The sequence below is a fragment of the Caloenas nicobarica genome, chromosome 5 (assembly GCF_036013445.1).
Source record: "Caloenas nicobarica isolate bCalNic1 chromosome 5, bCalNic1.hap1, whole genome shotgun sequence".
Lineage (NCBI taxonomy): Eukaryota > Metazoa > Chordata > Aves > Columbiformes > Columbidae > Caloenas > Caloenas nicobarica.
This window is the reverse complement of record NC_088249.1, coordinates 58,000,969-58,289,326: the sequence shown is the minus strand read 5'-3', so window position 1 is coordinate 58,289,326 and position 288,358 is coordinate 58,000,969. Positions and strand designations below refer to the sequence as shown.

At 39.7% G+C, this 288,358-nt stretch overlaps 1 protein-coding gene across 3 annotated transcripts; it reads left to right on the top strand.

Moving 5' to 3' along the window:
- The first annotated feature begins 48,005 nt into the window (after positions 1–48,005).
- On the top strand, positions 48,006–286,442 carry GALNT18 (polypeptide N-acetylgalactosaminyltransferase 18). Of its 3 annotated transcripts, XR_010606267.1 has the most exons (13): positions 48,006–48,305; positions 48,450–48,715; positions 162,599–162,791; positions 173,801–173,967; positions 208,381–208,564; positions 209,404–209,601; positions 212,035–212,149; positions 229,020–229,205; positions 234,609–234,746; positions 238,872–238,967; positions 268,950–269,114; positions 276,916–277,010; positions 285,973–286,052. XR_010606267.1 is itself a non-coding variant. In XM_065635515.1 (12 exons), the coding sequence occupies exons 2-12, from the start codon at positions 48,481–48,483 to the stop codon at positions 286,117–286,119; spliced, it is 1,824 nt and encodes a 607-aa protein (XP_065491587.1). In that variant the 5' UTR covers positions 48,006–48,305; positions 48,450–48,480; the 3' UTR covers positions 286,120–286,442. The 3 variants fall into 3 exon arrangements, 2 of the variants coding, with proteins under 2 accessions (XP_065491587.1, XP_065491588.1); XM_065635515.1 differs by lacking the exon at positions 276,916–277,010 and having other exon boundaries at positions 285,973–286,442; XM_065635516.1 differs by lacking the exons at positions 268,950–269,114; positions 276,916–277,010 and having other exon boundaries at positions 285,973–286,442.
- Positions 286,443–288,358: the final 1,916 nt, after the last annotated feature.

Below are 288,358 nucleotides of genomic sequence, written 5' to 3'. Positions count from 1 at the left end.
AATAGATTATCTTAAAAAACTAAAACCTTGGCCAAGTAAAACTGATAGTTCCAGCATTTGTGTGGTGTGTTTTGTTGTTGCTGTGTTTGGGGTTTTGTTTGTTTGTTTGTGTGTTGGGTCCTTTTTCCTTTTTCCTTTTTCCTTTTTCCTTTTTCCTTTTTCCTTTTTCCTTTTTCCTTTTTTCAAAATCTGGATTACCTTTCTCTTCCCTGCAGTTTACAGTATAAATCAGCCACTGGTATTGGTAATAATCCTACAGTGGAAGGGGATTTTTTAAAGACATCTATAATTTTAAATAGCTAAACAAAGTAGAAAAAAATTGTAATGAAAAAAATTACCCTTTAGCTGAGACCTTTTTATACTGAGCTTTAGCCTGGAGCACATTTTTATAGCTGAGTTATAAACCTGTAAAACTGTGTTTCTTGTAATGCAGAGCCAATGATCTGCAATAGCTGAAAGCAGACTTTATAGTCTAAAACATCCTAGAAGTGGTTTGAAATACTTAATGCATATTTTAAGCACGTAAATTCTAGGGCTATGTGAAGTTTTGCTGGCTGTTTGATTCTCTGGGGGACATCTTTTGGGTGACTGATGAGTATTTAGTAAAGTCAGCAAAAATTAATTCATCTCATAACATTTCTGGTGAGGGACTCTACAATCATCTTTAAGTGTTATTCTTTAAGACAAAAAGGGAGTCTCTTATTTAAAATACATGCTAGTCACAAGTCACCATCTTAATATCACATCACAGAAATTTTGGACGTGGAGAGGAGCTTGTCTGTCATGCAGCTCATATTCTTCCTTGTTCAGCTGTTTTCTGTATTTATTAGTGCTTTGCTAATATAACTGTACTTTTTAATTTAAAACCTGTTAATTAAAAGGTACCTTCAAATAAATAGGATATGTAAAACAAGGGCTCATTCAACTTTAGCTTAGAGGGGGGCAGGACTTCCACCAAAATCAGTTCAGCTTAGCAGGGCTCAGCTCAGAATTGGGGTTAGCTTGAGTAGTGAATGCAAAACCATGTCCTGCCCTCGGAAAGCTGCTTTACTGGTCTATACTAATGACATTGACTGGCAAAGATTATGAAGCCAAAATCTCATTTATATTTTAGCTGGAAAAAGAGAAGGAACAGGGCACCTTTCCTCCTACTTGCCTTCTGGAGAAAGGAAGGAGCATTGAGGACATCTCCTCCCACTGAATTTCGTGACCTTTGTTCAGATTTGTGACCCATACCAATGAGGGTGGGAGGAGACAGGCCAAAAATCCATGTGGGCAGTGGCCGGGGAGCCCAGGCTCCGCGCTGCCAGCTGGTGCCGTGGCCGCCGCGGTGCCGCCACGGTGCCGCCGCGCCAGAGGAGCAGCCCCTGGCAGAGCACGGCCTGGAGCAGGGGCTGCACACCTGGGTCAACCCCAGCGCCACAGCCCCTCACTGGGGCTTGCTCAAGCAATGGATAAACAGACCTTAAATTCTACAGTTTGGCTTAATGTTGGTCTTCTTATAAATGGTTACTTGGAGACAGGCAAGTGAAGCAGGAGAAGGAGAGGTGTGGGCAGCACTGGTGCAGATTATTTCTTAGACACCGCTATCCTAAGTATGATGATTTCAGTATAACTATAACAGACAAGGATTCAGGCTAAGATGGTGACAAGGAAGGGAATTATATTGCCAGTTTCTTTTGTTAAAACTTTTTTTCGGTGATAGATTAGAGATATGAAACTATAAATGAGACTGTCGACTGACAAGGCTTTGCCTGCAAATCCAATATTATGAAGGCAGCTTTCTCACATTCTCTACCTCAGGCTACCAGCAGATTAAGCAAGTCATTTCTATTGCTATTGACACTGATGCAGTATTGTTTCTTTCTCATATCTTTTACATGCCTTGTCAGGAAAAAATATGATAATTCCCTTCACAGTCACCGGAGGTGGTTCTACAAGGCTTCAGAGGGTGGTGAGTCACTGTCCTTGCTCAGAGCTGAGTGGCCACTCGTGGCGAGAGGAGCCCATGACCAGGAGATCACTGATGTTCTGCTCTGATGACATAAAGGGCTGTTACTTCTGCTTGGGATGCACATAGCTAAAACAAGAGGATAGCAGACAAAAAACAGTCTTCCCATCTGTACTTTTTACATTCAATATATTAGTTAAATGGCCACAAGTTTGTGAATTTTCTTTTAAAAATGCCTTTTTTTTCCCCACCTTGTGATATATGAAGAGAAACTTAAGCGAAGAGGATTTTTAAGCGATTTTAGGAAGTTTTAATTGGGGGAAAAATGGGATCTTGACATAATCAATGCCAAGGAATATTCTCTAAAAATGAAATAGAAATAACTTATATGCAAAATCGCCAGCTCTGGCAATATAAAAGGACCTCAGAGAGAGGAAACAGCTTAATAAATACCCTTGCCCATGGCTGTTTTTCAAAGACTGAAGGGAGTAACTCATGCAATGGCTCACACCAGCCCTACTGCTAGCCCTGACATGAGGAGCATATGGCAGTATAAGAAAAATAACAGCCCAAGGGGGAGATGGGGATGTAGCTGAAGTTTACTGTGCTACAGCTGTTTCCCTGGGCCTGGAAAGGGGTTCTGAGAAACAAAGTGTAAGTTAGAGCTAATTAAACCTGTACCAGGGCTTAGGAGGAACCACAGCCCCAGCCTGGGGAGCACAGAGGGGGTTTCAGAACAGCTTTTCTCCTGCTTGGTTTGTCCTGAGCACCTCAACTGCAATAGAAACAATTTCTTATCCAAGTCTAACTGCAAACCAAATTGCTTGAAGGCTGTCAAGTGCATGTGGAGGGCCTGAAAGCTTTAACTGACAGATGAAAACTCACTTTGCATGTTCCTAAGGGAAATGCAATGGCAGAAAGTATTTTCAAGATGGGTAATATGCATGGATAACACCTCATTTTTGTATGTGTTGTGTTTTGGGTTTTGGGTTTGGTTTGGTGGTTTTTTTTTTTAAGATTTCGGGTTTTATCCGTGTTCCGGTCTGCTGCAGTCACTGCTCTTTTCAGACAAAACTTGGGAGAATGAATCTGTCACCACGTGACATGACAGGCCCATGACATCTGTGTTTGAACATTATTCTTGAGAAACGAGAAACAGTGCATTAAAGCATCCTTGTTCCTGTGGTGTGCCAATCACTCCCTGACAGCCTCCCTTTTAGTTCATAAAGAGACTTATTAGAGATGGTGATGAACCATGCTAGTCCATTTACTAGCATAACAGGAATTATTAACTCTAAGAAATGTATTATTATGTAGCCATTAGGTATCAGTTATAAAACTGCTTAACGTCTGCATGATTACTTGTGAATGGGTTTGGAAAGGAACTAAATTGGTTATTTATTGACCATACTAAACAGCACTATTTATTGACTTGGCTCAGTAAGTTTGATTTTTCAAGCTGAAATGCGATTCTAAGTTTGTAAAAGTCTAGCCGGCATGTAAGGTGACCCAGAAAAATGACATTTTTCTGAAAAACTGCTAAACTTACGGCAAACAGGATTCTATAATGAACTAAGTTTCTCTTTCTTTTCAAGTTCATTGACTAATTAGTTCTCAATGTCCTCCCGAGACAAAAATCTAAGAAACTAGAGAATTTAATACTATAATAGCTACCTTGGTAAACTGCTTCCAAGAAGCGCGTGGTCCTGTGAGTCAGCAGCAGCTGAGCTCAGGTGTGTGAGACTCTCCTGCTGTCACGCCAGGGCACACATCACTTCTGGCTGGCGCTCTGCTCGGCAGAACATTTGCTGTGTCAATACTTCAAAATTTACTGCTACAATCCTTTAAAAGACTGAAGCAAGTAAACAAGTTTAATTTCATGAGATATAGTGATCTCACGGAAATTCATCATCTTTATCTCTGCTATATAAAAACAAATTTTAATCTTATTATTTTCTAGAAAGGAAGGCTAACGGTACAGCCTACTGGCTTAATTCTAACTGAGAAAGACAAGGCAAAGAAAATACTGAGGTGAGGTCATCAAGTGCCAGAGTTGAGTGCTTGTTTCTTCAATAACATTTAATGCGTGTTAAATGTTTAGTGCATTTAACTCAATGGACAGACATTGCCCGTGCATATGCTCAGAAAAAGAAAGTAGCATTTTAGCACTCTTGAAATACATTTAATTGCTTTTAAACACAGAAGACTGCTGACATTCATGGATGTAATAGGGACTTTGGAAGATCTTGCATCTTGGGAATTTCGGGGGGTTTTTTCAGTATTAAAAACAAGTTGATCTTGTGAAGCAGATAAGTATTATTTGACTTCTGTTTCTGGTGAGTACAGAGCTCAGGCTTCTAATTAAATATCATCTAAAAATTATGGTGGGAAGGGATGGAGTTGACATGATAGTGAAAAGGTTGCACGTGATAAAGTTGAGCATTTAAAGACCTCCAAGAGGCCAGAGGGTATGCGAAAGCCAATGAAGGTCCATGGTTAAAAGGCATTGCAGAGCTCAAACAGGCTGTTAGATGTGATGTGCTTACAGGGTGAAGCTGCTTTTCCCTCACTACTCTTGCCTGCTTTTTCTGTTTCCTTGCTCTTGCCTTGCACCAGGAGATGGGGAAAATGCCATCCTGTGGTGTGTTCTTGACCATCACAACCGATACACTGAGGACAATCAGTGCTCTAAAAACAAAAGCAACCACAAGAACAAAAGACCAATATTATGAGGCCAATCCCATGTGGTTGGTGTCTTTTTATATTTCCCTTGGGCTGCAGACAAGGTTGCAGAAGCTGTGCCTGACTTGTTCCCAAAGCCACAGCTCCTGGGAAAGGATTTAAAGGCCTGCAGAGATGCTGCTGAATTTCCATCAGCATCTGGCCTTTTCCTTGCTGTGTTTGCTAGTATTTAGCGAAAGATGGAATAGAGGTCTGGTGTTCCAGTTGTGTAAGACTTAGAAACAGTTGGAAATTTTTCCACTAAATGCATTTTTTTTCCAGTTAAAGATTAAACTTTTTACATTACAAAATTACTTTCAACCACAAAGAAAAAATTATATTTTAACAGTGTTTGTGTTGAAATTCACCCCTCACCTTCCCCTTGAATGAAAAGCCACTATTATTTGCAATAAAAACCATATTTGCTTCAATGTTGAAGCAAACCTGGAGGAAAAAAAAATGCATCAAACCCAAGCTGAATATGTTCAGGTAATTGAAACAGAATACTCATCTAAACCTAAACTCTCCCCACCCCAACTTTTATCTCCTTGAGTTGTCCAATTTTTGTAACTCTCAAAAACAGAATCTCAAATAGTTATATCATGGCTGAAGTTTAGAGATTTTACTTAGTAACTGGTCTGTGAATTACACAAATATAATTTATCATGAGAGAGGACTGAATTTATCCCTTGAAAACCTTTACTGTCTTACACATGTTTACAGGCTCAAGCCTGTGTGCAGCTGGCAATTGGCTGCTGCAGGCTCCTAGATAACATCTACGTTTTCCCAATGCAGCCTGCTTTCTCTGTTTCACAGTTAGAAGTGTTAACTAGCAAATGTCTTGTTAAATTTGCAAGGATGGGCAGAAGGGAGGAGAAACAGAAATGGCATGATATGCCAGAAACAGAATCTCATAAAGGAAAAAAAAAAAAGGCAGGTGGTATAACAGTGTTATATTTAAATGGAGGGAGAAAAGCACTTAAGGAATCTTTTGGGAATTATAAAGGAATTATACACATTAACAGCACTTTATATCTTGTACAAACAATTACAGACTTGGTAGCTTTCTGAATTCTGTAAATATAGAAGCAGTGAAGCAGCAAGTGATTGCAAATAATTTCGGTTTTGCTGTATGGCTGGAGGATCCTTTCTTGTCTTTCTGCATTGTAGCGCTGTTTTTAGCTTCCTTGTACTGGCTTCCTTCTGTTTTAGATTGAGCAAAATGTAATTAAAAGCACGTGGGTGCTCCCTACAGACAAAAGCAAGGGCACCCAACATTAATGTTATAAGGCTCCGTCACCGGAACTCAAGGACTGTGTCATGTAGCTGGAAATCAGAGCGGTCAGATTTTCCTTGGGCTGGTGACAGGAAAATGTAACATATGCTGTATTTCACAAGTACTTATATTTTCAATTCTGCATCAGAGTTTGTTGCCTATTATTTGCTTGTAGTTCACTGTTAAGGCTCAAGGAATGTTCTTTTCAATTTACAGCTCTATTAAGCTGATAAATCAATCACTTGTGTGAGGGGAGGCAGTTTGCCGGCATTTGCTTTGCCAACACGCTGCCACCCACACAGGTCCTCAAGGATATGGCAGGAGGGAGGAAGCCTCCCCTGTAACTTAATTTTTAGAACGTGAAACCTGTTCCTGGTGCTCTGAACAACTTTAATGAGAATATTTTTTAAGAGCTGTCATCTGCTAATCCAATATTTAACTTGCTTTGGTTTTGTATTGCTGTTTGGCAAAATAGCTGCACTATAGTTTAAGAGGTAAAAGACATATTTGTTAAGAAGTCCATGTTAGGCTATTTAAATTTTAATTCCCAAAGGGGGAGAAATCAAACCAACTATTCTTGGGAGTAACACAGAATATTTTTGCCACTGTTTAAATTGTCTTACCACTGGGTAAGTGTATGCTTACTTCTAGAACAAAAGTGTCAAGGCAATTATTTTTAGAAGTGTCTTGAGACTTTTGTCTGTGGTGCTTAAGCTGCTTTACTGTATGATCGTTGGTTTAAGTAGTGGTAGACTTTTTATGCCTTTAATCACACAGTAGTGAGGTTCCCTGAATCAAGTTGGTAGAGTTCACCGTACTGTGCTGGGCACTTCCAAGCTCTAGTTATGATTTTCGGAAGAACAGCGCCAGGGTCTGACTTAGAACAGAGGGGTGCCTGTGGGAAAGCAAAGTTCTTGTTGGAGCTTGTTTTCTAACAGTGGACACTACAGATCTAGGAAAGGTCCCTTCTTGTTAATTTAAACTGAACAAACAGCCAGATTCCTTCTGTTAACACGAGTAATTTTGCATAGTCAAGTAGAAAGAATCACATGTATTGTGCTATCTGTTTTAAAACTACTAGTCTTTTCCTTAGACAATATAGATAACTTTTGGTTTAGGTTTTATTATTATGATCTACTAGTTTTGTCAATACTGGCTTACTGTTACATATTGCCTCTTAGTTAGAATGATGAATTTTTACAGGCTTTATTGATGTTATTCTTCTTTTACATGGGTGTAATTGATGAAAGACCTGGCTGAGTGTCTTGGAAAGAGAGAATCTAAAAATATAAAATGAAGAAGCATCTATTCTGTCTGCAGGATTTCTCATATAAATAAGTTTATGATAATGTTATGTTTCATCATTTATCATAATGTCAGGATGAATCCTTTCGTGCCTACATAGGACTTAAATAAAATTAGTAAGAACTTCTGTATAACTTCTGCAGTAATACCGAAGCAAACAAATGTAATGCGCATAATTATTTTCCTGTGATTGCAGTGAGAGACTTAGTTGTTGGTCCTTTATTTGCATTTGACAAATAATTCACTTCTCTAATATTTTCCAGTGCCACTCCCTCAGAGTTCTGCATTAGACAAATCTGCATTTTCAGGTAAGTGTTATTTTCATTAGTGCCATTGGGATATTGCAGAGCACAAGCAGGAATGTCTCTCTTGGCCTCCTGGTAGGTTGAGTTGTACCAGTACTGAAGATTCTAAAGCACTTGAGACTGCTTGGAGCAGTGAGCTTAGCGGCTGCAGTTTCCTTATCTAGGCAGCCAGTCAAAACATTAGGTTGGTGTCTTTGTATTATGAAAGTCTTTGTATTATGGAGGAAATGAGGCAAGATGGAAGGGAAGAAAAACACCTCAAAAAGAAAAACTCGAGTCTGGGTGAAATAAAGTGGTGTTTTGTACTGCGGTACTTGTTAACAAGCCTTGCTTGACTTTCAGATCCCGTTCAGCCTTGTAGTCTTATTTAGAGAAAAACTTTCAGGGACAGCAGTAAGAATCTCAGCACTCCTGAAAATGAAGAGCATAAATAATAGTTTGTCTAACTTTTAGTAGCCAGCTATGAACAATTTGTACTGTGTGATCATATTCTAAGGTATTTTGAATTCTGAAAGTGTCTCACTACATCAAAACACATCTTTAGAGAGAGAATTGTTTTTAAACCCTTTTCTGTTCTGCCTCTTCACTTGGCTGCTCTGTTACTGTCTGTCCTAAACTGACTCTCTGTACACTGTGGAGTGAATTATATAATCACCCTTTTCACTGAAGATCAAACATAAGAAACTCTATTCTACTGATTTTTTTAAAAATCTGCCAGGTTCTGATGTGCCTTTGCAACCACATCGCCAGTGAAACTGTCAGAAGACCGTGGTGCGTGAAGACCTGCAGGAGCTGCCTCTTTTGCCATCTATTTTGCTATTAAAACAAAATCTTTTGCTTTCATGACATTACTGGAGATACCATTTCCACAGATGGGAACCCATAAACTGAGGTCTTGTTATTGGACAGTATGTTATTTGCTCTGATGCAATATTTAGGCAGTGGTGACCCATCTCTTTAATGTAACTTCTCTGGGCTGTTGCTGAAAGGAGAATTCAGCCTTGACCACTTCAAGGCTTCACTTTTCTTTGTGCTGGCATGAGCTTACATGCTATATATAGCAGCTGTGCAGAGTAATCAACAATCTGAAAAATAAGTTGAGAAAATGGGATGTTTTATTGGCTTGAGGTCGCTTCCCAGCCACATGAATCCTGGAGCTTCCATAGAGAAGGTGATGGGACCAAGTGGCTGTGCTCAAGGCCAAGGGCAGGCAACGAGATCTTCCTTCTGGAAATTGTGTCACTGTGGCAGGAAAAATATGGTGTTCTGCTGGGCGAAGAAAGGTGTTGGTAAGAAATATATGAAAATGCCCAGTGTATTGAATACTGATGTTTCTTTATGTCATTGACAGTTTCAGGGCAGACAGCACGCAAACCGTGCTTGGATATTGAGGGATATGCAAGAACTCCAAATCTGGATCAAGACTTAATTTTGAGAGTGTGAGAGTTGCTTATTGAGGATAAAATGGATATTGCAGAAGGACTGAAAACTTCACTGCAACTTTCATCTCATCAAACTCTAAGACATTAGTTTCATTCTTTGAATCAGTGTGTATATATCCAAGAAAATCCTTCCTTTGATGTATGGGTATCACACTGAGGTCAAAACACACATGCTGTCTGCAGGCCATAGACAGGTGAGAGGTGACAGGCTCATCAAGCTACTTGTTTGGTTTTGATTTGTTTTGTTTGTTTGTTTGTTTTTAATTGAATGTGCGGTGCTTGAAGGGAAGTGGCACAGGTTATGATTATTTTAATTCTATGGATCAGTAAATATGTTTCCCTGTAGCACAACAAGCACTTCAAAACTGATCTGTCTTCCTGCACTGTAGGCTTCAGATTCACCGTTGCCTAAAACACCCAGCCCTGCTGGCAGTTACCGTCCTGGAAAATGTCCCTTTCAAACACTGTCACATTGTAGGTCACACGATAATCAAAGCACACCTAATCCCTTCAACAGCTGAGGTACTTTCTTTAAAAACTTTTGGAAATTATTTTTGGCCCATGAATACAAACTATGGCATCAAGACACAGACTTGCTTTCAAACTTATAAATATCTTAGGTCTTATTGTTGTCATAGAATCTGTGGCATGTTCCTATGATGTGCAATATGCTTGTCACACCAGACAGTACAATCACTGTTTTGTTTACCCTTTCCCCATTCTGATTCTTAGTTTCTAGCAATGCCTTGTCCAGGTGTGATGCAGGCTTTATGACATTTCTCTGACATGAAGATGAGACCATTAACTTTCAGAATGCTTTCTGCAGCTCTGGCTTTCCTTACCTGTTTGCACTGATCTGATCTGACTGCTATGTTGCAACACATACTCCAAACCACAAATTGTACAGATCTGGAACATGAATTTATTCATTCCTGGTGTTCATCTAGCCCATGGCAGTCACCATGTGACTGAGCAGCTCTGGGAAGCCATTGGACATTTCCAAATGGTGCACTTTCTGTTGTGTAAGGTGATTTTTACCATATACCTTTCACATTGGAAATCAGATATGCCACTGTATACGGTTTGATGAATAACTCCACAAGTCAAACTAAAGAGATAAACTGAAGAGGGGCAAAATAACTTGCCTATTCTAGTCATAGGAGTGGTAATTCTTTCAAGAGGTGCAGAGACAGGATTTTGATTTAAAGTTGAATAGCTTTTGGCCACAAGTCATTACCGTTTGCAGTACGCCTTTGTATAGATGCCATACCTTTAACAATCCTTCCTGTGCTGAAAGGGCCTGTGATTTCAGAAGCTAGGATCCAAATGAGAACACGGATGTGCAGCAGGTTAAAATGTATCTGCTCTACTCTTAAGGAACCATTTCTGGGATTTTTTTTTTTTTTTTGAATTATTAACCAACAAACCTGAACTTCCCCTTCTACACGCATGCTGGAGTGTGGTTGTCACCCTGTAAAATGAAGCTGAAGGACCAGTGAATATGTTTTTGCCTGGTATTTATCTGAACTTTGCAAACAGGCGCTGTTGTTTAACACGGTATTATTCTCCAGCTTCTGGATGCTGCCCCACATGCTTTTCTCCCTTCCTGAATCATTATCTGTAGCAGCTTGGCATGCATGAGGCTTCATGGGACTCATTACAATTCCTTTTCCCTAGTGGAATTTCTCCTGGGCATGATGGAGGTAAATTGATAGAGTTGTATGGGAAAAGCTTGCACTGTGGTGTCAATACTGTTATTGTGTGGATAAACAGGATACTTGAGCTGCCTGCTAATAATTTGGCAGCTGCCTGTTAAGAACCTTTCATAAAATTCCAATATTTTAGAAATTCTGTGTTCTGGTAGCAGTCTAATCTGTAATGGATGGGGACTTTTTAAGATGATGATGATCAATTGTTGTTCATGAACAGAAATTAGCATAATACTCAGAAATTTTTTAGATATTAGGATACGACATTGACACACATTAGGAACGGGGGAACATTTCAGAAGAGGAGGAGCAGGAAGGAAGGGTTGAAACCTTGGTTAGAAAGGAGCCAGGCTGCTGGCCGTAAAAACTTAAAAGTGCTAAAAATTGGGAGGAGGCTGACAGATGTAGAGGAGCACAGATGTCGGATGGCTGTGATCCCCCCAAATGGCCATGGCTAATGGTCAGTGCGTGTCTGAAAAGGCTGGCAAGAAAGCAGCACCACTGCAATAAGCAGGGAGCGCAAACCTGACTCTTTCCCAGGTCAGTCGACAAGGTGTCTAATATAGCTGACAATGGACCAAGGGCAAAACTTGCCAGTTCCAAGAGATTTGAAAATAGAACTGGGATGCTTGGTTTCATATGACGAGCCCGGCAGAGAGACAGCTCAGAGACCTGCAGAAAGAGGGTATTTGGTGGATGGGACGTTCCCAGGCTGTCAACTTTACACAAATTGACAGAATAAGATGTACGTGTGGAGGGCTTGCGCTGGTTTTGGAGCTTAAAATGAAGTATAACAGTATGAAATAATTGTTGAAAAAGTGAAAGCGGTATGAAATCCCTGTGCTTGGAAGTATCACGCTGCAATAATAAAAATATAGCATTAGAGTTGTATGAGTACCCTCACCCTCAGTCAAGATATAGAGAGAGGACAGAGTTTAAGAACTTGCAAATTCAGGACAGGTACTGATATTGGGATGTTTCAGCTTCCAACAGAATTAATGCCTCATCATCTATGACAGGACATAGAAACAAGTTTTTTGAAGGTAGTAAATAGCTCCTTTCCAGAACAACTAGTCTTGAATGCCAGAAGAGGTCTGTTCTGGCTTTTGTCCTGAATAGCACAAAGGACTAGCTCAAGAAGTATGTGGGAAAGCTGATCTGTAGTAGCAATTACAATACGATTAGGCTTAACACTGCAGCAGGAGAGACTACACAAAATAAATCCAGAGCACAAGTGTTCAGTTTGAAAAAAGGGAATTGCATACTAATAAGGCAACCGGTCAAAAGGAAGAGAAAACGTTACGGGAGGAGCAGGCTAAAAGCAAGAAGTGTAGAGGAAGCCTAGACACTTATAAATTATACTGAATTAAAATGCAAGACAAACTCTCTGCTGAAATTTGAAAAGAAAACAGAGTGGTCCAGTAAAAACCCTACAAGGTTCAATAGAAAATTAAGGTGATTATCATGTAGAAAGGACTGGCATTTGTAACAGAAAATTTGTCCTCCAGAAGAGAACAAGAGAGGCCATAAGTCATGGCAGATCAAATGTAACCAGGAGATGAAGGTGGCTGAGAGAGAATTTGAGGAGCACCTTGCACAGGATGCAAGAAAATCATAGTCAAAAGTTATTTCAATATAAGAAAAGCAGGAAGACTGCAGAAGTCTGTCCTGTCTGCAAAAATGGCTCTAGAAACAATTCCAGGAATGATGGACCATGAGTCTGACTTCCATCAGTGGTAAACTTGATCATAAAGATTAAGATTACTAAGCATATAGATAAACCGTTGGGAAAAAAAGATTTCCATCAGAACTAGATAAACAGGAGAAATAAAAGAAATCTGAGTTTCCCAGCCACTGTTTCAATTATCTGAATTGGCTCAAGGTGCCTGTGGTTACTATAACATACCAGGTACTCACACCCGCTATGCGGTCTCACCCATGATGACTTTTGTCTGTGTTGTTTTCGTTAGTCTAAAGCAAGACTGTATTTTCAGGAGTCACTAGGGAAATAAATTACAATGTTTCTCCAGGAAGAAGGTCAAATAAGAAGGAAGGGAATAGCAGGGTATTTGTAATGATGTAGAGTGTGCATGTTGGTGGTGAGGAAGGACTGGGTGATGCATAGACCAGAGGGCAAAGGAATTTTGGAGAATGTGTCCTGTACATAGGAGGCAGCAAAGCAGCTGGAGGGATGGATGGAGACAGAAAATGGTGTGTACGAAATGTCTGTGGCACATGCAGGTGCAAGGAGTGTGTGTAGTATATGAAGGAATGCAATTCCTTATATGGGTATTTTCTTGCGTGGAGCTGTCGTGGCTGGCTGTTCTACATGCAGGTGCCCACCTGTCCTCCTAGGTTGTTCTTTACAGACCCCGCTCCTGCTTCTTTCCCAGTTGGTCTGACTCCAGATCTGTGCCCGTTGCTGTTGCACACATGCAGGAGGTGCGGATGACGGGCAAAAGGGATGGGGAACATAGAGATTGAAGGTGGCTTCAAACGTAAGGACAATAAGGACTCTGTGTTCTTGGATCTTGGGTTTTGCCTGCTTTGGACTTATTTATAACTTTTGGCAACACTGAGCAGCTCCTTAAGAGAGAACATATTTGCATTTGTAACTGCAGAGGCTGCTGCAGCAACTAAATACACAATGAGGTCATAAGGTCTAAACAGAGCTCAGGATCTTAGTAAAGTTGATAAATGTAAAGGAAATGTATCTGTAAAGTATTTGGACAAATAAACCAAATACTACACCACAGTTATTATGGAATTGCCAAAGCTAGCATCTCTGGTATTCTAAAATGTGTTCTTCAAATAGCACATTTATTACTCAGGGGCAGGTTAAACAGCTAATTCACTTGGGACTAATACCACAGACCCGTCAAGGAAGCATATGTGTTTTTCAGTTGCCTGAATTATTATTCCTATCTAAATGGATCTATTGATCATTAATGATCTAGAAACTCTTAGGGCATGACAGGCAAGTGAGAAAAATCCAATAAGCTCTCCACCGTTGCAGAATACCAAGAAGCAAAAATGCTACTGTTGTGTTCTTACGGCATGCCTGTGAAACACTGCATGAATTAGTAAACAGGATCTTCTGGATGCTACAGGCTGACCTTCAGTTCTCTTAGCAGATAGAGAGATCTACTGAGTACAGCCTTTCATTAAAACAGCACCTATTTTCAAATAATGTTATAATTCAAAATATATTTATGAAGATAATGGAGTGCGTAGCACAAACAAACATACTAATTGTTATTTAGGGCCTTAGGAATATCTTTAACATGAACGCAGCATTCCTGAAACTACTTTTTTATCATTATTATTTAAAGCAAACTCAAGCATTTTTAACAAATGAGTATGTTCACCTATGTGAAATAAAGAAATTGCCAATGAAGACATGACTGAATGTCATAGTTATCTCCCATGCTTTACTGAGTTAAAAATCCTGGTGTGTGACCTCTACTATGCGACTGATTGGGATAAGAAAAACCTAACTGGATTCTTTCATCAGATGTCACCAGTGGCTTTCAGACATTTAAGCATGTTTATCTGTTCATTAAGAAGCAAGAAGTTCATGTTTTAAGGAACCACATTAGTAAGAGGACATCTTAGATTTACCAGTAAAAAAGTCTGGTATTATACTGTAGGTTGTAATATCAAGAGGGATTGCTGGTCACTCGAGGCCTGATTCAGGCAAAGTGTCTTATCTACTGTCCAGTGTCTATCCAGTAATTTTTAATGTGTCTTAGACCAATAAAACAGTCTCTCTAGTTCTAGAGCTCTACTGGAAAATCTCACCACTTCCACCAAAAATGCCATTTGGATTAAACCACTTTAATGAAAGCATACTTATTCTGATATCTTCCTTAAATAATGCTTTTTTTCTAAAGTATTTTGCTTTGTAGGTGTCAACAGTATCAAAGTCGATGTGTGGCCATAGAGTTTAAGGGATAAAACTTTCTGTAGGTTTCACCCTCCCTATAACAACCAGTTGTGAGGCCAAGATCCTGCGGCCCTCTCCATATCAGCGCAGCAGAGCAGACGTTTCTCAGCCACGTTTGGCCTTGCAAGCGGGACAGCGCGTCAGCTCCGATCAACGTCTGTACCGGGAGCCAAGTGCTTTAGTGCAGGTGTGGAGCTGCTCTAACCTGCCTGTGGGACCCAGGTTAGATGATCTTCTGATGTGGATAGCACGAGCTGTGTTTTGGAGTTACTGGAGTGGTTGAATTAACTTGGCATTGTGCTCCATTGCGTGGTACAGACATGCCTTCTCTCTGCTATGAAATCATTTGTATGTAAGAGAGGAGGGAGGAAGATTCATACCCACTAAAGTCCAATATTCCTCCTTTAAAGCAGTAATGGAATAGTGTGTGCTGAGTACAGTACTGGCTTTTGCCCAGTGAACAAATAAGAACAAAATCAAATAGTGGATAGCAGCTCGTAACAGAGCAATCAGTCTGTCTTAACTCTGAATAAGGCATGGGTCATGTAGAAGAAATAGCAGATGTGCACATAGTAAAGATGTATAATGAATATGCAGTGTCTTAATCCTGGTATTTCCTAATTCATTAATTCTTTGCTATGCTTTTCATATCCTTGTAAATTATTCTTTTAAGTAATATATAAACATATTTCAGAAATCTTAGCTTAATGATTCGGTATTCTTCATACTTGTTTGCTTTTTTGTTGTTGTTGTTTTTGAATGGTGATCTGCATGTTTTTTCTTGTACTTGGGTACATATGTGCGTTTATAATATACAGAATGACAAATGAAATAAAGCTTCTGACGTACTTTTTGCATACAGCCACGTTTGTCTTGGGTTACTTATTATTTTGTCCAACATAAACAGTGCTTTCCAGGATGATATGCCCTAAATAAACTTGTCAGATAGCTTTTAGACAACAGACTAGAAAGAAGAGCTAATCCTGTGAATACAAATAAACCATGTTTTATTAAGCTAAGCTACTATTAAATATAGTGTAGAACAAAAGCAGTTTAAGAATCTGCCAAGAATAAAACCCAACCAAAGAAAAACAACAAAACAACAGAAAAAGGGAACAAGTGATATGGCACAAGAAGCAAGAAATAAGGCTTGATGCCAAGGTGGACATGACAGAGTCCTTGACTGGAGAGAGGAAACGGGTTTTGCACAGTAACTGGGAACCTTGAAGGAGTGAACGATGATGAGACAGTGCAGGGAAGAAGATCCAGATCTAGCAGCATCAGGAAACAACACAAGAACTCTGTCTGCTTAATTGCAGGAGCTGTTAAATACCTTTGGTGTATCTCATACTTTTGATAATTGTCACACTGTTAAGTGATGTGAAACCTCACTCATTTTAGGGGCTCCAGATAAGCCGGGTCAGTGAGTCACCCTGGTTATGAGAACTGCTTTGCACACCTCCAAAGTGTGCGACAGCTCCACGCAAGAAAATACTCATGTAGGGAATTGCACACACACTGGACCAAAAATGTTCCTTCCGTTGGGTGTTTCTGGCCAGTGAGTATTCCCTTCTTCAGCTGGTGAAGTCGATGGGTGGTTGTGCTAATTGCTTGCCATGCAACACGAGTCTAAAGAGGCCTTTTGTTTGATTTTGACTAATAATAAAGCATTCTCTTTGATTAATGCAGATGACTAATTCATTAATCCATATCCACTGTTGTATTTTATTAAAAGTATGTGATACATATAGTTTTCTGCTCCTTGAAAAAAACAAGCGTTTTCTTTCTTTATTATCTCCTGATAAATTAATAACAAGTATTTTGCTACCTCTGATGTTGCTGGAATCAGATTCTATGTGTGGCTTTTACTCAGACCACTGTATTTCAGGTCAGTTGTTCTTTTTTTTTCTGATTCTGATATAACTCAAATGACTTCCCTTTTAGTCCTCTCATAAATTGTTATTGCCTTAGGCCATCATATTTTTCCTGCTTACATGCAAGCATTAGGATAGACATGATGCATTTGAGGAAATCTACACCTTTCTGCGAGGGTGGCTCACTGTAGCATTACAATGCATTATTAATTCTGTACTTACCAGATTAAGATAAATCACAGACTCTGTATTATGATGAAGCATTGGGATTTAAGGATGTAAGGTAGACGTGGGCACCTCCTTAAGGGGAGTTATGAGGCTAAGAGGGAGTTTGCTACTAGAGATCTTCAAGGAATTTTTTGGAGGCCAAACACAATGCTTTGATTAATGACCCTTATGTAATAATGAAGAGTGTGCTAATGAAGCCTGCTGTTGGCATGCAGCTGGGAAACACTGTTACTGTGCAAGAGAATTATGATACGATGAAGAGGAACTGAATAACTTTGAGGACAGGCAAGAGATAAAAGAAACGAAATTTAGTAGCTGAGAGAACAGGTTCTTGCACTGTTCATAAGACTGTTCATAAGAGCTTTCTCCTATGAGGCAGTAGCTGCCCCCTAACCCAGTCAAGGTCAGGATCCACTAAATTTCAGTCACTATTCATGTGAAGAGCTGCTTATTGCTTGATCATGGCACTTTTCCCAAATCAAAGCTGATGCAAGTTTTACAAGTTATATATTTTTCTGTCTTTCCTACTTGCACAGCTCTCCTGGACGCCCAAGGGAGGCGGCAACACGCAGTAGACACTGAACAGCACAAGCTTGTTTCACCTGCTTTGCACAACAAGAGAGGCTTAATTCACTTGCCCATCCGATTTGGAGACAGAATCTGAGTCTCTCAGCAGGATATATTAGCAAATAGGATCAAGAATATTCCGTTGCAAGTTTTCTGTATTCTCCAGTTGAAATACTTCCACTACATATAAAGTAACTTAATACTAATTGCAACAGGAGCTGCATTCGGTCTTAAAAACAAATCATACAGCTACCAAGCTCTGGGGTAATTTTCACTTTTTGGCCCAAAGACTTATCAAAATTTTTGTTTGGTTGGTTTTGACACATAACTGCCTTTCTCAGCATTAAACTGGCTAACAAATCCATTCCTCAGCAGATGGGTTTCTTGAAGAAGGGCTTGAGTGGTTGAAACTGCTAGGGTTTTTTTTCCAGCTCCATTAGGTCATCTAATGAAAGGTGTCATCTGCCTTGACAGACGTTGCTTCCTATTTTCTAGGCATCAGAAAGTGCAGTTTCACAACTGGCTTCTCTGTTACTGCTAAAACCTGGGGCCCACTTCCCACTTGCCTCCTGTATGCTACTTCTATAATTTATATTGCATTATGGTGAAACGACCAAAAAAAAAAGTTACTTCTAGGTCAATTGACAAATGTTGATAGTAGAAGCAGAGACGGGATGGGAATGTCCAGTAGGCAGAGGGTACTGCCCTGTGGGTCAGCACTGGCCTAGTGGATGTGATGAAACTGTGCCCAAAGGATCCTTGTTCATCATTAACGTGTTGGAAACACACAGTACTGGGGTGTTTATGTTCCTGTTGAATTCAGACCATGGTCTTCGCACACTGATTTTAATTTAGAAGGAAAGAACAATGAAAATGCTTTTGAGATGTCCATCGTAACAGCAACAGCGATAACTCATAATCTCTGCCAACAATAAATACTGTATTGATCCACAAGGGTGGGACTCTCGGAACAAAATGCTGGCCAAAAGCTGGGTACTTATCTTTCCTGATTTTTTCTTAAATATCTTCCGGCAGTGGTCCTGCTGTGGCATCTCACTCTCATTATTTTTCACAATTGAAAGTCTTTCTCCCCTTCTCATGAGATCTTTTGTGCTGTACAATAGGTCTCAGGTTTACTGTTGTTTCAGGTTCCCTCGTGGATTTTTTCCTTTTCAAAGAGTTTCAAAGCAATCCTTCTTTACTGATCTTTCACAATCACTAAAGCATTGGAAGAGCATACAGACTGTGACAGGAAACAATAAAGTTAAGGCAGTTCCCAGCTGAGGGTGATATAGCACCATATGTCCATCACGTACATTTAGGCATTTGAGAGAAAATTAAGCAGCTTGTTTAAGTCACGGTATTGTGCCTGGGTGTTGGAAGGATATACACCACTTCCCATCATTAAATGAGGATTTAGTGTTTAGGGTGCTCAAATGCTTCCCAATTTTCTAAAACAAACCTTCATTAGCATGTTTAAGCAGTGCAAACTGTCCTGTCCCCACTGCACAATGGTGGCTGTGCGGGTTTGGCTGCAGCTGCCGGTTCATCACAAGAGGTGCTCGGACATCATCTGCACAATGTCTCTGCTTTGCTTTGCATTGGGAAAACACAATTTTTCAAGGGTCAGATTACTGACTGGTGAAAAGTGGAAATAGATTCATAAGATCAGTGGTAGTAGGTGCAAAACTGGGCCTCTGATTTAGTTCTTTAATTGCTTTCCAGAGGGTTTTATTTCTGCTTGCGGGAGATTTTTATTCAAGGGTAGTAAGATTCTGGAAATCAGTGTTTGTAATGGAAATTGTGACGTGACTTTAATATCAGTTAGTCTTGCTGACTGTCTGCTGAAAAAGCTGTACCTTAAGAAATACTGACTGTGACGAAACTATCTGTACAGTGACACACCAAAAAAAGAAAACACATGTAAAAATAATTATTTATAGAGTCCAGTATGGGACCAGAACAGCAAGAAACTTGAGAAGGAAAGCCTTAAAACTTCCCAGTGTCAGACCCCAGAAGTAACAAGTAATATGACTGTGTTTGTGACACTTAGTGTACATTGACAAAGCCTGTTGTCTCTACAAGATGATCTTGTGGAGTGCTCAAAGCCCTGACTTCAACAACGGCCCTCAAGGAAAAACAACTTTATTTTTGCTCTGCATCCACCTGCAGTTAGTTAAATGGCGTGCTTTGTGTTTGCTCAGGGATACCCAGAAAGCGCACACACCTGTGTGCGGGCCCAGCTGGGCGGGCCGTGGCCTGCCGGGGGGGCCGTGGCCTGCCGGGGGGGCCGGGCCCTGCCCCGGGCAGCGCCTGCAAGGGCTCTGCGGATTGTGCTCCGAAAGGAAGCGTGGCCCTGAAGAAGAAGGTTGTTGGGGGTCTTGCTGCGTCGCCTGGAGCTCCAGGAGGATGTTTTTGACCAAGAAAGATGGAGTTACATGTGATTTCAGAGGAGAGAACGCAGCTGCAGCAGTCGGAGAAGTTGCTGGTAGGTGATGAGGCTAAATTTGGGGGGGAGGGGGGGCAGTAACGCCAACCCTCTTTTAATCCCTAGAGCGAAAGTGGAGTGTTTCGCTTTTATACGTTGATACTGCTTTTGCGGTCAGGACTTGTGCGTGTGTAACGGGTGAGGGGCAGCGGGACGAGGCCTCTCAGCTGCAGCCCGGCACACCGCCGGGGAGCGGGGCGCCGGGCCGCTGCCCTCGCCGCTGCAGGTTCCCGGTGGCCGTGCCCGCTGGCGGAGGGCGCCGGCAGCCCCCTGCGGGGTCCGGGCGCTGCACCCCCCGCACGCCCGCAGCTCGGCGGGTCGGCCGCCGCTGTCCCCGGCCCGGCGCAGCGGCGCCGGTAAAGCCGCGCGAGGGCCGCAAGATGGCGCCGGTGGGAGCGCCCGGCTCGGCGGGAAAGCGGCTCCGTGCGCTCGGTGCTGGGCCTGGCCGGGTTTTGAACTGCAGCAGCCTGGAGAACTCAAAGCAATACTTTTGCACCGCGTGTGGGCACAGCCCACGTTACAGCGTGTTGCTTCTAGTCCGGGACTCTGGGTTCAGCTTCCATTTGTAATGACCCTTGGCCTTAAAGCTGTTAGCAAGCCTCTTTTTAGGTGATTGACAGCATAAATGCTTCAGTTTCTAAGACTAATGAAAAGCACTTGGTCACAGCTTTAAAGCAAAGCTTTCCTGTGGTGTTTGCCCTTACACAAAGACATGGTAATATGATAGAATCATTCTGGTTGGAAGAGACTCTCAAGATCATTTAATCTAACCATAACCTAACTCTGCCACTAACCCATGTCCCTAAGAGCCTTGTCTATACATCTTTTAAACACCTCCAGGGATGGTGATTCAACCACTTCCCTGGGCAGCCTGTTCTAGTGCTTGATGATCCTTTTGGTGAAGAATTTTTTCCTAATGTCCATTCTAAACCTCCACTGGCATGACTTGAGGCCACTTCTTCTCATCCTATCACTTGTTACCTGGGAGAAGAGACCAACACCCTCCACGCTACAACCTCCTTTCAGGCAGTTGCAGACAGCGATAGGGTCTCCCCTCAGCCTCCTTTTCTCCGGGCTGAACAGCCCCAGTTCCCTCAGCTGCTCCTCATCAGACTTGTGCTCCAGCCCCTCACCAGCTCCGTTCCCTTCTCTGAACTCTCTCCAGCACCTCAAGGTCTTTCCTGTAGTGAGGAACAACTCAACATGCCCAGGGTGGTTTTTGGAGTGTCTTCAATTTGTCTGGTGGTGGTACATGGGGAAAAGTGTTTCCTGGAGGAGAAAAGAACTATCCTGTTTACTTTTATTCTTTAACAGGTTTGAGAGATGACAAAGCTAGGTATGGACAGTTAGGTTCTTCCCCCCACTCCTAAAAAAGGGTTGTTTCTCACAAGAAAGAGAATAAACTCTTGGTGGAGAGTTCGAATAAGTGGTTCAGCCTAAGCAGGAAACCTGTGGAGAATTGGCTGAGTTCAGTTGCTATCAAGGACACTAAAACAAAGGATCTGTGTTTGTAGGAGTTTTAGTCCTGTCCTTATCTTCTTTGTTAATGTAGATATGGTCTAGAAGGCAAATTAATGTTGTGCTTTAGTCTTTATGAGGGATCTAGCTCCCAAATGTAAGGACCCACAGCAGAGTGGTAATGAGGTTATGAAATTATTACATCTGAAGTAAAACCAGCTTCAGAACTGGATGGCACGGCTTGGGAGGGGGATGTGCAGAGTTCTTTAAAACCTGGCAGGACAAACTGGTCTGAAGTGAGGATAGTTTAAAAAAGCCCTTACCAGTTATAACTACCAGAGATAACACCTAAAACAGTCTTCTGCTGTGAGGAAAATGCCAAAAAATGTAGCTAACTAATAGCGTCCAGAAAATTTTTAAAATAATCTGAGTTGCTGTGTCTGTCATCCCTAGATAATTTATTCCAACTCTAAACCCTTATTTTAAGAATTAACTCAACATTTCAAAACGAGCTGTTGGGATTTCAGTGGTGCTGCAATTTGCCATCTGCTATTTTTCTAATTCTAGCTTATGTCAGAATAAATCTGGCTCATTTTCACAGAAGTGTGTTCTAGGCCTCACATGTTCTGTCACTGCATGATCCTCTGGGTTTTATTCATAGATTGCGTGGGTACCTAGGGATGGGGTCTCAGAAGTGAAAAGGTTTCTGAGGTCTGTTCTTACCCTTCTCTTTTTCCCAATTTAAGAAATGGCTCTAAATAGCACGCGTTTTATTATTCTGAAAGGGAAGCAAGAAGAGGATCAGTCATGGTAATCTCTGCTGGATTCTGTGTAGCTTTCAGTGATTTGACTTCCAGAAAGAGTACTCTGCTATTGTAAACACTTATACTGCTCTGAATAAAAGGATATGCTCAGGGTTTTCTTTCTCTCACTTTTTTTAGATGTTGTTGCTGTTATGAAAGCATAAACTGCACAACTGACAGGCAGATTTCCAAAATGTACGAGTGCTTATCAAGGTTAACATTCCAGAGGAGTAACAACCTGGAGCACATCTTGATTCTGGTTAACCTAGTGGTTGTCAAGGGTTGGGTCTTCTCTACATTCCAGGTTACTGTAATAACTTCCTGTATTTCTGGGATATTTGCACATGCCATCTTTTAAGTTGGTTTTCCTGTTACTGAATCTAATTAGATATGGGCTTTTGTTCTAATAATTGCACTGAAGTTTCACTATGAAGGATAGGGATGTTTGGATCAGAGCCCTTTCCTGGTGTGTTATACCCAGTCCTTTGGCATCTCAGTCCAGGTGATTTCTGTCCCTGTCTTTGGATCACTTACTCTTAGTATAACTTAAGTCTATCATAATATTACTTACACTTTACCAGAGAGAAAGCTTCATGAAATGCTGCAGGAAGGACGTGCTTTTACTCTTTTACGGGCAGAACACCTAATCCTGTTTCCAGTCACACTGTTAATGTACTTTGAGCTTCCTGAGAACAGAATCACAGCCATAAGACAGCCAAAGAAATATCTGTGTTTTAACTGTTGTACTATTAAACATTAGGTTCATTATGTGCAAATGCTATTAATAGTTGAAAAGTAATTAATAGTAAGCTTTGTTGTACAATGAAGCCAAACATGTTTTCTTCCTCCCCTCCACAAAACCAAAGCTGGCCATCTGGGAGCCTTCTGAAGTGAGCTGGTATTAGGGAGCTCCTTGAAGGAAAAAAAAATGTGGGGTAACTAATAGAGTTTAAGTAAACTTGAGAAATTATATTGCCTGTTTCCAAGCATGGTAGGCTTATACCTACGCCATAAGAGAGCACTGAAATGCAATAAATGTACATCATGAGTCCGCTTCTTGTCTTGCTATAAACCCATAGCTGACACTGTACCTGCACAAATGCACCTTTTCACACCCAAGAAGGTCAACTGTAGCTTTATCTGTAAGCTCGTACCTGAGATTGCCATGTAACATATACCCACCCCTTGATGGGGGGAGCTTGTTTTCCTCATGCCTAGTATATGAAAAAGTCACCAGGTTACAAAGCAGTGAAGTCTGCACAGTTCAGCAGAAGCTGAGCTTTTTACTGTTGTGGCTTTCGTTGCTGCTTATCGCCATACAGTTTCACCCACTCCATGTCACCATACAGTTTCACCCCCTCTGCAATGGCTCCAGTGCGTGGCTGACTCTGTCACGGGTCAACTCAAGAGAGCTGAACTGTACTGAAATCCTCTGGAATTCACTCCTTGTTGGGTTAGACAGGTGCCAGTTCTAGAAAAAGAGCTAAAATGCACAGCCTGGGGTAGGCAGTTCCTGCATTTCAAACGTTGTCCTCTGAAAAAGGGATAATGAAGCTAAGATGGAAGAGAGGTGAATGAGGTGGTCGATGATGATTGCTTGTGGACTGTCCTCTAAGACAGCTAGATGCATCAGATGGTGGAAGGTTGGGAGAAAGAAGAGGGGAAGTTACTCTGTGCATATGCATTGAACTCATTTGTCAATGGTTGGATCTCCTCTACATGCCAGGCTACTTTAATAATTTCCTGTGGTTCTAGACAGCAGAGTATCACCTTTGACTCAGGAACCCTGTCTACTGTAAATCTCTGGAGGCTGCAAAAATATTTTGGAGGAAAAAAAAAAATACTCTGTCGCATGCTCCATATATGCTTTTTCTGGACTGTTGGCTGTTGTAGAAGACAAGTACTAAGTCAAACAAAGACTTGTTCAGACACAGTGTGTTAAACACTTAGCGGGCTTAGGAAAGGAGTCAGACTCCCAGGAGTTCTACCACCTTACTCATAGATGATCTCCTGTAGTAGGCTGGCTATGTGCAGGTATAATGCAAGGAGCTCCTTTTGTACCCTGCTGCAGGTAACACCTGCTGAGTTTTAATCTGCTGAAGTGCTGAGTGCTCTTTATCTAGGGATTTATTATCTCTGTATTCAGGCATATAAAATAAAGTAGGTGGTGGTAGGTGCTGCCAAGGAAGCAAATCTTGGTTGCAAGAAGGAAATGGATTCAGTTTGCATTTTCTTTCCCAATACTACATTCCATGGGTTTTTTTTTGAAGAGTCCTATGTAACATAGTGCCTGTGCTTTATATATGGATGTGCATACAGGGATGTATGCAACCTCTGTGGGTGGTGCGGTGCAGGATAAAATGATTGTAAAATACATAATTTTGAAATGTACTTCTCAATACTACTCAGTACCTAACTGGAGTAGTGCAAAACACAAAAACTTTGAAGTAAATGAAGGGTAAAACATGAAATGAGAAGAGCAGCCTTCCAAATGCTGCTCAACTGTGCTCTTTGGCAAGGTGATTTCTGTAGGTGTTGACCTTTCAGAAGTTATTTTGAAAGAAGCCAGCATTTTTGTTAGCAAATGCGAGGAGCACAAATACTTTCGGTCAGCAGAAGGTTTTCTGTGTCAGGCTACCACACAGAGGAGCAAAGAATTCAGTGCTATTTATATTCCTTTTCATTTGTGAATTTTCAAGTGCTTTGCATCATTTAGGTCCAAGTATTGCCACATGTGGAATATTTTCAACTACCAGTGAATTCACTAGGATGTGAGGTCAATTAGGACATAATGAGATGCTGAGCTCATAAGGTCAGCCCTATCCTGACTCTTCAGAAGAAGTTTTGTGGAAATAAAATCATATTACTTTAGTCCTCATCTTCTTCCATATTTGTTTAAAAAAGGCTACTACCTGAGCAGAGAAAATCTGTACACGTTAAGTATTAGGCAGAGGAGAATGTTTATTAAAGAGCGGTTATTGTTAGCATTGTCTTGGACACCAGTGTAGTCTGGAGTAGCATAGTCATATTGTGATTAATGGCCTTATCAAAACTCAGAAAAATTATAAATCTTACACAAAGCGATGCAATATCCGCTGCCACCACAGAAGTTAATAACAAGGCAAAGCATGAAACAGTGTTTGATGTCATTAATAAAATCTATCATGAGATGCAGAAAAGTATTTGCAACTGCATCAGTCCTTGAGGAAAAAGCAGATAAGACAGCTGTGGTGATAGAACAGATAATACATTAAAGAAAAATTAACATATCTTTGGGGAACTTTTTTGCAGGAGATGAAGGGAAGCTTTTTTCATGAGGGAAAACTGCAGTTGTCTGAAGGCATGGAGAACATCGTGGTTAGAAATTTCACTCTTAAAGCAGGCATTCTTAAAATAAACCTTACAGGTGCCTGTGTTTTTTATGTAACCAGTGCTAATTGTTCAAATAGTAGTTTCAGCGGCAGTTGTGTTTTTACCTTTGTGTCAGCTGATGGCTCCTTACAAAAAATGCACCCACTATTTTCCTCCTCTATTTCAGCAAATTATATCCTCTAGTAATGAAACTACAGTGAATGTTCAAGTCCTTAATTCTTAGTTTTAGCTACACCGTACAATAAAACTTCTTAAATCTTCAGAAATTTGAGTCATTGAATTCTTGTCTTGCCTGAATAGTTGTCTGGCTTCGTCTTTTCTTGAGCACTGAAGTCTGCAAACTTTGTGCCCCGTTCATTCTGTGTTGTCTTTGCCCCCTTAAAAGACGGGTATGCTTTTATGATTATATGATTGCACATGCCTGTGAAACAGAAGACAATAGCCATACTGATCAGGTCATGAGGCACAAGTGTCAAACATTGCATCTAGGAGCAGCCTATCATCTCTGGAAGGAGGCTAATTTAGGATCCTTCTGCTACAATCACTTACCAGATAAGTTGTGATCAGACTTGAAGAGAAAGAAGTCCATGCTGCCACTGGCATCAAATGAGTATATGTGGCATTGAGACAGAAGCACACCTTTCAGTCAGCTGAAATCTGGCATGAAATAGAGAGGCAGAGACTGTCGAAAAAGCATGATGGTTGTCTTGCCAAGGTAGACAGTGCAAAGTTGAGAGAAGCACGAAGGTCTACAGTATACAAGATGTCTAGAGATTTTTAACCCTCCAACACTGGTACAAAATACCAAGCATGAAAAAATTCCAGGATTCTCTGTGAGAGGTTCCTGCTGTTGCCCAAGTTCTTAGTAACCTGACCATCATCTGTGTTAGAGCTGCTGATAATGACATCCATACAGTGTCCTTGTCTTGAAGGAAGGAATACACTCACCTCAGTTTGGCTAATAGTATGGGTATGATCTAGTCCTCCACTGGTTCAGGAGGTAAATATTTTTGAGCCCAAATATTCTTATAAGAACACAGTCTGCTCTGTCTCATGGCCTTGGGCATTGACGAGATCACCTTGATCGTGTTTAGAGGAGCGGCAGAAGTTGATTTGCAGTGTTTCTTCTGTCAGCAAATTAATGATATTCTGTTCTTCCTAACACTGTAAACTGGCACTTAAACATCTAGTTCTTATCTTATTAATGAGGAGATATTTTCATTGCTCTAACCGAATGACTTAAAATAATTGAGAGCTCACCGGGCACATGGCCAAAGCTCTGAGCTAGAAAAATCAAATCATTTATGGATTTTTCTCCTTATTCAGCCTACTCGAACCACCTACTGATGCAAGGTCTGGACGTCACAGGTTGTCATAAAACTGAATGTGGGATTATTGGAAATGAATCTCATCAGGTTGGCTTAGATTCATATAAAACCGTAGTATCTTCCCTTACCCCAGCTGAGCTCATCTTTCTACAGAGCTTTCTAAGTTCATCTTTTTTCTGCTTTCTATTTTTGTCAGTCTGACCCATCCAGTTGCGAGGACTTGCAGAAGGACTACGTAATGAGTTGTATTTTGAACAAGAAGCCTCACAACTAATTGGTAGCAGTCAAGCTCTATCAGAATGTGGGCTCCATCTGTTCCTTTTTCTTGAAACATTTCTTCAGCTGGGATTTGTTCACTGACTTCTGAGATGCTTGCCAGAAAAAAATGCCAAATGCTTCTGAGATCCTGAAGAATGCACATTAGCTGCCTGCGATAGGATTGATTTCACTGCATGTCTGAAGGAGAAACATCTGTCTGATAGAAACTGTTCCTCTGAGGCAGAGGAGTTGTGCATCTCCCTTCTTCTGGCTTGAAGAGCGCTCTGACACCAGAAGCTGGGTTCTAGCTAGAGTCGTGAATGATACCAGGGTTGCTTCAACTCTTAGACTATTACCATTAGCACAAGAAGGAGCAAAGTCTTGGAGCTGTTGGCTGACCTGAAAATGAAATGCATGGAGGTTCTTACTTGATTTGCCTACTCTGCCATAAGTGTGGTTTTAATGCTTTTTTTTTTTTTTGTTTTTAAGTATGGCACTGTTCTTGGGCACTATTAAACAGCACATATGCCCATCAGCATAATTCTAGTTCATTCTCTTCCAGTTCTCCTGATTGTTTTTCAGGAGGGTATTAAAAAAAATCTGAAAGGAAAACACACCTGCTAGGTGAAGACAGATTATTCAAATGTCAGGAGAGAACCTCCTTCTTATGTACTGTAATAAAAGCAAAGAATCTTAAAATAGACTTCTGTGACTTGCATAATAATTGAAATACAGTTTACTAGGGAGGCAGCGTCAATGTAACTAAGGAACCTTCTTTGTCTGGTGTTCCTGGATGAAGAAATGGTATATCAAAGTGCTTCAATTACTGCTTGAAGAGTATAATCTGTGTCAGTCGGATTGAGAACATATTATGCACCCTCTTTCTCACCATCTGCCCAACAATCAGTTGAATTTAATCTGCAAGTGATAGAAAAGCAGCCGTCAGTAACTCGAGAACATGACACTTATCACATTTAATATCTGCTGAAGAAAATGTCTGTTAATAAAAGGGTGCTGAGTCTAGCACAAAATAATAATGGAATTCTTTGGGTTTCTGTCTTCATTTTTATATAACACTGACAATGAAATGCTATAATCTTGCTTGTCAATGTGTAATTGTCTTTTAATGATTTGCTGCTAAGTAGTCACTTTTTCACATTTGCTGGTTTGAAAGGCAAAATCTTTTCATAAGACTTTCCCAACCTGGAGGAAGTGAAACTGTTTCACTGTCTTAAACTGTAGATATATCTTAGGTGCATCTTGTGTTCACCACAGTGAATTCATTGTGTGTTGTCTGATGATAAATGAAGGTACACACATAATGTCAAAACTTAGGTATTCCTGCTGATTAATTTGGAGTGGGAAGGAAGGTTGAGGGAGCACCCCAGGCTGATTTTATAGTTGTCAGCTATGGCTATCTTGCAAAGAGTTCAGCTTGCCTGAAACCTTCTATGCGAAGCAGCAGCACAACACTGCAGGGATGGTTCTTGGGATAGAAGTCTCTGGGAAGAAGCAAGAACGTGTTCTGTCTGTCTCTCGCCTTTCTAAAGACAGGTGTGGCAACGTCATCTTTATGACAAAAACCAGGTATATACACTGATCTGGACTCTGAATGCTGGCAGGGAGTAACTAAAGGTATTGGCATGAGAGGTGTGTTGATGGGGCAACATTTGAGGTTCTCATCCAGCAAGTGCTGGAAGTTGGATGAGTGAGGCACCTGTTCATCTCCCAAGATGCTGGTTCCCTCGCACAAAGCTCCTGGTGTGCTGCCCTGGTTCTGTTGTGTTTGAACCAGATGTGTAACGCAGGTCTGTGCTCAGCGTAGCACAGCATGACGTGGTGACAGAAAGCAGACGGGAACTGATGGTAAGAGCAGTCATCAGCCTAAGTGGTGGGCACACGCTACTTTCCAAGCATCCTGTGTTACCCATGGTGTGCTTACGTGGGCAATGCCACCTCGGCCTGAACTGAGGTAGTTGGTGGTTGTTTTGCTCTGTGTTTCTCCCTGGAGGATAAATTTCAAATGTTTTCTGTAAGTTTTTCTTCAGCAGTTTCACAAATGAAAACTAAGTCTTGATGGCTAGGATCATGTTCTCTTAGATAAATAAATGCAAAATCATATCCTAGAAGGCAGGGAAGTCATGCTGTTCTGTACCGTTATTGTGTGCAAGGAGGGTATTTCAAAGACTTTTTCTATTAAAATTTACAGAATAAAAGTATTTTTTGTTAAAATCTTAATAAGATGACAGCACTAACCTGTCAAATCTTGAAATTATTTTAATGAGAACTTAACAAACGTTCCACATGGTGGTGAGTGTGTGTGCAAGTAATCCACCAAGACCAGTGGTGTGCTTCTACTGATGCCTGATCCAAGTGCAAACATTGCTATAAGCTTCAAGCTCTTAGGAGGCCAGGAACCCAACAATTTCAGGGGACATTTTTTCCTGGAACACACTTGGGCTCAATTGATTATATGATTTTTTTTAGAGCATAATATTGAAGACAGGCTTAGTTAAATTAAAAGCAATTGATTCTACTGGGAAAATATAAAAACATAGTATGTGCTTTTAACTTCGAGCAATCTAAAAAATGTTATTGCCAACTGTTTGGAACTTCATTATATTGATTCATGTTTCATCAGCTTCTTGGTATTCAAGTGAACTTTGTGGCTAGTTTGGGTTTGTTCTTTTTCTGTCTAGACCTGCATATGCAATGGTGAAAAGACATCATCTGTTAAGTTAATAAAAATCCTGAAAGAAAGGGTGACTTTCAGCAGCTCACGTTGAAATGTGCCAAAGGGCTCATCAAACTTTAGCTGTCAAGCCGTGGTACCTGGAAATTCTTACATTGTTGTAGGCTGAAAACATAACACAACCTGTCTCTGGATCTGAGGCAGAACCAACACGCTGTAATGGGTCAACCTTTCCTTTACTCTCTGGCTACAGCAGCACCAAAGTCATATAGGTGATGATTCTATGATTCTAGATGTACCTGAATGCACCTGCGTGCATGTGCGAGTATCAAGAATCTGTGGGTCTGTGATAAACACACATCTGTTAACTGGAGCTACTGAAATCTTACCCTGCACAACAGGAAATGTTCTCATACAGAGAGAAGTCCCTTTGCAATTTCTGCTTGTGCTGTTACGGGTCATTTCTGTATCACAGTGATTACTCAATAGGGAAACAAGACAGTGTAAATTTTTTTTGTTTGTTTTTGGTGAACCTGAGATTCTTACTAACGATCTTCTGGGTTGTTTTGCCTAAGATGCCAATCAAAAATGAACTGTAGAGAGAAAGGGAGGGGGAAATCTTGAAATCAATATTGAGAGAAATCTAACTTGAGTGAAATTTAATTTGAGTGACATGTTCATTTTTTTTGTTTCTTTTAAATAAGAAGGGTAAAGTTTCTGTTACAAGTAAACAGTTGAGCTATGCTGATTTGTCAGTTAGAGTCAGTCCTTACTGCATGCATCAGATTAGTTCAGGGAACAAAGATCTGGATACTGCATATCCTTTGGACCTGTTCTGCAGTGTACAGGGGCATCCAAAACATAAATGTTCTTTATGGCAAGCAAATGTAAAACTGAGTGTCACAAAAGAAACATATTAATAGTATGTAAATGGTAAGAGAGTCACGGTTTCAATCTATGACACTATAGATTTGATCCGAAAGAACATTAGATTAAAACAGGTTCTTGGTGTTTCTGAGCAATCTCAGTTTTAACGATATTGTCAGCCAATCCTATCAAACAAGAAAACATCCTATTTCCAGCTGCAACCTGGAGAGAAAAGTAGCAATGTCTACAGCCAGTGTACATGGATTTCATGTTTGCATGTGGTTGGTGGAAACTGTCCACCGACATAGTGCTATCAGATGGAGACTTGTAACCAGTGAAGGACAAACATGTAACCTTAGATTCCTGAATAGCACTTTTGCAGCTAAGTGACTGCAGAATCTCTTTATTCATCCCTGAGCTGTCAGCTAAATATGGTTGGAAAAATTATTTTTCTTTAATAGATGCAATAAAATTTACTGTCTATTAAGTTTCGTTATGAATGAACCCTGCTTCTCTCAGAGCAAACTGTGTAAATATACACCCTCTAATTTACAGTCTTATCAAACCTTTCATGTTCCAACCCAACCAGCTTCAACCAGTTAATGAAATTATTGGTCTGATGCAGATTAATTGTGTTAGCCTACTGGAAAAAAAGCAGTGTAGTGAAATGCTCAGCGAAGCCCAACAGCAGTGATGCATGAATTAGTGGTGTTAAGCCTCCTTTATCCTCCATCTGTATTCTCTTTCAGTTCTGTTAGATATTTATCTAGCAAGAAGAAAAAAAAATGTGGCTTTTGGCATCTAGTGAAATTTCAGTAGGGGTTCTAGATTTCTACTGCCAGTGACACAAGTTAGAAGGTGACATTCACAGCAACTTTAGTGCTTCTTGTATTTAGTGAATGAAAGTAGAGAGAAAACTGCAGCTGCAGAGTTTGAGAGGTGTGGTGTATTTTGTTGTTGTGTTTTTGTTGTGGTTTGGTGTGTGTTTGTTTTTTTGTCTCCACTTGTCACTGCAATTGATAATAGTTAAGTTTTATCTCATTTAGCTGCCTAACTGGAACTCATTAAAACTCCTAAAACATTGGGGGAATTCTTAATGGTGGCGGTGGGAGAAGTGGACAAAGGGAAGGAGAGAGAGGAGCAGACCAAGGATTTTAAGGAAAACCCTCTTCTTTTTGAAGGGGAACTGAAAATAGAAATTCTAAGCAAGATTTCTTTGCCAATTCTAAAACTTTAGGTGAGATTTTAGGTGTCAGAACTCTCTTCTCTATAAAGAGTTACGTAACATTTGACATTGCTGCTATGCCATGTATTAATCTTATTTGGCGTATCATTCCTATAGTAAGTGAGTTACAGTCAAAGATTTATTTATGTAATAAGAAATAGTCAAATTCATGGTTTCTTACATATATGAGGCTATCAAGCCTTCTACGGCAGGTGATGGAAGCCTTTATTGTTAATATTAGAATAAAATAAAAAAAAAAGTAAATTAAATTCTGACCAGAATTTCAGACCAGTATTTCTGGTCAAAATACTTACTGTGATCACTGCAATTTGGGATATTTGTGCTGGTGTTCCTTCCACCCCTCCATAAAAGCTCACAAACAGAGGGGGAACATGTCCACTGGCTTTAGATCACTATGGTCCATTCAGGTAATCAAGGCTGTGTCAGCCTTAAGAATTGTTGCTTAAGAATTTTACCCTCCATCTGTGCTGTTCCACAGTTTTTTGAAACCTATCCACCTAGTCGCATTGAGGGACAATAGTAAATAACACATAAAAGATTTTGTTCATGCCAATATGATGGATTTGCCAAGGGCAATAGCGGTTGCAGTTAGTAGGGTTTTTCCAATATGCCATGATTGTTGTCATAAAATAGCATGCTCTCTCCTTGCTTTTCAAAACAAAACAAAAAAAGAAATCCTTAACAACCCTGCTCTTCTTTTCCCCCCACCCAACGCAGTCAAGGCAAAGCCCTTCTAGCTCTGCTCAAATAGTTTTGCCCATTGGAGGATTCAAACAAATTTCAAGCAGGCTTCACTGCTTTGTTGCTCTGAATATTCCAGTCTGAGCTGAATCTTGGCAGAATGTGCACCTGCATGGGCCACAAGAGGATCTTTGCTCTGATCTTGATGCCATCTCTTGTCTCTCTAATTGTTGTAGTTAGTGCTTCCTAATTTTTCTCCTGTTTTTTTTTTTAAAAAGTGGGATTTTTTTTTTTTCTTCCTTTCTGCAATGATTCTTGTTCTAGGAATCCCTGATGTCTTCCCACGAGCACTCTTTATACCTCTGTAAATACTCTGGGGGGTTGGGCTGTTGCCTGTGCACCTCGGTAAAGCCTTTCTTTGTTGTAGGGATAAATTTTTTACTCTGCACTTCTTGAGACAGGTCCATTTAACAACGATTATGTATATTTTCCTACTGCAGCATGAAACTTCAGTGCCTCCGAAATTCTTGTCTAAAATCTGAGGAAGCTTTGCCCTCTTTTTTTCTTTCTTGTAGTTTTAGCCTGTGTCTTAAGCAAGTCTTGTTCTTGTGCCCTGATGCCTACGTAAGGCTCCAAGTCAGAAGCAGAAACTAACCTGAGTTGTTTGAGCCTCTGCTGCCTGAGGGAGATCAAAGCAATAAGCAGGATCATGAATCTCTCTGTGAGGCAGTGCCATCGTTAGGGAAGGACAGACCGACTCACAGTCTAGGGAGAGTTTTACCTTAGTTATCTGATCCAGATATTATACCTTGTTTGGCAATCCAGGAACAAGGAATAGGTATGGGGGAGCACTTGCTGTTAAAGGTGACCCCTCCAGTGGATTGTGACTGGCTGTATTGCTATAAGAGAAGCTGTAATTCAGCTCTTTGTCCATTAATCAAAACAAGGAAATAAACTTTATTTAACCTAATTAGACTTCAGCTGCAGCACAAGATGTATCCTACTTCATAATGTTCTCCAACATGGGCACAGTGCAAGAACTTTTCATGCTGTCTGATACAAAATACGCTCTATTTCTAGTTCACGAAGATGGATGTGAATCATGTGGCATCTTATGTCTTGATTTAGGATATCCATTAAAGATGGCTTAAAGGTTGAAAATAAATGTTTCAGTTATTTTCTAAAAGCTTAGGTTTTGAGCTACAGAAAAGGAGTGGTGGTTCATTTGTTTGTTGTTGTCGTTGTTTGGTTTTGTGAGGGTTTTTTTGGGTTTTTTTGTGTGGGTTTTTTTTGTGGTTGATGGTGTGTTGTTTTTTTTTCTTTGGTGGTGGTGTTTTGGTTTTAAAAGTGTTGATAGACTTAACTGCAGTTTCAAAAAGCCTTGTTAATATCCTATAAGGTTGTGGACCTACTCTTGGATTAGTTTATTTCTAAACTAGTCCACAGTTTTTTTTCTTCTCTATTGCAAACAAGTATGTCCTTTGACTGACTGATTTATTTTTATTTCACTGTAAGAATGTCAAGCAGTTTAGAAGTGATGCAGCATTGAAAGTACCACCTAATTGGAAAAAAATGTAAGTTAGCATGCTGGTAATCAAATAACATTTTTTTGTTTTAATTACTTATTTTTTAACTAAAATGCCTTTTCCCGCAAAAAAAATGGATGCGTTCTGTGGAAAAGCTTGGGGGACAAACAAAAACCAACCCAAAACCTAACCCACACATAGTTTTTAGGCAAAGGCTTTAAAATTAGTTTTGAGACTAATGCTTTTCATCTTTGAGATTGTCCCAGGGAAGAAATTAGTATTTGTCAGTGAGCCGTGCATTGTATTTTTGCTGCATGTTGCCTAAAGTTAATGGCTTTAAATAAATTATGTAGTTATTTCAGTCATACTTGGGTCTCTTTTCTCATATTTTTAAAAACTGATTTGAATAAATTAGTATCTTCTTAACAGCGGCCATGAATTAGTTTGAAATATTTTCTGCTCCCTGTTGTCCAAAGTAGTAATATTCTCTAGCGTTTGATCAACAAAGTGATATTTTGTCTCACTATGACAGTTCTAACGATAAAAATGTGATCTGTTACCCAAAATGTAAGCTATTTCTTTGCATGTACCGACATGTCAGAGAAGAAAGAAGATTCTTGCTTTCTTGCTGCTGGATTGATGTATGTTGCCTCATTTAAACAAAACAAAAATAATGAAGCACTGTTGCCATTGTAGAGGTATTCCTGGGCTCTTTAACCAGACACAGAGAACTGGAAAACATGCTTTAATGAAGGAAACTTCCAGCACTTTTTACTCATCCTTTTGTGTTTGTCACAGCTATTGAGTTGTTTTGCTTTAAGGAAAATAACAACAACAACAAAAACCACAAGGAAAGTTATTTCCTAATAATAAAAAATAACAAGAAACAAACAAAACCACCCACCCCCCCAACAACAACAAAAACAAACAAACAAACAAAACTAGTCCACGAGGACTGGCTCACATTTTCCAAAGTTTTCTGAGGAGTTTGGTATTTATATTGCCCTTGAAGATTTCAGGATATTTAACTTCTATGTTCAGGCCTTGGAAAAAGGACCTTGCAACTGGACTTTGAAGATGGCAGAGGTATTGTAGGATGATGTCAGTCTGACTCTTCTGGAAAATGCAACCAATCTAAGCTGCTAGCATAGAACTATTGTCTGTCTCACCAGTTCTTCCCTTTGCCACAAGCGGGCTTTAAAACATGTTACCAATAGATGCCCTACTGCAAAACACCAGTCACCTTACTGCTGTACGCTGAGAGTTTTAAATGCCATTTAATTATCAGAATGGATCAGAATGCACTTAAAAGCATGAAAACAGATCTACTGAGAGAAATGTGTAATGATGAACATGTGTTTGGCTTCTGTGTAGCAAACAGGAGGTCCTGCTTAACAAAAACCCCAATGATAATAGCTCCCAAATTATGGCTACCTACTTTCCTATCATGAAAAATGGCTACTAGAATTATTACTGCTCTTAACAGGTAGCGGTGTATTCTGCAGCCTGGCATTACTGACTTCTGCAGATATTTTACAGAAAAATTATTTGGCTGATGAGTCATCCTCAGAACACAGCATTTTAATGAAGTAATGCTTGGCATGTGGTAGATAAATCTAAGTTAAAACTGGTGGAAATTGCTTCAGCTGGGGGAAAAATTACATTGAAACATGGTTGGGGTATTTTCCCATACAGTAGGAAGTAAAATAAATGAGCATCACCCAAAAATAGTAGATTAGATGCTTCTCTTTAGTCCTTCCAGTGGTCCTTCCCTTGAGACAAAAACCAACCAAACACACAGAGAACAAACAAAGAGAAACCACACACAAACTGGGCCCACCCCCCCACCCCGCCCCCAATAAAGCACAGAGTTTTATCTTGTGTCACTGGTGAACACTTAATCCTGAATGTAAAATTTTTATTGCACCTTCATTTTTTTCCCTTTGCTTACAGGTTGAGTTGTTTTCCTACCTTTTCCTCATAAACTTTACCACCTTCTGTCTGTCCTTTGCTCTTTACTTTCTGCTGCAAGAGCTTAAATATTCTTTCTATGGATTGTTTACCATGCAAATCAGAATGTCAATCTTGATGCTATATCACCTTGTTCCTAAGGGGCTTGTTGAGAAGTCCAGATGCAGAAGGAGTAAGGGCCGTTGTCCGTTAGGAAATGACTAGTAGTGACACTTCACACTACTTCTCTGTGGCATTAGTGACCCACCAAGAATTGACATTAATTCTCAGAGCTGAAAACTTTATTTCTGAAGCACTTGCAGTGGAATCTTTCTAACACCCTGGTGAAAGAAACAGAAGTTTACTGAGGCAGGCCCTTGGAGGGGAAAGCATGAGGCTGTTGTAAATAGTACATGAGCCTACAGCAGAATTTCTGATGCTAAAATAAGTGTATTGTTTACAGACTACAGAGAAGCAATGTCTGCTGTGATTTCCACATTAGGATCTGTGGTCTATGTTGCACTTCTTTATCAACACCTAGTTAGAAACACCAGCCAAGTCGGTTAGCCTTAGTGAATTGTCCTCATCAGATTTTCTAGTCTCTTCAGCAGTTAGCACTAACTAAAAGGCTGATGACGGGATTCAACTTTGTCTTGTTTTCTTCAGGAGCAGATGGAGCGTTCTTGGCTCTAAACTGGGACTTGGTTTCTATGATTCCTGTGCAACTGACTTTGGAGTATCTTACAGCTGCCTTGACAGTTGGAAACCCAGCCAGCTTGGACACCTTTCATTCATTAGAGAGTTGTCTAAACTATAAAGCAACAAATTGTATCCTATAACAATAGCTACAACAAATTAGAAGGTCTTTTAATGAACAGGACATTAAATAAAGGAAGTTGGACTGTTAGCTGATAGAAACTCATGTTCTTTTATGGTTTCAACAGATCTCTGCTGATGTATTTCAGCTGAAGTTCTCTGCCCTTGTCCCCATTGTGTAGAAAAAGGCTGTTATGGTTAGCACTGTTTTATGGCTGAGGTTAACCTGAGTTCCTGCTGTGAAGATGGCGTTGAACACAACAGTTCTGGCCCACGTTCGTTGCTGGTATAATGATATCTAAGTCTCAGGGCAAAGTGATGTTTAAGGTTAGTGAAATTTGTGTTTCAGCACAGTGCTGTTTGGAGATGTCACACTGCAGTTGCCTGAAGATATACGGCAGCTACGCTATTCTAGTTGATGCTTGAAGATTTCAGCTCTTCTGGTCTGAATGTTTTTTGGCAAGAGGCTGATGGAATGTAATCCTATACAGGAAATTGTCTAATGAAATCAACACCATAAAACTGGGTAGTTGAAAACGCACAGCTAAGAGGTGCTAAGGAAGAAGAGGCATGGTATAATTTCAATGGATTGCATCTTAATCTTAAAGCCATATTATCTTGTAGCTTTTTTTGAAACTGTGTAGTTGGCAAACACAAGCAACAGCAGCCTTTGAAGCATCTGGATGGCATCTCAGTGGCTGAAAAATAATTACTTAGATATCCTCCAAGACTTCATAATAAGTAATTGGCCAGGTTGTTGGATTTCAAAAATTGCCATTTAATTTTTTAGTGCTGTGGCAACCTAAGGAACTGAACCAATGTCTCTTATGTGGACTATTTTGAGGTAAGTAAAAAAATAAAAATAGAATTAAAAAAACCCAAACCTCTGAAACTCTTATGCCCTATCCTGTTATGGACCGATGCTTTCTGATCCTATCTCCTGATTAGTACTATAGATCTAGTGCAGAAATTTATACTTCTAAATGTCTTTTGCTTGTGAAATTCCCATAGTAAAGTCATTCTGCAGTTGACTTTGTTCTTTAAACACGTGGTGTTCGGTGTTTCAATAACAGGAAGGATTCAAATAGTTTCTTGAGCTCTCACTTTCTGTTTTAGACCCCAGAAGGCAGTAATGTTTTTATGGAAGTTCTCTGCAGGGCAGAAGGGAATTTGGAAGAGACTGTTCCAGCACGTATGAAGCAAATAGTATAATGAACAGGAAGATAAACTGGGATGTCTGCACAGGGAAATTCAGCCGCTTATTTCTTTAGAAGATCTTGTAGTATTGCTAATTGGTGGTAACTTATTCTGTGATTGGACAAACTGTGAGCTGGCATTAGCAGAGGCAAATAGAAATTCATGCACTTTCCTGTCTTGAATAGGTGATTTTATAAAACAAAATAGGCTATTTAAGACCAACAAAGGAATAAATAGTTAGATATTTTTCTGACATCCGGTAGGAATTTGGCAAAGAACAAAACAGTAGCCATAATGACAATGCGAGTCCTGTTTAGTTCTGAACTTGACAAGAAAAGACAATACAAGGAAGGGTGAAACCACTCGAGCACATTAAAAAAAATGATGTTCTCACTTGCAATCCTCCAGTCAAAAAAGCTTGGCTATCTTTGTAATCCTGTTCATTACAGCAAAAGCTGTGAGTTAGTGAACTGCTGGACGCCTGTTAAAAAATACATTTTGTAGCTTTTATTTGGCCTAAAGAAGCTGTGGATTTTGTGTGTGTGTGTGCTGTGCTGATAAAAATTCAAGCTGTAAATTAAGCCGTAAATGATGTTACAACTGGAGCCTAGAACTGACTGTATCTGAAGCCAGCTTCTAGAGTGGAAATCTTCCATATTATGTAACACTGTTTTATTTCTACCTGTTGTGCCATCAACCCACAGAAGTCTAATTAAGCAACATTCTTCTTCGCTTCAAATAACTCACAATCACCTCAAGTTGTCATCCAGAGTTTTTCCTCATGTTGTTTTCTCTCCAGCTTTTCATGCTTCCACCTTCAGTGTCCCAGTCCTTTTAATGTAAGCAAAATCTCAGTGAAACGGGTGCTCCATTTCTTCATGATTCAAGTAGCAAAGTATTTTCCTTGGCTTTTTTCTTTTGACCAACTTGTAATTCTTTAGGCTCAAAGAGATACAATAAGTATGTGTAAAAGTTAATACTACTTTATGCTTTGACCTTGCTTTGATTTGTTAAATCCCTTTGCTAGTGCCTGATTAGTTTTGATTATCTCAAGAACTGAGAATTTGTTGGTTTATATGGAGACTGTGTTGAGCCTAGTTCCCTGAGGTCTTTCTTCATTTATACAAATAACTCTCATTCATGCTGTGTTTTTCATTTTTGAAACCAGTGTCTGACGGGGCTGTGGTCACTTTTTATGTAAGATCTCCAAACTGCATTGCAGACTCGAGGAAGCTTTTCAGTAGGTAGTTACTTTCTCTTCAACCGGTGTTCAAAGGCTCTTGTTCCTTTGGTACTTTGGGGCTCCCTGCTGCTAATTGTACCAGATATGATGCAGAATGGAGGAGATGATTTTTTTCAGGAAGACAAAGACACTTCATTTTTAGAAGTAAATGCTAAGATTTTGGTGGTTTAGGTCTGATTCAAGTAGCAACTCAGATCTGTTGAATCTGAATAATTCACATTCATGAATGATTCATGCTTCATGCTTGATCTTCATGGTTGAAACATGAACTTATTTGTGCTTCATCTCAATGTGTTGAAGAATGTTCATAACCTGGGCTGAACTTCTTAATGCCTGTCTGTGGCTAATATTGAGATCTTTTGATTCGTGGCTTCACAAACATGTGACAGAAAAAATATTTCATGTCTGTTCCTAGGGGAATGCAAGTTTTAATTAATGGTATGTTTAACTGCTTTTTAGAGCCAGGGATTCTGAATTTTAACCGATTCAAGCATACTGAAGCCAATGGTTATATGGAAGCCTGTCGCACTTACCATCTAATCATAAATCCCCTTCTGACCTTCTTTTGGAAGGTGCAACTGATACAAGCCTACCCCAGGATGCTGGGCTGAGACAAGGGACTGTATTAAAAATGAACTTTACAGCCATGTTGTAACTCAATACTTCTGCAGTTTTGAACAGCTCTAAGATGGAAGGTGGGGACCTTAATTTGTTATGCCAAAGACCGTAGAGCAAATGTATTTCACTCAACAAAATGTAAGGAATGTAACTGCATGTCAAAAGAGTATGTGCATATGACTCAAATGTATACCATCTGGAATACTGTTGTTTAGTAAGGAAAGAATCTGGTTGGAACTGCATGTGAGATTCTTGAAACTACTTTTGTGAGTACCAAGCTTTCCTTATTCAAAAAAATAGGAGATCTATATGAGTTGTCTGAAGTTTATTCTTTGAAATATTTTCTCAGTAGTTCTAAACTCAGGAGTGTTACATGAAGGACTAAAGATTTACGTATAAGTTTCTGAATCATATACTGGGTGAGCTGTACGGGCTGGTACTGAACTGGCTGTTGAAATAACTCTTGGCTCTAATCCATCGCTTCCACTGCAGGCTTCCTTTTGGATTACTTAGATAACTTTTGTGTCTCTTTTTTTAAACAAAAATAAAAGTCTTTTGAAGTATTAAGATGTTGCTTCCTTTTGTTAAACATTCTTGCAACAGAGACCAATGTGATATTCCAGGCTCATCCAAATGAAAACTTCAATCTCTTCTCATATTGTGAGAGTTGTTATAATATCAAGCTGATCCAAAAGCTTTCTTGTTGTGGAGTCAACTTTGTTTAAAGTGGCACAAGGGCTTTTTTTGTTTGTTTCAGGGTTGTTGTTACTGTGTTTTTTACACAGTGAATGAATCAGTGTACTCCTGGCCATCGTCAAATCCATTAAAAACCAAACAGTAACACACCCAAAACTGAGGACTTTTTCATCTACCTAAAAAAAGTGAATGAATCACTAACACACTCTAGGTGTTTGAATGTAAATTGTTGGGTTGCCTAAGCTGTGGCTGCAGTACTTGATGAAAGGCGTTATCCAGAAAATTGTTTTAACAGTCTCAAATTGTAGAATCCATGTTTCAGCTGAATTACATGCTTGGATGTGAATCTGGCAAAAGAACATCAACAGAGAGTCTTGTGCATTTCCTTTAACCACTGGCTGAAGAAAAACTGGCCAAAACTCATCTTTAAAAAGACTGAGATAATATTGATTGGGAAATGGAAGAATTAAACCAACTGATTTCATCAGCATGGTCCTTCAAAGGTGTCTGTCCTACCCAGCATTAAACCAGTAAAGCAGAATCATCCAGATTCTTTATAATTTCTGGTTGAACAATAAACCGAACCTACAGAAGTAATCCATTTTTTTCTAAACATCAGTTCAGATTAAGAAGGACAATTACTTCAATGTTTCATTCTCTCTGATCTGTTTTGCTTTTACAGTCACTTCTGAGGTTCTATCCCTTAACTCTGTAGTATTTATTACCTATGTTTACTCTGACATAATGCTCTTGAATGCCTCAGTGTCCGTTCCTCTGGAACAAAATGAAGCACAAAGCCTCCAGAAAGAAAAAAAATCCATAGAAGAAGCCTAAAAATCTGCAGTACTCCCTTTCCTCCTATTCTTGTAAGACGGAAGGTAATTATTTCTTCCAGATTCTATCTAGATAAAAAAGGAGGTTTCATGAGCAATTGATGTCACTTTCCACCTATTTATTGAATTTTTTTGGAAACATCAGAGAACACAGGGATAATGGTGATACAGTTGACGCTGGATTTAATCGGTCCTTGGACTGCGAAGCCTTCCTAGGAGTTTGCTCTCCAAAAGCTTTTGATGCCCATTATGTGTAAGGAGAAACTCCACATATTAAAACCTGATTAAGACAGAAAGAACAAAGAATAGGAAGAAATCATTCATTTCCAAAAAGAAGACAGTCATGAGTAGGGGAGGTTGGGATCTGCGTTCTTCAGCATATGTAGACATGATCAGACAAGCATGTAAACAGTGAGGATACCGTATTCACCTTAGTAATTTCTACGGCAAACTGCAAAAGGTTGGAGAAGCCATGACCATGAATGACAAGTTGATGAAATAGCAAAACATGAGGTAGCCTATACCTAAAAATACCTACAAAACTATGTCTGATTTATTACGGGGCTTTATATAACTGTGGAGGAGATCTTTGTGACTAGTTTGCTGAGGTTAACTTGAGGCTTGGTGACAGCTGAGACAGCTAACAGCATCGGGATTTATAAAGGAAGGGACTGAGAACACGAGAGCATTTGAAATGATGCATCAATCCGGGCTGCCTTGTCATCCCATCTCAAAAATTAAAAAAAAAAAAAAAAAAAGGTGAAAGTAGAAAAGAACAAAAAGTAACTGAAGTATGGAGCTCTGTCATGTGAGAAGGGGCTGCATATATGAGACTCAGGTTGGCCAAGAGCCATCTAAGGAGGCGTATGATAAACCTATACAATCACAGATGGAAATATGACTGCAAAGTGATTGTTCATGTTTCTTTGAAATATGAGGAAGTACAGGTTCAAAAAGTGATTAATTTGTGAATTTGTAATTGCTTGCATAGCTAGAGTAAGCAATTGCTTGGTTGCAACCTCCGACACAGGAAGTCTTTAAGTCACTCAATGTGGTGAAGCTTTGCCAGGCCAGGCAAAAGGACCGTGCTTGTCCCTCGGTGTTCAGAGCTAGATGGTATTTGGAAATAGGATAGTCCCTACGTTAGTTTTTGGTTGGCATAGTACAATGATTTGTATTATTATAGTTAAAGATAGAAGAAACCAGCACTGAAAACTGAGTTGAGAAACCCACGATTTTTAGATATCAAATAATTTTCTGTTTACTGGTTTTTCTTTGTTTTGTTTGTTTGTTTGTTTGTTTTCCTTCTGAACATAAAAAGATTCAGAGATTGAGTGGGCTGCAATCTCTGGAAATCTGTTTCAAATGTATCTGAAGTTTAACACCCCAAAATGAAGATACTTGAAGTTGCTTAGGGACAGGGTTGTCATCGGGGGGATGAGGGGTGGACACATGACAGCTTTGAAAAGAACAGAACATAATGCTTCTCTGAGTAACTGTAGACAGACCGCTTGCAAAGGACCATATGTTGCATCTTTTACTCATACGGGTGAATTGCTGGTCACACAATTCACTTGAGATGGATTAACTGAGAGTTTTGCGGCAAATAAATAGCAGAGTGTAATGCTGCCAGAAAAAATAAATCACATCAATGCATAAAAGTAACTTAATAAAACAGCATAGTAGAGATCAATTAAAATATAAAGCGATCTTTTGATGTTTTGGGTAAAAAAAAACATTTTTGAAGGACAAATGGACATGATAAGCCTGACAAACACTGAGCATGGAAAATGCCATCTGGAAACAAAAAATACAATGTAAATTTTGTCGCAACTGTATAAGGGGAATGGCAAATGTCTTCTAAGGCATGAATTTGGTGATGAAGGGGAAGACAATGTGCAGCCATGTGCCCCAATCTCTTGCAGGTTGCTTTTGTACCCAAGTTTCCATTAGGTGGTGTAATGTTCTGCCAGCTCTGTTCTGTTCCCTGTGTGTGAGGTGTTTTCTCCTTGCTTTGTGCAGTGAGAGCTCAACCCACAACACAAGATCCACTTCAGCTTTCAACTTGAAATAGTATGCGTTCTCTCTCTTGTTCCTGTATCTTCTGTATTGTTTCATTTCTTCCTTTCAGTGCTCCTTGAGGGATTTTGAAATGATGCTTCATGCATGATAATTTTGCAAATTCCATTGCGTGTCTGTGAGCTGGGCAGCACCTTTCCTTCTTAGGAGGTGCAGTATGGCCATATGGGGCTGGATTTCACTGTAGCTGATGCTTTGCTGAACAGTCTTTGCCAAGCAGTGAGAAATGAGGAGTCCTGTGTAACCCAAATGAACTGATGATTCATAAAAGTGTCACAAAGGGTGATGTGTAACACAACTAGTGTAAACTTTAAAGTGGTTATTTTTAAATGAGAGGTGGGAAAGATGACAGGGAATAATGGAAAAGAGAGGAGATATGGACCCAAAGAAGGCAAGAGAGATTGTAAGAGTACTGAGGAAGAGAGAAAATGCCAGAGGAATAGAGATCATGATAATATATCCCAACATAACAAGGAAAAAGCAATTTTTATTTTTCTCTTGTCTTCCTCCACCCCACTTTTCATCCATTCAGCTTTTTTATCCTATTTTCCTCCCCTGCCCTTTTTTTTCTGCATTCCGTTCATGTTCATTACCTACAACATCCATATAACATCATCCCTTTCTTCAGAACCCAGAATATGCAAAGGCCTCTCTGCAATACCCACATATGTCTTTTTATGATTTAAGAAAAGTTTTAAGGTTGGTTTAAATTTAGTTGAGAGAGATGACAAGGAACGATAGATACCAAAGACGATCAGATCACTTCCCCAGGGACTGAACTCTGTGACCTTTACCTTCAAAATACAGAAAGCTACCTCTTTGGGGGAGCTAAAAAACCAGTTTCACATCTTGAACTGTTGGGAAGAGCTCATCTGCACAAGGGGTGATCTCTGCTCAAGCGACAGATAGTTTTTGATTCATGTGTGTGCAGACCGGACATCAGAGCTTAAGAAAAATTACCTACTCAGCATAATTCAGACTTTTCTACATGTATTTGATCCTCTCTCTCCACCATGTAAAATGCAGTGTTGTTTCTTGAGTGCCTTTGGAATTTTTTATCATCTTTCCAAACAAAAGACGTGATCATCATGGGTGAGAGGGAAGGAATAATAGAAGAAAATCTACTCAGACTAGATGATAATGAAGATTGTATCTCCACAGGCTAATAGGATTTCAGCTAAGAATCTGAATAGAAGGCAATCGAAATCATGTTCAAAAGTTGAGCTTTTCCATTGATTTCTAGCAAGGTGTAAGAAACCTGTTTGTGTAAAATAGGATGTAAATGCTGTTGGTTCTGATATTTTGTTACTGCTTTCTTCAAGGACCCTCTTACTACTAAAAATGTTTGAGCCTGCATCAAAGTGCACCAATAAAATGTAGTTCTTAAACATATCTTTCTTTCCATCATTTCCCTTTCCAGAACTGTAATAAGAAATACTAATTGAATTAGTTTCTGTAGAGAACACTAATGCAAGATAAGTGGTGGCTGTATTTACTAGTTTATGAGGTTAATATTTCATCAGCACTGGTTCAAATGGTGTCTTATGACAGTAGGGTAGTTGGGGGCAATCCTTATTGAAGCCTGTGATAAATATGAATTTTAAGGAATTATTTTTCCCATTACCTAGAGGGAAACAGAAGTGAAATAGTTTACAAAGCATGATATAGCAGATCGATGTCAGGACAAGGATAAAATCAGACACCTAGTTTAATGACCTGCGCAGTAGATTGTACTGCCCCAAGGTTAAACACCTGCAGTAGGACTTTCATAAACACCACTGCAATTTAAGAGCACAAATTTCATAGACCTTGTGCTCCCCTATAATTTAAATGCTCAAAAAAAGAACCATCTAAGCTTTTTATCACCTAATTTTCTCCCCAATTATAATGTGAGGCTGGCAGTGTTTCTTTTCTCCTATTGTTTCTTTTCCTGTTTTTGTTCCAATTAAATTGTAAAAAGTGGACTGTTTATGTATTTGTATAATACCTTGCACAAAGGGGTCTCATCTGGATTGTAATACTATACAATAGATCTGATTCTGTGAAAGTGACAAACCCAACCAATTTCTAAATGGCATACACTTGGATATGTCTAACTTTGTATAAACTCATTAAAAAAGACTTCTAAAGAGACCAGTCCAAAATATTATTACCAGAGACAAGAAAGTATGTGTATTTTTCGTGTATTAAAGTACCTGGAGGTTTTGCTAAGAAGTCAATCAGAGTTTTAAGACTACCTTCAGAAAAATCAAGCCTCAAATGAGTAGACAAGGAATTACTGTTCTGCCATTGAGGAGTGCAGCTTTGATAGTTGGAGAATGTAGTTATAAATGAAATTATATTTAAAACATGCTCAGAAAACTGTTGGGAGCAAAAGGCTAATGAACTATTAATAGTTACTGTAAAAAGAGGTTAATCAATTATGTGCTGTTATAAGAAACCCATTAGGCCTGTGAAACACATTACCCATCTTTTTTCCAAACCTTTATATCACTAGTGGATGCACTGACAGTCGTTAGTAACAAGTACTGTTCACACGTGTTTATAAAAGCAGTTAGTTATTTGTTAATATTTTATAAACTTCCATGGAAAATATGACTTATTAATGGTTGTTACTTATCCCTTATCTGGATTGATTTCAGATAAGTTTTGCTTTAAGCTGAGAAGTCCGAGTCCTAGATTCTGTTTGAATTGCTAGGGCTGTAGAATTTGTATTTTGTGACTGCAGTGATAGTTTACAAAGATTAAGGCAAGTCTAGATAACACTGTTATTAAAGACCTCAGTGATACACGCTTAGTGCTGTTGGTTGCTACCAGACGTGGAGCTGTAACACTGAAGTACAAAGATAAGAAACAGGGAAACAAATGATGCTGTAGACAAATGTTTATTGCAGATCAAGCAGGAGAATTTACTTACGTGACGGAGCTGTACTAGTATATTCTGTCAATATTTTGTCTTTTATAAAGCTTGAAATTGTTCATTGACTGGTCTGTCTAGCAGACTTTCCTGTATTACTAATTTTTTTTTTCTTAAAACGTAAATGTGCACTCTTTTCCCCATTCGGATACCTTGTCTTATATATTTCTGTTTTACAAATGAGTTGTGTTGAGCAGCCTCCTATAGTGTATCAGTGGGGACGTACTTACAAATTGGCCAAAATTTCAGTTAGTTTTCAGAGAGGTTTAGAAGGCTGAGGAAGCAGTTTGTATTTTTGAGCTTCATTGGCAGAATTTACTGCAGCTTCTATTGGTGCTGGTTTTGTATGTGTTTAAGTATCTGTAACTTTTTCTGTTTCTATGGAGTACCAACTGATGGGAAGGAAGAAGTCATTCTACAGTTGCCTGTCTTCTCTCTTGAATACTGGGTCTTGCTTATAATTTATATTAAAATAACCCCAAACCCTAAGACAAGTCATCTCCTTTTACTTCTATTAAGATATTGAAATGTACATTGAAGATATTGCAGGGTTTGAATGCTCACACGGGTATTCAGAGCAGCAGTCCTGGAGTCAGTTGTGCCTTCTGCACAGACAGGAGAACCCTCATGGGATGATCAGCTGTGGAGGGTGGCTGCGTACTACAGGATGATCGACAGCATGTGTGAGTTCTAGCTTTCACTGGATAATAAGCACTTAAAATAGTTTTAGTATGTTAACTAACAGGTGCCTCGTTGTTCCTTATAGTGGTCATGCTAATGTTACATTTCTGTCTTGAGACTATCAAAAGAAAATTATCTCATTTAGTATGAAAGTTTGTCTAATAGGAATGGAAGAGATTCATCTGTTGTGTACCTGCTCTCAAATCAGCATGATTTCATATTGAGAGGAATTTGCCTTTTCAGTGTTTCCAAAAGTGTATGTACAATACGTGGCAAAGAAGCAGCACGAATATGCTGAACTAAACTGTGAGTTACTGATAGCGTCCCTGATACTGAAGCAAATTCTGGCCAGGTTATGTACTCTGATGGAGTGGATTCTGGTGGGGGAAGCGATGGATGGATCCTGGGGCTCGCTGGGGTGGATACAAGCAGCAATTAGCTGTTATTAATGTAACCTCCCCAGGCAGAGGGCCCGCAAACAGGCTAAAAGACAAACGTATTCTAACAGTGGGTGGTCGCTGGGTGCCTGGAGCTGTGGAACCGATATGTCCGATGAGCCACAGGCGTGTCTCAGGTTTCACCCTCCGGGCAAATGGATGACTGTGTGAGCCTGGATCTTAACGATACCGGCTGCTCCCTCCAGCCGAGCGGCGGAGCGTTCACCTAGCAGCAAACGGGAACTGGCTGCCGCTTCTTCCTCTCCAGACTGGCGATCCTTTGCAGCCAGCTACAGAAATAGCAGCCAGGCCGCCGTCCCCGCCCTCCCGCCCCGGCTTGCAGCAGCAGCGGAGCCCCACGCCCCGCGTGTGTGTGTGCGGAGCAGGTGGGCCCCGCGGTAACCCCGCCCCGCGCGGGTCCCCGTCGGCCATACGGTGATGGCAGCAACCTCCGTGCCAGAGCAGGCTCTTTATTGGAGGAGGGGGCTGTCAATCGGCGGCCGTGCAAGCCCCGCTCTCCGGCGAGCTGCTCCCGAGGTCTGAGTCCGGAGCCGTGGCCGGTTGCAATGGGAAGCGGCGTCGGAGGGAACAAAGTTTGCAACACTTGGGCACTTGGCCGCTCGCGTCCGTGATGCCCGTGGCGGGAGCCGGTGCCTGAGAGCAGCCGGCAGCCGGGCGGCTGGCACGCCTTCGGGTCTGCTGGCGGCACTGCTATCGCAAACTTTCAGCTATTTTAATGTACTAAAATCCAGGATTCTAATTATCAGCCCTCCCCACCCCCACCTCTCCTTCTAGGTAGGCGACAAATATTTTTATTCTGTGGATTAGAGAACTTCTTTTTGCATGGAAATTTACTGACTTCTGAGTGGTCTCCGTTTCGGGGAAAGGGGGGAAAGGATTTATTTTCATCGCAGTTTATTTTTGTTTTCTGGATCACAGGATTTTTGGAGCTATATGGAGGGATCTCAGGATGGTGTGCACCAGGAAAACCAAAACTTTAGTGTCCACTTGCGTGATTTTGAGTGGAATGACTAACATCGTCTGCCTGCTGTACGTGGGCTGGGTCACCAACTACATTGCCAGTGTTTATGTGAAAGTGCAGGAGCCGATCTCAGAAAAAAAGTTAGAGGAAGACAAAGGGGACACTTTAAGGATTATAGAAAGGCTGGACCATTTGGAAAATGTCATCAAGCAGCACATCCAAGGTACCACCTTACCCCCTGCTTGCTTTCCCTCCCCTCCTCTCCCCACCCCGCCGCTTCCCGTGTGCGGTCTCCATCCCCCGGCGCCGCGTCCGCCGTGTGTGCGTGTGACATTTCTGTCGCGATCGGCGACAGCCATTCCTCAGCCCGGAAGAGCCGGGGGCTGCGCGGCGGCTGCGGTGCGTGTGGGAGTCCCCGGCGGTCCCTCCCGCAGCCCGGCGAGAGGCGCGGCGGGGGGGAACCTGCCCCGTTCCCGTCCCTGCTCCCGGGGCGGCGAGCCGGGGCCGCCGGCTGCGGGAAGTCGCCTCCACCCCGCGGAGGGTGGGCCGTGGGCGCCGGGGCGGCCGTGCGCGGGGAGCGGCGGGGCTGGGTGCCGGGCGAGCCGGGCGGCTCGGGGCTCCGGGGCGGCTCGGGGCTCCGGGGCGGCCCGGCCCGAGCAGCCGAGCGCTCGGCAGCGGCGGCAGCCCCGCGGGGCTGGGCTCGGCCTGGTTGGTGCTGTAATAAACCTGACCTCAGCTGCGTGCCTGTCTGTGTCTTGCTAAAGTGGAGAGTCCTCGGGGAGGGCTCGGCGCGAAGGGCAGGGGAGCCTCTTCCCATCTCGCTGTTATCGTCATTGTTTCGTGGTTTTTTTCTTTTCCAAAATGGGTTGCTGCGAGGGGAATTTTTGTTGTCGTCCCTCTGTAAGCCTCACTCGGCTAATCCGTGCTGTGAGTCCGGGTGTCCTCAAGGTTTTCCCTTAGTGCTGCTGTAGTGCTGGGAGCCACTTGGGATTATAACTGGGACAATCTCTCATGTGTGTAATGCCTTTTTAATTTGATCTCCTTTTAACAGGAGCTCTGGGAGAAGGGTTGAAGTGCGCAAGCAGTGGGGGAGAATATGATTATTTCCTGGGAGTTTGGGATTTTACATGACTTTGCTGGGTGATCTTTAGTGTCTTCCTTTATATTTTCATCATCTGCATGGCATTGTACAGTCCCTCCCTCAGTCTGCTAAGTGGGTTGGGTAGTAAGGAGGCTGAGGGTGGGGGTATGTCAGAGCTCTTAGAAAATTTAGAGGGACCATCTTTCTCTGTTTCTGCGTAACTTCTGCTGAATGTGCAAATCCCAGTTCTGGTCGCTGCTAAATCTGAAAGAAGAGAGAAAACCATCTGGTGAAGGACACCTACCACCAGTGCACAAACTCTTGCCTGCTTCCAGGCAGCTGTGGCCAACTGCTCTTCTGGGAACATCAAGAAAGGCAGAGCAGGCAGGATGGGTGACCCCGCATGAATCGGGCTTCCCCTGCTTGTCCATACTTTTAAGTTTGCAGCACTGTTAAAGCCCAGCTACTTTGCTGTGACTTGTATTAATATTTTTAAAGATACGGCACATCACCATTCAGTTTGCATGTGCCTTAATTTCTCAGGTATTCTTGTACTCTTGGGTTAATTAGTAAAATACTAATCTTTTTCTGGAAGATGAGTTATAGCAGCTCCTGCAGGTTTTAAATTCTCTCATGCAGTCGTCAAGTTTGTCTTGATTCCTGAAATGGATTTTGAAAAGGAAATATATTTCTTGTCTGTTTGCCAGTGGAGTGCACTGTGGAAGCATGTATGAAGGCAGGGATTTTTTCAAAAGGCACAGTTAAGAGCTAGGTACATGAAATTAATTGACTTTCCTTATGAGGTTGGAGCACAACTTCTTCAGTTTTGCTGATGTGAAGCTCCAATATTCTTATTTCTTTTCAAGAAAAATAACAATGTCCATATCAGCATGTTCCTTTGGTCAGTGATTCTTCTTAGAGTAATAAAGAAAGGTATACTTAAATCAGGGGACAGTATAGTATGGATTAGAGCATACATTTATTTTGTGACTCTGTGACTGTGCATAAACCAAACCAGAATATATTTTCCTTAAATAACATTTGTATGAAAGTTGAAGAGTCTTCTGAAAATAATTAAGCGAACTGTTTGGTAATAAGTACCAAAATATGTTTTGGGGAAATATGTGAAGTTTACAAAGTTCTCATACCTTATGAAACCACTTACTATTTAAAATAAATAAAATAGAAGTCACAGATCATTATCTCTAAGTGGATTCTCTGTACTTTTATTTGCTAAATTGTAATAACTGGTGTTCCCAAGGAATTTCTGTGGCAGAGATTGGAGAATAAGATCTTATTTTAGTCAGGTTTTGCTCAGCATTGTGAGCTGCTTTGAATTCTGGGTCATGGTGCAAAACTCACTGAAGTTACTAGAAGGAATATCCCAAGCTTGACTGGGTTTGGGATGAGCTTTAAAATATTTGGGTCAGCTTTAAGATATTCTAAGTTTGAGATTCGTTGCCATAAATTGGACAAACCAGCTGCCATGATGGTTCTGGACTAGGTTATAAAGGTTAGCTGTAGTTTGCTATTACGCTTTTCCTGGGACAACTACTTTTATGCTGGAGAGGGGTGCTGGTAGCTCAGATTTCTGCAGTGCTGAATGGGCATGGAATTAGCATGGGTAATAGAATTTGCATTCCATGGGATATCCTGCGAATACCAGAGAGCTCTGACTGCTGCATTTTGCACATGGGGTTACGCTACTATTTCATTTTAATTTGTTTTCTGACTGAATTGTTTAATTAGATGCCATTTGGGAATTCCTTTAGCATATACATTGCAGTCTCGTAGTATTTTATCAAGTGTCCTGGAAATGAGAAGGAATAAGATGTGCCTTAATAAAAACCACTTTTTAAATACATATTTTTAAAAATTTCATGGCAAGAAAAGTATCAGACTGAAAAGAAATTTTCAAATAAGAGAAGTTCAGAGAGAATGAAAGTATGCATGCCTCATGTTTGGAAAGAACAGTATGGAAAGGGAAATACTGGTATTGGCCAAGAATGGAAAAGTTTGAATGTGCAAGTATGTACCTGCCACATTGCACATCTTACACCACTGTGTATCCACACATCTGCAAATGTTGAAGGATAATAGTTTCTCTGCACACGTTTTCTGGGTGCTGGAAATGGAATAAGAGCACATGGCACTGCTCTGCTTCTTTCTTTCCTCATTATGTGTTATTAATAATGTATGTTGTGTAGCCTATGGGTGTGCTGTGCAGGGGTCATGCACCTGTATTCTGACATCTGTGGTTGGCAGTTTGGGGCAGGATTGGCAGCACTGAAGTCTAGTTGGGCAGTAGGGACCACAGAAATACATATTTTGTGGAGTAGAAGCACGATGCTGGAATTTAAGCTCAAGCCTGGGAATCACGAATTCTTGGCGTGTGGCTTGCCACGGTTTAACAAGATGCTTTGGGTCAAATCACTGTTTTTACAATGGTGATGGCCTGCATGCTTTTCTGTGGCCATGTGTTGTGGTGATTGTGGTGGTAATTACATTTGAATGCCACCCAGCTAGTACTAGAGAGATTCTCCTTCTCCTGCAGTCTGTAGTAGGAGGCATGTGTTCTATGCTAGCAGGCAACTCACTGAGAGAAACTTTTAGTTTCCACATCCTTTTGCATTTGCAAACAAGGTGATGTATTTCTTGAGGTGAATTGTGTGTGGCTTTATGTGTGTGCAAAAAAATAAGGAACATACCTGATGGATAGCTCTATGCAAAATGCAGTCCTTTTTTCTGTCGAACAAAGGTGTGTGGCACGTGTATAGTCTAGTGCTATTGAGCTTTATTGCCAGAAGGTATACTTTAAAAGGCTAAGGTTAATGAATATTGTGCTAAATGAAATATCTGTGGTTCCAGCCTAGGATTTGAAATCAGTTATCATCAATTTTATTTGAAAACAGTATGTTCCATTGTGTTCACAAGAAACATACTGGTTCAAAAAACTGCAAACGCTCTCATTAAAATCAATACAAGAGTGCTTCAGACAGATCACAACACATCGTTCATCTTCATAATGCCTCATGGATTGGCTCTGTCACTGGAGAACTGCTCTAAGTTGTATGTGCAGTTGGAAGGACATGTGAGCAGGCAGGCTGCTCTTCATCAGATACTTAGTTTGTAACAACGATAAGGAAAAACGCTAGCAATAAGGGAAAAATTTATTTTTTTTCTGCAGCCTAGTTTTAGGCTGTCATAGGTCATGAGTTGAACCTTTTTATTGAAAAGCTGTGCTATGGTTAAGCTGACATCACTTAAAACACCTCATGCATGCCGTCATCTTATTCCTGTTCATCTTATTATGCAATGCCATTTTATATGTTTCAGCCTTCCCAGCTTTAATAAGATGATGTTTGCATTTCCTCGTTGTTTTTAAAGACTATGGACTATGAAGTCTATCAAATGAACTTGCTTCCTCGCCCTCCCCTGGGACCTAAACAGAATTAATAAATTACGTGCAGTTAATACATAGAGTAGATCTATGTTAAAGTTGTAAGCACACTGTTCATTTCCGGACCAGGTGATTTCTTAGTTAAGATTAATGGGTGATTACTAAGACATCTGTGTTGTAGTGGGACTTTGGTCCCTCATCTTCAGAAGCTGCTACATCTGTTGTCATAAATGGAATGTCAAGCGCTGTGTGGACTTATTTGGGAAAGTTTGTAAGAGAGGAGGCGTGTGTGTTCTCTCTCAACCTGCTGCTTAGAATGATTTTCTCTGTGGACTTACTTCAGATAATGTTAGCTATCCCATAGCTGGATATCTAATGACCCTCAGGGGTCAGATGGGGGTTGGGGAGATGTCCAGTCAGTGATTTGTTCCCTGTGTGTTGGATGGGTGTTAGGGTGGCATGATTTTCTTTCAGAAATTGCGTATTTTGAGTTTAGGAACTAGGTCGACCCAGATTCTTAACTGTAGCCATCTAAAGGTTTGGATAACTAAATTCCATGTTTGATATCTCCCCTTGATTTATTTCTTGATCTCCAGCGTGAGGAAGAATGCAGGATATAAAGCTCTGGTTTGTGACAGCTGTCCTTTGCAGCCTGGCTGCCCAGCCGCATTCCATAAAGCCGGGCTCACTAGGATGCGTATGGCCACTCCACTGTGTCTCTTACTCTTGTGGTACTTTCCTTTGGGGAACCATTAATTGTCATATCCCCCCAGCTTATTTCCATCAAGCTCAAAAGCAATTAAGCATTTTTCTCACTCACTGCAGTGTATTTGTTCTGTTGAGAAACAAATCAGCAGTAGACAGTAGCCCTGGAAACACAGCTCTTGCTCCACTACCAAGGGCTCTACATTCAGTCTCTGTACAAGCAAAGAGACCTACTGTCCCAGTGTAACTAATTGCAAAAGAAGGAACTCCTTGGATATGTCAGATATGCAGGATTAATCCCATTATTTTTTCTCTTTAGGCTGTGACTTCTCAAGTTGTTCTAGATTGCTGCATGTCAGTGCAGATTAATTTGAATTTAACTTTCATGTTCTTCCACGCTTAGGAACGGGTGCACTAAAGACACTCCTTTCAGCTAGAAGACTCTGACTCTTAAATTGCTGTTTCAATTGCTTGTTTAAATTTCAAGCATTGCTGGAGGTGCAGGTATTTCAAGGACCATCTACTGAAGACTTAATGATATTGGTTATGTTGACTACAACTTGATAGTTTATTATTACTGTTATTAAAGTTAACTTTTTTGTCCTTTTAATATCTTTAGTTCTCTTCTGATTATGTTCTTTCTTGGCGGTTCTTCCGCTGAGGATTTTTTTTGCCACAGTTAGGACCTAGTGGCCAAAACTAAGAAGTGGTAGTCTGGCCTTATGAACGTAACTGTATTTTATTACTGGAGTTTGAAAGATTCCTTTCATGATTAATGCTTTTGTTTGTTTGTTTGATTGGTTGGTTTTTGTTTTTCAGAATGAGCTCTTTTTGTTTTCATTCCTTGATTGTCAGCTAGATTGCTCTACTAATTCTTCAGGTTTATACAATGGGAATAGCATGCCAGTTGCTTTTTTTTTTTTTTGAGATTGTATCTTTTGAGCTAGAAACAAGGAAACTTTTCTTTGGCTACAAAGTGACAGTGAATGGTAGCTTTGTAGTTGGGAATGGAATTGACCTGGATTCTGTTTTCTTCAATCTAGATAATTTCTGTAGTTCACATGAACATCTTCAACCAAAGGTTAAAAAACGAATCGGGAGCAGAGGCTGGAACCTGACTTCTCTGCCCTCTATAGGTTCTCTTATTGCTGAGCTGGAGAATTCTGCCTTTTCTCTCTGGAAAAGTTCATTTTTGTTGACGTTTGTTATCTCTGCATAATGGCAGAGCTTCAGTGGAAAAGAGAAGATTGTGAACTGCAGTCTTTGAGCAGATGATTTATGGGCTGTGCAGAGATGGCGATAGCTGTTCTGCTGAAGGTTCTGGACTCAGCTTGGTGCTTCATTTGTGCCGACTGGGTGTCACTTTAGAAAATGTTGCTCAGGTTGACACAAGCAGCTTGCAGAGATTCAAACTTACATCCTTTTTCTGCTACGGATAGCTGCTGGCAGTTGTGTGTTATGGGTGAGTTCGGCTTGGTCCCAGTGTTACGCTCTCTCGTGGCAATGTCAGCCTTAGCAGCCTGATATTACAAAGGTCTTCCACTTGGGTGTACCGTGGCCTGGGGCTGATTGTGATCTGCCAACTACCTGTTGTGCATGAAAGGGCAGGCAAAGAGAGCAGAGGGAGGTGGGACTTCTTCGGAGGCCTCAAACTCAAAAGAGCCTTGGCTCAGAGGAGCCTGGTGCTGAGCCCACCATACGTTGTGGTACGCGTGTTCTTCTATACTGGGTCAGAAAAAGGTGGCTGTATCTGCACACAGGGTACACGGTCTGTATTTCTGATACACATGCAAGTGTGTTATCCTACATTGAGTTCAAGACTATATTTTGGGAGCTGGCTCCTCTATGCTTATGGTACTTATTCTCTGTGTTTGAGGAGCAGGACAAAACTTCAGAATCATATCCCAGTGTATTGTTTGTGGCTGATGTATTTTATTTTTTTCTCTTGTACAAGCTGAATGCTTATGGAAGAGTCTAAGTACTCTGCATCCAGCAGTGCGGGATCTGGACCTCCGAGTGCGTGTGTGTAGAACATGAGGCTTTCCATTATGTTATAAAAACAGAGACGACACACACTTGTTTGTCACTGAGCATGGCATGGGCTGTGTGGTGTCTCTATTGTCTCCAGGGCCAGAAGTCTGAAGTTGTTGCCTGCCTTTACCTAACAATGATCCCTTGCCCGTGACAAGCCACAGAAGCAGTTTAATTTAAATGCGTGTTCAACAGTAGGGTCTTGTCATCAACATTACACTATGAAAGCACACATAAGCTGCAGTATGATAGAATAAGCTAATATTATCCATCTGAATGTATGTAAAGAAAATCTGTGGTGTTTTAAAAAAGTTAATATTGGGCTCGGACCTGGAGGCAGCGGTGGCAGTTGTGAAGATGGCTTAGCTGCCTTCCCAAGGAGAATGGGGAGTCCTTGGTTGCCATTAGAACAGCCCAGGAACTAGAACACATCAGCTGTTAATGTGTGGAGTGTGGCAAGGGACGTAACTGGACACGAATCATCTTTAGCTGGTTAGCGGCTGTCCTCATTTATTGCAGCCATAAGATGATGTTGTCAGCTGTGCTTGGCCCAGAGATTGGAGACTGGCCTCAGCACAGCGCGCTGTGGTGTCCCGGGATTGTCCCGAGTCTAGAGCAGACATTGTGTGCCTGCTGATAACAAGTGAAGTAATTTACTGGTCCGCAACTCGCAAAACTACTCCTTTAATGAAATTAAATTTCTGTCTAATGCAAAAGTGAAAATTGACTTTGTATCTTGTCACGCCTCCTCTGAGATTCTTTTTTTGTTTGTCTGCTATGTTATTTTCCTTTTAATTCCTCACTTTTTTTTTTTTTGGTATGTAAAAATGTCTTCTAGTCTTCCTTCTTTTGTTCACTAAGCCATATTATGATCAGAGTCCAATGGCATTTCCATCATCTGTGAAGAAATCTTTCTGTGCTGCGCTTGGCCTTTCAGTGCTAAGTCTGCGGCCTCTTCAGAAACTTCTGGGCTTCTTTAGTTTAGTGACTTGAGAAATATAATAGCTCTGGAAAAGGCTGCTTGGTGGGACAGTGTGGACAGATACTCTGAGTAGACTCTGAAATTGCCAGGTAGCTGGAGCTTAATGCTCTGCCACCATTACATCTATTCTGGCTACAGTTGAGCAGTTCAGATGTGTTCTCTGTGGAACAACATTGTTTCTGTTTTCCTCATAAATTTTCTCTGCTCAACTGGTGTTCTGTAACCAAGGTGCTATTTTTAACATGATATCCAGAGTTTCCTGAGGCAAATTATTACAGCTCTCCAGCACCTCCTCTACTTGTCTTTGAAAATGAACAAATGAGAATATTCTAATTTTTTTTTTTTTTTTGAGTATGGAGATGGAAGGTCCAAGTTGCTACCTTGAAATTCTCTGCTTTTAAGATGCCAGAATGTGTCTTCTCAAGTCCATAATGGATTCTTCCTATATTCTCTACTTAAATTATATGATTTTAAAAAAAAATATTATTTCTATGACAGTAACACTGTGGCAGCTAGCTGAAATCCCAGCTATCTTGTGATCAGCGCTGTAAAAATGCATGTTGGAACGCTTGACTTGGGTATCTGTCTCCCTGCGTAAGGTCTGCAGGAGCCAGGCAGAGGAGAGGAATAGAGAGAATTGACGTGGCCAGATTTACACAGACTGTTGGTGGCAGGTGTGACTTGCTGCCGGAGCTGCTCAGATGAATCGGGCAAAGTCTTCTCCTGTTAGGAACAGCCCAGAGAGTGTGAATCCTGCAGCAGGCGGACGTTGCGGTGCCGTGTCGTGGTCACGTCTGTTCTCCCACCGTAGATCTTGGCCTCAATGACGTGAATTTGAGACTGACGTGAGCTCTGCAGTATGAGATAAAGTATCTCTCCTGACATGCATGTTATAATTAGTGGATCTTAAATACCACATAATTGCCTAATTTGCTGCGTGTATCTTGAAAATTTGTGGCCTCAGTGATCTTGTGTCAGTAATGGTGGTGGTGGTGCGGAAATCCTACTGTAGTTTTGGTTTTGCCATTTCCTGTCTCCTAAATCAAACCCCATATTTTAAATGTGAATGTTTGAATTTTCCTTTTATTAGAGCTGTCACAGGTGATATCTGAGGAAAGAGGATTTCTATAAGCAGCTTTCTGAAGAATATAAGAAAAAGAGATAGTACTTCTTTTATTTTCTTCATAGATAAATGGTCATTCAAGTCTTCATTTTAGGGAGATAATATAGTTTTTTAGGCTGTGTTACTTGCCCATATGTAATCTGGATCTAGCTAGAGATCTATTTCATGACTCATCCAACTAATGCAATGAATTACCTGTCCCTGCTTTCATGGTGGATTCAAATTCCTTTGAAGCTTTTCTTTCTGCATCATGACTTGCCAAAGGCTTTGCGAGAAGATTTGGCTGCCGTAGGTAAAAGAAAAACTGTCAGATAAACTTTTCCAGCACAGCAGACTCAGTGAGTCTGTGCCCATCCATTACAGGATTATCATTGCAATAAAGTTATGGTTAGAGAAAACACCTTTTGGGATTTCTCTGCGCACAGAATAAATGGGCCTTGCAGAAGAGAGCACAGCATAGTTTTAAAAATAACTTTGTTCTGTTTGTTTGTTTTTCTCTGAGGTATTTATAATTTTACCAGCTGTATATTGCATGATTAGGTGATGCCAGCATTTCCCTCTTCTGCTTGTGCTAACAGGAATATTTTAAGTTGCTCAAGCGAAGTGTGGAGGAGTAGTATGCTGTAATTTCTATGGTATTTCTGATTAGAAGATGTGTTCATGTGTAGCAGTTTGGAGGATGAGGAGTGTCAGGGAGGAGAGAAGTATCAAAAAAGCTAAAGGCTGCATAAGAGTACCTGAATGTTTTATCCCTTTTTAGTTAATATGTAATTGCAGTTTTTTAGTGGAAATATTGAGTTTCCACTAGTGTTATTGAAACTGGTGAAACTAGTACTATTGAGTTGCCATGGAGTGGAAAGAAGCCACACACCATTTCTGGTTCTATTCTGAAAGCCTTTTACTTTCCTGTCACTCTCAAAACCAGTTTCACATCTGGTAGATTATTACAAATATTTGCTTTTGTTAATTAAAACCAAATCTAGCATTCAAAAATGCAAATCTCTGATTTAGTTAATATAAACCTTTTAAAACATGCAGTATCTTTAATAAGTAAGAAATATTTGGTTTGCATACAGTCCCAATATCATAAGCAAGATACTGGTCTTGGCACCAAAATTGTATTGCTGTTGGTCTCCAATATTACAGTCGTGTTGTTGTTTCGATCCCGGCTTTTCAAAAGGCAGTAGAGTTAGTACTCTGTGACTTCACAACATGATGTCAACCATAAAGGATTATGACATCATTAAACTTGGATGTAATCAAATGAGATAGTTTAAGCTCCTATTTCGCTCATATTTTCACATGGTTGTAAAGCCATGTAAGTTTAAAATTAATTTCAAACTATTAGACATAAAACAAGCAAACCAACAATAAAAAACCCCACAAGTTCCAGATGGTTGCATAAAGCTGTACAGAACACCGGAAGACTGGTGAGTTTATGCAATAAAAGAAGGAAGGCCAGAAAAAGGAGCAGCAAAATGATGACAGAAGACGTATATTTGGCTAAATTGCTCCCACTTGCAGCTTTCATTTCTCTAACTGCAGACATTGTAACAGGAAGGTTTTGGTATAGAAACCTTTTAATCTCATTGATTTATTGTTATACTTCATAGAAATGCAATTCTATCAACATACATGAGTTTTTCAGCACAGCTTATGTCTTTCTTACGTGAAAGTAGTTTAAAAGCACTTTCATAGTACTGATTCTACTACTCTATTTTCATTTAAGTACTGAGAAAAATTTGCATGAAAATGAGTATGGAAATTATATATACAAATATTTAATATATAAAAATATTCTCTATATGATTATAATAAAAGTATCTCTCTCTATAAATGTATGTATGTGTTTTTAATGGTTACACTAAGGATCCATATGTCTCGTCTTGAAAGTAGAAAGGGTTTTCGCCATGGCATGATACGGGCTGACATGGAAGAGTTTGTAAATGGTAACACAGGCACTGAAGCAAAAACTCGATGAGAGCGAGTGGCAGCGTGTTTGCAGAATATCTCAGTATGGTGGCAACAGGAACCGGCTCCTGCGGTCTGGAAACACCAGGGACGGAAGCATTGCCCGAAGTTGGTTAGAATCGCGTTTCAGACAGCTCTTGGTGCTCTCTGCAATAACTGAGTAATAGCCGATGGTTCGAGTGAACCCTGCGCGTTTTACCACTTATTAGTGGAGACTGTTTTGGGGCTGATTTGGGGCTGTAGAAGCAGGTAGAATACTGCGTCGCAGCGGGACCGGGGAGCCACGCTATTGATTCCTCATTTGACGAAGTAAGCAAAGGTAAAGTTTTTTATGTTGCAACTTCTAGCTCTCGAGGGTAGGTTTTTAATCATTTGGCCCTGGATTCTTTTTTCATAATTAAGAAATAAGGTGCTGTTGGAGAATTTTTAAATTTATGAAAGAGTAAAATTCCTTGTTGTGAGGAAGCCTGGAGACTTGAAAACACGTAAAAGGAAGTTTAATGTCATAACATGTGAAACATTCCTTGGCTCCTTGCAGTAACAACGTGTCAATATGTTTTTTGTCTGCTTGACAATATGTAGGAAATGCCTTTGATTTTGTAAAATTGTATTTAATTTCTCAACATTTCTTTTGATTCTATTGATTAAAGCTTTTCTGCCTTGCCTACAGACATTAAATAGCGAACCATCTGCTAAAAGTGGATTGACAACATTCCTGAAAATTAACGTTTATAAAAACAGAAGTTTAGTCTAAATATATTTGAAAGAGTGTTCTTATTTGTGTTCTGAGATGAAGAGGCAAACAAAAGGTTCTGTTACAGCCTGGCAAAAGGTTGCAATACCTGGTCAAATACAGGTATCATCTTCATACCATGGAGAAAGAGATGTTGACCTAAAAAAGCACACAGGTACCAGAGGATGTAGTGTAAAAGCCTCATTACAAACTCTTCCCCATGTGGCTGTGTGTTTACCACCTGTATCAGTTATACAGGAATTGATGGATAATCAGCCGTTCAGCCCAAACTACCCTTTGTGCGGCTGCCAGCAGGAAATGTGCCGATCGCAGTCCCCAGCTCTGGATATAACTGTGGCTTATAGAGTAATCCCTGTCCTACAGGTTTTGTTAATATAATGAGGTGGTAGATATAGAACTGGCATGATCACAGAGTGTGATTTTTTTTTTTTTTTTTTTTTTTAAATTCGTCATATTTTGTTATACTCACCCATTATTTTCTGGTTACACTTTGTTATTACTGCGTGAGCACCGCTTAGGCTGTGAGTGCCTATGGTGAAGTTGTGAATGTGCTTATATGAATAAGAACTCCCAGTGTGTTTGCGGTGTTGGGACAACAATAGTTTCTTGGCAGGTTTAGACAAGGTGCTTGTGCATTTAACCTGGCTTTTGTGGCTGGTTTTGCCATGTAGGAGTGCCGTGTAACTTCCACAAAATGTTGATTAGCTGCCCTAGGGAAAGAAGGTACAGGGAGGAAGGTTTACTCAATACTGTGTGCGTCGGCACAGATTCAATGGAAGATAATTCTGGATATTTGCTTTTCCAGCAACTGGATTATCATTTTTAACACTCTAGTCAAAACAAACTTTAAATAGTAAAGGTACTGTGCATTTACACCCTTTCTGCTACTAAAAAGATTATGAGGTATTTATGTGAAAGTGAGAACAAGCAAATCCTGGCAGGGGCTGTTCTGTCTTGAGATTGTCCTTTACATTAAAAACCTTAAGATATTGATGAGTACTCAATTATTTTTTAAAATAATTTTTAAAATTATTTTTAAAAATTTTAAAATTACGCTGAGTTCTCAGTCAGTGTGAATGTACCTGAAATTCTTGCTCTAAATTATTTCCTCTGCTGGATTGCTGTCATTCATAGAATCATAGAGTCATTTTGCTTGGAAGAGACCCTTAAGATCATTGAGCCCAACCATAACCTAAATCTAGCACTAAACCATGTCCCTAAGAATCTCATCTATGCATCTTTTAAATCCCTCCAGGGTGACTCCACTGCTTCCCTGGGCAGCCTGTTCCAGTGCCTGACAACCCTTTCCGTGAAGAAATGTTTCCTAATGTCCAGTCTTCATACATCTGAGGGAAGTGAGCAGGATGACCTGTGCAGAACAGTGTGAAAAGCAATAGCTCTTTTCCTCTGTCCCCTCTCTCTGCTGCCTCAGAATTCTGCCCTGCGTACCCAGGGGACAGGTCGGGGTCAGGAACGGTGCCTCTTTCTTGTCTCACATCTATGGGGTCACTTTCTTGTATGGCTATGTAAGCAACTGGGTCTAAAGCATAAAGAAGGGGATGGGAAAGAAAGATCACAGTATAAAGATAATGTAATTATTGAAGGGATTATGTAAAATACTGTGTCAAATTACAGGCAATGGCAAATGCTTAGCAGTGTGCTGTCTATTTTTAAAACGCATGCTTAGGCACCTAGCTAGCCAGGCTCTTCTGCCATGTTGGTGTGCTGCCATATGATTGTCTGGTTCTTTTTACAATTAACATAGTGCAGAAAACATGAGTTTTAGCCACAATGACAAATTGTGACAGTGCAAAGTATGACAGAAAAAAAAGACAAAATAACAGTGTAGGTTTTAGCAGCTTAGCTTTGCTATATTAAGCTAAGAAAAAAGCATATTTTTACTTTTTTAAAAAAATAATTTTAGCGTATTTCTTTTAGTCTCTATTTAATGTTCATGCTCCAAATTAATTAAGACTGACTTTGAATTTGCCTTTCTGTTATTTGATGAGAACAGATGTTATGTTCTCCCAACTTCTCAACACCTGGAACTGGCAAAATTCCCCAAGCTCATTCAATTATCATCCAACAAGCAGAGCTTATTCAAGCAATTTACCTACAAGGGCCAATTCAACATGAAGTGGGAAAAAAAATAGCCTTATCACTGAATTTAAAATAAACTCAAGAGAAATCCTATTCATTTCATCAGAATGAGTAGCTGTGTCTTTTAAATTAAAAAAAAAAAAGAGGAGAGACAATTTTATGAAGTCATACTCATGCTGTTCTTCAATATATGAAGTGTATGGAGCTCAATAATTTTCTCAAGACTCAAATTTAAACATGATAAGCCCTAAGTTTATGTTGCTTCTTAGGAATGAAGATAAACAAAAGCTCCCTCTTTGTCAGGGGTTTTCTTCTTACTGAACTGCACACCTGTAAAAATAGTGAAATTATCAGTTGCAGTATTTACCTTTGGGTAAACTGAGACCTGAGCACGGTGTTTTGGCTGCATAACTTTTCCCAGGATCCTGCAGGATCTGTGTTTCAAGATACCTCATGTTTAGGAGTGGTTTTGTTGCAACTTGCCTTAGCAGCTCCAAAATCAAAATATGAACTAAAATGGGTTAACTAGAGATAAAACAAGGTTACAGTCAAGCTTCATGGGTTTTTTTCAATCATTTTATCTCATTTGCTTGTTACGGCTTATATGCACAGTGCTGATTATAAATTAGAATTTGGATAAAAATATAGTTTAAAATACTGCAGCAGTGCCATGTGGCAGGATGTGCTTATGCTTATGGCCCAGTGAAGAGCATGATAACTTGATTTTTATTTTTCTTTTAAAAAATGTTTCCAAACTGTCTGAATGTCTTTTTTCTAGGAGGGTTATTTTTACCTCTGTTAACCCTACTCTTTAAACCTTGTGGACCTATCTCATAATAAGGTAGGAGTTTTCAGCTAATGGGCTTGAAAAACCTGTGGATGAAAGTGGTTAGGAAAAGATAAGTTCAGTCATGCGATGTCTCTTACAAATGTGCAGGAGTTCCCATGCTGCCTGTCTCACTGAAAAATTATGAAACAAAGAGATTTTGAAAAGAGAATAACTGGCTGCTAAAAGTTGAACCATGTAATAAGTCAAATTTCAGTGAGCACTTATAATGTCGAATAGCGTAAGTGGGAATGGAAAATCACTTTTTCCCCATCAACTTGATCCACTTTATTGAAAAAAAACAAAACAAACCCCAAAACCCAGAAATAACGGTTAACCCTTGCAAGTGGTGGCAGACTTCCTCCGTGGTGTTGCAGGCTTCTGTGAAGAGACAATGATCTTGCTAAAGTGTTGACTTTTAATAGAATATCTTTCTGTAAAACTTGTATTTAAGTTAATTCTGCTTCTTCAACATATTTTTCCCTTTTCCAGAATAGCCAAGTCCCTGTTCAGTTCACAGTGTCTATGTATAGAACAAACAGGCTATGTGTACAGATAGCGTCTTTTTTTGGTGGGTTCTCTCACAGACAAAATGTCTAAATACCGTAAAGCTTTTTGTAACGTAAATGTCTGGCCCCGTTTCCTTAGTCTGCTGTTCTCCGCCAGGCAGAGTAACTGCGTGTTGCCTCACCAGGAGACTCTGTTACCTTCTAAAAAAGGAGAAGGGGAGGGGGGGGCACGGGCTCATTGGGAGCCTTGCAGTGCAGTCACCGCTCTCCCCTCTGTACTTTTGCGGAGGATGGACTCATGCATGCATCAACAAAACAACTCATTTTATTGCGATACTGTCAAATTAGCCTGGCCGGTGTGTAGATGCTTCTTTCCAGTTGTGCAAATTAAGCTCAGAATTTGCATTATTACTGGTTTTAATTAAAAACTTGAACTCTTGTTTCTTGTGTGTTTGAAGGTAAGGTTATCTCCTTATGTTCTTGTCGTAACCGGTTTCCAGAAGTCTGGCAGCAGCCTGTTTGTCCAACACAGGTCCTTTCTGTTTCCTGGAGAATGCCATTCTCTGTGTGCCTTGGTCTTGAAGCACCATATAGGCTTCTTGCAACAAATTTTTCAAGGTCTGAATGCAGATTTTTTTTTTTCCCAGTTGTTTGTTTTATCCAAATTCTTAAATGTGTTTATGTGTTTCTATATACGTTTTAAATCGGCTTTTGATTATCTCGACATGTTTTAGCACTGCCTTTTGCCTGACACAAAAAGTGCAGTCAAATCAGTGGACAATGTAAAAACCTTCAAATTAGAAATGATGACAAAACTCGTGGCTGTCAGAGAAGTAGGCTTTCAGTTGCAATGTTCTTTAAAAACTTGTCTGTCCCATTTCTAAAGGTCTCTTAGATATGTTTTGAAATTTTTTCCTTAAGTGACTTTGAAGCTTCAACTGTTTAAGCTCCTTTAATGCATGTTATCTTTCCAAGGGGAAAAAAAAAGAAATTAATCTGCTAAATTGCTGAAGGCATACCTCAGAATTTTCCCATGTGTTACTGGTGTTAGAATTCAGATGAGAGAGACCCTGGTAGTTATACTTTTCTTTCCTGTCTTATGTACATGTTTGGTATACATGTGTATGTAAATATACTTACATATTGTCCATAATATTAAAAAAAATACAGAAAAATTTAAAATTGCTATTAGGATGTTGATGCTTTTGTGGACAACTGTGATATCATGGAATATTGGATTCCACTGCCGTCCTACTGTTTAGTAACATGAACTTTCTGTTTACAGACAGGTATTTGGGTTGTCCTGGACTAAATCATTCAGGGCTAGCGGTGTCACTGCGATGGGAGAGGAGTGATTTCCCTGTCCCAGACGGTGGCTTTTTGTCAGTGAAGCTGGTGGCCCTCAGCCGGCCGCTCCGCACACAGGTCGCCGGGCTCTGTTCTCCGGCCTCAGCCGCTGCCTGAACCGCAGCTCAGTGCTGATTCAGTCCACACCGTTGTGCTTTTCCAGAGCACAAGGGCTGACGGTTGTGCTAAATACCGTTGCTTTCCAGGATGAATTCAAGGCTGGTGTCAGCTGCGTGTTGTAATTCTGGTGTGTCAGTGGAGGTGTGTCTGCCAATGGTCAGTTCACATTTGCTGCTTATTTTACCGACTTCAGATAAAATCTTTTTCTCTCACATTTGAAAGTTGTAAATGTACTATATTGCCATGCTATGTAGCTATCCCTGTTACGAGAACTCAGAGTCCAACTAATACAAATTCTGAAGAGTTCACACAATAAAATTTGCTTATTGCGTAACTGATTAAAATTACTGCTAGTAATATTGGTGTTTAAAGGAGGTATCAAATACCTCTCTATTTCTTACTTCTGAATTAATAAGAAAATGTTTTGTTTATCAGTCTACTTTTCTAGTATTAATAACTTTAGAATCTCTTAGTGAGATAGGAACCAGAGGTTTAAAGTCTTGGGAATAATTGTATCTGTGTGAGTCTCCCACAGGTAACAGAGGCAGGCTCTGCAGGTGCCAGCTGAAAAGCTGCATTTATTAATATTCACCATAAGATAATTTGCATGGAAAAGAACACCTGCCTGCCCGCAATAAATTCCTAAACATTGGAAAATTTTCCAAAGAGCTCACCTAACTCCAGAAGCAAGTCTGTAGGAAAACTGACGTTGTCATTTCTTGTGCTCAGTGATGTGATTTATTCAGTTGTGTCCTAGGTCCTTTCTAGGCTTCTTGGAAAGAATTCCTGTGCAGAAAAGGGACTATTCATTCTCCTAATATGACTGCAGCTTCCTGGGTTGAACTGCAGCACATTTGCTTTTTTATCAGCTAAACTGAATTCTGATTGCAGATGGCTGAAAAACTGGGACACAGCAAAATTAGCAGCAGTATTAATAAATGAAACAGAAAGGGTACTTTGCTATTTTCATATATTGTGCAGAATATCTCTGAGCTGATCATCTCTTTTCCTCAGCTTCAGGATTTCCTCTGCCAATGAAGGGATCGTGTGGGCTTTTAAAGCTCGTCACTAGAAGTACAGTGGCTGTTGGAAATCCAGCGTCTCTGGGGGTGGGACAGTGAAATATTAAGCTGGCTCTTCATCACTCTAGTCTTAGTTTCAGGAGCCCACTGCCCCATTTGCAAGGATGAGAACGTAAAAATAAGTGAAAACTAGATGGGAAATTGCCAGGCTGTGTGTGCATACTTGCAGAGCTTGGGAGCATCCGTCAGTAGAAAGGGGTGTGCTTTTGACAGGTTCTGGGCTGAATTATTATAACCTTGGAAATGTCAAAACATGTATTGTTCCTATGGACTGATTGCTTTCACATGACTTTATTCTCTGCGTGGCTGTGCTGGATTTAGGCTCACACACACTTATTGCTGCAGAATCTCACTGGTGTTTGACAATCATGCTGGAGATCTTTATTGCTCGCGTTGGTCTGTACGCGCGCAGTCTGGAGGGAGGTGGGTTTTCTGAATAGTAGGTAAGACGTAGAAAATGAAGATAATCATTCTGTGCAGTAATTGTTGTGAAGCCCTCGTGAAATTAATGTATATGTATGTATGTAATAGCTATGTAAAACATACGTTTAACAGATGTGAAATTCAGAAGACCTAGTTTGGAAAAAAAAATCTTCATATCTGTTGTTCAGTGACCTGCAGAATACTTTATAAAGAGTTTGTTTTGCTGGAGGAATGTGTACATGTATCACATTGGAAGGTAGTACAGCTACTATCACAATTAATTACTCTGTGGCTTGCAAAGCCTCACATTGAGGTCCTAGGTGGGTATGATTGACAAAAGTTTCAGTGTTTGAATTCATGTAAAGTAATTTCTTTTACCATCTGAAGTTTTTTGCTGTTTGGTCGGGATGTATGATACCCCCCTATAATGAATTAGCATTTTACAGCTGAGGACGGCATTTTGGCTTACTTAGGAACACTAATTCACCACTTTAGTTTGCCAGTTGATTTTTACATAATCATTTGCCGTTCCACAAGAATCTGAACTTGAGAACTGATCTTCGGTAATGTTCTTAAATGCCACTGGGCAGAGGAAGGTAACAATGTCGGGAAGAGTTGCTAATGGTCAAGCTGCAGTTAAAAACTTTGTATTATTCCGTGACACCTGTGTTTTCTATTTTTTCTTAAATTAAGGACACCTTTGTAGGACATAGAGATATTTTCAGTGTAGTCAACACTGTCTTCACTCTGTATTAAGGTGCAAATGCAGGCCCCTGGACCAGTCTGGAGGGGAATTATGACATCTTTCTGGGTTTATAGTTCTTAGTTTGCAGAAAGTTATCCCAGATTTCAGTTTGGGTCTCCACTTCCATTAGAACAGGATCATTATTGCTAATAAAATAATCCATTACAGGGAAGATGAGTGTCTGGTGAAAACCTGCTATTTTGAATTGCTGGGATCTGGATTAATTCGTTCAATTAGTGATCTTGCCTCCTTTCGATATTACTGGTGGTTGTTCTACCAGCAGGTGGGATGATTTTTCTTTCATCCTGACACAGGTGACACGTTTGGCTTGCTGAGCTGATTAATATCCCTAAACAAAAGCTTCAGTGTTTACTGTTCTAGAAGGAGTCTTGTTAAATCCAATCAGTCATTATATATATGTGGCAAATTGTGTTTGGGATACATTGTAATCAGCCTCTGTATGAATATTTTAATGAAACAAAGCACAGAAGCTTGACACTGTTTGGGACCCTCTGCAATGAACAGAGTTGCTGAAAGAATGTTTGCAGCAGGAAGATAAGCGTTGGTACATTTTTAATAAGTTCATTTTTTTGCTTCAGTAATGGAAATTTTTTCCCTGTTTTTGTTAGGAACTTTGTCAAAGGACATACTTATCTCCTCTTGCTTAGTGTCAAATTCTATGCTGACTGCTTTGCTAAAATGTCAGTTGACCTTGGGAGAGTTTTGTACATGGGCCCTGAGACCGGCCAGTGGCACTGGGGCCCTTCTGTGCTTTTCGGTCACTAGGCTGGGTGAAGTTCCTTTTCTTGCTTTGCATTGCACAAGGAATGCTATCTTATAATTTTGAAATAGTAAATAAGAAAAAAAAATGCGAGAAAGGTAATGTGTGGATTGTGGTGATGGTGGTTTTCTTTCTTTTTTTTTTTTTTTTAAGCATCTTTTTATAGTACAGAGGTAGTTTTTTTCCACCTTCTTGAATTTGTGAGCTATTTCAACGTGGCTAAGCTGGCATGATTGCAGGATAGTGTTAACACGTCCTGTTCAGGAAAAAAAAAAATAATTGTGGAGTCTGGCATGGGAAGGGAAACTGTGGTAGTTCGTCAGTTTCTGGTTTCGTCAACTCTGCTACTTTGTATTATATTGGCAAAATTTCAGCTCACAGGCTTTTGTAGAGTCAAAAATTGCCTTGACAATGACTGAAACTTATTAAAAAATCTTCCTTCATTTGCTGACAACAGTATGGTTGCTTTGTAAAGCTTATACTTTCTATGATTTCCCGTAATTTAATTTAGTGCTATTGCAACGGTTTTGTATCTTGTTAGGAGAAATTCCTCAAATGAAGCCAGAAAAATGACTGCAAAGGCAACAAAGCCGTTAAGAACTGTAGTAGTACTATACATGAACAAGAATTCCTGCTCTTTAGGGTAAGCTGATACTTATCACAATAAAATCCAATTTAATTCATGCCTTAGTAAGAATCACGTAGAGCTTATTGGTAGAAGGCAATTGTTTTAAGATTTCACTTTCATTCAATTCTTTACATGTAGATCATGCAAAAACAAACAAAAAAACAACCAACAAACCATTAAATCTTTGACTAGAGGAACAATAAAGAAAATTCTGGAAGGTAACTAGAAATATTTTGTAAAGGACTGCAGGCTTTAAACATAATCCTGTAAGGAACTACAATTTAAAATGCCTTGAGATAAGCATTAATTTGCTATAGTAATGATAGATGTGAAGGATAGAAATTCTAATGTGTGAATACATAACCTTTGAAACCCACATTTGCCAATTTTTCAAGGAATGTCTGATCTTAATGTATATTATTGATTGGTTTTTCAACCCAGCAGCTCTGTTTAATTATTAATACATCTCTCTCCAGGAATCACCCATTTCTAATGTGTGCTTAAATGCAAAAACTCTTTCCTTCCCCCCACTGCCTCTGAAATCCCTGAAACACTGACCCTTATGCCTTCATTTGACTAAGATGGTGTTTACTCAGAACTGCAGTATAACTTATAGAAGAGCTGCATTGCTCTGTTAATATCTTAATTTCATTAAGCTTGTGCTAATGGCCTCAGCTCCTTGAACACTTTCATTCTAATGGAATGATTCAAGCTATTGATTCTTCGTCTGACTTTATTGTATGCCTTCAGGTATAATACAAACCAAGTTGGGGTGTCAGCTCTTTGTTCTGTGGATTTACTCCAGAAGTGGCTCTGTACGGTTCAAAATAAGTATTCCAAGTCAAAGACGTCTACCACCAAGTTCCACTGAGTTTTAGATGCTCAGGAAGTTTAACAAATGGGCTTTACTGATAAGGGAATTTAATTAATGGAAATATTTATTGGGTATATCTATTTCTTCTTCCACACATAGTTTCCCATAATGACACTCCAGAATCCTAGATTTGCATGTTAGATTTTTCTGGTCTGGAAAATGTATGCTGCATTAGATTAATCTCCTCTCATGCACAATTCCCTAGGAGAAGTTACTTATTTCAATTTGTTTTCCTTTTATTGGACCTGGAAGCTTTCTAGACAAAATATTTTATTTTCTGAATTGCATAGTACTTTCCTCTTTCTTTAATCCTGATGACTCCTGCGATCCTACTGACCTGGTCAGTAAAACAGTAGTCAGCATGAATGAGACTAGCATAATCTGCTCCACTATGCATTTTAATAGAAATTAATTCCACTCTGACCCTGTTGTTTTCCAGACCAATCTGTAGCCTGTTCCCTTAGTAATTTTTGGAAAGCTATGGTTTGAGCAGTCACTGTTGAGATTTTATAAATACAGAAAAGTCTGGGTGGTTTATTCTTTATATTCCATCTTATTATGAACATGTTGTATTTTCCTTCTTCTTACAAGTTTTCCTTTCACGGTCATGTAAAAATGAGAAAATTAATGTGGATGCAGAATATAATTAAAATTTATTATGACAGTGGAACTGATGAGTTCAGCTTATCCCTGTGTGCCAGTTAAGATGGAGATGGCAAATGTTAGTCAATTCACCTTGGGAAAAATATATTTATTCCCTTACAAAAAAGTCCAAGGTAAACTTTGAAAAACATTTTTATGAAATAATACTCTTGAGAGAGAATTCCAGTTCAGTGTTTCTACATCTTTATTTACTTGTGCAGCTGAGAGGAAGGAGAGAAAAAGATCTGCACCCAAATGTATTTGTACAACAAAATGGAGAAAAACACATACTAGGTGCTTGCTTTCTTTCTAGCACATTTACTTAGTCAAGTCAATAGTTTCACTGTGATATCATTTAGAATTTTGCCTGAGGTTTTTAAGTCAATCACAACTTCAGGAAAAAAAAAAGAACCCACACCAAATCCACAAACTTGGCCAAGAGTCTGTCTCCTCCTTTCTTTGCCTTGATGAACGCCAGGGTATATTTTAAAAGGTATACTTAGCTTGGAGTTGACTTTTGAATTTAACTTTTTCTGCCTTGAATGCATGATAGAGTCATTGTGTAGCCTGGGAACAGTATACAAGAGTAGTTTTCTGGGCATGGCATGCATTTAACGATTCTCACTTTTATTGCTTGCGTGTATGAGGTTCATCATGACTTGCTGTTCTAGGCAAGTGTTCAGTTAGGATTATCAGTAGGAAAACGGGGTGTTTATCTCCATTTCTATGTTGTATGGTCTTGTCCAGTAAGAGGAAGACACGAAGTCCCAGTGTTGCAGAGGGTCTCCTGTTTCTCTGTAGTCTCTTGCTTGTCTTCCTGAAGGTTTCTGTGAGACTGAAACCTACTTTAGTGCGAAGTTTTTTAATAAGACTCCAGTGACAATCAAATCTTCTTGTGTCTTTCGCTGATTCCTTGTGCATGTCTGCTGAATGCTACCCTACATTGTTGGATTTTGCATGAAAGCATAGAAGATGGGAAAGATCACAGAAATTACAAAACCTCTTTTTTTTAAAAAAAAAAAAAAAGAAAGGAAAAGACAAAAGAAAACCCAGGAGCTTAGTTCTTAAAGGAAGAGTATGTTTAACTGCTTCAGATTCATTCTAATATGGTTACGGTTAGCCGGTTGGGTGACTATTTTGTTTATCTTGAGTAACTAATTATTTTGCATAATAACATTAAAATTATTGGTTTAAATCAGTGATTCACAAGAGCTTTTCTGAAGCAGCAACAGTCTTTATTCTGCAGAATGTAAAGGAACAGAACCATGGCCAAAGTGGGGACTTTTAAAAGGGCCTCCACCGGTCTGGTGTGAGCTCTGCTCTTCCTACTCAGAGGTGGCTTGTTCACACCAGAAAAGAAAGCAGAAAGGCTGTGCATTGTTGGAATTGTTTTGCCTTAAACCCTAAACAGCACTCTGTTTTTCACTTCCATTCCCCTTGTATGAGCATTATTGAGAGTGGGAGAAGGATTTAACTGACTGAAAGTCTGTCAAGACTCCCTGTGAAGAAAGAGGCTCAACTCAACCCAGAGTAGAAGCATCTTGATTTCTCCATGAAAGCACCTGCTTCTCTCCACAAACTGTGAAGGAAACTGAAGATTAATAACCTACATGTAGATGCCTGCTGTAAAAAGAGCTTAAGCTGACTAACCCACATGGAGATATCCTCTTCGTAAGTGTTCATGGTTAGATAAGATGAAACCTACTTCAAAGGTTTGTCAGTCTAAATCTCTTGAAGTCAGTAAAGCTAATTATGTGAGTGAGGTTGGCCAGTTTTAAGCTATGTCTTCTAGCAACTAAATGAAGTTTGTTTTTTCTTCTCTGTATGAGCTACCCGATATTTTGTTGTATGTTACGTTAGATGTTAGCTCTTCTTATGAAGTGAAGCCTTATTAGGTTGGTTCAACCAGCCATACATAAGCTGTATTGTTGAAATAAATGCAGTCCGAAGATATTCGTGCTAAAATACTGAGATATTATTGTCTGTCGTAGATGTGAAAGTATATCTAAATACATTGACATAATATCTCTCTGTTTTAGTTGTTTTAGTTATCTATGATAAATCTCCTATTTCAGTGGTAGTTAACTGTCTTCATTGTATTGTGCCTTTTTACCTGGGATACTAAGGCTCATTAAATAAACCCCTCTTAAGCATTAAACTTAGGATGTGTTATGCACAGTTGTAGTAATGCTGTAGAATCTAAACAGAAAATAATACATAAGATGGGAGGCTAGTAAGCAAACAAAATATTTTTGTGCAGACTGGAGATTATATTATATAAGAACTACAGGAAATTATTTCTTTTGCCATTTGGGAATTTTGAGTGACAAGTTGTTATGAGTGCTAACAACCAATTTATAATAATGCTTCAGTTCTAGCTTTTCCTTCAGGCTGCTAGGTCCACTGGGTACTAGGAATATTAAATTGGGTTCATTTATTTTGTGCTTATTTCAGTGCAACATCACAGAGGTGATACGTCATGCATGTGGCACAATTCTTCTCACTTTTTTTTTTTTTCTTTGTTGAACCCTGAAGCCGTTTTGGTGCTATTTTGCATCCGATTTATATATAAACAGGTGCACAGAGCTTCATGGTGGATACTGTCCTTTGAAATCTAAAGAGCTATGAGGAGAAGTAGCAACAGTGTGACTGCTCCCAACTTGATGCAAGAGGTGAGATGGAAAGGAGCCGAGTGCTGGGTTAGCAGGAGTGTTACAGTAGTGCCAGAGTCAGCTCACAGAATCACAGAGTGGTTGGGGTTGGAAGGGACCTCTGGAGTTCTAGTCCAACCCACCTGCCAAAGCAGGTTCGCCAGAGCAGATCGCACAGGAACGTGTCCAGGTGGGTCTTCAATGTGTCCAGAAAAGGAGACTCCACAACCTCTCTGGGCAGCCTGTTCCAGGGCTCTGGCACCTCAAAGTAAAGAAGTTTCTCCTCATGTTTAAATGGAACCTCCTGTGCTTCAGTCTGTGCCCGTTGCCCCTCATCCTATTGTTGGGCATCACTGAAAGGAGTCTGGTCCATCCTCTTCACATCCCCCCCTTGAGATATTTATCAGCATTGATAAGATCCCCTCTCAGCCTTCTCTTTTCCAGGCTGAACAGACCCAGCTCTCTCAGTGTCTCCTCATAAGAAAGATGTTCCAGACCCCTCCTCATCTTTGCAGCCTGCCTCTGGACTCCCTCCAGTAGTTCCTTGTCCTTCGTAAACTGGGGAGCCCAGAACTGGACTCAGCATACTCTGTTACAAGCTTACAGTTAGGTTACAGCTTAGCTTAAAAAAAATCCCAGTGTTATAAGGAACTGGTCACGAACAAGAGGGATTTGTTGTGTCTTCTTGTGTCGTGTTCTTTATTTTGGAAGTTACTAGGAACAGAAAGTCTTTTGTCTATGGTACAGCAAGGACGGGGCAGTGTGTCCTCCTGCGCTGCCACAGCCTGGGTTCTGCCTTGTGTTATAGCCTAGAGCTGAAGTGCGCTTCCCTTACTGAGGTGGTCGTTTCCGCTGGTGAAGGCTGGCTGTGTGAAATTACCGTGTTGTCCCTTCTCCGATAGTGTGGAAAAAGTGAAAATGCAAAGCACAAAGGATCAGGACCCTTGACTTCAGTGGGAAGTAGATTTTGGCTGTTACAGGTAGCCTCAGTTCCATTTGGGTGGTTGCCGTCCTGCATTTATGTATCAGAAAAAGGAAGTCGCACACTCTGATAACAACTTAATTAGACTTGAGTCTCCAGGGCTATTGATCTGGTGTCCTTCACAAACAATAAATGATTTATTCATTCCATTAAAAATGAGAGTAGGAAAAATAATAAAAATGGAAGGAAAAATAAAGCATTTAAAGGCTGCCATTGAGAAGGAATTTTTAATGTAAAGATTATGGAATTTTTTTGGTTTTTTTGAAGGCTTTATCTTAAGTCCAGAATGGGACAAAAAGCTCAAAGTATGAACTCTTTCACAGATAACCTGGACCTCTGTTAAGATTGTTTTAGTATGTCATGTGTCATCTCTTACCCATTAGAGATCCAAAAGGGCAGCTTTTCTTCAAGCTAATACCATATGCTAGCATTTTAATGTTCGTGTTGTTTTTAAGGAGGATAAACCCTCCACAAAACAAAGATGAACTAGAAGCAACTGATATGGTGTAATTAACATATTTTAGAATTCTTTAAATAGTCTCCTGCTCTCTTGAGATCAAGTGAAAAATAAATTTTAGTCTGTATAGAAAGGAATACATTATGCTGAGGTAAATCAGTCTGCCTTTTTAATTATCAGGATTTTATCTTACAGCCATCTCAGTGGTGGTAAACTGAAGACTTAACTGGGTCAGGCCTCATTGTTCCAGGCATTCAGAAGTCATACCACACGGATTTGCTCCCAGAGAAATTCGGCTTTGCCCGCAGCGTGTGGTGCAGCGGTGGTGGGACACCTGGGCTGGCTCTGCGGCTCTGACACCACAGGAGAGCAGCTCTGTTGAGCTCGATGCCAGGACTGAGCAGCCCTGCTCCTCGGCAGGCATCTTTCCTACCAGAGGCCATCCCTGCCTCTGGAGATCCAGCCTTGCCCTGTGCTTTACCAGCCATTCACAGCTGGTTTGGGTTTCTCTGTGTTGGGTTTTAAATACTCCAAGAAGGGTGGTTACAGTCTTACGCCAAAACCAGAGTTCTTTACCCTGTGTGCATACAAAAGAGCCAAATTGAGCACACAGAGACGAGATATTGTTTATTACAGAGTTGTGCAGGTCTGGATGCTGGAATAAAGGCAGCATACCAGAAAGAAAAGTAAAAGGCATTATATACAAGATCTTATCACTGCGTTCACACCCTAAAGAGCCAATTGATTACACATTTGCGTATTGGATTACATAATCCTTTTAGCATATAATGAGCAATATTCAGCTAAAGGACACTTTTTCCAACAGTCTTGAGATATGTGTTAAAGCAAGACTCAACTAATTGTGCGGGCTTCAAAATGTCTAAAGCTGCAAGGTCAGTAGTGTCTGTAGTTCGTGATTAGGTGTTTTGCAAGTCACTCTGTTATATGAGCAGACTGACCTAAACCTGAAAGGATTTACATATCTTTTGGTTTGCAGTTGCAGACAGGATTCATTCTTTTAAGTGATGGCAACAACGGTAGTTACAATGCTAGCCTGCAGTTCAGAAAGCCTGGATTTAATGAAATTCCATAGCTATATGTATTTTTTTAATCTGCAGATAAAACAATCTAATGAGCTAGACTGGGTAACGACAAGATGAATATAAGTATGCCTGTGCTTTAGAATAGCATAACATTATGCATAGTTGCCAGATGGTTGTCACAACTTGTTACCTGCCTTGCCAATGTCAGATTACAGTTTTTGATGTCTTTATGACAGGAGAGAGACTGAAGGTCATGCAAGTCTCACCTCAGTGTCTTTTTATTAAATATTTATCTTTTTTTTTTTTATTTCCCTGAAGATCCCTTTTAAAATTTTCCTGTGTCAGATTAATTTTATTCAGTATATTTATTTGATTCTACAATGGCTCCACATAACACGGGAAGATTCAAGGTGGAAAAAAAAAAAAGGCAAGTGAACAGACAGAGAGAAACAAGATTCTTGCACGTTGTGCACCTTGAAGTTAAACGGGCACATAATTGGAGGCATCGGGCAAATTAAAGCTGATTGGTTCCATCCACTTAATTGTGGTTATATACAAACAGTTAAACAGTTGCTGCTTGTTATAAGTAAGATACTAATTAGAGGTGCTTAAAGTATGGGGGAAACAAAATATGGTAGGTTAACTCAGAAAGGAGTTTTCTGGTCATAGAATTCCTTTAATATCTAATAAGAATATTTAATTTATAGACATCATAGAATGAATTAATTCAAATTAATTTTAAGCCTCTTCTATGAGCTTTTTGTATGTGGCCACTGCACAGATGGTTGTCCAGAGGTTGCTGCCAGAGGTTTTGTGAGCGTGCAGCCTTTGGCATATTTTTTTTCTTCAGGACTTCTGCAGTACAGCATTAGTTCAGTTCATGGTGTTCCGAACTCTTAACAGCATTAGATGCATCAACGGAAAAAAAGTATGTGATGATGTTTGCTGATGTGAAATTAAGGCCATCTAAGAAACTGGTAACCAGTCCCTTAAAAAATCAAATAGCCTGTTTTTTCATGGGCAGTGGTGACACTATGACTTCATTTCATTTCAAAAGTTTTGTTGATTGGGTCAGATTATTACATTTTGTTCCTTTTATTTGTTTCCTAATTGAGGCTTTGTGCCCCACCAGTTTGACATAGGAGGGGGAGAAAAGTTTGTCTGTGCACTAACTCTGCATCTGTACTTTAGGCCACTAGATCTTTTATTTTTTTTAGTGGATGCCTGTTCCTAGAAGATACAGCAGGATACCATTTTAGGAATCACGATGGTTAGGAATGAACTATGTTGTTTAAATTCTACTTCTAATAAGGAATGTTTGTCGAATTTCGTGGTTTGATGAGGCTGAAGAGACATAGGCTTTTTCTGAGCTCTGTGTGGAAGAAGGTGGCAGCAAATGGTTTTCAGTTCAGAAACAGGTTATGCTCTTTGCATATTTCATTAAGAATAGCTGCTCTTCACCTATGTAACCACACATGACAGAATAAAATTGTCTCAGAATGTGATGGGGACTCCTGAGAGTATTGTGATACAAATAAACAATTTGTGTTAAGAAATTAATTCTGCACAGTGGGAGCTTTCCTGTGCAAATCTTGTGGAATTGCCAAATGTTAGTAGGTGTTTCAAGGCAACAAGCTATCTCTGGTTATTTTGAGGCCGGTAACTCCCAGTTGTCTGGGACCTTCCAAAAGCTGCTTATCACAAAACGTTTTACCTTGTGCCGGCCATAAAAGTTGTTACTGAAATGAAAGATGTTACAAAGATTCATCAGGAGATTTGCTGTCCTCTGACATTATTGAATTTCTCACCTCAGACAGACAAAGACCGATATACTGACCTTGTCTCTTGGGATTTTCAGTAGATTAATGTCTTCTGCACTTTTTCTCCTCCTTTCGTCATTCAACCTTCCTCGAAGTCCCGCTGGCTCACCGTCAGTGCGTACAGATACTCAGAGGTGATAAACCTGGGAGATTTTTATCCCAGCAACGCATGAAAAACAAGTATAAATTCTGAGTTTCAAATTGATGTAAAATATAATGAATGCCCTTAAAGGAAAGCAAAAAGAAAAAAACAAAGTCTATGGCTGATGTAGGGTTTCCTTTTGTTTGCTTTCCTCCTGAGGGCTGTATGTCAATACTGACCTCACGGCTGCAGTCCTAGGGTGGGTAATAATGGGGCAGTGCTTGCTTGAAACACCTGCCAGTTCTGAGCCTCTGACTTCATTAAACAAACAACCTGCCTTCACCTGTGAGAAGATACGAATTCTCTAAGAAAATTAGTTTTATTTTGATGCTGCGGTTTTGGCAAACCGAAAAATCAAATCTTTCTCATTTGCAGAATGGGCTTGGGAAGGAAGTGGCTTCTCCCAGGCTTTGAATGATTTCCTTAGAGATGTTAGTATTTTTATGGTATTGATTATTAATAAAGCCAAGGGGGAAAAAAAAAGTATGACTATGTATTTGGCTTCTAAAGGAAGTTCAGGTTGTTTACAAAACATTGCCATTATTCTTATTAACAGACTTGGCACTATCCTTCTGGCAGCAAAGACTGCACAGAAGTAAAACCTGAATTCTCTTAATGCTTGTAATAAAAAAGATGTCCCCATTTAGCGTCTGCCAATTTTCGGTATTTTCTAGAGTGCAAATCAGTTAAATGTCTACATGCTGCAAAACCTAGGATAGTACCTAAAACCCCAGGCTCTTAGTTTAATTACAGCAAGGACTTAGCAAAGACAGTTTTATTTGAACCTTGCATTTCCCTTGTCTTTGTACGTGGTCTTCTTAGAGTCTGGCCTTGCAAAGCTTGCAACTGAAGTATCACTGTCATCTGCGATGGAAGTTGTACACACAGAGAATGAGAGACCGATCTTTTAGCTGAGGTTTTAAAGCAGTCTGAATCACTTTCTATAAAGTAAAAGAAAATTGCATATAAATATGAAGAGCTTTTTGTATAGCTGGGACGTTATACAACAATAAATCTGACAAATGCTCTCTGTTGCATTCAATATATTAATATCTTACAAGCATTCAAAACTGATAGAATGATCTTGATTTCATTGAGCAGTCAACAATTTTTTAAAAAGTGGAATTTCAGATTAAGTGCAGGTGAAGTGAATTGAATTGTAAAATAGAAGATGAGAGAAATTCAAGGTGGTATAAAGGTTGAAAATGTTATCTTCTTCTTCTTATAATTTAAAAAAATCTTTTAGGAACCTTCTTCAGGTTATTGTGGAAGCTGCCCTGCACACTAGCCACTAATGACGTAACAATTCTCTGGAAAGTGCCAATAAGAATTAACTGGAAAAGTAATTATGAGCCAAATTAAAATTAAGGAGAATATTTTCGTAACATCTGGCCCGTCAGTCAGAATTTCCCTTTAGAAATCTTAATATTATTGTGACATTAGATTTCCTGAACTTTTTGTATGGTCCTACCACAACATTATGGATAGAAACAAAATTGGCAATAAGATCTTTTGTTGAATGTGTAATGAAACTACTTTGTCAGAAAAAATAGCTTCTAGTAATATCGTTTATTCTACAAATATTTAATATGTACACTATGGATCTATATATGAAATGTGTAAATATTTACCTATAGTTATTATACTCTATTAATATTCCTGTGTGACAAAATAATTTTACTGCTGTGACTTAGTCTGCTGCAAAATAATCTCCTGCTTACAATACAGGGCTTTAGTAGCGATCTGCTTGAGACAGACCTTTTGCAACCTAATTTATGGTTGTTTGTAAAGGACCTGGTTTGTCTAGGAATGGAATGTTAAAGAGCAAATAGAAAACTTGAAAGTGGACCGGAGTTTGATTAAAATGTGCAATTTTTTTTTTTAGCTTGGAGGGGAAACTTTTTTACTTGAACACTTTGAGAATTCAGGTTTGTAAAGAAGTGCAAATTGACTAGTATCGCGGGCAGCACAGAAAACAGATGAGTTTATGTGGATTTAACTTGGTAAAAAGTTCTGATAAATGTGCAAAAGGTGGTGAATATCAGAGCCTAGGTAATCTCAAAAAAATGGCTTCTAACACAGGTGGAGGTTGTTTGAATGTTACAAAGACACTGGCTGAACTCGGTGTTTCCTGTTCAGATGTGTTAGAGGTTCAGTCCTGAACCTGCAGGTAAGCCTCTGCAGCTGCTGCATGTTCCATGGGACCAGATTATCCCGTGTGGGTCTCGGGCATCAGCAAAGTCACCCAAGCTCAGCCTCTCATTGCCCAGAGTTGGGTTCTGGTTCATTTTCTCCTGTGGCAGAGCAGCATTTCCTTCATTACATCTCATCTGTTCATGTTCGGTTGCAAGTACTTGACATGTTTCGTTGTCGTTTGCCTAAGATATTGGGTTGCCGTCTGCACTCTGCCAGCATTCCTGCTTTGACATACAGGGAATTCATCATTCTGTGTGCAAGTCAAGTTTACAGCAAAAATATTTGCATAGTGCTTAACAGCTGTGAAAGGGCGGTGGTATTCTAGAACTGGTCAACATAATTATTAATATTTCAGTGTACAGTACTGGTAGATTGGGTTTTGAATGATGTCTGTTCATTTGTACCATTTTGAGTTGAAAATCCCTTCTTCTCAAGTGCATACATTGAATTCAGGAGCATATGTTCGTATTCACGCACATGTAAATTAATGCTGACATTATACTGTTCTATCTGGTGTCTCTGAATAATTAATGGAGCTGAAAAGAGAATTGTGCAATGGAGCTTCTGTTTTGAGTTCCCTAAATTGAAATCTCTCTCTCTGAATTTAGCACTGCACATTCAGCTTCATCTCAGTCTCCTTACAAATCCTCTTCTGGTCATCGCCACATAAAATTAGTATTTTCACATAACCCTACTGTAAAGCAAGTACAGTGAAATTCTCTTAAATTTCAATGCTTAGGAAACAGTTTTGTTTCGACTCAGAGCTGCGGAGTAAATTGAAGAGGAAAATTAGAACACTACGTTGTCTATGTCGTGTAACATTAGCTCATGGAATTGTTCTCATTTTTACTGTGTGGTGCTGAAACTTCTTATTCAAAATATATTATGCACATAGCCATACACATATTTTAATCTTATCTTTTAAAAAATATTATGCCCAGAGTGACAGGTATATGACTGAAGGCTGCACTTTGGGTTGACTAACATTGCTAGATGGGAGGTTAGGGTGGAGGGATGGGGGCGGCTCCTTCTACCAGCTCTGCGATGGCAGCAGGTGGGACAATGAGTCTGGGATGTGAGAGTCTCCACAGTGCAGCTCTCCAGTAAAGAGCGTGGAGGCCCTGCTGCCTGCTTACGGCTTCGGGAGTCGTGATTCAAACCTTCAAGACTCATCCAGCTCTCCGTGGGAGGTGTTTCCCAGCTGCAGTCGAGCTTCAGATCTTCCGACACCAAAGCGAACTCTGAATCCCAGCAAAAGATGCTCAGAAGTAGAGCAGACATCCTCCTGGTCTTAGGGGACAGACTGGGATGTTAATTTGTACAAAATGTACAGTGAGCAGGAGGTGTAGCACATCACTCTTACTGCATGTGCACTCGGTATTTTTTAATATGAGACAAGACTTTGCTTTAAGAGTTCCCTTAATTTGTCCAGAATAATCTTTTCAAAATAAGGGTAGTAAATGAAAGAACTAGGGCTAGACAAACTTTTGCACTGTAGTGCCGGTTTGTCCTTGGACTAAATGCTGCTCTGCATTGGGGGGTAGCTGCTGACCGCTGCAGTGCCAAATGTTTCAGTGGTTCTTCATTCAAATTTATTGGAATTTTCTATTCAGTGAAAAATACCATTTCAGCCTTACAATTCAGCCGTCAATCTGAGGTGAAAACAAATCTCATAAATCAAGCATTTGCTGTCTAACAGAAATAGTAGTATCTGTAGTTTTACCAAATGCATTCTGTAGTGCCAAGGTCTTCAGTTAATTTTGCAAGTATAAACAATGTCTAACAGCATAAACAATTACGCTTTGAACCATGTACAGCTATTCGTACCAGCCCCGTTGTATGAAAGGAAGAAAGATGCAGCTTAGTTGAGAAAGCTGCTGGATGTTTGGGACAAATGTAACTTGCAAGATTCTGGGGTTTGGGGTTTGGTTTCTTCTGGTAGGTCGTACTAATAAAATGAAGGTTTTGCCTGTGAGACATATAGGAAGGTTTCATGAAAACATCTTTTGTAGGCAGTAACACAGAGGCCTGCAAGAAAACTTTAACATGATAGCTTAGATGAAAGATGGTATTTTTATCTGGATTTCATTAGTTATAAGGGAGTATTAGAGTTTGCTGGTGCTAGGAAGACTTATTTAGTTTGTATTCATCCAGCAATTAATTTCACAGATTCAGGTGGCTAAAGAAAGTGTTAATTCAGTGTTATTTGATGAAAATATATACTGTACCATTTCTTCAGGCCTGTCTTTGAATTTACTGAGATATTAGACACACATCTTGAGGGCAGATGAAAAATAAGGTTGAGACGACTGTGTGGTTCATTTTATGTAATTGGAATTCATTTAAGGCTCTTCATTTGTTCAGCCAGCTCTGCAGAGATGTACCTTCTCTGCAGGGCATTGCGACTTAGAATAGTGCCTGTTAAATCATCGAGATTTCTACTACTTACAAATGAACACATTTGGACTTTAAAAAGAGAACCGCAGTTCAGAACTGCTGAATAGTCTCTGCGCACAGGTTTTTGTGCTCCCTGATCTCTCTACTCTGCTCCAATTTCCTTTTAAAGTTTTTCACTTACATTGAATTTCAGTCATTAAGAATTTTTTTTTTTCAAGATCATCAAAGCTGCTTGTTTCCTAGGGGTGGCTTTGAGGAACAGAAAGAAAGTCTGCAGTATTAAAAATACAAAAACATAGACTTGAAACTAAACATTCAATGCTACATAAAACAGTATCGGAAGTAGAAACTTGATGAAGTCTAGAGGAAGAACATTTTAAGCAACAGCACAGTTATACCATTTGTTCAGAACTCAAATAGTTAATAGCAAAGAAAAACACTTCAGTAAGATGGTGATAGCAATCCCAGTATTAATAGAACAGTATATTAAATGACTCTTGCTTTTAAAAAGTTGATCGGTAGTTTGCACAGAGGTGACTCAACCAAATGTATGTAAACACAGGGATTGAATAGAAGAGGCTTATTGGAGGATTACGATATGTACAGCATGCTCTGTGCTTTTCTGCTGTCAGTGTGGATAGAGGTGAGGTTATTACCTACAGTCACTTAGACTTTTCTTGCAATCTGTGTCTATCTCTAGTGGGAAAATTACTTAAGCTCTATTCATTGCTGTGTTGTGCCTGGAAAAGCAGAGAGATTATTCTGCCTTTGGCTTAGTCAACATGGGATGGCTGGATCATTTGGTAGGTTTGATGATTTGGGACCTTCTTGAAAAGGCTCTTGGAGGACTTTGAGTGAGACTGGTTACTTATTATAGATCTCTAATTTTTCATCCGTGGAAGGCATTTCTAAAAAGAAACATGTAGGTAATGTTTGTTGGCCAAGCACACCTCAGAACTGTTGGCATTTCAACCATTTTATGTATTCGTTGTTGACTCCTAAATTAAGTTCCCAGTCTCTCCTGCGCTATCTTGGTTAGTCTTTTGCTGAGGTAACAGCCGGTACTGTATGCTTTAGATTTAAATCATAGGCCTATTCTCAAAAACATGATTAACTTTGATCATAACTTGTATTACTGAGTTCAGTTCTAGCAGTTGTCTTGTTATCTCACATCCCTTTGTATAATCCAAAGCGTACTGAAACAATGAAAAATTTCCATGTAATTTAGTGAGTGGTGAACCAGATCTTAGACGTGTCATATCTGCCACTGACTTCTGGTTTTACTAATTGTTAGCAAGAAAAATGTTTAAGTACTTGGGTGAAAATGATGACTAAAAAAAAAAAGGTATGGAACAATACAGTTTATGAATCATCTCCATAAAACCAGCTGCATTTATTCCTGTGGTCAGGGAAAATATCCTTCACTAGTAGATAAGACAGAGTGAGTCCTTGCAAAGGAATTTGACCTTGTTCCTGGTGGGTAACTCTTTGAAGATTTTAACAGGTATTAAATATGCACTCCCCTAAGTTTGCAGATTGACTGAAGGGACAATACATAAAGATTAGCACCTCTTCTGGGTGACAAAGTTTTCCTGGCACTTGTCAACAGTAAGGGCAGCTGTGCTTGCTGTATCACATCCAGGTTAGCTCAAAGAAGACAGGGCCTGTATTTTTGAAGAGCAGATTTGGGTGCAATAGCTGGAGCAGTGATGGTCCCTGCCTGTTGTGGAGGGATGGTGGAAGAGAAGATGTGTCCAGTCCAGAGGGACCACGGGCTCTTTGGAGGTAGCAAATGCTGGGAGAGGGACATGAGAACAACTGGTTCTCTAATGACTTCAGCCATCTCGGAAATAGTTGTCTGCGAGTTTAGATTATATTCTGTAGTGAAACTGCCCAAAAGAATTCAAGTGATGTTAGAAACTTGGACAACGTGGAATTGTGTCCTCTTTTCAGAGATGCAGTGTCTCTCTGAAACATGTTTAGCTGTTTAGAGGTATAGGAAGAGAAAGGAGCTGTGTATTTACAAGAACGACACTAACTCTTTTGCCTGTTTCAGGGATATGTTTACTCCTGCTGTTATGATCTCTGAATGCCTCACATGTTTATAATGTATTTATCCTCACAGCATTCCTCCTGGAATAGGAAGATGCTGTTCATTGACATTTTTCTGATAGGGAGCAGAGATGTATGGCTATAGATGTTGTATGCCTGAGAACGTCTATAAAAGACCTGCAAATTGAATCCGAGTCTCTGGACTCCGAGGTTGAAACATTTAATTGCTGTCACATCTGTCCACCTTTGAGCTATCCTGTGGTGTTGTGAAACCATAATCATGCTAAAGTGGGCCTGTTTTTCTATTGCTTTCTAAACCTTCTGCATGTACCTGAGCATTGCTGAAGTACTTACAGTCAAATAAATGATTCATGCTGAGGTATGCTATCTGATATTCCATTTTTCCCCTGTAGACGTTTTTGAGAATCTAACCTTGAAATGCACATTTTGCACTGAGCTGAGAGATTATGTTTTGTGAACTTAGTAGTCTTCTACCAAACTGCAGAACTTCTCTGATGAAATTCAATTTTTTCCTGATATATAACTTATTTCTTCACCTGCTGTATCTTTCTAGTTGTCAATTTAGATTTTTAAATTTATTTATACTAACTTGTAACAGGTTTTTTTGGTTGTTGTTTAATGAGGGTCTTAGCTTGTCACCATCCTGTAAATGGAGAAAGCTTCTGAAAGTGAATCAAATTAATGACTAAGCAACCAATCTCCTTGGGTGTGTGAAGCTACTTCGACATTACAGAAGGAAAAATATTTCCATAGCAACCTATTAAAAGCACAGAATGTTTTTGCTATGTAGGGTTTTTGTTGTTGTTGTTACATCCTTACAGTGGAGATTTTGGACTGCTGTAACCGAGCCATAAAAAGTACTGGTGATAGCACAGCTACATTAGTTTGTTTAATTAGAAGTTTGTACTGCATATATACTTTTATAAATTAATGTAAACAGTTATTAATGAAGTTAACTCAGGCTTCTAAAACATTAAAATTTAAAGTGCTATCCTGCATTGCATTTGAGCCCTGATATACCAGAATCATCAAACATGCGGAGCGGAAGATGACAAAACAAAAGGATGTTAACCGTCATGTAGATATGGTCGAACAGCTGGATGAGCTACTCCTGGTCTTCCAAAGCTTCAGCATTTATTTTCATTAAGGGGTGGATGTGCAGCCACTGTACCCGTGGTAGAGTACCTTGGGATAATGGAGGGAGCCTAAATATTCAGGTTCTGCTTTGGTTACATAAGGTGGTAGTTGCAGCCCTGTTTAGTCTTTATTTTTCATGGTGTTCCAGGTCATTTGCTGCAGAAATCATTATGAGTGGGCAGTAGTAGCAAGTAAGGCTCTCGACTTTTCCAGTCACATGGAATTATTTGGTATGTTGCCAGATTAAATAAAACTGAGCAACAAGATTGCATCTGGCTCCATAAGCAGCGTACCAAAACAGAGCTGCTCCCCAGGAGCTTCTTGTTCCTGACCCTGTTGGTTGCGTTTCCTGTTGCAAGAAGAGAAATTTCTGCCGCTTGCCTAGTGGGTCTTCAGTTTCATGCCACTCAGCCTCTCTTTTTACTGATTTTTGCTGCCAAATTATATTATTACTAACCTCCAGTTTCTGCATTTAAATGTCTGTGTCATGGTGGAACCTAAGCAAATAGGTTTTTAAACATATTTCCTGAGAAATTGTGTATCTGCTCTGCGTTGTCTCTTGCATGTTACCGTGCTACCCAATCCTTTGTTTCTTGTCTTACACCTCTTTACAGTGTCCCAAACGCAGTATCAGTGCTCTGACTGGATTTGCATCTCTTTGTATTGATATGGGGAAACAATAAAGAAACAGCGAAGGCAGTATGTAATTTAAAGGCTCCATTCGTTTTAAAAGGTACACAAAATAGTGTTTATTTGACTTAAAGAAATTGTTTCTTTGGGTATTTAGCTTATTTTGGTAGTGATAACTGAAATATGTGATTTTTGCCCCAAAGAGTCTTACAGTTGACTTGTCTACTGCAATCTAACCGTTTAACCATTGCAAAACTTAATAGTCTTGCGTAATTTTTTAAGTAGATAGTGGTCTCTCAGGAAAGAGTTGACTGAAGAAGTGCAGCCTCATTTTACATGTGATGAGGTAACTGATTCACAAAGAACACGGGAAGGCAGAGAGGGCTACACTAATCCTATAATTCCCCTGTTATGGTTATGTGGAGGACTTGCTGACTTAGTTGGAATTCATAAAACTACCTTTTTTTTTTTTTTAAATTTGATGCCACTATTTAATTAAAAATGCTAAGGGAATGTCAGAATGGTTGGATTCACTGAGGGGGAGCATGACCGTTATGCAGTGAGTTACTCAGTATAACTAGAAGATACTATTAATTATGGTTTTGCACTTCTCTGTAGATTAATAGACTGGTATATTTTGAGATCAAGAGAGAAAAAGCACACTTGTCATTGCTCAACTCGGCTGTAATGTCACACCACTGGTATCAGCCAAATGAAACCAATTACATTTGTGTCTCTATTTAGCTCGGGGAAGTCGTGGTGGTTGTTGAGGCTGTTTATGTAGCAATAATATTGTGTTACATGTATACTTGACTGGTGTTTGCATACTGATACAACTGACAAATCAAGATGGGTATATTAATTAAATTTAGGACATGATTTGTAGATTCTTACTGAGTTATTAGGTTATATGAAAAATTATTTGCAAACTGTGGAATTTGATCGTCTATAATTTGCTTTTCTGAACCTCGTTGTTAGTGGAACTTGAGGCTGAGAGAGGTAGCTGTCTATATGCATCAGGCTCTTCATGTGGCCCATTTGTGAACCTCCAGCTTAACTCAGCTGCTATTAGCTCTGTGGGATTGGTGTCCAGAGACATCTTTGACGAGCTGTCAGTTTAGCTGGCAGGTGTTTATGCTGCAGTGGCCTTATCTCTGTGCAGTGCTGATACCTATTTTAAAATGGCTGTGACACCAGTAAGCCTTCAGGCTAAAAATTCTGAGAGTAAATTCAAACAGCTCGATCTTAAAGGCTGCAGTATATCAAGGGAAAGCTTGGCTTCTGGAGACTAACTGGTTACCTAGTAAATGGCTAATACGTCCCAGTTTGATGTCTGCTTGAATTGAGGCTCCATCCGTAGTTCAGTGATCATCTCACACATATTACTAAGGTTTCTTCCACAGGAATCCTGGTGCTGCAGTTCTGAGAAACATTTTCTAATTTCCGAAAAAAGAGTTTACTCTCTTTTGAAGCTGAAGGTTGTTGTTGGTTTTTTTTTCCCTACTAACTCTTCTCTCATAGTTATTTTCTATTAACAGATCTCCTTGTTTTCCTTTGTAGTGTTGGGGTAGTTTGCTACTAATTAGCTGCATCCTATACCTGGAATATGTCTATGTGCCTGAAACCATGGGGTGTGGGATGTCACACTGTGGAGAAATAACTGGATTTGTGGAAACAAATACAGGCATATTTAAACTAAAAATGCAGTCGGAGCTTTGTTCTTCTTGAAGATAATTTGATTCAGTGTTTTGAGCACATTAGTTTTTCAAGTTGATGCTCTCCTTTCCTGCTAGCTTTCAAGGTAGTGAAAATGTGTTAAAATGAAGTAGACAATGTATTGGGCTGTACATACATAATGGCAAAAAATGCCATTGCTTTGTAGATTAAGCAGGTGAACTTAATCCCATGGTGAAGTGCATGTTTAGTGTGATTTGGTGTGAACAGAAACCAAGGTTCATGGCTTTGTAGTTCAGTTACTGTGGTGTTCTGTTACAGTGACCAGGAACCCTCAGCCTTCTTCCCTGAGTTAAATCCAGACTTGTCCAAGGCTCAAAGTAATGCATACTTTTTCCTTTTTTATCTTACTCTCAGGATCTGCTAATACTCCCACAGCTGCCTTAGATGTCATTCTACTTTTCTCAGATGTACCCAGGCAATTCCATTTTTCTTTTCTTTTATCTGAAGAATTTTAAAGATCCAAAACCAGAAGCCCAAAGGTTGGTTCACGTGATGACAGAAAGTCTGTGTTTAGGCTGCATCAGTTCTCTGTTCTGCCATAGACATTTAAGGTCCTTGATCTCTCTGCCTGAACTCCCCACATGTAAAATTTTTGCTTGTTTTCATGTGAGGATGCTAAATTCTTACATGATATTCTAATAGGACTCACTGGTGTCCTGTTACTGTGGTTAACTGCTGGCTCTTCTCTCAGTTCTGTGTTTTCACTTTGTCATTCAGACCCTCCAAGTCTTCTGACTGATTAGAAGTCTATTAAATATGGTTCTGGTTGGAAAACTATAGTAATAATGTAGGAATGTAATGACTAAACAGGAGATAGAATTCACTGCATGCTACAGGTGAATCTCTTTGTGGTCATCAAGAGTTGTGCCACAGCCAATACTAGAGAGCAAGGCTGTTAATCAATTTATAATTATAAAAGTATTGCATGAGAATATTGAAGAGTGTCTTTTACATTCTGAGAAAGAATACTCAAGAGACCCGTCATGAATGGGCTAATGCATTTTGTAGGAGTGAGTGTGTTCCTGCAGCACGTTCCAGGCCCCAAATGAGAGGGGTGCCAGGCACTTTTGGATGCATGACAATTATTTGAATATAGCAGATGTGAAACTTAAAGGCATACTGCTGTGAAGCAATTTCTCTGTTCTGACTAGTGCTCTGTGTTAGTTAATAACACCTATGTCTGCATAGGTGTGTAAATATGCATAGACCATCATTAGCACGCGGCGATATCTCTAGAAATACAGATGCTGTGCGTTTCAAATATGCCAAATGTTGGAGATAGATGAATCCTGATTCAGCCCTTATAACTGGGATTGATATACGTGATTTTTCAGACATATATATATATCTTTTTTCATGGAACCTACTTGCAAAATTGTGCTCTGGAAGTCTCTTACGTCAAGCAGATCGTGCACGTATGAATCAGTTGTATGCTTCCATAAAACAGTACAACTGCTCCTCTCATAGTCAAAAAAGCTTTTAAATGGTATGCATGAGAGAGAGCAGCATTATGGATTTGAATATTAACATACATTCAACACCAAATTTATTTGGCTTGGTATAATATTTTACCTAATTCTGAAAGTTTTAACCAAAGCTCTTGTGCATTTTCTTGTCTGTGTAGCCTGAGGCAGGCAGAGTTCAGCTCCTTCTTGTGGTGGAATAGACGGCACCTTGAACAAGTGAAAGATGGAGAACTTGGGAGGCACTGAGGTTTGGCAGGTGCTCACATTGGGATCTGTCCTTTGTTTACTCAGAGGTGATCAGACAGGAGTTTTTGTGGGACAGTATGTATGCTAGCAGATCATACCGTAAAAGAGAGTCTATAGCTGTTTCTTTGATGCCTTTTGCTTAGTTGCACGCCTCCTGAGGCATTCAAACCAATGAAAGCTGGGAATGCTGTAGTTTTGTTGTTGTTGTTGTTCTTTGTGCTTTTTAAATCAATAACTGAGTTTGTTTAAAACACTTTTGTGGTTTAAGGTAAATGGCCAGTTACTCTAGGCTTTCATAGCAGCTTTAACTATAAAAACTTTTCAAAGTCATGTTTCATAACCCCTGCATTTTAGTCAACACAGTAAATGCTGACAGCTCTTGGCTAAAAAGCATTTTTATTTTTTTCTTTTCCCATTGTAAATTTAGTAGGGCTCATTTCCTCATTATTCATGGTGTCAGCATGAACCCAAACTCCTCTGCGTCTTTTTTGGAAACTTCGCCTACACAGCGGGCATCGTTTGTCCTAATTCCCTTCTGACTCTAAATGCAACAGGAACATTTGCAAAGAATAAATCTTTTCAGTGTATTGACAAAGCTTCTTCTGTAATTGTGTTAGCTGAACCAGACAATGAGGCTGAAATCCTTTTTGAATTAGGGTTTATGTAACTCTAACCCAATTCCTGGCTAAGCCTTGCAGACTGATCCAGAACAGTGAGCACTGATCGCTTGCGTCTGAAATGTGCGGCCTAACGGGCCGAGTCTGGGATTGTTCCGTCTGCTTTTACCAGCTTGGTTCTGCCCCGCGTTACATTTCCAAGTGTAACGGCTTAGGATGGGGAGGGAGGATAGAGCCCTATGGTGTTGACTGCTAGAGCAGCTGTGGTGTTGCCCTGCTTTTGGAAGGTTTGTGTGGATGGAGCTCAGCTGACATGGAAAAGTACAGTCTTCTCGTATGGGTTTTTATCAGAAATCAGGCTGACTGCCACCAGAGCACCTATGGTGCTGTGTGAGAAGGGATGGAGGACTCGCCCATCAGTGAGCAGACAGATCATGAGGAGCAAAGACCTTCTACGCTTCCCTCTCTTCAGCTTCCTACCGTTCTGTTCTGTGACTCTTCCATTGTTTGGAAAATGGTGGTGAAACATAAGAGAGTGATGGCATAGGCAAAGAGATGAAAATTTACGTGCTCTCCTGTAACTTTATCAAAGGTGTAGTAAGAAGTGAATACACAACCAGGTTGAATGCAAACCATTAGTACACCAGTGTTTCAAAATAAAGCCAAACCACGAAGAAAGAAAGAAATGCCCCCAGACCTGCATCTGGGCTTTACTGAAGCTCTAGACTTGTTTTGTGGTTCTGTTTCCAAAACGCCATTGGAACGGTATGTCCTGTGGCTTCACAGAATTACCCAGTCAGTTGCACAGCAAGTGAAATACCTGATGCTGGCTATTAGAAAAGAGGAATCAGTTTGATGATACTGATGCTTCAATGGGAGTGAAAACCAGTAGCACTTGTTATACAAATGATTTGAGTTTCATGCTTGGTAAAGATATTAAAAGTAAAATAAAACAAATAGTTCTGATGAAGAAAATGCCAATGGTCTGCATTGGCATGTGTAATTTTTGTAAAAAGGAAATATTTTTTAAATGATCAGGCCATTTTTTATTTTTCAACTTTTGCAAAGGATTCGTAGTTAGAATGTTGCATTCTTTCTTACTATACTTATTTGGAAATATTATGAAGTGAAAATTGAAGTTATATCAAAAAAGGAACTTTGTGGAAAAAAGGGGATGTTTCCTTTCCAGACATTACTGTTTAACTTTTTTCCAATTCCTGAACATGAAAATTTCAGGAATAAATAAAACATATAATTGATCTATTCAGCTTCTTGAAAAATTTTAGTATATGTCCAGTGGCATTTAGTTTTGGACAAAATTTTTCGTAAGCAATTAGTAAGAAGAAAATCAACCTGCTTTTTCACTTGTTTACTGTTTGGCTCTATACTTGGTAGTCATAAATCGTCATGAAAACTTCTGAAAACTGGAGAACTCCCAAGCCTTCCATACTCTGTCTTTGAAGACTAGTAATAAACTCCCTTTTGGTCTATGACTGGTGGTTTTTCAGCTTCTGAAGAAAGGAAGGATTCATTGGAAATGTCAAGTTGGGTTTGTTGGGTTTGGGGGGCAGGAGGGCCAAAGGGGTTTTTTTGTCCTTCCACAGTTTGAGAGATTAGACTCTTTCCACACATGATGCTGTAAATTTTTAGCGGTTTTTAAACTAATCCTTGAGATTTACATACATAACAGATTTCCTCAGGAATCATGAGCGGAGCTGTATGAGATTCTCCTGAGAGTTAAACTGGCAGTGCCAGGGAGCACCCAGTGTCCAGAGACTGCTCAGGAGGAAAATGGAACAGAAAACTCCATCTGTATCTTGAGAAAGTTAACCACGTGGTCACTGAACCTGTAGTTTGAGGATTATGATGTTTTTGTGATCAATATTAGCAAAATATTTGGAAATTCATATAACAGACTTACAGGACAGGCGTGGGGGTTTTTAAAAAAAAATTTATGTGACATTTATTAAATATTCTGATGAATCATTCTGTCATCCTTTTGCCTTGCTGAAAAGCTCACTTTCTCAGATTTTGAGTTACTAAAAGAGGTGCTGTAAGCATATTTCCCAAAGATTCACAGCCATTCTTTGACAGCGCTGAGGAAAACAAGTCAATCCTTGTTTTCAGTGTCACTGGACACTGACAGCGGCATGTCCGAATTAATACACAGCGCTGCAGCTGCACTCCATAAGCCTGATAGTCTCTCCTTATTGTTTTGACTGAGAATATTGATTTCCACATTCAGCATTTTCTCTGTTTGCAGTTGTTCACACTGCTAATTTAATGTGATGGTGTGAAAAAATATACTGGAGCTTTTCTTTAAGATTTCTTGGGGCTTAATGGCTTTTACCTGCTGGGCTTTTGCCTAGAAAATGACTGCTTGTTGCACTGCAATTTTGCATCACTTTTCTTCATGTTACGCACACATTTTATATATACCCTTATATGTACACATTATATGTATTATATTATATATATATTTCTTTATTATAAAATACATAAAATGTATTATACATTTGGTAATATGTATATAATATTCATATAGACATATTTTTCTAGCTAATGCAAGTTTGTGTCTGATTTCCTCACATTTCTTTTCATCTCTTGATATGTGTGTGTGGATATGTGTGTGTTTCTTTGATGCCTTTTGCTTAGTTGCACGCCTCCTGAGGCATTCAAACCAATGAAAGCTGGGAATGCTGTAGTTTTGTTGTTGTTGTTGTTCTTTGTGCTTTTTAAATCAATAACTGAGTTTGTTTAAAACACTTTTGTGTTCACATAATTTCTGTGAATAATGACATCTTTTCTGTATCTTCACTCTTGAATTGTTCTGTAGAGAGTATTCCAGCAGAATTATCTTTGATATGGAGTATTTCCATACAGTCATTTACTTGGTAGTGTGTAACCTGCTGGGACTTTATTATGCAAATGCTAAATTTGCTGGCTCAACCCCATATTTTTCTGGAAGAATGTATTTTTTTCATTGCTTTGCAAAAAAAGTTCTGGCAGGGTCAGTATTCACTGCTTTCCTCACTCTTTCCTCCTTCCATAATGAAAAATGAAAGCAAATTACCTTCCTTTGGTTGGATAGATATGTCCTAAACACTGCATTGCTTCATCTCAGGGTACTGAATACCCACGTGCAGATAAAATAACGAACTTGCTGTGGGGATGCACAAAACCTGCAGAGGTAGTCCTCTGTTTGAAAATACCTTCAGGGTTGTCATTATAAGGTGTAATGTTTCATCCCTCAGCAGGAGTCAGCTGGACACAGAAGCTTGGGTAGCTGGGATACAGTTAGATCCATGTCCAAAGACTGAAGATTTTGGCCATGTGCATTTTTTTATTCGGAGAAGCTACAACACAAATATCTGGACTACAGTAGGAGATCTTGGTGATGAAATGGGAAGCTAAGGAAAGTTACTATCTTCTCATATTTTCGAATTACAAAATATGTTGACTAATGTTGCTTAAGAATACGCTGTAGGAAACAGATGAGTCATAAATTACCCTATTTTAACATCAACATTTATTTTCTGAGTTTTATAATGATTTCTTATTATCAGTTTAAATTTAATCTGAGGAGCTTGACAGCAGCTGTAACAAGTAAATGCAGTTAGTGTGATCTTTGAATTATCGTACAGCTTTGTTATGCTCTGGATTCATTCTTGACTTCCGTGTTACCATAAAGTCTATGTAAAATACACTCTTGATGGATCCACCCAAGGGGCAAATGTATTCTGTTTGTAAATCTGAAACTCCATAAAATGGGTACAGTTCCTGTATATCAAAATGCTTTGTGTTACTTAAATGATGTATGAATACCAAGAGGTGGGGTTTTTAAATTTAATCTTTTATTTCTCTGTATATATTTTTGTCAAGAGGTGACATCCGACTTTTGAGGATACATGGGTAGCAAAGCCTCCTGCACGGCGGGAGGGCCGCAGAGGTCGCCGGTCTGAAACACGAACTGAGCGCAGGCCCATAGCGAGCACCTGAACGAGGTGAACTGTAATACCCTGCTGAGCAAGCGGGGTTCAGCTTCCCCTGCAGTGCTTTTCTGCTGCTCTCCCTGGATCCTTCATCTCAGCCGCTTCAGTTCTGACTGACACAGGACAGAGGGTGCCTGTTGTTCCCTCCCGGCTCCCCGGCAGACACAACGAGCTGCTGTCACCTCCGCTGCCCCAGACTGCTGGGTGAAACAGAGGTGCAAATTCCACGGCTGTTCGTGGGTCTGGCACCCTGCGCTCACCCAGGGCATCCATCCCAAGTTTCTGCCACCGTCAGGAAACAAATCCATGCGGGTGTTTTGCATGAGGCTTCAGAAATCAGGTTCAGTCACCACCCTGCTGAGCTGGAGGAGGCAGCTGGAGCTTTGCGTTTGGGGAAGGGAGGGTGAGAGAGGAAGAATTAAAGCTTAGTGCAGAGTTTGGATTGGTTTTTTTACTTATTTATTATTTACTTTTTTATTTATTTACTACTTTTGGTCATGGGTGTCACCAAAGCAAGTGAGACGATACATTTTACTTCGGAAATATTGATAGCCGTCAAGTTGTCAGTGCTAACTAGAATCTACTCATCTTTTTTGTTTTTAAGCTTGTCCTTGTTGTCATTTTCCCTCTGATAGCATGAGGTATTCTAGAGCTTTAATAAGACTGCTTTGGAAGGTTTATCTTTCTCATTCCATTCATGTGGTAACCAGGTCTGCTCATTTTATCAGCCAGTTAGTAGTTCATAGACTCATGTTTCATAGTTTGACCGTGCAGCTGCTACTTCTTGCTATCTAGTTGCTTTCCAAAGGCAAACAATATATCTTTTTATTTTTTAAGTAAGTGTTTGTTTTGTTTTGTTTTTCTTAGAAGTGTTACAAAACGTTCTTACAGCAGAGAGTAAAGTCTTGAGATCTGAACAGAATCAAACTTTTTACTTCCGTGGTTGCTTTCACTTCAGAGAGTGCAGATCGTCTTCAGAATAGGAATATGTAGAGAGTTAAAAACTGCTAATAACCAACAGCCAGTGTAATATTCCCCTTTCTGCTCGCTTTTTCATTTAAAAGTATGCTAAAAATGCCATGTATGGCAGAAGAAGATATGCTAACCTTTATGCCACTGGAAAGAAAAAGCTTTGTATGAAACTAGAGGAGGAGTGAAGAAAAACAATAGCACATTGTGTTTGAGAGGTAAATCAGACAAGTTCTCTTTAGCCATGTTATTTTCAGACCTTGTATTCCAGAGCATTTGAGAATCATTTTCTGGGGGATCTTCTCCAAAAGATTGCTTGTACCGAAATCTCAGAGTTCAGAAAGGCGTGGGGAGATGATTTGGTTTTTATCGAACTGAGATTGAGAGCTTAATTCCCCTTCACTATGCAACTCTTGTTTGATTTTACCTAGAGAATAGGGTCAGTAACACCAATTTCAAGAACATCTTGTGATGTTACATTAATATAAAGCTGTTGGAATCTACTTCTATTTGATAACATCTAAGTGATATCGTACAAATGGGATTTGAAGAATAATGATGACCAGAAACTTCATGAAATTTTGAAAATATTCATAAGGAAAGCTGTTCAGAAATGTGAGAGCTATATGAGAGCGCAGTGTTCAGTTGTAAGCCAAATTCAGAGCTAATGTGAGTTGGTGTAACCTCATAAAGATGGATCAAATTGCATGAGTCCGTAATTTCTGCAGTGGTATGTGACAGTTTAAGCAAATTAAAAACTTTCTAAGAATATAACCAGAACAAGGAGAGATGTTGCGTCAACAGTGTTGTCAAAGTAGCTAAGTTTAGGAGTTTGTTATTTTGACTTTTTTGTATATTACGATGGAAACCAAGACATATGGTAAGATTTTTTTTCTTTTCTTTGTATCTCAACACTGAAAACACAGTTTTTCTGTGACGTGCTTTAAAGAGAGACCATAGTGTTTCTTCTGTAAATTGTCTTTGAACATTCTGATCAGAGAATTTTTGTATGTGCTTTTTGACATGTAAGAATGCTAAACCAAACTGAGATCTGAGGAAACACTAAACCTGGACTTTTCTATGAGCATTAATGAAAACTGTAGAATATTGAAGTCGGAAATGCTAGGAACACAAGGCTACAAGAAAGAATCTTTATTTTGAGTCAGTGGCAGCAAATATCCCCTTGTGTCACTGTAATGCCCTATTACTATGCCCATTTTATAGCCTTCTGTGCATTAATGTGAATTAAAGTGAATTAACAGTGGCTCGGGTCTTCAGTTTACCTTACAGGCAGAAATAGAGCCCTTCTGATGGATTTACTGTATTCAGTTAGGCTGAAGACAAAATGGGGCGAGAAGAAATCAGGAGAGAAATCTGAATGTTGCTGGAGATTACGAGCATTCAGTTAACAATAAAAGCTAAACTTGGACTTTATTATGCAGCTGATTTTTTGTTAATATAGAAAAAGTGAAGCTGTGGAGCATGAACAAATTACCTTTCAGAAAAAGGGAGTTTTCAGAAAGTGCTAAAATGTGGGGCATGTAGCCGTGTGTCAGAGGTAAAATGCCTTCTGCATTACTTGTCTTTCTGCTACTCATTTAGGGCTAATGCTGCTTTCAGAGCGTTAAGCATACCGACATGCCATTACCCTCAGCTGCCCTCCTGATTCTATCCTGTCTTATTTTCTATCATTGCTGTTTTGGTGGAGGCCAGAGGCTCCCACCGAATGCCCCCTACTGTGAAGCCGCCTACTAACCTCAGCGACAGCTCCTGCCCTGAGCAGTTTACACTGCAACAAACAAATCACAGTCTGCAAATGAAACCAGCAAGTGGAGAGGCCAGGAAAGAACGTGGACAAGATTAGAGAGTACGTTATTATTGACCTTGCTATGCGGTGCGCAATTCCTTTGAACAATCATGTCAGCCCACAGAAGGCCACCTTACCTGCCTCTTCAGATGATGATGGGCTGAGGCCGGTTGAGCTTTGTCACATTGACACCAAGTTTCATTAGATTTGAAAGTGATTTTAAATCAGATGTTATTTGGTGACAGGTTCCGGGAAATTTTTGAGACTTCCATCTGGATTGTATCTTTTGCAGGCAGCGGTATGGTGCTCTTTGTAGTATTTCCATCCAGTGTTTTCCTCTTACACCATTTTCATTACCTAAGAGAACTTAAGGCTGTGATGGGTCAGGCAAAAGATGTCCTGTCCTGAGCAGCAGCTATGAACAAGAAGGAAGATCAAGAACTGGGCAAGCATTCATGATAATGCCTTCTCCTTCTGAGACTTCAACCATTTTCAGCCCATGGATTTACTGAGATAAATGTGGTTTCTGTGTTTAATATCTAGCAGTGGTATTTCATGCTCTGAGCTTGTCCAGCCTCCCCTTTGATCTGTGTAAACTACTGCTTCTCACCACACTGGACAATCACCTCCAAAGCTAAGATATTATGCAGTATAACATTTCATCTGCCAGGTCATCTTTTTGTACATCTGTTTTGTACAAATTTGATAGTCTGGCTAACAGACAATAAAAATGTGCTTCACTGATCTTGTTCAGATTAACTTGTGAAAATGTCTAAGGTACTGCTAATTTTGTTTGGGTTTCTTTTGGTCACTGTTCCATCCCTGTGTTGTGTAAATCTGACCTGTGCCTATTCACATTTTGCTCAAAGAAACACTAATTTAAATGACTTTTAAAATATTACTTCTTTCTTTGTATAGCTAATGCTAGCATTGCTAGCTAAGGATGGCATGCAAAAGAGGGTGACTCACTCTTCAGTGTGGCTTCCTTGATGATGCTTTATATTACATTAAAATGATATTACTGTCTCAGTGACCCTTGAATATACATCACTAGGTACTCTGAATTTTTCTTAGTCAGAACTGTGTCTCAAATATCTCCAAAGCACTGGAGTAAAGAGTAAATGAAGTTAAGCTGTAGTCTCTCTTAGATATTGTTAGACTTTTATTTGAAATGGCTTTTTTATGGCTTTGATTTTTTTTTTATTATTCTTTGTTTCTCAAAATTGCATTTCTTAACATATTCTTTTCATATAAGCTGCTCTCTGCCACAAGGGATGAAAATATATTTGCTAAAAAGAAGATCAGCCAGAAAACTAACAAAACTCTTTGATATTTTCGGTGAGATTTCACTACAGATGAGAAGATAAGGCTTAAATGCACCTGAGGCTACATATACACCTGAAAGGTTTCCTGTATAGGAGATGAATGCTTGCATGGAAACATAGCCTGCTTGAGATTTTGCTGTCTAATGCCCTCATACATATTTTATCTAAATGTACATTAACTTTCACAAAAGATTAAAAAAAAAGCAGAAGTAAGAAGTAGTGTGATGGAGAAGCCAATGATGTCTGCAGGAGAAGGCTGGTGATGTCGTTCCCTTTGCCTTAGGCCGGTATTAATAACGAGCTGCCCTTTGTTCCTGGAAGAAATGTAAAAGCCTCAATGCACTGAATGTATAATTTGGGGCTAATAGATTGCAGTGCAGGCTTTGCATTCACAGACAGTGTCTCACTGCTCAGGTTGCAATGCCATTTTTTTCTTATCCTGCATTTTGGGGATCTGTTTTTATGAAGTATAGGAACCTGTGAAGGAAGACACTGCTGATTGTTGATCTGTAGATTTGTGAGCTTATGAGGAGAGGATGTCATGATTCTTTAAAAAAGCAAGCAGTATCATGTCATTCTGATGCCTGTCACTTGATATCCCTGATGAGATAAATGAAATGCTGGAAAACGTGTAATGTTAGAAAGCATACCAAACTGCATTTTGAAGACCTTCAAACATGCTGCTAAGCAAAAACTGCAAGTCTTCTCATAGAATGGTCTTTGTAACCTATGGTAGCAACACTGCAGAAAGTAGCTTGTTATAGATGATTTAAATAAAGGTGTTTGAATAATTATATGTTTATTTAGACCTGCCTTGATCTAGTAAAATATTGAAGTATTTCCATTTGAGATAGCTGAGTGCTTTTTCTGACTTTAAGTGTATGAGTATCTATGAAGTTAGGCTGCTATTGGAAGAGTTTCTGGACTGAGGCCTGGAAGACAGAGAACAAATATCATTCAGCTGGATAACTACCGCTGTTTGGTTTTGCTAATGTACCCTTATGCAGTATGTAGTTGGCTTCCTGCCTTCTCTATTTTGAAGAACTATGGCCCTATGAACAAACTTTCTGAACAATGCTAATTGCATCAGTGTACGCAATACCATGTGTTACTTCAAAGCTGGCTTGTTTTAGTAATGCAGAATTATTAGAGCAATTATGGTTTGTTAAAATCTGTCTTGAGTCTGTGAAGCCAAAAGAAATAATGCAAGATCTGGTATGATTTCAAGATATGCCTTTCTTCTTTTCCTGTCGGTGTGTTTAGCTATCCTTTCCTGCTATTCCTTGTCAGTGATTTGGCAGCCGTGTTATGATAATAAGTGGAAAAATCAGCTAAGAACAACAATTGTCACTAAGCAAAAGCAGCTTCTTACATAAAGTGCCTACTCAAAATACCTTCTTATTATGATTTTTTTAATATTTCAATTTTTTTTTTTACTTTTCTAGCTTAACATATTGCATGAAATGCAAACAGAGAAACAGAGTGAACAGATCATTAGCAAGTCATCTGAGGTACGTGAGGAGGACATACTGGGGAGGGTGAGCCCTTGTAACATGCTCAAAAATTGTAGAAGGTGGAGTACTCAAGTGTTATTCACAGCAGAAGCTGATGGACTAGATTGTTTCTGCATCGTGCCCTTTTTAAGGTCCTAGAAAATGTACTCGAGTGGGGGCCTAAGAGGGTCTTCAGCATTTATTCATGAAGCCTTTTACAGTATAACTTATTTTTAGCTTATGAAAGAGCAGAGTGCATCATTTCTCTGTTAGTGTTAACTGTTTATATCCAGGATCTAAGGTAAAATAAGGTTTGAAGTAATCTGAAGGACCAAGAAAAAAATTAGCCAGTCTTAATGAGGAAGAGTGAACTTTTTGTAGCTTGAAGGTCCACTTTTTCTCCTTGTTCTTTTTCTGAAATGTCAAATGTTGACAATTAAAAGAATACTCTGCTGGACCACAGTCTGGTTTTGGGCTTCTGTTCATTTCGTTAGGTGACAAATTGAGTCGAGACCTGTTGATTGCTATTCTCTGGGAGTGTTAGTGGGTACCTTCCTGGAGAAGTTTACATGAAACCTATTGGAAGAAATGAAGAAAGATGTATTGGCATAAAAAGGACCTGAATCCTTACTGAAATCTCTTAGTGTTGCTGTAAGACATGTTGAGGCCAACAAAGACAAGACCAATATGTTGGGCAGGCTGACACCAGACCAGTGCTAGATGTCAGCACCCTAAGAAGGATTTATGAGTATATGGTGCTGGGGAGATGCGGGGAAGAATGATGGTTTGTGGACAAGTGGTAAGTAACTGCTCTAAATATAGAGGACATCATGAGAAAAGGCAAAAGAAGAGATTTATGGAAATGCAAAGGGAATGGGTTTGGAGGTGTTCAGAGAGCAAAAGCATCCAAGCTAAAAAGCATCTGTTAATCAGTTTTCTACTTGCATTCAGCATCTCTTATAAATATAGAAAATTCAGCCACTACTCAAGATAGCATCTTGGTTACCTCAGGTGACCAGCTACTAATAATTTAAAAGCTTGTGAGTAGATAACATTTGACTGAAAACATTGATTCTAGCCATCTGTATTCTTCTTGGCATCACTGACCACACCGAGGTGACTCTCTCCAAAAACTTGATGGGGATGTGAGTAGTGGAGAATCCATTCTTCCACCCATAACAGCACCACAGTATGGTCTTAAATGAGGGGGGGGAAAAAAAAAAAAAAAAAGTTGCAATAATTACACATCTTGTTGGTGGAAATTCTCTTGCAGTTCCCTGGATATGTTGCATGTCCAGGAGGTGCTGTGCTGTGATTAGCAGTTACTGATGTACCCTTGCATGAAGATACCTTTCTTACCAAAATTGGCAAATAAGGCCTAAATGTTATAATCATATTTCAGGGTAGACTGTGGTACAGAGACCAAAGACAAATAGGAGTTGAAATTCAGAGTCAAATGATGATCCAGCAGGGGCATGGCAAGTCAGACTACTAATGCAACCGTACCAATATTTTGGGAATATTTAAATTAGCGTATTAATGATACAGAAAGTCAATTTGGGTGTTCTATGTTGGTTTCTTTTATGTTTCTTTTTTAAGAGAAGCTCTGGTAGGTAGAAACAATGACCTTGTGACTTTCATCAGGCAGCCGTGCCAGCCTTGCTTGGGTTGAGACATTTGCAGAGGCAATTAGTCAACCTCTTAGAGTTTGAGGCTAAAATTAATATTGCAACCAGTCTTCCAGCTGGTTGAGGTTTCTTGCTGCTTATTACTTTTATTCATAAGTTGATTTTAAAAACCCCTACGTGTATAATACTTCAGAATAATTTTAAAAATCACAGTCATATCTGAATGCCTTCTGGTAAGGTGATTTCCTGAAGGCTGCCTTGTGACTGCACTGAACTTCGTATGGAACTGGTGGAGTAGGAGTCATTGAATCATTTGCAATGAAAGCTGTGTTTGAGTAAAGTGTATGTTAGCTAAAGCAAAGGCTGAGTAATGGTGGGTAAAATCTTGCTTTTCCACTCTGCCCAGCACTCTCTGGAAAGGGTTAGTCCCTTATTTAAATCAGATCTATTTGAGGACTGATCTGCTCTCTCTTTGGCCTCAAAGTGTTGCTGTGGGCCAAACCGTGGGGGCAGTTTGTTGCACTAGAAATTGTTGCTGGGCAAAAAGCTCTCTCTCTTGCTACACTAGGCTTTTGTTTGAAAGCTGCTAGGGGGTCACATTTAGCAGAGGAACTGGTGGCCTTTGAGGCAGCTACAGTGATTGAAGGGCCAGCTTTTAGAGGTATGTGCTATGAAGTCCTGCTCTGTTCTGCGTGACTTGTAGGCTCTTGGAGGCAGAGAGCGAGCAGTTAGTGATACCGCTATTATGATAGCACTGTGCCTTCTGGCGCGGTATCGGTGATGTACAGTGTTGCTGCTGCAGTGCCAATAAATCTATGGTGCTGTGGCTCAGCCTGAGCCCCCAGCCTGGCCGTGTCTCATCCCCTTTCTCAGCCGTTTCCACAGATCTTGGTGGTGCAGGTGTGAGGAGACCAGCTCGGGCGCTGAGTAGAGTGTTAGTCAGGCTGCTGGAGAGCTGATAAGTTCCACCAGCACATACCAGTCTATGTCCTTGCCAGTGTTTACATAGCTTTTGTCCTTCATGGAGGAATTTAATAATAATGCAGCATTAGTGCTGTTGCAATACTTTTGTTAATAATTTAGATTAAAAGGTATTTCCTATCACTGCTGTGTACAGAATGGGTGGCTGATCTGGAACACCTAAGCACTAGGAATACTAAAAAGCATACTATGAGACTGTAAACTTACTGAGATGTTTCTTGAAATCCGTTAGTGTTGCAGCAGAACATGTTGCCTATCTTCAGTTACAGAAACTCGATGTCTTTGTTTTCAGTATTTGCTTTCATTTTTTCTCTCTTTAGAGAAAACTGATTTGTTCTGCATTTTTGACTGCAGATCATCTTTTCTTTAGAGTCTGTTTTCTGTTTGCTTGACAGAATATAGTCTGAGGGATGGTGAAATATGTGGGCTACGTTCTTTCAGACTGGAAGGCTAAATGTTCAGGAGCTTGCAGTGTTTTTGCAGTGTCTGCTATGTTTGCAGTTGACAGTCTTGAGTTTCCAGCAGTTGTTTCTGCAATGTCGAATGCACGTGTTGCCGGTGGGGAGAAGCCTGGAAACGAGAGCCAGCAACACACAGACAACTTGTTACTTACAACACTGAAGATGTCTGAACATGAATCAGATCTCTCTGCAGAATGGTTCATTATTTTCTGCAGATTTAACTGTAAATGACAAGCTTGTGGACTTTTTTGTTGTTGTTAGGTTTGGGGTTTGTTTTGTTGGGGTTTGTTTTGTGTTTTTTGTTTGTTTGTTTTGTTGTTGTGGTGTGTTTGGTTTTTTTTTTCCTTCAGGTTTGACTTGATCTCACCTTCATCTCAACACCTTTTTGTCGCTTTCTTAACCAATCGTATACACTAGGGAAAAGGCAAATGTTATTGGTGTAGCTGGTACGAGATGTGGGAGAGAAGACAAGACGTTTACTTAACCTTCAGCTCTTCTTCACTTCTTCAGATTCAATTACCAAGTACATTAAGGTTTCCTGTTTCAAGGATGGCTGCTTAATATATAAGCAGAGGACAGAGATATTTTCCCCCTCTTTGGCTTGATTTATGCTTCAAAGTTAAAGAGGTGCAGACAACCTTAGCTGTTTTCTTGAAGTCAATCTGTAAAAATTATATTGCTCTAGTTGCAAAACACATGATATGATGGGAACAAGGATTTTAAAAAAAAGTAGAGAGTTTTCAATTTTTCACAGTTTTAGAAAAGTAGATAAAGCGTAGTCCTGAAGCAGTAAGGTTGCCCATGGGTATGAGAGTGTGTGTTCCTATGCAGGAAATTTGAACCTGGCTGGTTGATTTTGGGCTAAACTTTACAAAGGGGAGATCTCAAAGATGCAAAGTTCTTACTGCTTTTTGGAAAATACGTGGCCAGGTGTAGAATGGCCTCTTGATGTTGTTGTGTTGCAGAAAGAGGTGCAGTGTGAGCTTGCACTGGGAACAAGGGTTGGAACACACAGATACTCAGATACTCTGTCAGTGCCTTAGCTGACAAGCAGGCAAAAAGTGCCCTTCACAAGCATGTCTTCACCGGCAGCACCACAGCAGCCCAGAGAGAGAACAGATCTCCTGAAGAGTATTATGCAGGTAGAAGTTTATAGAGAGCAAAAGGCCTGAGATTGTGTTACTGAAGATTTTAAGAAACTGTTCTTCAGCAAGTCTCTTCATTTTTTTTTTTTTTTTTTAAATTTTATTTTATTGTTTCAGCTTAGTCTCTAATAAATTTTAAACAGTCCTGAATTTGGGTTGTGCCAAGTATGTATAAGAGTTACCATTGTACATGCAGGGCTGATTAATTTAACATGCATAGGTAGGTTTATTCATTTAATATTGAACCTTCAATTGCCCTTCCATAACTGCTCTTAAAAATAGACAGTGACCACATCTGGCAGATCAAGCTATCTGCATTTTTTTTTTCCATTTTCACACACTCCTGCACACATACACGCACTCTGTTTCATTTTCTATGTATTACAGAATTAATTAATACGGAGGCTACAGTGGAGTCTCTACTGCTCTTGTACAGACTGTCAACTTTGAATTTAAGCTGGTATCAAATGGCCTTTTTAAAGTCAATAGAGGCTCGCGTCACTGGCAGGTGGATCACTCTTCTCTTCCTCTGAGTTATTTGTACCTTGTCTTTAGCAAATCTATTTGCTTCTTTTTGTACTTTACAGAGGGGAAGAAATTGACTTCCCAATTTCATTACATTGTTTTGTGTTCTCAGTAAACTATTGTCAGCTCTATGACTGAAATGTTCAGTTTGGTATGCAGGATAACAGATACAGTCTCACCAGTGCTGTATAAATGAGGACTCTTAACAGAAACCCTACTTCATTATAAGACAAGTATGTGTAGGGGAAGGCGCATCATAATCATTATTTTTGTGACACACAGTTTGATCATAATGGTTGTATTGACCCTTAAAGTTTCTAATTTCAAAACTTACGTCAAAATGCTAGAGCTTTTCTTTAGCTTGTATCCCTCATTTTGCTTTCCAAAAGATGTGTTGCTAGTGAGTGCTCCTTTCAATGGCTTAGTTATGTGCTCTTCTTTGAGGTTTCTGCTGTCGGTGGGGTTGCTCACATGATGAGCATTGTGCACATATTTTCAAGGAGCCCACAGTCTGGAAAGCTGTCTGTCAAGGTTGGAATGGGAAAAAAAAAGGTCTAAGATCGTAACATCATTCCCATTAAAAGCTTGTTATCAAAATAGTTCTTTAAAATCAGTTTCTCTTGATAGCTTTTCACATGAAAAAAAAAATCTCGAGATTCCTGTGCACCGAACCAAATTCTAGTATAATTATTCCCATGTGATACCATTCAAAGGAATATGACTGCACAGATAGAACTTAAAAGCAAAACTTGTCTCCACGTTTTTGGTCCAGAACTGAGGAAAATGAGGGCAATTTAGTTGACTTAAAGAGGGTTTATACACAGCCTGAATCTGGTTTGCGATGCTCATCTTCTTTCCCATTGCAGAACAGTTCTGAAACCCAAGTCATTTACAGCAGCAACTAATAAGCAGACCGGAATTCTTAAGGTTCGCACATGAGAGCTCCTCGGGCTGTTCTTTGCCTTTCCACCCCCATGCTCAGTAACTAAAATCCAAAGATGAAGGCAGTGAGGTGAGCAGCCTTTCAAGATGAATCAGATTTTAAGTACTAGTAACTCTGACTCCTTTTAATGGAGTGACATCCTACCACCCGACTCATGGTACCACTGCCAAATGATCCTTGGGTACGTCAAGGAGGGGCCATAGAAAATACTGATTGGATTATTTTGCTGCTTTGAGGCATCTCTGGTAGTTAAAATAAAGAAGGTTGTACAGGACATAATGAAGTGTAATTATTGGTTCACAAACAGCATCTTCCTCCTTCCAGGAGAAATGCACACACAGACCTGAGCTACAGCCTGGGTCATTTCCAACTCTTTGACATGCATTAGACCACTATGGGTTTGTGCATAGCTTACAATTACTGTTGTCATTCGTACTAGTGAATGCTGCCTGTATAGAAAGTAGACATTAAAAATTTAGATCGTGTTATTTTTAAAGAGTACTTGACGACAGATAAGAAGCAAACATCTCTAAGCTGTTCCCACTGAGAACAATTAGTAAAGTTTCCACTTTTTTTTTTTTTGTCTGTTTCTGAGATCTAAATGGGAGCCGGGGCACTGCTGAAGTGCTTTTGGCTGCGGCCCTCAGCAGGCCAGGAGAGCACGGGCTGGGGTTGCTGCCAGGAGGCAGATGCCCTGGAAGTAAAGGTAACTCCCTTCTGTGTACTTATTATAGTTCATATTTTGAATATGGGAAAGAAATGGCCCTTGACAATTAGTCTGTGTGCTCTCTCACCTTGTATGCAATTGCTGCAAAGAATCTCACACTAGTTTTAAGATGCACTAATTGGTTAAAGGTTATGGCTCTTACTACATATGACTGATCTTTATAGATGTTCCCCAGACACTTTCTATAGAAAAGAAATGCTGCAGAAAGTGTATATGAAGGAGTTTCAGGGGGCTCATTAACTTCCAGAGTATGGATGAACTTCAGGTAGAATAAACATTTAAAGGGCAGCCTTGCATTTTAAGGGACAGGTGGCAAGAGTTATTTCTGTCTGCAGTTATGTTTATAAATATGGCATTTAAGAAACATCAGAAGCTGTAGAAAAGTTAGTTCTCACTGTTGGGTTCCTTACTAAATGGGAAGAAAAATTGCTGGTAAGGAATTATGGGAAAACAAGAGATATGCAAAGTCAAACCCAAGGAGCAGGAAGAGTTTGTTTCTGAGGTTGCATTAAAAACAGAAACAGCAAATCAGTGTTTTTACTGTTCTTCCCTTGGTTTTGACTTTAGTTTTCTCATACTTAGAATGGGAAAAATCTCAGAATGCTACGAGCAAAGCGGAATAATTTTGAATTGTTAGGAAGAGATTTCGATGGCTTTCATTGCTGTTCTTGGACAGCTTTACAGTGAAAGTGAAGCCGCTTTTTGTGGCAATACTTGTATTTGTCCAAACTGAAAAGCAAACTAGTGATACTGGGTTGCCTTTTAAAATTTTCTTTCCTCTAGTTATTTCTGCATCGTTACATCTGTGACTTGAAAACAAGTACTGGATTAATACCTTTGCACACGTTGCAAATTGTTTCATCTTGTAGGAAGAGAAAGCATCAGTTGTTAACACTGATGTCTTTAAAATTAGTAAGCGGCTTTAAAATGAGTAAGTCCCGTGATAACAACCACATAGCATAAGATCATAGAATAGTTCGGGTTGGAAGGGACCTTCAAAGCTCATCTTCAACTTGATCAGCTTGGTGTCACCTGCGAACTTGCTGAGGGTGCACTTGATCCCACTGTCTATGTAACTGATGAAGATATTAAGTAGTACTGATCCCAGTATAGACCCCTGAGGGACACCACTCGTTACTGGTGCCCATCCAGACACTGAGCCATCGGCCACTACCCTCTGGGTGTGACCATCCAGCCAATTCCTCATCCACCGAACAGTCCACCCATCAAATCCAGTTCTCTTCAACTTAGAGAGAAGGATGGAATGCAGGAAATCTTTTGACCAGCAAATGACTTGAGTGTGTGTGTGTGCTTATAAACTACTTGAGTGAAAATCTTGAAGTTTCTTGTTTAGCATGCCATGAAATACCGAAGAGGGGCCTGAAGGCTAGTAGGCATTACCTTTTTTTTTTTTTTTAATATACATTTATTACTTCTGGTAGTGATACATCTGATACTTCTAAATAGGTGTTTGCTTACTCTCAGTCACGAATTGCAGTTTTGAACCACAGAATCTCAGGAGGCCTCAGCCTCTGCATATTTAAGTGTTTTATCTGCAATATGAGTCCTGCAAAGGTTACTTCTAACGCTGAGAAAACAGAGGTCTGAAGGTTTTTTTAATATGGAAAAGAGCAAATGACTTGATAAGCAGCGCACTGACAGCAGACTAAGCCATCTCTGCCAGACCTTCCTTCTTTCCTTACAGAATCGGCAAGTGGGTCTGTCAGGTTGTCCATACTGTGCGCGCTCTGGCAGGACACCCAAAGCCCTGCAGAAGGGTGAGTTCATGCTCCAGTGACTTTGCTGGTTTTGAAGCAGAAAGTGCAGACGCAAGGGTTCTTTGACACTGCAGACTGCTAGTAGCCCAAACGAGTATTTGTGATCGAGTGGGGTGTTCCTGGCTCCATGTGTCTGGCACAGGCTCTGCTTGTGTACCCGAGGGGAGAGAGAAGCCGTCTGCCGTGGCTATATCTGCGTCTGGAAGTTTCTGGAATAAAAACCAAAGAAGGCATCATGTCAATCCATTTTTCCTTTTTTTTCTTTTTTTTTTTTTCCCCCCTTTTCCTTCTCCCCAATCTGTCCCAGGCATTTCCAGACCCAAATCTGTAGGGTTCAGAAGTGTGAGATGTGTTTTATTGTAACAGTCACTATTCTACAGGGCCAACAATCTGATTTGCCGAGTGCGGTGGTTCTTTATTTCTGCTTTGTGTGTCCTCCGATGTAAATGATCAGCCATCAAAATCCAGTTAACAATTGTGTTGAAGAAGTATTGGTCAGTAGAGAATTCAGTTTGGTTTTTTCTTTCCATAACTGGCATTGGCTTTGGAGTGCTACCAAGGAAAAAGAAATCAAACTCAGATTTTCATCTACTCTAGTTTTCTCTTAATACGCACTGTCAGGCCTGTGGCACAAGAATAGCCAGATATTTGCTATGCAAGGTATTGTTTGTGAAGCTTTTTTCTTGAGGCTGAAGCCATGATGTCAAGGTTGATTTGTGTCAAATGTTATTGTTTGCTGTGTTGATGTTACAGATTACCAAAGGCCTAGGCACCCTGACTAGCACTGTCAAAGTCAGTCTTGAGGTTGTCTAGTTTTTAATTAAAAAACAGGTTAAAGGATGACCTTATCATCCTTTACCAGAGTGTACAAATGAGTGAGTAATTGTACGTTCATTAGATAAAAAGCATCGCAATGTGCAAAGGTTTAAACCTTAGACTAAGTAAATTCAGATTAGAGACTAGTTTTTAACGATCGAGGTAAATGACAGGAGTATTTTTTAAATTTAACTTTAGTCATTAATGCTTTTTGTTTTAATTAAAGACTGCCATAAGTGAAACATGGAGTTTGATGCAGAATTTGCAGGGTAAAACCTGATCTGGATTCAGCTTTGGGAAGACTGTTGAAGGTACGGTGCGAGTTCCTGGGGTCAGTGCAAACCTGGGTGAGGTTTGGGAGCTGCTGTGTGGGAGGCAGAACTTAGGGAGCAGTCGGGCTTTCTGGCCTTCGCATGTAAATATAAAGAACTCTTATAAAATTCCTTTGTGCATGAAATTGAAGTATAATGTCTTGCAGGTATGGAGGTTCTTGGGTTAGTATAAGGACATTGGTTATGTTGTTCCAAATCAGTTAAATATTAAAAGCACTGCTTTTGTTGTCCTTGCCATGAAGAAGCTGAGTGAATTGCTACCTGCGGTGAATTTAATGTCTACCTAGCCATCAGAAGGGCTCTAGTGCTCTTACTTTTGCAGATCATCGTTGTGTGGAAAAGTAAATAGTTTATGCAAACAAAAACCTTTAAGCAAATTACAGAAGGCGTAATGGTTTTTGAGACGCATGCCTTTGCATCCAGCTGTGTGTATTTTTTAATCCAACAAAATTAAGCTGGTCTGTTAGTTATTCCTGCAATGTTTTGGTTTTGTTTTGTTTTTTTCTCCTGGAATCCAGCAAATTGAAAATGAGCATTCCTCCAGTCAGAGCAGCAGCAGCAGCTGTTGATAAGACATCTGAAGCACTACTGTCTAGTTCCAGATCATTTTACCTAAGAACAGATGAGTAAATCTTTTTTGCAGTGTATATGTAAGAGAGAGAAATTCTAAAACATAAAAGAAGACTGAGGAAATAGAGGCAGCCTTTTCTGGCTTTTGAAGCAGAGAAATGGGAACCAACCATGCTTTGTTTTGCTGCGTGACTCTGTACAAGCCACTGCCCATTTCTGCCCCACTGCCTTCCATATTTCTCAGTCTGTAAGTGACGCTAATGAGATCTCTTAATTTGTGAAGTGCTGCAAAGCTCATTGTTACAAAAGAGTGACAGAGGCTGTGGATAAGCGTACGTTAACCCAAGCTTTCTGATGAGGAGACATACAGAAGCACCGACTGTGCAAAAAGACCTTTCTTACCCTATATAGACAGAAGTTCAGGCTTGTGAACTGGGAATTCCTCGATGCAATCTCCAGACCCTCACCCCCCAGAGCATTGCTGTACATACAGCGGTGGTGGTACTGTTGCCAGAATGTTCCAGTTCGGGGGAGGACGGTGTCCTCAAAGATTTTTTTTTTTTTTTCCTTCACCTCTTCTTTTTTAAACATAATAACAAATCCAAAAAGAAAAAGAAAAGGAGGAGGATAAATAAGAGCCATTTTCTACTTGACATTGCATTTGAATTGTAATTAAAATTTAGAATAACGTGGAGAGCTGTGGTTAAATAAGACAACAATGACCTGCTAAATTAGCTGAAGGGCCCTGCTCTTGTCATTCCTGAATGCATCAGAATCCTTACTGGCTTTGTCCCCACTGCAGGCGGATGACCTGGGGCAAACGTAGCACATGCTATTTTACAGAATTGAATGCAGTGCGCTATAGTTGCAAAAGATGTTCCACAAGCCAGTGCCTGAGGTATTCTCCAAATTATTTTTCTCCTGTGTGCCTTTTCCTTTCTGCAATATGTTTTATGCCTCATTTTCCTTAACCACCTTCTCGTGTTTTCCCTGTGTCGTTCCATGCCAATTTTGCTCTTTCCCACATGCTCGGGGTTCTCCCAGCTTGCTTCTTACCCATTGAATCTCGCTTGCTGAAGCAGAATCATTTATTTCCTCTATTTTTGGGACAAAACTATGCAGACAACTAACATGTTAAGTGCCTGTGGAAGATGGGGTGCCTAGAACACTCACCAGCTACGGTGTTCAAAAGTTATCCTGTCACCTCAGCTGACAGACAAAACCTTGTGTGATCGTGGGTCTTACCTTCTCCTGGATGTCAGTGTAAGTGAGCAGGATCTCACCGGGTGCTGCTTCTACACTTACATCTCAAACAACTCTGATGATGTCCAAAGTCACAGCCATCCTTCATTTTTCAGAGAGTAGCTATTTAATCTAAGAAGCTAGGAGAGAGCGCACATCATATAAATTAGTTATGCTTAACTATCTCTAAGTAAACAGGTTAGAGGACTTTTAGGATATGAGTTTTAGGGTTCGATTGTTCCCTGCTGTAAGTTATTCCAGGAGAACTGGATGATGCAGACAGCAATATATCATAACCTGTAGCCTTGAAAATGGCTGGTTATGGAACATAAGTCCAAAAAAAGCTTTTACTTTATGGGTTTTTTCAGTTTTTGCTTTCCTTTGTCTTGCATCTTATCTGCTGTGTGTGCTAAATGCTTTGTATTCTTTGTAGCAGCAAATTCAGTGTTTGCTACAGGGAATCATGGACATTAAAATGACAAACAGGAGCAGATAGTAGACTGTAAAGGTTAGTGTGGAGAATTTGCCCCACGCCACACTACACCAACCCATTTATCTGTTGACTACTGTAATGTTTATCTGAATGTGCTATATGAATGAATGTAGATATTTATACGAATATGTATATGCATCTCCCTAATCCATTCTTCAGTGTACGTGGGAAACTTCAGATTTGGAGGTGAAATCCAAGGTAAGAGTCAGTGTATTAATTACTTTCATGCACACATGTAAGTTGGAGTGTAAGTATTGTTCACCATGTATCTGATCACTTCAAACTTTTAGTTTTATTTGGGACATTTGTGAAAATTAAATGCTCTCTCCCTGTATAAAATCTTGGTGCTTAGAGAATTGTAGAAAGCTGTATGCAAATCCATTGCTGAAATGACATTTATGTATGGCAGCCATAGGAGCACCTTATGAGATGCCAGCTTCATGTGGCATCCACAAGCAGATACAAATGATCACCCAGCTGCGATATGTCTAGTAAAGCTCTTCAGCCATTCTCTGTTCTTCTCTTCCTCAGGCCATTGGTGCTGGGAAACAAAATAAAAGCAATTCTCTTTAACACCTTGATGTAGTTCTCTTTGTTCATTAACATGTCTGCTAGAGTGTGTTATGATTCCTTCATATCGTGGGGAAACAAATTTTGCGATGCTGACTTTTCTGCAGGTTTGCCCCAGGTTTGTGTCATAGGGAGAAGTGTGAGACTGAGTGCAAGGGGCTTATGCACCACCTTTCTTCTGCGTCTGAGGTTTGCACCTTGCTCGGAACAGCGCGCTGTGTCTGGCAGCGCTGGGCTGAGGGCGTTTGCTGATCCCCTGGCATTTGAGATGAATGCAAGACTTTCAAATTACGGCAGCTGGTTTTTTGATCTGTTCTTGCTCTTGTTTGAATGTTATTAAGTGGTTAATGAGTTTAATGTTTTTGGACATAAAGGAGGGGAAAGCCACGTAAAAATGTAGTGTAAATTAAGAACAGAAAAAAAAAAAAAAGGCTGCAAGATTTCAAGGATATTTGCTGAATGTGTGGCAAACGGCCTTGGGGGATTTACTCTATCTCATCAAGAGGCTGTGAAGCAGCCTCTTGTATCTGCAAAGAGAGAACCATCAATGTTTGTTGTCTTACCCAAGGGTTGATAAGAAGACAGATGCTTTCTGTCTTCTATGTTTTTCTGGGGTGTCCTTGACTTTGCCTGCGAATGTGTTTCTAAATGGTGACCTCCACCAGTCTGGACTGATGGATTACCCTGCTCTGTCAGGCAGCTGGGAAAAACAAAGCCAAGAAGCACTGCTCTCCCTTTTTTAGCACTAATAAGTGCTGAATACTTGCTTACCTTCTTTGTCATCTAGGGGATAGATTCTGATCCCAGCTGCAGTAATAATAATTTATATTAATTTATGACACTGACAAAGTAACTCTGGGTTAATATTAGTTTGTGAAACCATGTTATTATAGATAGTTTCATATCTTTACTGAATCCCAGTTCCTTTCTGTGAGATGAGCCGTGGGAGGGAGGAGTTTGAACAATTTCTGTTCCATTTTCTAAAAGTTTCTTGCCTTTCTTCTCTCCCTCTGAGGTCTTTTTCTGTGCCTGTTCAGTTGACTTTGTTGGGAAACATCTCAAGATATAATTCCCTTAGTTAATGTTCTACAGAATTTATATTTTCACGTATTTTATAAGCTATAGAAATACCTCAATTCAAAGGTGTTCGTGACTATATTAGGGTTTTCATATATGTTAAGACTTTTGGCAATTATGATTATGGAGGTTTTGAAATCAGTTAGTTTCTTGACAAGCCTTCTTTAAAGTCTTCAGCAGTTCGTTTCCACGAGAGACACAATACAATTAATAAAAATGTATGTGCTATAGCTTAACTTTGGAGAAAATATGTTATTTCCAGAGTTGAAAGGGCAGTTAATCTTCTAATGTCAAGTTAAAATCTTTGTAAATTCATAATAGAGATGTTTTAGCATCCGATATCCTTGGGGCGTGCCAAGATTAGAATGCGTTTTCAGGAGTCTGGCCAAGTTATTGGTTGAAAGTACTGTGACTCGGATGAAATTGTAATGTAAGAGTGAGATGCAGGACTTTTCCCCTTTGCAATACATGGCATCCTCTCTGATATACTAAAATATATTTTGTGGTGTAAAATAAAAGCTCGCATTTCTTTCTGTTATACTAGAAACTTGCTTTTAGCCTTCTCATTTGTAAACATGTTGTACCAGTTTTAACCAGGTGTAGCTTGTGTGCCTAAAAGCATCATTGTTATTTTACAGTCAAAAGTATGCAGAAATCTCCCTCTGTCTTTGCAGTTGGTCATTGGAATAGGTGACTTGAGGGACTCTTCTCCTCTGTGTCAGAGAAGCTGCCTGTTTTAGTCCTACAAAATACTGTGTATGGGTGGCGTGGCGTTGCTGTTTTATCTTGCAGACTGCGTTGGCTTTGTGCCTGCCTTCCGTGGAACACACAGACTGGATTTTGGTGCTGGTGTGCAGAAAGTTCTCTGCCATGTATTGGAAACATCAGAGCCCCTTTAAACCTGCCAGCAGAGCGGTTCGTCCGCTGGGTGCTGGCTGTTCTGCCGGGGAGGCGGGTCGGGAGGCAGGACAGGCTGGTAGGAGCGCAGCTGGTAGGAGCGCAGCTGGCAGAGCACGCTGGGCAGCGCCCAGGTGGCCGCTGTGGCCACCAGGCTGATCCTTTGAGAGCAGACCAGCAGTAACGCAGTTTTGAGCGGTGGTTGAGAAAATTGTTGACAGGTATTGCAGTAACAAAATTGGATAACAAGGAGCCCGTCCTGTATGAGCAGTGACATAGCGTTTTTCTGTTGCTGGAAGAATCCAGCAGCACTGGACAGCTTAGGGCTTCCAGTCCATGGGCTCAAAAAGTGACTGAACACCCTGTTTCCTCCAGCTGGTCGTGTCAGAGTCTTCTCAGTCTGGGGGCACTGACCATGCGGCAGATTTGCCAGGGATGTGTAATGGAGAGGATAAGGTATTCCAGTCCCCACTGCTGCCCAGTTGCCTTTCCGCTTCCTTTGGATTCTTTTGTTTTCATTTCCGAGACAGAGTGACTGCCATTAGCAGAGGCAGTAATTCATTTAGTGTAGGAGTTACTTACAGTACAGCTGTGCTGCTTCGATGGTGCCATCTGCCATCCATGGGTGAAAGCCAGCTTCCCGCAGTCAGTGCATTGCAAGAGAAACTTTTCTTAAGACACCCAAACACTTGTGCATCGAGCCTGCATGCCTCATAAAACATAAGAGCAAAGGAAACTGGTGAGCTGTTGGGAATCGCTCGGTTGAGATCTGTATCTTCAAGCTACGGTGCTAGGATCTGGAATAGTTATGTCTAATTGAGGTGGAATCATCAGAAGCAACCCTGCTGGCCGGTTTTAATTTCCTCTTTTAGATTAACCACCTAATTCTGCTTTGTAAGGGACAGCCAGCCGCGCCTGTCTGGGCATAGCTAGAAGAGTGAAATTATGAATTGCTATCTAAATATATCATCCTCTTAATTGCAGCAGGCCTTAATTCATATTTGATGGCTGTATTTTTGCATTATTGCTTAATCAAGAAGCTACTGGAACAAAATATTTTTTCTGAATATATCTGTGTCCCGGATCTCTCCTGGCATTTGCTGTATTGTGTGTGTCAAATAAAGGTCCCCAGTGCTGGTAAATGGGTGCATTGCTGCCAGGGCCCAGTATATGAGGAACTAGAGATGTGTGGCACAGGCAAAGCTGTGGTGTCACCTGCTGTTCCCTGGGCCAGAGAAGCTGCTGATGAGTTCAGCTGCTCAACTTCTCCTGCCCTGTGCGCTGGGCTGTGAACATCTTATTAGGACCAAAGGGCAGTGCCAGTCAGAGTCATACATCACATCCGTCACAGATTAAAGCTGTCGATTGTTACATGCTGCTTTTATGGTCGTATAGATTACGTTCCAGAGGGTAGACCTCAAAGACATCTTAAGCTATGCAAGTCAAGGGAGGAGATTAGACATAATCTAATGTACATAACAAGTGCTTAAAACTTGGTTGGTCTAATAAGTGGGAAAATAAGTTTTGCCCAAGTCTGTGTTTCAGAGAAAGCTAGTGAATGCTTTTAATCACGCTGTAAAGTCTTGCTTCAATTGATTCTTTATTAAAAAGAAAATAAATGATTTTTAGAAAGTCGTATCTCCTTCTCTGCAGTTAGTGGCGGTACTGATACTCTTCTTCACAGTTTTGCAATGCTTACTTGGCTTCTCATGTCAGCCAGTGCTTGCTGAGCTGAACTGAAATAGATGTGAAAGTTTTATCTGAAAAGAGCTGATTGATGAGCTTTGCTCTGAATACCATTTATTTGAATGCACTGTTAACTTCTTAGCAATAAAATTTACATTGGTCGCTTTCTTCTTATTTTAGAGTTAATCTGCCCCATCCACAGCATGCAGGACTGCAGTCCCTGGGCTGAGGGAAGACTCGATGTTCCTGCAGGATAGTCCTTTTCCAATATACCGCAATTGCAGGGGTTTCCCAGTGGAATGTGGGTCCGTTTGTGGAAAGAAATACAGAGAGTAACGAGCGGCAATTCAGCTGGAGGCTGATTAGGTACATTGCAGACAAAAGTTGTTTTTCTTCTAAAGCATAAGCTTTGCTACTGCTGGTGGCAGCACTATGGAGATTGGCCAAAAGTCTTGTCTGATATGGTAACTCCTTTGGATTTTGTTTAGAGTATTGAATAATAGTCTTGACACTTGTGTGAGAGCTGTGTCAGTTTATAGTGATTATTTAAGTCATTAACAAATGGCAGCTGTTTCCTATCTGCCATTTATATCAGCCCAGAACCCATATGTAACTTAGGGCTGGTTGAGTGGACTAACTTTCCCTTAATAGTTTTGTAATAACAAGCAATTTTTTGTCCCATTTCAGCTTCAGGTTTTGGGGTTTCGTTTTTTTTGGTGGTGTGGTGGTGGTGGGGGTTTTTTTGTGGTGGTTTGTTTGTTTGGTTTTTGTTTGTTTGGGGTTTTTGGGGTTTTTTTTTGGTTTTTTTGGGTTTTTTTCCCCAGATGTGGTTCTTGTCACTTTTGTGAGGGGAAAAAAAGAAACAAACAAACAAACATGAAAAAGGTAGCCACTGAGCATGTGAGCTGTGTTGATGATTCTATGGGACTATTCACCCTCCAAAGCAAAGGCCAGCGTTTCTCCCCGAGGGTGAAGAGGGGGCTAAATGCGGCTCCTGTTTCCAGCAGCCAGGCAGCCGCAGAGCCTTGCTGTCCCCTTTGCCAGCAGGATTCACATTCCTACAAAACTTGTGTGGGATGGGCACTATTGAGGCTGCTTGCAACCGAGTGATTCCAGGATGACAATTCAGCTGTTACGAACAGCTGTTGTGAATCTGAAAACAGCTTAAGGCTGTCAGAACATTAATTTCCATAGACTGTTTTTGAGTTCCTTCGTTCAGTGAGCCAGCTTAGAGAATACCTGTTTCTGATGAAGTCTGTCTTGAGCATTGCAAACTAACCCACTCTTCCTGGAGTTCTGTACCATTTCCAGAACTAATTAGGCACTCGATCACAGTAATGTGATTACAGTGGCTCAGGATTAAGGGAAGAAGTGTAGTTGAATCTCTATCAGAAGGTCAGCCTGGGATAACGGGGAGATGGGCTCCGCTGACGCTGAAGTTGTGGCTCAAAAGCCTTAACCTCAGTGATCATTTCAAAGAAAACTGATCTCTGATGGTCACCCAGTAACAGTCTTCAAATATGAAGAGCAGTCCAGCTTACTCAATGTATAGCTTGCTGTTGTTATGGATATACTGGGTATTTAAAGACTCTTGATTTCAGCAAGCACAAAGGCATATAAGAAACACTTAGGAGTTACATTTAACTGGAGTGGAGATTATTAAGTTGTGGCCGTATTTATGCATATAAAATTTTTTAAAAAGCAATGTATTGTCCAATCTGCAAGATATTAATCCTGTATTGCTAGTATTAGCTATTCTTCAGTTGCCCAGAGCCTGGCGTCACTTTGGTTGTCTCTACTTGAGTAGCATCAACTAAAATAGAATTGCTATGCTGGGTAACTTTCGTAATAGATTTGTGTGAGAAATAGGAAGTAACAAATACTCTGCTTAACAAAAAAGCTTGCATAATTGCATAAACACAAAGGACAAAGTACTGGTTTTCCTGCAAAAAATATTGTGGTGTGTCAGCATATTGGCACTGGTAGTGAATAAGTTATTTAAAATACACATCCCAGACATAGAGAATAATCTAATATATGGTATTTCAGACTGGGAACCCATCTTAAATGGTTAGAAAAGGACATAAAATGATACCATGTAGTTAGAGTTTTGGACTCTAATGAAAAGTGAATAAAAAATTATTGTGGACTCTTTCTGTAGGCAGCTGTTAAGCAAGTATGTTTTTAAGCACTTCGAAAAAATTTTGAGTAGCAAACCAGCATGCTCTAGTAATAAGAGTGCGATGCAACTTTATGCATTAATAAATGTGTAGATATGCTTTAATGGTATTTCTGAGAGTAGTGTTGCACAAACTGCCTTCATTAATGCTCCTTCAAAGCCAAGTTACAGCATTATTACAGAGGTCAAATAATCCTCTAAACAGCACAAAGGTAAGAAGAAAGAGTTTTCAGTTTGAGGGGTTTTATATTGCTGGTAGATTTGGAAGGCTGCTTTGTAAAGAGAGCACCAAACTGTACCAGTTCTTGGATATGATGGTGAAATCTCCATAGACTTAAAAGCCCATTTCTGCTGTGTCTGACTGCTTTCCAAGCAAGCAGAAATATCTTTTAGTAATCAACCCTGCTGAAAGCAGGAGGCTTGAAGTTGCTAGTGGAATTAATTCTGTAATATTTGTATGGTATATTAGTGCTCCTGAAAAATAAAATAACAGCTAGAGAAAGTGGTCTATTTCCTGTTAAAACTTTTTATTTTCCAAAATTAAAGCTGCAAGTATCTTTGTGTGTGTGTGTGTGTATATATATATTTTTTTTTTTTTTTTTTTTTTTAAATCCCTTATGTAAAGCAGGAGACCTCCATGTCCTCCACTGCCCTTGGTTGAAGTCTAGCACCAGCAGTTTCTGTGGCTGGCCTTTGGCCCGGCCTTAGTCTGTTGAGACATATGAAGTATTTTAAGTGGAAGTAACTAATGATGTGCCTGGTAACACAGCCACGTAACAAATATTAATATTGCATGGAGGAAATGTTACCACTCGCCTTACAAAGCAGCTGCACTTTAACAGAGTTGGGACAGGGCATGGAAAGGACCCAGAGCTGGTCACTGCTTGTGACCCCCCACTGCTCTGAACCTTCTGATACAAATTTCTGTCTCTGTTTCACTAAATGTACACAGAGATTCTGAAATACGAAACATGCTATTGGTTCTATAATAGCTGCAGTGCCACTAATAGCATCAAGCTATGAAACAGGGAGAGGAAAATTTTTTCCTTGGATCTTAGCTATCGTATTTAATTGTGATTTAGGGGATAGGTCAGAATAGTGTCTGACATCCCATAAATGTATATGAATTTAGTCAGGGAACACGCTTCTTTGGAAATTGAATTAATTGCCCTATAGATAACAACATCTCCAATTTTGCAAATTAATTTAGCACTCTTCTTTAACTGTGATTTATCAATGGGACTTAACCTACAAATTACACATTCCTGCTTTTTTAACAAGCATACTCTTCAGACTGTGTTTGAGAAATATTTAGAAATAGGTAAAATTGAAAGTATGATAATGTAGGTCGCTATTTAATTAAACTATTTTAAAGTTTGTATTCAAATAAATAAAAGCAAAGTCGTCATTTTTAAGAGCATACTCCATTTTGAGGAGAATAGGTACTCTGTTATTCATGTTTTGTATGGCATAGAAATATATTGCTGTTTAATAGGAAATGCCAAACTGTTGGAATAGTTATGCTATGACTCAAATCCCCTGTTTTCAGTGAATGAAACCTGGGCAGATTTCTTGAAGAACTTCAAGAGGGACATTAAGCCCTGTTGAAAGAAATGATGTTTGTAAATATTGAAATTATGAAATGCCCTAGGAGTGGGTATCTGCAATTTATGTTGTTTTCTTTCAAGGAAAAATTGCCATTGAAATACAATAATTGTACATTTTAAATTATGGAGTTAGTCCTGTATTTTAGCTAATACTGCCAATACTTTCTAATGGGCTTAGTGCATATAATTCAATCTCCTCAGGCAGAATTAAATAATAGCATATGGTGCTAAAGACACAGAGCGAGGCGTAAAAATCTCTGGGGTGAGGCTTTGGTGTTTGTGCATCCGTGGCGCTTAAAGCTGATCACAAGAGTCGTACACTTGATACGGTATCTAGATATCGTTAATGACACTGTAAGACTGAGGCCTTAATCTGCCAGTGTAGTGGCTTTCATACCACAAGAGCTTTATCTTGATGCGAGTTTTCAGAAAGTATTAATTAATTTGACGCTTCTAACTCCATTGATTTTTTGAGTCTTTAAACCGAGGTCTAGGAGAAGCTCGAAGGGATTACATGCAACTGGAGAGAGTGGCTGTTCACTGTCGCAGAGTATCTTACCACATTGCCTCCTATTCCAGTGGCGTAACACTCGTGCCTTCGTGTTTTAGAGAGGTGTAGTTACCAGGTGCAAGCATCTTCAAGAGATCATGAACTACTACTGTAATAAGAAAGTATGTGTTTTTATATGTGTCTGTTGTCAGAGTAGTCATACGTTTAATGTGGTCCGTGAAGCGTGGATTCCGTTTGGTTCTGCTGTGTTGGTTCCAGGACGAGGAAATGCAATGCGGGATGCTGCAGTATGAATCAAATTTTCAGGCCTGCTCTTTGCAGGGTTTTCTTAGTTTGCTTTGTTTTCCTTTTCTGAAACAAAGCTATCTCAAGCTGTGTGTTTTGTGCTGATTCTCATTCCTGGTGGATCTCATTATCAGCCATCAAACCAGCCTGTGCCTGGGAAAGCATTCTACATGTCTGATGCTCTGAGAATAAATAAAAATAAAATTGCATTTGGCCTCTCCACTCCCTCCCCCCGACAGTGGGGTTTGCCTTCTGCCCGTGAACGATACATTCAAGAGCAGCTGGAATGAAAATTATTTTGGAAGGAAAGACAGAACAGAAGTTTTCAAAGTAGCACGTTCAGAGACATAGTGTTTTTACAAGTACTGCTGTAAAATGAGTAGAAGCAAATACTATGAAGATTTTTCTTGCATCATAGTGACACATACTCTCAATAAATACCAGGAAGGAAAGTGTTGCCAGATAAAATTACAGGGTGTTTAAAAAAGATGGACCCAAAACCAGAGATATAATGCTTTCAAATTGGGTCCATCTTTTTGAAACACTTTGTATTATGCTGAAGTTCACAGTAGGCATTTATTTAGGTTCTACTTTAATTATGGAGAGAGATTCAGTTGTAAAGTTGCTTTTCAGTTCTTACTAGATGTATTTATGTAGATGGTATAATCCTGTCTTCTTGAAATAGAATTATTAAAAAATGATTGTGTTAATAATGCAAATTCATAATGGGTTTTAATTTAAGAATCTTGAAGTGCAAATGTCTCTAATAAAAAGAAGAGCAAACTTGATGTGGAGCACTTAGTTTGCCAGGAATTCGGCATCGGAATTTAGTATTGCTCTTAGGTGCAGTTATCTGGGATTGAGGTGTGTGAAAACAACATACAAACACAACGCATTTTAATGGAGTAGTTAGACAACTTAAGAAAACTGGAAATATTTTAATTATTTTTTTTTTTTCAAAACTGTTCATTAAAATTTGTGAGTGCTTAACTAAACAAAACCTTAATTGAAAGTGTCAGAAGTGATCCATGGCTGCATTACAATTTCCTTGTTCATGCATCGTTTCCTTTACCATTTAATTGGATAAAACCCAGTACTTAGCTGACCTGCTCCGTTTGGACACAAAATATTCACCTGGTTTCTTTGTGTTCTTTAAAGAGAAGAATTAATATAGGCTTAGACTGAAAAAGATACGAGTTTATTGGCTATTTCTTTTTCTAAATCAAAATCAGTGTTCTGAACACGTGGCCATAGGATAGTTTCATGGATGCTAAAGACTATATTCCATGGGCATTCTTCTTATGCATGAGTCTGATTTATTAATAAAAAACATTTTCTGCAAAAGGTGAGAGAAAGGGTATTTGAACTCCTATAACAACGGCTTTGGTAAATCCAGATGACCGTAGTAAAATGGATAATACAGAAATCCATAACTTGCACAGATAATGATAGCAATCTAATCAACCAGTATTGTTTCTCACTAATTTTATCCAGTATATGTTGCTATTCTCACTTAGATTTTTGTGTAGAGCATAAACATTTCTCAAGAAAAAATGATAACGAATACATATTTTTGATGAGTATGCTACTCTGTGAATTTATGAAGTAAAGCTCACTTAAAATAAATACATATAAAACCTTTATACTCTGCTACACACTAAGTCATTTACTACTTATTTAAACAGAGCAGGTTCTCATGAGGCTCTCTGTGTAGTTTTACAGAATGAGGGGGAATGATTCCGCTTTCTGCCAGCTCAGGATCCAGACACAGAGCAGAGCAGCAGTCACTGCAAAGAGATGGGGTTTTTTTCCTGAGGAATCCCAGCCGGAGCTTGTCTTCCACAATGCTTGTGGAGAAATGGTACCTTGAAATATAAGCAGCTCCTAAATAATCCAGTTTATTGAATAAATTCTTGGGACTTCCCAGACCTCGATGCCTTCCTCTAAATTATGGGTATATCTTATGTATGTCTTGCAGCCTATGTGACAACACCAGGATTAACTTGTTTTTAGCCGTTTCTAATGGAGTAAAAGTTTTTACGTGCTTTGGAAGCTGTCAGGCAAGTTTGCCTTGTGCTCACCTGAGCTGCTTTGCTCTGTAATGGTTAAAATTAGGGCTGAAAAGATCTTTCTTTGAGATGTCAGCAGGGAAGAAAACCCCTCATAACCCAGGAGAGGAAATTTATCTGTTGTATCCTCACCCTGCTCTGTGTATCAAAATGTTTTCAAAGACTCATTCAGACATAAGAATATTTTAAAAGTGAAATCGCCTGAGTCTTGGCCCCAAATGGTCTTGCTTAGGGCAATATAGGATTCATCTGTCTTTTGAAGCTGACAGTTCTATCAATTTACATCTTCTATTTTACAGTTGCTTTATATTTTGAAGAAGAAAATTCATGATCGTTTTTCACAGAAGAAAACTTTCTGGTTGTCTGTGCAGCGAGAGATAAAGAATGAGTTTTGAAAATTATAATCATGGGAATCTAGGCTAGCAGGAAAGTTTCCACTATGCTCTTTTGCTAGAAAGCGTGGAAATAGAAGGTTTGAACTTGAATGGAATAGGTGTGAATTCCAACCCTTTTAACCCTACTGGCCCATCAGGTATCTGTTCTCATTAATTAATGTAATTATTGTATTCTCAATGTATAGTTTTCATGAAAATACTGTTAAGGCTTAATACAGTGAAGAAATCTGGGTTTTGTTGATGGCTGATAAGTGCCTTTGTTTCTGAAGCCATCCTACATTACCCACAGAAATGGCTCTGTACCAGTTCCTTAACTGTAAGCCTTACTGAGAAATAAATGGGAACTATAGTAAATACTAGATCCAGATCTCTTTGCATATATTGTGACTCTTACAACAAATGTCATCTGGACTAAAAATAAATGCCAGCTGGAACATGGGATCCAAGAATCTTGGATCCTAGAAAAAACTGAATATGGAATAGCGTTGTATAGTTGGATCTCTTTCAGATGGACGTTGGTGGGTGCAGAAAAAACGAAAACTCAGATCAGTAATTTCACATTCTGACGTGAAGATGCATGTGATAAAGTCCCTGAGTTATAAAGAGTTTCGCATGTGGAATTCCAGGAAGAAATGGGTAGTCATCTCTGTTTGCCTAAGAGAAAAAAAGCCTTTTATGTATAAACAAAGCTTAAACTGGGAATTAAAGCACATTGCGGGAATATAAACTGGTTTTTAATGGCTGTTTTTAATGGCACTTAATGGAAAGCGATTTATCCAAATCCAATAGCGCACGTATGTGTGACAGCCCCCCTTGCAGCTCTTTGGCTGTATTTCTTTGTGGAGACAAGGAGAGGTTTACTGACGTTGCACCTCTGAAAGGTGCTTGCTGTTCATTCAGCAATAGCCTTGGCATTTCCACAGTGAAATTTATTCATGAAAGTTCTTCCGTGGGTCTCTATGCAGGAAGGAGGTGAGAGTTCCCTTTGAAAACAAGAGGTGTTTTACATTTGCATCCTTAAGAGGTTGTTACTGAACTTGTCTTTAGAACCACAGAAAGTCATATGCAGAAAGGCATAAAAGCAGGTCGCTGTTGGCTCGCATTTGAATGCGATCATACCCAAGTGACATATAAATTCAGTAAGATGTACTTCGCTTGGAAATCTATCTTATTTATGCTGTCAGTTCCACTTCTTATGGGGTGATGAGTTGTGCTGAGTACCTCTCCCCCCGCCTCCTGTGAAGGCATTAATCTGCAGGAACTTGAGGACGTCTTCTTGCGGCTCCCCGTGCTGCTCTCTGCCTCATGTGGTGGGAGTCACTGCAGGCAGGTCACACGGATTAATGTAATCCGCGGTGATCTGAAACACCGCGGCACGTACTGCAGATTAGTTCCTCACTCGCTGATTACAGCTGACCTCTTTTCCCGACGTGCCCTTACATTTTACTTTACAAAGAACATAAGGCACAACCGAGCGTCGTATTAATTACCCTCTTTAATACGTGGCATGCCTTGGCCTTCTGGCACAGCCTCAATAAGAAAGTACAGTACAGAGATTGAAAAGGGTGTCTTGTGCAAAACTGGAAAGACATCATTTGGTATTCCGCTTATTTTGCTTCACTGCTAAGGCTCTCATCAATGAATATGCCACTACTATGAAGAGTTAATACCTTCCCTCTCACTAAAGTGTAGAGTGACAGAAATGAAACAAAATTATACCTCACTGCTGTAACAAAACACACTAATATCTCCCCCCTTTAAGATAAAGTGAAAGCATATGCATTTTTATTTAGTCTCTTTCAGGCTGGTACACAAGGCTAGAATGTTATTTTTCTGAATTAAGTCTCTGTAAATACCTACAACTGATGTGTTATATGCATTTTGTTTGTGCATGACTAGCATTGCATGAGAAACAAAGGGGCTTGCATTTCTCTGGTCAGAGCTTCTCCCGATGAAAATACAGTTCTGAGACTTTAGCTCCAGCTTTTTTCGCATATCTGACTCTGTGTCAAAAAACCCATGGATTACCAAGCAGAAGCAGATCAAGCTTCTAGTCCCAATTTTCTTTTTCCTCTCTTAAAAAATGCCTAATGATGTGTATTGCACAGGATCAGAATTTGCTGCATGGATTTTGGTTGATAAGTTACATTGCACCATTACCTGCTTGTGAAATTGTCAGCGTGTTATATAATGTATGCGTTGTGTAATGAGCACTGCATAATGCATGGTATAAAGTATGAATTGTATAATAAATGTAACGCTAATCATACGAGGTTTTTTCTAGTCTGTTGCCCCGTCTCTGGCAGCAGCCAATGCATATGGAGGAAAGAAAAAAAAACAAGTGTTAAGTGGTAGTTTCCTTGGAATATTCTTCTGGCTTTCAGCAATTAGTACTTTAGGGAATTGCTGAGGTGGATACCACACACACTGGAAAGGACCACTCAGTGAACCTGAAAGTATCTGTTCTGCTTGTGAAGTCATGTATACTATTTGTCTGAAACAGCCTGTGATAATGAACTGTATGACACAGGTTACACTCTTTTTCTAGTACTGGCACAGTTAAGTGGGCACTAAAACAACAATAAATAGGTAAAGCAGAGACACCTGTTTCTTTATAGAATGACTCCCCAGGGCATTGTTGTCATATCACACTGTATACTTTATATCACATGGAATATTTTAATCAGCATCATGAAGAATCTTAAGCTCATGCCTGTTCATTTCTTCAAAATTACAGAGAGAGAAGGAAAGAAAATTTGGAATATTTCTCATCCTTGCCAAATTCTGAGTTTCAATTTTGAAATACAAATAAATAAGCTTTACTGTATGCTGTCACACTGCACCAAGTACTAGTAAGTGTATTTGCGTGTGACATACATGCTAGCCTTTAGAGTACCTTATGACCTTTCTCAAATAAAGTTAAATGGTAGGCAGAAATATCGTTACGTGAAAAGAAATCAGAATATCACCTAGAAGAGAAAGAAGTGTGGATTCCACTATTAAGTTTGATGAAAAAGTCTTGTGAGATAAGTTTTTGTTCTGTTTATAGGAATCACAGAATCGTAGAGTTATCTTGAGTTGGAAGGGACCCATAAGAATCATTGAGTCCAACTCCCTGCTCCTTGCAGGACTCCTTAAAACACATGACTAAGAGCATTGTCCAGATGCTCCTTGAACTCTGACAGGCTTGATGCCGTGACCACTTCCCTGGGGAGCCTGTTCCTGTGACTGAACACCCTCTGAGTGAAGAACCTTTTCCTAACATCCAGCCTGAACTTCCACTGCTGCAGCTTCATTCCATTTCCTCGTGTCCTAACGCGGGACACCAGAGAGAGGAGATCAGCACCTCCCCGTCGGCTGCCCCCCGTGACGAAGGCGTAGCCTGGGATGAGGTCCCCTCTCACGTTTCTCTTCTCTGAGATGAACAAACCAGGTGACCTCAGCTGCTCCTTGTAATTTGTGCCCTTGAGACCTTTTCACCATCTTGGTCACTCTCCTCTGGACACACTTTAGTAGTTCGATGTTCTCCTTATACCGAGGTGCCCAGACCTGCACACAGTGCTCCAGGTGCAGAGCAGAGCGGGACAATCGCCTCCCTGCCCGGCTGCAATGCTGTGCTTGGTGCACCCAGGACACAGTTCACCCTTTTGGCTGCCAGGGACACTGTTGGCTCCTGTTCAACTTGCTGTCAACCCAAACCCCCAGGTATCTTCGCACAGGGCTGATTTCCAGCCTCTCGTCCCCCAGCTTTCTAGTCTCTCCAGATCTCTCTGTAAGGCCTCTCTGCCCTCGAGGGAGTCCACAGCATCTCCTGGTTTAGTGTCATTGTCAGCCTTAATGTACATTTGATTCCTGCATCCAGATCATTTATAAAAGCATTAAAGAGCACTGGCCCTAATATTGAGTCATAAATTGCATCCTTTCAGTTGCCTTGTCTCGGTACTCATGAAATTAAATGGCAGTTTCTGATCGGTAATCTGAATGCTGCTGCTGTCTCACTCCTCTGTTATTGCAGGTGAGTGGACAGAGTCACAAAAAGAGCTTCACAGACACCTCAGGCTACTTAAATAGATATTCCCAATTCCTGCCAGAAAATGAAAACAAGGCAAGACTTCATGTGTTTTGTATGAAATTAGGCAGGCTTCTTCCATTGGATTACTGCAGCAATAAACAAAGGAAAATGTACAATTTCAGGCTTATCAGTTGTCTGCTGAGGTTATGGGAAAAGAAAATTAAGTAATCATGTTTTCATTTTATTTTAGTTCTAGGGTTTTCCTTTTGTTTCAGTGCTCTTGCTTTTTAACATTGCATCTGGAAAACTGTCAAAATCTAAAAGTTTAATTAATGTTGTTATGGGTTTATGCCAATATTGTCTCTTTTTCTAATGTGGTGGAATGCTCCCCTTTTTTGTTTTGAAAGCTATCGCCTAGACTTTTGGGGAGGAGAGTAAAAAGATGCAATATGAGAAAAGAAAAAAACACTAATGAAAGAAACATTTGTTTTTGCAGGGAAACAAAAGCTATAGAAAATAAAGTAGCTTGTGGAAATACCTGTCTCTCCAGAGCTAGCTACTTTATCACTGAAGCAGTGTCTTGAAAATCTGTTCCCCTCTTCTTCTTCTATAGATACTTTCAGCTTGATCCATACAAATATATTTGTAGTGTTCATACTGACAGAGAGAAAAAGAAACAAATGAATTTGTTTGTTTGTTTTGTCTGAAAGATTTAAATAACTACTTTCTGTTCCGATTCCTGAGGTTACAGATCACTTTGAGGCAAAACAGTCAAATATCAGAAGAACCGCATGCAGACGCTTGATTGACTTGAACATCCCCTAGAAATTTCTTCCTTTTCTCCCATCTTGCTCGCTAGGATTTAAGGTCCACTTAGTTCCTGTGGTACAGCACAGTCTGTACAAGTTTCTGCAATGAGAGTAAAATTCCATTAGTTCTTTCCCAGCCGCTGTTCTCTAGAAGATTAATTTTGGTTCTGTCTGGAGATATTCTATCAGACTGCAGACTATGGGCTTGGTATATAACCCTGTGCAATTGAATTTTGCTTTGGTAAAACAGTGTATCAGGTGAGAGGGAATCTCTTGTGGTCATGGTTATGGCTGCAAGATTGAAATATTGCCCTACTGTTAAGAATACTGTACTCATTGTGGCTCTGAATAATGGCAGCATGGTCTGGATTAATTTCTTTGATCGTGCAAGTATGAAGCTGCTGGAAGAAAATTCATAAAGTGGAAGAAGAGCTGTTGTATTACGCTGGTCAATAAAGGCAGCAATGGGGCTGCCTGAATGGTAACAAATTTCTCAAGACTGAAATAAAGCTGCTGTTGAATGGAATCTTATATTTCAGAGTGCTGGCTCTCAGTTGGACTGCAAGCCGCAACTCAAAATTTGCCTGAGGAGCCTGGCTTTGTAGGGCATGACTGGTAATAAGTTCAGTTCATTCTGCCTTGAAGTGTCAGCAAGACGTTAGCTGGTAATTCAGAGCATCCCAAGATGCTACATAACCTCAGCAGTTGCCCCATCTGGTGGGTTTTTATTTTCAGAGAGCTTAAGTGTTCATTTCTTGCATTGCTCTCAGTACTCGATACCTCCTAAGAATTTTTCTGTTACCGTCGGTGGGATTTGCATCCAGTCGTTCTCTTTGATTCAGTGCAATGATGTTCAGATCAGGGACTTTCTGACATCTGCAACCTTTTAGTAAGACAAAGGCCTAAACCAGTATATATCCAGTACAAATTTCAATCAGTCATCTGTGGAAATACGTCATCTTTAGAGCTGTATTACAGAGAAAGAATAAACCTGTAGTAGTATGCCTAGATGAGTGTGTGTCTGCCTTTCAAGGAGGAGTATATATTTCAAATTATGTAATTAATAAATTCTGTATTGCATATGCAGAGTCTGATGCTAAAGCCCCTTGGCAGGTGCTGGCCTGCCACTGAGTAGTGAGCTGAAAATTTGCAAATTGCTTTTCCATTACTGCTCTTGTGTGTGAGAGTTCGTGATTTAATTGGAGGCAGAGGATGTGGCATTAGTGTTCTTTCGGTAATTGAGAAATATATGACATGAAAGTCTCAAGAATCATATCTGTCTTGCATATCTTGCTCTATTTATTTCTTTAGCAGTTGGTGGCATTTATGAAAAGCAGACATGTTTGGTTAATAAAAAGGATATTTTTCTTTGAGTTTCATTACCTTGAAAAATACTTAAAATAGGTAAGTTGGATCTTTAAAGTAATGTACATAAAAGTATGGAGCATTGCTGCTTCTCCTGGGTAATAGGAAAGATGCTGCTGTTTAACAGACTTCTTAAATTGCCTTGTGCTACTCATGCATACCCTGTAGCAGTGTTTTCAGTGCTTTGGAAATCATGTAATAATTTCAAAATTTACCCGAATTCTGCCTTGGGTCCTTGGAAATTTTGAGATTAGAAGAAAAGCAGGCACTGAACAAGAGTTTTGTGAAACTACTGTGATTTGGCTTTTGTAACAATCTCATGAAGTTAGATAGTTCCCTCTCCTCAAGCAATTATAACTTAATTTCTTTATATTAATTTTGATTCTTATTCAGAGAGTTTTATCTCTTCATTACATACTCCAGATGTAATTTAGCCTTTAAAGCATTGCTGATTAAGAAGAGATTTATTTCACTGAGTTCATTGTTATTTCAAAATGAATGTAGAGGCATCTGCTAGCACGCTTCCCTCTTAATATTTTTCCCTGTATGAGCAGAGCTATGCAGAAGTCAGTTCTGCCATTAGCAGAAGCTTTCAGGGATTACAGAAATTTTCATTTAGTGACTTTCAAGAGTTTTTGCCATTTATCCTTAAGAAGGGTCTTGAGAACAGGTTGATTCTTGGGGCAGTAACCCACCAGTAGTCATGGCGGTCATGTGGGGTGCGATTTTGAATCTCTGCTCTTTCTTTTTTTCTTCTTTCAGTTTAAGGTTTAAACATCTTTTTGACATTGATGAAAATTCAGCTTCTAGATCTCAGAAATCTTTCCTGATGGAGTATCATGACTGAATGTATTTCAGCAAATGTTCCAGTTCTTTCTCGTGACTTATTGTCTTACAACAAATATTTTGTTGAAAGTTTCCTGGTAGGCTATACTTACAGGTAAAATAGCAGCTTATATATTTGTTAGACTGCTTTAAATATTTCATGGGGCAAAAAAAAAAAAAAAACCAAAACCCAAACCAAAACTCCATAGGTTTAGCTTTTACTTCAGGAAGATTAATGGATTAATTGGTTTTTTTTTTCTTTTGTGGTGGATGAAACAGTCTTTGTATTGTACGTTCACATTTTGGATGAGCTCCAGTTTGTATGTGATAATTAGAATCAAATTCATCAAAGACTCGGCATTTAGAAAAGGAAAACAGTGGCAATATATGTGTAGCTTGAAGGTTTGTTTCATTTATGTAGTCCATGGGGAAGACAGTCAAATCAGAAAAATCAGTGCAAGCTGTATGTTTGTAACGATAAAATTAAAAAATAGAGGAAGTCTGTATTTTCATATGGAGTCTGCCTTGGAAACTGGTTGTACAATGTGAAATTCAGCCCTTGACTATGATCCTGTGCAGCACATAAAAATTGAGTTAAAATGAAATCTGAACTGCCAAATGTGTAGCTGAAACTCCAGTGCTAGACTTTTGTAAGGAATCTCTTTGATTATGTGAATATACCCAGTATCTTACTCTTTTGATAAAATGCTGGATTTCAGCATTAAGAAATCTACTTGAATGATAGCAAGGCGAATCATTAAAGGAAGTGGTGTTCTTGTCTATGAGGAGTGTGTCAGTAAGCATCTATTTGTATGCTTCGTCTCCATTATTAGCACGCTTCAAAGTAAAAATCTATCACAATGCCTTTGACATGTGTCTTGAAAAAAAATTAATCCATGTTAGATTGTTTTAATGAAAAATTATTTTGTTTTGCTGAAAGATATATCTGCAGATTGTTTCTTTTATAAGGTGAAATTGAAGGTAATTAAAATCAATACTTAATTTATTAATAGTATGCCATCATACTAGTTCGGTATCTTCTTTTGTGTTTAAAGTCAGTTCTGTCTTTGAAAATAAACCAAGTGCTAGTATTGTATTGTGTCTTGTGCTATGTGTTTGAAGTTGTGTAATGGGAGATGATTCTGAATGAGTCATGCAATCATCACTTTGTTTTTCTGCTGCATCTAGTCCAGAATAAAGCATATTGCGTAGAAACCTAGAGAAAAATCTTAAGGCATTGAGTACACACATGAATATGAATAACAAAAGGTGCAAGGTGAAATGTTGTATTGTCTGCAGACTCGGTGTCCCTAGTGCAATACTTTTAGTACTGCTATAAAAAAGACATTATTAAAGGCCTAGGTAGCCTTTAATCTTGCGCTCCACATCTTCAGCCAGGTGCTTAATTGCTCATATTGTTTGGATTGGAATACTATGAAATGGCCTGCTATTTTGTTGCTTTATATCCGAAGTAGCCATTTGAATTTGTGAAGTGGGTATAAAAGGCCAGCAGACGAGTATTCCTCAGTCACAGCCACTGGTGACGGTATATCCCATCACAATACGCCAGCGCAAATAACTGTTTAAACCAGAAAGCTGTGGAGAACAGGGTGCAAACCTAAAATCAGGGATGATATCTTTGGTTTACTTCCCAAGGTATTTTGTGAGCCACTAATAGAATATTATCTCCTTAGAGATGGTCTGTCCTTCTGTTTTAATCAAGAGCAGTTATGTTAATAAAATAGTTTCTAGCACTGATATTTTGTCGACCAATAATTTTGCTTTCTATACCACTGGAAAGTAGGGGTATAGAACCAGGTAGTTATCTGGTGTATACTGTGTTGCATGATGCAGAGTAGTGTGTAACGACAAATAGAGCGGGCCCTACAACTTTCAGATGATTTTTATTGTAAGTTGTTTTTTCTTGATGAAAATTTGAGAAGGGTTTATTTGATTAATTTTCTGGTAATCGTGGCATGACAACTTGTTCGCTCACAATAGCATTTTTTTTCTTTTACACAGTTGTGTAAATCATATCATAATCATATTCCTCATAAGTTAGATAATATCTATCTTTTAAGTGCTGCTAAATGCAGTGATAATACAGTTGTGTTTGCAAGGAGGTTATGAAATTGAATAGGATGAAATGAAAGAACACATTTGAAGCTGCAACACAAAGATGGTGAAACAGCCAGCAAACCTGCCTCGGGGCCTGTTAGGGCAAATACAATTTTAAAGGTAAACAGCACTGAGTGCTTGCTGTGACAAGAGCAAGCTGAGACAGGTAGAAGGCTTGTCGTAGGAGAGGTGTCTCAAACACCTCCCCACAATGATTGCTGCATGGCTGGGGTGAGGTTACGGGCCCTCTCCCGGGGAACATTTTGAGATGGCTTTAGCTGTGTATGAAGAACTGCTTGTCCTGCTGCCCCAGGAATAACAAAGAACCAGGCAGAAAAATCAAGGTGTTCTTGCCAAATGGTTTGTGAACCCCCCAGATAGGTATTAACAAAAACAAGATGGGGACAGACAAAAGGACCGTGATAGTCTGGGTGTTGGCACAGGGTGCCCTGGGCGCTTGTCCCGCGGTCAGAGGGATGGCTGGAGAGGGGCTGGAGAGGGCAGGGGCAGGCAGGTGCTGCCGTGGGGGGAGCACGATGCACTTATGGAGACGTACTAAAGCCAGGAATCTTTCCATGAAGAAAATCTAGCACGGGCAAATGAAAAAATAGTCAAGATGACAACATACCAGTATGCAAAACTCTGTTACATTCATGCTCTTGGTTCAGAAAGTGAATTACAGAGTCTCTCGGAGAAAGAAAGTGACAGCTTCACATCTCAGTAATGGCAGATTAATGCTGTGTACTGTACTGAAAGCTCAAAGTGTCTTCTGGAGGGAGTAAAGTTTAATTTCTTTACAACCTAGAGTTGAATTTGGTGTTAAAAGTGTAAACATGTATGCCGAAATGCAATATTGTGATTAATAAGCATAGCATTATCAAATCTAGATATTTTAAAGTCAAATACCTGAATCACAAGATTGACCACAGAAGGTATGATTTTAAAATCCTGAGTTTCCATGACATATTTCAGTTTGTGAGCTCTCTCTCTGTTACACATTTTAGGACGTGCACTCAGAGTGCTAGAAATTCTCTTTTCTTAGGGAAACCTGAAGTTATCATGAATGTAGGTGTTCGTGGCTAAAAGAAACATTACTAAGGAAAAGAAAGCTCACAATAAAACAAGAATTGGTTTCCTACATATCATAGATTGCGTGCGTGTGAAGCACTGCATATGCTTCATTTCTGCCTTGGAATGGAAGCTAACCCCAAGGAATTCATCGGCTGTCACACTTCACTCTTCATTCACTGTCGTCCTCCATGCGAAGGGTCACATCCTCTGTAGTCTTGGGGGGAATTAGGCTGTTTGTGGGACTGGAGCAGCGCCAGTTTCCAACAGCTGAGAATCTGGAAGCGTGGCTTTCCAGTTCCTCACTGACACAAAATGAAAGGCGGAAACTTCTTTAAAACAAGCTGTCAGCAGCAGAATGTCTATTAACGTTTTTATTAAAAAGAAGTCTCCTATTTAACACGTAGAAGAAAATGAAAAATCATTGAAGGGAATTGCCTCTCTGGCTTAAATCTGTCGACAGTTATCAATAACTTAATTAGGTGTTGAATAAAAAATCTTCTAGAATCATTTGTGTGCTCCCAGTTTAAGTGAGTCAACTAAATTCTCCTTTTTGTCATATCTCAGTGAATTCAAAGTGCTCAGCCCTGAGTTCTGCCAGAAACCCGTGTTGTGCTCTGCTTTGGGGACTTCTGCTGCCAGGCGAAGGTCATCTGAACATTCCCTGGGGTAACAGGGTTCTGAGTTGGCATGTAAAAGTCCTCTCTTTCAGAACCTTCCCAGCCATTACGCATTGATGCTCTGCCTTCCCCCACCTCACAGAGTTGCTTCTGTGCAGGAATTCTTACCCGAGAAGTTATTGCATCACTCCATTTTGAGATGGATGGCCGTCAGTCAGCGATGTCCCCTGGCCCTTCCCCGCTGGGTCTCACCAGAAGATCTTGCTGGGAGAGCTGTCAGTCTTCTTCACCCGGTTTGCAATGACTGGCGTTGGGGAAGCTACAAACTGCAGCTGGGCAGAATGGCTCACAGTTTGATTTTGTGTGTTGAGAGAAAAACAGCTGTGAAAGTTTGTGAAAGATACTTAAGACATTTTTTTCCCCCACCCTTTCTTCATGTTTCATCTTGCCAATGGGAAGGAGTGTATGCAAGTGGCTTTCATGATAGTTAAGTGCCAGATGTGAAACCAAGTCCTGGTCCCTGGAAAACCTCAACAAGTATCAAAAGAAAAGGAGAAGTCTTGAGTTTAATTGTAAGGCAGAACTCTACAGAAGGGCTGCGGATTTATTGAGTGTTAAATGTTAGTACACACTAAGTGCTAAGCACTTCTCTGAAGAAGAACCATTGTCAGTAAGTTGTCAACTGGTCTGTGAATTGTTATTTAAAAAAAAAAAAAAAAAGGGAGGGAGAGAATGGAAGCACTTCTGAGCTGCTCAGCTTTCAGAGGTATTCCTGCAAGCTTGGTCTTCCATCCGTTACTATGGAGTGTCGATCTGTTTTGATGATCTACTGGTTTGGGAAGGGGTGTATCTTAAATGTGTCATGTTTCACAGGTGTTTCTTTTCTTGATGAGAGAGGTATTTATATAAAGCACAGCTGGAGTAGAATACAAGGCTTTCTATATTGTGTGGTCTTTATTAAGCAAAACTGCCTTGTTTGCAGTATGCTCAAAGCACTACTGCCATGACAGCCCAAAACCAACACACCAGAAAATTCTACATGTACACCTGCGGATGGGAAGTTATTTTGTTCCCAGGGGTTATGCTTTAGAGACTGAAAAGTTTTTTAAAAATGTGTATGTAATAATTAGGAAGGTATTTTAAGAAGTGAGGATGGCGAGTACACAGCTGTGCTGTGAGTAGGATTGGAATCCCACTTCAGTCTGTCAAACGCTGCGGCGCTTTTTCCGTGAGGCTGACCCAGTACAGATTTCCAGTGGTCTAGGACCTAGCTCAGCATTCGTGGGTCAAGGTAGGCGAATTTAGGGCAGGATGGAGCTGGCAGATGCCATGGCTGGGTGATGGTCAGTATTAGAGGAATCCCTCTGGAGAAAGGCTTGCTGGGATAAGGCCGTCCATTGCCATCTGTGGCTGTCAAGAAGCAGAGCCAGAGCTTCTGTTCCTAGCAGGCAAGGAATCTGATTTAGGTTATTCTTCAGTGCGTGAAATAAAAAAAGCCACTGTATAATTTATACTTTCCCCTACTCACAGCTCGCTTTCCACTTTGTAAACTCTCCGGGCTGATGGTAATCTTTCTTGAGTTTTTTGTTATTCCTTTTGATCTTCTGAAAACTGCAGATGACAATGCTTTAAACAAACCTAGCATTTAGAAAAAAATGCATAAATATGCATATTGGCTCAGCTAAAAATTTTATTTCCGAGTATGGAAGAAACCCTTGGATTTTTCTTAAAAGATGCTAAATTTTGATTTGACAGCCTTGTAGAATCCAACAGATTGAGAAAAGAGCTGTTAGGCAGGTACAGCTGCATTATGCTTGAGGCTCTTTCATGCCATTTGCTATATCTCATTTACTCTGTCAGCGTTTCTTCTCTATTTCTGGTCCCAGGTTAGTTTTTCAACATAAATATCAGGAGCAAGAAAAGCTAAATTAGAAAAATCTCTCTTCTAGACCATAAAGATATTGTGTATTTAAAGGATTTAAATTTACTGCCTTATCAGTGCCAATACCACGTGCTAATTATTAGTCAGTTCAGCAGGAACTGCAGGCTTCATTTTTGGAAGGCTTTGTCTACGGCTTGAGGCTGAAGACATTTCTGCGTTTTGATCACTTAACCGTATGTGAATTATGTGCCAAACATACCTGTGGTTTTAGAAAACAGATCTTTAACAGAAGAGCTCTTTTCTTTACCTGAGCACCTGATAAATAGCATTTTACCACTAAAGAACAACAAGCTAAGTATTAGAGAAATACAGAGCTTTCTATTAAAAAGGAAAAACGAAGCAATATTTAATGTCATGGAGTGATGAGGTTAATAGCTGTAAAGATGCAAACATTTTGCTGAAGATGAAACTGGGCAGGAAACTGAGGCAACCCGCTGTTATTGCTTGAACTGGAAAGTCAATATCTTTATCTGCTTTGCTGTGGGGAATACTGGATGAGGCCGCGCGTTTCCAGCTCCCAGCGGGTGTCATTAGGAGCACGATACAGCAGAGCTCTATAGGGGTGGCCAGTGTGTGTGTTTGATGAAGAGAAACGAAGCACGTCTGTCCTGATACTTGAGACTATAAGAGAACATTGGAATCTGTTGTTCCTTTGAGCATTTGCCAAAATGCATTCCTAATCAAGTCACTGAACAGTGACTATTTCATAATGCCACAGTTAATGAGTGAATTCAGCTTTGTGGGTGGAAGTGGAAATGTCTTGGTATAGCACTAACCTTGTATTTATTATTATGGATGATGGGTTGGAAGGATCAAAACTGAGTTCAATCCAGCAAATTTGATTTACACAAGTTGCACTCCTATCAGTCAGTATTCTCTTCTGAAAACAAAGTTCATTGTTAAATGCTTGTGTCCAGACCTGATGCTGATGTGGTCACTGCTGTTGCTCCCTGTAGGATGGTTACTAAGCTATCAAACACCTCAAAATCACTGCGGGTATTTGGTTGACCTTCAAGATGCTTTGGAATAGTTAATAGATTATCTGCCTGCATCAGCTGCTTCTTCCACCCACCTACCAAACTGATGTGTATTTGTGGCACAGCTTCACAAGCCAGGTGTATCCTGTGGAAGGTAACTTTGTTCTGCTGTCACTTTTTCTCAGGTTGTCAGTATTTTTTAGTTGGTCAGTACCTTCTTGAAAAGTATGTGTTACAGATTTTGTTTGCTAGCAAGAGTGATGGCTCTGCAAAAATGTAAGCAGATAATAAATTATGAATCACTTTCCATCTTCTCAACCAGTAGAAGCAATAAATAAAAAAACCCCTTTTTGCACACAATTGATAACTGGACCTATGAACGGCATCCCAATGCTCTGAACACTAGTTTTTGTTCAGTACTGGGTCTTGTTCAGCATGTCTCGTGGGGTTTGGCGGAGCATTTTAACAAACTGCACTGAGTTTTCAGAACGATACCCTGAAAGTTCTGTCCATATGTGAAGACAAGATGTTCTGGCAAGTTGGACAGAACTGGCAACCTGGTATCACTTTGTACCTGTCCTTATCCACATGGTATGGTGGAAATTAAGGCACTTTTGTCGATGGAAGGAGGAACTGCAGGCGGCAGGAATCTGCACAAGAGCTGAAAAAAACAACCAAGAGCTGTATTCTCTGGTGGTTCCTGTAGGGGATACAGCAGTTGGCAGAAGGCAGAGCCTGAAGGGAAAGAGAAGCCAGTGTGCCTGTCTCCCTTAATTTACACACTGAGTCTGGGCTTCTCTCTAAATCTAAAATTATTTCTTTAAGCTTGATTATTCTGAGGGTCCCTTTTTACTGGGAGTAAAGGATTTATCATTTATCCTATCTTGTATTGCTTTTGTGCCACTAGAAATCTCCAACCCTTTCCAGATACATTATAGCCACTATGGTTTTGAATGGTGTACAAAGCAACTACAGGTACCAAAATATGGTCCTGATCCCTTCAGGGGAGCACAGGCATCATTCCACAGGAGACTGAAAACCTGACAAGAGAATCAAAGAAAAGAACCGTAAGAAAGCCGGCCTAAGGGTGGTGCGTGCATCCAAGGAGACTATTGAGAGAGCGGTAGTTGTGGAGAGATGAGCTTCAGGGTGGACAGAAGTTCAGGTGAGAGGATATGGAAGTTTATAAGCAAATATTAGGACTGCGAAGTATATCTGCAAATGGAAGAGTAGCTGGGAGGACAGTGGGATGATGGTTCTATGGTGCATGTAGAAGAGTTGGCATCCTAGTGACGTATTCAGAGCTGGGCAGAAAGCAGGGAGAAATTTTCACTGAAATGTGTGAAGGGCAATAAAAGCAGCTTTTCTGCTTTTGAGAGGAAACAATATTTGTTTCAAATTCGGCAGGAAAGTACCAACATACTTTGTTGTTTAGTGGAGCTTTGCTTACTTATTGCCATGTCAAACCTTTAAAATGGTAGGAAGTTTTTCCCCAATAGGTATCAACTTTCCAAATGCAAAGTAAAATTTTCAAGTCAGAGCTGGTCTTGAGCAATATAAATTAGCAGTAGTACTCTTAGGAAAGACTGTTATCACAAGTTGTCTTTGGGATAGTTAAATATGATAAAAGGTTTTAACTACATATTGAGAACATCAGAGAGCTATAGAGATATTTCCATTGTATAGAGGCACTTAAAAAGAAGGAAAGCATAATTGCAATTGCAGAGTATATACTGATTAGTAAGCTGATGCGTCAGCATTATCACTAAGTTGTTCAGTATGGGAGACCATAGTTTCACAAGTTGCTTTATGGGCTCTTAAAAAGAGGCATAAATAGCATCATCAAACTCATGGAAAATGCTTTTAATCCTTTTTTTTTAATAGATGACTTTATTTTTTGCAAGGTACAAAATAGATAATAGCACTCTAACTACTAAAATCAAGTAATCTTTTCCTTTGTATTCTGGGGAGTACTCTGTACATCTGATGGTCCGACCTTGCAGATGAAATCCCTGTTTTTTGTATGTTTGGCATCTCTTGTAGCCATTGACATAAAACTCATCATCACTAGTGTGTCACCAGAGAGCATTCTTGACTTAAAAGCAATTTCTTCTGAGTTGCCAGTTGGTTTTACTGGCTAGATTGCCCTCGTTAAGTAATGAGCTTGATCGTGCTGGTGGCTGTTAGGAATGCAAATGGCTTTCCTAACTTGAAGACAGAATTCTCAAACCTAATCTAAATTCTCATTCAGTGATTTCTCGCTCACTTTTCGTGAAGGCTTCAATTTATTAAGAGATCAGGTATTTAATTTCACAGAAAGAGTAATGATCTTTCTAAAAGTTTTTTAATTCTCATCCAAATAATTAATCCCATCTATGCATAAGATAAACACTTGCATGAATATATTTGCTTCAATGGATTTTAACTGATTAGAAGAACGTTCTCTTAGAAGTTGTAGGAATGTTCCTGTTATATCTACCCTTTACTATTCCAAATTACATTTTTAAAATGTAGGTAACAAAACTTTCTTAAATATTAGAATATCATAATGGATTATGATATACTTAATCGGTCAAGCATAAATTAATATGGTATATAGTAGACCTCCAATATCCATAGCTTTAAAAACTGGGCATTTTTTTTTAGTAATAAACCCCAATATTTTCTTCTCTCCCACCCAATTACTTTTTTTTCCCCAGTGTCTTTGGTTTCAGTAGTTTCTTTGCTTCGAACAATCTCTCTGATACTTTTTTACCTGATATCCCCTATTTTCACACATTCAGAAGTAGCTGCATTTCAATGTAGATCGAAACACACATCACCAAGAAACTAACGTTAATTCAGCAAGGTTGTAGGTCGTGGCAGTCTGTAGCATGTAGTAAAGACAACCTGATAGCCGCGTTTTTCTGCATCTTACAGATTCAGACATATGTAGAATTACAAGTTGCGTTTTTGCAAAGTCACTTTCTGGAGGGTGAATAGAGGTGTGGTTGGCCACTGGAACAGGCTCCCCAGGGGAGTGGTGGTGGCACCGATCTGCCAGAGTTCACGGACTGTCTGGACGATGCTCTTATTTGTGATTTAGTTTTAGGTGTCCTGTGAGGAGCAGGAAGTTGGACTCGATCATCCTTACCTGTCCCTTTGAACTCACGATATTCTGTGATACTATGAAATAGTTCTTAACAAAAATATTCTAGCACTGCCATAGGAAAACATATCCAAGTCAATTTTGCGTTCAATACTGAGTATAAAATAAGCTGGGAGAAGGTTAAGTTTGGGCATTGAAGAATATTTGTCTGAATGGAAACTGGAGGCTCACCAGGCCCTGAGCCACAATTTCGTTTTTGCTGTTAAGATGGAGATTGGGCATCAGGTTGGCCATTGTGAAAATGGAGAAATTGTGGAGAGTTGTGGGATTTTTTTTATCAGCTACAGAATCCTTGCCTTTCTTGATCTGAGGGAATAAATTATTAGATATGACTTTGTGTAAATAGGCATTAATCTTTAATAATAATGCAGGCTGGCCTCCTTGGCCTTGGAAGAAATCCTGAGTTTGCCTGGATTTATCATGGAGAATCAACAGCAATTACGATGAACTAGCAAATCTCCTTGTGGGGCCTTCAGTCCTCTGGAGCTATTTTTCCTCAAAGTAGCATAGGAGAAATATTTCCACTTATTACCATGAGGAAGAAGAGGGGAAAAAAGGAGCTGGGGGCAGAAAATCCAGTTTGGTTGCCTGGTTGAGGAATTCATGTGTGTTTTCACGTGCAGTTCACTGTGCTTATACTCTTGACTTTGGATAGAGACTGTTTTTATTTAATTGGTAGAGTTTGATTTGGGCAGCATCTGAGATAAAAGAGATACTAATGATTTTAGGTCCAAACATAGAGTTAATTCTTTTAGTGGGAAAGGCATTCTTTTAAATATTTGAAAAGATGAAAAGAAAAAAGCCCCAATCACTTAACCTATATGTTTTTTTGGCTTGTTTTGTGTGTTGGTTTTTGTTTGTTTGTTTGTTTGTTTGTTTTAAATAGTGCACATGGAGTATAATATCAAGTATTACTAAAAGCTGCACAGAAACATGTTTAGGATGGTTAGAAACAGCCACCAGCCATTTAGGATGTTGAATGATATGATGCAAGTTTTCTATCCTGCTTTTAAAATTTTTTTTATTAATGCTTTTTTCCCCTCACTGATGAGCTGGAAGCAGCTCAGATGAAAGGTGGGAAGACCAGGGCTGTAGCAAGTGGATGCTAACAGGTTCTGAAATATGATCGTTACCAGCTCTTTAAGATTCAGTGGCTGTAATATGATAATGAACTATTAAATTATGCAGATAGAAATCACTGAAAGAGGAATGACATCAAATAGAATTATATGACAAATACGACAAAATCTCATTCCTCATTCTCCTGTTCTTTTCTAATGGGAAATATTAAATAAGAAATTTGAATTCTATGTTTATAAATGGAAATTCTGTGAAGAAGGTAGCATAAATCCAAACTACTTAATTTTATTTGTCAAGTGTGACTAGAAGACAAACAGCTGATCATGTTAAAAGGTAAACCTTGGAAATCCAGTTAAGCATTGGGAAGACACGATCATCCATCAGTCAGTCAGAACTGAAACAGAGTTTGGGGTTATACCATAGTTTCCGGCACTATTTTGTTCTGTCAGTATGTCTTATTACCACTTGGGAAGATATATGGTATCTTATTGTAAGCTTTGTACTCTGAATATACTTTATGTAAAGCAGTTCATTTAACTGATATTTATGAAAGAATAACTCCTTTTCCTGAAATGTTAAAACAATGAAGGAATTACTGTTCCAATATCCCTGTATGTTTTATGTTTTCCATTAAGGACTGTTTGCCTCAAAGGTGTGTTTTAGAAATTAGTACTTACTTAAAGTAAAAATTAGCAAGGGCTGTGTTTTTCCCCAGTAGGAGGATCTGAGTAATCATTGCTGAAAACTCAAGAAGGAACAGCACTGTGGCATGTAGAGTGTCCTCCTAGTCCAAGAGAAAATGGATTTATATTGACTTTTTTCCCTGCATAATTTACTACTTACATGCAGTAGTTCTGCTTTGCTGGTTAGTGTATCGGAGGGAATGTAATGGAAGTGCTTTCTCTTCTTGCTCTTACCTGTCCTCTGGTTCTAGCATTCTGTACACTGGTAGCAATATATTGTAAGAGGTAGATTAAGAGATATTCAAATACATAAGGTTATCCAAATACTTAAGGTTAAGCTGAAATTGATGTTATTAATAGGAAATGCAAGTTCAGAAGAAGTTACCATCATTTATTATACAACTTAGCTTTTCTTAAGGGTTGGAACCTGTGAGTGTTAGTGTGTGAGTACTACCAGAAGAAAATACCTCTAATAAGAAGCTCCTCTGAGTCTATTGGGTGTATTTAAATTAGATTATTTTTTCCCTCAAACATGGAAAAAGGGATTTTTTTACAAGACAGGCTTTAGCTTTGGTCAAAAGTCTGTCTTTGCTCCAGTTGCAGCACTTTGTTGTAAAGCTGCAATTTGTCTTTACACCAGTAGTATTCACAGTAATCTGTCAGTGTTTCTCTTACAGTAAAAATAGTCTTATTTACTAAAGAGATGTTCTGGCTGGTAGTATGACTGTGTAAGTAACATCTCACTTTAGGTATATCATTTGTATATATACTAATTTAATTTAAAAAATAACATGAAGTACTAATCTAAATCTCTAAAGCAGATTCCCAAAATATAATCTAAGATAAAACAGTGTAAAAATGTAAATGAGCACACTTTCAGAGGCTGTCTAGACAGGCTGTGGTTTTTTGTGGGCCAAGGCTGTATTCTTTTGACCCTGGAATCTTCCTCTTCAGAGATGGAGAATGTAGGTTCCTTGGAGTTTCTTTAATTATCCCAAATACTTAAATATATTTTTAAAAGGTATAAAACTAAGCATATGTTTCTATATCATGCAAATGTCATGAGAATAAACTTTATTTTCAGTAAAAGTTCAGAAAAAGTTTTTAATGGTCTAGCATTATAAGAACAAATCATAACACTTCCACTAGCCTTTTTGAGATAAAGGTTTTTCCCTTTGGCAATAAAGAAAAACAGTTTTAAAAAACCAAACAAACACAAAACCAACATATATTAGCAAAGTGCAGTATATATGGATAATATATGTACTGGGCAGTATGTTGAGAATAAGTGCCAATATTTCTATTTAAAATAGATTTTGTTGAAGTCAGTGTAAAGAAACTGTTCAGAAGTTCTCCCAGTATGGTCTGGACATGGTCTCTCAAAGAAATGAGAGACATGAAATTCAGTTAACTATTTGAAATACTGGCATTTAAACTCAAATACTATGCTCTGGTATTATGAAACCAAAACATGTGCAGGTATGTTTGACCCAAGCAGAAATATGGGACCCGTGGAGTATCAGGTATTATATTTTCACGTGTTGTCAGTGGAGCAGGACAGGGAGGGAGGAGCTGGAGAGACCCTGTGGGGTGCCAGCCTGCGCCCCTGCACACAGCTGGTGCTTTTGCCCTCCCAGCTCGGGGAATGTCACTTTTAGGGAAACAGATTTGCAGAGCGTTATTAGCCCATGTTAGCTGCACAGATGGTTTGCATACCTCTGAGCAAGAAAAAACAAAACAGGGGAAATTGGAAAAGAGAGGGGTAAAGCAGGCTGCATCATTAAGCAAAGAAGTGCACGTTTTGTTAGGGTTAGAAGGTGTAATTTAGAGAAAGGATTTTGCCCGAACAAAATCATTTGAGTGCAATATATTCTAACCTGAAAATTAGCATTTTTGTGTATTTACATGCTGTTCGATTTGGAAGTGGATACCCTGTTGGTAACAATTTAACATTTGTTGTATATAGAACCACATTTTTACCAGGCTATAAGACAATGAGTATCTGAGTCCATGTGACTCTTCTCAGGGAAGATAGTTCTACTGAAATATTAAAAATTCCTCACAGTCCAGACTCCAAAGAGTTTTGAAAATCTAGTTAATCTCCTTATGCACAAAACAAATCCACTGTCACTAGTTAAGGAAATGGAATTGTAGTAAACATCTACTCCTCACAATAGAGAGTATTAGGGGCAGCTGGCTTGGAAATGGTGGAACCCACATCTTCAGTGTCAACTTCTGGTGTGACAGGGACAGCAAGTAATTGAAAGTTGTTGGTGAAGCAAACTGTCTGCTGATGCAGAGGAATTTGTGAAAAATGGCTGCTCTTAACATCTTTGCTAATGAGAGGAAAGACGATTTTTATAGTTGTTATAGGCATTTCAGTGATGGCTGGTACCGAGTAGCTCGGAAGTGTAGCTTATTTTAATACTCCTGCAAGGCAAGGGAAGCAGTACTATCCCTGTTTTACAATGGCAAGATGAGATTCACGGGGAGAACATTCTGGCTTTTCTGTAACTGCTCAGTTGAACACAGATAATTAAGGAATTACATTAGGCAGAAAATTAAATCCTCTTTTTCTTTACCAATGTTGAAGGATACTATGAGCAGCAACAGGAGAAAATTACTCTCAGTGTAAGTTCCCAGTGCCACCATCATCTTCCACAGGAGGCCAAAGGATGCACTTGCTGTTGTGGGCCGTTTGGCTCTTAAGTTTCAGCATTTTCTCCTTTTTCTTCTGGTCCAAGGCAACAGGCTGTCTTGGGAATAGCTCTTTGTGTTGAAGGGTAGGCACGTTTTTAAGGTAGAGATGGTTTAGTATCTAGGTAACTTACCCAGTGTTACGCAGCTTTGCATGCTCCATGTGCCCGTAGGTTGTTAGTCTTCGCAGTGGTTTGAAAGCAGGCCAAAGTCAGGACGGGGAGATGTCAGCAGGAACAGACAAAAACCATGGGGAGTGTATCATGAACACAGATAGAAAGCTTTGCTTATGAGAACTGTGTAAAATTAGACTGGAGAGTATACAGGAAAATAATGGCGAATCTTCCATTAACTTGTGGGTGAAGCTGAGGACCTAAATAAGTGAAAATCTGGTATCTGCAGTTCCATTTCTGAGAGTATTGGGGAACTGGAAAACCTGGTGGTAGATGAAGCCAAAAAAGTGGTGATGGAAAAATAGACATCTGTTCCTTCACAACTTGCTAGGTCTTTGGCAGGAAAGTACACAAACAAGAAAAGTGTTATCAGAGCAAGGGTCTGAAGGGACAGAACCTTATGTAACAACATTGATGGGAGAAGAAACCACACAAGATTGTGCTCAGTTCCCTGATTCTGATTAACCTGTTCTCATGTAAAGCATATGAGATGAGAAAGGTCTCCTCAGTATTTCCTTGCGTGTGTTTTTGAACTCTTACATTGGCACAAGTACAGCTGCGGAGACGCTAAGAGCGCTCAGAAGCGCTCCTCGCTGAACCTTTTAGTGGGCCGCTATGCTGACATTAGGATGGAGTGAAACTAGCGTAGGAGTTTTCTTGGTATCAGTTTCTGTTTCTTTTCAGCAGTGCTTGCATAAGCATTGGAAAGTATGCTGGCCCTAGGTAGCATACCAAACACCTGCTGTCTGGGAGCATTAAGCTCTTAAAAAGGAGACATATTTTTGTGGTAAATTACCTTAAAATGCACAAGCGACATCGGAGTTAAATCTCCTGCTTCCTTGTGTACCTGCTGACCTCCTTCAGACAATGACCATGGGCTAAACATCAGCTATGGGGCAGAGAAGCAACCTTGACGGAACTTTTGATCTCAAGATCACGCTGAGAACGTCTGAGTTAACATTATGGAGAGGTGGATCCCTGTGCGTGTTTTAGTCAAGTGGAAAGAGAAGCAGATTCGTTAAAATGTTCCCAGCCAAAATGTGGCTGTGCTCATGGAGAAAGCCGTGCTTCCTCAGCAGGCTGGCCCACTCACTCTTACCCAGTGACACAACGAAACAGTGTGCAGGGTTTCTTCAGGAAACTTTTCCAGCTAGGGTTTGGAGACTATGATTAGGACTAATGCAATGGGCTCTGTTTCTCCTGCCAGGGACATTACCTTCCACTTTCTAATTGGCTTCAATTTATCTCATAATGATTCCTTTTTCAGAGATTGCACTTAGAAAACAACTCAGGTAAAACAAAACATTGAATTAAAATATCCCAGATTCCATTTTCCAGGTAGGAAATTTTAATTCTCTGGCATTGCCTCAAGCTAGGATTTGTTTACAAAATTCCTGGAGCCTTTACTGATGTTTGTCAATCTATGCCAACTGTGTCTAAGCCTCCAAGTATTAAAGGACAGCTTTTCTCTGGGAGTGAAGATTAACTGGAAACAAACTGTTAAGAATCTTCATTTGCTGTTAGTGAAAATTACTTCCACTGTAGATGTAGAAAATCTTTGGTTTCATTGCTTAGTAGCTATTCCAAAGTAACATCAGCTCCTCTCAAGTCTTCTCTTCAGAGCTGGCTGCTTCTAGAATTTCTTCCTTCACTAATACTCTGCAGGTAATATCCTAACTCTTTTGGTAAAATGATTTGTTCATTCTTTTTCAAATAGAGCTTAATTAGCCCCTCCCACCCTAGTGACTCATCAGTAATTAACTTGCAAGCCCTGCAGCTTTCAAACACCTGCTGGGCAGGTGGAGCAAATGAAAAAAACCACTGTGTTTCATTTTGGACATAACCTCAGGATTAATGAAATCTGTTATCAAGCATAACTATTCCTAAAAGTATTATGTAAATTCAAAATGGAGTGTCTCACAATTCTCTGGTGTCTTACGAGAGTATATTCTTCTGCTATCTACCCTAATAGTCTTGCTATCTACCCTAATAGTCTCTGCTAAAAATAATGATAATAAATAATATCATCATAGTTTCTGGTCCTCTGTTGTTCAAGGTATTCCACAAAATTGGTGGAAGTCTGTTTTCATTACTCAGTTTTTCAGGCATTTTGTCGATGTTTGCTAACACTCCTGCATGATTCTGTTTCTATTTAGAACAGCTAGGATGAGTAACTGCCTGTCTGGGATTAGATGTATATGAGATATCTGCTAAATGCACTCCTTTATTTAATATACAGGCTTTAGAGTCTGGGTCCAATTCTGCTCTCTTTTACAGTGGAACAGAAGAATTGGTAGAAATACTTCTGTGCAATTACATGAAATAAAACTGTGATATCCCTCAGCAACTTTTTGAATTTAAGCAAATTCTACTCCTGTCCATTATTAATGTCGCTGAGATGAGAATTCATCCTATAGTAGGCTATTTAAAATGTTTTTTTCTAGATCTTTACCTGGTACAAATCAGTAGCAGGACTCATCCTCTCATTCATTTAAGCAGCTTTGTCATGGATCCCAGTACATTCAGATCGCTTTTCACAGGAGAGAGAAGTAAACCTGGATGGTTTGCATTGTAAACAGATGCTCTTACTGTGGGTGAAGAGGAAGACCTTTTTCCGAATTGTTTAGAGAGGAAGGCCGGGCCAAGGGGGCTGTTTAAAGGGAATGCACAGACACGTAAATCCAGGAGTGTTGGGAGCTGTGACTCGCAAGTGAAAGACGGCGCTTCCTCGCAGCTGGAAGCGTGTGAGTCCTCGTGGGAGGCAGGATCAGGGCAAGGCTCTGTGTCCTTCACCGGTGGCTTCGGGACGGGCATGCTGACAGCTGAGTGGCACTTGTGTCCCACCTGGAGGGTATGAAGATCATAGAGTGCCTAAAAGTTAAGCTGTTTCACAGCCACTGTTAGTAAAGCCTTTCCAGGCTATTTTCTGTTGGATGAGGGGGTTTTTTTGCTGGAAAACACAAGAGAATATGAAGTGTAGGGATGTTTATCAAAGCACTCAAGACTTCCCAGAGAAGCGACAACATGAGAATAAAAATACATTTGCTGCTGGGTTGCAGTCTTCTCGTCTTCACAGCATACTGCAAATGTGATTAATTTAAGTTACAGTAATCATAAAAAGGTGCATTTCTTCAATAACATATACAGCTGCGATTTTTGTCGGCGTTTCTACAGTTAGTAGTTTTGGACCATATTGGTGATAAGCATAACTTGAAGAACAGGCTTTCGCAGAAGTGCCGTGGCTGACTCAGTATTTCTGGGTAACTCAGTAAGGCATTGACGTTTTTGGAGGTGCTGGGCAGCGGGCACAGTGCTCCTTTGCCTTGGCTTAAATTGAGGTGCTGTCCTGGTGAGCACCTTTAAAAGGACCGGAACAATTCTTATCAAAGAGTTTCGCTTTTCATCTTAGACAAAATGCACACCTGTTAATCTTTAATTAACCATTGTATTTCCCTTCAGGATGTATGATACACAGGGTTATTAGAAGGAAACAGAAAATTCTTGTATAATTTCACAGTATCTGCTCACTAAAGGGTAGGTTTTTTCCCCTCATCCTTTTTGCTTTATGGGATTACCAGAAGCTGATCTACAGATGTGGGATGAGGACAGAAAGAAAACAGACGTGGCTGATTTTTGGCAAATTCTAACTTTGTTTTATGTTGCAAGAAAGGTAATCAAAAATGAAAAATTTCTGAAGGTGTTTCTACTGATGTTGTTCTGTGTGGATTTAGCACATTTATAGGAGGTGGATTTGTGAATTTGAGCTCTTTTCAGTAAAGTTTCTCACACTGAAATTGTAGTGGATCCACAGGGAAATCTGCAGTCCTATGATGAGAAATTACTAACTAAAGTTCTCATTGTATCCTGCATAATGAACTGAATTTTCCTTGATTTTTGCTTAGTTTCCTTTTTTTTTTCTTTAATGGCTACTACAGTTTTTCCTGGCTTCCTCATTTTTTTCCTCTTGCTTTTTATTTGACTTCGAAACTAAATTTCTAGCTATAAGTTTGATTCATTCTCTAATCTAGCTGTATTTTTTTGGTTAAAATTCTGATAGGGCTGTGGTGAGGTTTAAAAACCAAAACTAAACACAAATAACAAACCACCTCCGTATGACCTTAATTTCTAGTGTAAATGATACTAGAATTTGTCATTTTGTAGCAATCAGCACCTGTTTAAGAAGCTCCTCATATGTTCCAAGTTTTTAGATCTCCTTGAACAGTAATGATCATGTCACTTCACCCTTTTTTTTAACCTGTAATGATGATTCATGGCTTCGTAACACGCCTATCCATAAAACTGGTACGATATTTCTTCTAAGGAATCAACCTGGTATGTTGTAAAGAGCAGAGTAAAACAGATAGAATTTTATCTCTTCAGACTGCTTAACAAATATTAAATAATTGAGCCTTTCTGTTCTATAGGGTTTATTAGTTTTATTGCCTTATTTTCCAAAGAGACACTCAATTATGGATGCAAAGACAGGGCTTTAAAAAACTGGGTCTGTATTCCTTTCATCTGCAGATGATGCTCTTTGCCGTGGAGTGACACTTGGTGTCCAGTTCTTGCCTCGTGTAATGGTCATCAAAGTCCCTGGGGTTTTTTAAATGTATTTATCAAATTTTGGAAATATTTGTTTAAACTCAGCAAAAATTACTGTCTTGCTAATGGAGCAGAACCCTGCAGAGCCGATATTGGTCAGACACTTTCATTCTTCATACAACTGAAGCAGAGGAAGAGTAGGGTTAATGCAAGTTCAAATAAAAAAGAATTTAAAGTGATTCTGGTTTATAAAGTTGCAAAGGAAATGAAAAATGTTGGAAGTTTTAAAGCCATTTTATCTGCAGCTCTTAAAATAACGGGAGGAGAGGAGAGGAAAAAACCCTAGCTGATAAGTATTTCTCAAAGTTCCTAGTTATAGGATAGTCAGTGCCTACAGCCGAGAACAGCAAACAAACCAAAGAATGTGCTGGGTATAATCTAGAAAATCCTCTTTGCCTTCTGTTTATGCAGACTACTCGTTGCCTACTTTACTTATTGTCTTCTTTTAGCATGTTTTTGACCTACTCTCATTTTTTCCAAAACTAAGTTAAAGATAAGTTTTATAGCATTTACTAAATACCTATTACACCTAAGGACCTAATTTGATTGCATTTTCTTTACTTTTTCTTACTATTTCAAGGAGAATTCATGACATCTTGACAGTCTCAGCCTATTATTGCTGTTAACATTAGCACAAATCATCTACTTGGTATCAAAGATGAGAGAGTGCTTTTAATTTGTCATTCATGTTTTTCTGCAGAGAGGACAACCTATATGATGGTCAGTTTTCTTCTTCTATTGCAGTGTAGTTTGCACATCTTTGAAATGTACTTATTCTCTGCTACTGCGTTTGTGTATGTCTAGTGCTTTAAGCATGAAAAGAGCAATGGAAAATGGGGATGGAAGATGCTTCTACAGAATTACATGCGGGCTCTTCTTCAAAACTGCCCTGTTGTGTTTCAGGTTTCGTTTAAAACTTGAAGTTCTCTCTTGGGGTAGATTAGGAAAAATCTGGAAAGTGTGAACTAGCTCCAAGCATGTACAATTACATCTGCAAGTGTTTGAAAAGTACTTTTGAAATAGGAGCCCTGTCAAGCACAGGCCCATTTATTGAAATGGCTGTTTACCGAGAGGCCAGTGATAGACTTTGGAAGTGGAGAAGCAGCTTACAATGTTCATCATAATGTTGAAAGCATTTTTGAAAAGTGGAACAGCTGTCTTGAGTGGGGGAGCTGCTGCTCTCCAAAATTCTTGTGATAGTGAAGAAGGGGCCGAAACAAAATTCCTCAGAGGACTGAATTGAAATTGGTGAAGGAGAACTGACCTCAGGAAGCTCAGTACAGCCTAGTAAGCAGAGAAAATCTCATTTTATGTGATTACTGAAAGAGGAAGCCTATTTTTGGTGGTTTGAGTTGGGTGAATATAGAAGAGAGCTAGTTTCTGTTTCCTCAGGTGGACTTTACTTTTGGTATGATTACTCAGTTTTGTATAAAAGTAGAAGCTGTACATATGACTAATTAGTGTCACAGCCTGACAGCTCTTGGCAAAATAAAGTTTTCAAAATAGTTAAGTGCTTTCGTGGTTACTTCAGGTGACATAGATTTAGGTTTATGATATAAAACACACTGAGCTCTTAAATCCTCTCAACTGCACAGATGCAAACTCCACTAATCCCAAAGAAAAATGTGGTCTGCTATTCATTAAATGCAGATGAGATTCCTTTTATAGTAAGCAGACAAGCAGATGCCTAAATTTAGGAACATGTGCAGTTGCAATCAGTGGAATATTCTGAATCTTTTTTTTCTCCGTTCCTGCACTGGAACGCACTGTGCTGTGTCTTCGAGAGGTCTCTGACCCTAAGCCTTACTGTGGAACCTGGTTTATTCCATTGCCTTTGCAGAGTGCTCTTTAACTGTAGATTGTATTGACTAAATATCTGTACCCTTGAAGTTTGCTTTGTAAACCTTTCTGTAAGAAGAATCCAACCACCTATATTCAACTGAGATGGCAGGAGGATGTAATTAACTATTTTTTTTTTATTTTAGTAACTGTGCTGGGAGAGTTGGTTGGGTACTAGCTGGGGACAGGAGACATGAGGGGGCTGGAAATCAGCCTGGACTGGCCGTTTCTTTCCCTGCTTCCCTGCACACTGATTCCTGGGAGTCCAGCTGGAGGGTCTGAGGGCTTACTACCGCTTCTCCGTTTCAAAATTCACTGTTCTTCTCCATTCTCTCAGAGAACCTCTGTTCACGCTTTTGTCTTGCAGGGCCAGGAAGCTAGAGGGTAATTGCAGGAGCCTGTCACCACACAATGAGCCATAGGTGGAGAAAGTCATCCCCTCCCTATTGAATAGGTGAAGTAGAATCATAGAATTGTTTAGGTTGGAAAAGACCTTCAAGATCATCAAGTCCAACCGTAAGCCTAACACTGCCAAGTCCACCACTAAACCATGTCCCTAAGAACCTCATCTACATGTCTTTTAAACACCTCCTTGAGGCCTCTCATCCTATCACTTGTTACCTGGGAGAAGAGACCAACACCCTCCACGCTACAACCTCCTTTCAGGTAGTTGCAGGCAGCGATAGGGTCTCCCCTCAGCCTCCTTTTCTCCAGGCTGAACAGCCCCAGTTCCCTCAGCCGCTCCTCATCAGACTTGTGCTCCAGCCCCTCACCAGCTCCGTTCCCTTCTCTGAACTCTCTCCAGCACCTCAAGGTCTTTCCTGTAGTGAGGGGCCCGAAGCTGAATGTGGTAATTGAGGTGCAGCCTCACCAGTGCTGAGCACAGGGGGACGATCACTGCCCTGGTCCTGCTGGCCGCACTACTCCTGATACAAGCCAGGATGCTGTTGCCCACATCCACAGCCTTTCCCTCATCTATTAAGTGGGTTACCTTGTCACAGAAAGAGATCAGGTTAGTCAAGCAGGACCTGCGTTTCATAAACCCCTGTTGACTGGACCTGATTGCCTGCTTGTCCTGTATGTGCTCTGTGATGGCCCTCAAGATGGTCTGCTCCATAGTCTTCCCCAGCACCGAGGTTAGACTGACAGGCCTATAGCTCCCGGGATCTTCGTTCTGACCGTTCTTGTAGATGGGCATCACATCTGCTAACCTCCAGTCAAGTGCCCCCCCTGGTTAGCCAGGACTGCTGACAAATGATGGGCAGTGGCTTGGTGAGCACCTCCGGCAGCCCCCTCAGAACCTTTGGGTGGATCCCATCTGGCCACATAGACCTGTGCATGTCTAAGTGGTGTAGCAGGTCCCTAACAATTTCCCCTTGGATTATGGGGCTTTCGTTCTGCTCCCCATCCCTGTCTTCCAGCTGAGGGGGCTGGGTACCCAGAGAACAACTGGTCTGGCTATTAAAGACTGAGGCAAAGGCGACATTTAGTACCTCAGCTTTTTCCTCATCCTTTGTCTTTATGTTTCCCCCTGCGTCCAATAAAGGATGGAGATTCTCCTTAGCCCTCCCTTTGTTGCTAATGTAATTGTAGAAACATTTTTTATTGTCTTTTAAGACAGTAGCCAGATTAAGTTCTAGTTGGGTTTTGGCCCTTCTGATTTTCTCCCTGCATAACCTCACAACATCCTTGTAGTCTTCTTGAGTTTCCTGCCCCTTCTTCCAAAGATCATAAACTCTTTTTTTTATTCCCGAGTTCCAGCCAAATCTCTCTGTTCAGCCAGGCCGATCTTCTTCCTCCCTGGCTCATCTTTCAGCACACGGGGACAGGCGGCTCCTGCACCTTTAAGATTTCCTTCTTGAAGAATGTCCAGCCTTTCTGGACTCCTCTGCCCTTCCGGACTGCTTCCCAAGGGACAATGTCAACCAGTCTCTTAAACAGGCCAAACTCTGCTCTCTGGAAGTCCAACATGGCAGTTCTGCTGGCCCCCCTTCCTTACTTCTCCAAGAATCAAAAACTTGATCGTTTCATGATTCCTATGCCCAAGATGGCCTTGAACCATCACATCACCCATGAGTCCTGTTCGCGAACAGGTCCAGTGGGGCACCTTCCCTAGTTTGTTCCGCACCAGCTGTGTCAGTAAATTCTCTTCCACGCACTCTGGGAACCTCCTAGACTGTTTTCTCTGCTATATTGTATTTCCAGCAGACATCTTTAAGTGATAGTCAATAAATAATTATTCCGACCACCATTTATCTTGAAGTCCTGTAGTTAAGCAATTATGTGTTACTTTAAATGAATCAATGCCTTTTTTTTTTTTTTTTTAAATCTGGTTTCCAAATATGAGGAATGCACAGAGATATTGCTTTAGACAATCTTAAAAATGTGTTTTAGAAAGTCTGAAGATTTGTAACTTGGTACTCCTTAGTCTTCAATATTCTTATAGTATATTTTTTGAAAATCAGCCTTTTACCCATTTAAGAAGACAGAATTGATCTCTGTCAAAATATTGGTGTCAAGGTACACAGAAAGCCTTCAAAGTCCAGTATTGGTACCTGTCAGAGCGGTCTGTGTCTTCATCTGGTAAATATTATCAAAGGAAATTGATTGTACTTGGAAATACGTATTTCATTTGATTATGTCTTTCCAGTAAGTTAAAAGCTTTTACCCTAGTTTCAGGATGTCTAGGCTTGTAGTAACTTTATGTTAACTTTGTGGAATGATGCAGGGACCTGTCTAGCCTGATTCATATCCATGGCACAGTTATGGCTAGAGAGGAATTTAATAGGCTGGTAGTGAGAAGATATCTTGTAGAAACAACAGCAGCCAGGATTTATAGTGTTTTCAGATCAGAATAGGCTAGTTCTAGTGTATACAGGAGAAATATAGAGCTCTTACCAAGACCTTGTTCCTATAAAATGTTGTTTGCATGCACCCACACAATATATTTTAGCATTTGCTTGATGACATAGCAATTGTATTTTTCTCCTATATGTTTTCTTACCCTTGGGAAATAACCACTGTAATAGAATTTGGTTAATTAGCAGTTTATAAGTTTGTTACTTGCAGTTCTGAGAGCTCTTTAACAAGTTCTTAAGAAGTCTTAATAACTTCAAATTACTCTTGGAAGACAAATTTTCCTGTTTCTTACACTGCCCTCTAGCGCTGAGCCCATTTTGAGAGTCATCTGCAAACATCTTCATTGTAAAGTAACTTTGTGCAATGACTTTTTAGGAAGTCTTAGATTATCAAAGTCTGCCAAGGCAGGAAACATCCAACTTTTCTACATGAACGTCCACCCTTTTTTGAGTGAACATATTCACATATGTATTGTGTAGAACAGGCAGAGTTTTGTACAAATAAGACTAACATCCAGTTGTCAAAACCCAAACGCTGCCTGTGTTTGCAGCCTGATGTCTCCACAGGTCAACAGTCAAATAAAATGAAGTTCAGGATACACAGCCCAGGTAGGTCGAAAGTCTTGTAGTGTTCTGTACCAGTGAGCTGCAGCCTTCTGGGACCAGTGGCTTCCCCCATGTCTCCTCCTTGGGAGAATCATCTGCATCTCTTACATTTGCAAGTGCCTTGGTCCTGAGCAAATGAAGCCGAGTCTTAGGTGACTACTTAGCAGAACTGAGCTGCCTTCTGACATTTTCATGAGCTGAGAGCTGTTGGGGCTCTCTGCATTGTGTTCTGTGCCCAAATCAGTGTGGCTCGGGGGGACACCCAGCCGGACCTGTCCCAGGCTTCCCCAGGGTGCAGGGCTCCAGAATGGCCAATTTGGCCAAAAGTAAATGAGGAAAAAAAAAAAACCACAGAGCACTTTGGTGTGGGTGTGAATCTGGGGAAAGACTCCAAACTGCTCTCTGGATCTTAGTTTATATCTACATGTGTCATTCACATAAGGAAAACACAGTCTGATGTTTATGTTTCTAGAATTTGTAAGTGACTTCAGGGAAAGAAAGGTCTTCTGTTAACCAGCAGAACCAGACTGAATTTCCACCTTAATACAGACAATAAGCAGGGGATTCTTTCTCAGAAAACAAACAAACAACAACAACAACAAAACCCCCAAAACAAACAAACAAAACCCCCAACCTACCAAACAACAACAATAACAAAATTATTCCAAGACATTTTATTTTTTAGAAACAAATGAAAAATGTTAGCAGCACTCTAGTAGCTTATCATTATGTGTGTGTATTGGCTGCACTAAAATGCAATAGTGCAATATCAATTAATAATAACAATAAATTGTGTTTCAAGCTCTCAAATGTGAAAAATTTGTTGAGAGAGTTTTTAGTGTTTCCTTCTATATGTGCTGTCATATACAATTTAATCTTTGAAGTTTCATACTGGTTGTATACTATTTGTAGTATTATCACAGCTTCTTGACAGTTATCTTTTCAGGAAAGGATCACCTTTTTTGGTTTTTTTTTTTCCCCATTCCCTGTCTGTCTGATCTGTCCAGTGTTGACACTTAACTACAGAGTGTGCTGGAATATGCAAAGACTGTATGTTGAGTGGAATCCTCTCAGGGTAGTTGTGTGTTTTGTATGTCGTTTGGATATGTTGTGATGTGCGTTGGGTTTTGTTTGTTTGTTTGTTTTAAGATTAGGGCTTCGCTGCTTTTTGTACTCTGTACAGACAGATTCTGACAGGCTCTGTCAGTCTCCTTGAGGAACCTTGGCAAGTTCAGTGGGACTTACGGAGCTGTAAGTAAGCAGTGGTAGCAGAATTTAACCCACTTAGATATTTCATTTTTTCTTAGGTGCACTTCCGTTACAGTCAGTTCTTTGGGAACAAAACTAGATTCTGACAGGGGAATTAACTCCAATATCCAAACCGGTAAAATTTACTTTTCATTTAAAAACAATATTAATGTTGACATCTTGTCAGCAGTATTGTGGTTTTTTGGGGGAGTGAGAAAATACGTAAAATACACTTTCTGAGGGAAGCTCTGTCACTGTTACTGTAACGTTAGATTTTTGTCTTCTGGATATACTTTTCTCCATGGCTGCTGCAGTGATCTTGGTGATCTGCTTGTGCCGTTTCTTGTCAGTGTTTCATCAGGGTGTACAAACAAGGAGAGAATGTTTTCATTGCAGAGGTGCATTCATCTGCTAGAGGATTTATAGCAGTGTCCTGCATGGGATCAGCCTTTCAAGACAAGAATTGTCAAACTGTAATTATTAAGGATGCCGATAATGTGTTTGCATTAATTACAATAGACTTTGAAAGTGAGATTTTCCTTTTTGTGTCTTCCTGTGTGACAAAATTTAGGTAGTTTTCATGCTTTTAAAAGCTATATTGAGGCTCTATGGTTCTATGCAAGTCTGGGATTTTTACCTGTCATGTACAGAAGCCTCTGGCAAGAAGGTACAGAGTGTATAGATTGGCCAGCAGATGAAGGGCACATGTAGAGGAAAAGGATCAAAGGATCCTTCCACAGAAAGCTGAAATGCTACTGCCTGCAGGAAGTCAAATATAGATTTTTTTTTTTGAGTGCTGGGAGCCAGAGTCTGAGACCATTAGGCCTGTGAAAAAGCTGGTACTTAAAGTCTTGAAACAATTCCCAATGTACCAGCAGAGACAATCTAACTCATAAAGTTACTGTGAGCTTCTTCATGATTGTCTCAAGAATCTGAAGGCTGCAGAGGTTGTGTGAGAAAGTCAGTTCCTTCAGTTTCTTCAAACTGTAGCACTCTTCCATAAAAAACATTTGCTAGTTTATCCTGACTTCCCAAAAATCTGGCTCCTGAACATCAAAGGAAGCTGAGGTTTGTTTTACCTTTAATGGTGGTCGACTTAGATTGGCATCGTGAGTCCACATGGTGCGGTAAGGCACGGTTACTGCATTAGCCCTTCAGTCATTGCACGCTCCTTCCTTTCCAGGCTGGTAAATCAAAGTGGCGAGCACTGGAGGACGCAGAAGAGCACATGATCAGAGCCTTTCTGCTTACATCCTGGCATTCTTTCTAACTTGTTTTTCTTTTGTGAGCAACCTGTTACACTTGAGCATGTGCAGTTTTGCTAATTTATTGATGCCTTCTGCATGTCTTTATTAGTAATCTGGACACGGGAATTGAGTGCACCCTCAGTAAGTTTGCAGAGCACACCAAGTTGGGTGGGAGTGTTGATCTGCTGGAGGGTTGCAGTCTTATGGACTAGTAACAACAGACAACTGAATCTGTCTCTGCAACTACTTTTGCAGCCCTTTTCTGGCTTGATCCTTTCCCTTAATTGTAAACCTGCTCATGGTAGTGTTTCTTAGGAAGAAAAGTTGAAATCTGAATGAAACTGAACAAAATGTATATTTCTTAATGAGCTTGAATGTTTTTTATGGAGACAGAGCTAATGATGTCAGTGTGTGTTTCTGTTGAAGCTGCCTATTTCGTTAGTCCCATTGCTCTCAGCAGTGTTGGTCTGAAGAGAGTTTCCTTTTGAAGTATTCAGTAGACATGTAGTTGAGTTTTTTACAAAACTTACTGGTTCATTATGCAGAACCATATTCATTTAGTTAGCATAGTGTAACTATGTTACCAGAATTTCCCAGTTGTCATTAGGAATGGGACTTTCTGCTGCCATTCTCTGTTGCGTATTTTGATCCAGAAAACCTTTTGATCCGAAAACCTTATAGAAAAGGTTAATAATAGCTGAGGAGGCTGTACTTACGTAATGAAACTTCAAGGAGAGACAGGCATGAGAAATAATGAAAAATATCACAACAGAGTCAATTTAGCATTGATCACAAACTTGAGAAAAGTTACGCAACGCAGAGCTTAGGGAAATAAAAAAGGGTAAAGATAAAAGAGAGAAAAAGTGCATTATTGGCAGCAGTTAATGGTCCAAATTAAGCAGCACAGAGGAAGATAAAGCATGTCCAGCATAGTGGCTTGTGAAGTGCTGAACTCTTAGTGTTCAGGGCTGCCTTTATGTCCTTTTTTTTGTAAACCAAGAAGTTGTTAACTGCAGATGTATATTGGAAGAGAGGATAACTGATTTACTTTAAAGCTTAAAGGCTTGCATAGATGGATCATGATACAATACAAACAGTCACAGTGCCAATTATAGATTTAGATGCTAAACTGCTTTAAAAATTATTCCTTAGAGATACTTTAGTATCATCATGCCTTAGGTACTACTGAAATTAGATTAAATATGGCAATGTTCCTTACTCATTTAATCTGCTAAATGCTAGCTGTTAGGTGTTATTACCTGAGTTCATGAACTTATTATTTAAGGCCATTGGAAACTCAAAGCAGCCACTGATGTCGTGGTCTTTCTTAAATCTTGATGAGGAAATACGAATGGGCAGGATAAGCACTTGCATGGCAGGTATGCAAGAAATTGGTTGATGCAACAGAAAATCATACTGGTGACAAAACTGAAAACAGTCACCCAGAAAGGTCACTGCTAAACTTTTGCATAGGTGATGCATCAGTGCTGCTAGAGGTGCCATTCGTGGTTCTGAAACAGAGATGTGCATTTATTGGGTAGAAAAAAATCCCTGTATAATTAAATATTTACCTTTCCTTCCTCTCACAATTTAAGAATGCCATTGTAAAATAAGTGGTTGTTCTGTACTTCCCTGGAAATAATTGTATTTTCTTGTTGGCAGAATGATTCCTGTGCCATTATTAGCTGTTATCAATTGATGCTATAAATATGCTTGTTGGTAATCAAGAAAATCCATTCCTGAATTCCCTGTTGTCTGATCATGGTTTTTTATCGTGTTGTTCTTTGAGTAGCAGTTGTATGAGTTGCCTTTCGAAAACTGGCAGAGACAAATGTGTATTGAGAAAAACTAACAAAGTAAGCGTAGGTTATAAATAGGTAAGGAAGGAAGGGAGAGGAAGGAAAGGGATACACTGGTACTCTACAGCAGCTGTGTTCAGTAAAAGTAAATGCACAACTTTTGATGGGATGAGGACTGTCTTGTCTGTTCTTGTTGCTTCTAACACCTTGCTGGTCTGTGGTTCCTTACTAATAATAAGAGGTATACATTTTGTTGTCTATCCATTTGCTTCTTGGTTGTACAACCTCTGATGAAAGCAAGTATTTAATTTATTGCCAGTTAACACGAACATTTAATTACTAAATTGGGTGTTAGGAAATGAAGATAACATGAGGCACCTCCTGCTCTACTGACTTCTTCTCCTGTCTTCTCTCATTTCCTTATTTCCTCTGTTCTTTTTGCTGCTCCTTTGTACCCTTGTTCCCTCTTTCTTATTATTTTCTGCCCTTTCTTAAATATTTTTTCACGGAAGTGCCACCAAGTTCACTGATGGGCTGCACTCTGGCCAGCAGTGGGTCTGTTGGGAGGTGACCGTGTCTGGCACAGGGCAGCACCCTGACCTTGTCCCCCAGACGCCACTCCTGCAGTCCCTCTGCTACCCAAACCTTGCTATTTGTCCTCAATACACTAGAAAAGGCTATTGAAACCTCTGTGTGTGTGTTTCATTACAAGGTCAGTGTTAATGCAAGTTCATTCAAGCTTCAATTACTAATAAAAATGTATTTTATTACTAGGAGAGAATTGGTTTCATGTCATGTACAACCTGGATTTCAGCGCTGTCTTCTGACTTATTCTATATAACAAGCAATAGAAAGAGGAGAGTGAATTTCCATCTTGGAGGCTGCACTCAGTGAGATCAGATGAAGCAATAGATTTTAGATTAAGGTTAATTGCATAATTATTAAACGTGATCCAGAAAGCATGAGCTAAAGACACGTAGATGCTTAGGGAAAACAAGCTGGGGGGTTTTTTGACTTGAGTAAGCACTGCGTGACCAAGCCCATGCTGTTGCTATGGCCAGCCAGGCTTCTGAAAGGAGACCTCCTCAGCCCAGGTGGACAACCAGCTGACATATGTATGATTTGTCTCTGGTACCAGTTGATTTAATGGCAAAGCGTCAGTCTGCCAAGAGTTAATACCAGCCTCGTGCCTGCGTACAGTGCTGCTCTTTGCGTGGTGTGTAAAGCTGATCTAGAGAAGATCCCACGTTAATATTTGCAGCACTGTGCTGCGGACAGTAAGCTTTCTTCCCATAGGAAAAATGGAACTGATCTTTCCTTTTTAGTAATAACTGAGCAGATAAATGTGCTTACCTTTGTATTGCTTGAGGCAGTACTACTTACTGGTTCACCTTTGAGCCTTAGTATCCCATGATCATTCTGCTATTGTAGAAGCACATGGTAAGAACAGGCTATGAGACTTCAGGCCAAGATCTGTTTTCAGAGACTAAGGCGTGAAATACACGTGTTGACTAGTTGAACGGCAGCTGATGGTCTTATAATAATTGTTTTCATTTCTTGTGAGAGACTGTTTCCCCCAAGGGTTTTCAGCCAAATAAAAGGAAGAAAGAGTTTGTCATCAGAGATGCGTGCTTAATTCCATTGATTGGAATTGTAATTGAAAGTTCTTGCTAATGCTTTTTCCCATACAATAATGTATTGAAATAATGTGTTTGCTTAGTATAAAAAAAAAATGGCTGCATTTGGCAAGTGGCTTATTAGAGCTTGTAAACTAAATTCACAGATATCTGTTGCTGGAAAATCTTAGTCTTGCAGATACAGTCAGGATTTTTGAGTGCTTTTTCAATCACAAAACAGCAAGAGCTTCGTAGATCACTTCAGGAAATACTCTTGCCCACAAAATCATTAGATAAAATCCAATAGATGCCTGTGTGAGTGTGATTCTGTGACGGCGGTTGTTTCTGGGATGGCTTTTCATCCATGGAAAATTATCATCGGAACTGCCTGTAGTTACAAAGGCGTATGCATGCACCGTTCTCACCGTGAGTCTTATTTTTATTCAGATGTCTTCATGCATTGGCGTGCTGTTTGCATGCGGGTGGACCCTACAGTCTTCTGCCATAAGTGTTGTAATAAATATAAAAGTTAAAACATTCAGGGAAAGTGTGCTTGATTTGGAGAAATCTGGATTAATGTAACACACAACAGGTTGAACAAATACCTGCATAGTGTTCTTGGTCAGCATGAACATACATGTTCTTGAAAAGTGCTGAGCAGCGTTAATTTATATGGGCTGGGATCAGGAGCGTACGTGATCTAAATCTTCTCTTACGATATGAAAACAGTTTGTGAGATTCTTTGAGTAAATTCAAGTTGTTTTTGTGGAGATCATGTAGTTGTCAGACCAACAGATAGAGATATCTGTGACTTTCCCCATTGCTGTGATTTTTGGACTGGTATTTAAAAACTATTCTGACTTTCTCAAGTTAGGACCTTCTAAAATGATCTGAATTTATGAAGCTTTCTTATTTTCCATTGCAGAGTTGTATGTAAACTCACAAGCTCCACTCTATCGCGCTTACCTGTGCGGTAGCAGGGCCTGTCAGCGTAGTTTCCTTGTTTGAGGGCTTGGCTGTCTTTCTTCTGAGAAGAACTGGAGGCGTTTCCAGGATTCAGGCAGGGAGGCCGTACTTCGGCAAGTCAAGAGACGTGACATATTTACAGAGGTTGGAACGTAATGCAGGGAAGTGTCACTGGTTTCCTGTCAGTATTGTCGGAGGGAAAGGAAAACATCTTAAACAAATCAAACAACTTAATCTCAGTTTATGTTCGGGTTCTTTTTAGTAAAAGATCAAAGAATGTGCTTCCTGGTATTCTTTGGGAGTCAGGATTCTGGTCGTACATACTACTAGTACCTAAATTGTTCTCTTCAGATGTTTCCAGGTAGGCAGCTCTCAGGTCTGTAGGTGACTGTGTGGGCACTCAGGAGGACTTTGGACACAGTTTTAGTTTCTGCCTATTGGACATATTTCAAGATTTCCCAAAGATTCACTTTTATTTTTTTAAGTCTGTGACCAAACAGTTATGGTTTGTGAGTACAGCTCTTCAGAAACGAGAGGTTTTATTTAGTTGGTCGGTTGTTAATGGATATGGAGACTGTTCATAAATAATTAGAACTTCTAGAAAATTATATTTTTTCTTGGTGAGTCACTAGTCACTAGATGACAAATCAGGGTCTACTGAGGCCTTTGATCTTTCTTTATTAGAGTACCGTATATAGTAAAGTGTTTACAGGGACGAGGGCTTCTCTGGGTTAGATTGTGTAGCCACTGAAGAGCTGGTTGGAGGGGTGAGATGGGGCTGTTACAGAGAATCTTACGGGTCGCCTTGAACAACTTTCTTGGGCAACTAAAGACTGAGGACAAATGCTGTGATTTCATTGTACTGGAGCTCTTCTTAAACCAAGTTCCCATCTTCTTTATTTGCAACAGAAGCCAGAGATGTAGCCTTGTGGAAAAAAAGCATTTTCAAGTGACACAAATATTAAAAAATGTCTATCCTGGTGGTGTCATTGCACACACCTACATATGGACTAAAAATTCAAATAGGCTGGATTCATAAACTGGACCATAAAAATATTGTGTGACTGAAACTGCTTTGCTATCTGAACATGTGAAGTGCAGTGAATTCTTTCTCTGTGTTGAATCTATAGGTTCAAAGAACTTATTTTGCACACAGATGTTGGTGGCCATTTTGTGTGTTCAGTACAGACTCTTTCTCGTTTTACCTTTGTTTTTCCCCTTCAAAACTTTATTATTTTTCTAGCAAGATAATTCAGGCTGAAATAAAATAGTTCATCTTTGTATATAAAAGCAAAATAATATTCTTGTTGCCTGATAAGGATCCTTTTGAAATTTAATTCATTTAGACTTATCAGTCCCAGCCTTTAGTCTGATTGTGACAAAAAAGAATTGTTTTTAACTAACTGTATTTTGAATATTAAGTTTTGAGCCTTAGGTGCTACTAGTTACACTGCCAGAAGAGGAATGCGAGGGCATGTTATGTGAAGACCTACAGACTGCCGTCCCTAAAGTTATGCTTTTTAAAGTAACGTACCCTAGTGCCTGTTGGAATGAAAGTCTAAACTTGTTTCTTTTTGTCTTTTGTAGAAGCTCCACCAAAACCTGAAGAAAATCCTGCAGAAGCGTTCACTGACTCATCGCTCTTCGCTCACTGGGGCCAGGATCTCAGTCCTGAAAACAGACGAATTGCCCTCAAACAATTCCAGTATTATGGCTACAACGCTTACCTGAGCGACCGCTTGCCGCTGGACCGGCCCCTGCCTGACCTCAGGCCCAACGGGTGAGTGCTGTGGTTCAACTCAGCCTTGCGCGGCCTGAGTTGTGGAGTCCATTAGCTGTTCTTCACCTGGAAGTCTTGTGTCGCGTGATCACATAGAAGTCTGGAAGTTTCAAATGTCTCTTGAAACACTGGAGTGCCCAAATTAAGTCCTATTAAAATCCCGCTCTGTATCCGTTAAAAGTTCCCCAAGATCCTTGGAACTTTAGTCTCACGTACAATTTACATTACGTAGCAAGTGGTTTATTGCCAAAAGAATAACCTTTTTATGTTAAATTTCAGTTTTATCACAAGATCTGACTAAGGTAGGAGTAAAATGAGAGTTGGTCTTTCTGGAAAGCCCAGAACTGGCTGATAAAGATCAGTCAACAGGTGAAACTAGTGGTGAAATACGTAATTTAGTCAGGCAGTGTGTACCAGCTGAAAGCCCATGGAGCCTCCTTGGCTGGGCTGTACTCTGCTAGGAAGCATTCCTGTCAGCAGGGTAAATATGTCCAGCGTTATTCCACAATGTCTTGGTGAGATGGATGGGCCCAAGGGAATGAACAACCCTCCCTTTAGTGCGCTTGAGGCCTGTTCTGGCAGGACCATTCACAGAGACAGTTAATGCTCAACTTTTTCTTCAGCCTTGGTTATACATTTGATCCTTTGAACAGCTCTGGGGATGAGGAAACTGGTGGAGAGAAAACTGCTTTTTTGAAGGTCATTACAAAAAAATCTTTAAATAAACATCATGGGTACTTCCTGAATTGAACCAGTAACCAAGATGTGAAAGGCTTCTTAGTTCCTTGCCAATTCCAAAAGCAATCCAGATGTGATCTTATTAACTTATTTAGCCAAATGTTTTAATAGCTGAAGCTGTAAGCAGTACAATTTACCCTGTATTAAGTTGTCTGATGTTAATGAAAAGAGATGAATGCCATTCCAGGCAACAGTTTAGCAATTTTAAATATATTTATGCTATATATTGTTATATAGCACATTTTAGAAATATTTATGTTGTGGATTTGCTGAAGTAATGACTTTAAGGAAAACAAGGTATATGCAATTATATTTGTATTTGGTTAAATAGGTTTAGCACTTTCTATAGGGACAATCTTTTTTAGATATAAACTATTTTAGAGGAAAAACACATCTTCTGTAACTAACTAGACATCAATGACAGAAATGCATCTGTTCTTATATCTCTTTTGAAATTACTCTCCTGAATGATATCAATCTGAATTTTTTATAACTATGGGTTTTAAAAATTAAAAAGACAGAGAAAATGAATGTTAATGTAGCTGAAAAAAATAAATTAGAGTTGGGATCTTAAAAGAAACTCCAGTTAGAAACAAATTGTGATCCTAATTTCTGTGAAACGTTTGATCCTTAGTTAACTGTCTGCCAAAAGCATATTAGACATTATGATATGTTTATGGATGCATGCATAAAAAATAAAGGCTTAGTAATAGCAGCTCAGGACAATATTTCCCCCACACACACCTTTGTCATGGTTCAGGAGCAAGTAGGTAGTCTGACTCTGAAATGCAGTAAATTCTGACACTGAGGGAAATGAAGTGTGTTGTCAGGTAGCACGTACACTGCTGTGTATATGGCACCCTGTGGAGTACAGAGCTGCAGGGTATTCTGAAAGTCATATTGCTGAAAAAAGAATTCCGACTCTTTATACGCAAATTCTCATTTGTGTGAGAGCACACACGTGGCTATTGTAGGGAAGAAAACCTGCGCGAGTATGTTTTCCACTTATAATAATCAATTTTTAGGATTTGTACCGCCCAGTTTTAAAGCAAATTGCATGTGTCACTTCCAGAGTCTATATAGATGTATTTAAATTATCCATGGGCAGATACTGCGCTCAAGCAGCATAGCATGAAAGCCAAGGATGGAGTGGCTGGGAGAGAGCACACAGAAAGTGCCATGGAGACGGAGTTAATCAACTTTGCTGGACCTTAGTCAGTTGTGGTGTTCCTGTTCTGACTACAAATGCGCAGAAGCACAGAGGCAGAGGTACCACAGCAGCTCTCGACAGAGTTAGCCTGGGCCTAACCAAGCTCATGAGCCTGGATTTAGCAGTGGTTCTGCAAGAGTCAGTGTGGGCAAAGGCTTGCGAGCAGGAAGCTGAAGGAAGAGAGTTTGTATAGATATGTCTGGGCTCAGTTGTGGTCTGTCATCTGTACCCATCACCTATCATATTGAAGTATAGGAAGTTGGAAAGACAGCAGAAATATACGTGTAACTGAAGTGTCATATAATCCATACATGGTTCGCCCCAGCTGAGACTTGGAGAATTAAGCGATCTGCCAAGAGTGTGTGGTGTTAGTGGCCCCTTTTATATCATACTGGTATGACTCGGACTTGACCTTCTTTGTGCCTGCAGTGCTCTACGAATTCACAGCAAAATAACTTAGCAGAGGAGCTCAGCATTTCTTTGCAAGGTTCTGCAGTGAGAAGGGCCACTCCACATATGTAATAACCCTGTTATAGCATAGGGGATTTTCTAGGGTTGATATTACCAACATTTAATGCCATGAGAAAACCAGAGAACAATTAGAGACATGGAGGAGAAGGCAAATATTCGGCCTTGCCCAGTCCTCCAGTGTGGGTGGCATGCAGAGGTGGGAGAGCACCTTTAATAGTTAGGGCAGTGGACTCTGATCAAGCCCCTGAGCTCTGGCTTCTCTGGAAAAAAATGACCATGAGTCAGATGGAAACATCCAGCAGATTGCAGCTGGGTCAGGCTGTGGCAGTTGTCACACTTTGGAGTGGGACCTTCTCGTGTTTTAGGTGCTGCAGAGTGGTTTCTAACCCTCTGTACAGTATGAACCTCGTGTCCTGTAACAGAATGTTTAGAATTTGATTACTTTTCCGTGTGAATATTTGAGCTAGCACAGTGGAGTCCCCAGCACAGTCAAAAATAATCTGTTATAATACAGATTATAATAAATAACTCCTCTGGATGTCCTGGCCTCCTGAAGTAATCATCACGTCCCAAAGTAGGCTCTATTTTTGCAGTACATAGATAGTACAAGCAGTATTGTGCAGTATTGCTTGTACTGTCTCTTCCAAGGCCTCCATTTATTTTCTGCTGCTGAAATTGGGTGCTCTGCTGTTTACCACCCTTATGTGCACCTGTTAGCCCGTAACGTTATCTCCGTCACAGACTAACAGATAACTACTGGCTCCAATGAGCTTGGAAGCATTGAGGAAGCCAACGTTGCCCTTACTGTATGCAGGACCAGGATAATACTTCTGTGTTACTTGTAACTCTGTTGCGCTCATTACTTTTAAGTAGGGCAGGCAGTACCCACAAAGCTTGTCATAAGTGAAACACTGAACAAGCTCACACAGAAAGACATTATTAAAATGTAGGTTGTTTAGGGATCCCAAAGCTGGGTACCAAATCTCCTTTTGAGTGGATGCACTTAGGATTCTGCTTCGTTTGCTTGTAAATTTTTTGTCGCCTGATCCAGTGTGCAGAAGCTCATGTGGGAAAGAGAGATAACATTCTTCTTTGCTTATGTGATGAGAGAGTGTGGGGTAGTGGAAAAAGATGTGCAGCAGGACCCCAGCAGAGGAACGATTCGGCAGCGTTTTGCTCCTGCGTAGGCTCTATGAGATGAAGGAGCTGACCAGTAGGCATAAACCAACTTTTTCAGTCAGTATAACTGCAGCCAGCCAAACTCGCATTCGTAGAAACAGCATTTGTATGAAGAAGCAAAGGCAGGGAGGGTGGAGTGGAAAAAAGAAGCATTTAAAGCTCAAATGTTTTTCCTTCTTTGGAGATTGTTAAGTAGTATGGTATAGCGTTTGGCTTGTAGCAGGTTTGCCCTTTTCCCAGCTGAGTCAGTGCTGTTTGGCATCCAGACAAGTGCAGAGGAGACATCCTGTTTCCTATGCAGAGAAAAGCTTTGGCCGTTTTGTAAGTACTACTTGTTTCAAACAGTTCACCAGTCCCAAACTGTATTACTTCGAGGCTCAATTCAGCAAAGAACAATGGTAGAAGCCTTGAAGAGCAGCAGAATTACATTTGTGATAAAGTGGGCACGAACAGAGCAGATGGGATATCCACTGAATGCAAATATAACTACAAGGGAGAAAAATTAAGCAATGGCTGGTTGAGGAGAGTGATGCATTTTAGGAGAGGAGCTATTTATATATGTACATCTGTCCAAGATGTCCATCAGTGTCATGGTGGTATATGCAGTCCTGGATGTAGTGTGCAAGATGTCAGACTTGTATAAACCTGTAGGTTTTACTTTATTAAAACTGATGTAAGAAAAATGTTGTCTCAAATCGTGAGGTTCAGGCTGGACGTTTGCACATTAGCTCTGCTTGTCCCCAAAAGCCAGGTCCTACAGACTTGCGTTCCATAAGCATTTGCGTCCACATGCATCTGCGAAACTGTTCTGTTTTGCTGGGCTTGTGTTATCTATGGACGCGGCTCCATGTTCGAGTTCTTTTGTTTCTGCTCATGAAAGATAGCATAAATATTGCACGTTGTATTTGATGTTTCAAAGGAATCCTTTAAAAAGAGCACAAAAGCCTGGTACTTCACCTGTTGTATTGTTTTGGGCAGAAGTCCTAAAATTACCAAATTATTCTGCATCCTTGTTAAATATCTAATGTTTAATGCTGTCATATTTCCCGCTCTCATTTAATCGTCTCTCTACCTTTGATTCTCTTGTCTCACTTTTGCCTGTGATGTGTGCTGCCTGAGTGGCCGCCCTCCATGATTCTGATCGGTGCTGCAGTTTGTCCTGTCTGAGTGTATCTCCTCAAATGGCTGCTCTAGGTGTATTTAACATTACTAGCGGTGATACCAAATCAGCGGCAGTCCAAGCTGCTGTAATAACCCGGGGTAATAATGATGTGCACATGTTGGTTTTGATTTTCCCCCTTGTCTCCTTTAACGGAAAGAAGCTGCGATGCGGTGATCTGTACGCTCTCACTTGCTCTCGTTCTCTCTCTCTCAGTCTCTTATTAATGTGTCATAACATGTGAATGTTCTTTCACTTGGCATACATTTACACTAAAACGTACTCAGAATAATCCATGGCATAATACTGTGAGAGGCTAACAATTTTTGGCCAAATAGCTATACAGAATTCTTCTTATGTTCATCTGAAAATGAGTTTTATTGAAATCATCAACTCCCAGCTTACTGTTCTTATTGCTTTATTCAGAGAAAGGTCTTGGTTTTAAGTTCCAAGAAGAAAATGGACCTTTATTGTGTAATTTTACTGACATGAATAGCTTTTATTAAAAAGAGTGGGGAATCAATCTGTTACCATTAAATCTAGGCTGTAAGATGCTTAGGAGACCAAGAACTAATCACTCTTGTGTCACAATTTTGGAACTTATCTGCATATTTATCAAGTTCCTTTCCTGCTATCCAATCTTTCTTTATTATGAATATTTTGTTTGTTTTTAGGGGTTGATGCCAGGAGGAAAAAAAAAAAAAAAGTTTGCTTATACTTATATGGTAACTCTGTATTCTAATTCCTCACACGATTGTATGCCTGCCTTTACTCCCTTGTAATAGAAGATGATGACCACAAACAAAGATTTCTAAATTTGCTGCTGACTGTAGTTCTAGAATAATAGATTGTAACCCTCAGAGATCAGGAAAAAAGCCCTTTTTATATGTTGTTCAATGCCAGCCTTATTAGCATAGTTCAGTTAAGACTTAATAGTAGTAAAAGGAAAAATGAAGAATGATCACAAAATGAAATTGTTAACGTAAATAGTTGAGCTGAAATTCTTACACTACAAAGTTCTTTTGCAAGAGTTTTAGTCTTATTTATTTCATTTATGCCAGACTGGGATTTTTTTTTTTCCTCCCATACATCTTGAACTTCCATTTGCAATTTTGGCTGATGACAAAATGTTACCAGATCTTGAAGAAAGTTCAATTCTGTTTCTGCTTATGCTTCTGAGAAATTTTTATTCTGTTGGAACTAAAGCTCCTTCCCACATACATTCTTAAAACAAAACCTTAACCCCAAATGTTTTAGTACATTGCATCCTGTGTTTGAAAAAAAAGTAGAGTAGATGACCTAATTTAGTGATTAAAATAAAAAAGCTGTTCTGTTACCATTGTTGGCTGCAATATCCATGCAACTCTTCATGAAAGGTTCTCATAAATCGTAGAAAATAATTCTTTTTAATTATTTCTTTGTATATGTATTTGTAGAAGGTCTCAGATAAGTTATTAATACAGGAAATCATTCTTGCTTTGTTCTTACTGCATAGTTACGCTAAACTAATTTTAATGTGACTGACTAAATTGTCTTATCACAATGCATATATTCTAGAGGAATATAATTTTCTTGTGGACAAATATTTGAAAGATTCATAATGTATGCTGTCCTCCATTTCCCAGAGTCGTGCTTCAAATAGAACACCAGGAGTTTCTCTAAATTTCTGGTAACCATGACAACCGTTACTTTAATGTTATTAGCCCAATGTAATTTAGTGGAGTAGGTTGCTAGAGGTAATTTTTTAGCTACATTGGGATGATACTCGTTATTGTAATTCAAAATAATATTTAGAATTTATATTTAAAAATCACTCAGTCATAATACTGAAATACACTCTATACTTTGGATTTGTTATTTTAGCGAGAGCCTCACTTTGCAGAGGGGCAGGTTGGGGGTCTTGTCCAAGGCCCCTGGATGTGTCCAAGGCAGAGCTGTCATTGAAACTTGTGCATTGCTGGTTGCCACGCAACGGTCCAGGGCTTAGGGCTTAATGGATCTGAGATTTTGATCCATACAATTTCCTCCCTTTTTCCCCCTTCAGTGTATCTTTCATACGCGTGCACACGCACACTTTTCTCTGTAGCTATTTCTTGTTCATTCTTAGAATTAGGGAGTTTTACTCCTCGTAAAACTTGGCATAAAGAGGAAGACAGACGTACTTGTGAAACTGCACAAGTGCTCTTCTGCGTTCTCGGCATGGTCTGAGGTGTGTGGGTTGAATTCTGATTTGTTTGAATTTTAAAAAGTAGGAAAAGTAGGTAATTTTTATTGTTATCATCTGATACGAAAAACAGTGTAGGCAGGAAAATTCACTTTTTAAAAGCTCTACATGCATTGAAAAAGAAATGAATTCAAGCTGGAAGTATAGATGATAAACAAGCCTGAATAGAAAAAAGAAAACTTGAACTCAATTTAGGAATGTACCCTAACTGAAAAAGAATTCATTTGAAAAGACTAAAGAAATGAGACACAACAAGAGCTTAATTCTATTCTCTTGTATGTAGTTATCTTTTAATGTGTGGTGGAGCAAAAAGAGAATCAAGTGACATTTGCAGCATTAAACATTTTGCTCTTGTCTTGCATAAGGTGCCAAACAATGGAAAATCTTGTTCAGTGGGATCTAATTTGAAAATATGTAAACGAATGCAGGTAGGAAAAACAATACAAATAATTTCCTTTAAATAGATGGAACACATGCCAGAAACAGAAATTCTGTTTGAACATTTCAGTTTATGCATGTATTTATGGTAGGGCAGCAGTGGTTTGGGGGCTGGTTTTGTCATCTGGAACATTTTTGCGATATAGTTTGTCATTAATTTCTTACAAAATTATAATTCACATACATGTCAACCTTAGCTTAATTAACAGAGGATAAAAAATACATTTTTTTAAGGAAGCAACTTCTTTTAACTATTTTCAGTGTATTTTCATTGCCATTTAAAATATTTTCCAAAATCAACTATGTTACTGTTTATCTGATAGGTGACATATCTTATCATTTTTACTAGAGTTTTGTTTTTACCTTCTTTGTACATTGTTATGTCTGAGGATAACAAATATTACTATGCTTAAGCTAGGCAGCTAAAAGAGAGATTGGCTGTACTTTTGTTTGCTGGACCATTTTATATCTCTATGTGTTTTGGCTGCAAGTGTATCACTAAAATAACAGGCTTTACAGGCTAATATTTAAGCCTGTTAACTCATTCATAGTCCGTTTGAAGCCCAATTTTCAAAGCTTGGATGATATTTCAATTTTTACATCAAACAGAAATGTGCTAGCTTTATGAAGGTGTACAGGAGACTAGAATTTTGTTAGTAATTTCTCATTATAGCCATGCAAATTTTTACATACAACTTGCATGTAAGAGATGACATCCACAGAGTAATCTTACCTAGATTGCATATGGAATTTTTTTGGTCGATGCAGCATGGCATGCACATACACATACACATACACTGTGTACCAGGTCTGTTCTTCAAGTAGCTGGATCTGTAATGCTCTTAGCATCTTTTGGGAAATGGGGAGGGTTAGTATTTAAAAACTGTAGCGTGTTCATAAGTACAGAAGCCTCCCAGACACTGGGAGCCTGGAATATAATATACACCTTGAAAATCCTATTTTCAGATGCCACCTAACCCTGGTGGCACCTAAAATTCACATTTGTCCAAGGTTCACCTCAGGTTTGCCAGTGCTGAGCCCAAGCCAGTTTGTGCCTGCTGCACCTAGTCAGCTAGCCAGGCAGTGTTTTAAAGCAGTGCTTTAAGAGATTGTTCACCACAGAAGATGACCTTCCTTTAATGAATGATTTCAGAGGTTAAAATACTCACTCTAGGGTACAGGAGGCAGGTGTGGAGAACAGGCTTTTGTCCTTAAGAAGATTCGAAACCTTATGTGTGTATATAGAGTTGGGACTGTTCAGTCTAGAGGAGAGGAAGGTCAGGGTGGATGTTGTCAATATCTAGAAATATCTGAAGGGAAGGTGCAAAGAGGCTGGAGCCAGGCTCTTTTCAGTGGTACCCAGTGACAGGACCAGAGGCCATGGGCACAAACCGAAGCACTTTTTTACTGTGCGGGTGACCGAGCGGAGGCACAGGTTGCCCAGGGAGGTTGTAGAGTCTCCATCCTTGGAGACACCCAAAAGCTGTCTGGACAGGGTCCTGGGCAGCCGGCAATTTATTATCAATGAGACAATGACACTTTCACAAGCTGTTATATTTGATCTGCTGTCAAAAAAAAAAAAAAAAAAGTCATGTGTTTTTAGGTCTCATGAAAGTTTCAAAGAAAACTTTTCAGTCTGATGCTTAAAGCTGGAAGCTTTCCTACCAGTGAGAACAGGGGAGTAGCACACCAGTAGAAATACAAACTGATTTTGGAAAGTAAGTTTTGATTTGTTATGCAGCCAAAAGATCAAGCTAGAAGTGGGAGTCAGTAAATCCAAACACCGTTTTAGTTGTTTCTCTCTTGTATTGATGCTGTGGAACAAAAAGCTGTGGATCTTTGTGAACAAGTTTCCTGTTTGTTTCTGAAAGGTAAATGAACTAGCTTATTAAAAAAATATAGTGTACACCTTTCAAGACTGAAACTGTTGTCATTACTTTTCCAAGACTCTGTTTTCTGTTTTACGTCTATAGAATTTCACATGTTGACAGAGAGAACAGTACCCAAAGTGTAAAATAACTTCTGTAATGTGATTTCCATCAATTTAAAACTAGTGACTGAATTGAGAAAACTGATTGACCAGCTGAATTTGAATATTATCTGTATCTCAGTGGTTCTGAATATATGTCCTGTGCACTGACTCTTTTCAAAAACTTTAAAGCATACATGTAAACTTGTCATCTTGATTGAACTGAATTTTTCTGCAACGTCCACCATGTGAAGAGGAATGCTTTTGCAATACTTACCCGCATTTATTGACTGTACAGAATAAAATACAAAATAATAATAATAATAAATGCTATGCTTTCTCTTCAAACTGAAGAAGAAATTTAATTAAGGAGTCATATTCATGTATGGTTTGAAAATTCTGAATCCATCACTGCTTTCTGTGTGCCGACCATTGGCTGTTAGAAATGTTGTTTGCAGCTTCCAGGAGTTCCTGGGTGCAGCGAGCCCAGGCGTCCTGAGAGAACCTCAGACACTTCGGTGGTGTCAGGAGGCAGAGAAGAGTGTTAGTATCAATCATTTCCATCTACAGAGCCTACGTAGAAGTGATACCTGGGTCAGCTTTTAACCTAATTTCATCCTAGTAAATAGTTTAAGGTCTGAGAAAAAAGGTAGAATTAATTGTTGTTCAGAAACATTGCATTAAAATACTAAAAGTTTCAGAGAAAAGTAATTACTTTTGCTTAATTAACTTGTGGCTTTATTTAAAAAAGCAAATATTTTGCTGTCAGTTTAAAAGATAGAAATTGGTGAAAGGGCTTTCTATTCTTCATAAAATTACAGAATTTGAATCCTTTTTTAAATGAAGGAGGAAAAAAACCTCAATAAAACACTAAGGAACTCCAAAGTTGTGGGCAACACTTCCATACTGCTGTTTGCATAAGCAAATTGGAATATGGCTAAAATATATGTATTTTTAAAAACCACAGGAAAATCCATCAGGTTATGAGAGTATTCCTCATTCTGATTAAACCTCTTGACTGAGCTTACAGATAAGTTTTCCATCCTTTTTCCTGTTTTTCTGGCTACACTGTGTCTTAGCTTCTTCAGCAGGATGTTCTTTGGAGCTGGATCTTTTACTGTGTTGTTATTGAGATAAGAAAGAAGCCCCTGATTTTTACTTGAGATAGATGATAGACCCTGTAGCAAAAATAATTGATGTGGCTATTAAGAAGATACTTTCTAAAGTAAGAGTCTAACTGTTCATTCCTGTCTGCACTGTCCAGGAAGACGTTGTGCACAACTGCTGCTGGAAACTGCATTTAAACAAGAGTTCGCATTTGATTTGCAAACTGATTTTCAGTGTTTTGGGCTTAGGGTAGAAAAGTAAGCTCACTCTAGGCCTTGGCTGCACAGGCAGATTCAGGAGATTGTTTTCAGCAAATCCTTCTTGTAGACAGTAATTCATCTGGTTCTTGCCTATACCTGTTCTGGACAGGTATGGGGACCGTGCCTACAAAAGCTCTCTTGTCATTTGTATGACTGGGGACAGATTTCACTGAAAGAGTTTGTGTCGACGTCGTGACTTCCAACAGTTTACTCTTTTTTTTTTTTTTTTTTTTCCCTTTCACCTTTTTCTTCAGGTGCAGAAACCTTACATTTCCTGACAGGCTTCCTGAGGTCAGCATTGTATTCATCTTTGTTAATGAAGCTCTCTCGGTGATTCTGCGCTCCATTCATTCAGCCATTGACCGGACTCCTGCTCACCTGCTCAAAGAGATTATTTTAGTTGATGATAACAGTAATAATGGTAAGAGGTTTTGATTGTTTGGTTTTGTGTGGTTTTGATGTTTGGTTTTGTGTTTGTTTGGGGTTTTTTGGTTTGTTGTGGTTTTTTGGGGGGTTTTGTTTGTTTGTTTTTCCCTAGAGGTTGGATCATACACGAGAATCCTTGAATTCCGTCTCCTGCTCATCCCGTTGGTGTTTCAAATGTTGTCGGTGTATTTTCTCCCTTCTTTGTGTCACAGTATTTCTGGATTGTCTTCACATATACACAAGTGGGGTGTGTTAGAAAGATTATGTACAGAGATAGAATGCTGTTTCCATATGTTTAAGGTGTCTGTTAACCAGAATTTTGAGTGTAACAATAGATTCCTGTTTCAGTTGTACGTTTGCATGTACATGCTCACTTTCTCTTTTGTATAAAACATCTTTCTGTGTTTCTTAGACGTCTCCTCTGGATTTTCAGATCCTCTGCTCTCTGGTTTTCATCAGCAGGCCTTCTCTCATCCTTTCTTTCATTGCAGATGTTATGTGATCCCTGTAGCTAGATCCTGTGACTCACTGTTGATCTTAAATGTATCTCAGATTGGTACAGAAAATAAATCTTTTGCAAAACAAGTAAATAAGTTCCCCACTCCAGGCTATGCACTTCATTATCTCCTCTCTTGCTGACTATCAATGAAGGAAAAAGTAAAATTCTGACTCTTTATAGTACATACAAATCCCAACAACTTGATGTAAGCTTATATCAAATCTAATTCCAGTCCCAGTGAATAATACTGTGTTTAGAGTTACCTAAGGCTGACCAAGCTTTTCTTGAAATATCTGCTGATGGAACAGTGTGGGTAAATTGGCATGCAGGATTTATGAGTTGTAATTTGTAGTTTATGGCACGATTTATCATGTAGCAATGTGATGAAGTCAATGAAAAAAATCACATGAAACAGTAAACTATGAGCAAAGTGAAAACAAACAAAAACCAGAACAACCAAAACTAAAATCTACATGTGTGCACACACATGCACATACATGTGATTCAGAAACTTCTTGTGAACCAAGGTAGGCTTTTGATTTGCCTCAGCATGTAGTTCAGTCATTTGGCTTGGTTTTCCTGATGCACTCTTGCTGGCTTTATTTTTTGCCTACTCCCTCATGTAATATGGGGCAGTTTGATAGGAAAAAAAACCACAACACAACTTTGATTAGTGGACTTGGGCTTGGAATGTGTTTGTAGAAATTAATTCCTGCATCTTTCAAACAGGTAGAGTTAATGTGATGCCAGGAGCTCAATGAACCTGAATGGCTGTTGGTGCTGCAGGGCCTGAGGCCTCTGGACACGGAGGAACTGGCCACAAGGCAGCCATACAAGAAGAAAAATAATCTGGCTCAAAAATGAGGTTTCTAAAGTTTGAGTCTGATTTTCTATGATTTACGGGCAGTTATTCTAGAGGGCACATTGTAGAGCAATGTCAGAAACTTCAGTGTTTCTGAGAGCCTGTTATCAGTGCAATGAGCTCACTAACAAAGACACTTTGCACTGTGCTCTGTGGGCTTGTCAAAATTATGCTTTTTCATTATTTCTTACCTGAAATAGATAAGAAATCACAGGAATCACATATTCTTTCAGGAAGACCTGTTCAGCCACATTTTGTGTTAGTAGCAGTATTGGTACTGTACAGTATAATATTTTTATAGTTGGCTGTGCCTTTTATTCAAGCTTTATTTAGGCTTGCCTTTCTTACCCTCCAGTGCCTGACATCCTCAGGTTCCTGGCCCCAAACAGGAGGACAGAAATTGAGAGGAAGGTGACCTTTGGTTTGACTGTCTTGGCTTGTGTTACATATCATTCTATATAAAACCACACTGTGCAGAGTGATCCTTAGCCTCCTAGAAATTTTCAGCTCTCTCCAGGATTTTCTGCTGCTCCTCTAACCCTTTCTCTGGCGTCTCTTCCCTGCAGAAGTAAATTAGATTCCTACTGTCCTCTTTATCCCATAATGTATGCTGAAGACCTGGTAATAGGCATCCATTTGGAGAGGATAGATGTTTGGTAGGAAAGGGAGAGATTGTAAAGATGATTTATGGGCTTTTCTATTATTAGTTTAAATCCTGAAATATTTATTTTACAATTTCCTTTTGCTCTTACAATATTCTGTTTTCAGTTTTTTTCTCCCTTCTAGCATTGCTGAAACTAATCCTTTATATTTAGTGTCATTCTGTGTTTCTGTTAGTAGCTCTTTAGCTTGCAAGTGTTGCTGCTTGTAAGATAAGTGGGTTACTCTGGGTTTCCCTGTAATGTTACCTGAGGGGCAGAATTTTTGTGCTTATGTCTGGCTCCAGACTCGGCTCTCGCAGAGACCTGTCAGAATCCTAATTATAAGCGGTACGTTTACTCTCATGCTTTTGCTGGGGATGGCAACTTTTATAACTCAGTGTAAGATTTTTTTTTTTCCTGTGATGCAACAGCTGTGGATTTCACAGGCAAGAAACATCACACTGTGGGGAAGGACTAGAAAGAAAAAGTGAGAACAGAGATCAGGCAGAGTGCAAATGAACATGGTTTTTATTTTGAGTCTCTTCCACTATATGATTGCATTCACATAGCATAGTGGTTTAAAATAAAAGCAAGCATGATGATTGACCCTAGAGGAGGGCACCAAAATTTCCTGCTTCTGAGGGGAAGCAATATACTGGTGAACTGATGCAAATTCTTGCTGTGGGCCAAATTCTGAATCTAGTAATGAACACCTGCATTGTGATTGCAGTAGATCAGTAGATCTCTGTTTCAGAGAAGAGCGGTGGAAGAACTAGTTGCTTTTTAAAATTACAGAAGGCTGATTTCAGAAACGGTATATTCAAGTGTACGGCCAAAATCTGTACATTTGTCTTGAGCAATATAAGCAATAGTATTTTATTTCATGCACTTCAGGGTATGTCAAGCAAATTATCTATGACTTTCTCGAAACCTCAGTGCAGTTTTTCAAGTTTCCAGTTATGTTTCAGGGGACCTCAATTAATCTCTTCATGAAGTTTCCCCTTTTTGAAGTAAATGTTTCAAGTTAGGAAACTAAAAATGCCAGTGTGTGCCATTTAAAAGCAGAAGCTAGATTTAACAGATCCCAGCATTTTGATCCTTTATTTTAAAAAAGCCATTTGCATGGCTTAATGTGTGTATTTCACCATACTGTCTTTTCCAGTGGAATTCTGATAAGTGTAACACTGAAATGTTTCATATATTCTGTTAGGTATATTAGTGGTAAAATTTAATTGAAGGTTAAAAAAAGTGCATCTCAGTGTGCTGTGTGCTGTATAATGAGAACAGAAGATTGATTAAAACAAACCAAGTATCAGTATCGTTCATTTGGGTCCCGTTTGCATTGGTGTGATATAGAGCAACTGCGCTGATTTCAGCTGGTTTACTGTGGTGTTAAGTGCTGTCTGTCAGATCAGAAACTTCCCCATCCTTCTCAGGAATGCTGTTTGCATTTCAGAGATAACATACTCATTATTTTATAACTTGGCAATAAAATGATTTATTCATTTTTGCTTTCAGAAGCAGCAGAGTTTTCCAGCTGGCTCAGTGCAATTGAGGAGAGAGATTTACAGAGAAGAGGCTTTAAAAAAACTTTAAGTGACCAAGCCCACGACTGCTGATACTTGATTAGACCTCAGACATGTATTTAGAAAAAGCATTGCCTGAGCTGGAGGCTGCTGGAATAGGGTTTTGTTCGCTCCCGGGCTTGTTGCATCCTGCCCTCTGGGGACAGGGTGGTGACCTCCTGTGCCACTGGAGTCCTGTCCTGGCTTTTGAGTCTTTCTGCTGGCATTGCGTCCTGCTGCATCATGAAGCACCTCTTGAAGATTATTTTAAGATGATTTGAAATCTCTCTAAAAAACTCATTGTGTGAACCACGATGTGTTCAGCTTCATGAGGAGGCAGTATGCATTAATGTGTCCAGAGTATGCCTTACAAAATTTTATATTAGAGCAATAAGTATCATCCTCTATGACATTTTTTCATATTAAAGTTAATAATAGATGTTGCAATAGAGGCTCAGATTTCATAAGGTTTCTTCCTTTTTCTTTGGATCATTACTTATGAATGAAATATTTTAATGCGTTCAGTTTAACGATTCTCATTTTGTCCTGAGATCTCCATGAATACAGCTATTGAATTGCAGTAATAATGCTGGATATCACAGGATGCTAATTCTGTGACTTGCAGTGTTGCAGAGAATTAGCACAGACTGGCAGAAAGTGGGTCAGATGTATCACCTTTGTGAGATTGCAACATTGTCCTCAAAACACTGAATAAAAAGAAGCTTTTCAAAAAGCAGCCGGAGCTTTTCATGAGAAAGGTATATTTCTTCTTTCGCTATTTTTAAGAGATATTTGGGAACAGAATATTGTCTGATATTTTTTTTTGCTTTACAATAGCAATGATGAATAAACCTCAAAAGTACTATACAAATGCATGCTAGATACCATATTACAGCGTAATTTGAAGATGGCTTACCTGTAGACCAGACAAGTATGAATGTTGATTTTAAAAACCTACTAATAACAATCTCCTAGGGAAGTTCATTCTGTTTAGCTTCTTATTCTTCTCTTACCTCAATGCCAGCAAAATTCAAAGGCAAAGAAAAACATTTAAAAACAAGGAAAAAGCCAAACTTTATTCAAACCCGCATTCACTTTTGCGCCATGGGTTATGCATTTTGAAGACTTTGCTTTATCTGCCAAGATTCATTCTGCCCATTAGTTAAAGGTCTTGACGCTGAAATCATTATTTTAGCACAGTCTTTACAGAAGCAAACTTTCAGCAGTGTTGGCAGGGGTTTATAGGAAAGAGGGGCTGTGTGAAGCTAGTTAGGAATCAGATGCTAAAAAGCCTGTATTTATGTATAGACCAGGAAATCTGTCTCCACTGTAGATGTGAGAACAACGTTGGCTGCTGTTACAAACTGTGCAATTTACTTGCATGGTAACATTTAGCACTGAAACTTGAATAAATGAAGACAGTTCTTTGAGCATACGGTCACTGCTGCACACTCTGTGCTGATGCTGGGAACTGCAGTGAGATGTGTCTCGGCTTGTGTGCCAGCTGCTGAGGAGGCATTTGAAAGTACGCAAGAAGAAAATAACCAGGAGCAAAACATCGTCCACTGGCCATCTGTGTTGACAGAAGTTAGCAGAAGGAGAAATGTTGTTCTTATTCTAAGGTGTGAGAGAGAGGAGTATGTGGACACTTTGGTTCATGTCCCAACAATGACTGGCCATGCAGCTCAAAACTCTAGTGGAAAAAATTAAGAACCACTAATGCAAATGGACTGTGAGATTTTTATAAGGACAGCAGAAGATGCTGCCCTAGAGTGGCTGTAGACTGTTTTCTGCTCTTACTTGTCAGTCCTTGTGACACTGAATTTGATTCCTGCTTTAAAGGGCAGAGGTGGTGGAGTAGGACATCAAAAGGATGTGAGCAACAGAGCAGAAAATAGAGGGACACTGTTGATGAAGAAGGCTATCTGCCCAAACTATTCCTGCCCCTCTTTTGCTTTGATTTATCACTCTTCACACCTTTTTCTCAACCTATATTCATTCCTTCTTTTTTTCATCCGGGGTGGTATATATCCCTGGGCCTTATTCCCTCGGTCCACTTTGCTTTTCCTCATTCCACCCAGGCAGTCTGCTCTTCTCAGATGTTCACTGCCTCACACCCACTCCGTACACCTCCTCCTCCTTTATGTGAGTTTATGTCCTTCAGTCGGGGTCTTCATTTTCTGTGTTCTCACATGCCAGCGTATCCGCTCCTCTTATCCTCTCCCTGTATCCTTCACCCCAGTATTTGCTTCTTTTTCTCAAAAACTGCGCTCCTCCATGTTTCCCATTTTGTCATGCAGCTCCCTCTTGCCTTTAGCCCCAGTAATTAAACTCCTGCCTGGCTCATCCGTCTGTCCATCCATCCCTCTCTCTCTCCCTCCCTCCCTTCCTACTCCCTCCAGCAGTATTCTGCTCCTTCCTTTGTGGTACGTTTTTATCCCATTTTCCTTCTTTTTCTCTCTGACACCCCATTTTCAGATGTGATTTTTCATTTCCTCTTGCTTTCATTTAAAAAGGATGTTTTGTTCTTTTAGATCAGTGTTTCTAACTGTCCCATATCTGAAGCCCATCCTGCGTCAGACTCGAATGTTGCCTTGCATTCGGTCACACGTGGGGGCAGGGACAGCATCCCTCGCGGAAGGCAAGACTCTGATTTTTGTAGCATTTAATTATAGTTGTATGAAAGCTGTTTGATAAGCAGCATGCAGTTTGTTTTGTTTTATAATGTGAACTGTCACATTCTCCGTTCTTTAGAAGGGATGTGGAAGGTCCTCAGCCCTCGTTTTCTGGCAGGCTGGGGCAGCTGCGGTGCTGTGGGGCTGCAGGACCAGTGCAGCCCAGTGCAGCTCCCCCAGTGCAGCCCAGAGAACTCACACAACTGTTGGACCACTTGCCTCTGTGCAAGTGTGAGCTCAGCAGCTGTTCGGAGTGACAAAGTGGCCTTTCAAAAGAATAGTTGTTTTAATTATCTGCAATATTGTATAGTTCAGTCTGTTTGTATGGCTGGGAAAGCAAAATTTCCATGTGTGTGCAAGCTGATGGCATAATCTCTGTCCACGGCGGGGTCATAGGGGAGCAGCAGAGCTTTTATTGTAGTGTCCTGACGTCAGAGTTTCTGATTCAAACGTTCATATAATACTATGAACTGAATCCTTCCTAGTCAGCAGTTGTTGAAAGTTAATATGTGGTCATCTTATCTTTTATTCCATCCAGCAGGTAATTGAACTCATTCAGTCCTAATATGCTTGTAGTGCTGCAGTCTAATAAATACTTTTTTCTGTGTCAGGTTCAGTACAGCAAGTCCAAGAGGACAGAACAGCCACTTCAAAGCCAGCATTTTCCATACTTGCACTTTAATGTAGGCAGCAGAATAGAGAAAAAGTTATTTTATGTAACTCCAAACCTTATCACTGGTTAATTATATTTTTTCTTTTTTTTTTTAGTTTTTTTTTTTTTTTTTTTCCCTTTTTTCTTTTCTTTCTAATAAGACAAGCCCATTGCTATTAAACTAAGCTTTAAGGCTGAAATAACAATGTATCTGATTTCAGCGTGGGAAGAACTAATTTAAGTGTCATCTCAGTGGTATGTACATGCCATATTTAATCCTAATGGAAGGTAGTAGAGTGGAGTATCTGAACTACAGTATAGGAGATGCTGAAAAACTGGAACTAGAACAAAATCCATGGATCATTTCAGCCGCAGTTTTACAGCTTTCTTATATCTTCTTTTTTCCAAATGGCAAATGAAACTGAAAGCTATAGTGGCATTTTTTCCGTTGTGGTTTTGGTTTAGCTTGAATCCCAGTCTACCAATTCCCACTATGTATCTATTTTATGTGTGCTGTGTACCCTATGTATGTCAAGTAGTGCAATGCACGGTGAGTATTTTCTTATTCTTTGTCCCCGTGTCTGTTCTGCGATCCTCTAATGAAACAATCTGTAGTGTGAGCACAGTCATACGTGCTCTCAGTTTACTGAATGTATCAAAGCCCAATACAGATAATGCAGCAGAAGTTTCTAGGTGATGGTGAAGAGCTGCATGTTGGCACTTTGGAATTTTTTGGAAGAATTATTTAGGCCAACTAATAGGAAATAGCATCACCTGTGTCAGGTGTGATTCAGAAACACTGCACAGTGTTAAAGGCTACAGGCTCATTTTAAACTCTTTTGATAGCAATGAGGACCTCACCCCATGTGCGTTGGAAGTGCTGTGGGCTGGTGGTATCGGTCCACTTCTCAGTACTGTCACTGTGATTTTAGCCTTAAAATTAATATACTAGAGATCTCTGAGAAATTGCTTGATTGAAATAACTTATTTTTTCTTTTTCTTTTTTCTTTTTTTTTTTTTTTTTCTTCTCCTCTCTCACATTTCTGGGGTTATTTTGCCTTCAAGAATGCTTGAATGGTTTTGGTTGATAATGTTCTCAAACACATCTCACTGCATTTAGGTAGCAGCCAAATGTATAGATCTGGTGCAGTGACAAACAGTCATGTGGAACTTGTGAGAGAGGTACCAATATCTGTTAATGTCAGTAAGGGCAACTCTGGTTTGATCAGAGATTATTTCCTTTTGACGTCTTTTCCTGTAAAGTATCTGGAGATCTCCTTGCATCCAGTAGAATTTGTATTTTAGTTATTCTAGTAATGTCAGCTGTTAAGAGCCTGAATGACTTTTTAAAGGATTTCCGTCTCTTTCCTTATCGGGAGAATGGTGCTTATAATTGCAAGAGTTTGACAGGGGGTGGAGGAAATACTCTGTAGTGTTAGACAAAGGAGTTAAAAGATTGTGTCCTCTATAAAGTAAGAAATACAATTGCCTTTTAAGTGAACTTTATTAAATTTTTCCTTTTCTTCCTAAGCCAAGCATACTTTTCTTAAAAAGAAAAATGGATAAAAAGATAATTTTCATAAAATTAATACTGAGTACTTAATTTAAACTGGTGGTAAAACTTCCTGCCAGAGTTGATAATTTCAAAACACTTCAACTTCTTTGTGATAAAATCTGAAAATTCTTAATATGCTGAAGGGTCCAAGACATGATAAGAGATTTGCCTAAGGAAGTATTTAAGTGTGTTTCATTATATCAGCGAATGATGAATATCAGTTAGCAAAAATATGTGAAGAAATTAAAGACCATTCTATGTTCACCCAGTAGGCATGCACAAAAGGCACATGTATAGGCATTGTTAGATGTTTTAAAGACATTGTGGAACCTTCTGTAAGCCTAAAGTTCAAGTACAGAACCTCTTATCAAAGGATATTTGAGTTCTTGTTGTGAATGAAAACACAATTCCTGTTGACTTTTCTTTTAGCATACTTTTTCTGTAGATATGCTTGGCATTTGATTTTGAAAGTGTTCTCCAAGTACATTACATGACCAAACTTTAAATTACTTGACTTCACTTGTTCACTTAGTTATTTGTGGGGCCTTTAATCAAATGGTGTTCTTTCCTTTTGCACTGGAAAAGTAACATTTTAAGTAGTAGGCTTCAAGTAGCAGCCTGGGAAGCTTTTGGGGAGCTCTGTTTAAAACTTTATGGAAACTGTGATGAAACTAGACATAAAAGCTGAAATTTCCATTTACGATGATGGAATTAACACAGGAAAAAATGAAGACTTGGAGGTTAGGCTTGAGACAGTAAAAATTTCGCTTGTTTTTCCTCACCCAGTTTATTTGAAAAAGATGCTTTGTTTTTCTTGGGCCTCCATAACCTGAGTCTTTTTTAACACCACTTACTGGAAGTCTGGTCTGGGAGTCTGGGTAGAGAGAAATACAGATGCGAGTTCATGGGGAAGGAGATACAGGTTATATACTAAAAACTCTCTCTTCATGTTCTCTATGTTCCTCACAAATATCTAGCAGTCTGTTAGTTTTTTGAGCAAGTGCCACAACCTACTCCATACAGGACAGGCCAAATCTTGGTCTCCTGGCACTCTGGTAGGTGAAGAACTTCTGACTGGGGGGCTGCACAGGGCTGTGTTCCCCATGAACCTCTTGCCATGTCGCTACGGCACTTTGCAGTGGAATTTGCAAATAAACTGATGATTTTTTATTTTAAATATTGGTTTCGCTTCAGGTGCAATCTGAAAGGGATAGTAGATGCTCCAAAGCTTTCTCGCAGATGTTTTTGATGCCAATTCAAAGGACAATTTGCCTTCCATTAATTTTACCAGGGTTTGTCTGCACTACAGTGTAAACTCTCCAATAAGTGATATAGAGTCATGATGAATTTAAATAATATGGCAGCATGAATCGCTGTTTTCGTTTGGCAGCAGAGAGAATCTTGATGGAATTGCAAAGTGCTCTCACTTCTCCCAAGATAGCTTACTGTCGTCTCTGCATCGTTCCTTTGCTCTTGACACACTCCTATGGCCCACTGCCTGTCTGATCATTGTTTAATGTTTCAAAACCTGCCATCTTCTATTTGAGGCAGTCTTTTCAAGCAGTACAAATACCAGGAGATTTCCATACAGTAGAAATAGTTGGGGAGGGGGAAAGTAAACAACCAACCAACCAAAAAACAAACAAACAAAACCCCAAAACCACCACCACCACCAAAAAACCCCACCAAAACAAAATAAAACCCCAACAAATCCAAAAAAACCCACCCAAAACAAAACAAGAAAATGAGATGCAAACAGTATGAATGCTTTATGAAGCTGAAAAAAATTACCATATACCTATTTGAATTATGGTGGAGTTGTAGGGAACTCTTAAGATATTTCTGTGGCTAAATACATGGTCTATCAGGTTTACATGCTATGGAATGATTATTCCTCCTGACCTATTGCCCCTAATCTCAATCCTTGCTCATGTGCACAAAGTGGAAAGAGAACAATAAGGTCTTCTAAAATGGAAAACAAGTTGACAACTCATTTGCTAGCAAGTAAACAAGTTGACAATTCTGTTCCAGCAAATAAACAATGATTTCCATTTTTTTATTAGCATGAACAAGTGCAATGTCATTACCTCTAAAATGTGCTTACATCCCCTTGTCACATGAGGGACTATGTCTCCCTGCCTTGTAATAGTATTATTACTGTATGAGCAACAATTTAAATTATTTCACTGTGGCCTGCTTCTTATATGAAATGTCTAGGATTACTTTTTCATTATATTTGTGCCCTTGAAACTTCTTTGTGTGTTTTGCAATCAGTTTTGAACATGCAAGTGAAACCGTGTAACACCAGGTTTGATTTTGTCTTCTCTCATCAGATATCTCACTGTTTCCAGAGAAACGTTTCTTCTCTCTACCCCTTTCCCACACATACAAATAGATAAAGCTTAAGGAATACTGTGGCAAAAGTTGTGTGTGTGGTTTATGTCTTACACACAGGATCTTCAGCCTGGAGGAGGCTGAGGGGAGACCTCATTGTGGCCTACAGGTCTCTCACAAGAGGAGGAGGAGAGGCAGGCGCTGGTCTCTTTGGTGACCAACGACAGAACCCGAGGGAATGGCACAAAGATGTGTCAGGGGAGGTTCAGGTTGGACATTAGGAAAAGGTTCTTCCCCCAGAGGGTGCTGGAGCACTGGAACAGGTTCCCCAGGGAGGTGTCACGGCCCTAACCTGACAGTGTTCAAGAAGAGACTGGACAACACCCTCAGAGACATGGTGTGAACTGTGGGGTTGTCATATCAGGGACAGGAGTTGAACCCCATGATCCTTGTGGGTCCCCTCCGACTCGGCACGCTCTATGATTCTGTGATCTTACGTGGTAAGACTAGTCCTGATGTAAGACCAAATATATTCCACAAATAGCATTAATTTTTATTAATGCTGTCTGTGCTGCACAGCGTTGTATAGAAGGTCAAGAATTGAAGCAAGTTGTGCCATGATAACCTTTGTAATGTCATGTGTCCCGTATGGATTCTTGCTGAGATCATCAAATTGTCATTTCTGGGAACACTCTTTCCAAGATGTGGGATGCTGGAGAACCGCTAGACACTGAAGCTTTTTCACCAGAAATTGAGCAGAGGAATTCAGTTGTTTGCCAGTGTCTAGCAAACTGGAGAGACTGAGAGACACAAGGAAGAAGGCAGTAGGCAGAAGCAATGCAACATGCTTTCGTATCAGAGGGGAGCGATTTAGCTATAGTATAGCCAAGAAAAAAGGTAGGCTGTTTAAAAGAAAGGGAGATTTCATGACTGAGAAACAAATCCTTATCCAAAATTCCCTTCTCCTGGGGAGCATGAAGACTACATAAAGGCAAGAAAAACATTATCAACATTTTTTTCTTTTTTTTTTTTTAGTCTAGATCTGCACATTGCTAGAGCTATCTGAGGTAAGTAGTGGCTGACTTGAAATTTTCATATAGTCTGTCTTTGCTTCAGCAATTGTTTCTTCCCAAAGATGAGAACAGCAGGAAATAATGACATTACAGGAAACCTCAGTGGCTTGGTAGAAAGAGCATCATCACATGTGAACGTAGATGGCGTTCCAGGAGAATGATCACCTAGATCATAGGAAGAGAAGCATGTCAGATGAAATAAGATAATTTGTACTTTAGTTTTATCTCACAAGCCTGAAAAGATCAGTAGCTATATAGTGATATAGCAGTACTTTACACATCGCCTGGTATTCAGTTATGCAACTGACTCAACTTTCACTGATCCACTCTTCTCTTGACTTCACATATGAAATCTGAGTGACTCTATTATGTTGTGCCCCAGCAGGAGCTCTAGAAAGAGATTGATGGCAGGAAATACTGGTAGCTCATATCCTTGAAAATACATCAAGTATGTGAAGTGCTCTGTGTTTCTCTCTTAGATGGTCCTACAACAGCCTGGAATACTTTACAAAGCTTCAGGTGTCATGCAGGCACGAGCACTTCTGCAGAAGACAGATCAGTAAATCCAGTTTAAGGCAGTCAAAATTACTATTTTACTGCACACTGCAGAACTGGATTGTCTGTTGGTTTTGCAGATTATGTTCATAGTCCCTGAGGTGAGAATGGTACAATATTGTAGTGTTCAAGCTTCCATCACAAACAGCTCTTTTGAAGTTGTGATGTGTTGTCTCTCTCAGAACGATGCTGAAGGTTAAACTAGGCATGTTATGAAATCTGAAGAACAAGATCAGAGTTGTGAAAGCTCTCAGTTGAAAATTATTTGATATTCCCTTACTTTAAAAGTTTTGGGGTTGGTTGGTTTGTTTGTTTGTTTTCTATAGCAAGAGCTTTTTTACCCTTTGCTTATGTCAGCACTACACCTTTACCAAATGTTTAAAGCTTTTGGGTTTTACTTTTAGTTTAGAGACTTATCTTTAAAGTTGTTGACTGCTTCCTAGGACTTCCTTCTTCATTAATAGGTTGGGTTCTACAGCATAATGTAGGTTCTTTCTTGTGACATAGAATAATATGATCCATGGAGTCGTATAACTAGTCCAGAGGGTGTTACCACAAAATGAAAGAAATCCAATTCTTCAGTGATGTTACGTCAGTATAGAAGCTCTTGTATCCCAACCCCTCAAATTAGAAATGGTTCATAATTAAGAGAAATATTTGTCTTCCGAAGTAGATGTAACTGGAACCTCTGTGATCCTGTCAGTTCTTATCAGAAGTTTCAGCTCCCTGGAGCTCCCACCTGAGGGACTGGCCTACAGGGACTACCAGCAAGATCAAGGCAAAACTAAACCTCAGTCGCTTTTGGAGATACGTAATTCTGGCTGCGTGCTCAGTGCAGGTTAGCCATGTCCAATATTTGTTCTTTTCAGCACTCTTTTAATAAGGCACAAAAATTAGGAAATCTAAAAAGAAATACCTCAGGGGAGATGGCTTAATAAAATGGTCTGTTAAACTAACCTTCGTTTTATGGCCCTAAACTAGGAACACTGAGAGAGATGACTTAGTTATGGTAAAATGGGAAAAAGGGGCTAATCAGCTTTCCTTATAATGGGAAGTGCCCTAGAAAAATATGGCTGTCTCATCAGAATGTGTCAAACTGAGTTTAATCAACTGTGGATTAGCACACAATAGCTCAATCAAGTTTGTCAGGAAGAAAAAAGTAGAGGAATTATTTAGTAGAAATGTAAAGGAAGATGTACGTTCAGTAGTTCTTTTGACTTCCTGGGATTGAATTATCAAAGTTATCACAGTAACATGAAAAACAGCAGTGTGCAATTTATGTCTCTGACACGGGATGTTATTTACTGAGTCTTAGCCCTGATATATGACAAAACATATTCCACAATTGCATTATTTTTTGTGGTACTGCACAGCGTTGTATGCACACTTTGGTTTAGAGTTCATATAGGGTATTTTCTTGAAAAATGCAAAGCTCTCCAGATGGACGGTCCCCTGATACACTGCTACTTTGGCTGACTTTTCCTCTTTTTATTAGAGCAGTATTGGGGGCGATTCATTTAATCCAGAGCAATGACCACTTAACTTATACCAGATACAGCCTGAGTTAGCAAATCTGTATGCTGGAGATGGACTTGATTTCAAATAAGTTTCAGTCCACACTCAGAAACTTCTAATTGCAACAGATTACTGTGGTTATCAAAGCCAAGTTTTCTGCTGGCCTAACTATCCATCTCCAGTTGAAATAATTTGATTTCTGGTTCTGACAATTTTTAAAGGCTCCTGTCAGTGTGAACACTGCATTTCAGTCTGTGCTATTTGTACCCACTACAGTAGAAATTTCTGTGATTTATATAAATGTCTGTGATAGGGGAAAAGTGCTTTTGTATTATATTTTTAAAGTTTGATATGCCTTTCAGTATCATGTAGTTACCTGTGTAATCAGTTATATGTTCAGTAGTTTCCTGACTAAAAATGGCCCGTAAAAACATCAGTAAGCATAAAATAAATATGCTCCTATATTTGAAGGGATTCTTTTAGAAACAGAAGGGCATTCTTTGTGAGTTTTGGATAATTTAGTATTGTTGAAATGGAGGGGAAAACTCTGCCTGCCTTATCCTATTAACAGCAGAACCCTTGACGTAAGCTTCAGCCAAGGGCTCAGGAGCATCCCAAAAGGGGCTTGACTAGTAACAGCTGAGAAACACGCAAATTATATAGAATAAATAGCCAGTTTTGAATGGAGTATTAAACAGATTCTTGGCCTGCCATGTCTTTGTTTCTAAAAATTCCACTATAGGTTTTGTACATTAATCCTTAGAGTACCTGCATAGCTGCCTAATAGTTCTGTGTTTCTTTGGTTGTATGAGGCACCATGTATGCTCTGTTTGATATTCTTTTGGAAAAAAATTGGCCAGATTTCTCTGTAAGCATTCTGCAGCGTGTACTTTAATACAGTTCTGATTCCAGCTGTTCATCTCCCCCAGGAGATAAACATTGGCGTTGCTTCTGGGGTGAGCTGCTTGGTGAGTGGAGCAGGTGCCCAGGAGGTGCAGGACGTGCCCCCAGGGCAGGAGGACCAGGAGCGCTGGGGTGGATCTACACCATGGACGCTGCTGGCAGAGGGGAGGAGGAGGGATGGCAGATCACTGCTGTGGCCAGGCAGGATAGTCCTTCCTTTCTCCCTAGGAAATAAATGCCTCTCCAATGCGTGCCAAGTCACAGTTCCTCTCGGTGAAGGCTTGAGGAATTATACTGCTTGCTCAGGTCTGTCCCTGGAGTCAGGTTCCAGGCTCCTCAATGTGTTTATTTGGCATTTCTGACAGTAAACTCATTTGCTATTGTGCTGTTCCTGGCACAGATGCAAAAATGGGAACAAGTCTGCTCGGTACAACCTCACTTAAAACTCAGTTCCCTTTTGAAAGGTGTCTAACCCTTTTACCTGTCCTGTTTTTTTCGTTAGAGACTGAGCAACGTGTCACCCTAATCATAAAGCCTAATTGCTCGCAACCAATTGTGTACATTTATGGTAGATTCTAAGCCTGATTTAGTTGCGTGAATTATATTATTTTGAGAGATATCACATGGGAACAGCGAGTTACTCCTTGGTTAGCAGCTAGACTCATAATGGATCCCGTCCTCCTTAATGCCATTACATTCAATTAAAATATTTATATATTTATATACTGTAAGTCCCAAATAAGAGCATCAACGTCTTGGCTTCCATAAACACAGTGCTAGTTTACCACAGATTTGGTATACACTTAAAAAAAAAAAAAATCCAAGGAACTGTAGGTACTGTGACAACTGCCTGCAATATTTATTAGACAAGCTGCAGATTCTTGTCACCCTATTTCTTTTAACACAATTGAGAATAATTGAAATAATCGAATTTTTTATCTGAAGAGGAAATCAATGCAAATCGTGAAACAGCTGTAGACTTTTTGTCTGAGGCAGTAGATCAATTTAATTCTTAGCTAGCTGATTTTAGTAGATTTTTATTATTTTATGGGCTTGGTGTGATTTGATGGTTTTGATCTTTTTCTGGCTTAAGTCTTGAAAGGTATCTTAACACCTTCCCTATATTTCTATTGCAGTTTAGTATTTGAAGGTTTTTTTGTCTAACTAGTTCTTTGGAGGTTTTTTGGTTGTGTTCGAGTGATTTGGCAATGAGCAAATTTGGACAGTTTTTCTGTGTTCTGTATAAAAGCTGGTTTTTAAATGTTACTGATGACTGTGTAGTGTTCAGAGCCAGCTCTCTGTCTTGCCAAATTGTTAAAGCTATCATCCCCCCACAAGCTGCTGGTGTGACTATTCAGTATTGCTCGTGGGAGGATACCGCATTTTCCAGTGAACTTCTGTTCAAAAAACGATCCTTCAGCACGATGATGGGAGATACAGCTATCTGGCATTCCACTTCCCCCGTCAAAGGGTGATCCTAAGATACCAACTCCAAAAGCAAAGTTTTTACAGTGAGTTCTCCATCTGATATATGTTAATATTTATGAATGTTCAAAAGTGCTTGTTACTCAGTTCCTCTTGGTTGGAAAAAATGTTGTTGTCAGTCGAGAGTTATGGGAAGAGTTTTAGATCTTTTATTGCAGTTCTTTTGTTTTCTGGGTCATGGTTCTTGTAAGTAGTTAGTCTGAAGCAAGTTATTTTTATGGTTTCAAACGCAAATATCTAAATTTAATCACCATAGGTTTGGGGTATTATGATTTTTAAGTGTGTCAGACAACAAACTAATGTGTACTGTTAATATGTGTCTTTACTGTATGCTTCATTTCATCAGTCTATAAAGAGCATGGGACAATATTTGCTAAGTAAACCCAAAAAGAGATGAGACAAGCTTCTGTCAGGATTAATTCAAACATAGTTCCCTGGGTGCCAGGGCAAGAAGAAGGACCAGATGATCTCTCAAAGTCCGCTCAGTGCTGCAGTCTTTGATTCTCTATTCATCAAGCTATTTTTGGTCTTTAAATGGAAGAGCTCTAAGGTGCAGTTTATAAACACTCAGTATTTCCTCAGCATGTAGATTTTCAGGGCAGGGATTTCATATTCTAACAAGGCTGTTATAGTTCATGACTGCCACAAAAATATCTCAGGAACTGTTCTTCCTGTTGAAAGGAAGGTGGAAAAGTTGCAACTAGTAGTAGAAAGTTCTCTTTGTATTTGGTGGATTTATTTTTAATCTTCTATAAATAATTTCTGGCCTCAAAATTTGGTGAGGCTTAGACAAATATGGAAAAATTAGATCCTCTGAAAGCCCTTAGCAGTTCTGTGAATGTTGCTGTGCCAATGAGCAGAACTAGACATATCTTTGTATCTCTCCTGTTGTAACATTCAGAATAGTTGGTAAACATTGACTGTGTCCACACTACCAAATTTTATTTATTTTTCTTAATAATTTTTCTTTAGCAAACTGTTACTGTTGGAAGACTTGTGACATAGAACAACTTGTATTTATTAACTGATATATATAGTTTTAAAGTGATGGAGTTTTACAATTTGACTTTGGCACCAATATGCAGGGTTGCATAACCATTAGTGAAACAGACTCACTCCCATGATCTTGCTACTGGTGAACTCGTTCATTCGGTGGAATGCTGTAGTGTTTGCCCTCTGTGCAGACCTATGAAAATCAGAAAACTTCTATTCAATCACCTAAACATGGGCTTAGGAGTCAAGCTTCAAGTATCTATTTGTAAAACCTTGACCCTGCAGCTTTAGAAATGTGCATTTAGTTTCTTGGCAAGGTTTTACTTTGTCTACGAAACTGAAAATATATTTTTATTAAAACTGGGTTTTGTGACATTATGACTGGACCTTGCTAGCTCACAGAATGTTCAAGGGCTAAATCATATGTATCCCAATTCCTGTATTGCTCTCAGACTGTCTGCTCAATGTTGTCGTTTGTTTTGTGGCTGCTTGTTTATTTTATCAGAAGGCAGATGTGCATCAAAAGAACTTGATACATTCTCTCCAAGGCAGATGTGAACTCTGTCACAGAGTCATGGAATAACTGAGGTGGGAACAACCTCTGAAGATCATCTAGTCCCACCCCTCTGCTCAAAGCTGAGTCAGCCAGAGCAAGTTGCCCAAGACCATGTCCAGTTAGGTTTTCAAAATCACCAACATCAGTAATATCTTTGTAACACTAGTAAAAAAGATTTAAAGTGATTGGAAATTTAAGCCAGAAATACAAAGTTTTAAAAAATTGACTGCATTTGTGCATGTGGACATAACCTCTTTTGATCTGTCAGCCCAGCTGAGCCTCACTGACTGTATTTGTTTAATTCAGACACCGGATAGTTCTCACCAAAGCTGTTCTTGTCATCTTAATTCACAGAAATATTTCTGATCGCCAGATGCTAAGGAGTTGTAAAAGAGCCTCCCCTTCAACAATTAAAAGGACAGACCTTCAGAGCAATGTCTTATGTGTCTAAAATGTTGTTATTAAAAATACGGATTCAAAGAGAATGGTTAGTAATATTTTAGGAATGGCATATTGGCATGCAAGATTAAAATGATGCTGCACCTGTTGAGGAAATGGACCTGAGATCGGTGTGTATGAACCATCTCAGGTGATTTTATACCCTGCCTCGGGGTCTGGATAAGTTAAGTCAGCCGAAGGATGTCCAGAGGCACTAGTGCTGTTGGTCACTTCTTGGCTGGACAGCTGTGGTGTGGGATAGGTAGGGATTGCACCGATGGGAACTGCCACGAAAGCAGAGAGCTGCTGGATCTTTCCTCAACCACAGAGCTATGTTATATTGCACGTGGCAGCCCGTCTCATGCTCTGCATGAGCTTCTTTGAAAAATCTGAAGCGGATCTAAGGTCCAGCCTTTATCTGGAATGTGCGCTGCATGGCCTGAGTCCAAGATAGCTGAATACTTGTTTGACATTCCAGGCAGGAGACTGTAGCTGACAGATCCTTTCCTCTGGCATTACAGAGCCCTCTGCCAGAGCTCTAACACGTCTGGCTGGAGTAAAATCTTCCAAGGGAAATGCAGTCAAAACCTGCAGGGTGGACTTGCCTGTGAGCTACTTCTATTACAAATGTCACTGTTCTCTTATACTAGAAAGACCATTTCCTTGTCATTGCCACCTTTAAACACCTACAAACTCTCCCCCAGATCCCCTACTGTAGGCTCAGTCTTGCAAGTAAATCAGTCGCGCTGCTCCCAGCCCTTTGGGTGACACATCTGCCCAGCGCTCCGTGCGCAGCCAGAGCAGTTCCAGTGCCAGCTCAGGTGGCTGCGAGCGCTCAGAACTGCGCTGTATGGCCCTGTCCTTGGGCGCCGTGGTGTCCTGTCCTTACAGGACAGAGTCTTTACTTGCCGAATGGTAGATCCCAGTCGTGCACTTGGTAATACTATGCTAGTGGATATTTTAGGCTTTCAAACAAGGAGGTTCTAATGGTCATGCAGTAGTGAAATATAAAGTGTTTACAAAAAGAAAGAAACGACTAGATTTTAGTGAATAGTGAAGAATTTTTAAGAGGTGTGCCCTTGTACTGTTGCTGGTTTTGTTCAGTACACTGTAAATCAAACCACAGAGATCAATGAATTCCAAAACAAAAGTAGCAGAAGGGTGGAGAAAAATAAGGCATTGTTGGGTGAGTATAGACATTACATGTAGAGACGGACAAGAGGAAAGACAGACATAGCTCATCCAACTTCTCATAAATTTTACATATGTTTGATGCCAGCTAATTTCAGAGGGATTTGCGAGTGCTATAATAGCATATATCGAATATCAGGTCTGTTTCATGTCATTAGGGAAGGGTAGTTTTGATGAGAGCGAAGGGACAGGGAAGACTAGTTCATTAAGGAATGGCAACATGGAAGCCGTGGCCGCATGGGTTGGTATTGGAAGGATACACAAAACAGATTTGTTTTGAGACGTGGAACAAAAGTTTACATTGGTGGAATATTTCAGAACCTGCCAGCTATGTTCGAGCTGGCTGATCTCAAGTGGAGATCAGCCGATAGCTTTCAAAAAGTGGTGTTGCATGACTGCCTTCCTCCAGACTAGGCTTTCTCAGTGCTTATCTTGACATCCCTTTGTTTAAGAGTTGTATATGTGTGGCGATAACTTTTATTAAGGCCTCTAATTAATGGCTTTAGATTTAATTGTTAAGAAAGTCATTTGATTAGAAGAGAATTGCCGCTCCCTGCCTTTTTTGAAGTACAACTGATGGCTTCTTTATTATCTACCTGAAGAAATTAAACAAAGCATGTTAAAGGCAAACAAATCTTTATTAGGATTTGATACAAAAAACCTTTTCTGAGGCACAATTGCAGCACTGCAGTTTTAATTAGTTTTCACGAATGCTTCCAATTAGCACCTGCAGTGTTTACTTTTTAGCTATGGAGAAGATTCACACACATAGCAAATAAAAAAAGGAAGTCTGACATAAGTTTTCATGCGCAACTTAGCAAAGAAACTGAGGGTAACTTCTTGCAAGTTTATGGTTTTCTTGGTTTCAGAAGGTTATTTGCTTTTGCTGTGTAGTGGATTTGGGGGTTTTTATTCTTCTGGATGGTCTAACATAAGAAAAAAAAGCATCTGCCGAGTTTTTAAAAGAGATATTATGAAACCTGCTAGCTCTCTGTGTTTTAATTATTTTAATCACCCTGATTTATCTGTGGCGAAATGCAAGAATGTTGACTAGTCTGCAGTTTGCAGCATGTGAACTGTGACCACTTCTTTACTTCTTCAAGCCTTTTGTCTTTCTAAGTTCATGATATTTGCTGGAGTTTCTTATTTTCCTCATTTGAATTCCCTAATTGAAATTGCAGCACGTGGTTCAGGTTCCCATTCTTCATGTGAGCTGCAAATGTAGCTCCAGTAGCAAACCCCGCCTGTTCCTTTGGCAACAGCTTTGCAAGTAGCTCTTCTGATAAGCATATAAACTTCTTCGGTGGACATATTGTGCGGAATGCGAGTGGTCAAGGTCTGTATGAAGCTGGGCCACTTTGCTATCCAATGGCAAAGGTTTGTAGGACAACAAATTAGGTGTCATTATATCCCAACTTTAGCAAGCAGATGTGGTGTTATGTAGACATTTTTGTGTTTTATAGATTGAAGTAGCAGGTAGCCAGTGCTACCAGCACTGTGCCAGTGCTAGTACTGGGCAGTGAACATCAAGGCAGCATGCTCCTTTGTCATCTGCTGGATCATGTCATGGATGAGGTGACGGTCTTGGGATCAAAGCCAAGTCCAAAATGCCCATGTTATTTTGATCTATCTTGCCTTCTCCCAGTGTGGCACGGTGGCTATAACTCTAATCTCCAGTGCTGGTGACAGAGAGAGAGAACTTGGGAAGCTGCATCAGGCTGGCTGGCTGCGTGATGTTCACATACATTTATTAGTCGGACTCACAAAACATCACAGAAGTTTCATGTTAACTTGCGGTTTGTTTAGCCCACTTAACTCTTTCCAACATAGGCAGCATGGCCACGTTTGCTATGTAGAGTACAATTTACACCTTTGTAACTTCTCACATGGGGGCAAATTTAGAATGAGGGGGTGATGTGAGGCCGTTGGAGATGGAAGAGTCACGTACTTTGAGGAGCTTTTCACTGTGCAGCTTTGTGAGACACCCATGTCTGAGGCTTTTTGAGCTTTGGAAGGATGAAAATTTCTATGGAATAAATACTCTTCAGGATTTTAAAGATTAGGATATTAATTATAACTCTAAGTTTACTACCTTCTGGAGCAATCTCCTCCTGCGACATAATAATAAGAATATAGCTGTATAATAACCCTCTAAGGTGAACTAAGATGAATGCTGTATAGGAAAATGAGAGCGTTACCCAATCTGAAGTTGTCAAGTGGTTTTCAATACAACATATTGCAATATACAGACAAGGTAGAAATTTAATGCTCGTGGTTGGACAAAATTTAATCATGGAATTTTATTATGGAAGTTAGCTGTGCAAGAAGCGTTCTTTTGAAGATGCTAAAAGGTTTAAATCTGAGAAGTCAGACAGCAACTATTCTGAAAAATGTGGGTATGCGACAAATCAAATTTCAAATAATTGCAAATCAAGGAAATTAGCCTGTATATGTGCGAAATTATTCACAATGAAAGGTCAAACAGTACACTGGAAGAATTGGGTAGGAGGTGATAGTTTCAAGCCTTTGAATCTCGATGCTAAGTGGAGTCTGGTAGGCTTACGGTGCTACAGACCACGTCACAGCTAAGTGGGATACAGGCAGTACTAGGGCTAACAGTCCTTTGTAAAAAGATCTCCTGGAAAAGACCCTAAAACTCCCAAGCAATATTTTATATAAATGTCACGATTTAGAATTAAAATGTGTATAAAAGATAATCGTGTCAGTAAAAATTATGCTGGGCACTCTTCATGTAGTCATTTATATTTGCTGCATTTATTGAGAAAATGAAGCTGTCTGAAAAATGTGGTAGGGAGGGGCCTGGACACAAATGCCTGTGTGTGTAGTTTTGCACAAAACCATTAAGTCTGACACATCCTGAGTTGCACTTACTGGGCAGCTGATGGGTCCCAAGAGTTTCTCCGCTTTGACCACAGGTGTTAAGGTGCTGCTTTAGAAGGGAAATTTTGAACTAAAGAGCTAAAATTAAGTGACAAAAAATGATGAGAAAGGAAACAAACTAAAATGAATGTAATCTTTAGCAGAACACAAGCATTGAACAAACCTGTTGCAACATATCAAACTATTAGTAAGAGGAACTGTAATTCAAGAATATTCTCCTGAACTCTTTGTTTGCTTAAAACTCAATGAAAAAAATGTAAGTAAGAAGCTATTTAAACATATTTGTTAAATTTAAGCTTTGTCTTCACCTATGGAAATTTTCTTTAGTGGGCTCTCCAAAGATCTGAGTCACTTCAGTGCCCAGCTTGTGCTTTTGATTTCAGTCCATTTTCTGTGACCATGATGCTCAGCATCTCACAGTCTGCTGCGCCGGGCATTGCCGGGTGTTGACACGTGCCTGATGCAGAGAGGACCGTGAGCTGCTCCGTCCCAGCAGCAGGTCCAGCAGCGCCCCGCGCTTGCCTGCTGTGTTTCTCACCTGGCACCAACCAGCTCCGATTTTGCTGGCAAGATGAGAACTTGTGCTGGTAGCCCCGACTGTGTCCTGGGTCTGGAGCAGGGTCTGTCCTGCCCTGGTGGTTCCAGCCACCTGCAGCCTAAAGCAGGAGCCTGGAGCAGCCCGCCCGCCTGGGCCTGCGGCTGCTCGCTCGGGGTGATTCCAGGAGGGACTGCTGGAGTCGTATCTCAGCACAGTGAAAAGACATTTTTGCTGCTTATAACGTCAAAAAAATGTTGACGCTCCTGCTGGTTGTTTCTGGAGAGCAGCAAAGGCAAGGCTGGTGTGTGCTCCTCACTGCACATTTAATGGAAGCGAGGCTTCCACCCTGCTGGGAGGCATACTAATAGCCAGATTAACATACTTTAGTTTTAAAATAACATACTCCCAATTAAGCAGGACTTAACAAAATCTTTCCCAGACTGCAGTGGGATGCTAGTAACAATGCTATTCCTGCCCTGTGAATTGAAAAGGTATGAGTTCCAAGTCACCACCTGGGTTATTTTTAATGCCTTGCTTTTGTTTTTTTGGAAAAGTTAAGGGTTGCTGCTACTGTCCCTCATGTATTTCTGGTGCAAAAAGGCAGGGCATGAACAAGAACTGTAATATAATAATTAAAACCCAAATATTTCTTTCAAACAAATGGGTAGATAGCGATTAGATGCCTACAGAGAAATTTTCTATAATAACTGATGAAATGCTTGGAAGAATTTGTTGCATGCTGATATATTTCATCTAAAGATACAAATTGTATGCTATTGTGTTCTTTCAATACTTGGAGTTTGGGATTTTTAGGAAGCAGTGGATGATACAGTGTTACAATAAGCAGTCCTTCCTTTACTTGGAGATCATATACGCTGGATTTAGAGGTTTTCCACAGCTCCAAATGGCACAGTCCCAGCACTGTGTTATTCCTAAGGAATAATCAAATATGCTGGGTAAGAAGCAAGCCAGAATTTGTTGCTTAAATTTGAAAATGTACATAGTGGATTCTTCCAAAACAAACCAATTTCTGTCTTTAGGTAGAAACAAATCCTGCAGCTTGCATGGTTTTCAGACTAAATAATTTCTGATTTGAATGGGCGCTTTACAGGAGTAAGAACTGTTTGGATTTTGTCCTTATTTTTAGGAAGTTTCAAAAAGGAGAAGCTGGAACTTCCACGTTATTCAAATGCTGTGATTTAAACTGCATGGGGTAAACAGTGCAGTAGATACCTACCAGATTGTCCCAGATGAACTTGGCAGTGGTCTGGGGGGTGACATTGCTCCTAGGACTGCAGTGGAACTGCACACTGAAGGCATTTGCTTGCTTGATGGGTGATGGGATAGGTCCTGCTCCTTCTTTTTATGCCAGGTTAGTAGACTCTGATGGATGTGCGATGTAATATTATACATTGTGTTCATCAGACTTTTTCAAGGCTATGTGGTATAATACGAGGGCACGCGAGAGCTGGCTTTTACAAAGGTTAGTTATAACTTGCTGTCATGTGTGATGTTGCATTCAGGGCCTGGACATATAACATTTTTCCCTGAAAAGCTCTCATTGGCTTCAGTGATATCAGTATTTCAGCCTGTAAAATTTTTACTTTCAAGTGGTATTATCCAATCTATTCTGGTTTGCATTGCCAGCAATGTATTAACCATTAGAATAATGAACAAAAATTGCTCATATTTGTATAATTTCCCTTTTTTTCCTCTCTATCTATTAGCAGAAATATCTTGTGTGAATGCAGCTCTGCTGATTTAAAAACAAGTTCTCTCTGTGAACTAATTCCATCTGTCAAAGAGAACCCTTCTGCCCAGACAGGCTGTATTTCTCCTTGGTGTACTGGGTGCTGTACTGCTGTTGTGGTGGTGAATTGCATTCTTCTGCAAGTGGCAGTCCAGCTTTGAAAGGAGAAGGTAGTAGTGGATCACACACAACACGGTCACAGGCAGACAAGAAATCAATCTTTCTGACCTGGAATATGGACAGAACATTTTGCATCTGTTGTGTGAGAGTTTTCTGGTAAAGTAAGAGTCATTCATTCAAAGGAAGAGCTGGCAACTCTACATTTAGACCAGGTTAAAAAAAATGCACCACAGAAGGTGTTGGCTTTGTTGTTGTTTGTTTGTTTTGGTTTTGTTTGTTTGGGTTTTTCATTTGTTTTGTTTGTTTCTTTGGTTGTTTTTCTTTTCTTAGCTGCAGTTTGATTGGTAGAGCGAGATCACAAAAGGAGAAATAGTGTTATTGCTGTCCTGACTCTCAAGGATGTTCTCACAGTATCATCAGGCTTGGTACCTGCTATTTTGCTTCCAGGGAAGTAGTTCTGTGCAATGGGTATAATGTTGGATTCTAATTTCTGATGTAAAGTAAGATTTTCCTAAAAAACAATGTGGCATGGAAGGCTAAGTCCCATTTATTGAAAACAACCCCAAAACTTGTATTTTAATGCTCTCTAACATTCTTTTAAATAACTCTTTATTAGTGAATGATATATTTAATATTGTTTAATTGGACCTGCTTTGAGTCGAGGCTTGAATTGCAGAGGTCCCATCTAATACCCAGAAGTATTCTCTGATTTCTTTCTGTTTCATCTTCCTTTAATAGTCGTGTTCTCAACTTCCTTGCTGATAGAGAGAAGTTTGAGCCAGAGAGGAATATAAACAGCTCTCTTCCATACATTTCTAACTGCAGATTTGCATATTCCATTTTTAATGCAACTCATGTGATCGATTTTCTCTGAATCCACTCAAGAAATACAGTAGTTACACTTGGACTATTGTGTTTTAATTGGCAGTTTCCTTTTCCTTATGAATCTGTTATCATAACATGAGTTGCTATGCTGTTTCTTGGACTCATGATTATTTATCAAGTTTACAGTACAGCAAGCATCTTGCTGTGTCTTATGATTATAGAAATACAGAGTATTTCTAATGTGCTCTTCAGATTGTATTTTTCTAGATTTATACAGTCTGCTTTGGCCTCTTCAGGCATTTAGTTTCATTTTTTGAATAGTGATTTTTCTGTTCTATACGCATCCAAGAAATAGATTAGAATTAAATAATGTATATTGGAAAAAAAAGACCAAAACCACTTAGATTACTGGAAACATTCAGCTGGGACTAGAATGCCTTTCTCAGGCACTTCTCTTTAACATTTAAAGGTCATTTTACAAATGAATCCAGGAACACCAAGAAATGAAATTATGAACTCAGGATTTTGGTGGTGGTTATTTCATCTGTGTATTGTAATCACTGTGTCACCTCTAGTGCATGATCGTAGTGCTTGTGTACTTCTCACATTATGGCCCCTTCCGAAAACTATTGTATCCAAATAAACATCAGAAGTCGTTCTTGCATCAGATGTGATACGAATATCTGATTTCAGCCACAGTGCTTGTTCCTGACCAGGTTTAACCATGTCGTGATCAATTTATTGTGGCCATGATATATCCAGCAGTGGTCCCTAAACGGGAAGCAGTTATACACAGTACTGGAGTGGGATAGTGTTCCTGCCGAGATTAATTAAAGCGTCCAGCAATGAGTAAGTTGAGTGGCTCATTTAAGGTTATATGATTACAGGCCTGTGTTTAAAGATATTTTTTAAGATTTAGACAGGTATTGCCGTGAAGAGATACATAGCACCCCTTTATCCTGGCTTTGTTGTTTGTATGGCCATTGGTGACTATTGGCAGTGACGGAAAGTCCCTGTTCTACTTTTAGCTGGTGTTTGCATGGTTGCTGGTATAAGCACACACGCCCAACTGGCTTTTATTGTCAGTCGTGAACTTTCTAATTTGGGAATGTGGCAATCTGAGAAGAGACACTTTGTGCTTTTTTATTAGTCCTGCCTTGCCACAGACACTTAAATTCATTAAAGAGCTGGAAAGAATGTTCACCTGTGAGCAGATTTATTTTCTTTTCCTCTCCTGAAGTTAACACCTTTAGTAAGCTCTACTCTGTACACAGAGGTAACTATGTCAGTTGCTCCCTTTGATAAGGGAACGGAAGGGCCATGGTTAATTCCTTTGTTGGAATGCATTTCTGCTGACATTAACAAGAGCTCTGAGTATCAGCTGCCTCCTAATCCTGACCCAGTGATGTGGATGAGCTCTTGCATCTGCACAGAGTTCTCTGGGCTCCGTATGGGCCATGGCTCAAACTGCAGAACCACAGCCTCAGGGAGATCACACAGTGTTCATGTGCTGCCCTGGGGTTTGGGAGACCCAGGCTGTGTCCTCCCCTGCTGCAACTTCTCGTGTGACCTTGCAGATTCATCTGGCATCTCAAATTATCTCTCCGTCTTGAGAAGTGATGCAAGACACTCTGCTGCTAGAATGGGGGCTCAGCAATACGTATGACAGGATGTGCCTTAGGACAGAAATTGAGTACTGTCTTTTGAACAGGACTCAATAAACAAGAAAAGGGAAATAAAAAGGATTTACAGCCCTTATAATAAAGACATTACTACAAAAGAATAATACTAACAAAAAGTAACAGATGTAATATATCTTCCTCCAGTATCCCCCTCCTCCATAACATAGTGTTCAGCTGCCACAGTTTATAAAATACAATTTTCATTGTTCTTCCCACACTATTGGGATTTATTAACATGCAGCGATATTTCTAGGTAGGACTTTATGATCTGGAGGGTGGTATCCCACTTGTATGGCTGGGATTGGAACTAGCATCATTTAGAAAAAAACCAAAATGAACCCAAATAGTGTACGTATCTGTTAGATCACTCAAGGAATAGCTACTGGCACGGGTCTCTTCTGCAAATCTGTTTTGTGTTGGGAGGTGTGCTAGTTGACTGGTTACTGTTTTGAAGTGGAATTATTTGCTTGGACGTGGTTCTCCTGCTGTCAGATTCCCAGGACCTTATAACCAGCAAGAGAATTCAGTGAAGTGTCCACCTAAGCTCTTTCCATGCATAGACATAATGCTTGTGAGAAAATCCGAGAATGGATCCCCCATCAAACCCTCTGAAAGCAACGTGTGCGTCCCATTCCTCGGTGCTGCCTTCTGCTGGGCAACTGAGTGTGTGTTTGTGTGTAGGGGCTGAGAGGGGAAATGTATATTTTTTCTGCTTCATTGTGGGAGAAGGTGGTGTTATCTGCTAGACTGGAGAAATCCTTGGTTTGTAGTCCGAGGTGTGAGCTGGAATGGATTGTTGTAGGCCTTGTTTTTCTTAATAGACCTGGGGAGGTTTGACAGCAGCTGAGACTTAGGATTGCTGAATGCAAAGGTTGTGACTGTTACGCTATCTGGCTTTACATGTGGATAGCCTGGACTTCTGAGATTAGATTATGCATCTCTGTCAACAATACAAGTTAGGTATAGTAACGGAGGAAAAGGACTGTACTGCTTCTTTGGTTTTGATTTTGTCCAAATCAATTCCTTGCATCATGTTGGTAATTTCCCGTGGGTTGTTTATCTATTACCAGATAACACGAGGTTATTAAATACGTGTGCACAGCAGGCCCTTGTTATCTGTTTGTGCATTGTTGCCCTCTGTTGCAAACATTCTATATACACATGTGCATTACAAATTACATGCCCCTATCTGGTTATAAATATTTTCCATTTGGAATTATCTACTTCTGCTACAGAGATGAGAGGTGATCACTTGAGCATGGAAGATAAGGGGCCAGGGGAAAGGAAAATAAAAATTATGGAGCACTGAGCTGCATACGAAATAAGTGACATAATCCAATGTTATTAGATAAAGAAGAGTTTTTCTTACATGCCTAGCTGCTGCCATGAATTCTGGTTATATGCCTGCAGAGTGAGAGGGAAGAGACGTGGGTTTTTTACAGGAAACCTGGTATAATAGGCTTTCTTTATTTGCCAGAAAGAAAGTTAGCTATATTAATACATTCTGTTTTTTCTAAAAGCTATGAAGTCATATTTGGAAGAGTGGAAGAACAGCTCTTCCTGTTTCTGAGACTTTGGGCCACAAATAATCAGATAAGAAGGAAAAACCTTGGTTTGAAATTAATTGGTTTGTGCAAATTCTGTCTTTTTGCCAATTTATTTGTTTTCCATGCAGAAGCAAGATGTACCTGATGAGATGTTCCCAGTGGGGCAGCAGGTCTCGTCGTGCTCGGCCAGCTGGCTGCTGTGCCTCGGCGCCGGGCGGCGGATCCCAGTCTGACCTGCCCACGGGTGGTCAGGATCCCTGGGATCCCTGCCAGGAGCAAACTGACCCGTGGTCCCTTGGGTCCGAGACAAGCAGCAGCTCTGCAGTATCGCTGCAGCTGCTGTAATGGTTTGCCTTTAAAAGTGTTGTTTATGGTCCAACAAAATATCCAACGTGGTTCTTTACCTGGCGAGCAGAGTGTGCCTTCTAGGCACCTCAGTGAACACACAAAGCTAGAGCATAGAAGTAATGAATTGGCAGGATTTTGCCCCTTTCATATAATGTGTCAATCCACAATTTCTGGCACAGGGTAGACAATTGTTGCATTAAACCCCATTCTGTATTAAAGAATAATTTATTTCCCTTCACAGTGAAGGAAGCCATGTTTGTGCTAAGGTTAAAGAGGGACATGGTGACTCCTGGGCCTTTGACACGGAAATGATTTTTTCCCTAAAGGTAAAAGCACAAGGCATGCGGAGACGGCAGTAACATCCAGCATGCATTCTGCTGCGTCAAAGTTAACAGCGAATTTTAGGCTTTAGAAAATGCATAAAGTTATGAGAGAGAATTTATTTATTTATTTATTTATTTATTATTTTAGCTCTGTTGGCAAACTTAGAGCTAAGAAGAAGAGTTTTTAGAAGTCAGTAAAATACATCTGTCTCAGCAAAGCATGAGTGTCAGACTTTACAAATGTAATTGTTCTGAGAGATGTGAGGACTCATTTAACCACTCAGATTGCTAGTACATTAAAGCATCAAAGCTATTGAAAGTGAGGCTTAATTGACTGTTCTCTATGAATGTGAGGCAGTAATTTATTATTTATGACCACACTGCATTAATAACTTTAAGATTTGAAGTCTGTGGGCAGATCCACAGCTGCCTTAGGACACTGGAGGGCCATGAGGCTAAGGCACCTTATGTCACTGAGCATCTGGCCTGATAACTTCCACATTTAGGGAGGGTAAAGACACAAACTCAGGCCACTTGCATGTGACTGGATGAAGAGCATGATCTGTAGACGGTTTTCCTTCTGAGAAACTCCCTGGGGCATATGTGAGAAATCTTTTCTGTATTGTATGGCCTACCACAAGCAGTGTTTGAAGAGGAGGCAGGACTGTGGTCCAGGTCGCCCCTCTGAGCCAGGACTGGCCACTCACACAAGCCAAGCAAGCTGCAGAATTGCAAGGAGAGCAGCTGCTTTGCCAGCGCCTCTCAAGCCCACCATTCCCTCAGACCATATCCTGAAAGGATGATGACTTTTGAAGGGATTTTCATGAACTCAGTGATCCCTTTGAATACAATCTGTGTAGCTGTGGGGTGGCTGATGTCTTCTAACTCCTTATAGAATCATTTAGGTTGGAAAAGATCTTTAAGATCATTGAGTCCAACAGTTAACCTAGCACTGCCCAGTCCACCACTAAACCGTCTCCTCCATCCTGCTCTCCTTCTGCCCCTTCCTAAGAAGGCAAAGTTGCATGAATTCTTCAGCACTGCTTTGTCATGCTGTATAGGGAAACTTAACAAACAAAATATTTGTGTGTTTGTTAAAAACAAATAAAACAACCTCTTACAACTATTAGAACTTAATTATGTTAATATTAAACATAATTATGGCACATTAATAATGTTTTCTACATTTACGAGGGGAGTTGTGCGGTGCTTTCCAGACATCTGTACCATACAGTGGCAGGTGGTAGAGTGCAACATTTCCAAGCGCCAGATAGGCTCCATTTTCCCATGCCATATATGGCTGCTTTTTCTCTCCAATTGCAGATACTCATCCAGCCTTGTCAAACTGAGTCCTTATTTGAGAGATTCTGTGCTGAAAGGCAAATGCATCTATCTTCATAAGCCTGTTTGTTTCCATAATTAGAAGCCAAATCAACAGTGTATTGAAGATGACACATTTGCTTATTCCCTTTCTTCTCCCTATGGTGGCATAAAGCAGTGAAGCACAATAATTAATGAAAAAGACTGTTTGTTATTCAGGCAATGTATCTGAAGTGGAAAAAAACACAGAGCATGGGTTAAAAATATATTGCTGAAGACCATCAGTGCCATGACAAAGTGTGTGATCAGTTCTGGGGGGAGAGTCCCATTGTTCAGTCCACTTGGGCAGGGTGCTCTAAAACTGTCAAAGACAATCGAACTCAGATTTCTCTTGTAAAACTCAGGAAAATGTGAAATGCAAGAAAAAAACTGACTGAAGTACTCTGCTAGGGCATCTTTAATGGTCTTCCCAACACAGTGACTTTTTTAGCTTAATTTAATATCTGCTCTGTCCTGTGGCTGGGTGAAAATGATACATTTTTTTAGTAGACTTAGTTTTTCTTCTGCGAGACTCTGCCCAAGAGCTTTTGTAAGACAAAGGGTGCACATAATGCTCTGCTCAGCATGCTGCCTTTGCAAAGCAAGGCTAATCTGTTTTAAATAACAAAGGCCAGAAAATGCCTGACTGTAAAATATTGCTTTGTCTCCTGTGAACATGCTATGGAGTAAGACACTGCTTGTGGGCCAGTATTGAAAATTAGGTAAAATGCAGCACTCCGCTCCACTTCCTGAAGTCCAGGGAAGAATTCCTCCATACCGACTGACCATGGGAAAGCCTTCCAGGTTCCCCTGAGACTCTCTCAGGCCATTCACTTCATTTGCAAAAAGCTGCAGTGTAACCAGAAAATCAGAAGTATGCACTGCCTAGTAAATGTCACAGCTGTAGCGTGCAGCTGAAGTCATGCTGGTGGGAAGCCAAGATTTGAGTTATGTTCCATTTCCACGTATTTCCATACTACACCTAGCTATGGAAAAGATTTTGTGTTTACTCAAGCTTATAAAGTCAGTCCACATTAGGAAGAGTATATGACGGGAGTAAGAATAGCCCACTCACTAAAAACGAAGGTGATTGAGAGAACAATGACTTTATCAAGGGTAGTGATTTTCAAGACCTTGATTAGATTCTGCTTTCCTTTTATATATTTTATACTCAATGGTGATGTTGCATTGTTGTGGCAAATAAAGCTCCCTGGTGTTGCAGAGCTGTGAACAGCCACTTAAACTGAGAGCAAAGCTCTGATCTTCATGTTTTGGTTATTTATCCTCCACAATGTTACATTTTGGGAATAGAGGACTGTTTTGCACTGTTTTTAGATAGGCGTAATTTCAGTAACACAAATTTCTTCTCTTGGATTTAAAGTGCTGCTAGCTAGTGGTTGGTTTGCTAGTTTTGTGCTTGCTACAGATATTTGTATGTTAGGGGATGAACAATAAGAACGTGTGGCTTTACACAAGCACGATGGAAAGCCTGAATATGATCTTTTGACTTACAATGGGAAAAAAGTGTATTGATCAAACACAGCAAATTTAATGCAAAGAAGAATAGTGCTTTATGCTATGTGTGTTAATGACTCGTAGTGTTTATTCAAGGTGATGCAGTCATAGATAAACACTTAGAATAGGTATTGGCACTTTAATGCGGAAAATTCTAGTAATATGTTGAGTCAATTCCTAAAACATAGCTGCAGTTTAAGTACTGTGATGGACAAGGTATCAGATAACTTATTTTTAATTCTCGTTCTTTATGAAAAGCTGTAAGTATTGTAACTTTTATTTGATATTCTCTCACTTCCACGCAGAGTCCATTTACACAAAGGTAAGGGGCATGCACTGTCCTGCAATTCCAGTGGAACCAGCTGCAAGAGCATCACACCTTATGGCTGAGAGTCTTTACAAAGGGGGGTGAATTTAAGAAGTCTTTGCACTCAACTGTCCTGTTCTTTCTCCCATATTCTCAGAGAAGCAGGTCCACTAAGGTCATCTGGGTTGTAACAGTCTTCAGGTTATGAAACTGCTCTGTTCCTCTTTGTCAGCCTAAGCCAGGATACATCCACCTCCTTCCCAAGAAGGAACATTTAATGTGCCTAATGAAGTGTGCTTGCTTTTAATTTTCTGTTGCATTAACCATTCTAGTGTGCATGTTGTCCAGATCTGTTTGAGGCAACCAGCTCCAGAGTCTGGCTGGCTTATGTTGAGCATCTACCTGGACTCAATGCAGAAATGTCACCCTGGCGCATAGCGAGGAACAGATTGCACCACTGATGCCAGCGAAACAATAGAAGGGAAAGTCTCGTTGGTGAGGTTTAAAAGAGAAACCCTCCTGTATTTTGTTGGGAGCCAATTTGGGCCAGCCAACGTGGTTGAAGTTTTCCTCCCTGCCATGGTGCTGACTTTGGGATGCTGGGCTCTGGAGCCATCCCTTCTCCCATGGATCCTCCCCTCAGCTCAGTGCCCCAGGGCCTTATGTACCAGCCACACACAGAGATAAAGAAAACAGCTGTTCTCTAGAGTTTAAAGACCGAAATAGAAATAAGTGTGGCGATCTCATTTTGCAGATGGGGAATTGATTATGGAGAAGTTGCTCACTTGAGATTTCACAGAAAGGGCTAGGCAGCATTGGGCTTCTAATGCAGACTTGATGATATCCAGTTTAGCATCGTAACCACAGGAGCATTATTCTGCATCACAGCAAAGGCATTTCTGGATTTGCGAAGAGATTTGGAAGAAAGGGAATCTTAATAACACTAAAGCAATTCTGAGTGGTACCATAGCATAAATAGAACATAGCAATGCTAATAAGGAATTGTAGTGAACAGTGTTTTCAGTTAATAACAACAGTGAACAACATATTTCAGCTTTACCTTTAGGATTTTCTCATGCAATGATCTTTAAACCAGAGACATGATAGCTGTTGATGAAAAAGTTATCGTATTTTAATTCAGAATTATTCTCCTCCAGTCTTTTTACTGGTCTTTGTTCCCTGAGAAAAGAGCAGAAGTCATGGAATTCTTTAGTAGAGATAGAAAAGAGTTGTCAAAGTTTAGAAAGAAAAATGGAAAAAGCATAAATAATTCATTTTATTCTTTTTTTCTTGAAATATTGGTAAAGAAAGTTCATGGATGATACTTTGGCATATTTTTCTGGAAATATAAGCTAGTTATCTTGTTTGTTGCTACAGTAACATAATATGCACCTATGTACCTATGGTACTTCATGATTGAGTGCTTTATTTTGTGGCATGTTAATCTTAAACAGTAGCAGTATTCCGATGTCAGTCATGTAGGCTAAATAGTCACACTTGGAACTTCTATTACTATATAATTTATGGTCCTTCTACTTTTTGTTTGCCTCCTTTTAGACTCGACTGTTTGAGAATTGTTAGTGGTTAAATCAAAAGGGGATATTTCCATGTGTGTAGGCTACTGTTTTGCTGAAATTACAGATTTTTACACCTTATTGAGCTGATACTCGTTGTTAACATCTAAATTTTTCCTTTCCACAGAAGAACTCAAGGAGAAACTGAAGAAGTATGTTGATGAGGTGAATGCCCATAAGCCTGGCTTCATCAAGGTTGTTCGGCACAGCAAACAAGAGGGGCTGATTCGATCCCGAGTTAGTGGATGGAGAGTGGCCACAGCACCCGTAGTCGCTCTCTTTGATGCCCATGTGGAATTCAATGTGGGGTGGTACGTGTCTTGAATTTCTCCAAGCAAGGGACATTTTCCAAGCACTGTTTATGAATTACTGAATGGTGTTTCTCTTGCACATAGAGGGTGAATTAGCATTCTGATCTTTTTAATGAAGATTCAGACACAAGCATGGACACAAGAATTAAAAATGTATTTGTTCTGTGTAACGTAATCTAGATCCATTTTTATAGTGTGTGTTATCTGCTCATCTAATTACAATATATTTAAAATGTATTGGAAAACTTAATGTTAAAAACATCTTCTGATAATGCAAAATTATATTTTTAAATTAAAACTATTATGTTTCCTTTATGCTCTACACTGTAAATAAAGAAGTGTCAGTTTGGCACTAAGGTTTGCTGCTCTGTGCAAAAGTAGCACTTAACTAAAACTGTGTATTTTAACTTGTTCAATCTGGATTTAATACCTTTGTTGCTTCTTGAGTTAAAAAAAAAAAAGATGGTAAAATGGCAGGAGCTTCCATCCCTAGGATAGATCTATTATTAACTCTGATCTTGATGTCCTTGATAGTATTGAGAACCTAAAGTTATCATTATTTGCTAGCAAGGGTTGCTCTATGGTATGCAGATACTAATTTCTTCCATTCACCAGCTAACATCAAGGTTAATAATAGGGCAGCCTAGATAAAATATTGTGGTGTGTTATTTTGAGGCAGATCCTGCCCTGTCAAAACTCCATCTCCCAGCAAAGCGAGCTCTGAATGGGCAACAGCTACAGGCTTTGCCCTTTCTGAAACATACAGCAGAAGCTGCTGTTTACATCACTGCTCTGCTTCTACTGACGTAGTCTTAATGGGTTTTTTTTTCTTTTTTTAGGGCTGAACCAGTGCTTACTAGGATAAAAGAAAACAGAAAAAGAGTCATTTCTCCATCATTTGATAACATTAAGTATGATAATTTTGAAATAGAGGAGTATCCCCTCTCAGCACAGGGTTTTGACTGGGAGCTGTGGTGCCGATATCTGAACCCTCCTAAGTCATGGTGGAAACTGGAGAACACAACTGCTCCCATCAGGTGAGATGCAACTGTGACCTCCAGTAGTGTGTCCCTGGCAATGCTCTTTTAGATACAGCAGATGGCGAGTGGTCTTAGCTAAGTAATAGGTTTTACTGACTGTAATGTTAAATTATTTAAATGTCCTTGACCTGTCCTCTTTAGCTTTTGTCCTTTGCCCCTACACAGTCATCAAGAAAACTTTTTTTCTCAGTGGATCTTTTAAAATAGGTTTTCTTGTTATTATCATGGGGCAAAACACACAGCCGAAGTGAGATGGTAGGCTTGAACTCTCAGCAGCACCGCTTTCACCGGAAGCCTTGTCTGCTAATTTCTGGTAATGGGCCAGAAACAGCTATTTATTTACAAATGCATTATATAAACAGAACTGATCTGACAGTCGTATTCTTTATAACACTGTCACATAGCTTTACAGCTGTGTTATATCCTGCGTGATAACGATGGCCCACTGATAGTGGGTGAGCAAAGACTGTATGAGACTCCTCCTTTGGTGCAATCTAGCTCTGTACTTTCTTACCATGTTAGGCTGGTACAGAACAATACCCTTCTCTCTAGGGGAGGAGTAAGTGCCTCTGAATCCCCTCAGCAGCTCTGCTGAGATTCCAGGCCTTTCTATGCATTCATACCAAGGAGGTGACTGGTACCTGTAATCTATTTTGCAGAAAGAGAGCGTGAGGTCTGTTTTCACCAGCTGCAAAGCAGAACCTTAAATACAATAGCAATGGCAGTGTGAGGGGGTCATCACTACCAATAAGTTCCCATGCTGTCAGCACAAGGGGTATCCTTCATCCAGTCGTTCTGTCTTTTCAGGCAGATGGCTGTTTTCTAGAGTTGTCAGCTTAAACACTCTTAATCGCACTGACCCACATGCTGGTCATTAGAACAGGACTCAGAATTAGAAAGTAGGAGATGAAAATGTACAGGTTTGCCATGGACATATGTAAAAAGGGGTGTAATTTCCACATCATTAGAAATGGTTCTCAGTGTTAATGAACTCCGTTAACATTATGAAAATGCTTTGAAATATTCTAAGTCCTGGAGAGGCAAGCCTTCTATGTTAATTATAGTGACTTTTAAAATTAAAAGTATTTGAACTCAGAATAAAGAGCAAATCTACTTTTCCATTTTTACCCCAAAACTCTGTTCTATGTGAGGATTGTGTGTTTAGGTTTGTTCCCTAGTCCTTCCCCTGGCACCTTTTATTCAGTGCAATACATGCGTGTGCTGGATAATTTAAACAAACAAACAAAAGTCACATGTATTGATTGTTGGCTTCTATCAAGCCTGTAATATGCTTCTAGAATTATAACAAAGGGAAACAGGTACTCTGAAAAATACTTTTAAATCAACACCAAAAGCGAGAGTACTTTGTCCTAAAAGAAGCATAACTTTTGAAGTGATGTTAACTGCTATTTTCATAATTAATAAATGCATCAGGAACATTCTTTGATTGTTATAAAGTGGGTACTATAGCATTTCAAGTTAAAGGCATAATTGTATAATTTCTGTAGAATTGTACAATTTTTGATGAAGACATCCTATAATTTGATTAAAAGCAGATGTCTATACTATTACAGCTTTTGTGTTCCCAGTACATGTAGAATGATTTCCCCTGTACTGCTAATTAGTATCCTGTTGTTACTAGAGTTCCTGATATCAGCATAACAATCAGAAAAGACATTTTTATTTCTTGCCATTGTGGATTATAAGGTAGGAGAAAAATAAAAAGGCTAAATTACTCTGTGTTCTCCTCCGCTGCATCTCATAAAGCTAAAATTGTAAGCTCTATGCCTGTACTCTTGCCTTCTTAAGACTGGCTCTTCATAGTAAAAGTTGACTAATTCAGGTTGCAATATGAATAGAACTTACTGATTTGGTAAAGGTATGTGACTTGTTTAAATTTGGCTGAGGACAACAGCCTAGTGTTACAGTATGCTGGTTTCTTGATTCTGTATTGCAAAATCTGACCTGGAAGTTCTATTAATGAAAAAATCTCTTCCTTTACATCAGCTTACAGACACACATTTTCTTAGCTGTAGATGAACCCAGCTTCTGGTTAAACACACAAACCTGGGCATTGTTGGGTATCCTTATTAGGTGTCACAGACAAGACACCTGAGGACTTAGCAGGGACAGACTAGAATGGCTGGTGCCTCAGAAACAAAGCTGGGGCTCCTGGATCTGGTATTGTTAGCACTGGAATCCTACCTGGGTGATAATGTACATCCAGTCATTTTGAGTCTATTTTCTTTCAGTGGTGCTTATTTTGCTGTAGAATCAGGAACACTGGAAGAGAAAGCTGTATAAATCTGTTTGAGAAACATCTCCCTAAGAATCTGTCTTGGCAAACCATTTGACCCAGGAGTTATAAATATAATAAAATCGTTCATATTCTGTATGCTAATTTTGGTTGCTGCCATTTTATTCTTCCAGAAGTCCTGCATTGATTGGATGCTTCATAGTAGATCGAGAATATTTCCAAGAGATTGGCTTACTGGATGAAGGCATGGAAGTATATGGTGGAGAGAATGTGGAGCTTGGAATCAGGGTAAGGGACATAACCAACCAGCACTGGTGGTTTGCATTTAAAATACAGCTTGCTTTTTATTGCATGGGAAAAATACAGTCAAAAATGTATGGATGATGCCACGCAAAGGAAATCAGCAGCTCTGTAGTAGTGTAAATGTTTGTTGAAGACAGAGCGGAGGGGGAAAAGATCAAAAGTTCCTATATCTTTTTAAAGAGTTTACCTGGGACAAGGTAATCTGCATCTGGGTAGGAGCAACCCCAGGTTCCAGTATAGGTTGGGGAATGACCTATTAGAGAGCAGTGTAGGGGAAAGGGACCTGGGGGTCCTGGTGAACAGCAGGATGGCCATGAGCCAGCACTGTGCCCTTGTTGCCAAGAAGGCCAATGGCATCCTGGGGTGTATTAGAAGGGGGGTGGTTAGTAGGTCAAGAGAGGTTCTCCTGCCCCTCTACTCTGCCCTGGTGAGACCACATCTGGATTATTGTGTCCAGTTCTGGGCCTCTCAGTTCAAGAAAGACAGGGAACTGCTGGAGAGAGTCCAGTGCAGGGCAAGAAAGATGATGGAGTGGAGCATCTCCCTTATGAGGAAAGGCTGAGGGAGCTGGGGCTCTTTAGCTTGGAGAAGAGGAGACTGAGGGGTGACCTCATGAATGTTTATAAATATGTAAAGGGTGAGTGTCACGAGGATGGAGCCAGGCTCTTCTCGGTGACAGCCAACAGTAAGACAGGGGGTAATGGGTTCAAACTGGAACACAAGAGGTTCCACTTAAATTTGAGAAGAAACTTCTTCTCAGTGAGGGTGACAGACACTGGAACAGGCTGCCCAGGGAGGTTGTGGAGTCTCCTTCTCTGGAGACATTCAAAACCCGCCTGGACACCTTCCTGTGTAACCTCATCTGGGTGTTCCTGCTCCGGCGGGGGGATTGGACTAGATGATCTTTTGAGGTCCCTTCCAATCCCTGACATTCTGTGATTCTGTGAAGGATAGAAATACAGAATTTAGTATTATTTTTTAAATTCAAGTAGCAATGCTAGAATTCTGCGGAGATGATACCTAAAACTCCCTGCTTACTTGTGACCCCAGACTTGCTGAGGAGGATAGTTTCTCATAGGCATAATGGGAAAAGTCTTTCTAGATTACTTGGTTCATTTAAATCAGAAAAATCCTACGGAGCAAACTGGAATATATAGGCATTTATGCTGCCTTCTCTCTGGAGAGAAATTAAAATATTCATAAAGTGCATAAGTGCACATATTTTCTTATTCCATCATACAGTCTTCGTCTGTTTACTATACGCAGTATTATGTGTGATTTCTGTACTCCTTTCTATATCTCTTCACAGCTAAATAGCATTCTGAAAATACATTGCTGTTCTGTTTGAGAATCTTTGAGAGGTGGTAAGGAAAAATGGTTTGATGTGTGTTATGAAATTAAACTCTGAACTCTGCTATGAAATGTTAGTGGAAGCTTGTATTTTGGTTGCCAGAATAAAAGCATACTGTTATACAACAGGGGGGGAAAAAAATCTCTGCTGAGACTGAGAGATATATCAAAAAAATACTAATTTTTGCTTCTGGGGTCCTGAAATTCTTTTTTTCTGCCTGTCAGAGATAAAGTGTTACTGCAGCAAGACTGAAGGGCAGGTCCCCTCTCAGATACATTAGAGCACAGTTTTAAGGAGAGCGAGAGGGAAATGCGAGACTGCTTCTTTTAATAACACCATTGTCCTCACTGCGAGGGCCAGAGAGCCACCTTCTATTCCCGAAACCTGATTTTCCAGCTCAGTGTTGTGATGAGTTGAAAATTAGTGTCACTTTGATTTTTCTTTTCTTTTTTCGACTGACAAAACTATTGTCTCCTCATAACTGGAAAGAGTTTTATCTAGTTTTGCATCGTGAGAGATATGCTGTCCAGTCCGCTACACTTAGCCTTGCAGAAGTTGATTGGGAAAAGTACTTTGATAGACCAGAGAGACACAAATCTCTGCATAATTGAAACTTTGCAGTAGACTCGATCGCTGGAATAAGGCCCAACACTGCTCTCATTTCCTTATGGCTTTTTGTCGGTCTCCAGGGAAGCAGTGCCTGACCTACATAAAATACTTTCATCTGTAACAGATTGTAGTGTGCAAGGTAACATAACATATGCTATGACTTTATCCCAACTTGGTTCTGTGTTCCTGGCTATATCAAAGCAAATTACTGAGCTGTAATGAACAGATTTTTCAGCAGTTTATTACCAACTCTTCTCACAATTCTCAGCATATCTCAGATAATACCAGGATGAATACAAATGTACAGTGCAGTGTTAGAGCTTCTGGGAAGCACGACATTATTTCTACAGATGTTGAGCTTGAAAAGCAAGCTCCTTCCCTTGGCCACCTGCTTCTGGCGTGCAGCTGGGGCCATACACCGCGTCCTGGCAAAATGCAGGTGGCTGCTTCCAATGTGCTCTCGTATTATATTATGGTGGGACATCCTAAACACTTGTCCCACGAGGTGCAGCTCCCAGGGGCTGCCTTTCATTGCCTTGAGATAGGGCTACGTGGAACACGGTAGTCAGCAGGTGATTTCAGGACAGATGTTCTGTCTCTGCTGCTGAACTACATTTTCATCTCTGCAGCACCAAATAGTCATTTCTAGATGACTTGTGTTGCTTTCCAGTGTGAGGCCTGCGATGAATCACCTAATAGAGACAGTATTTGTTCTACAGAAACTACATCATAGTAACAATATCAATGCAATAAATAATGTTTCCATTTTAAAATTATGCTCTTCAGTCCCTGACTACAGATTGCTCACTGTGCTTTATCTTTTGTTGCCATTTTCCTTTTTTAAGAAGTATCTAGCTTCATGTAGTATTCTGCTGTGTGATGTGCATTATCTTGTAGGAGGGCAGAAGCAGTTACCGTGTGCCCAAACTGGCCTGGTGTCCAGGCTAGCCAAGAAGGATGTTGTGTATCACATTCTCTGATACGATGGAGTTGATATCTAGTGGAATTTCCTTCATTTTTTTCATGGCTTGAGTTTCTAAGTAAATTTCACACAGCCTGTTCCATTCTTTGCAGTATTTATGTGCTGGAAGTCAATTCTTTCATTGGGAAATTTTATGCATAAGCATGTAAGAGCAAACGTCTGCAGGAACAGGAGAGGTTACTTTCAACTACAGAAATAGGATCATTCAAGCTAACCGTTTATCTCAAACATGCGAAGTAGAGCATGGTCCCATGTCCTTATATTACTAATTTTGTTCCAGAGGTTGTAACACTACTGTGAGCCAAACTCATATGCAGACCAGCTGCAGCACCGTGTGATGACAGGACCGGGTAATTCACTGTCTCTGTGGTTGCGCGCAGAGTTAAAGCCTTATTCTCCATTTGCTTTGTTAGCAGCTGCGTCTTCAGTGATGTGAGATAAGATTTAATTTCCCAGTTGAGATGCTTCTGAGAAGCAACGTCTACCTGTTCAGGATTTCTTTTCATTATAAGGGAGAAACCACTTACTGTGTCTTCTAAGATCTAGAAATGGTTTGTTTTCAGCTGAACTGATGGGGTTTTCACTGTGCAGGGACACGAATTAGACCCTGACAAAATGGAGACTTGCACCAGTATCCTCTCCCAGGAGATATTTTTGTCACCTCATCATCCGAACAAGTATCTAGTTATTTGTGTTACACGAATGCAAGGAAATCCCCAATGATTGGAAACTGTATCTGAAGCATCCCTTGTTGGTAAACCATAACAAGCCACAGATGACAGGTCTTTGGTTGGAGGATTATCCTCTTGAATCTGTTGAATTAGTTTCTCTACTCAGCTCTATTAATCTCTAGTTTGGTGTATTATTTTAACTTCTAAGATTTTTACCCTTGTCTGTGGCTTGTAATAGCATTTGTAAAACATTAAACATATATTATTAAATAAATATTAATAGAGTTCTGTTGCCTTCAGCTAGAGGCTGACAGATGAGTTCAAAATATGAATGCATTTTGAATCTTAGAAACAACGCTGTGTTTTCTCCTCAAGCAAATGTTTTCTTGCAAAGCTATTTATTTGCCCCATAAGAAAATAAAGGCAGGCTGTTTGATGCACGACTTGACAGCATCATTTTCAAGCAGCTCCGTCACTTTGGGGTTTTTGGAAGATTCATTTATTGTGCCTCAGAATCATATTCTTAAATTCATGTTAGGATGAGTAATGCTTCTTTTTGGTTTGTGTTCAGTCATTCCCAACTGAATGGACTTAAGTGTGCTTTTAAGGGACCAGGTTGCATTTGGAGGGCAAACTGGAATGACATTGCTTATCCAGAGGACCAAATAGGAGTTGTGTTGGTTACTGCCTTATGGGGGAAACAAAATGTGAGTGTAAGGCCAGTGTTTCTCATTGTTATTTGGGCTCTACTTCTGGTTGTGCTTGTACAAGCAGTACTTGTACTTACAGAAGCCCTTGCAAATCCATTGCAATCAATGCGAAGCAATAAATTAGATCCTGTATTAGACGGTTCAAGTCTAGTTTTCAGCTGGCTTCTTAAAGGCCTATTCCAATTCCTGCTGAAATCAGCAGAAGATTTTTCATCAAGACCAAGCCTGTAGCAATAATTTTGCGTTTTTAAGCAGCCTACATGTTTGATAAAGCTTCCAAATATCTGTTACAATGAAGCTGTTTGTACCACTTTAAGGGACGCCTGGACAAATATTCGGTGATTTGCCTCCGGTCAAGTGCCTCCAGTCCTCATCAGAGTCAAGTGAACGCGAGCCCAGGCTTTGACTTAGAGTAATTATGTATGTCACAGAGACTTCATGCTTGCAGATGAATTCGTGTTCACAGGGATATAACGGCCCTGTTAAATGGGTAAGAGGAAATTTTATTAGAAGGTAATAGCTCTTTAAGGGAAAAGGAATGGATCTCGCTCCCACTAAATGATATATCAAGACTTTACATCAGCTGACCCAGGAGGAAAACTGCATTTATAGTTTAGACTGAGCATGGCACGCTACTTTTATACAGTATATTGACATAGTGAAATTAGTTGCATATGCAATAAAATAAGATGATAATAAATATATCTGCTTCGTTTCTTGTTAGTCTGGTAGTTTGTATATAGAACATAAGGGAAGCTGATGCTTTTTCCATTGGTGGAGAACTAGAGGAATGCAGTTTATGAACAGAGGTGCAGAAGTGAGTTGTTTGACCAGAAAATAGTCCCAGTGTTCTTCGGGGTACTTTCTGTGCCACAGGGTCCCTCTGTTGCAGGGCAAGCAGATGTGAAGTCTGCCATGTGTCTCCCTGATCTATCTTTTCCTTGAATTCCAGAGTTGACTTCCATTTGTTTGTTTGCTTGTTTTGGGGTGGGGTTTGGGTGGGGGTTGGGTGTTTTTGAAGGTGCTTTTGGCTCTATCTTTTGGTTGGTTGGTTGGTTTTTAACTTTCTCCCACCCCAGCTTCTGCAATCGTGACTCTTCATTGCTGACCCAGTCTCTCTCATGGTGTGTAGAAGCCCATTGCTGCCTTAGATGTCCGGTCACTTCCAATCCAAAGTGCTTGTGTATCCCAATTGTTTCTCACCTGGGACCACTTTCTCATAATATGCCCTTGCAAGAGTGCTCGTTGTGATAATCACAAGCAAGTGCAGATATTTACAATTGTCCCCAAATCTCTATATTTATCTGAAAACATTTTTGACTTTTTCCTCTTTCTCTAGAAGTTTCCAGCAATTTTACTTGTCAGTGCTTCTAAAACAGGCCATGAATGATATGAAATAATGAATATATTACATGTAAATAGATATCTGCTTTTATTAGACAAAGCTTTTGCATAGTGTACAAGTTAGGGCGTAGTTTCACTACACATAGGCTTGAAGAGCTGTGCTGTTTTACATTTTCTCCTTCTCCTGGCCATCCTCTTGTTGTCCCTCTTGCAGCGCACCGGTGCTTTGGCCCGGCCAGCACAGGTACCCAGTGTCTCTGAACACCTCCAGTTCAGAGATAAACCTCTACATGTAACTTCTTTTCAAACTGCAGGGTTAATTTTAGTGTTCATCAGTTTGTGATTTACCACGCTGCCTCATGAACTGTTGTGTTAGGAAAATTGAGGCTGGTGTGCCGAGAGATAGAAATGACTGGGAGGGAACAGTGAAAGAGAGGAGATTTTTCACTGAGCTGCTGCATTGTGGAAGTTTGCATGGGGAGAGAGCAGTGGGTGTGTCACGTGTGCATCACGTCCCTTTGTGTCCTTGCTGCCAGGTCCCCTTTCCTGGCACTCCACTGAGAAATGTAGATCTTCCCTAAATTCCCTTCAGGAAAATTAATCTCAACGTCCCCCATTCTTGCACTTGCAGCTACCTTCACTCGCTGTGGCCTTAAAGCCATGGTTTTGACTTGATTTTAGTAAGTAGGCTGTAGTCCTTTCCACTAGGGGATGATTTGCTGTACACAAAAAATACTTAGTGAATGTTCACAGGTGCTGTTCAACAGTATTAGGTTGATGATGTGCGAAGGGGAAGGGCTGAGAAGTACAGGAATAAGAATATTCTTAGTTCCTACTTTCAGGTAACATTTAAATACTGCTTTTTAAGATAGTGGTTTCTCTTTAACTTTACATTAAAACTTCAAATAAAGAGGTCTATTTTATTTTTATCCATTTTGTGGATTAAGAAGAGATCATCTCTAGACTGAACTCTGCAAGAGAAAATTTTAAAGATTGACCAAATGTTACTTCTTACAAGAAGTAGCCAATGCTTTTTGCAGCCTACTCTTTCACCAAGATAAAAATAATTCTTCAGCAGTGCAAGTACTTGCCTAGCATCCTGTGTAACCAGTGGCAGCTTCTCAGTGTGGTCAGAATTATCGCTAAGGTTAATTTTGGTTTGGAAAGTACCTTACTGTGTTAACAGCCTAAATCCCAAGATTACACAGACTGAATTTCTCTATTTATAGGGTCATAATTTCAACAGGAAACAAACAAACCCCACCTAGCCTCTACTGAGAATAGAATAAGAAATCGTCATGCCTCCAAACTGGTGTCAGTCATGAATGGCATCAACAGAAACTGACTTTCTGTGGCTTCTTCTGGCTTTGTGTCAAACCTACAGTGGAGTAATTGTTTTTTCCCCTGTTTTGCCCATTAATGCCTCAGCAGGTAACTTGCAGCTACAGCATGTGTAATTATACATACAGGCAACATTACCAGTGAATCATTTTTGTGTTTTTGCTCTTTCTGGAAAGAGAACATTTTATTAGCTGCTCCCACAGGAAAGCAAATGATTGATCCAGCACCAGCTACCACGTGACATCACTGTACCCTCCAAGGAAAGGGGAAGAGGCACTTGGAGATTTCTCACAAATGTTTTTTTGCCGGTTGTGCTTGTGTGGTTGCACATTACCAGCTGGGCAGTAATACAGACATCTTGATGTTTTATGAGAGGAAATTGTTGTTCATAGTGCTATGGAAAGAAGTAAAACATTTTAAGTCAATATGCACTTATAAATCAGTGGACTCAGGTGAGATGCAAATCAATTAGTGCGTTATTTTAAGATAGTCTAATGTTTAATAACTTTCTGCACTTTAAGTCACTGCATGGTGACAATGCTTCTGGTATTGCAATTCTTCACGGCCTAGTCTCTGAAGATTCCATACTTTTATTTGTTTTAGTGTTATAATGAGGGGAGATCTCTCTAGGATTTAATTTAATGGAGAGGTTTTTGTACTGCAAGACTGATTTAGTAGTCTAACAAAGATTAGCGGAAGACCAGTGTGGGAGAGCAAGGGATTGTTGTGCTGTAACAGAACTGAGTAGGTGACCAGGATGGATCCAGCATGTTTGGGTCAAAGCTGCAAAGTCCAGATACCTTTACATGTGTCACAACACCTTGTGTCCTAAGTCAAGTGGGGCTGAAGATCAGTTGGCTGAACTGGGAACTTGTCGTGGAGCTTGAGAGGAAAAATAAATTATATGGCCTGTGGAAACAAGGTCAGGCTTCATAAGGAGATTACAGCGCTGTAATTCGTATATGCAAAGAGAAGACACAAAAGGCCAAAGCTCAAGTAGAGTGTTGTGTCAGGTAACAAGGGCTTTTTAAAGGAAGTTAATAGCAAGAGGAGGTCTAAAGAAAGGATTGGACCAATACTTGTTGAATGTTGTCATCTGACTAGTAGGAATGAAGAAAAAAATGGAGGCATTAAATGCTTTTTTTCCTCTGTCTTTAATAATACTGCTACACCTTGGGCTGCCCAGCCCCCTGAATCGGAGGACCATGAGTGTGGGAACAGTGTCACGGTTGAGATGGACAAATGACATAGACCAAGCTCTTAAGTACAAACAGCAGTCTCCATTTATTGCCACAAACACCTTTTTATGTAGTCTTTACCAGCTCAAGTGTCTTTTGCTATTGCTTACAGGCTGCAATAGTAACATATCGTCAATGCTATCGTCAGTGTTACTCTTTTACTCCCTTCTTTCTCACGGGTATGCCTTAATATCTTCAAGGGCAATCTCTGTTCCCATACCCTCTGCCAGGAATCCACGGACCCACCATAGTCCCCCACAGAACAGTTACTTTCCATTGGTGGACACTGAAATTTTAAGGGGCCAGCTCTGTCCGCTGAATGTTCACAAGTCTGTGTAATCTTGGGATTCAGGTTGTTAACACAACAAGGTACTTTCCAAACCAAAATTAACCTTAGATTCTGCACCTGGGTCGGAGTAACGCCAGGCACGAATATAAATTGGGAGAGGAGTGGCTGGAGAGCAGCCCTGCAGGATGGGATCTGGGGGTGCTGGTCCACAGCAGCTCAGTAGGAGCCAGCGGTGTGTGTCCTGGCAGCCGGGGGGCAAACCCCATCCAGGGGAGCAGCAACACAGCGTGACCAGCCGGTCAAAAGAGGTGATTGTCCCGCTGGATTCGGTGTTGGTGCGGCCTCACCTTGAGTGCTGTGCACAGTGCTGGGCCCCACGATTTAAGAAGGATGTGAAGGTCCTTGAAAGCATCCGGAGGAGGGCAGCAAAGCTGGTGGGAGGGCTGGAACGAATGTCCTGTGAAGAGCAGCTGAGGACTTTTGGCTTGCCTGCTTTGGAGAAAAAGAGGCTGAGGGGCGACCTCATGGCTCTCTACAGCTTCCTGAGGAGGGGACGTGGAGAGGGAGGTGCTGGTCTCTTCTCCCTGGGATCCAGCAATAGGACGCATGGGGAACGGTTCAAAGCTGTGCTAGGGGAGGTTTAGACTGGACATTGGGAAGCGTTTCTTTACCGAGAGGGTGATCAAACACTGCAACAGGCTGTCTAGACTAGAGAGGTGGTTGATGCCCCAGGCCTGTCAGTGTTTAAGAAGCATTTGGACAATGCCCTTAACAACACACTTCACCTTTTGGTCCGTCCTGAAGTGGTCAGGCAGTTGGACTAGATGGTCGTTGTAGGTCCCTTCCAGCTGAAATACTCTCTTCTCTTCTTAGCTTGGTCTTCTGGTACTGATGAAGTCTTTAGGATTAGTGCAAAATGAACAAGATTGCCCAATCTAAGTATAGCTGTGGTAAGGGAGGGAAAGGTAAAAACATGAAAGACGGGCAGTGCAGTAAATTGCTCCATTAACACTAAACCAGTGGTGATCTGATTATTCAGTTTGCCCCTTTTTTGCCTTTTAAGCTGAAAAGTGATTTATTTTACTTCCTATTCATTACTTAAACTTGGCAATGTGGCGATTTATGTGTCAGTTTTTTGCTCTCTCTAGCAATGAGATAGACACATTTGCAAAAGCACTGAATAAAGCCGTATGTCTGCAGTGACCCTTGAAGCGTGTTATCTCTTAGTAACACAAGGCATAGAGTAGTCCTGCAATTGTCAACCAGCAACACAACATACTTTGTGTAACAATACTTTGTAGAAGTTTCATAGCTCATGAAGATATGTGCAAAATTAATCCCTGCAGAACAAAACAATTTAAAAAGTACATAATGAAGCAATTAGCTAAAAGAGGAAAGAAACTACTGACAATTTAATATGGGAAGAGTCTTTACGTGTATTACTTTTTCAATGAGTGTTTCATAACGGCACAATTAATGTAAAATACGGCCTATGAGGCAATTAGTGATGACTTCAAAAGTGAGATTTGAGGGATAATTTACATTTTAAAAATTGAGAGCAGCTCTAGTTATGTTTAAAACCCTTTAAAAAGTCTTCTAGATTGTGGGGGTGTGTTTTTGCACATTGCTTACAGTTTCATGTTAGGATTATCAGCTTGGTTATGGAAAAAAACCATTCTTGCACACAAATACATAAGTATGACAGGCTTGTATGATGATAAGTAGAATAGTCTTCAAAAACCTCACAGGGATTCAGTAAAACAGGTGAAGTAATTTTTAAAATCTTTCCTTTCAGTCTTCGATTTCTCTATGTGTACTGTTGTGAGCTGTGACTATAGGTAGTCACCTCTTGAAATTTAAGTGATTCCCTCATTTCCCACTCTGCACGCACCAATGACATGATTATCTTTTCCAGCCCATTCAGCATCCAGAAGCAGGGAGTAACCAAGAATCGTAGCTTCAATAAGAAGTTTATTTTCCCGAATTTCCTGTCCACCTGTGTTCTAATAATGTTGATGTGACTGAGGCCAGGACTCTGTGTTTAATTCTGCTGTTTGGGCAGACTTCTTCCATGAGACGAAGCTATTTGAGACCAGTGGAATAAGCAAAGCTGTGCATGGTTTCTTGCTGAATTTGGGGAAGCTTAGCCACATCCGTCTGTACTTGTTGTCACTACTGCAATTATTTAGTGAAGATAGTCTGACTTCAGTGGAGATATGATCTAAATAAAGATTAATGTATTTAATCCAGTGAGTATAGTTTCTAGGTTTACAGAGACAGATACCCAAATGTTCATGAGAATCAAAAAACTTTCAGAGTGGGATCCAAACCCCACTGATTGCTACTGGAAACGTGAACATGGATTTCAGTGATGTTTGCATCTGAGCATTCTGGCCTTTCGCAGTCATTTGTCAAGATACCAAAATAAAAATGCAGACCCAAAATGATCACAGACTTAGCTCAAGGTCTTGAATGAAAATAGTTTATTCATACTTGCTTGTAAAACATCAAGCTCATAATTGGTTATCAGTAAACAATTAACAGTAATGACAAAGGTTAACACGATTCACAAATATTTTTGCATTAAATTGTTCCCCAAAATATATTTTAAAGATATTGGTGGCTATTTGTTTGTATCCACAGTAGTCATTAATTCACACTGACTGGGGGTTTTTTTTAATCTTCAGGGCATCTTTAATGAGTTCTAATGTTGTCATTTGCAGACTTCAGAGCAGCTAGAAATTGTTTCAGCTTTTTGAGAAATCACTTAATTATTAAAAGTTTTGTTTGCAGTCCAAATGAAATTATGGTTTCAAACAAGGTCACAGCAATTCTTGGAGAAACTGCATGATCTGTGTAAATTTAATGAATGCAGTACATGCTAATAAACTGCTCAGCATCGTGTAGGGTTTATTTTTTTATTAGATAAAGCTTCCACAACATGAAAAGAACACTCAGTGATTAAAGAGATAAAAAGAAACACTTTTAATGAAGAAGTGTTATATCATTTTATAATGAAGTATAAATTAAACATTCGAGAGAGGGCTCAGCTTCACAGTTTTAATTGTTTTGATTAAATATGCAAATTCAAATATGTTTAAATGCAATTGAAAAGGATTTACTAAAGGACGTAGATTTAAAAATAAAACTAAATAGAAATGAAAACCCTTTGTCTAGTGAAACAGATTTTCCAGACGTGAATGGAATTTGCTCTAAAAAAAAATAGATGACCAGCTTGATTGAGCCATTTCTAAGGATGTGCAAGTCCCCAGTCTCTGCTGCCCGGTGACAGCTGCCCGCGTTCTGGTGAGGACAGGCGTGGGACGGCAGCACAGCAGCATTGGGCTCGTGCCTTTGCAGGATGCCCGAGGAAGCCGTTTGGTGTGTGGCTGCTGCTGCGGCTGCTCCGCTTGTGCCATCCCATGGGCTGCCCAGTATGGGGGTCCTTGGCTCCTGTACCAGAGTGGGAGTTGCAGCTGGTCTGTTGTGCCCTTGCCTGTGCTGTCTCTGCAGTTTTACGTGTCCTCTGCTTTCCTGGCTCTTCCAATGCAAAGAACGTGTTTTCCATTTGCTATGAGGGGCTGCTTTAATCTTGGTGAACATAAATTCACACAAATGTAGGGCCCCAATTATAGCTTACATGTAAATGTACCTTCAGTGAATTAACAGTAAGAAGTGCTTAGAACCTGGACAAATTCTCCACGTCATAAGAACTGAAGATGTAAAAGGGAGAGAGATTTCCCACCTCTCCCCCTTTTTTTTCTTTCCCTCAAGTAGATTATCTGTATTCGCTTAATATTCTTATCATCTTCACTTGCTTTGCTTAGTTTAGGTCACAGGCTTTCCTGATTTTAGTCTTTTGGCTTCATACGTGTTAGAAATCACCTTGGCACTACTACTGTCCTGTTATACTTTGAATTTTTTAATGGAATTTTACTGCCTCTTGCTGGTGATGAAGGAACCCTTTCAAGAAGAGGAAGCCCTCTAAGCCCTTCTTGAGGCTATAACAAATATATGAACCTCCTCAAGAAATTCAAGAATGAAGAGCCCCTTCTAAGACTCTCCTGGAAGGGAGCATTGAAAATACACTGAAGTGGATTCTGAGAGCTCTTTGGAAGGGAAACTCCAGTTAGCGAGTTATTTTTCTAAAAGGCTGTTTCTGCAAAGTAAACCAGCAGGACCAGAAACTCAAGAAACACTTCCAAAGAAAAGCAGGCTTTCTGCATTGCTGGGTCTCCAGCAATCACACTAAGTACTCCCAGTCCCTCACACTTGAAAACTTTCTAAGGTCTTTGCCTTAAGACAAAGCCTGAGACCCATTGGTACAGTTTTGCAATTGATGCTTTTACAGAGTGAAATGCGAATTGCTATTTATTGTATCACAATGATGGAAGCATAAGTTATTTTTGACAAGTGTATGTATACACTTAGGGATCTGGCAGGAAATTGAGACTATTGCTAGCAATTTCCTCCTCTTCCTACCATAGGTAAAACATCTTCATGGGCAACAGGAAAAGTGTTGTATTTCCTTTTAGCTACAGTTTAGGAAATTAATCAAGTTTCTTTCTTGCAATATGTATGAGTGGCTTTGTCATTAAGTATTACTGATTGCAGTGACAGTATGCTGACAGATAACATTTTATGTCAAACCATTTGTTTTAGTTTAGTCCCAGCCTGCAACTAAGCCCCACATGGCTGCTTGTTCACTCCCTCTGCAGCAGGACGGGGGACAGAATTGGAAGAGTAAAAGTGAGAAAACTCATGGTAAAGACAGTTTAATAAGAAAAGCAGAAGCCATGCACACAATAATGCAGAACAAGGAATTAACTCACTACTTCCCATCAGTAGACGCATGTTCAGCCACCTCCAGGAAAGCCGGGCTCTGCCACGCTTCATCCCCCAGCCTGTACTGATACCGGGGCTTGCCCCGACCCAGGTGCAGGACCTGGCACTTGGCCTTGTTGAACCCCACGAGGTTCGCATGGGCCCACTTCTCGAGCTTGACCACGTTCCTCTGGATGGCATCTCATCCCTCAGGCATGTCAACTGCACCACTCAGCTTGGTGTCATCTGCAAACTTGCTGAGGGTGCACTTGATTCCAATGTCTATGTCACTGATGAAGATAATTAACAGTATTGGTCCCAGTACGGACCCCTGAGGGACACCACTTGTTACCAGTGTCCATCAAGACATTGAGCCATTGACCGCTACCCTCTGGATGTGACCATCCAGCCAGTTCCTCATCCACTGGATGGTGCACCCATCAAATCCATCTCTCTCCCATTTAGAGAGAAGGATGTTGTGGGGGACTGTGTCAAAGGCTTTACAGAAGACCAGATAGATGACATCCATAGCCCTTCCTTTGTCCACTGGTGTAGTTGCTCCATCATAGAAGGCTGGTCAGGCAGGGCTTGCCCTTGGTGAAGCCATGCTGGCTGTCTCGAGTCACCTCCCTGTCCTCCATGTGCTGTAGCGTAACTTCTGGGAGGATCTGTGCCATGATCTTCCCCGGCACAGACATGAGGCTGACAGGTCAGTAGTTCCTGGGGTCCTCCTTTCTACTGCTTTTAAAAATGGGTGCGATGTTTCCCTTTCTACTTGTTTAGTGCTGTAACTGCAAGCTCTGCACACACTGTAACTTATAGTTCCCATATCTTCAGATCACGTGTTTCTCACATCTTCCCCTTTAAAAAGTCATTCATTAAAGGGCTGGTTTTCATCTTGATATACGGGAAGTATTAGCTTATGTCTCTAGTCCAGTTTCGGTGCATGCTAATCACATTTTCATGGATTGCAGGAGATTTTTGCTTAGAAATAATAGGGTTTGGTTTTGAAGCTCTTTAATACAACCTGCCTGTTCTTTCAGCATCTGTACTGACAGCTCCCTCTTAGCATGAAGTTTTTAAGTGAATCCATGGTTCTTGCAGAGTAATTAATTAGTCTTTGGAAACAGAACAAAGACTGGTGGTGTCTGACAGAAAGGAGTGGCCACCAGATATGCTTAATTGGTGTTTATTCAGGTAGTGGGTAATTGTTATTTACGAACTACATTAAAGACTTTGTCATGTCAGGATATTTTTTGAAAACACATATGACTTCATTATAAAGTCAAATTAGATTTTACTGTTTACTGAATCAGTGATAAAATCAAAGATGAGTCCACTCTTCAGATTTTTGTATCCCGGAAATTTACTTGGAAATTCAGCTTCTTATAGACCGTGAATTTTTGGCTCAGCTTGTTGTGAAGATGGCATATAGACCTAACTCTGAAAATCCGACAAAAGATTTGGTGCTCATGTGTTGGAGTTGGATTGAGGCCATCCCAAGTGAAAGTGAGCAAAGGCGGGACAGAGGAGGCAGCGCACGCGGTGTATGAATTGTCTTGTCCTAGGCTAAGTTATGACCATCTCTACCTCTTCCTTGTCTTTTACGATACTCATTTAAACAGTGTACAGTGAGTAACTCTGAAACAATTTATCACTAGATGTCAATGCCGTACTGAGAAATGGCTTGGATTGAAAGCAGGCATTGTGTGAGCAAAGCCTGATGATACTTAACATTTAATCTTTATGACGAAATGTAGCTGAACCATTGAGAATTAAATGTTTGACAAACTATTATTATTGTTAGATCATTAACCTGGATTGCCCGCTTTATATGATACTTAGAAAGACAGGACACAAATGTTGTTTCCAGATTATTTATTCTTGTACCAGATCAATTGCCCATTTATTTTTATGTATTTATGATCACCTCAGTTTTGCCCTTACGGTGGTAATGGTTATGTTTATTTACTCTTACGGTTTTCCAAGTTCTGGATGCGGAGACATGCTGAAGTCTTTTCAGCTCCCTTCTCGACTGTGCAGTGGGTTCATGTGATAGCTCATCTTCCAGAGAGCTCTGAAAACCAAGGCTCTATCTCTTCTCCCAGCATATGCTGAATTCAATTAGGCACGCGTTCAGAAAAGGCTTTGTGAACATTCTGAATCCATGCCACACTTTCTGGTCTCAGGAGCTGCCAAATGCCTAAATGCTGCATTCAAGCCAGATGTCTAAATATATAAAATGAATGACTGAACAAAGTGCTTCCTTAGTAGAGCGTATGCCTATAGGATGGACAGACCTGAGGGGCCTGATCAGCTCCAGAACATGATGTTCTGCCAACCCACATCCCTGGCCACCAGGAGGGAGACCGGAATATGTTCTCTCCTGGATGAGCTATTTGAGGAAGGAGCACCCTTGCCTTCATTTTTTTTTGCTCTCTTGATATGGGATACCAAGCCTTGGAGATCTCTCCTGACAGTATCAGAGGCAAACTCTGTCACTTCTCAGTGAGTACATCTGCCTCTGGGACACTGAGGTACTTCTTCAGCAGGATCAAACAGTTTGAGTACATCTGGGTTTTCACCTGAGCAGCATCCACACAACCATTATGAATGGGCTGCCTTGATCTTGTTAGGAAGTTTATATAATACAAGGTACACAGAAAAAGAACTTCTACGTAAAATAATTCAAATCCTTCACTGACTGTTAAGACTGCCAAAGTGGTTTTCTCTTTTGTTGAAAGCAGAGAGAGAGAAAATCAGAAATGAATGCAATACTTATGATTAACGTTATGGATGCTAGTGCAGCTGTGGTAGAAGGCAAAACTGAAACACACTTGAGCAGGAACAGTAACCTACATTATACATGGATTATAATTCCTAAGAGTATTGTGTCTTGAAATTGTTCATAGACCATTTTCACTAGGCAATCTTAGTCCTTGTCACTCTTTCTCAAAAGAAATAAACCTTTCTGAGCTATGTTTAAAGCAAAGCGTAAGATGCATTTATATTCCTGGTCTTTCTAGAACCTGGAGCCTTAGTGATCTTAAAAAGGTGATTGTCTTAGTTTCCCTGCTACACAAGGCTGCCTAGTTCCAGATTCTGAATAGTTTGTGTATGCATTGAGAGGGACTGTGCACAATCTTATGAAGTGCCTGCAAAGCATTAAAACTTGAACCCAGACACTACTGTTTTGGATACCCTATAAATGATTTTATTAATAATCTTGAGAATAACTAAATTGATCCTGGAAGATTGTGATGAGAGTCCACTGGTAATGTAATAATTCTGCAGTAAGGTTAAGTACTAGTAATGATTCATGGTAAGGCAAGGTAATAACTTTCTCCTCTCACAACTGTCAAAAAAAAAAATCTGTCTAGTCAAATAAGTCTTGAGTAGTTATTCTCCTTTGTAAGAGTGGCAAGCATAGAAATAGAATAATGTCAGTGTATTTACTAGGGAGATCTCACTAGCAGGTTGTCTTTTTTCCTCCTAGGTATGGCAATGTGGAGGAAGTGTTGAGGTTCTACCTTGTTCCAGGATTGCTCACATTGAAAGAGCACATAAGCCATACACAGAAGATCTAACTGCTCATGTCCGGAGAAATGCACTAAGAGTGGCTGAAGTCTGGATGGATGAGTTTAAGAGCCATGTCTATATGGCATGGAACATACCCCAGGAGGTGAGTCACAAAGACCGGTGTTTGCAAGGTTTGGCTTTAGAATATTTTGGGTTTGGTTCCTATTCTGGATTTTTATTTTTCTGCTAGGATTTTGTTATTTGTATACGCGTATGTATTTATTTATTTCTTACATATAGGCATAAGATATACCTACACATACACACACTTACATGTAAAAACATATATGTAGATTTGTCTTATTCTAGAATAATTCCTTTGTCTTCAGGTTTCTTAAAAATAAATTTCTTGTCAAGTTCATCATCTTCACTGATGAATCTGCATGGTCGTTTTAATCTAGTAGTTGCAGAAATGGGGGGGAAAGTCATCAAATCTAAATTACATATCTTATTTTGTGTTTAAGTCTCTTATTTACCATCACAGAGAGCTAAAATTCCACCAGATTTGTGAGGGGCATTCTGCCAAGGGGTGAGGAGGGTTAACATCTATCAGTTCAAGTGTGGATGTATCACTCTCAAGTAAGTTCACATCAGAGTAAGGATGGCTGATGTCATGACATATTGTAGAATCTAGCTACAACTCCCTTTTGGCCTGCTTGTCCAGATTTCTTTTCCATAGACGACCAATGGTTGGTCCATTGTATTGAAAAGATATTGTTGGATGGCTAACCTGAGAGTTCTGTGTGACATCTGATTGTTTTACATGTTCTTCATTTCTGTAGCTGATGGTATTTAATCTATGAACTGTTAAGAGCTCTATGGCTCTGAGAAAGTTGACTATTGTCCTGTACCTATTCTGGAAAATATCCAGGGTCCGTGTGGAACAGTCGTTTCTACCTAGAGGTAGAAACCATGTCTGGTTTAATCTGAGGTTTGACTTACAGTGAGCAGTTGTCATCATTACAGCAAAAGCAAATATTCTAGACTTAATAAACGAACTTGGTCAGTTCATTTGTTCTTTAATAAAATTTCTGTAAAATTTCTTAGAGTGATTTTGCAACTGTTTGGATAAACTGGTTTAGCTGCGATTTTTGGTTCAAGAAATAAAATGTGGTACTTCTCTTTTAGTTTAATAAGGAAAAAAAGGCTAGAAACCAAAAACCAGCTAGGTATTGTGTAAATGCTGATGTTGAATCAGCTGCTTTCAATAATTGCCTTTGTCTCCTGTGGTTAAAATGAAATAATTTTGGCAAAGTGGGGAAGTAATTTTCCTGTTTTCAGGTTGCAGAATTAACCATGTAGCAGAAAAGCACTGGGAAAAATTCCTCTATGATCTGGTGTAGGGAAGGGACCTTTCTGGAAGCTGGTCTCATGTTCACAGACTCCAAGCTACTGTGTAAATGTCCCTGTTTGGAGCAGTGTGTATGAGAATAAAGACTTTTTTGGTAGATAGGGATGCTTATTTTGCATCTAAACAATTTCAAATGATTTTTTTGTCATTAACTTGATAGATTTACATTTCAGTTTCTATTTTATATTGTTACTTATTTTCCTGAAGATTGGTTGATCTTAATTGATTGATCAAGTTTCATTTTTTGACTTGCAAACATAGCATTAGCACAAAACTTAGAAATTCCTTTTGCTAACCAGGATATACAGTATTGTACATATATTTGCATAATATTCATCCGGATATGATGGTGGTAGTGCTTAATCTTGTGCAAAGTTGAGATTTGAATGCACTTTGGAAATCAAATTCATAAAGAATACAAAGATAAGTTATTATTACTCGTTAAACAAAAATTTAACGAGTAATAATAACAGTATTGACTGTGCCAATAGATCAGAAAAATAAGCCTGATAGAATAAATTTTAAAACTCTTGTATTAAACAAAAGAAGCAAATATATTTCATTAAACAAAGGAAAAAGAAATCCAATATGTGGATTGGACTGATTTTTTCAGGTCACAAAGTGCATCAAGATGTTTGTACAGTAGATCTTCTACTGCCAAAACAGATTTGGTTCATAGTTTTGAAGAGGAATAACAAGTTTTCTTATTAGTTCAATCTCCAGTCATTTTCCCATCACAAATGTACTAATCATTGCACTGAACTGCTCGAATAAATTGCAATGCAGATTCATTCTCTCTTCATCTTCGCAAAGGCTACTGCTGTCAAACTGTACTGCAGACTTAAAAGCTGGAAATGGCAAGCACTAAATCAGGTTTTAATAGTGGTAGCCTCTTCTGCAACGTAATGAGATCCCTGAAGGGAGGAATCTATTTACTATGTGTGTGTACAGAACCTCGCACAAAGAACCTTCGTTTGTATTTCTCACCGCTGCAGAAAACCAAGTAATCATGCACGAGCCCTTAAAATATGCTGGGAAACAGCTTAGTTTTCACGTTTGTAACAGGCCTGTGAAGCCTGAATCTACTCGTTACGTGGTAATTGCTCCAGGATGTTCCAAGACAGGACGGCACCTTTGGCCACCAGGAGGTTTTCCTGTCAAATGGGCGCTGGGACTTACACTGGGCACATTCCAGTGGTGTTCACCCAGCTTCCATCTTTTACCAGGTGGAAAATAGTTAAGGAATTAGAAGAGCATTGGGGCTCTGTTTTGTTCTGACAGCCTGATATTTGCTCAAGTATCCCAAATCACCAGTGTACTTTGAAGCTATGTTAAACAAGTGCAAGGCCAGGTGCCAAGAATCAGGGGAAGAGCTCCAAAGACCTGGGACCTCCTTTTCCTTTCCCATGCTAAACTTGGGGAGTACTGAATGGATTCTAGAGCAGTCGGAAACAAATACATGTTTAAGGAAAGCTTCTGGCCTTTTAAGGGGAAGATGAAAGTAGAGCACAAAATTACACTCCCAAGCACTGCAATTGAATCAGTCAGTACAAAGAAAACCTACATCATTAGCAGGAGTCCTCTTTTATACATCAAAAGGTTAGGAGCGATGCAGTCTGATTGTTAGAGAAACATCTGTAGAAAGAAGGAATATTCAGTGTAAAGAAGCAACCTAAAAAAAACCTTTGAGCTTGTGAGACACTTGTAATAAAGAATTCCAGTAGGCAGGGGGCAAAGAGATGGTGGATGAGAAAGGCTGGGGATGGATTAGGTCACATTTAGATCTCAGACTGGATGGCAATATTTCTGTTTCATCTTTGCTTCCCTCAAGATTAAAGGTGAAATACCAATAAGGGACAATTTTCAAATCAAACCCAGCTTCAGCTTAGGCAAAAAGATGTTGAGATGTCATTGTGAGAGACACACACAGAGGACAGACAGATAGCATGGCCAAATGCTGTTACACAAGTGGATAACTACAGGAGTAATTCTCTGTCTGGAAGCTGATGAAATAGCACACTGGTAATGGACTGTGGAAGTAATAGAAATGTATTCAATTGTAGCAGTAGGGACTTTCCATGAAATACATTATTCCAAAATGTTAACCACAGGACCTGTTTTTTCCATGGCAGAATTCCCAGATCTGTGAGAAGTCCCATAGTCAGGTGTTTCCAAAGGTTTTAGTCTTTGAAAGCTAATGATAATAAAAAGGAGTTAGACTCATTTGGCAGTGTGCTGTGACTGCCCTCTTGGGATCTCTGCAGGTGGCTCTGAAGTACTGAGGGCTTCAAATGTGGATCTCAGATACCGTGGTGATTTCTGCATCGTAACTGCTTAGACAAATAGATTCAGAAAAGCACTTGAAACCCAAAGGAAAGATTTTTCAAGTCCCAGAAGCAAGAGCCATGCTCTCCCTGTGTCATTGTCTATGTTTTTGGTTTGTGGGTTTGTTTTGTTTTGTGTTTTGTTTTATTGGTTTGGTTTGGTTTTATTTTTCCTCCTTTTTCTCCTCCCATGATATTCCCAGCTTTGGGGAACACGCTGAGTTGTTGCTGGTGATAAAGCCAGTGTGCTATGTGTGAGCTATTTGCCTTTTCCAGCTGCACGGGAGGATGCGATTACAAGGGCCCAGATGCTCTTTCTTACCTTATACAACAAACTGTGAGGAAACAAGCATTGGTGCCTGCGCGGTGGCATGAGAAAGGAGTTGGGATGCACTGGACCAATTTAGTACCTGATCCCAGGAAGCGTGGGATGTGCTGGAAGTCGAATGTCTGTGCTGGCATCCTCCTTTGCCTTCACACAAGCTGCAAGTGCAGCCGGGGCAGCGCATGAGTGGGATTTGTCCATGGGATCAGTTGGTTGTCTTACACCACGCTACAGCATGTTCCTTTATCTAGTCACTTGCTAGAAAAATCAGGAAAAAATGATCTCTTAAGGAGCAGTTCTACATAAAGTTTTATGAACAATGCAGGGCCAAAGGGGAGGGGAGTCATCAAACTTGAGTTATGCCTGTTTACACCAGACCTCAGTTTCCTACTTTATAGTATACTTTACTAATGTGGAAGTCAATTTTACTGTAGTTAGAAAATGCTTCCGTAATAAAACATACTTGTTACAGATTAGTATTAATTCAGTGCTTTGGGATGTAAGAAGCAGCCATTGTTTCAGCAGCTCAGAAACCTAGTTACTTATAAGGATACCTTTTTGATGTGTAGCTAATTCCAGTGTTATTTTTGAATTGTAGCTGGTGGCTGACAAAATCTTTGGGGCCTTTATGACCCAGTAGAGGCTGTTGTTTAAGTAGACAGAATATAGGATTTGCCTATCAAAATGTATTTATCCTGCGTTTTGTTCTGAGGCTGAAGTGATAGACCAAAGTGTGCAGCAAAATGTCTCATTTTACTTCCTGTCAAAGAGCAGTTGTGGAATTGCACTTAGATCCCTCTATAAACATTTCTGTTGCATGATTTTAATGTGAGAAATTATTGATTTTTGTATACAGGAACTTTATGAAACTCACGCTTTATGATCCGGCCTTGTGATAAGTAGAAATTAGGTTATCCAGAAATGTAAAGGAGAATAAAAATTAGGGGAGACAATATTCTGTGATTGCTTTAAACAAAATTAGCAACACTTATTTTTACATTACAAGAAAAATGTAGTAAGCGATATTTCAGAAAGGTGAGCAAAGCTTCTGCTTTTTGCAGTGAAACAGTAAACTCAGACTTCAGAAATGGCCAGAAAGTGTTATATATAATACTCATGACTAGGCACAGTGGGACACCAGCAATAAGGCCGTTTCTAGGGCAACTTGCTACTTCCTGCCAGTTACTTTTGGATTTGGAAAGTGCCAGGAAATTAGAGAAAAACAGCGATATTCTTTGGGAGCTAGATATAAACCTGGAGTCAGTAGGAGTGTTTCCATTGACCCAAGCAGGTATTGAAAGATACCTCGCCATGGTGACCTGTATCATATTTAACCGGGGCACTTACAGAGTGTGCGTGGTAACAGACCTATTCTGCGACCCAGAGCTGATAATTATCATAGGTCATAATCACCTTTGCAATGAGGGAGACTCTGGATGATCAGTTTACACAGAAGTGTATTAATGATTTCTTTTCTGCTTTTCCTGTCCCTTGTTTTATGTGCAGGACTCTGGAATTGATATTGGTGATATTTCTGAGAGGAAGGCCTTGAGGAAAAAGCTCCAGTGCAAGACCTTTAGGTGGTATCTTGTCAGCGTCTATCCAGAAATGAGAATGTATTCAGATACTGTCGCCTATGGGGTGGTAAGGATCTTGGTTATACTTCCTCCTTTAAAAAGGTGGCGGAAGGAAGGTGTAATAGTGGAAGTAATTCATGAAGACAATGCCTGGCTCCAAGTAGAAGAATTGGATAAACTTGAAGTCACTAGTTAAAATACTTCATAGATTGGTTAGCTGACAGAGACAGCTGCTCTGCTGTAGTTCTTGTTGAGGTATTCTGCACATTAACTTCCTCCCTGATTTATTGTTTGTTTGTTCCATGGCTTGCATTCCACTCAGAGACACTCAAGGTATAATTTTTTAGACACATTGGAGGTGTCAGTTGGAAGGGTTGTGGCAGCAGGTGAATTAACAAAATATGCTCAGTATTTCAACCTCAAGCTTCTTAATATTATAGCCAAGTCACAATTTAAAACCTCAAATGCCTGTATTTTGGTATAATCATCATCATTACTCTTGTGACAGTAGTACCCTTGTCTGTGTTGAAATCTCACTCGAGTTGTACTGTGCTAAGTAAAGCAGAGACAATTCTTGCCCCTAGAAAACTGGCAATCTAAACAGAGAGAGCAAGTGTGCATGACATGGAAGATGAACACAGTAAGTTGATACAGGCCTATAATAAGCTAGTAGAGCTAGGATGTCCTTTTCACATTCTCTGTCTGGTGTCATATTCACAAAAATTGATTCCTGTGAATTAAATTTACCTTTTTGCAAGTCCCAATCAGAAAATGTAACTATAATAGAAAGAGCAGATCATGCAAGTGTTAAGGTTTGGTGTGAGATATTCCTCCTCAAAAAGAAGTCTGAGTTATGTGGTTTGCCACTGAGGCTCTGAGAAGACCCTTGAGGGTGCCACAGAGCAGCTGCTGTTTTGGCAAATGAAGTGATTGTATGCTGCACAAAGTTCCATGACCCCCTTGATAATCAATTACAATTATTGCTCTGGCTTTTCATACAGTCCAAAAAGAGAAGAAAAACACTTCCATCAAAGGTTCAGGTCGTTGTTAATTACATGAGATAATACTTACTTTCCAAAATAGTCCAGAACAAAGCCAAAATCACACCCGTGTGCAAAGACCCTCTTCCACAGACTGTGGAACTGCCCTCAGCGATGCCATGATCTGAGCAGGTACAGGTTTTCCTGAGGAGAAGGCACAGCAGCTAATAGATGCATGGTTCTGCTTGTAGGTACCTCTGGCTAAAAAGAAATCTTTGATTGCAGGTAGAAGTGATACTAGATAAAAAAGGAAGACCAGTGGAATAGCAAAGGTACTTGTATAGTCTCAGGATTAACTCCACATCACGTAAGTCAAAGTGAAAATCAGCAAACAGGCACCCTGTGATTTTATATTCTGCTGAGACTTTTTCATCAGCCTTTGAAGGTTCCTTGCGGACAATATACAAACTAAAAAGAATCAGAAAGAGTTTGATACAGAAATACTGAACTCACTGGTCAGCAGAATGTGCATATTTAGGTACTGCATAATAACACACATGATGGAGTCTTTCGTCTGCAGTATGAGAGTAGCCCCATCAGCTACGACAGACGCGAGGAGTTGGCTTTAATTCATTATTCATACTATCACCAAAAAAAGTAGTGGACAGCTGTGGCAACACATCTGTACAGGTAAAGGGGGAGTGGTTTATGAAATACACAGCTTACTCTTTTATGAAATACTGTTGTATGAAACAAAAAGTGCCCCAATCTTTTTAGTCAAAGCATTGCTTGGATTTCTAGTCTTCACATCTGCTTGCATGTCTGATAATGGAGAAAGTTGTGATATTTCAAAGCAAGTCAGCTGCTTGCTGATTCTCCAAGTGCTTTCATTCATCAACTGTCCTCATTCTTTTTTTGTAGAAAATAGAGATATTGGTACTATAGCATTATAATTAATTTTTAAAAGTACTGAGTAATTACAAAAGCTATCTGAATAGGGATGAGGGTTAGGAGATAGACATCTGCAGTGTCAACATGCATATTTATTTCCTGAATCCTAAATCTCCTGTTCTGTGAGAGTTAGGAAAATAGCTGTATCACCCATGTCTAGTTTATGCTGTGGCATCCAGATAGGGTTAGGGCTGGTGGTAGAGTAAGGGTTTGGGAACCAGATTTCTTTCTGAATTCCGCAGTACCCTTAGAGTCAGGAGAAAGTGATGTCAGTGGACCAAAAGCTGCTGTATTTAGTGTAAGGATTGGCTCCCTGATTTCAGCGTCATGTTTGAGATAATTTTGAAAATCAAAATTTCTGTAGTCTAGTTTATCTCTGTGTTCTGTGAGGCATTAAGTTTGAAAGGGAGCAAATGGCAGTATTGACTCATCATTTCATTTTTCAGCGTGGGGATTGGAGACCTGGTTATATATTGGGTTATAATAAAGATTATGTCTTGGTAGTCTAAACCTGCATTACCCAAATTAGTTGTTGGTTGCCACACAGCCACTAGATTTTGGAAACGGATGGTTCCCAATAGTCAGGGCCTCACATTTTGGAACAGCATTATTAGTTACCAGGCCAGTGACATTTTTGGCTTTCTGCGGTGATCGTTTCTCTACAGATATTGTAAGGTAATTATAAAATTGTGATTGGGATAAGAGTTTGAGAAATTCAATCTGAAGAGCTCGTTTTATTTTTGTGTTTTCAAGGTTTATAAGAAGGGGACTGGCATTAAAAAGAATCTAGCATTTCGTCTTTTCTTCTGTAGCGCCTGATCACTGGACACCTGCTGTTAGGCTTAAGGTCATGTTTCTTTTTAGAGCTTGGGACTCTAAAGTCTCTGTATCTGTTTCACTGCCGGGTCAGCCCTCTCAGCTGAGTTACATGCTGATGTTGGTCTGGGCAGATTTTTTTGCTTCCTTTTTTATGGGGATTGCTGTGGAAAAAGTTATAACACGAGGTCTAGGACAAGCACTAGAATTTGAGTTTGTTGAAGAGGTTTTGAAAAGACAAGGGGTAGTGATGGATCCAGGTATGAATTAACAAGACATATTTATCATTGGTTTGGACAGAGAGTGGTGTCTATCACCTGATTATGATTAGAGACATGGTTGTGATTACATTTATGTCTACAAAATACAAAGCTTTGAGAGAGGAAACTATTTAATTCTCAAGGCTTGCACCTAGAAGAGTAAGGCCAGTATTAACACCTAATGCAGATTTTCTCTGATATTGAGACTTGTCCTGTTTACTGTTGAATTTAGAGTTAGTTTTGGAGTTTGAAAGCTTGTAGAGAAGACTTCATGGATTTGATTTTATTCACTACCTGGCTTCAGTCTGTGGCTTGTCCGCACTTACATACTAATGCACTTCTAGACCTCCTTCCTAAGCACGACATTTCTTTTCCTCAAAGGAGGCCCCTGTACACAGCTGATGGGGCTGCTCAGTTGGTCACAGATGGTTGCAAACCACATCACCCCTTCACTCCCTCTGTCAGACAATCCTGCCGTGTTCTCTGAACTGATCTTACACCACCGAACACCTTTATACATGACCATGGGTATGCAATCCACATCTTTGGCCTCGCACTCCAAAAAGACCTTCCAGCTCTTTGTGCTCATTAATTTAGCACTTTCAGAAAATTCTGCCTCAGCATCGCACAGGTAATGTACAGGGCTTTGTGATGAGCAGGGCCAAATGCTTTGCGCTCTGTTCATAGATTGCTGTGCATGGGTTAGCCCAGATTAATGCAAAGAGCCAGTGCATACCAATTGGCCACAAGTCTCTAGGTGTCAACAGAAAGGATTTTTTTGAATTATTTCCAGAAATCAGAAAGATTCTGAAAAGCTGTTTAGTTACAGGTCTTTCTCCTATGTTTGAAACTCCATCCATACTGCTCAGCTAGCTGCACTAGTAAAAAAATGTCTTTTGTATCTAGCATTTACGAGAGACACATTAGACTTAGTATATTAAAAACGTATCTCAAAAATTATTGCTATCTCTGAAGGCTTTTTGAAATCTATCTTCTCTGAAACCTTACTGAAATCAGCAGTGTTAGATTATCTACAAGCAAGAATTTAGTCCAGGTGCTGTCTCTTCAATATCTTCATTGCAACAAGTATTTTTGATTTTGCATATTTCCTTGCTCAAGTACATATGATTTTTTTTAAAGAAGTGAAAGTAATGCTTGATTTATTTTTCTTTCTGTTTATTTTAGCTGCAGAATTCCCTGAAAAGTGATTTGTGCCTTGATCAAGGGCCAGACACAGAGAATATCCCAATCATGTATATCTGCCATGGAATGACGCCACAGGTGAGTTTGTCTAATGATCTCTCTTATTGCAGCTGCCCTTAGTAGACTGTGTAGGAGGAGCCATCCTGTACCTGTCATTGTTTTCCTGCTACAATACCTCCGTCTGCTGTTCAGTGGCTCTTTTATAGAAAGCTAGAACATTATTTTTGCTGTAAACTGAGAATCACTGATATATTAGTGCTTTGACAATGAAGTCTGTTTATTCATTTTGAAAGAATTTAAGGAATACAGCAGTCAGCACTGACCCAAATTTGTTGATGAAAGCTTTCATTTCTGATCTTTAACTGCATGTCATACAAATGAAACAGTGCGTTTTAAAACATTTTACATACATACATATGTATACTCATAGTTTATTTATACATTATCTGAAGCAACATCTTTTTTACTTGATGTATTTACTGTCTCATTTCACAAATATGAAATACACAGTTATGTCAAAATCCAAACCCTGTTCTCATGAAAGCCCTTCTTCTAAAGCGCCCTTTTTTCTTTCTCTACTGTTGTCCTGTTACTCTAGTATGTGCCAAAGATTCAAATTACCAAAACCTTTCAATTTTTTTACACAACAGCTGGATTTATTAACTTAGCAAACAAGAGGGTAAAGATATATCTTTCCAAGTGGCAAAGTATATGGGCATAGGTGAAAGTGTTTCTAGGCAAATCTTGACAGTGAAAATAACATTACATGGTCTTGAACATGCTTGTCAAGGACGTATGCGCAAATTATCTAACTCTGAAAAGCAAAAATGACAAAATGGATGTATTTGTGGGAGTGATAGGAGCAACTGAAAAATCCCTCCAGTTTGTATCTTTTTTTTTTCTCCGACTACCTTTTATATTTGTTTTTTCAAAAGGACCTTATTATGCTCCACTTAAGTTATAGAATGTGGTTTTACCCATGGAATTGTCAGTTATGTGATTTGACTATACAGCCAATGAGTCCTCCTAATACCTCAGAAATAAACAGAGCAACGAGGTGGTCTTGTCCTGTGCACCTGGATCTCACGGTGAGCTGGAGACATGAGTGGTGAAATGCAGATGAGGTTCTGTACTTCCTTGCCAGGCTGCACACGCTGCAACCGAGTTCTGCCCTGGCTTCCTTCGCTGAGGGCCTTTCATACTGAGCACTCATGGCATCATGCTTGAGTAAATTATGAATAATGAAGACAAAAATATCTGAAAATCCCATCCATCAGAGTCGCTCGCTGCATGGGCTGTGGCTTATTTGTCACATAATTATGTGGCAACCACTGTTTGCCTCCAGGAGATTTTTATGCTTGTCCTCGGTGTTTGTGTCATTCACCCGTGAGCAGGAGCTTTTCTTCTTCATCTTCTGGGAGGGCGCCGGAACTCTCTTCTGGCACATCTTCTGTGATAACAACACACTACAGGCACGGCTGTACCTTCCAATTAGAAATTGTAATTATCGTTAGGAGACAAACAACAACAAACACGAGTCACTTCAATTAGCACAGTTTAGTATTCACCAGATCAAAAACTACCTTTGAATGTCAGCTGAAGTTCTGTATAAATGAGATAACAGCAAATAAATGACACAGGGAAAAGAGGCAAGGGAAACTTTTCTTGACAAGATTCAACTCCCCTCATAATTACGATGTTATATCTCCTTCCCATTACTATGTATTTAATTTTGTAACTAACGATGTTAAAAACAACCCCCAAAAAGGCTTTTATATATGAGCAAGATCCTGGTAATGAGTGAGAATTTTCTTTAAAAGAGGAGATAACTTTGTATGTTAGGGATTATAGTATTAACATGGAAAGCACTAACAAACATTATTTGGCATATTTCGATGAGATTTGCGTTGCACATATTGCATCTCTTGCTTAAGCAGAGCTGCAATTTCCTCTAGCATAAATCTGAGGGAACTTGCCATTCACCACAAAAGATATTGGAGAGAAGCTATATTAAGGGGTTTATTTTGTCCTTATCAAAACAAATTAGTCAAAAAGATTAGTCCCCTGATTCAGGACTGTTTGTGAGACTGGGGGGTTTGGTGGTGCCATTGTTAGCTCTGGTGCAAAGCTTTACTGGTTTAGCTATGCAATTTACAGATTTAGAGCTGCCACCGTGGGGGGCTTTGCACAATTGCATCTAGATGTGCGTTAATATATCTGGCTGCCAGGAACCATTCCCTCATAGGCAGTTTGAGTTGCTGTTGTTAGTTCCTGCTGTAGCCTAGGTAACTTCTTTCGCAGCCCTCGAACCTCTTTCAGGTATTTTTGGATTTTTGTCTTTTTTTTGCATAGGAAATGTCTTAGATGAGGTGTTTGACATTGAATGATTGCTTCAGAATTGTACATATGGCTACTGTTTCTTTTTAGCATGTTTTATACAAGAAAGAAATCATTGAAGTCGACAGAAAGGGAACTGCTTACCTGACATTAAAAATCCGTGCTCCATTTTTTGCAGACACTATCAAGAACATCATGTGTAGCTTCATAATTAAAAGCAGTAGAAAATGGCAAGGAAATATCCTCAAATGTTGCAATGAAATGATCAGAAATAATTTTCCCTGTGGTGCTTCAGTTTCATTTTAATTAGACATCAGAATTAGTGGTGGTAAGATTTCTGTGATTCAGATTCCCCAACCTTTCAGCAATCCACTCCGTATGTCTACTGTAACTAACATTAGGATATTCATTCCTGCAAGTATCTTTGAGTGCTTTAGAACCGTTTCTTTTGTAGTACTGTTCTACAAATACAGAAACTGATACATATGGTTAAATACAAGGATGGAGTTGAAAATCAGAACATAATTTGTCCGTTTCCTTAGTCCTCTGATACTACTACTGAGAAAGAATTTCTCACAACAGGGTGTTTGGCTTGGCCTGAAAGGACAGAGGGCACTTGAAAAAGTAGGATCCATGATTAGGTATGTTTCGTACCCCTCTTCTGTCTTCAGTGAGTGCTTCCCAAGGTAACTGTGTTTTGTCCTGGTCCCCAGGAGCTGGACACTTCAGAGTTATGATATCATCCACTGAGTAGAGCAACTTGCATATTCAACTAGTGGAAAAAAAAAAAGGCTAGCCATCCTACAATGCGTTCTCTTGAATTTAATGGAAGAATTGTTCTTTATCTTTAGTAAGAACAACTACAAAAAGGTTGCCCAAATAATTATAGATTCTGTTGAGAATTACTTCTTCTTTCTAAGTGGTAGCAATTGAACAGTATAACTTTCTAAGTTGCTTATCCTTCCCTGAATTTGCTGCCAGAGTGTGTTGCTTCCAAAGCATCACATCCTTCCATTTCTGCCTTCAGTCACTATCTGTCCAAGATCAACACTGTCGTTACTACTCCCCTCTGTACTGCAACTTACACTACATTGGCGTAACCCCCCAGACTCGCCAGCAAGAACATCACTATCGCACCTGAGCACCTGCTACAGCTTGTGGCAGCCACCCCGGGTATCGGGCAGCTCTGAGATGTGCATGAAGCAAGGCCGTAAGGTGGTTTCAGTACCCTTGGTGTGCTGATGGTCAACTGTTTGTAAGGGGCTTCTAGTGTAGGTCTTAGCCTGTCATATCAAAGCTCTTCTGCTGTGCTGCTTCGTAGAACAGCTGAACAAAGCTGACTTCTGAAACTATTAAAATAGCTAACATAGTAAATGCAACATGGTAAAATAGTGAACAACAGTAGTTAAAATAGGTTCGTACTACACTGTTCAGTGGTGGTAGAAATCATGTTGCTTTAATTGCATGAGAACAGCTGAGAGACAAAGCACAACAGCCAAAGAGACTGCACAGGAGAGGTAGGGGTGTGGGGAAGCAGCCCCTTCAGTGTGGTGATGGAAGGGAACGGGAAAATTGGGAGATGAGGTGGACTTGGCAGTGAGGGAGACAGAGAAGAGATAAACGTAAAGGAAACAAGGGAAGACAGAAGAACAGTGTCGGCACAACAGTCCAAAACATAAAGTTGGTGGTGGGGTTTTTGCTTTTTTAATTTTTTTTTTAAAGTGGTTCATGCAGAAAATGATAAGGGTGTCATTTTAATTCTTGAACTTGTTGAAGAAAAGTTACAGCTCAGTCATATGTTTAGGCTTTAGAAGGTCCATTTCCAGCAGTGCCCCCATTTCACATGGAACAGATGGTTGCTTGTAGTTGCAGTAAGTCCATGCCCAGGCCTGACTGTTCCTAATTCTGGGAACTGCCTGAGCCTGGGTGTTTGGTGTTGGTTAAGATTGCTCTTTGACCAGGCCTGCAATCTTGAAGGCAGACTGATGACAGTGCGTCACTTGCCTTAAAACTACTCCTGAGTGATAACTCCTGAGAATGAAACACCACAATATTAGAGGCTTTATTACTACTGTACAATAAACAAGTACCATCAGTCAATGAAGGGATATTTTAAGTACAGATTTACCTTGAAAAGTGCTTGTGATTGAGGGGATGATGGACAGTTCTGTGTCCCCTTGTCCAATAGCTTCGGGCTCATATATTCTCAATTTATAAGCAGTTAAACCACAAAGCTTATCCAGGGATGTGAAAGTCAATACAAACCAGTTAGATGTTGAGGACCACGGTAAGAAGACTAGATTGGGAGAATTACTAGAAAAGAAATACAGGTGAGAAGGGACACCAGTTTATATCCTTTCATATTCTTGCAAGAGATTGCAGAACTGACACTTGGAAACCAATGACTACAGCCCTGTCTGGTCTGAATTATTGCAGCGAAGGGAAGTCATGCCAGCAGCAGAGCGGTGCCGCTTCACGCGGCGGGACACTCTGACCCGAAAGCTGGATCTTGAATTCTAAGCATAGTGTGTGAAGTACTGGAAACAGCAGTTACAAAAACTCCCAGGAACTTCTAAAATCTCTTTGTTTGATTCACGAGTACTCCTTTTTAAAAGTTATTCATATATATTTTTGTAAAAACTATTTTTTTCTTCAGTTAAACCTTTTAGCATGGTGGTTGTTCATACAGCTATATTTGTTAATTTGTAATCAAGAATATTTATTACTAAAAATGGCTATCACTGAAGGCATTTATATCCCAGTAAAAAAGTACAGGATTGATCACAAACACCATATAGTTATTAGTCCAATCTGTAAAACCCAGGAGAAGGAACAATTCATAGACATTCGGCAAACAATTATCAAAATAATTAAAATTGCTTTGCAATTTAGGGAAACTTTAAAAAAAAAATTGTCAGTTTATTTTAAATTAATAATTTAGACATCTCTAGAGTAAAGTTAGTGTAATCCTCAGATTATTGAGACATTACAAATATAAAAATCTCAAACTGAGTTTTAATAGAGCCTTGATTTTAATAAGTCTGTTGTAATGTTAAACATTTTCTTTAGATTCCTGTGCCTAATGAAATTCACATTGGTGCCAGGAAAGCTGGGAGAAGAACCACATGCTTTGTCAGAATGAGTGTTAAGGGAATTTGGAAGCAGAAACAGGAGTCCTCTTAGGAGTGGCTTTCTGTGTACATGAAGTATGCTGAGCAAGAAGCATTATATACTATTTTATAAGAAAATAATAGACAAAACGTGATTATAATGTTTACTACAGGTCAGGCTTTCCATGGCACCTTCCCATTTGCTTTAAAAGAAAAAAAAAGTAATAATGGAAATACTGAATACTGCAGCTGCTTTTTCTTGACAGTGTTAACACCACTGCTGACAGCGCCACAATGCTACTGTCCTGAAAGGGTTTAGCTAAAGTAGTTTCAGAATTTTAAGAGCAGCGTATAGCTGTGATAACTCATATCCTGAATCCTGAGCTGGCTTGTGGATGAATACACATTCTTCTTATCCTGCAGCTGAAAATAAAATATATAGGGAAATTGTAATTATTCTAGGCCAAAATACAGCATTCTAAGAAACTACTATCAAATACTTAAATTTCAGAAAAGATGTCTTTTGTCATTTAGAAGTAGGACCCTGTTCTTTTAACTGTGTGTGTAAAATACATAAGCTTTGCAAACCGAAGCTCTGTACAAGAAAATAGTTGAACAGAAGGTCTCACATCCAGCAGCCGCTGATATTGGTGTGTTTCAGGGGGTGTCAGGGAATAAGGAAAACCAGAACAAAACCTGCTGATGTGGATCAGTGATTGACCCATCAAACTTGAAAAATCACTGCCCTGGAGATATCTACAGTAAACATTTTCAGGGTGTCTTTTTTATGCAAGAAAAAGAAGCACAGCAGCTGCTTTAACAGCTGTCAGTCATGCAAACTCAGGGTTGTGGTTCATGTTTGTCTTCAAGGTAAACAGACACATTCGACGTCTGTGTAGAAGTGTGATCCGACATCTGCTCTGTGTAATACTATTTCTTTCTGAGAACCCGCTAACACATTGGTGTGAAGTTAGCAATTACCTGCTTTATGGTAATTATACAATGTATGCAGACATACAGAGTGCTATACAGACACTGAGCTGTACAAAATATCCAATTATGTCTTGGTCCAGATACTTTGCAGTGAAAAGCCACACAGCAGAGCAGAGAGAGAGGAGTGCTCCTCTCTTTGTACAGCCAAGGTGGGTACATCGTGCTTCTCTGCGTCTGCCAGAGCACGGTCAGGCTCAGTGGTTGCCTTGGCCTTTTTCACTCGGGCTTGTGGAGTGATCTAAGCACTGGGCCTAGCACTAACTTCATGTACGTACAACACGCTTTCTGAGAACCAGGGTATTTATTTCCACAGTAAATGCTTCTGGAACCAGAATAGCTGCCTTTTTAAAAAAAAAGAAAAGAAAAATCTAGGTTGCTCAGTTCACTAAAAGTCCAGGTAATAGAAGATAAAGTTAGAGTTAGTGAAACTGCCTAAGAAGGGTGGTTATTAGCATTAATGAATTCTAATTTTTATTTTGAACATATTCTGTAAAGGGCCTGCTTGCTATGGCAATTAATGTCTTACATAAGACATCCCTGCTGAGTAGTTTATTGAAGCTATTTATATTTCTGTTAATTTATTTAAACATATAAATCCTGATTTTGATCATAGTAAAGTTAATAGAAACTGTGACCTAATTTGCAATAGAAGCAAAATCTGGAGTTAGTTTTTTGCTATCCCTTTCAAAATAGAGAGTTCTTCTGATTTATGCCTGAGAAGCTAAGACCAGTGAACACTTTTTCCAAGCTGCAGCCTCTTTAGAATATATGACAGGTGCATCAGGGAGCTACAGAGATGTTTCAAAGTTTTCCAAAACCAACCAGTCCTTCCTTGGCCTAGCACAGACATTGCAACACTTTCTTCTTGGGGATGTGTTGTGGTTGAAGGCAGTAATATATCATTTCACGTTGTAGATTATATTATTTTTCAAATCTTTTTCCTGAAGTTTGATTCTGGCTAAATTCTCATTATTTACTTTAGTGCAAAGTTTCAGAAAGAGAATCTGTTAATCTGATGTCTAGTTTTGGAACAGATTTTGTACTGAACCATTTGCCATGATGAAATTATTTCTGTACTTGCAGTGGTTTGATTCAAACAGCTTTTTGTTGGTACAGATAATATGACTAGTTACCCATTCTTCTGTATTGCTTACCTCATTCAAATTCAGTATCTGTTTCCTGGTAGGAAAGATTCTCTTAAGCTGAAGAGAGGTGTTCACTCGCAGGTGAAGATCAGTGGTGTTGAATTATTATTATTATTATAGCTTGTAAACTACGAGTGAGGATCTGATCAGTAGGTCCATTGTCTGAGCATGGACTGGTGGGTGATTTGTAGACTGTATTTTTCAATTGACTGTAGGTGTTTATGACAGTAGGAGCGGAGACTAACCTGTCTCTTGATTTCCTGAAAGTATCAGACATAATGAACGTCATTCTCCATTGACAGGGTAAAAAATTCAAAAGAATGAGCACAAGACCTGTGTGTTCTACTTCACTGGTTAAAAACAAGAGCAAAGAAAAAAGCTGTAGAACTGCGTTCCTCTGGATCAGAGGAAATATTTAATGCGTCCTTCTGTTTGGAAATAACGGAATGGATATTGCTGCTTATTTATTTTTGTGTTTGAAACTATGTATTGTAAAAACGTTGTGTATGCCTGTGAGAACTGAGAGAACTGATCACTTGGAATTGAAACTCCAACCATAGTGAAATGAAATAGTTGAAAAGCAATCGTTTTTTTCCGAAGAGTAACATTGATTTTCTCATTTGGGAGTATATAGCATTTATGTACTCCTGGAGAAATGGGTTTGTTTCAAGTAAATTTTTTATTTGTTTCAATAGGATGGCCTAGAATTAAAAGACTTACAAATGTCTTAGGTGCTTTTGAAATCTATATTCTTGCCTAGTATACAGGATCACTGCTGAAGGTGAGTGTGAATAATGAAAAGGAAAATACTATAATACTATAAGCTGAAACCAGTGATCTGGCTGAAGTAGTAATTTTAATGTTCAGGTTCCAGGACCTGAGTTGAAGTCAGAAAGCAAGAATTCAAAAACTAGTTCAATTCGTTTGAGTGCTATGAATATTTAGGACATAAGAAGGAAGAACATTAAGAGCTTGAATTACTTGAAAACTTAGAGCCAAGAAGGCTCTAAGAAAACAAAGATCTTTTAAAATTAATATTGACTAATCGATAAGCATTTTTCTGACTGAGAAATGACTGCTGGTTTTATGCAGACAGATGCAGCACAAGAGTCAAAGGTAACTTGGCCAGTGCCACAGATGACGTGTGTTTAAAAAAGCAAATATAACCCCTGTCCACAAAACATAACAGGAATAAAAGCAGTTGTCTATAATATGTCGTATCTGCTCAATCATTCGTTCTTGTAAATTAAAGGGGAATGGGTAAGAGTTCTTTTAAGGTAGCTGTACTATTTAATATTTTATAGAAGAGGTACTGATGCAATTTTATGTACGTTACAAGATGTGCTGAAAAGATACAGAAGCATAAGTTGACCTTTAATGGAAGCAAAGATTGCAAATGCTGATCAGAAGTAATGTCAGAAGGGCACTCAGCAAGTGCTTGCAAAAACGTTTGGTTAGAAAGCTTTTGCCTAGTAAAGCAGGATTTCCATAGACACAATAGAAACTTCAGCTGGCAACAATTCTGGAATTCTGATGTAAGTTACCTAAACTTGATAAACTTAGCTTTCATCTGGGGTTTTTTCAGATTGTTGGTTGGTTGGGTTTTTTTAAGAAAAATTGGTTACTTGATTTTGCTGCACATTACAGAAAGTTTTTCACAGAATTGTTTTTAATAATTTATGAAGTGTTAATATTTTGACTTCATGTTTTGTGTATCATGTTATCATTAACTTGCATATTTTCTTTATTGCTCAAATTCTTGTACTTACCTCTCAGCCCTTGGGTTATCCTCTTCATCTTGAGTTCTGTTGCCTTTCTATATGACTAAATCCTACTTTAGCATCATATGGTTGGATTCAATGATCTTCAAGGTCTTTTCCAACCAAAACAATTCTATGATCATTATCATCTTCCCCTGGTTATCTTGTCCACTGTTGATATGTCTGTTATTGATAGAGGAGGAGAGGAACACATACCTGCCATCTCTATAGTTTGACTGGAAACCATTTATTCAGCATTTTGTTAAACAGGTGAGGCTGATACTGGAAAAGAGGGTCAGTGGCATATCAAGGGAGTTGGTTTTCAGGCAATTTAAAGTTCATGTCTTCTTTTGACTTCCCCCCCCTCCATTTTATAAAGTTCAAATCATGGTTACTGAGCTCATGATGGTCACTGTAAAAACTCTCCTCCCTATTTTACATTTTTAAGGCAATTTGCCCAGAATATCTATTGTAAAAAAAACTGTGTTGAAAATGCAATTGAAACAAACAGTTGTGAGCAACTTCAGCATCTAAGAATTTAAAATTATCAGAGCATTCCAAGCTCTCATGTAGTGTTTTAATTTAGAAGAGATTAGTGTTGTTAGCCTGAATATTATACAATCGTTCAAACCAGTTCTAATCTGGGAAATAAAAATGCACATACATTTCCAGGCATTTTTTTTGGTTGTGTTATAGTAAGTAGTTTTTTGTATGGATAGTTTTGGCCAAAAGGATTTCAACAAGTCAAAACCTCAAAATATTTGAAAACTGAAAGGTGAAATATTGCTGAGCTTCTAATAAGCCTGGCACTGGATTTGGGATTCAGATTCTGTGCTTTTCATGTTGAACGCTAAGCTGATTGAAGGTAAGGCTGCCTTCCGCATTTGGTTCCGTTCAGGAGTGTGGGCTTACAACAGCCCGTTACACACACCCAGTGAGCTGTGCCAAAGGGCTTGGGGGGGAACAGCCCCAAAATACACCGCCTGGTGCGGTTCTGAGGCTGCTGATGACTTCTGCAGCGGTTGGTCAATACCCTGGTCTGGGAGCAACCTCAGGGATCTAACCGAGCGCTTTGCAAACGGGCACTACGGGTATGGAGTGATGGGTGCCGGTTCCTCAGCCAGGTACTAGAGCTGCTGCGCAGGGGGACCACGTGGCTGCAGAAAGGAGGATGGCTCGGAGCTCAGCATCGGTGGCTGGCGAAAAGTGAGCTCCCTCTTATTCGGTTATGTCTTCATCATTTCACAAGTGTCCATGTATTTTTTTTATTTTTCCTTAACAAAAATCTATTAAGAGGCTATCCTGAGGCCACTTACGTTACCGGGGTACTGTACCTGGGGTACTGTAAGTGCCCAATATTCCAAACACTACTTTAGTGGTTTTTAAAGTGAAATTAACTTCCCATTTTCTATTAACAATCTTCCTCTACCAGGTGGAACACGTATAAAAATTTCCATACTTCAGCTGATTTTGATCTCAAAAATGTATAGTACAATCAAAAAAGATGGACAGGGCTTTCCTCCTTGGCTAAGTTGAAAATGTTTTTAATTAATGCTTTTGGAGAAATAAAGCAGCTGTGCTGGGTACCTGAAGTATCTCATAATCTAGTACTATTTAAGCATTTCATATTTTGTAAGCACATTTACTTGAAATAGATCGGAGTTGCATATTATATAGCAATTACTAGAGTTACCATATTTTAAAGACATCTCTTCTCATTGCAAATTGGCATTTCAATCAGCAGTTTTTAAAACCAATTGTCGCTTACAATACAAATGCAGCATAAAACCAACGTAGTTATTGGAAAACATGTACAGTACTTGGAGATTGACAACCATCTGACAATTACTACAACATCAATGTAAACATTCTTTTGACTGCTATTACACTATCTCATTTGTTGCTTCCCCAGAGTTAAAGTTTTGAAGGTCAGATTTTTGTTTCTCAAGTTCTTGACAGTATGTTATTAACTGTTAGTGAAGGTAGTTAATACAGAAGATGGAAGATTCACTTTATAATTTCTTTAGCTTTATTGATAATTTTATTATGTCATTCCTTTAATTGAAGTCATCCGCTGCTTCATTTAGAATTCACAGACCAAATTCAGTACCCATGAAAGCATATTTAACTCCCTCTGTAATTACACAAGCCATATTAATTTCACAGCATTCATTCAAATTCTGATCAGCAATTCAGTTTTAGGTTGGTTTCTCTCTAGTATTGTTCACCGCTTGCAGCGTAGGGTTATTTGCGGAAATGTTTATGGGATGGTTGTGTCCACAGTGTGTTTCTGTGAACACACTCCGCTCATTAACTGTCATTTGTCCGATCAGGAAGCAGAGAGAATATTGAAATGATTGTTCACATAAGATCTTGATTGAATATTTATGAGTATTTGGCATTAATTTGTAAGCCAAGAAACAAGCTATTTTTGTCAGATAATTTATTTGAAATCAGCAATCAAGCCAGCTCTTAGCAAGCGTTGAGTTCAGTCTAAACCTGCTTATATTTAGAGAGTAGAGGTATTTTCCCCAAAAGAAAGTATGGGATACTAGAGTCTTTACTTTAGCATTGTTTCTAGAAGAAATGGCGAGAAATTAAAGCCAGTTAGATACAAATAAGGTGCATATTCATATCAGAGCAGATGTCCAGCCATCATAAGAAGCAGTGACAGTAACTGCTGAAGTCATCAAAGCTGATACAATTTCTGAAACTCTAATTTAATGAGATACAAGTTATTGGACTTAGAGGTAAGCAGGTGGAAGTATATCGCCCATGGCATATGGAAGATCAAAGTAAAAAAACTAGCAGTCCTCTTTGGCTCTTAAATCTACTAACATGTCAACCAAGTGGCAATCACAGCTAGTACTTTGAATTTTGATTCAATTTAGAATGTGCGGAAATAACACTGTTACAGTAGAAGAATAATGGCATGTCTTTAAAGAAATTGGTATTTTTTAATGTGTTTTTGTAAGGTAAAGAACCTTATAGCTTTAAAAATAGTTGCTAAATTTCTTGAATCATTTGCTGTCTTCTTTTTTCTCTTTAAGTGTGACTAAACAAATTATTCAGGGATAGCTCTGTTATGCCAAGCCTCTCCGCTCAGCTGGCTGTCCACAAAGGCTTAGAGCAATCAAGTGGAAAAGCTGATGAATGCATTTAAGTCATTGTTACTACAATATTAACTTTGTGTTTGTTTAGCAGGGAAGTGCACTGATTGCGAACATTGGAGCTTTGTTGCTCTTGCTACGTTAAAGATGTGATTTATTCAGTATGCGTATTCCATTTCAGCATTTATTTTGCGTGCATTCAAACTCTGAAATTACCCCTAAAACTGTGAGGTCCACACTGACTCACTCACTAATGGCATCAGTTTGGGAAGAAAAAAATAGCAGTACATACAGCTTATGAATTCACAAGTTTTGTTAAAATAACATGACATTTAAATAAAAAACTGGAGGAAACCACATTAAACCTGAAAATGTATAGATCATGCTGCTTTGCATTTCTTGTGGAGGTCTGTGCGTAATGGGCAGGGACAGAACTCAGTATGTAAGAAGGAGATTGTGCCAATGATGGTCAATCAGAGCTATGAATTTCAGGTCGGTTTGGAGTTTTAGTCTTCTATTTTATATTAACACAGAACCAAATCCTTAAATTTTTAATTTTTCCTCAAATGTGTTCAAATGAGGGAATCTCCCATTGTTCAAATAGAAATTATCAAGTACTGTTGAATTAGTGTAGCACAATGTGATGAAAAGGGTTTTCTTGTTATAATGTGCCTGCTCAGCTTTTTCACAAAATGGGCATATAGTGGGTACCAACGGACTGCAAAATGTTGTGCCATGTCAGTGTTAAGCATCATATAATTGCTTAGTCTTACTGGATAGAATTATGACAATGACTGACTAATCATGTTTTTATTTATTTGTGTCCAATGTAGTCATGACACTAAGTCCTTTCACCTATTGAATTGATTTAAACATCTCATGAAGTTTAACCTCTTTCTTGTTAGCAACTATGAATCTGGGGGGTTTAAGAATTTCTGGAGCAATCAGATTGCTTTCTTCCCAGATTGCATTTTTTAACTCAATATGATAAGTAACAGGAGCAATTGTAAATGTTTGCAGAATGATGGACTGTGAGAATTGGGACCTTCCTGAGCGCTCAGGACACATTTAAATGTGAACTGTCAAGTGAGCTAAATGTTATTCTGCCAGATGTGTGATGTACATGGTTAATACTCTGAAGTACCTAATCTCCCACTTTCAACAGGAGTCATGCTGAATAATTATGAATTAACTGTTTGCTGCAAAATGCCTGTTTCTGGCTTCCAAATATATTTTTAATACCCTACGACGCTGGTTTTCACATAAAGTTAAATCTGCTCAATGCAGACTCCATTCATAACTGCACATAAATAATTTGAAGGAATATCATCATCTGAGAAATACTACCTGAGATAACTCTGTAGTTATGGTCACTAAGAGGAAAAAGAACTGTGGCAGGTTTGATGTTTGTTTCTCTTTGACTTCCTTGGTGCTCTTCAGACTTACAAAAATCAATGCTGATTAACTCTTTTGTTAATCAGACAAACATTACCTCCTATAATTCTTCCTGTCCCTACAATTTTGTTGCTATCCCTCTATTTGCAGTCTTGTGCTAATGGGAGACTGCTTCCCAGAACCACAGGAGGGTTGAGGTGTGAAGGCAGCTCTGGAGAGCATGTAGTCCAACGCCCCTGCTCGAACAGGGTCAACTAGAGCAAGTCCCCAAGGAGGATACCTCATGGTACTTTCTTCTCCTATTCTGTCCATATAAAGCACATGAAACCCAGCTCGTCTTGGGCAAGGGAAGAGTCCCCTGTATGGGCGAATATAAGTGGCATTGAAATAATTCTGTCTCTTCGCAAATTTGCTAACTCCAAGCGAAGGATTGTGTCTGGCCAAGGCTGAACAAAAGTTTCTGTAGGGGAAAAAAGTTCCATGGTCTCATGTAACCATCAAGGTCCCCAAGAACTGGGCTATATAAAAGAAACGCTGATATTTCTGACACCTGTTCGTAGCTCTTTCAAGTGAGCATGCCGAGCATTAAGGTTATAAGGTACCTTTAACCAAATGGAGTGACCCATAAAATGGTGTCGTGCTCAGTGCAAACCAGTAGCAGCTGTGATTCCATAGTGAATGCAACAGTTGGGATGAGGCCTCCCCGCTGATAGTGAAGGATAAATTCAGAGTACTTTAGGCTAACAACAGGACAATGACTAAAGCTCTAATTTCAGTAAGGCTGGCCCAAGGATTTCAGTCAATGCCTAGTGAAATGCTGTCTGGCCAACATCCATGAAATGTGGATTAGGCTTTAAACGCAGAGCAGCTGCAACCAAGAGACCAAATCCAGTGCCCAACATGCCATAGAGAATGTAAGGTCGGTTCTATTAAGAGAGGGAAGATCACTCCATGTATATATTTCAAGATGATCAAATCTGAGGAAGTTTGACTTCATGAGTGTGAAGTTGATTGCTGGGGGAAGCAAGCATCAAAATAATGTAAATAAAGAGCAGTACCCCTGTGAGTAGGAAACATTTTGTATCACAAATGCAAATGGATGTAAGTCATCTAAGAAATGCTAATTAGTTAAAAGGATTCCCTTGCAAAAACAGGCTATGTGCAGGAGATTCAGGAATGCTTATGAAGAAATGCTTAGGGAGAGGTGTCAGAATTTGACCTCTCCTACTCCAGTGTAGAACAGCTAAGTGAAAAACCTACATTAATGTATATGAAAAGGCTGCTTAGGAGCAGTTCTGTGTGCGTAAAGTTCTAATCTTACAAAATGGAAGAACTTTTTCTCCAGATTTGTAAACTAAAAGCTGGAAAGCTGGATCAGTGATGGGAACATGTTGTTTTCACTTCTCTTTGATGCAAAACCAGATGGCTCCACATGGATTCAGACTGTATTTCTGCCTGTTCTTCAAAACATTTTTCATCTCTTCAATGACTACGAGCACAAAATTATAATAAATCTCTACGGTCAGATCTTACCAGGCCAGATTGTGCTCAATACCATATCAGGATCAGGTACCTTAGTCCGATGCAGCATCTCAGATGAGGATGCAGCCTGTCACCTCAGCTTCCCATTCATCTCCCAAGTTGTTCTTTCAATGTTGCAGGAATAAAATATTCTAGTACCTGCTTTGGGGGCCGATGTTGTTCAATGCACAAGGAAAGGGCTCTGTTCGCTTGAAGCAGACTATGAGATTTCTTCTGGAATTTCTGAGAAGTTGGTAGTGTAATTTTTAGCTCTCCAAGTTTCTTTCCTACTGTGAATCTGACAAGTATAAGTCACAGAGTGAGTTGTACTGGAGGTTCTCTGGCAAATTGCTCCCCTGTGATTCTGCTTATGAGGATAACAACAGTGTTTTCAGAAAGGAGCGTGCCAAAGGGAATAACTTGTATTTGGTTGTAATTCTGTCCTCCAGATGTGTACCAAGGAAGGATCTGGACCAGCAGTTTGACTGAAACTATGACGTTTTACTCCCATCTGCTTTTGTTTGGGGGAAAAACTGAGTACAATTAATGTGACTGTGTTAAACTTAACCCTGCTCTTTTGTGGGTTTGCTGCACTTAATTCATGTCACAAGCCAACATAATATGTACAATACAGAGAAACCCACTTGGTGAAGTAGATATTCCCATGTAATGATCTTATTAATAAGATTAATAATTATTATATAATGTATATAATAGTCTATTATATATGTGTAATAATATATATTATTATTTGCTGTTATTACTATTACTTAGTAATAGCGATCTTATGTCAGCAGAGGTTCATCGTAGGAGAAGTCTCCCTACTGCTGAGAAATCCAAGAGCCCTGAGGCAGCGTGAGGCCAGTGCGTGTCGGCCACAGGATGGCCACATTTCCAAAACCCACAGCGATCCAATGTGGCACCCACAGATCTCGGGGCATAGCTGCTGCTTCAGGGCGTCGCACTTGCTCTGTGGTCACGACAGCCCGGTTGTGGAGAGGACAGGACACGAGTGTGGAACTGCCTCTTTCATCAGCTTCTGCACAGGCTGTCTGGGCCTTGAGCTGAGTGCCCAGGAATTGAGAGGCTCGCTGCCCCCCTTCCTGGCAGTTTGGGTGGGTGGGTGTCCCCTCGGCAGTGCCTCGGCTTGGCCCTTCCTCTGCCGTGGGCACGGGCCATGGTCCCTGGGAAGGAGGGAGGAGCAGGGGGGGAGCCCTTAATCCCCAAACCGCTGTTTCTCCGGTGCACGTCAGAGGGCTTTTTCTCTTCTTAAGGTCTGTGTCCTGCCAATACCGTTACAGAATAATCTACTTCAGATAGTAAAATAAAGGCTCCTAAGAAAGGCAGAAAATGCAAGGAAAACCTGTGACATAATCTGCCTTTTGTGATGCAGGTGGCTTATCCTTGCAGCCCACTGATACCTCAGCAGCCTGAAGCTTAGTGTAGCTATTTTAGCTATTCACCGTTGTGCTTGAAGGTGATTTAAACAACCTTTTTTAAAAGTTGTTGGTTTTATTTTGCTGCCTCATCTACCTGATAAGCTGTTACTCAGAAAAGCTGAGCCTCTTTTACTTGGCCTGTGGGTACCTGTAAGGCCTCAGCATACATGCGAGTTTTCGCAGAGTGATTGAAGGCTCCAGAAATCAAGCCCTGATGAATGAATACGGGGGGAGGTATCGTACTATTTGCGCAACTAAGCAATGTGCCTTTGCATATCACAGTATTTACCATTTCATTTCTTGCCAAGGTTTACAGCCTGATTTGTGCAAGGGGCACAATATGAAGCTGGCGGTGTTGTTAGTCGCAGGAGAAATGCAGCTCACTCGGCCAAGGACAGTAAGGCTTCCCACACAGCCAGGACACTTGGATTGGCATTAATGTCCTGCTTGACATGAAAGCAATTTTCTGCTTTTTAAACAGCTCTATTTATTTCTTTGTGCCTAGTTTGGAAAGTATGTTTTTAAAACTTAAGTACTTGTGGTAAGAAATCTTTGTGTATGGTTCCTTCTAATATCCTTCCTCATTTCTACCTTTCCTTCAAAAAATATTGTTAGCACAAAAATTACGTTCAGTAATCAAAATGTATCAGATGATGCTTTTTCTTTGCCCTTTTCTTGGACACCAGAAGAGGAGAAGAAAGGAGGAATCTCTGGGACATGGGCACAGTATTCCAGCCTGAGACATGTTTCGATTCTTTGCAGAGCTTTGTGAACTTTGCAGTTTATTCATGAATACAGGCAGGATTAAAGCTACAGTTTTCGCATGAGGCCATAGTATGCAGACACTTCATTTAAATTCTAGAGGCTGACTTCTTGCTCTGAGTGTCATTTGCGATAGACTAGGAGGAGGATCAAGAAGACAGCAAACAAGAGGCCCACTGCCCCTCCGGCAATGAGAGCTGTAAGGACTTCTGTTCTTTCAAAGATGCTGCTGCTGGCTGTGCTTGCCATGGAGATCTTGTTGGACAGGTCCTCTTCGACAGGTGCAGCTTTGTCTGGAATGATTTCGTTGTCCACCAGTATGTTTTTCTTCTCACCTTCAATCTTTCTCTCAGTATCTCCAGGGATATAGTTGTCAGATATCAGAGGAGTATCCATGGTAGTCAGATACACGGCATCTTCAGAGTCTGAGAAGTCTCCAGACCCCGACCTTGCAAACAGTGGAGCCAGTACTTCAAGACATTTGGTGGCCAGGAAAAGTGCCATTTCTATTAAGGTACCTATACTTCTCCACATGCCTTGGAAGGCTTAAGAATATTTCAGGAGATAAATTTTCTTTTAGGTACAGTTGGGTTGGATAAAATTTCTTGAGCTTCTGCCCATCTCTACAGAGAGACCAACAATAAAGACAGAAAGAAATCAGTTGAAGTGATAGACTTTATCGCTTGAAATAGATCCTCTACAGCTAAGGAATAATGTTTTTACTTCTTGCAGGCTAGTGTATTTAAGGATTTGCTTTGATTTTGGTGCTGTCCATTTAAAATACCAGAAATTCTCTTCTTCAGCTTAATGGGCTGGCTTAAGAGGGGAAATACTACCGACCTTGCCAGGGTGGGAACAAATAACTTTGCTTTATTCTCCAGGGGCCTGAGAGCTGCACCAATCTGCACGTCTCACCCCTGTTCGCTGAATAACCACACCAAAGGTCCCCATCGGTTCAAGCAATTAGCACAAACTCAAAGTGTAAATGACACTTTGACCTTTTATAAAAAAAGTTCAACTGTCGGTGACAGAAATGACCAACAAAAACTGGTACAGGTGGTCTCTGCTCTTTGTTTGCTTTGGTGGTTATTGGTCATGTCTGCATCATCAGTGTTCAGACTATCTCATCCTCCATTAATATACTGGTGTTAAGTCACATAAGTCATTTAAAGAAAAGGACATCACAGCATAGACATCAGATGTCTGAAATTTTATTCATACCATGACAAAATGCCACTGGTGTTTTTAAATACTAAATGTATGGCTACTAAACTTGGCAGAGATTTCATGCTACTGAGGATGAAAGGAGGCCATGTATAGTATTTGCCTGATCTGTAATTATATAGATTGCATATGGCATTTGTACATTCATTTCAGCGTATTCAGTCTGTTGTAACTTAAGTCTCTAATTGCGTTCTTTATAGCTTAGCTTGCTAGCCTAGACAAAATGGAATGACAGGTAGCCACCTTTCCATAAAATCTGGGGCGATTTTAAAAATCTCAGCATGAAGCACCTTTCACTGTTTTACATTCTCCGAGTCCTACAGGATCTTTAGGTTCCAGATTCACCTCAGTCTCGACAACATGTTCCACTTGTGTTCCAACCGAAGCCTTTGTAGAATAAAATCAGCATATGTTTTCATTTAGGTCAGGGTATTGATGCTGCTTGTTATTTATCATCTATAAACTTTATCACATAGGGAGAAAGACTCTCTTGGATCCTGACAGTTCATTTTATTTCAGTGGAATTACATCAGACTTATTTTAGGTTTGCTGTGAATGAATCAAGCCTCTTTCTTCTTGCTATGGGATTTACTCCTTTGCACATTGTATAATAGAAGCTGACTAAAAAACCACTACATTTGCTGAGACTTTTTATTTGCTTTTGCATTTCAATTTGTTCTTCTCTCAAAGGAGCTTGCAAGAAGGTCACTTTATAAACTTCAGTTTGACTGATGAACTCTTGTGGGTGTTTTGTTTTGTGAGGAAAAATAAGTATGTCCCTGCTGGTAGCCTAAACAAACACAGGATAATCAGACTTTCACTAACCAGCTTAGGTTGAAACGTGCTGCCCTTTTATTTTTCTGTGTTGTACATAATGCCTCACTTTCATGTAGACATTTTAATGTCTGTATTTTATTATCTTCAGCACCAAAATAAGTAATTTTTAGACCATTTTTCTTGTACTTGCATACTGCTGGTGTCAGTGTGGTACCTCTGGAAACCTTAAATCAAATGTATGCATGATCCTAAGAAGAAAGGGTGAGATCTGGCTCATCCAAAATGAGAAAGAGATCTGTGATTGCTCACAGCGGAGCCAGGAGAGCCAGCAGGCACAGGGCTTAAGGAATATCTGCAGGGAGCTGGGAATTCTTCTCAAGTTGTACGTGTAACTACCTTACTTTGTCCCCTTCGCAAAATGCCAAAAGTTCACAGCACTTGTGGAAGCCAAGAGGAATTAGGAACCTCTGTATCCATAGGCATTGCTCACTACCATACAGGATTAAAGATGACAGGGCTGGATTAAAAAACAAAACAAAACACAACACCAGAAAACCAACCTTGAGATCAAAATGTTAGTAGAGTATCTTGATTAAAAAGGCGTGGCATTTGCTTGTAATTTGTCTGACTTATGAGTTGCAGACACAAAATTTTATTAAATTCAGTTTATAAAAAGGTAATGATAGTAGAAATAACACAATTTATTTTAACAAACATTCAGCAGATTATACCACTAGGAAAACCACATTTTTTCTGAGAAGTGGTAAGCTACCTGACTCATCCCTGGCACTACATTTTTTAATTGTTATGCTTATTATTGTTGTTCTAGGCATCCCAATAATGACCCAGAAATTTATTCTATTAAGTGCTCTACAGTCTCATAATAAAAAGCATGCCCTTGAAGAGCTTGAAGAGCTGAAGTTTACAAATAGAATATTAGGAACAGGAGATTGTGGCAGAGAGAAGGGAATGCTGTGAGGTACTTACAGAGCATTCTTGGGTAATGCTTTTGGTACGTCACCAAAATTATTGGGGTTTTTTTGTTTGGTTGGTTTGGGTTGTTGTTTTTGTTTTGTTTTTTACATCTGGGCAAAAGGGAGATTCTGTGGAATGTACAGAGGAATATAGTTCCTTAGAAGATGCCAGCATTACTTCTCCTGGCTTCCAGGAATATTTGCTTGAAAAACATGACCAGTGAAGGCCAAGCATCCTGATCTAACGAGGAGCTGGAAGATAACCTAGTTATACTTGCTAGGCTGATAAGTAAAAGGAGGAGAGGGGTAAGAAGGGCTTTGAAGATGAAGACAAGCAGTTTGTGCAGCATGGAAAATAGACAAAGTGGAAGGATATTGCCCTTCTGGAAAGCAACCTGAAACCCAAGTTTTCAGAAGCATTCAGGATGGATTTGAAGGGGGCAGGAGTGTTGACTTCAGTGAGGGAAGCCAGCAAAGGCCAAGTTTGAGTGGAGAAGCTGTATTGTAGAGATGTTTTGCAGGGGAAAAAAAAAACAACAAACGCTGAATAACAAGATTTGATGACTTTGGAAGAGGTTCAAGATGATGTGTGTTGTATAAGCACGTGATTACGGGGATGTGACTATGCCCATAGTAATGTGAAGCACTTGAGGGCAGCTGTGAAAAGGTAAAAATCTGCTTTAATACCTGTTGATGCTGAACTACTAAATGCTTATACACCGATGGCAATGAACTAGCTCAGGTTTGAATTTGGCCAGAAGGAGTCAGCTCTGGTGTAAAGTATGGACCAGTGCAGCAGCATATGGGGATGATGGCTGAGTTTGTTTGCAGGTGAGTATGTGCTGGAGAAGAAAACAGGGTAAGAAAGAAAAGAGATTCTGTAGGAATCCACAAAGAAAACTATGAAGAATAAAGAGGGATTGGTTAGAGAGGGAAAAGGAAGATTCAGATAGGACAAAGTCACAGGAGCCATAAGACAGCATGTTTTTTTACAAAAGGACACAGTTGTCAATGCTAGAATGGTTCTGATTTTTTTTACTGCCTTTTTATTTTTTTCTGTGGAAGAGTTGTAGAGAGCAGAGCAAAACCAAGAGAAGCTTTAGGAAGTTAATAAAGTAAAATTGTAATTTATCTAGATCTTGTTAATTCTGTAGTTACCAGCATCAGGAAAAATATGGAGGTAAGTACTGAAAGCATATATAAAACTAAAGATTGACAGTTGTTTTCAATTTCAGAAGTGGAGCTTAAGACAGGATTTTCATTTGGTTGTTTTAAATAAAAGCAAAGCAGAATACCAAAGTAAGAAACAGCAGAATTAGGTATTCCACTGGAATATAGGTTCATGAATTTAAATTAAAAAGTCTAGCATTGAGTTCCTGTCTGATTTCTATTAAAATAATGTTAACATTTTTGTGTCTTCAAGCCTGATTTATAGCATCACACTATATTATTTAAAGTTTCTGAGCACCTTGGATTTATTGCTATCAAATATTGATTGTTGCTTAGAGTTTAGAAGTTAATTAGTGCACAGGCATGAAGAAGAGCAAGTAGGTCAGATAATCAGTATGCTGGTGGGTTAATTCAGTAGACACAAATCTAAACACTGAAGTGAAATAGTGAGTAGTTTCCATCTTACATGCTTTACAATTTAAGTCTAAATTATGGCATTGCTGTGCTTGGTATAGTAGCTGTTTGTCAGCTCATCAGTAGGACAAGTTTTGTAGTGAATAGATCCTTAACGTGGATAACATATGGTTATAATTGTTTTAAAGTTGTATCATCAGGCTGCAACATTTAGACGCCTACCTCCAAAAAATGACATGAGTCTTCTAAAGGCTGACCTGTGGTTTAGGGGGAACTCTCAGCTGGTGTTCTTATGGTTGTATTTCAGCAGCCAGTGTGAGGGCAGCACAAGGAGCAGCGATGCTGCTGGCTGTGGTTAACAGGACAGCACAGCCTCTCCTGGCACTTCCTACATGAGTAGTAAATGGGAAAACACCTGTTTTTTCTCTCAGTGATCTATTTGTTTGTGTTATTCATAACCAACTTGGATTCTGATGACAGTTTCCTTATCAGGGTTGGAAAGCTCTTTCATTCAGATGTGTTTACCTAACAAGAAATGCTGAAATAAAAATCAGGAACAATATAAATTGCCAAGTAACAGCAACGTTAGCTAAGCCTGGATTTACTGGAATCCACCAGACTGCTCTTTAGCTGGAGTTGTAGTCAAATATGAATCTGCCGTGAGACTTTGGACCTAATGTATTAATATATTATTAATACTCCTGACAATAAATGACTTCATGGACTCATCTGAAGAAAAATACGGTTCAAAGATGGAATAAAGTAGTGGTGAATCAGGCTTCTTATCCCTTATAGTTATTATGCCAAAAGCAGAGTAGCAAATAAATACCGCTGGTGCTGAGCATTAAGTTTGCTCATTATAAATGCAGAGTCATGTACCAGTCTCCAGCGTGATTTCATCTGGGAATGTTGCCACAAGGGTTACAAATGGCTTTCAGCTGAAAATTGGTGTGTATTGCTTTAAACTTCCAGTGGGGAGTTGGCAATTTATTCTTCAGATAGTAATCTTGTGTTAAGTTGAACATCTTGCTGTAACTTTTTGCTACATGATAAACCAGCTCCTGTGAATAATTTACTGCGACTGGCAACCCACTCCAGCTCTGAAGTCTTTATCAACTCTGGTGGCTTTTCAAAGTTTAATAATGAACTTGGAGCCAAAAATCTCATTGCGCTTAAAAGTCAGTGGAATTTCAGTGTTAATTGCAATGGGAATCACAATTTGAGCTTTTAGGGCAAACTTCTTGTGAATAGAAACTCTACATCACATCATTGTGAGGACAAAGCTGTATATTTGTTTCCAAGTAAGCAGAGAACATTTACCTTCCCTTGTACTCCACAGAATCGTGGTTTTTTGTGCAGATTTTATTTCACATTTGAAATATTTTCACTGGGCAGAAAAGTTGGTTGCGTTACCTGGGCCTTCACTGCTCTCATGGCAGATTTAGGATGCGTTCTGTACTGCAACACAGCACGTAAGATGTGAGCGTCCCCCCAAAATTATAGTTCTAGCCCTAGAGGAAGCCTGCCGTGGCACTGAGTTGGTGATTTTCTATAAAGAACAGCAACACCTTTCAGTTTGCCAGGCCCTGACTGGGCGATTGTGTTAACACCAGTGAGCTCTTGGGCCAGCCCGTCCGGCGAGGCCGTCACGAGGGAACTGAAATACTAACTGGGGACTGTGCGAATGGTGCTTAGTGTGACTCCCCATGTAAACAGAGGCGGCCAAGTCTTCTCAGATGATCTCTAACCCCAGGAAAGAACTATCTGCTACATGCATGTGCTACAGTCAGTATGCGTTATCGCAGCTTTAACTTTTTATAAATCACAAACTTATTTTTTTCCGATTTTGAGCATTCTTGCGCAGATCTGCTTTTCGCTGTGCTCACTCGGATGTGTCGTGCACGTGTTTTTCCCAGTGAGCACCAGCTTAGCAGAGGGTGAACTCCTGGGCAGTTCAATGGCTGGTGATGCAAGTGATATTTCAAGATTACAGCTGAAAACAGAATTTCACTCGGAGGAGACAGGTGGGACAGAAGGGCAAAAGGATCCTTTGTTCTGAATGTAACACTGGAGATTTGGGGGAGACTGTGACTCCAGGCATGAACTCTCCTTTTTCTCTTCCCTGTGGATTTGCCATGTGAGATTGCATCAAGAGGGAGGGGGAACCTCTGCATTCCCCAAAAATGAGCAAGTGTATGGCTTGGTCCAATAGCAAATAAAGGGCGAAGCTGCTTCTGCTTTATTCTAGAGTTGGTCTGAGTAGCAGTGCTGTATACAGCTTTGGTTTGCATCGCAATATTGTGTTGTAAGTTTTCCTGATATTCAGGCAAATTTTCAGAGGAAGTTAGGCTCAGAATATTAAATAGAAAAAATAACATACAGCAAATTACTTCTCCTGAAATGCAGGTGGGGAAAACAATTAGGCCACCAAATCTTCTCTGTCTTTTTAGGACAAATATATCTTGTTCTTTAAAGAAATTGTTTAGAAAAAATAACAAGTAGGCCTTAAGTCTCAGTCTTTCCCCTTATGAAGATTTTGGGAACAATTTTATTAGTTTTACTAATGCAATACCAATCTCAGTTTGCTTGTCTTCTATTTTGTCTTAATGTGAATAATCAAAGAGGTTATTAGGTGGAGCAAACAGGAAATGAAGCAATGGCCTTAGATAGGACAATTCTAGGAAAATAAATTCAAGAAAGCTATGGAATAATTGGCCCTTCAGTTGCAAGATGCCATTTTACAGGCACAAGGCTATTTGCAGGCCAAGTTTCTCAGCAGATATTGAAAAAACACGGGAACAGTTTACAAACAAACAAACAAACCCCAAACAAAGCCAAACAAAAAAACCACCTTTTACAGTCCAGAGGAAGATTAGTTATGAAGGTGATTAATTATGAGACTGTTGTTCAAGAACACAAGAGACACTGTGTGTGTGCAGCAGAGACCTATGTCAAGCTTCGAAGCCAACCCATATGCTTTCCTTCACACCCAGGTATGAAGCTTTTGTTATTTTAAACATTTGCTTGCTGCAAATCTTTAGATTAGTAACACCAGGTTTTGTTTCGAACAACTTCTTTTGCATGACTTGAATCTGGCAGGAGCCCCAGGCTTCCTGAGGAGACTGAATGCAGCTGGACCAAGGACAGCGTGGGAAACACCTGGTGGGAATGGGGTTGGAGGTGTGGAAATGCTTAAGGCTCAGGCCCCATCTTGACTCTGACACTGTGGATCACAAATCCTGTCTACATTTTACCGAGTTTCTAACTAGCAGTAATGCTGAATCCTTGTAGTTTCACTTTTTGAGAAGATAAGTGCCTTTTGTGGAACCTGACTGCTTTCCACAACAAAGGTGTTCCCTGCCAGTTGCCCAGGAGACAGAGTGGTCCATCAATGCTGTTACAGTGAAAGAAATAAATGTTGAAGTGCTGCGGGCTAGAACAGACTAATGAAATGTGAGGAGGTTTATTTTGTTACAGAATAAGGGAATTGTTGAGGGTTTTGTAATCATGAGCTTTTGTAGCAACATCCAAGCAAGATTCTTTCTGTGGAAATTCAGTAGCTCCTCAGGGTGTGATGGTGATGTGAAAATGTGTGGTGGTGTTTTGCTGAGGCTGCATCTTCTATGAAAGTGCAAAGCGACTTTGAATGAATGCAGTAAATCAGCATACAGCACCTGTCTTGGCTTCAGTAGAACGAAGCAAATTTTTGGCTATAGAGGCTCCAGTCCCTTGCACACAGACTGCTGGGACATTTGCTGTTGTAGCAGAAATGAAAGGTCCAAGTTCTGAGTAAAATTTTCAAAGTTACCCTAATGACTTCATAGTCCATATTTAATATTCAGTCATTTGGACTTCCAAGACAGTACTGGAGTGATTGTTCAAAAATTACTTTCCTAAATTACTGCAAAATGTCTGTCCTGTTGTGTTAGTTGCTGGTGATGTTGCAATATTGCAGGAACAAATGTGCTGGTAAAATGTGCTTTGCCTGTATCTTGTGATGTGTTTTAAACAAAAGTGCCTCAGTTGTCCATTTTGTGCTGAAGTACACTGCAGCGTACTTGTTGATGCTTGTTAAAGCATCCTCTTGAAGAAGGACTGCTGTGGGCATTTATCTGTTTAACAATTTATTTAAATCACAAGTGCAAACTGGTTTTTTATAGGGCTACACATAAGATGATAAAGCATGAACATAGTTTTAATCTGTAAGATCTTATCTTACCTGAAGGTCATTTAAAATATTATCAATAAAAAGTCATATATGTGCATACCTAATAAGTACATTATGGGATGGTAATTCAGTTCATGTAACTCAGCTGGTTAATCTCCTACAGCCCACTCCAGAAAAGGGAATTTGAGTACCATCTTAAAAAAAAACCAAAACAAAACCAAACCACCCCCCCACACACACAAAACAAACAAAAAACCCCAACCACCCAAAAAACCCTAAACAGGTATTTTTGAAAATTAAAATAATCAAACAGAAACAGGGAGATATAGTGTGAAAGCAATTAAAATATTTTTCTTAATATATGAAATTATTTAATGAGGGGCTTTACCATGGTTTCATGTTTAATATATTTCGGTTTCAGACTAGAAAATCATTAAGCAGTAGTGTCAATAGTTACTTCTGTTAATTCCACCAAATGGATGTCCTCCCTTCAGCCTGCCATAGTTACTGTTAGTTCTCGCAGTGCAGGGACTGTTTCATTCTCAGGTTGGGTGAAAGGAGCCAGGGACTGTCTGTAAGTTTTAAGAAAAGTTTTCTGGCCAAGTGCAACCCAGACCAATACCTCGCTGTTTGCCAGCATGTTGCTCAAGTAGAATTTGTAGAGGGTATGTGCTTTTGACGTGGTCCATCCGTTAGAAAAACACAGTAATCAAATTACCAGGTTGAGCCATGTTTTCAATTCTGAAGTACGATATGGTATTACTGGATAAGACACTAAAATATTTCTAATAGTATATAGAATAATTAAATAATATCCATATTACTGAATAATCAAAGCAACATCCTGGAAGAGCCTAGTTAGCCAGACTAATTCCCACCGTACCACCGTCTGTTTCAGTTTGAGTTAATTTTTAGATGCCACCTACGAGCTGACAGGTGCCTCTCCCAGCACTAGGTGAGCATACAAGATTTCACACCTCTTTTTCTAAACTGGTCCACCATGAAAAATGAAGTAGTATTAGCAGGTAGGGTGAGCTCTCGCAAGATAAGCAACAACCTGCTAATTAAATCTACTAGGCATAATTGCATTTTATCATTCTAATTGTGTACAGTTTTGCCAACAAACGGAACTGAGTCATTCCCTCCCCCAGCCAGAGCCATCATTCTGCTTCTGCCCAGAAAGATGCTCAGACTGAACTATTGCTGATTTAACATTAAAAAAAAAAAAAAAAAGCGGGTGGAGTTGCCCTATGAATTGGGCTTGTGTAATCCAGGAAGATGAACCGATCACCTGGAGCCTTCAGCCACCCTGCGAAAGGCTGGGGAGGGAGCTCATTCCAACAGCTCAGCCCGCGGGTTTGCAGGTTCAGCGCTGCTTTTGCACAGGCAACCCTGACCGATAGTGTGCGCTTCTCAGAGTCACAGCCAAGCCTGCTCATTTGTTTTCATTGACTGATGCGTATCTTCAAGAAAACAAAAGAAAAAATACAAAGACTTTGATTTTCTTCTACCATGTTTTCTGTGGTGATGAGGTGCTGAAAAAAAATGGAATTAACAAATCACTTCCTATTAATAAAAAATACAAATAAGCAGCAATTTCCCTCTCATTTTTCTAGTAGTAATTTTAGGTAAGAGGCAAATGAGCTGCAACAAAATATTCATCTGTAGAGTTAATGTGTCCTAGCAACCCCCATTAAAGATCACATTGATCTTACTGCCTTGCTGTATAACTACCTCAGTCTATCTCCAGAAAAAGCATCTGGCTAGATCTTAAACAGATCTAAAATAGCTGCTATTGGTCTGTCTAAAAAGTGCATTTTAAGTGTTTATTTCTTTTCTAAAGCATCAGTTCTGTTTGCAGGAATGTTAATTATCTAACTTGGGGATGGAGTCTGGTGGGGTGCGGCCTTGTTAGTCCTTCCCCCGTTCTTACAGTTTACTTCAATCAGCAATAACCGACTATTTTGAAAATGTGCTCTCTTGGGTCCTTTTATTTATCCTTCTCCCGTAAGGCATGACTGAACTACTCAAATTTTTATTCAGGTGCTAAAAACCCAGACTCACCTTGGTTGAGCCAGCTCAGATTTCTGTTATCATTTCTGTGGGGTGAACAGAATGAAACTTGATGAACAGGGTCAAACCTTTGATTAGTTTAAACCATTAATGGCAACTTCATTAACTTTTATGCAATTATGTCAGTTTACATCTGCTACAGATCTGCCCTGGAAGTGTTACAGGAGGGTAAACAGAGGACATAATATTGCATGGAAACAAAACACTGTTTGTTTTGATCTGTATTTATCCCTGCATTGACTGATTTCAGCATTCAAAGTTGTTTGGGTTGTTTTGTTGTTCGTGGTTTATTTTTTATATTTTTTTACATGACGCTCCCAAATCTGTCCTCAGTCCTGGTTGGTTTTGTTTCTCTGATTTCTGTCCTATTTGCAATGAATATTTTATCAGAGTTTTCACAAATAAGAATGCGCACATATAAAACAACCTACAACATCAACAATGAACAGATAACAGGAGATAGTACCATCAACCTCCCAGAACAAAAAAGATTCCCAAATACACACAACATAATTTCTAGCTCCTCTTTTGTTACAGACACATCGAATGGATACAGTAAATGACAGGGACATGAACTTGGTGCTTCTGTCCAGCTCTTGTCTGTTGTGACTCCAATACCACGGGAGTTGTCCAAGCCTTACACCTACCTGCTCTAAAGCATCATGCTGCCACTTCATCTTTTTCATGGTCCTCTCAGCAAAAACGTCTGATTTTAGCAAAATTAATTCTGTTTGTGATTAGCAAACTGACAATCCCAGCATAGTCCTGTGTTACCTTTCTGGGCTTATATGGAACGTATTATCTTCAGGAGGACACTGTCCACTCTGTCTGGCAAGTTCACCTTCCTTCCCCTTCTTTTTCTTTCTTCTAGAGAAACCTCCCACATATCTTTGTAGTCAAACAGAGTGGAAAGAATTTGTGTGGAAAGAATTCGGTCAGAAGTGTAAACACTGAGGCAAACAAAAGTACTCCTTTGCTAGAAATCCAGAGCAGCCAGTATATGGTCCCTTTTTCCAGTCTCTTGCGTCTGTGTGTATTGACATATAAAAAATAAAATGAGAACAAATAGCTCGAAACATAGTCATTCTGGTCTCTCTCCTGCCATGTATCTGTCTGCTACCAACTGCTGATAACTTTTTATTGTATATACTGGATTTTGCTTAGCTGCCTCAAATTTAACATTCAATTGTAGAAAACCTTCATTTATCTTTCTGTCATACAGAAGATTGAGATCCTTCCTGCTGAACTGCTGGGTTGCTGTTCTGTTTTCTTACCTCTCCAGTTAGCTGTTATCCTCAGATGAAATAGTTTAATCAGAGTTGGTGGCGATACTCAAACTAATCCCGCTTCTTGCTAGAGGGTGTGTATCTTGCTCTTTGAAGACCCACAGTGCATGTCCAGAGGAAACAGAAATAAAAAGGCCCGTGATGAGACAACAATCAGTTTTGCTTGCATATTTCCTATTATGTTGTTAGCCAACACTTACTTGTTGGTAACAATTAACAATCCATGGTTAATTTAGAACAACTTTTAAAATGTGTTGTTTCCTGCATGAAAGGAAATAATTTAGAAGTCACTATGGGGTCAGCCTGCTGCTATTCAGCGTATTTATCTTTGCCATTAGCTTTTTGGAAAAAGTGCTGCTTCTGTCTAGAGGCCACAAATCTTGTTTGTGCTTCCTGTTGCAGAATGTTTATTACACAAGCAATCAGCAGCTCCATGTGGGTGTTCTGAGTCCCACTATCGACGATGATGACAACAGATGCCTGGTGGATGTGAACAGCAGGCCCAGGCTCATTGAATGCAATTATGCCAAAGCCAAGAGAATGAAGCTTTACTGGCAGTTTACTCAGGTAATTCTTACTCAGCAGACATTACAGAAAGTTCAAAAGCTCTTTTTCTGTATCTGAAGTGTGAGTAATCTGTTTACTAACAGAACAGAATCAGATTTTTCCTTGCCAGGACACTGTGTTTACCTTTGATCCCAATGTCAGCTATCTCAAGAGGTTATAAAACTGGTATTATATTTTCTGAGTTCAAAATAAATTGTTTCTAAGACAGAGTACTGTTACAGACTTACCTCAATTAAAAAAAAAGTTAAGTTATTTTAGTAGAGTCAAATGCAAAGTAAGCAATTTAGGAACAAGAAACAGAAAGCGTTTTGTTTGTCTTGAAGTAGCACCTGAGAAAAGGGCGTAGTGGGTTAGTGATGATAACAGCCTCATAATGAGATACTTTAGCAGTTCCTCACTTAAAAAGGCAATGCTTTTATGTGTGTGTGAGTGTGAGAGAGGTATAAGAAGAGGTGCAAGTAAAGGCTGAGAAGTGATTTCACAGTGATGAGAATGCTGACAGGACACTGAGTCCAGGCCTGGTGTCCACACTTCATAACTGATTTAGAAATACAAGGGAGAACTATAAAGAAGCCACAAAAGTTCTGAGACTAGGAAACATGTTCACTGATATAATGCTTCTGGAGATCACTCTGGTTCAGCTAGGAGGAAGTGGCCGGGTGACTCAAAGCAGATCAGTGTTTCCACAGAGGGACATAGGTTGTCCTGAAGACAAAACAGGTTCCAGTAGCTGGAGGCTAAAGACAGTCAAACTTGGTCTTTCAAAAGAAGGTAAGACTTTCCTAAGGTAAGAATTAAGACATTGGAAGTTCACCATGTCAGGTACCAACATGTCAGTTGCTTTTGATAAATAGAACAAAATTACAATATTTTCTAAACAAGCACATGATTCAGCTTCTGGGAAAAATGCAATAGCTAGTGCGAGTTTGGCTGGTCGCAGTTGCTCCTCTGCAGTTTTGAGTCTACAGATGTAGCTGTGTACTCCAGCCCATGGGCTGAGGCTCACCACTGAGGTCATTTTATTCCTGTATTTAATTTTTCTGTAACGTCCATGTGGGTTTGCAAACATCTCTGCCAACTCATTTGTTTCTTTTTCTTTGACTTAACAGCCATGATCAGTATATTTCAGGATATTGGTAATAACAGTTTAGCATCTATCTTAGTGCAGAGACCATTTGGACACTGATCAGTAAAGTATGCTATTAACATAATTTGTATTTATACTTGAAAGTAATCCAGATCTTTGTCTTTAAAGGGTAACTCTCAAGCAGCAGACCTTAAATCCTTAACCTGGAAAGACAGTCCAGCTTTTGCTTTTAGTCCCCTCAAGGGCAGAGTTTTAATTATATCTTCTCTCAAATTATAACAATAATCTTGTTATGAGGGAGGCAGGGGCCCCACTGTGGCCATCTCGGCACTTGATTTTGGTACCATTTAAAAGAAGTATAATTAACTTATTTATTTAAATAGCATTTCAGTAATGTTTTAGTACTGTCCACCTATTCAGTGATTGCTCTGTATAACCTGACCCTTTGGTGACAATTAATAGTTTCCAGTCCAGGATACTGCTGCTATTTTGTAATACTGATTATGTTAGACACGATTAGGGGGGCAGCAGTAGAATGCATTGAGAATTGAACTACTGAAAGCTTCAAAAATGGTATTTAACTACATTAGGTTTGTTTTCTGTCTGTATTTCCATTCCCTGTTCCAAATACAATCTCCCAATGAAGGTGCAGTGCTGTTAAATGAGACGCTATGGACTGTACTTGTCTTCTACAAAGAAAATTTCAGCCCAGGAGAAGTGAAAGCTAATTAGTTGTTTCCTTATGATAAATTAAGAGACAAATGAAATCATTAAAAGCTTTCTGTTCAAAAAGGATTTTGTTAATACCCAATGCAATTAAAATGCCGTTATTTCTCAACATACAACATGGTACACAGTCCCGTGTACATTCTGTGAGCTAGAAGGCGGCTAATTAGAGTAATCACGGCTTGCCAAGATCAACTGATGAACTCTGAAATGCTCCCGTTTAGTCTGGTGAAAGGATGTTTCAGTGAATATGCCGCAAGCTATGTGAAAAGAGTATTTTTTATTACTTTTCTTAAAGCTCTGACATTTCTACTCTGTATTATGCAGTAGGCAGAACTACTGCAAATAAGCAGGACTGTAAGTATTGATGCTTATATAGTCTTGAAGTTCGTGAAATATTAATTAAAATGTAGATGCTGGCCATAGCTTTTTATAGCACTTTCCTTTGGCTGCGACTATGCTTGGACTTCCCTGGATTCTGTAGCCATCTAACAAGAATGTCTGATGATACAGATACTTAAAAATATAGCAGTGCAAGTGGAGAATTGTTTCAGAAAGGGAATGGCAAACAGACTTACCAACCAAAGGGGGTTAAACCAATTGAACTAGATTTCCCTGACCAGCACGAAAATCAGTATTTTACCTGCATTCCGGACATGTATCTGAAAATTTGAATGAGGAAGCTTTCTGATTCTTCTGCAAATCACAGTATATTCTGAGAGACACCGTGATAGTCTGTGGTGGGACATGGACTTCAGTCTGGTTGATAGAAGCATTCCTTGTTTTCCCATCCTCCTCCTCCCTTGCATTGCTGAAATGTAATGATGAGAGAAATCCTTATGACAAAAGCAGAAAACAGGGCTCGTCCTCCCTCAGCTGGTGGTCTCCTTGCTTATGTAGATTACAGAATTATTTAATTCTTCATTTGCATCTTTGTATGATTAGAAGTGTGTGTATACATATATATACACGTATATATAATCAAATGATTTTTTTTTAATTTAATCTTTTACATCATTTAAAAGTTTTAAAATTTTAAGACTGCCTTCAATTGTAGGCAGCTGGAGTCAGCCACCCAGATGTCCTCTGCTACATTGTGGACAAAACAGAGGTTTAATGGCCACTCAGAGAACCACCACCAGTACCCCAAACTTCTTTTGTTACAGATCTTGCTGGCTGACTGGACAGAGGCCGGGGGAGACTGTGGTATCTTTCTATAAAGGACAAACTTGCATTGAGCATTCAAAGCTTGTATAATGTGTTTGTGCAATCAGGATCTATCTGAGCAAATTTCCATGCTCCACAGTTTTGTACAGCTGCCAAATGCAATGAGACCCAATAAAATGTAGGCTTCAGTGACATTCTTCCAAGGCTTCTTCAAGTGTTTATAACTGTAATTATGTCAAATTATGTAAATGAGCCCTGAAAAGACTCCCATCAACTGGGTAGTGTTCAAGAATTTCATTGTTAAGGTTGGTTGTCAAGTCTTCTCTAGGGGAAATGCTTATTTTTTTAATACTTTTATGCTGAAAAGTCTTCTAGGTGTTCCACAGTTCACCTAGTTCAGTATGTTTCACCACTTTCCCATTTAATCAGAACAAAAATAGACCTTATAGTAAAATAGTAAGTGATCACCAGAAATTAGACAAGGCAAGGAGTACAGAGACAAGAAGTAGTAAAATGGTCAGAATTTTACTGAAATACGAAATTAAACATGATATCAAGGAAGCTGCTCTGGTGTCATGAACCATGAGAAAAGCAAAAACTAAGCTCAGTTGTCCCTGAGTTCCCATTTATTTAGTATAAAGCAATTAATCCTGCTTGCACCCTGTGAGCTCTCTATGGCAAGGCATGGGTGCACAGGCAGTGTGCTGGCAGCCACAGGTTGTGCCCCTGTGTCACCAAATGCTTGTGGGACGCACGAGGTCAGCAGCACGCGTGTGCCAGTCACTGCCCACGTGCTCAGTAAAGCCACTGTCCCTGGCACTGCCACAGTGATTGTGTCACCTGCTCTGCTGGGTGACAGAGAAGGGGCACCAGGATGTGGGAGATGGAGGCCAGTGCACCTGGACAGGTAACTCCTTGGGCCATCTTTCAGTAGAAACTGCTGATGGCCAAAAGCATGCTCTTCTGAACTGACTAGCTGGTACTGTTGTTTGTTCTGGCTGCTAAGAAATGGTACATTCTCAATGTTGCAGTCAGGGTTGGTTGGTTGTTTTGGTTTTTTTTGGGGGGAGGGGGGTGTGCATTGATTTGGTGTTGATTTGTTTGTTTGAAAGAAGGTTCTCAGTCACCCGGCTGATTTCTCAGGTTTATTGCTAATAGAAAGGCAGTTGTGACATAACACCTGTCTTGTGAGTGAAATTCATCCCTACACAGCTCACCTGGGTGACAGCAGGTCATACAGCATGTTAGGACTCCTCCAGCAGCATAACAAAGGTAAAAAGAAGAAGTTTTTCTGTACGTTTTTATCTTGAAGTATCTCCATGTTTATACTTAGGGACGTGACTGTTTCTTATGCTTCTAACCAGACTAGCTACGCTGTCGCTATTTGCTGTTGTGAGCAACTTGAAAACAGGTTTAAGAAAGGACATGAGGCAGAGCTAAAAACCTAAGAGATTAATGCTTTTAAGGCTGGTCCATGTTGAATTCTTTTCAATATCGCAAGCTCTTGTTAATTTAAGTAATTCAAATAACAGTATGGTTGCCATACAAAGGTAAGAAGAGTATGCGTTTACAGGGATGGAGAATCGTGGCAGGGCTCATGGCAGGGGCTCGGCCTGTGCTCAGCGCTCACCTCCGCCTGCCGTGCCAACGTTGCTTTTACGTGGTATGGAGAATTGTGACGCTAGACAGTGCTGGAGGTTTCCACAGGAAACCTCCCAGTTCAGAAGTTGTCAGAGGGGATGTTTTATGCTACCCTGAAAAGCTGTAAATTAAATTTGTTCCTGACAACTGTAGTGCTGGTGTACGGGCCCAGTACCTCAGCAGCACTTTTTTCTATACTGAGCTGCTCTTTGTCCATCTCTGATCAAATATCACCCTAGTTTGCCTGTACTTAATAGTTTAACTACCTGGATAACCACATGAGGTGTTACAGCTGGAGGACAAGGTACATGAATCATTTTTCTCCTCAGACAAAGTGATAGTTAATGTTTTAATTTTCGTCTTGCTCTAGTAAATTTGTCCCTACTTCATATGCAACTTAACCGATATTTTTGTTATATTAAACACTTTGAAAAACAAATACTCTAATACACCTGTTTTTAAAGACTCCTTGAACTGTATCTTACTATAAGCCTACAAACTCTAGTCCCATTTATGCAGAACGGAATTATTGAGAAGTACAAAAATCATTCAGTCTCTCTCAATTTTGTATACTTGACTTCAACATGAAAAATGTATATGCAAAACACATGCAGAAAAAATATTAAATATAAATATTACTGTATAATATTGTGTTTTAACAACTGGTGTTAAATTTGCTTGTAGTTATTGCTGTAGTTAGTGGTAACCAAAATTTCCTTGTATAAGTGTAGTCTTCTATTTGGAGTAATTTTCTAGTAGCAACTTTTAATCTTTGCAAATTAGGTGTAGAACTTGCCAGATAGAAAGTTTGTTTGTGAATACAGCTGTAATATGAGCTTTTAGTGGGTGCATTTCAAGTCTTTTCCAGCATATCACATTATGCAGTATTTACTCTCCTGAGGCCTACATTTAAGCTCCAAAGACACTTGTGCTGAATTAATTTAGAAGGAAGTTAACACATACCCAGGTTTTTCCTTCAAAACAGATACCCTATTTGCATATTTTAGCATATAATTTTAAACACACTCATTTAGAAATTATTTGTTCTGGTTCCACCTGGTTTTCCTAAATTCAGATGTCCAGATAGGCTCCATCCAAAAACTGCAGATGACAGCTGCTGCCAACAAGATACAGCATGACATCATAATGACAGACATGCAAAAGAACGGCCAAATCTAGAAAGTTTTGTACTGATAACCATGTTGGTTGCATTTCAGGAGATCTGAGCTCTGTTCTTGGTCCCTACTTTGCATTCCTGGACCAATCACTTCTTGGATTCTGCATTCCTCAGCTGAGAGATGGATGGAAGTATTTTTACTTTTAGCCTACATCTTTTATTACTTCTAACTTCCCAGACAAAAACCAAAACTCTGTCTTGATCAAATCAGTAGAAGTTGCATGTTTAATTCCCATGGAGACAAGAATAATATGCATGTTTGCAAGGTCTGGCTGCCAAGTCACACCCTACAATCCGAGATGCAAATACGTGAGAAAAATGTTCACTTGGAAGGCAATTAAATTAGGATGCAATAATTATATATATATGACAAGAGAGTTTGTTATTTAGCGAGATGATCAGGCCATCAAGTCTGGCATTCTGAACCTGACAGTGACAAAACTCAGTGTAAGAGATAAAAAAATAGATTATTTCCTTTACTGTTTGAGTAAATTCAAGGTTTGTGCTGCAGCTGCAAGGACGTTCCTTTCCCAATATAAATTATAATAAACTAACAGATTTGTCTGGTTACTAGGGAAAAAGCCATTTTCAATAGCTAGATACTGTGACCAAAGTCCCAAAGAGCCCAACCTTAACTCTCATGTTAGAATATGCAGATTGATTGAAATACTAGTGCAAATTCATTTCTTTCTTCAGTTGGTACTTAATTTATTTTTTGGTCTCTAGAGATAGGTTTAATCATAAGCATATAAGGACAATGCAAACAGTTCAGTTTCTGGGTTAAAATGAGTTAGGAAGCCCTCATATTGAGCACTCAGATTAGAAAACTTAGACTAATGGAATACATCCCACCCACACAAAAGAAAAAAAAAAAGTCATTCAGTATTTTTGTTTTCCAAAGGAGTTACATTTTAGTAAGAGTTATATCTCACGAAGACATAGGAATGCATATTTTCTCTCATCAAAGCCCCATAAATGTTTTGGAATCTGCTAAGATGTCTAGGGAAATCATCTCTTCTTTCTTAGGATATAAAAATCTAGCGTTATCTAATTGTGGTGAAAGCAGTTTCTTATTTGTCTGGCTGAAGATGAATAACTAGGTATCCCCCTATGCTAAGGTTGGTAACAATAATAATAATAATATGAACTTTTCTTCTTTGCATTAGTTTTCTGAGTATGCTATGTTAGAACAGTATTTTCATTCACAGGAGAACAAGAGTAAGGCAGGAAGGTGCTCTTTGGCGTGATCTTCAGTTGCGTGCTGTGAATGGGTCTTCATTAGCAAACTACTATTGCGTCTTGTGCTCTCTCAGAAGTGGGCAGGGAAGACACGTTATCCAGAGTTCTGCGCAGACAAGCAACGCAGAGTGAGCCTTAGAAAGCAACTTACACAGAAATGATGATTGCTTCAAAACCAAACAAAAAGGCAAAACCTAGCCACATAGAATTTGTCACATCACAGATCAGATAATTAGCTAACCAGATTAATCACTTCATCTAGGGGACAGCTGCTGTTTCACAGAAATGAGCTCTATTCTGAGCCAGCAGTTCACTGTGACACCAGGATTCGCTTCCTGACGCCAATGGGCTCTCTTCACAAAGACCAAGATTTGACCTGTCTGAATGATCCTCTCAGCATATCTATAAAAAGTTCCTTTATCAGCACTCTTAAAATTAACCCAGCCCATTCAAAACATCAAGTCACTCATTGAATATTGATGCCTGTGACAGTGAATTCAATGTTTCCTATACCCACATAAATCACAGTAGTTGTTGCACATTTCTAACTAACATTCCTTTCTTTCCTTAGAAAGTTCATTTACCAGTTTCCCATAGGTATGCATACTTTTGATCACTGAAATCAAATCCCACTAATTTTCATTTACATCGTAAGGAAAGTCCTATTTTTATTTCATTTCAGTATGTTTTCTAATTGCCCACCATCTGAATATTCCATCACACTTTAAAGTGTCTTTGTTGCCTTTCTCTGTCTTCTACTTTAGACATCTGGAAGCAAGCCTAGATCAAGGCAGATAAATCAAGCCTGACTTGTTTGCAGAAGTCATTTATATGTAGTCTCAGAATGAAAGAGAAAAAGGTAACTTTTCTAACCTTTTCACAAAATATATTTGTACAACATGCAAATAAACCCAATGTATCCAGCACTCCCATCTTTTTCCTAGTTATGTCATAATATCATTTCTCTATACAGGCAGCTACTGTATGGTACAATCCATGAAAAGAAAGATTTTATGAGGAAAAAAATTCTATCTGTTAGTTTGAGCAAAACTACCTTGCAGAAAACATTGGTGCAGAGCATCATCTTTGGATTCCATTCTGTAGGCCAGGTCTCATTCAAGGCTCCAGAGACGTTTAAGAAACTCAGGAATTTCCTATATCTAACGCACCTGCATAGTAGAAGGAAGTATAAAATATAGCAGTTGCTGTTGTTAATTATATAGTGTATAAACACATCTTAAGTTCTAATTCAGAACTTTGGAGTATAGAAATTAGAGCAATTAGCAGCCAGTGACTCCTCGGTGTAGCGGGTTCTGCATTTACAGTTTTCTGAATGCTACCAGGTAGGACAGGAGGCAGGATGTGGCAAAAGGAGGAGGCAGGAGAGACGCTTCCCAACAGCATCACCTTAAATAGTGAGGGGACCAAAAAAAAAATAAAATAAAAAAAAAACCCACCAGGAAATGTCAACATGTGAATCATCTCTCACTGATACGGATTTCTAGAGCTTACTCGTTTCTGACTGTCGGTTCTCAAAAAGAGATTCAGTTTATTTCTCAATGAATTGTCCAGTTAACCTCTTACTCAGGACAGCAGCTGTAGTCAGAAAAGCCATGCTCATCATTATCAGCTGCACAGCTTGTTTTTCGTTTTCTGCAAAGATCTTATTAGGTAATCCTAGGTATCAGAAGATCAACCTAATATATCAACATCTGGATTCGTTGCCAAAACAAAAATGAAGAATATGTTCAGCTGTAAATTCTGCCTTTAGCCATAATGACCAGGGCTATGTATGGATACAAGATTCCCTTTTTAAACTATTTCCCACTCCCCCAGTGCCCCTGCAAACAGTGTTCAATAATTAATTTTAAAAATCATATTGTATACCTAGAATATTTGTTTCTGCAGATGTTTTTCTACTACATCAGAAAGATTTCCTGGCCACTGCTGGTACAGTAATGATTTCTGTTTACTTTCTGAAAAATCCCTAAAGATCTTTCTAGTCTGCCTAATGTATTCCATTCCAAAGCCCATTTCAATTTTCTTAGTTTTATCACCATTTTCTGTTGTAAAATGCATTTTCTGCTATCATATCCTGAAGAGCTTCTTTGTATTTCACTGAAGGCTTCAATTTATTTTTTGTGAGTTACTGTTTCCTTAATCTTGCTATTAACAATGGGCCTTTGTAATCTGTTATAAATCTGTGATAAAATTTTATATATATATGTGAAAAATATTACTGATAGGTATAAATCCATACATTCCATTTCTGATTTTTATGCTGTTTCTCTGTAATTTGTTTTCTATTCCAATTACATACACCATATGACACTGCATTTCCTTTTGCCAGGTTTAATTGCTTTTATTTAAATACTTTAATTAACAGTATTGTGTATTTCCACATCCTGAAGGTTTAACTATTACACATTTAGAGGGCTGCACTCAGAACCTAGACTACTCTGCATTCATGTAGCCAATCTAGATTAAACAAAACAGAAAATGATTGCACAGTACACTAGTTACTAAAACCTGGATTAGACATACAGATAAAATTGCATTATTTGATTTGTCATAGCTGCAGTGTTAAAAATTTGTTGCAGCAATAAAAAAATTCAGCATTTATGATGATTTGAAATCTGAACACTCACTCAAAAGTCTCAGTAGACATGAAATTGTTGTAACTGGTGAATGATGCATCTAAGTCCATCGTCAGAGGACATTTCACAGTATTTACTCACTGGGTACCAGCAAGTGGACGTCAGACCAGTGCCTGGATGGCTCCCTGGCAACAGAACCCGAGTGCAGGAGGAGAAGAGAGGAGGAGGGAAAAAAAAAAGAATTTTTGTACAGAGCAATTAGTTTTGGTTAGTATTGGAAAAATAAATTCATATTTTAAAAGTGTCTGGTAAAGATTCTCATTTGCCTATCCAACTGAAATAGTGATCTGACAACCCCTTTTTAATACACAGTACTGCTGTGTACAATATTTCATACATACAACAGCAGTTAAATGCACCTTATTTTCACAGTAGTCATATCAAATACATGAGGAACCAAGTGCCTTTGAAGAATAGCAAAAACTAACAATATCGTTCACTGAGAAATACTTAAAATAGTTAAAATTAATTTTTGAAATATTTGAACCACAAATAGTATGTGATAAAGTTTGCTTCACTTACAGAGCACCAATTTGTCTACTGCTTTAGATTTGAGAAGGTATTAATCAATTACCTATATATACCTATGTCCTTTATACAGTTATAAAGCAGAAACTGTAAACTCAATCACATCATTTAGTATTTCCAACATGAATTACTGTATTGGATAAATTATTCACTTTTTTCTATGAACACTTTCTCACTGCAGCAACATCCATACCAAAGCGACCACATAGAAAATAAAATGACTTTTAAAAACTGAGTAACTTTTTTAGGACTAAATTTGGTGTACTAACTATCACTGAAAATTTACTCCAGTATTCTGGGAAAATGAGTGAGAAGATCACGCATTCTGTTTGGAGAGGACATTATCTATGTTACATACACCTCAGCATAATTCTTTGAGTCAAATGTAACAACACAATAGTGAAGACCAGAGTTTCTGCCTCAAAGGTAGAGCGAACATGTAAATATTTGAGGTCACTGATTGAGATACAAATAGAAAATTATACACTAGTGAATGCAATGACCTATATAGAATATGTGATATGAGATTGGATATACTTACTAACCTTATAAGACTTTTTTTCCGAAATAGCCATGGTTAGGCAAGCTGGTAAGAGGTACATTTTTTTTTTCCCTCTTCTAGACAGAAAAACATGAGCTTTAATATGGTGAGCAAAAAGTAGGTTTAAACTCTGTAAAAGTGTATGCTTCATAGTAAGCTGTTAAAAAGAGCTATTGGTCTGATTTTCAGTAATGCTGACAACCTCCAGCGTTCATTTAATACCCCTCATTTTTACAAGCGATCAAACCCTGTCTAAAGTTTCATGTCCAAGAGCTATTAGTGCCTTATGAAGCTCTGATTCAGTCTAAAGCAACAACCTCAGTTCCCTGTTTTTCCTTCCTGCATTGCTTTTTCTGGGAAATTTGGAAACCCAGGACAACAACTTGCAGCTCACAGAACCCATCGCACCTACCCTAAATTACTGGAATGTCATGGATCACATCTAGAAGGTGTGCCAAGTACAAACGATGACTAAATTGACCGAGTCAATTAGATGTTTTGAATTATTTACTCAGCTTTAATGATGCCACATATCCACATTTGAATCCTTCCTTTAAAATACCTAAACTATGTGAAATAGCATCTCTGTTCTTTTCCTGCACTTTTTTGTTCATATATCAAAACACAACCTTGGCAATCTGACTTGAGAGGAACACGAGAAAATTACTTGGTTCTTGCTCAAGAGAATTCTTACTGAAGAAAGTTAGAAAGTAAATATAATGGTAATTTTCTATTAAATACAGCAAGAAATAAAAAAGGTTTTATGCTGTGACAAGTAAAATGTCATCTGGTTAAAAGGCCTGTCAGCACAAAGGATAAGTAACCATAAGGTGAGATTTTTGGCAAGAAAACTCATGAGCTGTTCAGAAATTTTTGGCTAAGTATACATTTACAGAAACTTCTTATGGCATCTTGTGTGACGGTCAGAACATGCTTTGTTTATCTGAGGAAGCATAACATGGTATATAATGGTATATAATCAGTAGCAATGGGATGGAGGGGCAGGAGTTCCAGGGTACATGGTGTGTTTACACTGTCCATATTTCTTGATCAAAAAAAAAAAAAAAAAAAAAAAAAAGTGTTTACCATCTCTGGTATGTGCAACGAAAGCTGTCCCAATGCTCTGTCCCGTTTGTAGCCCCTCTGGATAGGAGGTCTTCTAGACGTTAGAGAAACTTTTTGACAGCTTTCAACTGAGGCTGGTTCTGCAAGGACCAACATTCCAGGGAAGACCCATCTCACTTTACTGTCCTGCAGAACAAATACAGGAAGGGGCAGGTTTGGGAACTGTGCGGCCACCAGCACCCAATAAAGCAAAACAAAAACCACAGAACAGTTCAGCAAAGACTTTGCACGGCTTATTAGCACTAACCTAGAATATGCAAGTATATACTTGCAACATGCTGCTTTTTCTAAAAGCAAGTTGTTTTTTATGCGCTACAGAGTGGCACGGGACTGCCTACCAAACACGCTGGACCATCCTTGTACTCCGAGGGTTTGCGGACACATCAAATGGTGTTCTTGGATGCTATATTATTGGACAAATTCTGCTTTCGTGAAAGACTTGAAAGAAACCCTCTTAAGTATGGCAGCTATGCAGAAAGTACAATAATTCTAAAGGGAGTCAAAAGTATTGCTTTGCACTGGGTGTTATGGCACATTGCAGTAGCTATTGGTCATCGAGGATGTGTGACTCAAGACAGCGTTGACGTTAAAAGTACACTTAGGAAGCATTCCATCAGTTTTATGTGTGTCCGAGGCTACCAGCAGGAGTTGAGAGCATTTGTGCTTCTCACAGGAATTGCTTCAATTTGCATTGCAAAACCCATCAAGTTTTCAGTCAAACTTGTTAGTGCTGTCACATTCAGGCTATTGTTATAAAATAGTTGACCTGGATATTTATTTATCCTTCTGAGACTCCTACTGCCTTTGAGCTGCCTTCTCATAATCAATGATCTTAATCCTAATTCCATTCAGTTCAGCAGAATTCCTCCGTAATTTGTTTCAGCCTACAGAGTTACATTTTATGTATCATGACTAAAGATGTTACCCTAGGCTATCAATTTTTTGCCTTTAAATTGGAAAGTAGAGGTCTACGTAAGATGAGGAAAGGTAACCAGATAAGCAACTTGCCTTTCATTTAGCCTGAAGTGTAGTGTTAAAATAAAGCGTTTTGCCGAGGGAGTGGTAAACATGACTGCCAGAATTTTAAACAAGTTTTACTAAATGGTTATAAAAAAAAATTAACTAAAAGGACACCTTTGCATTTGGCTTTAGGGTTCCAAATGCTAATGATGACAGATTGCAGAAACCATTCAGGAATACTGTAATTTGCAGGCCAAGCCAGTCAGAGTGGCAAAATGTAGCGTTAGTGTGACAGTCCTGCTTGCTCACTTGCTTTCACTGGAGTTACTCAGTTCATGTGCTTTAATGACAGAGCAGCTCGCTAGTTCAGGTTTTGCAACATATACTAGGTGCCCCAGAGATCACGGACCAACGCCACTACTGCAGGATGTGTTAGGCTTATGTACAGGAAAAAAATGAACACAACTGAGTAGGCTAACAACAGGAGATTTTAAGAAAGCACTATCCAAACCCTCGTGCCTGTACTTCAGGGCAACTCTATCATTTATTTATATGCTGACTGAAAGCAACCAAAGCTGTGCGGACTGCATCCTCTCTGAGGGATTAAGCCATGGTTCTGCACAGACCTCACATCTCTTAGGAGATAAGTTGTTCTAACAGGACTGACTTGAGCCTTTATGCTTCTCTTTTGTGGGGAAAAAAAATCATCCTGCTAAAAGCATCTGTGTTCTCTACAACACTCAATTCACACATATTAGCCACTACTTACCTTTAGTGTCTCTTTTATGTTCCATCCAGTGGGCCCCAATGTACGCAGCAGGGTGATTTTCAGTAGCCACTGCAGAGAGCTTTGCAGCACATCAAAAAGAGCCTCCCCAGCTTCTTATCTCCTGAGTCACTTGTTTCTGTTAAATAGAGGCCAGATTTCACAGGAGGGCACATCAAAAAAGAGAAGGAGGGGGGTGGGCTTTTTGTGTGTGGTTGGTTGCTTGCTTGTTTTTCCTGAGGATTGGTTTATGCTTTGTTTACGTAGCTGCCTGTATTGAAGTATGCTGCATGAATACATTTACTGTAATACCTACGTGTGCTCTAGATGATTTAGAACAGAGAAAAAGTGTTGCCTCCACTGTGAACACCCTCCTTCCTCTACCCTGAAATCCTCAATGGCAACAGAAGGCATTTGGGCCCGTTCAAGTGAAAGAAACCCTTGACCATTGAAAAAACTGGGAGTTGAGCAGAAAGAAATTCCAGCTCATCAGAGCAGTATTTAAGACTTTGTGCTGTGGCCTCCTCTACCCAACAGAGCTCTAGGTTAGGTGAATCGGCCCCCCACACAGGCCTTGGGGAGAAAAAATAGACACCAAAGAATAAAATTCACAAAGAGCAGCCAACAGACGTGTTTGCCCCAGCCCAGCTGCTGAAACCAGCTGGACCTGAGCACCCTAGTTCATCCCTCTTCGGAAGCACAAAAACTGCTCTCAAGATGGACACCACAGAGTTCATTTCACAGGGTCTGGGCAGAGAGGAGAGGCAAGAGTTGTCCCAGGGAAACACTTGTGGTTTAGCTGTCATGCTTTTTACATAAAAGGGAGAAAATTCCTTCACTTATGCTAATAAGTTAGAAATGACAGGTGAGGTCTAGAAGTACCATATCCAGAGTCATATCCCAGGTCCAAAAATCAGGCAAGTAACGGAGCTGAACTAGAGTCTCTCATAACTGGTTAGTTTTCTGACAAGACAGAAAGTAGGACAACTTCTTTCTCCTGCTTCCTTGGTGCAGGATCTGAGCTGAGGATCTTAGACACCAAAACTGAGACAAGGACTAACTGATAAATGAGAGATACAAAACTAGTTAACTCAGATGACAGCAACACAAGCACATCCAGCATCAGCTGAAAGTGCAAGGAAAGTTGATCTTAATTTCGGGTTTAGGCAGAAACACTTGTGGTAAACTGTAATTCCCAATTCAAACATGGGGAGCTGACCCTGGGTGCCACGCAACACTGAATCTGTGCAGAGAAAAACCATAATCAGTAGTTTTCATTCATTAAGAATAGAAACCAAATGTTTTGATAAAAACCAAAACAAACCCCAACACATATACATAATCTGACACATTTCTTTTGGCAATTAGAAAATATCCATTGCCTTAGTGTTTTATATCTGAAGGACCTAATTCAAAGCTCATTGAATTCATTTGGCAAACAAACAAACAACCCCACAAAAAATGCCAAACTAAACACCTCAACAAACAACAAAACACCACCTCACCACAGTGAGCTTTAGAACGCCCAAGCAACTTGGGGATGCTGGGTTTAGGATAAGGGAACAAATAGCATATAATAAAGCTTTGATTAATTTCCCATCCCAGTTTCTTCAATTTTCTTGTGTGTCAGGTTTTATTGCTTATAGATAGCTTAGAGTTTATGCTCTCACCAGACACCCAAATTTAACTACCATTATGGATATGAATGTCAATAATAGTTATACAGCAGTGGGGAAATGCATTCACTCAGCATTTCATCATGGAGGTATATTAAAATGCCTACTGTATACCCATCTGTCTAGTAAAGTAATCAGTGAAAATTGTATCTAGACTCCACACAGGCCTACCAACGAGGATTTATAGCAGCCTCATATTTTGAATTTTGTGGATTATTCTAAAAATGGTCTCACTCTTACCCAAAGCCATATTTAAAACTTGGAGCTTTCAAACCTAATTTTGCAGTTCATTAGCCAGTCCCAAAAATGTTTTTAGAAGTGGCTTCTCAGAGAAGGTACTTACTAAGTATCACTGGGAGGAGAGGAGGAGAGGAGACCCCACAGTCACCGAGTGGAATGACTCAGAACCTGTACTGAATGGCACAAGCCACCCTTGCCTGAGAAACAGCCTTCTCTGAACGAGCAAACCCAGCATTTCTATGGGATTTATGCCAATATCCTTGTGATTATAATAGAAATCTATCACAGTTATGACTTTCTAATGCAAGGTATAACAGAGTCTTGAACAAAACTGATGAGGTGGAGTTTTTTTGTATGGGGTTGGGTTGGTGGTGGGTTTTTTTGACAACTATTTTTTTCCCATTGCACAAATAAGTAATTTAAATGTGGCTGCTGTTTCCATTCTTCAGCTGTACTAATCTGTACTGACTTACACTCGGTTCTTCAATTTGCACATAAAGCCAGTAATTCTCTACTACACAAGTCCAAGATACTCTAGAGAAAGACAGACTTTCAGACTTATGTGCAAATTACTCTGTATAGGTTGGAAGAAACTTCCCAGACACTAATGTGTACAAGTTAGTTATTATCTTTATTAGACAGGAGAGAGGGTGAAAGAACCAACTAAAATCAGAATCAAAGGAAAAAATATCATTTAAGTCACCTACGTGATGATTTAATTCTAATTTAGGTCTATAGTTAACCATGTGTTAGCCCCAGTGATTTAAGATTTGCTGCAGTTCAACAGTGAAGACAGGGCTTTAATATGGCACTGTTAAGCTGAGACTGGAACAGACTTGATACTGAGGATTAGCAATATAAGATTATAAAAGACAGTTCATTTCAGAATTCAAAGAATAAAGAATATTTCGCATTTTATCTAACATACAGGACACCCGTGGCCAAGGCACTTGTTCTCTTTTGCCTTTTTTTGACATTTCAGAGGTGCAGCAGAGCCACTAAACTAGGGAACGGAAGCAAAGAGGAAAGCTTTTGGCTCATGGTTAAAAAGCATGGCCAGAAACGGCTCAGTTCTAGAAACCCCATTTGCTGAAATGGTAACTGGCAGTTGAGGCTGTTCTAAATTCCATCAGAAATGAAACCAGCTGGTGACAAAGGGAACCTTCACTCCAAATCCAACCTAGTGCTTAGTAACTGAAACGTTTTTCACAGTAGCAGTGGACTTCAGTAGATGGACATTGAAATGTTCTCTATTTTATCACACAATACCAATGCAATAAGTTCACATTGTTTAATCCAAACACTTCTCTTTTTTCTTATCTTTAAAGGGAGGTCCAATCCAGAACCGAAAATCCAAGCGTTGCCTGGAATTGCAGGAAAACAATGAAAATGAATTTGGATTTCAACTCGTCCTTCAGAAATGCACTGGACAGCGCTGGTCTATAACAAATGTCCTGAAAAGCTTGTCATCATAGCAGACTCAATTTTTTACCCATTTCTTTTGCTACTATGTAGCAAATATCGCATTGTTGCCTGCTGTACTGTATTCCTCTTGCCCCCCACCCCTCCAGTTCCTTCTCTTCTCTTTTTTGTCCCTTTGAGTTTATTTTGTGAGTGTGTGGAAATTGGGTTTGTGGGCTGAAAATAAGACGTTTTTATTTCACAATGATGTTTTCATGGCATTTATAGAGACGTTGAATGACAGGTGATGGGTAGGCTATCCTAAAATATTTTACAACTGTAAATAGGAAACAAATGCAGAATATTTATAACTCAAACTTTTATTGAATAAAAAAGTCCAAACACTATTACTGCCTAGCTGTCTCCATGGAAATCCATTTGAAAGTTAAGTGGTGGTTTCATTGTTTTCATTAACCAAGGCCTGATCTTGGCAAGTAGCTGCTGAGAATCAGTATTCTCCAGACCTGTGGTTGATGGTCCTACCTGCACACAGCAGCTACAGCGAGGGAGGATTCCTCATTCCTCCCTCCAGGGAGACCTGTCTGCATACTGTAGCTACTGCTGTGCAAATGTGGGGGGGACCTGTGGGAGTGTATAATAGAAACCCACACACTTTTCCTCACCAGTAGTACTAAATAAAACCACAGAGAGAGCCCCAGGGCTCAAGTGAGGCATGGAAGAGGATTAATTGAAAAGGAGGAGACAAAGCCACAAGAGAAAAGCAGCAGGTACCGAAAGAAAAACACGCAAAAAACCCTGACATTTCTCAGTGGGTTGGCCTCCTTTTCAACCATTGCACTTCCCTTCCAAGTCTTTGTAGCTCTTTTTTTTTTTTTTTTTTTCCAAATGTACTGTTCTCTTGCTACCACAGACTTGGATCAAAATGGCTCCATCCAAGAGCAGCAGCAGAAAGTATGAAAGTATGAATTCACTCTGCCTTTCTGCCTGCCTGCAAGGAGGTGTGAATGCAATGCCATTGCACTTCATCTCAGGTAAGACTGGGATAAGAAGACAAAACAGTCTGATGAGATAAACCAGAGCATTGGGATTACTGGCCTCTTTATTTCCAGTTGCTTTTATTTGTATGTAAATTCCCTCTCTTTTATTACTCTATTTGTTCTTTTTATTCTGTTGTTTGTTACCTTAAGTAACAGTCATAGCCTCTTTCGGAGCTGGTTATGTGCCAAACTGTCTTTTACAGACTGGTTTCGCATTCAGGACCAGATAGCGGTATTGTTCCTCATGACTGTTTAATAAGTCACGTGGCACGTTAATTATATGCGTTCCTCCTTCTGCTATATATAGTTACCATACATCTGCTTCTCAGAGAAGAAAATGCTGAGCAAACAACAGGAAAACAGTAACAGCCAATAAAGACGGGCTGAACACCTGCACTTTGACCACCTTCAGAGGCCCCTCGGGCCTGTAGCTCCCATTAAAATTAGAACCTTGAAAGAACATCAATAACCTGAGTGTCAGGATACCGCAGCAGCTTTAATTTCATCTGGTAGAGAGAACAGGAGGTTGCTACACAAGTCAGTCAGTCGCGCACGCTGGAGCAGGTGCAGTGTCCCGACGGGACACCCCGAGCGTTCCCGGCTTCTGCCGCTGACCAACTGGATTTATTTTTCACAGACATTCTGGATGAATGAGGAGGAAATTGCACCTTCAGACAGAGAAACAAGCACAGAACTTGTAGAGAGTACGTGAGATAAACTAAGCTTCCTTTCAGCAAAGATATGGAGACTTCAGTGCACGGAGATGCAGCCATAAATGAAAAATATGGAGTATGGATCAAATCAGCCTCCTCTGGTTCTTACAGGCCTGCTGTCCTCTGAGCAGTCACGGTCGGGGTGTTTATGAGCACTAGAAGAAGGTATCTGGCAAAGACTGAACAAAAGTGAAAGGTAGGAGCTGGGCTCTGAACTGTTCCGTTTCACACCAAAACGGATGCTGCGTGTGTGTTCCGGAGCGCCCTCACTGCCTGGCCTTGCCAGGGGGACTGCAGAGCAGGCCTCGGCATTGGCCTCCTGCTGCGGGACAGGAACTGCTTCTGGTTTCCTCTTTTTTGAATGACCAAATTTCAGTCTGAGGCATTTAATCCAGCGACATTAGGCCTGAGTTGTTCTACCTTTCATGTCTTTGCTAAAAAGAAGTTAATCAGTCAACACCCTTCACTGAGCCTTTTTTATATACATTGATCAAGAGGCAGTTGCAAAATGATAATTAAGCAAGTAGCTGTCACGTCATTCT

Bases quoted from the DNA above. Each gene is read 5' to 3' on its own strand.
- GALNT18 (XM_065635515.1), top strand. From the start codon at position 48,481: ATGGTGTGCACCAGGAAAACCAAAACTTTAGTGTCCACTTGCGTGATT. The intron at 212,150-229,019 runs GTAAGGGACATA...TTTTCCTCCTAG, and splicing joins ATGTGGAGCTTGGAATCAGG to GTATGGCAATGTGGAGGAAG. The intron at 234,747-238,871 runs GTAAGGATCTTG...TGTTTATTTTAG, and splicing joins ATACTGTCGCCTATGGGGTG to CTGCAGAATTCCCTGAAAAG.